Consider the following 217,881-nt stretch of genomic DNA (forward strand, 5'->3'; position numbering starts at 1 on the left):
GTGGGCAATGGGGACACACACACATCACTGAATACATACCCTGTGAAAGGCACTCCACTGTCTTCTTTACAAGGCATTCCATTCAGAAGACCCCAAGGCCATATCAATCTCATTCAGGCCATTGCAAGGCTGGTTTTATGGACTCCAGGAAGCACTTTACATTATCATTGTTAAACTCCATGCTGCCAGATTTAGTCTATTGCTCCTGAGCTCTGGTTGTTACCTGAGGAACTATACAGCTAGCATTTTTAGCTCTAACTCATCTTAAAATTTTGTCTATCTTTAGTATTAATTAGGATTATGTTCAGCTGTAATGGAAAACAACAACCACCACCAAATAACAATTGCTGACGTAAGACAAGTTTATTCCAGAAGTCTGGAGGTCGTCAGGCCAGAATTGACACGGTATGCCAAAGTATCAGGGATGCAGGCACCTTTTACCTTCTTACCCCATCATGAAGTTCTACCAGTTTCAAGGTTACTGAATCATCCAGGAGGGCTGCCGAACTTCCAGCCATCATGTCTGAATTCCAGCCAGCAGGGAAGAGGAAATCAAGGAAGGGGCAATAGCCCTTCCTTTTAGACATCTCCTGGTAGTTACATGTCACTTCCGCTTATATCCCATTGGCCAGGACCAAGTCACATAGTCATAACTTAGCTGCAAGGGGGGCTGGGAAATGTAGTTCTGTTCAGGATGGCTATATGTCCATCTAAAAATCAAGTAAATGTCACCATCAAAGACTGACAAAAAAGAATATGAGGAGACAACTTAGAGTCTTGACCACTCCTCCCATTTGTTTCTTTGTTTGTTTTAAGTTACAGAATAACATGCCCAACCTGGGGCTCGAACTCAGAATCCCAAGCTCAAGAGTCACAGGCTCTACCAAGTGAGCAAGCTAGGAACCCCTCTTTCCATTTCTTCATCTATATCAGTGGGAAAAATATTAAACTGTCCAAGTCTAAGGCAAAAGACCAACAATAAGAGTTACTATTCACTGAACATTCACTATGTGCCAGGAACTTCTCTATGCATTTTACATGTAATAATCTAATGACAAAAACTTTATGTTGGGCATTATTACTCTACTACATAGGTAGAAAACAACAATGACAACAACAAAAACAACAACAACAGAGGCCTAGAGAGTCTGAAGCCCAAGTTCATATAGCTTATAAGGCATACAGGTGTGCTTGAATTGGAGCTCTTGCTTCTAATTAATCACTGCAATGCATTGCCTTAGGGCAATGTGTGAAAAATATAAACTTCTATCTTATTTCAGCAACTGTTATTTTTGGGGTTTTTGTTACTCACATCTGGCATCTTCCTCCTCTACTGGAGCCCTCCCTTGGGTTGAAATTAATTAGCAAGCCTTAGGCTTGGTCTTTCAATTAATGACTATTCCACCCGTATTTCTTCTTAGGTCAGCTTAGCTCCTAAGAGCCTTGTCCTTTGTAATTTGGATAAACAGGACAGGCTCCCAGAACCAGGCTTACACTGAAGACAAATGGGAGATATGACCCAAATGCAGGGAGCAGGCATGGCAGTCCAGCAACACATCATGGCAGTACAGAGTGCTTTCATGTGGCTTTGGAGTAAGAAAAACCTCAGGTTGAATCCTGGATCTGCCATTTGCCATCAGAAAAACTCCTTAATCTCTTTGCCTCCCGGTTTCCTCAGATAAGACCCACCTTGCACATACACATGCATGCACAAGGACATGTCTCCAAACCATACAGCACAGAGTCTGGTACCTGGCAGGTACTCCCTTGCTTTAGGACTTTGATGAAAACCAGTGAAACTCCAACGCACGGTTGGAGCTGCAGGCATCCTTGAAGGAGAAAGAAATGTGAAAGATTAAAGGTTGAAAAGATAGTGAGGAAAATAAATTGTTACACTTTTTTTAGAAAAAACTCTTTTTTGACTTCTGGGAATTTATCCAAAGGAACAAATACAACTGAAGGAAAAACATAGATGCTAGATTTTCAGAACTGTCTCTGAAGAGCTAAAACCTAAAAGCCACTACATGCCCGTGTTGGGGAAGGAAGAACTTAGCGTACTGGGCACAGCTGCTCAGTGGAACTGTGGGTAGGCATTTGAAAGGACAGGACTGAGCCCCTGTGGCAGCATGACAACACATTTAGGATCAGGATTTATTATAAGTGAAAAAAGGAAGACAACCATAGTACATATGGTTGCAACTTTGTATATATAACTATAACTATATGTATACGCACATGTTCATTCTTGTGTAGAACTAGGAAGAATGTGTCTAAAATAAAAATAGAACTGCCACAAGGATGTGGGCAAAGGGGTGGAATATTTTCGGTGTTTTAGTATTGTATTTTCAATAAAACAACAAAAAAAGCATTCCATAGTGCCATCAGGTGGAAAGTCAGTTTTCTGTAATTTCAATAAAAGCTAGCACAATGAGTACTTCTAATGCCCAGGTCTTGGTTTCTAAATACCAATTTCCATTAAAAGGAACCAGGATTCCTTTAAGACATTATTGATTACAGAGCTGAGATAGGGCAAGCACAACATAAGCCTGGAATAGCTGGGTTGTGTCAGTAAACAAGGAAGTACTCAAAAGGCTCATAGAGACCAGTCAAAAGTGTATAGGAGCCAGTGTATGTGCTCTTATTGGCCAAATGTGAGATAATTTGGGCATAAAGATAATGATGATTAAAAAAATATCCATAATTCAGTGAATAAATAAGTGGGAGAGAAAATAAAGTTCTTCCTCTTAGTAGAATACCAACTAATAAATGTAGAAGGAATGAGGGTATTGGAAAATCACCATTAGGCAAAAACCACAGTAGTAGTTGTTTCCGAGAAGAATCATGAATAGATGCTAAAGCCAGCTGGGTAAAAAGTTGATGACAAACATAATCTTTACATAGTCTCAATATATCTCCCCACAAGATACTTATTAATTACAAAGGGAGAAATAGAAAACTTACAGTGAAGGGACCAGGAAGATCATGTTAACCAAATGATCAAAGCTAACATCACCAATAATAGACAAACAGATAATCATGTGCCTCCTGATATGAGGCACTGAGAAGAACACAGTATGATTTCTGTGATATACATGCCAAAAGTGCATAACCTAATCATGAAGAAACTTAAACCCAAACTGAAGGACATTCTATAAAGTAAATGGCCCGACTCTTAAAAAATGTCAAGGTCATAAGTGACAAAGAAAGACTGAGGAATTGTTCTGAATTAAAGGACATTAAAGACATGTGAAACCAAATGCAATGTGTGATCCTAGACTGAATTCTTGACCAGAATGTTTTTTTTTTTCCATAGAGGACATTCATAGGACAACTGTAAAATTTAAATAAAGTCTGTAGAACACACACACACACACACACACACACACACACACAGTCAGAGACATAGAGACAGACAAATAGAAACACAGAGAGCAAGAGGGACAAAAAATGATAAAACAAATATGATAAAATGCTAACGTTTTAGAATTCTGAGTGTGAGGTATGTAAGAATTCTTTGTACCACTCTTCCAACTTTTCTGTATGCCTAAAATTATTTCAAAATAAAGTTAAAAATAATATCTACCAGTGTCATTAGCTTTTTTCTCTCTATTGTGGTAAAATACACTTAACAGAAAAATGTACCATTTTAATAATTTTAAATTTTTTTTTGAGAGAGACAGAGAGAGAAAGGGAGGGAAGGTCAGAGAGAGGGAGACACAGAATCTGAAGCAGGCTCCAGGCTTTGAGCTGTCAGCACAGAGCCTGACACAGGGCTCAAACCCACAAACTGTGAAATCATGACCTGAGCCTAAGTCGAATGCTTAACTGACTGAGCCACCCAGGAGCCCCCATTTTAATAATTTTAAAGTGCACAGTTCAATAGCATTTGTACATTCAGAAAGTTGTGCAGTCATCACCACTATATAATATACTCCAGAACATTTTCATCATCCTAAAAGGAAACTTCGTACCCACTAAGCAGCAACCCCTCTTTTCTCCCTTCTCCTAGTCCTTGAAAAACGCTAATCTACTCCCTGTCTCCATGAATTTGCCTATTCTAGATATTTTAGACAGGCATAATCATACACTTTATGGTCTTTGGTGTTTGGCTTCTTTCCCTTAGCATAATGTTTTCAACGTTCATCTGTGATGTAGCATGCATCAGTACCTAACTCCTTTTTATGGCTAGATGATGTTCTATTGTATGGGTATACTGCATTTTATTTATCCATTCATCAATTGATGGCTATTGGATTGTCTCCACCTTTCGGTTATTGTGAATAGTGCTATTATGAACATTTGTGTACAAATTTTTGCTCCAATTTCTGTTTTTTTTAAATTAATTTTTTTTTCAACGTTTATTTATTTTTTGGGACAGAGAGAGACACAGCATGAATGGGGGAGGGGCAGAGAGAGAGGGAGACACAGAATCAGAAACAGGCTCCAGGCTCTGAGCCATCAGCCCAGAGCCCGACGCGGGGCTCGAACTCACGGACGGCGGGATCGTGACCTGGCTGAAGTCGGACGCTTAACCGACTGCGCCACCCAGGCGCCCCTCCAATTTCTGTTTTTAATTATTTTGGGCATATATTTAGGAGTGGACTTGCTGGGTCATATGGTTCTTGTATGCTTGAGAATGTACTGAGAAACTGCCAAATTGTTTTCCATAGTGTCTGCATCATTTTGCATTCCCACCAGCAACATATGAGGGTTCCAATTTCTACACATTCTAATTCATGCTTGTTATTATCTGTTTAATATTGTCATCCTAGTGGATGTGAAGCGGTATCTCATTGTGGTTTTGATTTGCACTTCTCCAAAATATTTAAATGCTGAGCATCTTTTCATGTGCTTTATGGACATTAAAAAAAATCTTATTTAGAGAAATGTCTATTCAAGGGCATTGCTCATTTTTAAATTGGGTTATCTTTTTATTGTTGAGTAGTAAGAGCTCTTTACATATTCTAGATACTAGATCTGCATCAGGTATATGATTTGGAAATATTTTCTCCAATTACATGGGTTGCCTTTGCATACTTTAAAAAATAGTGCCCATTCATGCCAAAAGTTTTTAATTTTGATGAAGTCCAGTTTATCTATTTTTCCTCTGTTGCTTGTGTTTTGGTGTCATATCCAAAAACACATTGCCAGATCCAAGGGCATGACAATTTATCCCTATGCTTTCTTATAAGTGATTTATAGTTTTAGCTTTTAAAAAAAATGTTTAATTTGAGAGAGAGGGGAGAGAGAGAGAGAGAGAGAGAGAGAGAGAGAGAGAATCTGTGCTGAGCATGGAGCCTAACACAGGGCTTGATCTCACAACCTTGAGATCATGACCTGAGCTTAAATCAATAGTTGGATGCTCAACTGACTGAGCCACCCCTACAGTCTTAGCTCTTATATTGAGTCTTTGACTGACTGAGTTAAATTTTTATATATGATGTGAGGTAAGTGTCCAATCTCTTTTTCTTTTCCACATGGAGATACTGAATTGTGTAAGCATCATTTGAAAAATGATAAGGAAATGATAAATTTCCTCATTGAGTAATCTTGGCAATTTTACTGAAAAAAAAAACAGCTGAAATACACACATGCTTTTACTTTTATATTTTTAACCTTTTTCCATTGATTTCTATTTCTATCCATGTGTCAGTACCACACTGTTTTGGTTACCATAACTTTGCAGTAAATTTTGAAATCAGGAAGTGTAGTTCTCCAACTTTATTCTTTTTCAAGATCGTTTTGGCAGTATGAAGTCCCTTGTAAAACTCCATATGAATTTTTGAATCACCATTTCTATTTCTACAAAAAAAGACCATTGGGATTTTGATAAGTATTGCATTGAATCTGTCAACCACTTTGGGTAGTACTATCATCCTAACAATATTAACTCTTCCAGGGGTCTCTGGTTGGCTCAGTCAGCAGAGCATACAACTCTTGATCTCAGGGTTGTGAGTTCAAGACCCACATTGGGCATTGAGCTTACTTAAAAAAAAATTAACTCTTCCGATCCATGAATATAGATGTCTTCCCATTTACTTATGTCTTCTTTTCATTTCTTTCAATGGTATTTTGTAGCTTTTAATGTAAACATCTTGCACCACCTTAGTTAAATTTATTTCACTTTCTTCTTTTTGATGCTAATGGGAATAGGATTATTTTCTTCATTTCCTTTTTATATTGTTCATTGCTACTACACAGAAATAAAATAGATTTTTATGTGATCTTGTAACCCACAACGTTTAATTTGTTTAAATCTAATTGTGTGTGTGTGTGTGTGTGTGTGTGTGTGTGTGAAGTCATTATAATTTTCTCTACATAAGTTCATGTCCTCTGAAAAGAGAGATAATTTTACTTCCTACTTTCTAATCTGGGTGCCTTGTATTCCTTTTATTTCTTTTCCTTCCTGAATTGCCCTGGGTAGAACCTTCAGTACAATGTTGAATAGAAATGGCAAGAATAAGCATGCTTGTCTTGTTATTGATCTTAGGGGGGAAACTTCGAGTCTTTCACCACTGAATATGACATTAGCTGTGTGGTTTTCATAAATAAGTTCCCCCACTACTACCACAGTGATCCCCCCCCCCACCAAATGCACAAATCATCAAGTATTCTAGCTTAAAATCATTCAGTGAGTCACCATTTTCCTCAGCATAAAATCAAATCCTTTAGCATGGCCCACAGGACCCTCAAGGTCTGACCTCAGTTGAGTTCTCCAGTTTCATGTCTCCATACCCATTCTCTGTACAGATTCACAGACTCGTCATTTCTTCATACGTGTTGTTCCCTAGCTTCTTCACCTTATCACATCCTATCTCCCTGCCCCTCCCACCTTCAGGGAGTCTCCGTGCTGCTCCTGAGCTAACTCCATTAGAGTGTCTGGCACACTGTATTACAATCGTCTGCTTACCCCTTGTCTTCCTAAACAGACTGTGAGGCTTTGGAAGGCAAAGACTGGATCTCTCATTTCTGCATCCTTGGCTAATATAGGACTTGATAAATGTCTTTGGGATAAACGAAGACTCCTTTCTGTTTTTTTTAATACGTAAGAATGTGTCTTGTAAGTCCTAATAGAGGAAGATCTGGGTAAGGATGAAGTAATACGTTCAGTTAAAGAATCAGGAAGTTATAAACTGGGACTTTATCAGCTCAACACCTCAAATCCCAATTTGAGAGCCATATGCAGATTATTTTGCTTTCATAGTAACTTGAAGAATGTGTACACTAACTTCCATCAAATAACAAAATTCTACTAATTTTGGTGTTTTCCTTTCTTTTCAGGTTGCCAGGAAGCTCAAAATATTTACTACCTTGCTATGCTGTGACAATTAGTCCTAGAGTCTAGCATATTTGTTTCTTCTTGCTTATGCCTTTGTTTTTGTTTTTTTTCAACGTTTATTTATTTTTGGGACAGAGAGAGACAGAGCATGAACGGGGGAGGGGCAGAGAGAGAGGGAGACACAGAATCGGAAGCAGGCTCCAGGCTCTGGGCCGTCAGCCCAGAGCCTGATGCGGGGCTCGAACTCACGGACCGCGAGATCGTGACCTGGCTGAAGTCGGACGCTTAACCGACTGCGCCACCCAGGCGCCCCGGTTTTTCTGTTTTTAATAATCTTATTGTATATATGCATTTTTGGCAAAAGTAGAGAATAAATATGTAAATATACAAATACATCAAAAATACTGCATTATTTCTTATTAGCATAGAAGTGCACGGATGATTAAGGTGACAATTAGTAGAACAGAGTTACAGCCGTTAAGACAAAGTCTGCCTGCAGTTACTGAAGCTGCATAGTCATTGTTAGGTCGGGGTCTCTTAACCAGCAATTAGGTAGATTTCATTCATCAGGGAGTGAAAAAAATATTTTTGTTGGCAAAGAGAGGTATTTTCAGGCCCTCAAACTCTTTTCCAACTGACTCCTTCTTAACAGTACAGACATTTTGCATCAGATAGCATTGACAAGAAAAGGTAAATATTTCTGAATTCAATTAATCAGAGTCAGAGCCTCTAATTGGCTCTAATGGATGAACTTGAGCATCAGGTGCAAGCCCCTATCTTTAAATGCAGAGGCGACCTGCACCACCCTGAGTATAGGCTTCCATGATTTCTTTTTCCTCCCCACCCAGATCTAGTTGGTCACCAGGCCTGTTAGATTTCTCCCTGGAATATTCCTCTTCCCCTCTTACTCTCTCCCAGGTCTCCCTCCTCCTGTCCCAGGCTCCTGATAAATCTTGGTTCAGGTCTGAATGCACATGCAAGACTCCTGTATCCTCTCCAGGGTCACCTCTTGCTGCATATCCACATATTCTTGGTTCAGAACATGCTGGACAACTGGCATTTTCTCATGTTGCTGTACGATTACTGATGTTATTCCTCTGACTAGAATCTTCTCCTTTCCCTCCACCTCCCCTCCCATCATCTGGCTAATTCCTGCTCATCCTTTAAGGCTCGGTTCAGGTAGCTTCTCCTAATGACCCCATACTTCCCTATGTGCTCCCAGAGCACCCTGTTCTCATCTTAACCCTCACTGCTGTCTATCTCCCTCATTAGGCTGTTAGCTACTTAAGGTAGGGAGTGAGTGAATATTTACCACCAAGTTCCCGCATTATAAATCTTGCTGACCAGAGGAGGTCTCAGGAAATGCTTGCTGAATTAAAGTGGACACACTTAGCGCATTGCTGTAGACATGCTGAGTAAATGCATCTGAAATGGGCCTCACTTATTACATTTTCCACAAAAATTTTCCTCACCAACTCTCATCAGACTGTGTTTTCTTTTCCTCCTTTTTTTTTTTTTTACCTAATCCTTCTAAATTTATTAAGTCCTTCTCACTCCTTCCCCTGATCTTTCCCTCATTTAATTAAAAAAAAATCCTTAATCCATTTGTATTTGACTTAGATTCGCTGTCATTCTGAAAGCCAATTGTTCTAAACACCATTTATTGAGTGAATTCTTTCTTTCCTTATTCATTTGAGGTATATCCTTAGCTTTTATTAAGTTCTTATAAATAGTATGTTTTGGGAACTATTCTTCTACTCCATTAGATCTATTACCATATGTGTTTAGTTACTGTCATTTTATTTCACTTACCTAGCTATTTGCTTTTGAATGTGACTACATTTTTTCATATTAAGAAACTCTAGAGGAATATTTTAAACATAGAGATAAGCAAAGAAAAAATTAAATTATTCATAATCCCATAACAAAGAGATAACCATAATTATGATTTTGATGTAAAAAGGGTGGTTTTCCTAGCTGCCTTCCTCTTCACCATGACATTCTCTGATACTCTAGAATGTACTGGTTGATATCATAGCTGGCTGAATGTTCCCAGGGGCTTGCGTACTCTGTTCTCAACATCAGTGAACTATTCATGGTAAGAGTCAGGTGTGTTTATTCCAACATGTTATGCCAGGTGCAATGGGTTATTTTACTGGTATGCTTACTTATGTAATATATATTGATAAAAACTATGGGGGCCCCTGGGTCGCTCAGTCGGTTAAGCATCCAACTCTTGGTTTCGGCTCAGGTCATGATCTCAGAGTTTGTGGATTTGAGCCCTGCGTCTGGCTTTGCGCTGAGAGTGCAGGCCCTGCTTGGGATTCTCTCTTTCCCTCTCTCTCTCTGCCCCTCCCCGCCTCTCTCTCTCTCTCAAAATAAATAAAACTTTTAAAAATTAAAAAAAAATGAGTATGAAGAGAGTAATTTCTATGAAAACTAAGTTGAATGCCTTGGAAAGACTATAAAGATACTAAAATTATTACTCTCAACTGTGTGAAAATTATAAAGAATAGAAATTATAAAACTCTGGGAGTGCATTCTCAGCTGACTTCATAAGCATGTCTAAATTCCTAATCCACTTTTGAAAACCCATGATTTCACTTTATTAAAGTTTTGGGTGGTTATATTATTGGTGCGGTTAAATGCAAAAAAAAAAAAAAAAAAAAGACAACAGACAACTTCAGAGGAGTCAGTCATAAAAAAGAACTATACCAATGTCAAAAGATTGGCCAACGAATGTTTACTTGAATTTAAACATTTTTTTCTTTAATAATGATTCTCCTTGACTACATTTTTCAATTAACTGATTAACTACCAGTGCTTATGGAATTGCTTCAGAGAGCACCTACCATACCTTCAGTCATTTAAAAATATATAAGAATATGGATTTTATATAAATGAGATCAGGCTGTAAATACTGCTTTATCCCCCCTTTCATTGGCTACACTGTAGACGTTATTCCAAGTCATTAAATATTACTCATTTTTAATACCTGCCTAGTCCCTCCTATTAAAGTTCTATTCAACTCTTCCTTTTTTTTTAGACATGTAAAACCATGTACCTTTCTTGATTTCCTCTTTGCAGGACTGAGAGAACATTTGGAGGTCAATCTTATGCTCATCCTTGGCTTTCTTAAACAGCGAATCTCTTTTTCTCAACTTTCATTCACATTTTTAATTTTGGCGTTAAATTGTTTTATTTTGTTGTAAGCTGTGATAATCCTTCCTGGCAGGTGGTGAGTAGATCAAACACAAACCCCTAATATCCTGCCTCCAAACGTAAGGTTATATGATGAGTATGGATGACTAAAAGCCCTTTTGTTTTGCCTTGAAGGCAATTACTTACTGTGGCCTCTCTAGTCTGACATACCTGGCCAGGGAGTTATAACTACCTAGAAAGCTTTAAGACTATCACTGAAAATGCTGATAAGCCCATGAAATGGTCTAATAGCTTAGCTTTGCGTTTTCTGAAATCCTAAATTTCACCTAGGTGTATCTTCTAAAGTTATTTTTCTCAGGATGTGAATAGTAAATGCATACTATGAAACAAAAGGCACAAAGCACTTCTTACTTTCACTGCTACTTGCCCCACCTAAAAAAATAATGTGTGAGGAGGCACTGATTAGCTTCACAGCACTTGATAGGAGATCTAAGGCCAAAGAGCCTTGCAGGACACTGGCTTCTTTCTCAATTTTTCAACACCTGTAAGAGCTTTGAGCTATACAGCTATTTGAAGCTCAAATTTTAATCATAACTTACATATGAATGTAATAACTTACATAACTTACATCTGAAGTGTGTAAGTAGTATGCTTCCTGAAAGAAATCCTGTGGTTTTTTTTTTTTTTAATTTTCTAAAATTTGAGGTTGAATACAGAGTATATTTCCATAGTCAAACAGAAAAAATTTCTGGGTACCTTTTAGGAGACGTGAGGCTTTTTGCATCTCTTTAATCTCTAGGTGGTCTATAGAACAAGAAATTATGTAAACTTACATCAGAACGACCCAAAATATGAATGAACAGTCCAGACTCATTAATATTCTTCAGTATCTCAAGTACCTCCGTTGTTTGAGGATGCCTCATAAATGTTCTAGAGCAGCAACTTTTGGCAAGACAGTATAGATCAACAGCTGGGCTATGATCTGGGCATTATTCGCATTTGCTCATGAAAAGCAGTCTGTACAGAAGCCTCTCAAAAAAAGGCCAACGTTGTGAAACAAATTAGGAGAGGTTTATTGCTATTGAAAACGGTCTTCTTCCACTTATGAACATCCCTTCCTTAGTCCCCAGTATCAATCAAAACATGGTTAATGGGGTGCCTGTGTAGCTCAGTCGGTTAAGCGTCCGATTCTTGATCTTAGCCCAGCTCTTGATCTCAGGGTCGTGAATTCAAGCTCAGCACTGGGCTCTGTGCTGGGCTTGAAGCCTTGTTAAAAATAAATAAATAAAATAAAATATTAGTTTTAAATGAGCTTGACTTTTTCCAAACTTTCATGGGGCACAGCATAAATTACAGCACACCAGAGTTTCGCAAACCCACTAACTTAGCACAGATCCGGGTTTCGATTCGTGGGCAGGGCACCGTACCAGATGCGTGTGTTTTCTCTGGTAAATGTTATCCAACAGGCTTTTTTCTACTCTACCTAATGACTTAATTCAGCGGCAATGGCAGCCCAGACTCAAGCCCCACCGGGCAGTGGATGAACTTTGTACTTCTTTAGTTTGTAGTACATTTATATTTTGTACTTCAAGGATCCTAGGACATGCGGCAAGTTGCTAGAAAGGAAGAGCTTGGAAATTCTGGGGCACCCTTGCAGCATAAGGACTTAATCTGAAGCCAAGATGTTGCCCATGATCACTTTCTATTGAAGAGTAGAATATGCCACCCCAAAATAGGACGGTAGGATTTCAAAACATGCTACCCCCAGATGCCACTTTGGTATATTGATCATTTTGAGCTACATGTAGGTACCTGAAAAAGACTAGATGCAGGGAGAGGCTTTCTCTGAACTCTCCTTATCTGCCTAAAGGCAGATCCTCCAAAGGACTGTCGTCAAGTCCCTTCTTGGGAGGTTCATTAACCAGGGAGAACTGACTCTTATCACAGGAGACAAAAAGTCGACACCACACCCAGGCAAACTTTCTCACAAACTATCTCACTTCCCCCTCTATTCTTCTAAGGGCCCACGCATCTTTCCTAAAAATCATCTCCTGTTCCCCAGGAGGCTTACCTCACCCCTTGTCTTTCTCTGGTAAGATGGTATTTAAGCTTGAATTCTAAGCCACCTCAGGGAGTTACTCAATTTTCCCTGGGTATCTCCCATGTATACATGAGATACACATGTTAATACATTTCTGCGTGTTTTTCTCATTAATCTGTCTTCTATTAAGGAGGTCTCAGCTAAGAACTCAGAAGGGGGGGGGAATTATTTTCCTCCCTTACACTACTATTAATCACCATCCTGGTCATGGGAAAGTGTTCCAACACAGTACACAATGACATTCTTTCCTATAAAATTTTATTTATTACATAAAAAATTCTATACATTTGTTAGACTAAAATACAGTTTTCATTATAATTCTGGCAACTGAGTCAGTACACAGAGAAAACTTAGCATTAGATCAGCACTTTTTTCTATTTCATATTTCTGCACAAGAAAAACATTTCAAAGCTCCATTTCATATCGGCTCATTGTACTCTGAAGCCAGCTGGAATTTCATCCAATTCAGAGCTCTTGGAAGTTAATTTCCCAGCAAGATTTGATAACTCCAGAAAGTTAATTGCTTAATATACATATTTTTAAAGTCCTCTGAGAGCATCATGCTCTGTCTGTAAAGTCTGCACTGTGTCAATAATGACAGTCACAAATAGTTGGGCTACCACCGTGTCTGTGGGGCATGTTCAAGCACCTACATGTTTGTTTCCCCACCTGAATACAGTGTGATGACACTGTGATAAGAAAAAGCTCAAAATAACACTAAGGTAAAGGATCCTGAACTACGGAATTCATGGAAGGCTGAACTGTGATCCTCCAGTTCATAATGGACAGACAGGACATGGTACAAAAATTCATTCTGACACTATGGAATAGGATGCAATGGCAAAAGAAAAAGACAAAGACAAAAAAGGCATCAAGTTGAGAAATATGCGGCACCACAACATACTTCTCATGCTGTATCACACAGCAGTGAGAAATAGGGACACACTGATGCGTGTTTTGTATTCCTATCACCCCATACGTTGGGCTGGGCCTGACACGATGTGAAGGCTCAAAGCCTGAGAGGTCTATAGCAGGTCCCTATTGCACTGACTTGTCTTAAAGTTTGGCTGCCTGTTCTAGGGGCTCTATTCTAAACTCCAGAAGTTTGGACAGGTTGTGTCAGCAAGTACTTAGAGTTGGGCCTTTGGTCTTCAGAAGATATGCATTTGTCTTTGGTTGTTTTTCCAGAGCCCCTGTCATTTTGTTAGGAGCCTTCCACACTTTTCTCCCCACCTTTCTGGTTTGTTAGTTGTAAAGTTTTTCCTCTTATAATCAAATCAGCTAACAACCCACTGAACTTACCTCATGGGGTTACAAGACCTATTTAAAGTGCATTCAGTGGTCAAGAATATTCTGAGACAGTATAATTGAAACTTCTTTCTATTACGGAGCTCCAGGTACCCTTTTGTAAAAGGGAAGAAGTCAGAAAACCTCAACAATACCACATAACCTTGTAGTAAGCACTAAGTCAACACAGAAGAAAGGTAAATTTCCCCATGCCAAGTCTCTGAAAATCAAATCTAGCAAAAACCAAGAGGAGCCAAAAAGAACTTCCAAGTACAGACTACTGGAGCCCAGAGGACAGGGACAACTTACTAGTCTCTGTCTCAGATCATCAGCCCCCAAAAGCTGTCCTGTTACTGTCTCATTCCTGTGAGGTATCTAATACCATTTAGGAATCCTGGCCTGATGATCAACATGGTAAATAAAGAGAGTGCTCACATTTTCTAGTGGCAGGTGGCATGGTCCGTGGGCTGCTGGCTGTAGCTTCATCTCAGTTCTGTGCCCATTTAGTCAAGTCTTCTGTTCCATGCCTACTTTTTACTCACACGGAATGATTTAACACAAATTCCTGAAAAAAAATAACTAACTCAAACTATATTTCTATCTGACAGGATGGGTGAATCAGATTCAGAGGTGAAGATCAGAACATTCTAAGTCATACACATCTACAACAAAAGGAATATCAAATGTAGATACTTACACTGGACTCAGGCCCTTTTTCACCCGATATGGGAATTTCCACCCATGGTCTCTCCATTTGCTACTGTAGAAGGTTCATTAAAGCTCTTCTGGATGTGTGGGGTGGGGTAGGGAGCTGACTTTTCTCATTTCTTCTCCAGCCAGTTATGAGATTTCCACTGCTTTCTTCAGCTTGAAAAGGTAGGTAATGGTTTGATGTCTGACTATAAATCATGACTCACTGGAATCAAACCTTAAAAGAACTTCAAACTCCTTTAAGGATTTCTGCGTGCTTTTTTAAGGGCCCTGAGGGCCCTCCACGTAGACGCAGCACCCCTACCTAATAGTATGGAGCAGATGTGAAGAAATCCACGTGCTTCCCTAAAGAAGCAAGACAGGGTGGGTGTGGGGAGTGAAGGCACAGTCTCATTGGAAGAGTGGTCAAAAGCTGCTCTAGTGGGTGACTGGAAAACACTCAAAGCAAGAAACACTTCCCCGATTTAAGTGGGGAGGAAAACAACTTCTGAATTCCCTCCTCCCCATCCCCAGCATCTGCTTCTCCAACTTTCCACTAAAACTTTGTCAACTATGAGCTAAAATGAGTTTGCTAATTTATCATCATCTTCAACTGTTCTTGGTCATGATATATTTTTAGACAGTGATCTACTGATAACACTTGTCATATCTGAGCAACAATAAAAAGAATCAATAATTTGTAGATGGCTAATTATAAGGGTTCCTTCCTTATTCACTGTCTGGATTTTCTCATCCATGGCAAATAGTGTGGTAGTTTGCCAAAATCCATCCCCAACACACACACCATCACACCTCCAAGGAAAGAAATCTCACTGTCTTGAAGATTCAGTGTCGACCATTTTGTTACTTTTCACATCAGTGCGGTTTCTATTTCCAAAACTGGTACTAAATGAAAAGTCTTAAGTTACACAAATGATTCCAGGTCAGAAGTTGGTAGGTGCCATCTTAAAAGTATTTTTAGTGGAGTCCTAATCACTACTTTATTTCAAAACACGCTATCAAACCAACTTTAGAGCAGCCTTTGATTTGTGTGCATGAGGCCCTAAGGGGACGGTGGGGTGGAGGCTGGCAGTTTGAGGGCCCTGAAATTCGATTACCATTTTAAATGTTCATAAATGTGCTATGTGCCTTTGAGAGAAAGACAGTCCATTGCTTTCATAAGTTTCTCAAAGGGGCCCACAGTCCTCTCACAAGATTAAGAACCTGCTTATGAATATCAAATATTAAATTCAGGTCTTAGCAAATACAAGTCAAAATTTCCTGAAACATTTGGGAATTACAATGCTTTCATATTCAGCTAGGTCTTGACTAGACCTTGAGTAACCTAAAAGCTTTATTATTCTCAATGCCCTGGCCTGGAGTATTTTTTTCCTCAGGAAATCATTTTAGTTGTAAAACTGAGTATCAAAATGGAATAAAATAGCCTAATATTTTGGTTCCTAGTAATTTCATATCTTTTCCACAAATTTACTAATGAATTCCTTTAGAAAATATCAAACTTAAATGTTGCCCATGTAATTTACAAAAGTGATAATTGTTCATGCAATATTGAAACTGAAACATAAGTTTGACTTTTTTTTATCCATATAAAAATCATGAAGATGGGAAGGACGAAAAGCTACTGTAGTATCTCCCTAGAAAGGTTTCCCACAGAAATTCTCAAATTTAAAAACTCTGCATTGAAGCTTTCTATAAGAAAGACACTTTAAAAGATTTGAATCTTGGATTAAAATTTTCCTCTTAAAACTTGTAGAGTAAGAATTTGGCTCACATTTATGAAGTTTGAATGGGGGAAAGTGTGCTATTTTAAATTGACAAGCGTATGCAACATGTTTAGTTTTTTGTTTGTTAAGTTTGTTAGCTCTAGATTTTTCTCTTGGCACACTCAAGGGTCCTGGTTTCAAAATTTGGGCTATGTGCCACTAATCAAAGATGAGCTAATTTCAAAAGCGGCCACTGTATGTGAACAGTACCTACCCTTCAAAAGGGCTAATATGCATCCTTAGTACACAAAGATGCATGAATATGCATTTAAAGCAAAAGGAATTCTATGCTATGAATTTATAATATGCAAATCTCTGCCTTTTGTGCATTTACTTTTGAACTTGCAATTTTCTAATATATATTCACGGACCACATCTTAACTCTAGGCAAGCTGTTATAGTGCACTCCTGTCAGATGAAATGTATGAAAAGAATACAGAAATTAACTGTGGCAGGTGCATTGATAAGCCTCCAGACTCTGAGGATTTTTTTTTTAAGTAGCAATAAAAAAAGCAATAGAGAACTTATCGAAAGGTGAAAGCTTAAAGTATTTTCTGAAGGAAACTTCTCATAGGCTACCTTAAGGCTACTGGAAACTCCAGAAATTCAAATGAGAAGGTTACTGACCAAAGATAAACTAAAATGTTCAAGTCACCATAATTGGCAGCTCCATTTTTGGAATGGACCCCATTATTTCTATTTTGCAGGTGGGGTGGCCTGGGGGACCCCCTTGAAATGGCCTTTATTAGCTAGTGCTGGTGCATGGTGCAAATGGTTGAAGCTTTGGAGACACTGATATGGCCTGATATTTGGTGCCTGCAGTTCTGGTGGGAGAAGCACTACTCTCATGTAAAGCAACAGCTCAGGACCAGGATAAAGGAAGGGGTCATCTCCTCACTACCCCTACTGGGATGAAATCCTGAAACTGCCCTGGAAAGACAAGGACCCTTGGCAGATACCAAGATCAATGGTATTGGGAATCAGCAACTTAATGTTCTTTGCTAAAAAAAAAAAAAAGAAAAAAGAAAAAAGAAAAAAGATCTAAGAGTAAGGGAGCATCTCTACAAAGGAACTTATTTCCAGCATAATTTAAAAATAAGATTCAATGAGTGCCTCCTCCCCAACCAATATGGAAAAAGTTTGGGTACCAACACACAGTTAAGCTACTTAAACTGCAGTAACGTAGGACTTAATCGTGCTATAGGATAGGATAAAAGCTCTAATCCTAAACATTAAGCACTGCATTAAATGGTTTAAAGGAACAACCTGCTCTGAGCTCTGCTCATCCATGCAAGGATTATGTAATCTCAACGCCCTAGCTAAATTCCTAATGTTTACCTAACGCACTGGTTAAGCCTCCAGTAGAACATAGGTCTCTTGGACTTAACACCGAAATGTAACCTTCTCCCTTCCATACTACATTATAGCAGCACTTACTATTGAGGCGGGAGCCTAGAAAGTCTAAATCATGTACCAGAGGCTTTTTCTGATGGCAGAGCCCACAGTGATACTCCGGCCACCACGATCACCATTTACAATAGAGGACCCTAACTAGAACTCTGGAGGTGTAAGTACTGAACACAATTTTGAAGATCCATCACAGAAAAAGACAAAAACCACAACACAGAGTCAATGGCTTATAAAATTATTCAGGCAACCACATATCACAGATAATTTTTGTTCTTCATCTATTCTTCTCACTTGGGCAGAAGATGGAGGCAGTGAGCGAGTAGCAATAAGGCGGCCCATAGCTAGCTGAAGAATGACTCACAATGAATGAAAGAGGCAGCAGGAATATCCAAACATAACCTCAAAACATTTAAATATTGCTAAAAAGCCTCTGTGAGGCTTTATAAAATGTATCAAGGAATGAAGCTCATATGAGAGTGATATTCTATATATTAAACATCTCTCTGTGTGTGCCTGTGGTAATATATATGCACCTATGCATATATCTACTTAGACAGCACACAGATTCACTCAGGGAAAACAGCCTGGCAATTAATTTGGAACTCAAATGACATGGTTACACATAGATCATAATTTCTAAACACAATGTTAGTAAAACGAAATTTATTTGTAAAACAGGACCTGTTATATAAAATGGCACACAATCAAGTTATACAAAAATACAAAATTTCTTTCTGATTACAGTTCTAGTTGCAAATGATAATTAGAAAGCATTCCTGGTGGCTTCCAAATAGCTGAGATTGCGAGCAAATGGAACAGGGAGCAGCAAGAGTCCATGATGCTGGGATGTCCAAGTGAGTAGAACCTAATTTCCAAATTCAAGACTTCCATCAGGTCACTTTGGAGGGACATCTCCTAGAATAGCTAGCTCCTAGAATGTCTTCTGTTTTGATACTCATCTTCCAAACTTTTTCCAATCCTAAATTTAGTTCCCAATGTTTCTTAATGTCCAAAATCTGTGTGGCTATGAAACAGAAGGTATTCTGAATTTCCTTACATGATTTGCTCTCTCATCTATTTGGAAAATTGTTAGTTACATAATTATATTTATTCCATTTCAAATGATATAAAAGAGTACAATGATACCGTTTGGCGATGTTAGATGTTAACTTCTGGAGAATTATTGTTTCAAAATAGCTAGTCTCACAATGTTGGTTTCCCAGGTCTTGCCAAGATATGAGCTCTTAACTGTGTGTGTGTGTGTGGTTTTTTGTTTGTTTGTTTTTTTAAAAATCCAGACTCTTATTGCAAATATTCTGAAAAATCAGAAATATTACATGAGCTTTGAAAAGAAACCAAGGCATTTAGCAAATTTTAGCCTAGCTAGAGTAAAGAACACGGATACTTAAAAAAAAAAAAATACAATTTACCTTTTGCAGCAATTTAAAGGTCTAACCCTTTGAAAGGAAGCACATTAGCAAACAGCTGCTTATTAAGCCCTAGTGACATTAATTGTATGCATTTCCATCATACCGGTCTAATTCACTGTCTAATTCTGGTAGGAGGCAATGCTTTCTTTCAAAAGATTCTTCTTCCATGGAATGATAAAATGCTGAGGCTTTTTTTTTTTTGTACAGAGCCTGTATTTAGTGCAATAAGTTTAAAAAATTTGCTCTGAAATATTTACTTTACATTAACAAAAATAGCCTTTTTTAAAAAAATTGTAACAAAAAGGAGTTATCGCATAAACAGATCATGAATTATTCTTAGCAAATTACACTTTTTTTTCTTAAAGCATTCACCATTACAATAAGCAGAACAATGGAATATTAGCCATTCATATCTGGTAAGCTTTAGGAATTAAAAAAAAGAAAAACAACAAAGAAACAAAAAAACCCCAAACCCATCCCCAAACAAAAAGAATGTTCGACTCTTAGGATCAAAACATAACCAATTCTTCAGTTAAACATTGTAGAATCTGGATACTGAATGAATTGCCAAGGAGAGGAGCACCTGCCAGTATGTTTTCAGATTTCATAGCATTTGAATAAAATGGCCATTTAGCCCTAAGCCACTGAAGTTCCTTAGAAGCAGAAGCCCAAGCACTGGAATCTGCAAGGCTTTTGTGTTCCAAGTTTCCCTTCCTTCTTTATTCCTCCCAGCATTACTTAATCTGCAAATCAATACACAGAAACTTAATGGCTAAACTCGCTGGGTGCCCCAGCTTCCCTTCAAATCAGGCACACAAATGTGTGGAGGATGCTATTAAAGTAAAAAATGAAAGAAAAGACAAACTATAAGAACAAAGTTTGCATAAGAAAGATTATCTACCCTTTTCTTTTTAACCTACTCTCTTATAGAAGCTTAGGGTAAACTACAAATACCTGAGGAGTTGGTTACTTTTTAATGTTGGCTGACAAATGCATGAGCGATCATGAAAATTCCCATATTGAGTCCACTTGTATGTTTCTAAAAGTAAAATGACATGGCTTCTTTGATTGGGGAAAACTGATTGGAGTAACTCCTTATTTATCTGAAAGCATATGCCTAGTCTCATCCCACTAGGACTTATGCATCAGTAAAATAAGATCTTGATTTTATGCACACATCAGGGAAATCACCCCTGAATAAACTTTAGACAGAGAATTCGGTACAATAATTTTATCTCATTTAAATAACTAAAGTTAAAATCTCCTCTAAGTTATTAAAAATGTTAATCAGATATGAATCTTAACATTTCCATTAAGACAATTACAATTGAAAACATTAAATGACGGCAGTTGCCTTGTAAAAGCCACCCGTATGAAAGGAGTACATGTTTGACAAAAATAAGCATAAAAAAGGTATTAAATCCCTGTTCCTTTTCTCTGATTTTGGCTGATTATGTGTGTGTGTGTATATACATATACATATATATACACACATACATATACATATATACACACACCCACACACACAAATACATAGTTATGTGTATATATTGTTTTGGAATGTCAATGGGTTCCATAACGGTCGGCTAGGTTCAAGCAGAACTTGCTCCCGAAGCCTAGAAAACAAAGTCATACAGAGTATAATCTTAGACAATTACCATTAAAAGGAGGTCATGAATGATGTTACAAGTACACAGATGGTCACAAGTGGCAACAAAGCAAAATGGACTGAGAGCCCTTTGCGTGAACCTATATTCCAGGGGCCGCAATTCCTATGAATGTTGAAAGTCAGGGGCACCTGGGTGGCTCAGTCAGTTAAGCGACTTCAGCTCATGATCTCACAGCTCTGTGAGTTCCAGCTCCTGTTAGGCTCTGTGCTGACAGCTAGGAGCCTGGAGCCTACTTTGGATTCTGTGTCTTTCTCTCCCTCTGCCCTTTCCCTGCTCACACTCTGTCTCAAAAGTAAGTAAACATTAAAAAAACAAAAATTTAAAGAAAGTCACGTTTCCTTTTGGATAGTCTCTGAGATATGCAGAGAATACATCTCTGGCCTATGTTGTTACAGTGTTCAGGTTTTTTTTTTTTTTTTTTTCCTTTTCCTCTATAAATTCTTTCCTGTTGAAGCAGATGGCCGGAAGTTCTCTTTCTTAAACTTCTATAACATCACATTTGGTAAATCTTTCTAAAATCATTTTCAAAGATTTATAGGACGACCTCACAGACCTTCAGAGTGTCCTGAACTAGTGAGGCTCTTTCTCAAAAAAAAAAAAAAAAAAAAAAAAAAAAAAAAAAAGTCCAAGAGGAAAACTGGAAGTACTTATATTTAATTCAATGATCCCTCATCAAAAGGGAAATTTAAAACCTCATTTTCCTGAACATTAATTCTCTAGGCTAAAAGTAAACCCTAAATTAAAATATCCCATTAAGAAAGAAGATAAACAAGTGAACTTAACAGCAGATTGTATAGATACGGCTAAATAGGTATGGCGCTTTTACAGAACTTTTATCTAAGGGAATAACATGTGAATTAAATCAGGCAAAGACAAGTTAGCAATCCTGATTTCTACCAAACCCCAAGTTTTAACGAGGAATCTCTCAGAGAATTATTTAGGGACACATCCAAGATGCACAGTGGTAGCAGGGTCAACTCTTACCATGCTAATGCAAAAGAGAGATAAGAATCAGAGGTACTGATGTACTTAAAATATTTAACTACTCTGTAAGCAACATCTCAACTTCTCTCCTGGGAAGTTTTTAAACTGCATAAAAAAATACCATTCTTAGGGACCAAATGCTATAATGTCCAAAACACCAGAAGCACAATGCACATAGAAGATATATTTGGAAACATAGTGGAGGGTTTTGCCATTAATCTGCAAGCAATGAGCTGATGAGCAACATAAAACAAAAGCAAAAAATGAATGAAGATTTTAAAGCAGTGTTTCAGTTAAGGGGCATTAATTTAAAACTGAAAGCAATATTAGGGGGAAAAAATCTTCCTAAATTTTTGGCTTCTGGTAGAATGCCACATAACCTGGGGATTTCTCCTTGTATCAATCATTACCTACGAATTAGAGGTTTAGGTAAGAGTCAGCATACTTGTATTCTCGTCTTCCACACTGTATCCTTCACTAAAGGATAATGCAGAAATATGTGCCAATTCATGGTCAAACCAAGCCAGTCAAGACCTCCAAATATTTCTCCCTTTTTAAAAATGATTATGATTGACAAAAAAGGGGGGCAAAGGTAGTTTACATTTTAAAGATTTTATATTTTACCTTTTTAAGGTTTACACTGGGAGCCAGTTACTGAACACGTATGACAAACAAACAGTGGCAAGAAGGAAGCCTTCCTCATTTAACCATGCCACCAGAGGGTCGGCAGAATCTTCACTACCGTCCCCCTTGGCCAGGGTCAAGTAGGAGGTATACAGAAAAGGGGGGTAGAGAAGGCAAGAAGCCAGACCAGGGGGAATGCTGATGGTGCCCCTTGCCCACTCAACGGAGTTCTGGCTGGTGCACACTTAAAACTAAGAGTTCTACATCCTTTGACTTACGATTAGAGTGATCTGTACCTTGGGAAATAAACATTGAAGTTTTGACTCTGACAATCATTAATGCTATTAACAGCAACACCAAAATAGGCCCTGGAGGGGGTTACGGAGGAATTTATATCTAAACATTCTGCTGAGGTTTTAATTTAGGTTGAATATGCAATTATTTTGCATATAAATATGGCCTCCCCAGCACCCAACCTCAAACAAACCCATTTCCTTTACTCTTATATACTTAAACGTGCTTGTTTTATGCAAGTTGGAAACCTATGAAATCAACCACTTATTAAACTGTATAGTTTAGTAAGAAAGAGGAGTCTTCATCTCACACTTCGGGACATCACGTGCAATCAGAAGGCACATTATTTAAAATTAGCTGTTTCAGGACGTAGGCAGTTATATAATATTTTTAAATAACATGCTGTTTAATAACAATACATTTGCAAAATAAGCAGTAATTACACAAAGATATGCGAGGGTTATCTGTCATTATGCAGAGGTGAGAGTATCTGTGGCAAAAGCAACTCAGGATTCTCTTACATTGACTAAGTTGCCTTTTTTTCCCAAATGAAAGTAGAGTACTTAGAATATACATACATATCACTGACCAGAGATCATTGACCTTTCTCACAATTAAGCTGAGGTTAGAGAAGACCAGGTTGTTTTACTGAGTGGGAATGTGAGTGTTGATGGAGTAATCTTGTTTGCTACTGAAAAACAGCTTAAGAAACAAAGAAAGTACAATCCAGGCAACAGAAGAAAAAGTCAGCAAAGGGTAAAAGACAGCAACAGAAACAAACCAATATTAAAAAAGTGGGGAATGTGAATTTTAGCAAGTTGAAAGGAATTGCTAGTATCACCTTCCAAAATGATAAAAATTAAACTGTCAGTTCAAGTGTACAACCAAATGTCCATTCCATTGAAAACCAAACACGTACAGCTAAAAATTAAAAGAAAAAAAAAACCCAAAACCAGAAATGGCCATTTTACTTTAGGGACAAAAATTAGCCCCTGCTTGGTGATAAGCCCTGAGACAGATGTTGTTCCTTTCAGCTTACTTTTACAGAAGGCGGTCTCAGTTGTGACAAGAATTCTGCCATCCAAGTGATGGGTAAACACACAAACAGAAAGAGCAGCACATCCTGTGTGATACAGACAACAAAAGCTTCTCCTGAAGAAGTGCAGTCAGTGAAAACAGAGAGAGAGAGGAAGTGAAAGTGAAATTCTTGGAGGGCGGTCACCTCCTCATCTCCACCTACCATCGGCTTTAGCTCTCTGGCATCGGCAACGCCTCCCTTACCAGCTTCTTTCATTGCTTTTCTACTGTTTTCCACAAACTCCTGCAAAATATGGACCAAATTGCATAAATTCTTAGGTCCTTTCAGATTTTGGTTGGCAGATGAATTCTAAGGAACACTGACATTTTTAATTCAATATCAGTACACGGATGGCCTAAAACCAGAGCAGTGAATAATATTTAGTATCACTACACAACAGCTGCTAAATCTGTGCACATGGGCTGCAACTTGTGATATCTTTAGGACATCTTTTTTCCATCCATTTATTGTGACAATCCCACTTAAGCTCAAAGAGAGAATGTTACTTCTATCTGGAAGAGAAAATCCCTAATGCTTTCTTAAAAGACTGTTTTCTCATACTTAGATTATTGTTCTATTTGTTGTCTGACTTTTTCCATATCAAGGTTAAACAGAAAAACAAGAGCGTTTTATTCCATAAGCCCTCTCTTTAAACTAGCCCTAGCAGGTAAAAGAAAGCATTGATTCTACTAAGCGCAGAATACTGTTTTTACCCAACCATAAATAAGCTACTTTAAAAAAATGTCTATCTGGCTTTGAAATTACTCCATAAAGCAGGAAGACAGGAAGTAACAACCAGAACCTGTGGTCAAAAGTAGTTAAAATGGGATTATGCCCCAAAGAAATGTTTCTATCATGTCCAAGTTTATGGAGCACTTCTCCATTAAATATCCTCATCATTCTTACTGAAAAAACCAAAAGAAGAAAAAAGTATTTTTTGTTACTCTGCTCTGGATCAAGGGTTTAAGACACAAAAAACAAATTTCTCCCTCTTCTTTTTTTTAAGGTTTTTAAAATTTATTTATTTACTTATTTATTTATTCATTCATTCATTCATTCATTCATTTAGGTAATCTCTACACCCAACATGGGTCTCAAACTTACAACCCCAAAATCAAGAGTCGCCTGCTCTATCAACTGGGCCAGACAGGTGCCGCCAAATTCTTCTTCTAAATGTCTTAATCAGAAGGGAGATGGAATGCTCACAAGTCAAATTCCATTATGAAAACAACCAGTTAGAAATATAATTTAGACATTATGAAAATTTCCAAAATTTAGTTGATGGTGTTTTCAGTGAAAGAGATAATCAGTACCCAATACGTCCATTAAATCATTTGAAATTTCTGCAATTGAAAAAAAAAATCTATCTTATTTATTAACACATTTATTTTATATTTAACTAGATAAACCAGGCTCCTGGAAGAGGACTTGTTATCTCAAGGTCTAATGTTTACCCTTCAATATTACCTACTCTTCAGATAGGAATATTTCACAGCTTAATGGCAAAGTACTATTATTAAGAAGCATCCTTATTTTGGGAGCATTTGACATTGATAATAATATTTGAAACATTTAAATAGTTTCTCAAGTTTTAAAATTTTTAATTGAGATTCTAATACAGGGAAGCTGCAGAGGCTAGATAACTAAAGAATCGGAATATAATATCTGTGTAAAAGTTCAGATCTTGACTAATGGAAAACAGTATATAATCTATCAGTCCTGAGTCTGTTAATCTGTATTCATTACAAAACACTTTCAGTTTGGCCTGGCATACTTAGGATAATGACTTCTAATGGGGCTGACAGCAATACTATTTGGAAAGGTGGTAGACGGAAAAATATAGGCAGGTGCTACCACCGGGGAAATAAAGACTTTTTGTCTTTGAGCTCCACTTCAAGAAAGGGCACTTAGAACATCAGTGGTCCAATTGTTTCAATTCAAGGACTAAAATTCAGGTTGTAAAAAGTCAATTCTAACCCATCTAATTGCAGAGAGGGAGGGAGCAGTATGAAATAATGCGAACTCAGGACTATTAATGGGTATTGCTCTAGCTAGGTGTATATATATGGTCTCATCCATGCCAAGAGGACCTTCCTTCTTCCCTGATTTCCCCAAGACTAACCTCATTCGTGAGCCCTACAGGTTTAATTCTAAATTACTCAGTTGCATATAACAGGAATTAAACATGGAGAACGTTTTGCAAAATATTTTTACTAGTATGTTTACCTCTAAAGCAGTACAGGGCGTTTGAAATACTTACCATCAGCACTTTATCCATATAGAATTCTCTGCCAGGGCTCCCATCATTGTATTTTGTATCAATGGCAAAACACAAGAATAATACATCCACTACCATTTCGTAAATGGACAGGAAGCAATGAGCGACTAGGAAAGCAAAGAGGCAGACGATGATCAGAGGCAGCACCCATACTGTGTAATCTTGCTGGTAGTTGAGCAGCATAATCCCAGCCAAACCCGTGCTGCAGACTATCAGCACCTGAAGCAGAGAGAACAAAGAACACATTTAATATCCTACCATAGAAAACCACTATTTCTTCATCATTTGCAGACTTCAAATTCCCTTTAATATTTATAAACGCTGGCTGCATACATTCATTCCACTGCAAGCTACAAAGGATAATTCATATATACCCATACACACACATATACATGTATATCACATAAATAAAAAATAATCTTTTAAACACTTCTGGTTTACATGAAAAATAGTCATGTTTCCAAATGTTATACTTGTTCCTTAAAACTTCACGTATTTAAGCACCTGTGGCAATTTTTAAGACAAATGTATGCATGCATATTTTATTTTTAAAAAAAGTTTAATGCTTATTTAGTTTTTGAGACAGAGAGAGAGAGAATGAGGGAGGGGCAGAGAGAGAGGGAGATACAGAATCTGAAGCAGGCTCCAGGCTCTGAGTTATCAGCACAGAGCCCTACGCAGGGCTCGAACTCAAGGACCGTGAGAGATCATGACCTGAGGCGAAGTCGGACGCTCAACTGACTGAGCCACCCAGGCGCCCCTATGCATGCATATTTTAGAAAATTGCACTATTGCACTCAGAATAAAATTATTGACAGTCCAGGGTATTGTACTTTTATATATATGAAATAGTATTATATAAATAAATCATTAAAAGCTATTCATTAATATTTATAGTAGCAGTATAAATGTTTCATCAATACTTAGCCGCATAATTTCATCTTATGGGTGACTTAAAATTTGACCATTCTCCTACAGTTGGAGACTTATATTGTTTTCTGATATAAATAATGCTGTAACAAACATCTCTAAGAGTTTTTTCTTTGTTTTGTATTTTTTCACAGAGAACATGTGGTAAATTTAATATGAGTCGCCATGTAGTTTAGATTTGGATTACCTGTGAAGAAAGAGGTTGCCACAAATATCCATCATAGAAGAATATAAGAAACAGTGAAATTGCTTATTGTCAAGAACCACCTACTCTGGTCCCTCCCGTGCAGCACTTGAAATTTCTTGTGGTTCTTTTAATACATTTAGTTCAGCTTTTCAATCCCTAGGAATGGTTTATGGCAACATTATCACCTTCATTTTATAGACTGGGAAACATATTCAGAGATGCTAGCCAACTTGCCCAAGGTCACAGAGTAGAAGGGCAGATATCACCCAAATAATGCTCTTATGATGCCAAATCCAGCCCTCTTTCAAGGTAAGAACTCAGCAAATACTTGGATATTGATATAAAGCAGTAATGGGTTATACTGAATCCTAAATACACTCGTGCTCAGCCCTACACCTGGCCTAACATACAACATGAAATAACAAAGGAAAAGAAAGAGTCTTCTAGAACCACAGCAGCCTTTTCTGGTCCAGTGCTGAGAAGGAGCAGACTATAAATTGACCTGTACATTTTCAGATGATTTTAGGGAGCAAATCTGGGTCTGCCCAAAATTTAGATGACGCTCCACCATTTTTTGTGGCAAACACTCAGGAATTCTCTCTTACAGTCATTTACTTTCTGGGGTGACTTCTATAGATAGCTAATTATATCCATTTTCTTTCACTCTTTTTGGTTTTTAGAATGAGTTGTTTCTTATATCTTCTTCAAATTTTTGACATCCGTCCTACAGAAGGACTGAGGTTCTTTATGCTCACTCTAAACCACTAAAAGTTAAGCCACATTTGAAATGTTAAAGTCAATTACAGGGAAAAGGTGCGGCTCCGACAAACTAGATGTTGAGACAAAATCTGTTGAAGTGGAAGGCTGGATACTGTCACATTAGAAACAACTTTAAGGGCCACCTGGGTGACTCAGTTGGTTAAGCGGCTGACTTGGCTTAGGTCATGATCTCATGGTTTGAAAGTCTGAGTCCTGCATCGGGCTCTCTGCTGTCATCACAGGCTTCATCGGTTCCTCTGTGCCCCCCACCCCAACTTACTCTGCCCCTCCCCCACTTGCACTCTCAAAACAAACAAATAAACAAGTAAGAAACAACTTCAAGAATTAATGATATTTAGCCCAAAAGCCAAGGGAATGTAATAATGTAATAATTACTCCCAAATATAACGAAAGGGTGTCAACAGAGGATACATTAATGGTTCTCAAACTGCAGAAGGGCTAGGTATCACTTGGGGAGTTTGTGAGTGATACAGATTCCAGGGCCCTACCCCCAGAGTCCAATTGGTTAGAGCTAAGATGAAGCCCAGCAATATTCATTTAAAAGGTTCTTCGGGTGGGGGCAGCTGGGTGGCTCCATTGGTTAAGCATCCAACTCTCTGATTTCAGCTCAGGTCATGATCACAGCTTGTGAGTTTGTGAGATGGAGCCCCAAACTGGGCTCTGCGCTGACAGTGGGGAGCCTGCTTGGTATTCTCTCTCTTCCCCTCTCTCTCTGCCCCTCCCCTGTTCATGTGTGTGTACATGTACAGATATACACTCTCTCTCAAAATAAATAAACTTTAAAAAATAAGATAAAATAAAATAAAATAAAATAAAATAAAATAAAATAAAATAAAATAAAATTTGCTTCAGGTGATTCTGATAAAGTCTACAAGAAGTACTGGCTTAGATCAGTGATCTCCGTTGTGGGGTACACATACCCCAGGGAGAATTTAGGAGCACCTGGGACTTCAAATTATATTTCTCATTTATCTTAATTTCCTTTTATACTATGCTTTACCATGTATATATTAGTAAAAGCTGTACATTTATCATTAATAAATGTAAATATATTAGGAAGTGTGCTCAAAAATTTTTTCTAATAGGATGCATGATTTTAAACATTTCAACACTCCTGTTCTACAGGACACGTTTTTGGTGACACCATAGAAGAGATTCATACACAGGGTAGGATGGGAGAAGCAGAAAGGAAAGGGTGCTAGTTTTAGAATCAGAAAGATGTAGATTTGAATCACAGAGTTAATACTTCTTAGTTTTGTGACTCCAAGCAAGTTCATGTAACCTTTCTGAATCTGTTTTTCCACCTTTAAAAGAGACATAAAAATACATACATCCCATTGTTAAAATAAGCATTCTGAAAGCATTTGACACAGTGCTTAGCAATCTTTGTTTGTTTCTTTCATTTCCACCATAAATCTTGTATTTGCGATGCCCTTTCCACATGGAGCTCATGTTTTAAAAGATTTTGACAGTAAAATAGCACGTACAAGTAATAATTCATATTATCATTTTTATTAATCAACACCAAATAAACTACCAATAATTAATGTTAGAAAAAGTATTAGCAAATGAGATAAAATAATTTCACACAGAAGTGAAGAGCTTCAGATTTTGTGGGTTTTTTTGGATAGTTTTATTGGGCTAATATGCAATATCTATGAGACCTGAAAATGTTGAAATAGTTTGTAAATCTCTGTTCTTACCTGTGAAGACCCAATAGGCTAGTGGTCACAGATCACAAGCCACTAAACTAGGGGAGATAAGATCCCTCCTAAATCTAATTTGCCATTCCATGAAACCACTGGGGTTCCACAGAAATGGAATCCATGGAATTGTCTTCTGTTTTCTTTTAAATTCAGGGTTTTTAAAATTAAATTTTATATTTTGAGACAATTTTGAATTCACATTTCATTGTAAGAAATAACACAGAATGATTTCATGTACCTTTTACCCAGTTCCCTTCAACAGTAACACCTTGTCAAACTAGAGTACAATATCACAACCCCAGTACTGACATTGATACTGACAAGGTACAGAACATCTCCATCATAACAAGGATCTCTCACTTTAGCCTTTTATAACTTCCCCTATGTCTCCCTGCAACCCCAGCCCTAACTGGGTGACCATAAATCTGTTCCCAATTTCCATAATGTTATCATTTTAAGAATGTTTATAAATGGTTCAAGCCCCATTTTGGAAGTAGAGCTTACTTAATTAAAAAAAAGAAAAGGTATGTAAGAGAAAATAATTTGGGGTACCTCCTGGCTCACTTAGACCATATGACTCTTAACCTCAGGGCCATGAGTTCAAGCCTCACGTTGGGTGTAGAGCTTACTTCATTGAAAAAAAAAAGTATAAGAATGTTATATAAATGGAATCATACAGTATTTAATTTTCTGGGATTAATGTTTTTCATTCAGCAATATTCCCTCATGATTTATCTAAGTTGTTGCATGTTATCCATAGTTTGTTCCTGACACCATCTTTTATAATGCTTATTCTGATCTACCTATGTGAATTATCTGATCAGGGACCATTTCTGCATACCAGCAGCTACTTTTAATTGCAGTGAAAGAAATTCTTTTTAAAAGATATACTGTATTCTGTGATCAGAACTACAGTCTTAAAAAAGAAAACTGAAGAATGTTTATCTTAGTATGTTGGAAACTAAAATACTTTTTTCCCCTCTTATTTTTTTTCTCTTTTTTGGATATCTCAATTTAAAAAAAGTTATCTTGGGGTACCCAGGTGGCTCAGTTGGCTTAAGTGTCCGACTCTTGATTTTGGCTTGGGTCATGATCTCTTTGTTCGTGAGTTCAAGCCCTGCATCAGGCTCTGCGCTGAGAGCACGGAGACTGTTTGGGATTCTCTCTCTGCCCCTCCCCAACTCGCATTGTCTCTCTCTCTCTCTTTCTCTTTCTCTCAAAATAAATAAATAAACTTTAAAAAATAAATCAATCAAATAAAAAAAGTCTATCTCTCTATGTTTTAAAAGTAATTTTCTTACAGTGTTATAAGTTTTGTATTATTCAAACTTTCATGTTTCTGGTAAGCAATTTGGTAATGCACATCCAGAAACCTATTAGGTACTCTGACTCATTGATTCCACTTCCAGGATTCTGGCCTCAGGAAATAAGGATTGACACAGGCAAGGGTTTGCATACAATGGCTTCACTGTATCACACTTCATATTAGTAGAATGAGAACAGTTTAACTATAAAAAGAAAATTAGAGGTTTGGTTAAAGAAATGATAATACAATTGTATAACCATGTTTAAAACATTTTTAATAAAATAGTAAATGCTCATGACATAATATGAAGTGAAAAGAGAGATAGAGGAACCTGGCTGGCTTAGCCGGTAGAGCATGCGACCTCTTGATCTTAGGGTCATGAGTTCAAATCCCATGTTGGGTGTGGAGACTACTTAATTAAAAACAACAAAAGTTAAAAAAAAAAAAAGAAAAGAGATATAAAAATTGCCATTTTTACCACATTGTTTTCTGTTATTCCGATATATGGCTTCTCTTTTATTTTTTTATGTATTTATGTATTTTTGAGAGAGAGAGCACAAGCGAATGAGGTGCAGAGAGAGAGAGAGAGAGAGAGAGAGAGAGAGAGAGAAGTGGGGCTTACCCAGGGCTCATGTTTTACCCAAAGCACAAACTGTGAGATCCTGACCTGAGCCAAAGTCAGATGCTTAACCGACTGAGCCAGCCAGGCGCCCTCTTTTATTTCAATTGCTCTGTGTACATATGTTTTTATTTTAAGTTGCTTCACTTAAAATACAGGGATTTTAGTAGCAGGGATAAATACAAGTATGGAAAACATAAAATAGACAATAGACAAAAAATCTGAAGCCTTCCTAAATCAGTCATATAGCATATAAATAATAGCAATAGTTGATAACAGTAACACTGTTATCAACACTATACTCCTTGACACAGATTAACTTATTAAATCCTTACTCTAAAACATTTCCTCTTATTGTAAAAACATGACAATAATAAATCCAACAGTCATAATGTAAGTTTAATTACAAATTTCCAAAAGAACTATGTGTACAGTTTTATCATTCTTTTTAGATGACAGTTGCCTGAGAACTTAACACCACACTGTGCTTTCCATGCCTCTCTACACCAAATATTTTTTCCTTTTCAAAAACATTTTCAACACACAGTGGCTGGAGTAACCTAAGTGTTTGGTAGCAACAGAATGTTTAGGAATAGCATCTGATGGGGGCGCCTGGGTGGCTCAGTCAGTTAAACATCTGCCCCTTGATTTCGGCTCAGGTCATGATCTCATGGTCATGAGATCAAGCTCCATGCTGGGCTCTGCACTGAGCGTGGAGTCTGCTTGGGATTCTCTCTCTTTCTCTCTCTCTCTCTCTCTGCCCCTCTCCCCTGCTCGCTCTCTTTCTCCTTCTCTCAAAATACATACATACATACATAACAATAACAAAAAAATAGCATTTGATGAAATACTGACAATAATGAGAATTAATAATTATGAAGATTATCAAAGCAATATGAAAAATGTATATGATATAATGTGAAGTAAGAAGGACAGAACAAACTGGTATGTAGGCTATAATTATTATACCATAGAAATATAAACCTATTAAGAAAAACACTGGGAGGGCATATATAAAAATGCTATTATTAGATTATAGTGATGTCAGCTCAGCTCAATTTTTCAAATTTTCTGAGCATTTTATGGTTTGAAATACAGATACAAAGAAATCCAATTATATTGCTATTTATTATTCTGCAGATTTTAATAGTATAGAAAAAAAATACCTTTTTTCAGATGCTTTAAGGATAGGTAGGTAAGTCTCATTCCCTCACAACTGTTTTTATTTATTTTTATTTATTTATTTTTTCAATATATGAAGTTTATTGTCAAATTGGTTTCCATACAACACCCAGTGCTCATCCCAAAAGGTGCCCTCCTCAATACCCATCACCCACCCTCCCCTCCCTCCCACCCCCCATCAACCCTCAGTTTGTTCTCAGTTTTTAAGAGTCTCTTATGCTTTGGCTCTCTTCCACTCTAACCTTTTTTTTTTTTTTTTCTTCCCCTCCCCCATGGGTTTCTGTTAAGTTTCTCAGGATCCACATAAGAGTGAAACCATATGGTATCTGTCTTTCTCTGTATGGCTTATTTCACTTAGCATTACACTCTCCAGTTCCATCCATATTGCTACAAAGGGCCATATTTCATTCTTTCTCATTGCCACGTAGTACTCCATTGTGTATATAAACCACAATTTTTTTATCCATTCATCAGTTGATGGACATTTAGGCTCTTTCCATAATTTGGCTATTGTTGAGAGTGCTGCTATAAACATTGGGGTACAAGTGGCCCTATGCATCAGTACTCCTGTATCCCTTGGGTAAATTCCTAGCAGTGCTATTGCTGGGTCATAGGGTAGGTCTATTTTTAATTTTCTGAGGAACCTCCACACTGCTTTCCAGAGCAGCTGCACTAATTTGCATTCCCACCAACAGTGCAAGAGGGTTCCCGTTTCTCCACATCCTCTCCAGCATCTATAGTCTCCTGATTTGTTCATTTTGGCCACTCTAGCGCCTCACAGCTGTTTTAAAGGAGTTTATACGTAGTAACAATGACAGCTAACATTCACTGAGAATTTACAATGTATCAAGCACCATGTTAGGTACACTACATGTATTACCCAGTTTAATCCTTACAACCCTAAGAGTTTGGCTCTATTATTATCCCAGTTTCATAGATGAACAAACTGAGGCACAGAATGGCTATGTAGCCTGCCTCAGGTCACACAGCTAGTAAGTGACAGAGCTAGGATTTAAATCCAGGCAGTCAGGCTCCAGATATAGTACCCCTAACCACTAAGCAGGCTGTTTCTGAATTCTTTACAGACCGAATTACGTAAGGAGGAACATGTGCAAATTACTGAACTGTTGTACCTCAGTTTCCCCATCTGTAAAGTGAGGATAATATAACTTCCTTTACAAATTTATTGTTAGGATTAAATGAATACCATACATGTAAAGAACTTAGAACAGTGCCTGATGCATATTAAGGGCTTTGTAAGTGCTTCCTTTATATTACATATTTTACTTAATAGTTTTTTGATGAGCTAGACATTTTTCAAATGAAAGAATATATATATATATATATATAACTTCACTGTATGTCCCAGATAACATATTTGGTCTTACCTTGCCTAGGAATAACATGAAATCCCCCACCGTGTTGATCGCAGCCACTCGTAAAGCATTCTCCACAAGAATGACAAAGGCGTCCTTGGCGGAGGTGCAGAAGTTGGTGCTGTTGATAGCTGTGGCTGTGTATGCATTCTGGACAAGGCAAAAAACAGTATTTTCATTAATAAATGTGATTTTACCTCGTTAAGATATAAACCAAATACAGTGAACACACGGCTTATTCAAATAGTCCACAGTTAAACCCATGGCTTTGGTGAGGTACAGGTTAAGATTAAGTGCAAGGAAATGCAAGACATTAAAAAAAAAAAAAAGCCTGATATGGTAAAAAGAGCTTTTGGTTGGCTTAGTTTTAGTCCTTTTTAAAACACTGACATTTACTGGGGCGCCTGGGTGGCGCAGTCGGTTGAGCGTCCGACTTCAGCCAGGTCACGATCTCGCGGTCCGTGAGTTCGGGCCCCGCGTCGGGCTCTGGGCTGATGGCTCGGAGCCTGGAGCCTGTTTCCGATTCTGTGTCTCCCTCTCTCTCTGACCCTCCCCCGTTCATGCTCTGTCTCTCTCTGTCCCAAAAATAAAATAAAACGTTTAAAAAAAAAAAATTAAAAAAAAAAAAAAACACTGACATTTATTAACACACACACAGATTTTTCTAACATCCATTAACTTCTTCCCTGTCTTAGTAAATCAAACATAATTTAACCTTTCCTGGATGTCTCAGGTTCATCACTATGAATATCAGTGATGCATTATTACCATTTTAGTGATGCTTTAAAAGCTACGCAAATATGTAAAGGCATAAGGATGCTGTGCTGTTTTATCCGGAACATCTGCCATCTCCTCTTTGGTGTTTCCTTTCATGCTGTCACTTCTCACAGCTCTTGTGGTAGACAGCCGTTTGTTGCTCCCTCCTTCCTGGGAGCAGGACCCTGAATCCCCTTTGAGAAAACAGTCCTTCCCCATTCTCTTAGAGTCTGAGTCAGGGACACTACCTGTAGCTCTGGGGGCAGGCCTTGATCGATGTGAGCCAATCAGCATGTTCTACCCACCTTCTCAACGGTTGGTTCAGGAACTGGTACATAAACTCATAGAGCCAATGAAAGTAAAAGATGTTCCCTGGGGCTTCTGGGAAAAAGAAGTTTCCTTTCTCTTCCATGGAACTCCTGACAAAGCAGCTCTCTGATTTTCCTGGATAGCGAGATGTGAGGGCTGCGAGGGCTGTTTTGCCAACACGATGGGAAGAACCCAAAACTGCTGGGGGTCACAATGTGTAACGGAGGGTGAGGCTAACATCATGGAGGTCAGAGCAGAGAGAAACCCATTACTAGTACTTGGTGACAGCTGTCACATGATGTCTGCATGATTAGGAACTAGCCAGATTGCTGGACTTTTCAGCCAGAGAAGTAAATACATTGCTAAAAATCTCTCCCCTCTCCTCCCACTCTCTCTCCCCCCTTTTCTTTGTCTCTCCTTTTAGGCCAGACTGAGCTAGCTACCTTTCTGTCCCTTGTAGTACTGAGTCCCAGCTGACACACTTTTATTCCATTATACCTGCTTCTGCTCTGTGTCCTCTCTGACCCGCAGTCACAGACTCTGATTTTTCCCCCCTTTTCACACTGCATTCTAGAAGACGGCTGGCATTTTCTGGGAAATGTGAATAAGTACTATAACATCAAATACATCTGAATCTTAGGAAGGGAAAGTTTATAGACTTTGTGGCTAAAACTTATAGTCCTGAGGAATTTTTGGTCTAGTACCAACTTAAATTGTTGGAAAACTGCTACACACAAAGGGCTTACTTTACACTGTGTTGTCTATAAAGTTGGTTTTTTTGTTAGCTTAAATATAGTCGACACGTGATGTTTCAGCTATACAATACAGTGATTCCATAACTCTATAATTCATGCTATACTCATCACCAGTCAGCTACCTTTTGTCACCATATACTATTACAATACCATTGACTATTTTCCCTATGCTGTGACTTTCATCTCCAGGACTTACTCATTCCATAACTGGAAGCCACCCCACTTTAAACACTGAACTTGGGAGAGACAGCCTTTAATTTCTGAATGTTCCTACTGTATGCTTGTTAGTTAATAGGAACCTGGTATGAAGATGAAGTTTGAATCACAAAAATTTAATTTAATTTGCCATTGCCATTGCCATTTGTTGATTAAAAATGCAGACTATTGGGCGCCTGGGTGGCACAGTCGGTTAAGCGTCCGACTTCAGCCAGGTCACGATCTCACGGTCCGTGAGTTCGAGCCCCGCGTTGGGCTCTGGGCTGATGGCTCGGAGCCTGGAGCCTGCTTCAGATTCTGTGTCTCCCTCTCTCTCTGCCCCTCCCCCGTTCATCCTCTGTCTCTCTCTGTCCCAAAAATAAATAAACGTTGAAGAAAAAAATTAAAAAAAAAATGCAGACTATTTCAGGGGCAAGGAATGAAGACTGTACTGAGTGGGACACACTACATTTTCAGCAATGGAGCAGCAGGAAATAATGACGCTCTTTTAAAAACACAATTATGATTGGGGCACCTGGGTGGCTCAGTTGGTTAAGCACCCAACTTCGGCTCAGGTCATGATCTCGCGGTTGGTGAGTTCAAGCCCCGCGTCAGGCTCTGTGCTGACAGCTCAGAGCCTGGAGCCTGTTTCAGATTCTGTGTCTCCCTCTCTCTCTCTCTGACCCTCCCCCGTTCATGCTGTCTCTCTCTGTCTCAAAAATAAATAAACGTTAAAAAAGAATTAAAAAAAAACACAATTATGATTTTAATATACATAATTCCATCAAACAAATTGGGGTAATTTATTATCAGAATATAGTACATTATGTTTGCGGTTCTTTTTATCTCAAAAGCTAATATAGACAGTATTTTAAAGAAATGATACTGTTAAATTATTCTGGTAGCATTCGTTTCTGCCTTGCACTCATATATGGTCATCTTATCAGTTAAAAGACAGCAGGCACCAAAGAGTTAATTATCTAACTGCAGTGGTCCACATTTCTCCATCTTCTGTATAGCTTCTTTTGAAACATTCTGCCAAATGCCTCAATGACCTCAAAATAAACTATACTTTCGATCTTATGTAACAATAACTCTGTTGAAAAATGATGGAGAACTTCCCAGGCCCGATTTATTCTCAAAGAACCAAGACTGACCACTTCTCTACATACTCACACACACACACACAAAACCATTCAAATGTATTCGAAAGTAGAGGTTGGCAAATCTGACCTGCTGCCTACTTTTGTAAAAAGCAGTGTTAATGGAACACAGCAATGTTCATTTGTTTACGTGTTGTTTAGCACAGCTGTTTTCACGCTGTAATGGCAGAACTGAGCAATTGTGACAGAGTCTGTATGGCCACAAAGCCAAAAATATTTACTACCTGGTCCTTTATAAGAAAGCTTTGCCGTCCCTTGTTCTAGAGTATTGCCCAGGATCAATATCAACCTTGTTCACGGTCTATGGAACCCATCTTCTTATCCTTTTTGAAATACGAACCCCAGTTTCTCATTTCTAGTCTTTTAGTACCTTTCTCTACATACAACCTTTCACTATAATTCTTCAGTTCAATGACTGACAAATGTCTATAGTGATCTGAGACACAACATCCCATAAGGAAAATACCTTATTTTCCCTTATTCTGAGACATGATTAAGAGACTAATGAACCAGTTACTTAATAACAAGTTTTCAGGGGAAAATACCCTGCCATATTAACTATATATTGATTATGAGATGCTTCGTGAAATCAAAAAAAAAAAAAAAAAAAAAAAAGAAGGCGGCATATAATGTCTAGAATCAGGGATATTGGAAAACCCATTTAAATCATGTAGGTACTGTCTTAAAACTTACCTCCTCAATGAGGACCGACAACTCACTCTTAATTATGTTATTTTACCCTTCCCAGTTTGAACATGACCTTCTTTGAAAGGGACAGAAGCAAGAGAGGATCCACATACTTCCAATCTGTCCTTTGTTATCATCAGACCAGCTGACTCAGAGAGGGCCTAACACCTCCAAGCCCAACCATAAAAGCTGTTTTGCTGCCCTCATTCATTTTCAGAAAAAATTATTATTCCTCCTTTCTCACTTCTTCTCTCCCCACCTGGCCTCACACGTCCCATCTACGTTGAGAGCAGTTTCTTTTTTTGTGGACATAGAAGGAGGCAGCAGTAATTTCTTTTCTCTACTCCTGCGTTCCAGCGTTGGATATGCTCACAGAAATTTAGCCTTCTTGGCAACATTCCTAGAGATCTGTGCAACTCCTTTGTATTCAACCTAACCAAAAAAAGTTAAGTGGATATTTTATAAGCTCTTTCTTCCACTCCCGGGGCAGGAAGATGAGCTGCATGTGACATGCAAAGGTCAAGGTGACCTCTTCAAGGAGAAAATTGTGCTACAGATCACAGCAGGGCAATGAAATCTTCTTCCAGTTCTTTACATCCTAGTTTGAAAGGATTCACACGAAGGTTCTCAAGAAATTCTGAGTTCTTTGTGGCTTTCCCTATTAGTGTTCTCTGAACTTTCTGCTCAACTACTTGAGATTTTTTAAGCCCACCTACCTCTTCTCTGACAGCCCTCCTGATCTTGCGCTAAACTGCCCACAGAGAACCATCAATGATTAACATTTAGCCAGTGCCCAACATCTGCTCAGGCAGGATATAGGCTTAAGACTATTTAATTCCCAGAAACAACATAAAAGGTGATCACCACCCAGGAAGATTTTTAAAAGGATGACAGTTAGCACAAGTGGTCCCTGGTAAGATTTTTGTGTGACAGGATGAGGTGAAAAAGTCCTGTGGAAGAAAATGTTAGGGTTGAAGGTCACCGTGTGGGTGACCCAGGCCTGCTTGGCCACATGTCCCAGAACATAGCCTCTACATTGTCACACCTTTCCTTTCTTAATATGTGGACCTTGAGATTCTCTTTAAATTTAAAGTCTTTAGGGGCGCCTGGGTGGCTCAGTCGGTTAAGCCTCCGACTTCAGCTCGGGTCACGATCTCGCGGTCCGTGAGTTGGAGCCCTGCGTCGGGCTCTGGGCTGATGACTCAGAGCCTGGAGGCTGCTTCTGATTCTGTGTCTCCCTCTCTCTCTGCCCCTCCCCCGTTCATGCTCTGTCTCTCTCTGTCCCAAAAATAAATAAATGTTAAAAAAAAAATTAAATTTAAAGTCTTTATATAATAACTCACTTAATAGTGGCAAGCTAGATAACAATGGTAGGAAAAAGGGAACAGGTATGTGAAACTCTATGTGTGGATTATAAATTAAATAAGGGAAAAAGTAATTAAAATGATCCCTTTGTTATTTTGAACAAGAAATGGAGGGGGCACAAAGTCCAATCTATACCATAGATTTCATTTAGTTTGGTTCTAAATTCTTAAGAGTTTTTAAGGGAAATAAGAGTTAAAATATGCAAATCTTACATTGATTGCCTTTAAAACTATCACTTGAGTTAGTTTATAGCAGGAAACATGAAAGTTTGAGATGTTTACATATTCTCTGTAATAATCTATACTTTAGTCTTCCTTATGTACATAAAACAGGTATGTATTTATATGGGAAACAGGGGGATATCATGGCAAGAATGAGGCAAATTTAGATTTGAAACCTTCATCCACCTCTAGGCCATATGCTCTGCCACAAGATGCTAGTCTCAACTTTCTCATCTATAAGACAGAGGAAATGAGCCTTCCTTATAGTGGGAAGAAAGCAATAATATATATTAAGTGCTTAGTAAAGTATCAGGTGGTAGGTGCTCAAAAAATATTCTTTGCAACTCCCACTCATACTACGTAGAGAAGAGCTTTATAATCTTACAAGCTTGGTGGCCAGAGAGCAGATACTTTCCAGTATTAAATGCTCTATCTCCAAGTGGTGTCGAAGTAAAGCAAGGCCTGAGTAATCCAATGCCCACAAGAAACAGACTCTAGTTGTAACAGTCTCTCTACCTAAAGTAAATTCTGTTAGATGAGATATGCAATCACCTTCACTGTCACATTAACACAAGCACCTGCAGAAACAAAGAACAGTTCACAGTTCACTCTGTTGATGTGCAAAGCTCCAGCACCTATGCTATAAATAATTAATGGCTTATTTTGAAAATCTAAAGCTCTTTTTTGAAGCCAGCTGTATTTTCCATGCAGTTTGGCAGTGGAGCATGGCTTTGGATTACAGGACTTCATACTGTGCTGCAAAATGACTCTGGCCTACTCTGCCTCCATATCAACACTCTTTTCTACTGCTATCCTCCCAATTCTCTAAAGCACTGCGACAAACTGGCGGCCCATGGACAAATGCCACTGTGTGGCCCAAAGACCTTATTTTCCCTGGCCCACTCACTTATCTTTTATATATATATATATATATATATATATATATATATATATATATATATATATATATTTTTTTTTTTTTAATAGGACATAAAATGCAAACATCCAGAGTTCTGGCTTCTCTTGAAAAATTGGAAGAGTTAGAAACTGTCTATAAATCTTCACGTTGGCAAGTGTACAAGAGCTAAGAAGTGACAGCCCTCTTTGGATAGAATATGAACTCCCCATTTTACTAGTCTCTGCCACTCTCTATTGCCTTAGACCCTGTCTGCTGCACTCATTTCCATGAGTCACGTGATACGCCTCAACTGGCCCAGACAGTTTGTGCTGTCCAGCTCTGCTCAAGGCTTTTGACTTCAAGTTGTATGCTGATCTCAGGAGCGACAGCAAAAGAGAGGATAGGAGGAAAACAATGCAAACGGGCATTAACTAATTGTTAACCATTGTCAAATGGTAGACAAAACAGATCTCTAAATGGGAGCCACTGCCAATAAAGTGTGAGCCACAGTGCCTGTAAGTGCTCAGTAAATACTGGCTGGCATTATAATTAGTATTATTATTTCACTGTATCTTATTGAACAGTACAAAGATAATTTCAGAAGATAAACAGGTGATTAGACAAGAAACTTTTGAAAAATTAGAATGAGAGGGATTTGTATTATAAGACACCTGGGGTATATAATGAAGCTATAGTAACTAAATATTGGCATACTGATAAAAGCATAGGCAGATCAATGGTACAGAAAAGAAAGTCCTGAGACATACTCAAGCATGATAGGTAAGAATTTAATACATGATCAGATTGACATTTCACAGCAGAAGGAAGAACAGGTTAATCATTAACTGGTTCTGGGATAACTGATTAAATCCCAAAACTAAAAATGTAGGGCACCTGGCTGGCTCAGTTGGTAGAGCATGTGTGACTCTTGATATTGGGGTTGCAGCATCATGAGTTCAAGACCCACGTTGGACATGGAGCCTCCTTATCAAAAAAAAAAAAAAAAAGAGTAAACTTCTAAAAAACTATAGAGAAGAGCACTAGAATAATTATTTGATCTTGAGGTGGGGAAAATCTTTCTAAGCATCAAAGTCAAGTGCAAAACCATAAAAAAAAGTTTGAAAGACCCGACAAGAGAAAAATAAAAACCACTGCATATTAAAAAATGTAAAAGAAACCAACCCTGAACATCTAGAACTTATTCTATACTATATAGAACTATTCTATACTACAGAACAGTCGGCATTACAGAGGACTTCCTGTGTCAGGTGCGTACTCAGAGTATGGGAGATACCATCTTTCTGTATCCTCATGGTAATGGGCACTACAGATACTATTATTACCACCATTTTACAATTGAGGTTTATACACTGATAAAACAGTCTGTAAGCAAAGTCTGATAAGCCATTACCATGCTGCAGTGAAAAATTAGAAACTTTTTCTGAAAGCTAATAGTAAATATTTCAGTAAAAGTAACTGTTATGTTAGCATGGTGAGATCATGGGTAATGTTTTGTTTTGTCTTGGTTTTACAAGCTCCTCGGTGTTTTACATTACATTTATTTTTAGAGAAAATAGATACATCTTTAGAACAACCTCTTGTTTTATCTTGGCCAGAGCTCTCTTATCTTAGAGTAAAAACCCTGGGAGTTCTTTATAAAACAATAAAATGAGGGGAGCGGGGGAGAGCGATAACACTAAGTGAGGACCAAGAGCCAGGCACTGTAAGAGTTGATTTATCTGCATTATATTTCATCCTTACCTAAAGCCTATGAGGATAGGTGTATTTTTCTCCACTCACTGAAGAAAGAAGCCGAGACTCCCAAGGTTGCACTGAGCTTGCCAAACAGTTACATTGTTAGGATTGAAACACACCTTTAATATCTGGGCTCTCTCCACTGAATATCCTCCTAATTATCCACTGTGCCTTCTCCAACAAGGCTATATAGTGTGGACTCAATCCTATGTGTATGGAACTTCATTTTCTGAAAGCAGTGATAAGTAGCAGAGACAAAAGGGATGGTGTGAACCGCCTGATATCTCAGTGCCAGCTCTGGCTTGATCTCTAGCAAAGCACTAATCTCATAACTGCCAAATATACAGGGCAGCACTGAGAAGAATGCCCCTTCAAACACCAGCAGATCAGACTCTTAGACCCTGCTGGTTTTTCAAATTTCAGAAAAGTCCCTAGATCTCATCTATTCAGCACTGCCATGATTCCTATCATCTTGAATACTTCAAACAGATGGGTGCCCACCCAGCTCTGAAACATTCCACAGCAACAAGGGTTTAAAAAAATTCCACTGGCAACCAATACCTATACTTAACCTGTCATGGGAGGAAGTGTTCTAATGTCTTCAATATGTTGACCTCATTTTGAGTGAAATTCCTGTGAAAACAGGAGACATGAAGCACCCTGGGTAATCAGTCCTCATATCAGAGCATTTCATATTCGCAAACAGAACTAAGTATTAGTTCAGAATCACTCTCCCTAAACCTTCACTCATTTATTTATTCCTCTTTTAGTGCTTCTCTTGAATCTTCAAACATCAGACCTACCTAAAGAAGATTAAAAATGCACAAAAACTGGGATGCCTGGGTGGCTCAGTTGGTTAGGCATCTGACTTCACCTCAGGTCATGATCTCGTGGTTCACGACTTCGAGCCCTGCACTGGGCTCTGGGCTGACAGCTCAGAGCCTGGAGCCTGCTTCAGATTCTATCTCCCTCTCTCTCTCTGCCCCTCCCCTGCTCTCTCTCTCTCTCACACACACACACATACACACACACTCTCTCTCTCAAAAATATAAATAAATAAATAAATCACAAAAACCTGTGCAAGAAAGAACAACTTGAAGTTCAGATATGTTTCAGGACTGTAGGTACTAAATTGTTAACTAACGTTTAGCTTGGGATTAGCTGAAAACTTTGGAATTTTTCACCTGGTTACTGAACATCTTAACATCATGTGATGTGTTCTCTTCCTTCAACATAACTGCACACCTCTTTTTTGAGATGCTTTCTTCTGGCTTTATATCAACCAATTAGTCTTTTAAAATCTGAATATTTATTCACTGATTAACAATTCATTCAGAAAACATTTAAAGACCACCTATTGTGTACCAGGCACTGTGATAGTTTCTGGAGAGACAAAAATAGGATCTCTGCCTTTAAGGAGCTAAAGGTCTGAAGGTGGAGATAAAGAGGTAAAGAGACATTTTCCATGTTGATGTTCTTAGTGTTTTTGCAGAGGTATGAACCAGCACTACGAAAGTTCAGCAGAGGGGATGGGGTACTGAGGGGAGACTTCGTGGAGGTAATGCTCAGGCAGAATCATTAAGGATCAGTAGGAGTTATTCAAGTGTTGGAAGGAAGTCACTCCAGGCAGGTTTAGGAAATTGGGAGAGCAAAAGTTGCCTGTGGAAAGCTGGTAGAAACTGATAATAGAGAGCTGGGTTCAGCATCTCTCTCTGTGGATAAGCTATTTAGTGATGGGTACACAATGTAACGATGATTATTTTTATTCATCCATCAACTTTTTGACAAGGGTGACTTGGTCCCAAACCAAATTTTAAAGAATGTTAATTTTTCAGATTTCTATGGCTGTTACTGATTATTTTAATAATGACTTTCCAAACACTTTCCATCCATACGGTATTATTATCTACAAGAACTTCTTTTACTAATGAAATGTCATGCCAGTTTTTTCATATTAACCATAGAGCTGCAATAAAGCAAACTCTAGGCAAGCTCAACACCATGGCCAACAGGACTACCATCTTTTGACTGTCCTTGAGTGAATGGAAAATGCAATGCTACTCTTCAATCACTGAGGGGTAAATGGTAAGAAGTCCATTTGTATCCTTGCTCTATTAGATGAGGGCACTGGTACATCACAACTGATTTTTAAGGAATGGAGAGAAGTGGTTAAAAAAAAAAAGGAAGATGAAGGAAACATGGGTAGAGTGCTTCATAGCAAGTCCCGGGTGCCCAGACACAGAACGACAGAGGACCAACCTGCTCCCTAAGAAATGTTAACCCATAATACCAATTCCTTCACTTAACCAGAGAAATGATAGCTCTTCCTCTGATAATATCTCCTAGGCCAGGATCATAGTCCTCAAGCAGTTGGACTCCCAAAAAAGTACCAGGATAGGGAGGACACTAGCTTTGAACAATAGTAGACAGCAGCAAAAAATGAGTTTAAGTGTCATAATGTCTTTCCACTAAACTAAAGCTTTCAACAGCATTCATTCATCCATTCATTCATTCATTTTTTAAAAGTAGGCTCCATGCCCAATGTGGAACTTGAACTCACAATTCCAAGGCTGAGAGTCACACACTCTATTGACCAAGCCAGCCGGGCGCCTCTCAAACAACATTTAAAAGAATTAAAGAAACATGGCTAGAGTAGACAGATTCTTAGGGAAAATCAAAGATGAAAGGATGTAAATTAAGGTATAAGAGATAAATGTTCTTCCAGAAAGATGAACCCTAATAATATTTTATCCTCATGTTACAATTAATTAATAACGAGCCTTGCTAAGAACATATGTTACTTTTAAAAATAGGAATATGGGGTGCCTGGGTGGCTTAGTCAGTTAAGCATCCGACTCTTGATTTTTGGCTCAGGTCATAATCCCAGGCTCTCTACCGAGTGTGGAGCCTACTTAAGATTCTCTCTCCCTCTGCCCCTCCCCTGCTTACATGCATGTGTGCACACTCTCTCAAATCAATCAATCTACCAATCAATAAATAAAAGAATATGATAGAAATAGATATACCTGATCAAGGAACAATGTACAACACCATGAGAAATATATAACATCTTTCAGTTAAGCTCAATTATTTTATCTTGGAAGAAGAAATGATCAACCTATCTTTGAAAGTGAATGTTCAATTTATTTTTAAAATAGTTTACCTGATTTAAATAATTTAGGCACTTTTCAAGACACCAAAGGCAACAAATGCAAGATTTCAGCACACATCGAGCACAAGCATTCTCCTGGAAAGGACGAAAAATTGAAATAATTAAAAACCAACATACAGAATATTCTAAATGTTAGAAAAAGAAATAAAGTAAAAAAAAATCACAATCTATGTTTCAAGACCTCCATACCCACCTACCCTCTTTTCCCTCAAAATGTAATGGTTAAATTATTTTTAATCAATTTAATTTGACACATATTTAGTACCTATTGCATGTAAGATAGAGTATGATACATGAGATCGGCAAGGAACTTATACTATAGTTGAAGAAAAAAAAGCTAAACATAAAAAAAGGTCAGAATCAGAATATGCGATTGATACTATGAGAGTGGAGAACAGAGAGAGATGACATCATCTGGGAGAAGGAAGAATCAAGGAAGGTTTCTAGGAAGAGGTGGCATATCATCTAACCCATGTTGAAATGCATGTTATCTCCACAGCCAGGGATAGGGAAGAGGTTCCAGGGAGGAAGGTGTGAATCAACACAGAGGGCAAGAAGCACAGGACATTTTGGGAAACCAGGGATATGATGGATTTTGCCAGAGCACAACGTAAGCAAGAGTGTGGGACAAGGCAGAAGGACTGGATTCTACTTTGCAAGGATTATGAAGAAAACATTCACAACTATGAACTGAACATGGTTGGGAGCTTTACTATAGGCAGAGCTGAGGTCTAGAATGTGACCACAGTTAAGTCCAGAAAAGAATTTTCTCCTTACCTTTCCTTTGAGCTGACTGTGAATGTACATAAGGATCATTCGTGGAATTTTGACTAATGTGATAATGAAAGATCCTTTTGCCACAGTACCAAGGTGATAACGAATAAGGCGATTCACTGATGCTAAAATAGGTGTAAATGGCAGATTCCTTTTATCCCTTTTTGAAAGATAACCAAAAAGACAATTAAAACAAAGGCTAAGTGCAGGAATGGTTTAGAGCCCAATGCAGTGAAAACAGTTCATTTAAGAAAAGTCTAGGTTTATGACAAAATGGCAAAGTAACATGTAACTAATACAAATGCTATAGATGTACCAGATAAAATTAATGTTTCATTTCCTATGATAGTTTCATGGGGTTCTTATGCTCTAAGACTTTCAATAAAATGATACTGTGCTTTGAAAGCTTTTACTAGTAAATATTTATGGAGTTAAATGTACAATCAAAAAATGAAACTTAAAAAAGATGTACAATCGAGACCTGGTACCTCATTATAATAGAAAATTGTAAAGCCTACAAGCTTATATTCAGCTCTCAAGTTAGGAAAGAGAGTCACAATACTTGTTCTGATCCAAACAAATTAAAAAGGCCTATTGTCCTTTGATGGACCTTTATATAATGCCAAAGTACATAAGACACTGTAAGATTTATTCTCTGGCTAAATAGAATTGAAGTTCTATCATGACCTGCTGTTCTGATTAATTTTTTGAGAAACTTACAGAGTAGTAGAAAGCTTAAAATCACTGCCTCCCATTTTACTACCCGCCAGAATCATCAGCTCCAACATTTTGTCATATTTGCTTCCAATTACTTTTTATTTCATTTTTTTTTTAATTTTAACTTGTTTTATTTTTTATTTCTTTAAATTTACATCCAAATTAGCTAGCATATAATGCAACAATGATTTCAGGAGTAGATTCCTTAGTTCCCCTTACCCATTTAGCCCATCCCCCCTCCCACAACCCCTCCTGTAACCCTCAGTTTGTTCTTCATATTTGTGAGTCTCTTATGTTTTGTCCCCCTCCTTGTTTTTATATTATTTTTGTTTCCCTTCCCTTATGTTCACCTGTTTTGTCTCTTAAAGTCCTCATATGAGTGAAGTCATATGATTTTTGTCTTTCTCTGACTAATTTCACTTAGCCTAATACCCTCCAGTTCCATCCATGTAGTTGCAAATGGCAAGATTTCATTCTTTTTGATTGCTGAGTAATACTCCATTGTGTGTGTGTGTGTGTGTGTGTGTGTGTGTGTGTGTGTGTATACATACACGCATATATATATGTGTGTATATATATATATACATACACGCATATATATATGCGTGTATATATATATATACACACCCCACATCTTCTTTATCCATTCATCCATCGATGGACGTTTGGGCTCTTCCCATACTTTGGCTATTGTTGATAGTGCTGCTATAAACATGGGGGTGCATGTGTCCCTTCGAAACAGCACACCTGTATCCCGTGGATAAATGCCTAGTAGTGCAATTGCTGGGTCGTAGGGTAGTTCTATTTTTAGTTTTTTGAGGAAGCTCCATACTGTTTCCCAGAGTGGCTGCACCAGCTTGCATTCCCAATATTCGCTTCCAATTATTTTTTAAAGAAATGAAACTGTTTACCAGCTTCCGTTCCATTTCCTTCAAGCACAATCACTTAGATGATCTTAAGTTTTCCGACAAGTATCAATTCTCACCTGGTAAAATAGTAGGTTACCACAGCTCCTGCCACAGTCATCTGCTGACACGCTAGAATAAATTCACTGATCCAAATCAGGCCCACCACATGGTACCACCACATATACTGCAGAGGCCCAGAAACTCTGAACTCCACAAAGCCTTGGTCATTCTGAACAGCGCTGCCTAGGAAAATATCCAGGAAGGAAGGAAGAAGCACATAAAGTACAAACCAAGAAATATGGCTATTGAATATAAGAGATGAAACTAATTTCCAAAAATAGGCCCCTTCCCCCAAACCACAAACTTTATGATCACAGTGCTCTTTAATTAACAGACAAAATTACTTATCACTTGAAAAGTTGTGAAGCCAGACATTGTACAATTAAGCATTTTGTTTTCCCCAAAGGCATCATATAGCTTTTAAAAGGTGTTCTATTTGAATATAGTTCCATCACATCAGTTAATTTAGGCATGAATTTTCAAACTTCAATTTTTTTTGGAGCTATTTTATTACTCTTCCAATAATTATAGACCTAAGTTATTTGCAAAATACAGAAATTAATATTATATTCAATTGGTAAATGCATGCTGAATGGCCAGAGAAGTTACATACAAACTTACTACCCTTTCACCACTCCTCACAATTAATTCCATTTAAGTGTAAACTTTGATATATTTTTTATATGAAATTTATTGTCAAATTGGTTTCCATACAATACCCAGTACTCATCCCATCAATGCCCATCACCCACTTTCCCCTCCCTCCCACCCCCCATCAACCCTCAGTTTGTTCTCAGTATTTAAGAGTCTCTTATGGTTTGCCTCCTTCCCTCTCTGTAACTTTTTCCCCCCTCCCCCTCCCCCATGATCTTCTGATGTTTCTCAGGATCCACATAAGAGTGAAAACATATGGTATCTGTCTTTCTCTCATATTAAGAGTGGCTCCAACAAGTCTGAGAGTCTAACTCTGAACAGTATCATCACCAGGAATTCTACCTAGGTTCAGATCTTTTCCAAACTAGAGAATCCGAAGGAAGTAGGTTGATTTGGGCCGTAATGGGAGTTTAAGGCAGTTCCAGAGAGCTCTGCATTCATTTGTTCATCTTAGAATCAATCCAAAAGTCTGAATCAGTACTGGAGTTTACTTCAAAGCCATGAACTAGTTTAGATCTACTTTGCTAGGATGATCTAAAAATCATGAATTAGAAATGGGTTGTTGAAAAGCCATAACCACGCTGGTTCTGACGGCTGTTAGACCTTGGTCAATAAATGTCTTAAGAATTATAGCTGATGTTTTAAAATATTTTAATGCAAATCAAATTCATTACTATGAGAAAGAAGCAACATAGCTTCTTACCAGCGGTGCCAAGAAAAAGAAGTGTCATGATCCAGTATGCCCAAAATAAGACAAGAGCAAAGAAAGTCCAAAAGGGTTGGAAGACTAGTAGCGGCAAGTGAATGAAGACCTTGCCAGCCACGTGGAACAAGGCGATGGTGAGAGCGACACGTTTGCGCATAACCAGCATTATCAGGAACAAGAGAACCTGTACGGAGAGAATGCAGAGAAAGGTCCCAGTTATCGCTATAAGCAGTAAAAACAGAAACTGAAACAGGGTGGAAATTCCTTCATTTCAAATCAGGGAAGGATTATTCTCTGAATCCCAATAATACTTTATCCATCTTGCAGCACTTAGCATCCTCAACTGAATATTGAAAATGTTCTTAAAGCAAACACAAAAGGATTTCTCAATGTATTAATAAGTCTTTCGAGTTCTTCTACCTTTCCTTTTCTACTCATTATGAATCAAAATGTGTTGTCTGTCCATCAAGATGAGGCTTTTCATTTATTTGAATACATACATGCTTGTCACTATGAAAATAGGGGAGAAGACCATATGCCATGACTACAAAAGCACAGGAGGTATTTGTACCTCATTTCCTTTATCAGACCAAGAGCTCCTAGGAGCACCTGAGTGGCTCAGTCGGTTAAGCATCTGACTTGGCTCAGGTCATGATCTCACGGTTCATGAGTTCGAGCCCTGCATCAGGCTCTGTGCTGACAGCTCAGAGCCTGGAGCCTGCTTCAGATGCTGTGTCTTCCTCTCTCTCTGCTCCTCCCCTGCTCTGTCTCTCTCTTACTCTCTCTCTCTCTCAAAAATAAACATTAAAAAAAACTATACTTAAAAATGATTAGTAAATATTTATATAATAATAACAAACAAATATCTTTTAGCACCAATGGTTTTATGGTGGCTTCATTTTTTACTTCTAAAGCTCAACTAAAAGCTTGGGATTGGTCCAAGAAGTGGTCTGAGATTGTGTTCCTTTTTTTTTTTTCAGAGAGGAGAAGGAGACAGACCAAAGATATAAATACATATTATATAACCACATGTTCATTAGTAATTTACTGTATAGTGCCCAGGCAGCAAAGATCACTTTTATTTGGAATAATGTTGTTAAAAGTTTAAAAAGGAAAAAAAAAAGTTTAAAGGGAAAACATGGGAAGATAATTAGCAAACAGGTAAATGAAACGATATGTATATTTCTTAACATACTTTAGTAAAGAAACCCATTTTTTTAAAAAGGAATTGTATTATGAAAATAATATGTTCTTCTTAACAAATGATAATGTGAATATTCTAAGTGAAAATCCTCTCTCAACAAGTGGGCAGTACAGAATAAAGCGTTCCATTAGGAAAGCCTTCTGAAAACTCTTTAGTGTTCCATACCATGGGGCAGTTTTTATCTAAGGGAGATCGGGGTTAGGCATGCAATAGCCAGAGGTGAGTTTCTGCTTCATTAATGATCCCTGTGAATAAAAACACAAACCTAGAAGATAGCTGGCCCAAGCCCATACTCACTGTGAACACTGTGGCTGAAATGGCATAGATGAGGAGAGCCCGAAGATTGTCTTCAGCTATCTGAAGCTGTTCAGGAATAACTGTTTCTTTGGGAGACTTTCTTTGCTTTGCATACAGCCACCATAGTACACCTGTGCCACCTGGGTTCAAAAAACAATTGTTTTGGAAATAACTAGCACAAGAAAATGTGTTAACATTAATCTTCACTTTCCTGGACCCTTCCTACATAACACCGGGGGACTAACATGGCAACAATCCATTTGGCTGGGAGGTGTGTGGCTGTAACTTTTTGCAGGCATAAGGGGAGCTCCATTTACTCCATTTTCATCATGCACACTAGGTTACTAAGACATCTTTCAGTGTATCAAATAAACATCCTTCAATTGTATCTATTATTGGCTCTGAAGCTCAGAGAGAGCCTACAAAGACAGGCACCCCGAGAGGAACTGATCATAAAGAGACTCAGCACCTGTTGAGAGCTGGGGAGTTTGTACGAAGCAAGTAAGGGTCACAGAAATCAGCAATGAAGCTGAGGAAGGCAAAGATCTTTTCTATTGGGCCATCACAGAAACCCCCCCTGCCTCGTGCTGAAACAGTTATGCAGTTGATTCAGTACCAATGAGCAAATGAAGATCAAAGACTTGGTTCCCACCAAAAGTGGGAAAAAGATAGGAAATCTTTGATAGCTTAATAGAAGTGTGTGCCAGAGATGGGAGTTGTTCTCCTCATCACTGGTTCAGAGTCCAAGAACTAGACAGAAGAGGGGGGCAACCCGCCTCCACAGAAGAGGGTTGCATCAGACACCTTCATTCTGAGTGCCCAGAGCCGTCTACCCATCTAGGTACTGGGGACGGAGCTGTGAACAAAACCCAGTCCCCACCCTTGTCCTCCATGGAGCTTATACAGTAATAAGAAAACAAATAAACAAACAAATAAGGAAGTAAGTAAAAATAAAGAATATGAAGTCTAAGAAAAAAAAGTCACTTTTTAATAGGGATAGAAAGTGCTGGGGTTGGGAAACCATTGTGAGAAGATGAGTAAGCAAGGTCTCAGTGGTGAGATGATATCTGAGCAAAAGAATCAAAGACAGGGAGAAAACAATCTATAAAACTATCTAAGGAAAGGGGTGCCTGGGTGGATTAGTCGGTTGAGCCTCTGACTTTGGCTCTGGCTATGATCTCATGGTTTGTGAGTTTGAGCCCTACATCAGACTCTATGCTGACAGTGCAGAGCCTGCTTCAGATCCTCTGTCTCCCCACCCCCACCTCTCTCTCAAAAAGAAATAAAAACATTAAACAAAACCAAAAACAAACAACATCTAAGGAAAGGATGTTCCAGGCAAGAGGTGATAGCAAATTCTAAGATGCTGATATGGGACCATGCCTGGCAGGAGAGAAAGGAGGAGGGCCACTGTGGCTACAGCAACTAGCAAGGGGCAGGGTAGGAAGAGTGGTGGGCTGGGGGGCACCGGGCACCAGATCATACTGTCAGGCCTTGTAGGCCACGGTAAGGAAATGGAAGATTCAGAGTAAAGATATGTATGTGTGGGCAGACAAGATAAACGTCTGGGAGAAGACAAATAGGGCTGAGATCTGTGCAAATCAACGTGACCTCCACCTGCGCTCAAGTAAACACTGAATAGTGTCAAAGGGAAATTCCAACTCTACCTGGTGGCAAATAGCAAGAGAGAATTATTTTCTACTGAAGATGAGTAAACAAACTTCAACAACCACCAGTCTATGAAAAACATTTGAAAAAGGGAAATATTTTCATTTTGAAATCTTAAAGAAAATTGTAGCAGCCTCAAAAAAATGGAATAAAATATGTTCTCTGCAAACAGGAATAAAAAGTGAGGAGAGGAAAGGCACACAGAAATGAGAAAGAAAAACAGAAAACAGAATGAGCTAATAATGAAGACATCAAGGAGGATACTGTCCACAACAGCCGCAGCAGACATCATTTATTAAACATGTAAATCTGTGTCGGGGGGGCACCTGGGTGGCTCAGTCGGTTAAGCACCCAACTCTTGATTTCCACTCAAGTCATGATCTCGAGGTTTTTGAGTTTGAGCCCCGTGTCAGGAGCTGCACTAACAGCATGGAGCCTGCTTACGATTCTCCCTCCCTCCCTCTCTCTCTCTCTCTCTCTCTCTCTCTCTCTCTCAATCTCTCTCTCTCTCTCTCTCTCTCTCTCTCAATCTCTCTCTCTCCCTCTCTCCTTCTCTTTCTCTCTCTCAAAATAAATACACTTAAAAATAAATAAATAAATAAATAAATAAATAAATAAATAAATAAATAAATTTGTGTCAGGAACCGTACAACAGATGTGACCAAAGTGAATCACTATGATACTATTAAGTAGGTAATACAAGTCCCATCTTATACATAATAAATACAATCGAAATTCAGGAAAGTTAAGTAACATGCCAAATGTCACATACCAAGTAAGTGGCAGAACTGGAATTCAAATCTACTTTTATTATAAAAAATTCTCCATATATTATAAACTGAATGTTTGTGTCCCCATAAAACTCATATATTGACATCCCAATCCTTAATGTGATCGTTGTTATTTGGAGTTGAGTGTTTGGAGGATGATGAGGTCATGAGAGTAGAGCCCTCATGAATGGGATTAGCGCCCTTATAAAGCAGACCTCAGAGAGCTCCTCCCTGCTTGCACCACGTGAGAACATAGCAAGATGATGGCTGGATACAGGAAGCCAGCCCTCGCCAGATACCGAACCTGCATATGCCTGGATCTGGCCTTCCTAGCCTACAGAACTGTAAGAAGTAAATGTTCCCTGTTGATAAGGCATCCAGTCAATGGTACTTTGTAATAGCAGCCCAAAGTGACTAAGACACCATCACTAGAACTGGATACAAAGGTCACAAGTAGAGGGGCGCCTGGGTGGCTCAGTCGGTTAAGCGTCCGACTTCAGCTTAGGTCACGATCTCGAGGTCCGTGAGTTCGAGCCCCACGTCGGGCTCTGGGCTGATGGCTCAGAGCCTGGAGCCTGCTTCAGATTCTGTGTCTCCCTCTCTCTCTGCCCCTCCCCCGTTCATGCTCTGTCTCTCTCTGTCTCAAAAATAAACGTTAAAAAAAAAAAAAAAAACAAAAAACAAAGGTCACAAGTAGAAATGAAAAGAAATATGGCTGGGAGAAGGAAGAACTGGAATAATAGAAAGAAGTAGTCAAGTACAGAACCAGCAGTGAGGAAAACTAAATCAGTGATATGGAAGATACACTGGAAGAACACTTCCTGAATACAAGGAAAATGTTTTCAGGATTAAAATGATAATTTAGAAGATGATAGCAAAAGAATGAGCAATGGTCCTAAGAAGAAAACCACTAGAACAGAAACAATAATCAAATACAGAAATAAGAAAACTTACTTCTGTGTTGGAAAATATCTGCCCCCCCCCCCCAAAAAAGAGATCATAGGCAAACTTAAAGATTCAGAACTAGATAGAAATTTTAAATTATAAGAATAAGTTAAGGGGTGTCTGGGTGGCTTAGTCGGTCAAGCGTCTGATCCTTGATTTCAGCTCAGAAATAAAATTAGACTGGTCTCCAAAAAGTAAAGTACAGACACTGGGAACGTGTTGCACCTCAAGAATTTTACATGCAACAGATTCGATATTCACATGTAAGGCAAAAATAATCTTAGATAATCAAGAGTTGAGAAAATATACGACCCACAATTGCCTCGTGAATAAGTTACTCGAATTCAGATTCTCGTCAAAACAAAGATGAACCAAAATTTAGAACTCAAGAATGAAGTTTTACAAAAATAGTTCTCACTAAAACTAGGACAGAAGAATGTAATAAACTTAAATGTAATTATGAAACATTTCAAGGCAAAGCAGAAATTCTTTAAAAGGGTACAATGTATTAAATAATATTTTAATTTTAAAATAACTTGATTGCAAAAACACAGATTATTTGGTAACAGTTATAAAGTGGGAGACAGGTTGGAAAGAAAGAAGTTTATGTTGAATTTAAACGAGGTGGAGGAAAACTCAACACATACTCCTTCATTTCAGCCTTTAAAAATTACAGAATTAAAAAAAAATTATTTAATATTTATTTTTGAGAGAAAGTATATGAGCGGGAGAGGGGCAGAGAGAGAGGGAGACACAGAATCCAAAGCAGGCTCCAGGCTCTGAGCTGCCAGCACAGAGCCTGATGCGGGACTCAAACTCACAAACCGTGAGATCATGACCTAAGCCAAGATCAGACACTTAACTGACTGAGCCATCCAGGCACCCCTAAAAATTATGGAATTAAAAAATTTTATAGGATAGAATTCTATAGAATGAGCCATTCAAAAATTATAGGATTCTAGATTAAAGAATATTTTCTGAAACTATATAGGTTACCAACTGTAGAAGTAAAAAATAAAATATATGTTGGGGTGCCCGGGGCTCAGTTGGTTAAGCGTTCGACTATTGACTTCGGCTCAGTATCTCATGGTTCATGAGTCAAGTCCGACATCAGGCTCTGCTCTGGTAGTGCACAGCCTGCTTGGGATTCTCTCTCCTTCTCTCTTTGCCCTTTGCCACCCCCTTCAAAGTAAATAAATAAACATTAAAAAAAATTACTAAAACACACACACACACACACACACACACACACACACACACGGCATATATATATATGCCATCCAAAGCAAGGGTGACAATAACCAAAGAAAGCACAATCCATATTGTAAAGATAGGGAAAACAACATAAAAAAGCACAGACTTAAGGAAAACATAAAAGAGATGACATCAGTAAGACCAAACATAGCAGACAGGATCATAAGTGTAATGGGGACAAACTCCCCTAATAAAAAAGTTTCACAATGAGTTAAAGTATTTCATTTTAAAAAGCAGTGAAAAAAAGCATTAAAAAAAACTATATATATATATATATGTACATGTATATATATATATGTATTATATATATGTATTCTGGATACATATATATATAAATGTATTCTGAATTTCAAGTTGCTAATAGTGGTCAACAGAATGGAAGTAGGGTTCCTGAAAAATTTAAAAGCAAAAGTAAATTCTCTTTAAAGAAAAGAGGTGGTATGTGAAAATAAAACTTTTTTCTTTTTTTATATTTCTATTTTCTGCCATAGAAGTAGTTAGATACCATGAGTAGGTGTCACATTTATGATTGGGAGGGGGGAGAAATTATTATTTCAAAAAAGACAATAAACATACAAATCCCATAAGGTTTCATTAGAAATAGTAAAGCAGGGGCGCCTAGGTGGCTCAGTTGGTTGGGCATCCGACTTCGGCTCAGGTCATGATCTCATGGTTCATGGGTTGGAGGCCCGCGTCGGGCTCTGTGCTAACAGCTCAGAGCCTGGACCCTGCTTGGGATTCTGTGTCTCCCTCTCTCTCTGCCCCTCCCCTGCTCATGCTCTGTCTCTCTCTTTCAAAAATAAATAAACATTAAAAATTAAAAAAATAGTAAAACAAAAACATTAAACAAAATAGAAAGCCAATAGAAAAATGAGTAATGAAATTTTACACACATAAAATTATCCTCCCAGAAATATTTTAACCAGAAAGAATTTCAACACCTTAGAATGGTAGATTCAGGCCTTTAAAAAATCCAAGATAAAAGCAAAGGGGTCCCTTCCTCTGCCAGGCAGGGAAACTGAAAGAATCAAGTGAAAATTAAAGAACAAGAAGCAGAACAGAGCCTCAATTGCTTTCTTTTTCCTCTTGGGCTCTTCTCCCCAAACTGACACTGACAGAAAAATGTGAGCCCCCCTTTATTCCAAATATGCCAATGACTCTGCCATTTTATTCCATTTAGTGATCTCACAGTAAATTAACTTCAGTGTAATCCACTCACCAGTCTTTTTATAGTTTATAAATGAATTCACAAGGCTTACAAAAGGAAAATTATTTAAAGTAATCAAAGTGGTTCTGCACTGAGGGACTGTTAAGAGCAATCTTCACTCTCAATTCTAATTACTAAAAAACAAAGGAAGAAGCAGCTTACCAAGTGAACCCAGTATGACCAAAATTGTTAAGATCCACACAAGTACTCTTGATATATACCTGATTATCACCATCAAAATCATGGAGAGAACTGCAGGGAAGATAGAGAACATGTAGAATATTATTTTAAAACACTGGAAATCACAAAGAGAAACTCTTTCAATTGTTTTCTCCTAGGAATATAATACGTTGCTATTGACCAGTTCAAGACCCCAGTTTAGGGAAGAAGGGTAACTAGCTACTTTTGCATTTCTGGTACTCGAGCCTACGTGCACCACTTGAATTGTGTCACTTGGAAACTACAGGCACCTAACTGTGGGTTTATAAATGACAGAAAAGAAAACATGCAAATGCACATGGTGACTCAAAAACAGCACAGAACTGTTGTGGATTCACCACGGGAAGACATTGGAACTCACATGCAAACATACATGCTAACACACAAAGTGTAGAGAATGATGTGTCATGTTGGTGATGAGAAAAATTACCACACATAGACAGAGATCAGTTAAACTAGCTACACTTCCATGTGTAATCCTCACATTTCAAGACCAACTTCTCTAACAGTTGGTCAATGAGCTAGACAGTATTTTATCTTTTTCTGGTCATTTCTCTTCTAAAACTCCAAGAGATGCTCTGATCCTACAGAATAATATTCTGAAGCCTACGGAGGCCCAAATTCCTCTGACCTTAATTTTCAACTGGTGTCAGGGGTCCTGATTGGTTGAGAGACTCTTCAAAGAAAAGCAAAGCTTAGTTTGAGTTATTTAGCCAAATGCCTCTACCCATCCCAAGCTAAATTCCAACATGCTAAAATCTGGAGTGAAAATCTTAAAAAAGAAACTGGGAAGATTTGACCTTTGCATGGGGAAATTCATTTCTGAAATCATAATTTGTTCATCTTTAATCATCTAAAGGCCCATTTCACAAATAAATTCTTAAAGATCTTAAGCCTCAAGAGAACCATTCTAATAAAAACTGGAATCCCAATGACTTAACATTATTATCACCAGTTTTAAGGTGTTCCCCCCCCCCCCCCCCCCCCGCCTTGGTCAAAGTATTCAACTATTTCAGAAACCAAATAATTTTTTCATAAAGCCAGACTAGTAGTCAAGATTTTTCGGGCCATTTGCAAAGCCAAATAAATGGTTGGGATCTGTGACTGGGTAACATTATTAAGGTACTCACTTTTGCAATAAATGTACAGGAACCAAAAACAGATGGGAGCGTTTCAAATATCACAGAAATAGCTTTTCATATGGACAGCATTATTTCAATTGAGTCAAGTACTACCTAAGCAAAAAGAAAATACTCTCTAATGACAAGACGGAAATACAGCTAGTCTTCTCAAAGACTATAATTGTTGTTAACAGGTATAAGGTATAACTCATTTCACATATATAATGAGATAGTTGCTTGGTTCCTACCACAGTTTACTCCTCCCAACTAGAAAGATCTATAGATTCTGATATGGCTACATATAGTTCTAGGATAATGTAGGGAGTTGAAATAACATTTACCTAATTATATTATCTATTGACAAGAAAACTCAATGGCTAACAAGTGGAGATTTCCTAATTTTTCCAGCAATACAGTGACATCAGGAACTGTAGCAATGAAAAAAAACATATTTCAAAAGTAATCTATCAGAAATCTATGTTCTTTGATGGAAATGTGTAAGAGAATATGTGGCCTCCTTTCATAAGCCTTTGGAATCATAACTGAAAACAAAGGGGTGTTGATTCATTAAGAGAAGCCTCCTCCTATCATATTAAAGGTTATTAGAGACAGTAACCAAAGTCTGGGAAAACACCAGTTTTCTCCAATGATAGAAAAAGAAAGGAAATTAGTTTCAGATATATAAATATATATATATAAATATGTATATATTTATAACTATATATAATCTGAAACAGTTATTTTGGCTATGGGAAGTTAAACATTTTACAGGTATCCCCACTGTATTCATATTTTGGTTAAAAGACAGAACAGTCTTCTACTGCAGTACTATGCAATAGCTAATAATGAGAAAAACAATTACCTAGTGATAACAAGCAAAGTCCCAATATAATTTCTTTGCTGGTCATTACTCCACTAATCAGCCTGTGTAAGACACTATTGTCACTGACAAAGGTGATCAGGGCCTCTGCAAACTTGGCATAGCAGGAAATGTTCACAGGAGCACAGCGATGGAAGAATGGAATAGGTGCACTGGTGACACAAGAAAAAAAAATCAGAAAAAAAATTACTCCTACTTAATATAAATGCCACATCAAACACACAAATGAAAGGTGATTATGACTGCAATACACTCCACCCTCCACACATCATATGGGCGCTAAGAGCCGTGAGCTTAATGCTATGAAGATGACTGTCATGGGCAGGGATGCGAATCTTGCCACAGGCCTTATCAAAGAGGGTGGAGTGCATGTTCCAAAGAAGACATTACCCTCCCCTTCTGAAAAGAAACACACACACATATACACACACATACGCACATACAGAACTACCAAAAGCAAAACCAAACACTTAAACTCCTCAGCCTGCACATCTATCAGTCAAGGGGCAGATGACAAAACTTAAGGAACATATATTTCATTGAGCTGAAAATGAATTTTTGCCATAAGCTATTTAAAAATAGAAAACACACATGCTTTTGCTTGAAATGTGCCACCATTAATAGAATGTTTCCTCTATCAGAACAGCATACAGAACCTTGCATTAAAAAAGGTGTTCGGGGCACAAGCTTAATAATCCTCATATAAATTAATCATGCCAAGACATCAACATACAGCATAATGTGCAGCTAATTAAAACAATAACCATGGATACTAATGTATGGAAACACGAGGTTAATAGTACAAGGGGAAAAAAACAAAAATTTGTAACTAAAGTGATGGTTGTATCTTTGTACAAAAGATATATACATAAAAATGAGAACAGAAAAAATATAAATAAATGAAAAATCTCTGATTCGTTAAGGTCATGGGATTCTGAGCTGTTTTCTTTCTATATATAATTTTTATTATAAGATTATTTGTGTCCAAAAAAAAAAAAAAGAGGTAATCCGTTATTATCAGGTTTACACTGACCACAACTCTTTTTGTGAAGGAACATAGTTATGTGTGAACAATGACATAAGTATGTCTGGTTTGTTATAACATATTCTACTTTAGCCTTGGAAAGTATGGTATACATCTGATCAATGAGAGATTCTAAAAAAGCTCTATGAACACGCCCTCAGTTGTGATTTGAATGAATTCTAAGAGAGTCCATATGCCTGTCCATACACAAATACACACTTCTGTGTGCACTAAAATTTAGCTATCACTAACATAAATCTCATATTTTCAGAATTATTTGTGGAACTATCAGTCATAGCTCTAATATAACACCGTTGGCTGGAATGATATAAGTATGCTCTCATTTTTGGTTGGCACTGTATTTTGTATCAAATTAGTGGAGAACAGTCTATGATTGGGCACCAAATTCCAAAGTTTCTGATCTCAGCAAGCAATTTTGTATGACCTGAAGCAAGACACTATCTTTGTTTTTCCTTCCTCAAAAAACAACAAAAATATTTTTCAAATAAAAAAAACGTGTACTATGTATTGATTTTCCTTAAATGCTGGTAAATGAGCATCACTGGGAGTAAGAATAGGCAACATCTTCCATGCTGTTGAACTTCATGGAACAATAAAATAATTATAAAGGTCTAGTCTTACCTTAGTTATGCTTCAGCAAAATGTATCCCCCAAAAATGATGTGACACTATGATAGAAATGTTCACTTAAAAAAGAAGTGACTCTTGTGACTTGTGGGTGTATTTGTGTATACCTCTAAAATGGTGTTGGTGAAAGTTAATGTCCAAGATTCAATATTTTGTCAGAAATTGCAGAAAGAGCATTCTTAGTAGGGCTTAAATTACAGGCATGCAAGTCATTGTTTTTGACCAAATTTGTTTCGCTAATGATATAAAAAGCTATTAAATTACAGAATACCTTTAAGTGAAATGGATTTCGTCAGAAATATTACAGGAAAGAATCAAAAGAATTAACCATAAGTTCATAGTCAATGGAGGCTAATGTGGGACACATTAGCTTCATTGTGACCTATGACTGTTTTTCTTCCTGATGCTATCTAGATAATGTCCCTGACACTTTAATATCCCTGTCTGAGGACTTCTAACCATATTTTTAACTGAAGCCTCGTTCTCTATCCTTTGAAACCAAAGTCCTCTCTGTTCCATGGTTACCTATATCTTCATCTGCTTTACTTATTACCCTATGATTTCTGATATAGCCTCTGTTTAACTCACTTGCCTCCAACCTTGAACATAAAATGTATCTCCCTTAGGGATACTGATGTCATTTTCTCATTTTCAACATCCACCAATTTTCTTGGCCCTGCTGTTTCTTTTTTCCTGTCATATAACCACAAGTGTACCTTACCCTCTGTCCAAAAGCAGCTCCACCTGTATCTCCCATATACTAACAGGATTTTAATATAGTTTTATACTCAAAGAGACATACACGACATTTCTAAAAGAGAGCAGAGCCTGTTATAACAGAAAGAAAACTGGCTTTGACTTCAAAAGCCCTGGGTGATCCTCCTAACATTACATAGCTTCAGGTCACTCCATCTCTCTCTCAGTTTCTCCATCCGTTAGCTGAAAGGGTAGGAGTAAGACCTCTCTGAGTCTTTGATGATGATGATGATGATGATGTTGATGATGATAACTATGATAGATCCCAGCCATAAGTCAGTAATTCTAAATTAATAGGAGCAGATGCCCAGTAGTGTTTGTGTTTTTCTGCTTTTCAGACTTATAATGAGGATCGATGGTTTGAAAAGGGAAGGATTATACTCTTAAAATTCGAATCTTTCATTCCTATTTAAGAGGAAATGCTGAGCAATATTTGCACTCTTACCCTCTCAAGTCATTTTTATACTATCCATAAACACTTGGCTAACTGGAAAGAGTGCTTTTACAAGTCTCCTTCAAAGGATTGGAGGAAAGTAACAACGGGTCCCTTACCTTATAATTTAATCTATGTTGGTTTAAAGAAAAACCTGACAGCTCTACATTTGAAGGTATAAAACTAGTACAGGCAGATTACATTGTCTGGCTGATGGTCAAAATGGTCAAGTGGTAAGGAATATCAGAAATAGAAGACAAATAAAAGAGAAGGCAATGTTTGGTTACAATTAAAAAATCAAAGTTAAATACTTAGTTAAAAAATTTTTTTTAATGTTGACATATTTTTGAGAAAGATAGAGACCGAGTGCAAGCGAGGGAGGGGCAGATAGAGAGGGAGACACAGAATCCGAAGCGGGCTCCAGGCTCCGAGCTGTCAGCACAGAGCCCGACGCGGGGCTTGAACTCAGGAACGGTGAGATCATGACCTGAGCTGAAGTCGGACGCTCAACCAACTGAGCCACCCAGGCGCCCCTAAATATTTAGTTTCAAAGAAAAAGCACTACACTCCCTTGTCTTCATTTTCTCTACTGTTTCCCAAACAAAAACAACTTAATCAGCCTTGAGTTTTTAATACTCAGATGATTTTCTTGTTAAAAAATCTAAGTAATCATGGCATTGAAATGGTTTGTCTTATATTTTACCATTTAAATCCTATGTGATACAATGAATTTGAGTTAGCTGATTTCATATACCTCTCAGAAAGTAATACTTCTATGAGATCTTTTCTACTTTAGTATCTAACCTAAATGACACACACCGTGCTTCTTAATTAAGAGGACAGCATAAAGAATTCTATTTATAGTAAGTTCCTCTACCTCTTGAAGCCCACAGAATATTGAATCTTTAAGAAGTCAATGTAGTCCTGTTAGGAACTGATGCTGTTTCACATTATTGAAACATCAGTCAACAAGAACAAAATGAATTTATAATGAGTCTTTTAAAGATTTTTAAAAATTAGCCACTCAGAGGAAAATTGTATCTTACCTTGGCAAACATACTGTCCATTTGCCTTAAGTCCAGACTATCATAGCTAATGAGCTCCCTCAAAATATGATGACAAACAATGTATTATCTCTTGTCCATAGGCCTTCAGAAGTGAAGACAGGAGTTTGCATCTCCATTATCTTAAAATCTCAGGTTATAAATAAGCAATTACACATGATTTCTAAGGAAAAGTTTTATTTAAGAAAGAGTAACAATAAAGGATTCTGGCAATAGCTCTATAGCACAGAAAACACAGCAAATAAATAAAGACTATAATGGCAATACTCATTGGTTTTTCATACATTTCATTTTATTTATTTTCTCACTTTCATTCTTGTACTCTTTTTTAAAAATTTTTTTTATTTTTTTTAAGTAGGCTCCATGCCCAATGTGGGGCTTGAACTCATAACCCTGAGATCAAGAATCACATGCTCTACTGACTGAGCCAGCCAGGCTCCCCCACCTTTTTTTTTTTTTTAACCAACTGGTGTAGGACTTTGTCTTGGGGAAGACGGCAGAGTAGGAGGGCCCTAAGCTCACCTTATACTATGGATACAACTAGAAAACGCTCACATCAGGGTAAAACTAACTGCGGTATAGACTTCACAAGATCTTAGATTAAAATTATGATTCCCAACGATTAGTTTTGTGGCTTTGCACAACTTATTTAACTGATTTTCTACTTCCTCATCTATAAATTAGGAACAATATCCTTATAGGCTTTTGTAAGGACTAAAGAAGACAATATATATGAGAAACCTAATATGGTGGCTATAGCACACAGCAGATGATTTATAAATGTTAATTAATGTTGAATTCTTCATTTTAAAATATGTACAGATAACACTTTTTTTCTTGGCTATTGGTTTCTCATTTCCACATCATGCTATTAATTCTCCAACACCTAATATCCTTACTGGCATCCAGAAGTATCCAATAAATGGTGAATAAACTGAATTTATGTAATCTGTTTCTACCACTGCAATTTTCTCTAGCTATACCTAAACCTTTAAGCATTTTAAGCATAAGGGCTAGCTTGTCTCCCTACTGCTACCATGCTTGGCATGTCATCAACAGAGAGTTATGAACTTGGATAAAATATGGCCCTTTCCAGGCATTTGCTTTTAAAATTCGAAAGCTCATTAGGAATAGTAACCATTTGGCAATTATGTGGTGTGAGTGTTTTATTGCAAATTAGTTTACAATGGCTTTGATCTAAGAAACAGGCATTGCTTTCAGTTGCAGAGGGTCCCTGGGGACCCAGGAAGGTTAGGGGCAAAAGGGGAGGCTCTAGAGGTTGACAGAAATACTTACTCCTTAAGCCAGATGTCAAGCACAATAATGGATGCTTAAAGGGGCACCTGGGTGGCTCAGTCGTTAGCATCTGACTTCGGCTCAGGTCATGATTTCGTGGTTTGTGGGTTCCAGCCCTGAGTTGGGCCCTGTGCTGAGTTCAGAGCCTGGAGCCTGCTTCAGATTCTGTGTCTCCCTCTCTCTCTGCCCCTTCTTCTATGCTCATGCTCATGCTCTGTCTCTCAATAATAAATAAACGCTAATTTTTTTTTTTAAATAATGGATGCTTAAAACATATTCCCTATTTAATTCTTACAACAATTCCATGACAGAGGTATTAACATTCCCATTTTACATAAGAGAAAACTTGGTTCACAGAGAGGTTAAGAGACTTGCTTGAGCTGGCAAAGAGAAACTGGTGACACAGAATTCACCCCCAGGCCTATCTGGACTTAAGGTTTAGCTCTTTCTGTCCCACTAGGGCACTCCTCAGAGGACCACAAAATAGATAGGAACCATGCTGAGGGCCACTTGCCTCAGCACAGGTTTGCCTAGTGCTAGTCTTTTAGTGTATACAAAAAAGTCACCAAAACAGTCCCTATTTTTTTTTTTTTAAAGACAGAGTTTCTTAAGGACAGAGACTAGATCTTACTTATCTTTGTAGATTTGGTATCTAATACTAAGTGTGGAACATGGTATTGCCCCAAGTTTTTTATTAGAACAAATTCTTTGTTTTTTGATCCTTATACTTTGCTTGTCATATGCTAAATGATGATATTTACAAGGTCCTAATCTGACTTCCTTCTATCAGCTGTTACTTCGCTTTTACTTTCCAACAGGCTGAGTTCAAATTAAAGTGGTAAGATACTTTTAGACTGTAAGGTACTAAGATTAGTGAAACATGGGGATATATAAATAAGTATAAACAGTATACAGTCAGGTTTCTGATGGCATAGGGTCATCATTGCTTCTTGGATTACTGAGACATTAGTAGATGACCTTGTGAGAAGCCCAGTGTGTCCATGTCTAAAACCCAAGTCCCTAATGCTATGTTTCATCTTCAAAGTGCATGTCCTTAGGACACCTTATGTGAGATACATGAGTTATATACAGCCAAGAATGGAACACCTGAGATAGATACCCAGGAACAGGCAGTCCTCAACATGGTAGAGTCAGAGGTCATTGGTGCAGGAGGATTTACCTGACCCCACCCATATTACACAGGGGCATCCTCACATCAAGGCTTTCAGGTAATCCTTTCATAACATGTTTACACCTTAAAATGTGACTCTACACTCAAAGTATGCATTTAAAACAGGCTTTTAGCAGTTGAGTCGATAAGAGGACAGAGCCTTTCTTGTTTTTACATTGATAAATTTTCTCCAGTGACTCTATTCAAAGGACCTCCTTTTCTTTACTGTCACAGCCTCCCTAATAGTCTCAATGTTCATGAATGGAGTCTCTTTACCAATTGGTCTAAGCCCATAATTTATAGGCCCTACTTACTATCTTTTTAAAACAGTTCCTTTATTTTTATTTCCATAGGCTTTACATTTTAATTTCAATAGCAACGTGACAAGACTAAAAGAGCTGGAAATCAACTAAAGTGATATTATTCCGTTGTCTACTTTTTCAACAGAAAATTTCAAATTTCACTCAAGTTAATAAAGCACAAGTTACACCCATAAGCAAGCCAAAGGAAAGCAGACATAAGATGGGTCTCAAAATGTTAACCTGTAGCTTGCTGTCATATACTAAGATATAATAAAAATGGTCTCAATTCAGTATTCCTAGTGAAGTTGACGCATGTCATACATGGTTAGTGATACACACTTAAGGTTCTGAAGATCAGACATGTTCCAAATCCTACGCCCCTAATTCTGAGGATATATTGTACAATGCTTGCAAATTTGTTTCCTTGTTAAAAAAAAATCTGTAATTTTAAAGCTGGCTTTATTTATAACTACTGTGAGATCCTTCCAAATAAAGAATATTTCTTGTCTCTTCTGTGCATCCATGATATGCAGTAGGTACTTAATAATAAATATTTGTTGAATAAGACCTTGGATAAGATATGGCAAATAGCGTGTTATTATAGAGAATGTACCTAAAAGATGTAGCCTGAAATAAAGGATGGAGAATAATCTGGCATATTTTTTAAATTTACAAAGTAAATTAAAAAATAATCCCACTAAGTATTACTGGAATCAACTTCAGAGAATCTTTGGAGACTGTGAGACTTGGCTTCTAATTTCACTGCAGATTTTGTAATGATTCAGCAGTTCTCCACACTTAAAAAGTATGGCATTAAAAAAAAAAAAAAGGTGAGCCCCCCCAAAGAAATTTAAGATATCTGAGAATGAGAAAAGTTGTTTGTCTCTGTGTGTGTTTTAAGATATGAAACACATGTTGTCATTTCTACTACTACTTTTTAAGTCTTGTTGTAAAAATAAGTACTGGTCATAAGCAACAGGTATCATCAAGTGACTTTCCTCTCAGAATAATATATACAGTTTAAAATCTACCTACAAAAACAAAAGTCACAAGTTAACAAAATACAATAAAAGTTACCTCGCTGGAACTGGTAGTTTGGGGCAAAGAACAGAAGCTTTTGAAGATGTAGTATATTCAGAAGGCTTTAGGTTGTAGCTACACAGTGCTGAGCCTGTTGAAAGAAAAGCTGTATGTTAGCTGGCAGAACAGAGCCTAAATAAATTCTCCCATGGATTCACTGTAATTTCATTTTGTATGTTAATATCAACTCAACATATACAACTTTTAAACACTAGAATTAATAAGAATATGACTTGGTCTTTAGCATCAGTCCTCAATCATTTAAAACTAATTTCTCTCTGGCAATTTATGTACAAAGTTTAATAATACTCAGGGTAATAATAACAGTAAGTACTAGAACTACCTGTCTTGAGTGTCTGCCATAGATGTGGCCATATATATATATACCATATATTTACCATATATATATATACCATATATATACCATATATATACATATATTTTTTTTTTTCCTTAAAGAGTCAACTTTTAATTATAACTAACCAAACCATGTCCAGGGACATCTCCAAACAACCAAACAACAGAAACATGACACAATTCTCCTGTTGAAGAAGTCAAGTATCCTGGCCCACCCCAGCATTTCTGAGGGTCAGGCCAAGAGCAGCCCATTTCCAGGGCTGGTTCTATACCCATGCAAGTTTATCATCCCTGCAGAAGGATTGGAGATGGACCCCTCTTTCCAACACACTGGGGACTCAGAAAGTCACTAGGTGGAGGGGCTCTCCTCTCGCCCCATACATATGTTAACTATGTGTTTATTTTAACTTGATTAAGCAGGGGCTATTACACCTCCTTTACAGAGGACGAAAGAGAGGCTAAAAGATAAGATATATAACTTGCCCAAGATGACCCAGCTACTAGGAAGGAGAGCTGGAATTGAACCCTAGGTGTCTCTGACTACAAACCCTGCCTCAACTACACATGACGTCCCTCTTTCCTATGCTTCCCATTACTAAGTATGTAAAAGGACTACATACAGCACATATGTTTTCAGACAATACGTTACTTTTTCCTTATTTTAAAGGCAGTAAATAGTAACTGTAAAGAAACTGAACAAATTGATCAAAGAATTCTCAGCTTTCAGAGAGTTTAAAACAAGCTCAAATTCAATCCTAGGTTGGTTATGCAAACAGCCATCTATTTCTTGGTCTGTGTGGCTAATACAAATCTAAATAATATGTAAAAGTCGGATGCAGTCCAGCCAATCCTTGATAAGTATTATTTTACTGACCTGCTGATTTTGTAATACAGCACCGAGAATACTGTCAGGTTCATTGTAACGATAAATACCATTAACTGAGAAGACCTAGGCTCTAGTCCTAATCTTGCTAAGGACCTACTGCACTCTATCATGTAAACTGTTTATATTTTATTAATTGCAGTTCCTACCAGATTACTAATTTGGCCAAATATTTTATTATTAAATATAAATAGAATAGCTTTGTGTTTATATTATAGCAACAATGAAGTTTCACATGGTACCACCCTGGAAAAAGTTTAAAATAAAATGTGAGGTGAAAATGGCAGGTTTTAACATTGAACTAATTATAGAAATATCATGTGAGGATGTAAGAAAGAGCTAGAAGAGACTACAGAAAAAAGATTTGCTGGGATAACAAACAAACTTGAGAGTGGTTTTATTTCATTTATACCTTATCCTGTCAACCAAAAGAATTTTTAAAAAGCCACAAACCTGCATTTAATTCAGTAATGCTGCCCCCAAACCAGCAATAAACCTGCCAGGAATTTAAATATGTCAGCTGTAGGGGCGCCTGGATGGCTCAATCGGTTAAGATCTGACTCAGGTCATGATCTCCCGATTTGTGAGTTCGAGCCCCGTGTTGGGCTCCCTGCTGACAGCTAGGAGCCTGAAGTCTACTTCAGATCCTGTGTCTCCCTCTTTCTCTGCCCTTCCCTCACTCACACTCTGTCTCTCTCTCTCTCAAAAACAAACAAACATTAAAAAAAAAAAGTTAAAAAAATATGTGGGCTATATATATCATACGTCATAAAACCATGTAGCATCTATTTTATATAAAGATAATTCAAGTAATTGGACAATGTAAATTCTTTTTATTTTTTTTAATTTTTTTTCTTCAACGTTTTTTATTTATTTTTGGAACAGAGAGAGACAGAGCATGAACGGGGGAGGGGCACAGAGAGAGGGAGACACAGAATCGGAAGCAGGCTCCAGGCTCTGAGCCATGAGCCCAGAGCCCGACGCGGGGCTCGAACTCACGGACCGCAAGATCGTGACCTGGCTGAAGTCCGACGCTTAACCAACTGCGCCACCCAGGCACCCCTGTAAGATCTTTTTAAAGAGACACTTGAAAGTTACATGGCACTTAAGTTTCTTCAGCTTCTTAAGACAGACTCACTAGGAAATTAAGTTTCTGAAACTGTTTTTGAACATTCTTTACCATTTTAATGACTTATTGTTGTTAAGTTAAGCATGAATACTAAATATCTAACTCTTCTAAAATTAGTCTTTCATTCCCTGCTCATGGATTGGAAGAATAAATATTGTCAAAATGTCAATACTACCCAAAGCTATCTACACATTCAATGCAATCCCAATCAAAATTGCACCAGCATTCTTCTCGAAACTAGAACAAGCAATCCTAAAATTCATATGGAACCACAAAAGGCCCCAAATAACCAAAGTAATTTTGAAGAAGAAGACCAAAGCAGGAGGCATCACAATCCCAGACTTTAGCCTCTACTACAAAGCTGTCATCATCAAGACAGCATGGTATTGGCACAAAAACAGACACATAGACCAATGGAATAGAATAGAAACCCCAGAACTAGACCCACAAACGTATGGCCAACTAATCTTTGACAAAGCAGGAAAGAACATCCAATGGAAAAAAGACAGCCTCTTTAACAAATGGTGCTGGGAGAACTGGACAGCAACATGCAGAAGGTTGAAACTAGACCACTTTCTCACACCATTCACAAAAATAAACTCAAAATGGATAAAGGACCTGAATGTGAGACAGGAAACCATCAAAACCTTAGAGGAGAAAGCAGGAAAAGACCTCTCTGACCTCAGCCGTAGCAATCTCTTACTTGACACATCCCCAAAGGCAAGGGAATTAAAAGCAAAAGTGAATTACTGGGACCTTATGAAGATAAAAAGCTTCTGCACAGCAAAGGAAACAACCAACAAAACTAAAAGGCAACCAACGGAATGGGAAAAGATATTCGCAAATGACATATCGGACAAAGGGCTAGTATCCAAAATCTATAAAGAGCTCACCAAACTCCACACCTGAAAAACAAATAACCCAGTGAAGAAATGGGCAGAAAACATGAATAGACACTTCTCTAAAGAAGACATCCGGATGGCCAACAGGCACATGAAAAGATGTTCAGCGTCGCTCCTTATCAGGGAAATACAAATCAAAACCACACTCAGGTATCACCTCACGCCAGTCAGAGTGGCCAAAATGAACAAATCAGGAGACTATAGATGCTGGAGAGGATGTGGAGAAATGGGAACCCTCTTGCACTGTTGGTGGGAATGCAAACTGGTGCAGCCGCTCTGGAAAGCAGTGTGGAGGTTCCTCAGAAAATTAAAAATAGACCTACCCTATGACCCAGCAATAGCACTGGTAGGAATTTATCCAAGGGATACAGGAGTACTGATGCATAGGGGCACTTGTACCCCAATGTTCATAGCAGCACTCTCAACAATAGCCAAATTATGGAAAGAGCCTAAATGTCCATCAACTGATGAATGGATAAAGAAATTGTGGTTTATATACACAATGGAGTACTACGTGGCAATGAGAAAAAATGAAATATGGCCTTTTGTAGCAACATGGATGGAACTGGAGAGTGTGATGCTAAGTGAAATAAGCCATACAGAGAAAGACAGATACCATATGGTTTCACTCTTATGTGGATCCTGAGAAACTTAACAGGAACCCATGGGGGAGGGGAAGGAAAAAAAAAAAAAGAGGTTAGAGTGGGAGACAGCCAAAGCATAAGAGACTGTTAAAAACTGAGAACAGGGGCGCCTGGGTGGCTCAGTCGGTTAAGCGGCTGACTTCGGCTCGGGTCATGATCTTGCGGTTCGTGAGTTCAAGCCCCGCGTCGGGCTCTGTGCTGACAGCTCAGAGCCTGGAGCCTGTTTCAGATTCTGTGTCTCCCTCTCTCTGACCCTCCCCCGTTCATGCTCTGTCTCTCTCTGTCTCAAAAATAAATAAACGTTAAAAAAAAAAACAACCCACTGAGAACAAACTGAGGGTTGATGGGGGGTGGGAGGGAGGAGAGGGTGGGTGATGGGTATTGAGGAGGGCACCTTTTGGGATGAGCACTGGGTGTTGTATGGAAACCAATTTGACAATAAATTTCATATATAAAAAAAATAAAAAATAAAATAAAATTAGTCTTTCATGTTTGAAGATAATGCCACTAGATTCCATTTACAGCAGTTTTAGAGAAAACATGGCAGCGGTGAAAAGCAAACATTTTAGATTAATCCTGAAATACCCGGGAGTCCTACTATAGGATTGCTCAAGAAAAAAAAAAAAAACAGCCACTGTGCCAATAACCGCAGAGCACCCAATGTGATCATCAACTTCCTGATCTGAATGGTCAACTTCTTTCTTTCAGAGTCCAAGATGGAATCGATTTACACAATATGAAAGGCCCTAACTAAAGCACTGTGTCAGTGCTGTCAAACACACTGCTTCTGCTGAATTCAGTGAACATAATCTCCGTCCCCACCCTTTCTTCATTTAAAAAAGGAGGTCAGCAGGTGCAACAGAGTTCAATTTTATAAATACTTTCCCAGGATAATGCTCAATGAAAGGATAATAGCCTTATCTCTGATGGTATTCTGGGACACAGGCCAGTACTAAATAGATCCTGTACTAAATAGATTAAAAGAAAAAGATCTTTACAATGTGTTAGTAGTAACAATCAGAAGAAACTTTATAATGCTTCCTGCTCAAAAGGTTGATGGACAGAGAAGCCTCAATGAAGAACATTAAAATAACCCAGTAATGGCAAACATGTTACAATTGTTTTTCTTTTCATGTTTGTTAGCTAATGCATTTTCAGTGAACACTTTTAAGGTGTTTTTGGTTTTTTTTTTTTTTTAAGTGAAGGTATAAACAATACTTAGCACAAGAGGTTTGGTCAGAAACTGTAAGACAAAGTTTTTCTTCTAATGCAAAAGGCAGGGAAAACCATACTTGAGTAATGAAGTCTAAAACCAAAAACAAAAGCTTATCTAAACCACACCAGAGGCAATCCATGCAATTCAGCCAGTGTTATTCAAAATGAGTGATCTTAGGACGCCAACTTGGGTATATAAACATTTATCTTGGTAAACAGTTGCTATAGTCCCCAGAATGTTTAACTACTATAATTTTTCAAGTGCCTTATAATATTCAATTATTTATTCTTTAGCTCAACATCACTTATAAGAACTCCCTTAAGAGGGATGTTTCCATCACCATGCTCCAAACACTACAGATGAAACAAAGTAAGTAATACTTCCAAGGCCTTATAAGCAATCACTGACAAATTTAGAAATGAAATTCTCTACTCTTAGGCCACAATGCTTCTTCCGTGCCATTCCTAATAATCATAATCAGACAAATATTCAATAAGCTCCTGGGCAAAAAAAACATACATTCCACAGATACCTCGAAAACAACATGTTTGGGGAAAAAAAGACATTTCCATCACCCACTCTCCAAATCTGCTCTGCCTCCTTTCATGTATTTTCCATCCTTGTTAATGGCTCTACCATCCATGAAATCCCCATGAATTTGAAATGGAAAGTCATCCTATATCTTCTTCTTTACCCATCGTCTTCATATATCCTTCAAGACACTTAAGAAACCAAGTTCTGATAACTGAATCTTTCTATGAGTTCTCTATCTCAGGCCTTTAAAATCTCTTATTGGTTCAAACTACTCTCCCAAAGGGTTTCTCCTCTATATGCTGCACACAGCCTTGAGAGGGGTCTTTGTAAAATGGGCATTAGTTGTATCATATTCCTGCCCTCAGAATAATTTCCAACTCCTTGGCTTCAAAGCTCTCCTAAAGCAGGCCTCTACCTAGAACTCCAGCCTCATCTTAACATAATAAACTACTTACGGGGCGCCTGGGTGGCTCAGTCGGTTGAGTGTCCAACTTCGGCTCAGGTTATGATCTCACGGTTCATGAGTTCAAGCCCCGCATTGGGCCCACTGCTGTCAGTATGGACCCTGCTTCTGATGCTCTGTCTCCCTCTCCCTCTCTGTCCCTCCCTCACTTGTGCTCTCTTTCTCTCAAAAATAAATCAAAAAAACATTAAAAATATTAAAAACAAAACAAAACATAACTATCTACAATTCTTGCTGTTTAACAAGCTTTCAGGCTTTTTCACATGCTGTTCCCTCAGCATGGGCTGTCCATTCCTAACTACCATCTGAGTGTTCAGTTTGAGCAGAATTCTACAAACTACTCAAGCCTCACCTCCTCCAGTAAGCCTTCTCTGATGCACCCAAATCTACTTACTGCTTCATTCTATTATAAAACTTAGCATATTATTTTGCAATTTTTTAGCTTACAAAGCATCTCTACTTTTAGAAAGTACACTCTTTTGAGAACTGGGACCTTATGTCTTCAAAATATGTGGGACCCCTCTCTCCTGGTACATAGGCAGTACGTCAAAAGCCATACAACAGACATCCTGATTGAAAAAAAAAAATGAAATAACTATTTTTAATCTCTTATTTTGGTGTTATGTGTTATATATAATGTTTATTTGCTTTTCACTATTCACTATAAATTATACTATATAAAACAGGACTTCTCGGGGCGCCTGGGTGCCTCAGTCGGTTAAGCGGCCGACTTCGGCTCAGGTCATGATCTCACGGTCCGTGAGTTTGAGCCCCGCGTCGGGCTCTGTGCTGACAGCTCAGAGCCTGGAGCCTGTTTCAGATTCTGTGTCTCCCTCTCTCTCTGACCCTCCCCCATTCATGCTCTCTCTCTGTCTCAAAAATAAGTAAACGTTAAAAAAAAAACAGGACTTCTCAACCCTGGTAATTTGAGCTGGGCAATTCTTGGTTGTAGGGGCTGTCCTGTGCATTGCAGGATTTTTAGCAGTATCCTTGGTCTCTATCCACAAGATTCCAGGACCCTCCCCCCACCCCACAACCCTTCACTCAGTTGTGACAACCAAAAATGTCTCCTAACACTGCTAAGTGTGGGGAGTAGAAAGTTGGGGGGGGGGGCATGCAGTGGCAATATTACCCTTAGTTGGGAACTAGTGATCTAAAACACCAATTTGAAACAAAAATACAAAATGGGGTTGGTAAGTTGGAGGCTAACTCTTACTGTAAAATTCTGCTTGATTTGCGGGGCACCTGGGTGGCTCAGCCAGTTAAGTGTCCAACTCGTGGTTTTGGGCTCAGATCATGATCTCATGGTTGGTGAGGTCGAGCCCCACATCAGGCTCGGGGCTGGCAGTGCAGAGCCTGCTTGGGATTTTCTCTCTCCCTCTTTCTTTTTCTCTCCCCCACCCCCCACCAGCCCTCTCTTTCTCTCTCTCAAAATAAATAAACATTAAAAAAATTCTGTTAAACAAAACATAAATAAAATAAAAATTTGCTTGACTTGTTATCACAGTATTATTTGTAGGATATACTAAATTAAGAGAAAACATACTTTAGGAAGTTGTAATTAATAAAAATCTCCAATGCAGAACAGTTTTTATTATGAAAAACAAATTACATAGCTATGTGAGGTCGAATGAATTTAACCCCTTTCTAACTAGGAAAGCATATATATGTACATGTATGTGTGTATATAGAGAGAGATAGATAGATATAGATATAGATACATATATATATGCAGGAAGAATGCAATTTTCAGTAACCAGTAAAAAGTATGGACGTATTTGAAATTCCCAAGAAGCCCCCATTAACCAGCTGGTGGTGTGACATCATCTGTCAACTCCTATTGGCACATACTACGCACACAATAAATATTTGCTAAGTGAATTAACTTTGGAAATCTATGTGCACGACTTCTAGGTATTGTGGAGGACAATGAAAAGTTTGTCTTCTATTATGCAAGCTGCCTAAACAAGGGGACCATACCTTGTCTTTGTTTCTGTGCCACACACTTGATGGGTGTTGTTTTTTTTATTTTATTTTTTAACATTTATTTATTTTTGAGACAGAGAGAGACAGAGCATGAACAGGGGAGCGTCAGAGAGAGAGGGAGACACAGAATCTGAAGCAGGCTCCAGGCTCTGAGCTGTCAGCACAGAGCCCGACGCGGGGCTCGAACTCACGGACCGCGAGATCATGACCTGAGCCGAAGTTGGATGCCTAACCGACTGAGCCACCCAGGCGCCCCATTTAATTGTTGAATGAAGGAATTACTTAAAATTACACTATCGAATGTAAGGATTTTTTTTTTTCCTTGCTGGTTTCTGAACTTGGAAGCAATTAAATCAGTTGCTAGGGTTGATCATTTTCTTTATTTATAAATGATATCAAGTCCAATCTTTTGATTCACTATAAGAAAAAGAATCAATACTAACTCTGTGGTTTAAGCTGTATTGTTACGGACTGGTAAGAAAGAGGGTAATATACTGATCATCTATTGATACTAGCTTTATTTATTTAAAAAAAATTTTTTTAGTATTTATTTATTTTTGAGAGAGAAAGAGAGACAGAGAGTGAGTGAGGAAGGGGCAGAGGGACAGGGAGACACAGAATCTGAAGCAGGCTCCAGGCTCTGAGCTGTCAGCACAGAACACAACACGGGGCTTGAACCCACGAACCGTGAGATCATGACCTGAGCCGAAGGACGCTTAACTGACTGAGCCACCCAGGCACCCCTATTGATACTAACTTTAAATGTAACACCCAGATAATGATAACCAAAGGCTTATTTATATTCACGAATTTTATCTGATGCATCACGTAATCTTTGAGGTTTTCAAAGACAGAACAATGATCACTGAGAAAACACCCACCTTCGTGGCTCTACTCAAAGCATTAACACGGTGTGAACGGTAGGTCATAAACGTCTCAGACTTCCTACAAAATACGGTACACTGAAGAAGCACTCACTAATGGGAGTGATTTCTCACATGCTATAAAAGGGACACAAACAAGGAAGATAAGATTTCTGCCATTTTACTACTGTGTTAGGGAAAACAAATTAGATATTATAAAAGTTTGATAAGAGTAATGTAAAAGATAATAAGTTATTCCATGTAAAATATTAGCACCCACTGAGACCATGCAGTGGGCCCACAACTTACAGGTTGTTCTCATTTCTAAACTGCTATTTAGACTTTAGATTGCAAGTGGAAAGAATAAAATGACCTGCAAAGCATCTGGCTCTGTGCATGGCACAAAATGGGTATCAATGAATGGTACGATGAAACAATGCAGGGCTCAAGCCTGATTGATCTGAACAACAGGGACAGTGGAGAAAAGCAAGGGATGAACTATGGGCCAGACTCAGAGTGGGGAGAGAGGAAGGGAAGGGACTGTCCAAGCAGGCATGACCTCCCTCTCCCCACTTCCTTCACTGCCTCACATGGCCAGGCTGGGTTCAGATGAAAATCTCATATAAAGGTGAAGTTGGCTTCAGAGGGAGGGGCATTGTATACATTATTCGAGTTTTCAAAAAAAAAAAAATAATAATAAAAATAAGTAAAGTAAGTAAGTAAGTAAGTAAGAAGGAAACCTGCTCACCAGAAACTGGAGGGAAGTAAAATGAGAGATGGAATTCATGCTCTGCTGAGAATAACTCAGGTATAAGCTCTCGCCAGATGTTTGCAGTCTTCTCTGGAGGGTACAAGGTTAGGAAAGAGGAAAAACAAGAGGGCTCAAGAAAAGAAAAGGTTATGAATATTCAGGTGGATAGTATGGTTAGGAAAGACAAATGAATGAAGAAGATGGATTATTGAGAGATGAATAAGAAGATAAACAAAGGTTCACGTCAATTCTGGTTAGAATGAAGCTAAACAATTTACCCGCTGGTGGCAACGGACAGAGATTCAGAAGCGAGCAAAGGATACAGTGTGCTGAGAGAATGAGAAATTAGGAAGTGTCAATAGGGAGGAAGAGAGCAGCCCAATCCATCCTTCTTTCAAAAAACATGAAGAGCGGGGCGCCTGGGTGGCGCAGTCGGTTAAGCGTCCGACTTCAGCCAGGTCACGATCTCGCGGTCTGTGAGTTCGGGCCCCGCGTCAGGCTCTGGGCTGATGGCTCGGAGCCTGGAGCCTGTTTCCGATTCTGTGTCTCCCTCTCTCTCTGCCCCTCCCCCGTTCATGCTCTGTCTCTCTCTGTCCCAAAAATAAATAAATAAATAAATAAATAAATAAATAAACCAAAAAACAAAAAAAAAACATGAAGAGCTCCTATGTGAGGTAGGGCCTGGATATTCAGAAAGGAAGAGCATGATCCTGCCCCACAGGAAACTCATGCACACTACTGCCAGAAGATGATAAGGAACCAAAGACACTTAGTACAGAGTCCTTGTGATACTTGCCAATTTTAATTTTTTTTCAGTTTCTAAATTTTTTACATGTTTATTTCTTTTTGAGGGGAAGGGGAGAGAGGGAGACACAGATTCCGAAGCAGGCTCCAGGCTCTGAGCTGTCAGCACAGAGCCCGACCCGGGGCTCGAACCCACAGGCTGCGAGATCATGACCCGAGCTGAAGTGGGACACTTAACCAAGTGAGCCACCCAGGCACCCTGTCAATTTTACTTTTTCAAAAGCAATTTTTAATTTATTCTCTAGCATCATATTTATATTTGTATCATATAAAAACTACAAACCAAACTAACAAATTGTACACTTGCACACCTACCACACAACTCACATACCAGAACTTCAACTTTTACGTTTATCTAAATTCTTCTGCTCGCCTCTTACAGCTCTTTGTACTATGGCAGCATCTCCACACAACCAATCGAGTGTCCGGCTACTTCTTCTAAATTTTCTGTGCTGGTCAGACATATGCCACAGAGGCGCTCTACAAACTTCAGGGTCCAAGAAAACAACTCCTCTTTCTTGTCTACAAGAAAGAGTTAAGGCAATATTTTGTTTCCTAATAAATACATTTCTTACAAACATTATTCTAGGAACCTAAGTTAGCTTTCCCTTAAAAGATTTTAAATAATTTGGAAAGGTAATAAAAGTTCATACAAATGGATAGTTGTAAATACCAAAAAAGCACTCTCAAATGTTGTCATGGAAACTTAAAACTCTTTGAAAATGATTTGTATTATCTTCCTGTCTGGTAAGAAAAATGTTATTTTACCTTACAGTTTTTTTAAGTTTATTTATTGAGAGAGAGAGTGCACACACACCAAGTGGAGGAGGGGCAAAGAGAGAGGAAGAGAGAGAATCCCAAGCAGGCTCTGTGCTGTCAGCATGAAGCCTAATGTGGGGCTCAAACCCACAAACATGAGATTGTGACCTGAGCTGAAATCAAGAGTTGGGCGCTTAACCCACTGAGCCACCGAGGTGCCCCTACCTTATGTTTTCAAATAACGTTTAAAATTATCGTTTAAAAAGTTACTACCCCAGGGGCGCCTGGGTGGGTTAAGCACCCAACTTCAGCTCAGGTCATGTTCTCACAATCCATGGGTCCGAGCCCCGCATTGGGCTCTGTGCTGACAGCTCAGAGCCTGAAGCCTGCTTCAGATTCTGTTTCCCCCCTCTCTCTCTGCCCCTCCCCATTCATGCTGTCTGTCCCTCTTTCTCAAAAATAAACATTTAAAAAAATTAGAAAAAAAAAAGTTACTACCCCATACAGGATTTTTCTCTTTCATCTTTTTAATTATGGTAAAATACACATAATAAAAAAATTACTACCTTAACACTATTTCAGTATACACTTCGGTAGCATTAAGTAGATTCACATTGTTGTCCAACCATTACCACTGTCTATCTCCAGAACTCTCCACCTTGCAAAATTCATACTCTTTCCTCAAAAAACAGTAACTCCCCATTCCTCTCACCCTGCAGCCCCTGGCAACTACCATTCCATTCTGTCTCTATGAATCTGACTACTCTAAGTACTTCATATAGGTGGAATCATACTGTATTTGTCCTTTTGTGACTGACTTATTTCCCTTAACAATGTCTTAAGGTTCATCCATATTGTAGCATGTCTCAGAATATCCTTCCTTTTTAAAAAAACTGTGGTAAAACACGTAATGTGACATTGACCATCTTAACCATTTTTTTCAGTGTATAGTCATATTAGCTATACGCTGGATACACTGTTATCCAACAGATCTGTAGAATTTTTTCATCTTGCAAAACTGAAATTCTATAGCCAGAGAAAACCATCGCCCTATCTGTCTGTTACTGGCTTATTGCACCTAGACTAACAACTTCAAGGTTCATCCATGTTGTAGCATATGACAGGATTTCCTTACTTTTTAAGGCTAACATTCCATTGTATGTACATACCACATTTTCTCTAGCGATTCATCCATCAGTGGACATTTAGGTTGCCTCCCTCTCTTGGCTATTATGAATAATGCCACAATGAATATGAGTGTGCAAATATCTCTCTGAAATCCTGTTGTCAGTTCTTTTTGATATACACCTAAAAGCGGGATTTTTGAGTCATGATAATCCATTTTCTAAACGACTATTTTTTCAAGCAGGTTCACAGCAAAATTGAGAGGAAGGTACAATGGTTTTCCACATACTCCCTGCCTCCACACAGGCACAGCCTCCTCCATTATAACATCCCCCACGAGAGTGGTACATTTGATATAACTGATGAACCTACACATTGACATATCATGATCACTCAAAGTCCATAGTTTACATAAGGGTTCACTCTTAGTGTATGTCCTATGGGCATGGACAAATATATAGTGACATATATCCATTATTATAGTATCATACAAAGTATTTTCACCGCCCTAAAATCCTCTGTGTTAATTCTATTTTTAATTTTTTAAGGAAACTTCAAACTCTTTTCCATCACAGACATACAATTCTATATTTCTACCAACAATGCACAAAGATTCCAGTTCCTCTGTACTCTCACAAACATCTGTTATTTTCTGTTTTGTGGTGTTTGTCATTTTTTCTCAATAGAAGCTGTCCTAATGGGTGTAAGGTGGTATCTCACTATGGTTTTCATTTGCATTTCCCATACAATTAGCATGTTGAGCATCTTTTCATGTCATTATTGGCCCATCATATATCTTCTTTGAAGAAATGTCTATTCAAGTCCTTTGGCCATTTTTTAATTGGGTCGTTTATTTGTCTGTTTCTTTCTTTCTTTCTTGTTGAGATGTAGGAATTCTTTATATTTTTTGAGTATTAACCCTTTATCAAATAAATGAATTACAAATCTTTTCTCCTACTCTATGGATTACCTTTTCACGCTGCTGTGTCCTTGGATGCACAGAAGTTTTATATTTTGATGTAGTCCAGTCTACCTACGTGGTTTCTTTTGTTGACCGAGCTTCGGTTCATATCCAAGAAATTATTGCCAGTATAACGTCATGAAGGTTTCCCCTATGTTTTCTTCTAAGAGCTTTGGAGTTTGTTCTTACATGCAGACTCTGTCATGGATTTTGAGCAATTCCCTCTTACAGATTTGGAAATTCCCCACTTAAACCTAAATTAGCTCTTGAAGATATTCCTCTCTGATGTGTATAAGTGAGGTCAAAGGGCCTGTGCATTTTCTAACAGAAATGTAGCTGTTAACAACGTGTGGATGCAAATAATTATAAAAACCATCTGCTCCTTCCGAATCAATGTGCACCTCAAATGATGGAAAGACAAAGAAGGGGAAAAAAGATAATGCAAAAAGACAGACAAAGAATTCTCTCAGATACAGTAACACTGGAATTAAATCTTACCAGGTCCAGTTTTGTTTTGTTGTTGTTTTTTTTAACGTTTTTTAATGTTTATTTTTGAGAGAGAAACAAAGTGTGAGCAGGAGAGAGGCAGAGGGAGGGAGATACAGAATTCGAAGCAGGCTCTAGGGTCCGAGCTGTCAGCACAGAGCCCGATGCGCGGCTCGAACTCACGAACCATGAGATCATGACCTGAGCCAAAGTCAGACGCTTAACTGACTGAGCCACCCAGGCACCCCTTACCAGGCCCAGTTTTAAGTCACCAATCCAAAGAATAATCCAGATTTTTTTTTAAGAAATTAAAAATTTTCAACCTAGGGTTACTATTAAAATAAAGGTACTTATATCTCACCACCAAAGGCTCTCTTCTCTATTATAATTTCATAGTTTTCTATTCCCTTTTAAATATTTATCTTCTCTATCCTCCACTGCTGTGTTTCTTGATGCTGCCATTATTAATACTTTTTTTATGCCTAACACATTGACTTATTTTGCAAACAGCTGCCTGAAAAGCCTAAGGGTGCCTGTGTAGTTAGGCACCAATTTAAGAAGTCTGTTTTCTGGAATAATATTTATTCATTAATATTCTTGAACACCTGCTTTGTGTAAGACTGTGAAAAAAACAAAGCTGCAAAACTCACCAGAAAGGTCTTATAAACTGGCCTTAATAGGCCATATTCAGTATCATAATCACTTAGAAGGATAATGACCTGGAAATAAACACACCAGCAAGGCTGCATGGGGTATTTCTCCCCAGTGGATCATCACAGCAGGCAATACGGTCGACAAGGAACTAACTCTCTTCTGGCCCTCCAGCTGACATGTCAGGTTCGAGGGACCAAGACTCACACCCAGTGGGTTCAAGAAAATGTGTTAGAAGATAGTTTGACACTAGATTATAGCTTTGAGTGGCAAGGTAAGATATATAATGTTTTATTTTATTTTGTGACCTCTGATGGCTTCTGAGTAAGGGATTAACATGACTAAAGCTCTATCAATGTTAATATGGCAGCAGTATGTCAGGGGCTAGAAGCAGAGAGAGACTAGAGGCAGAAAGATTATTACCTTCCATTGGGGGAATAATAACATTAATAGTAATAATATAACAGCAGTAACCAATACTTATTTTTTTTTTGGCAATTTACCATTTGCCACACACTCTTCTAAGCATTTTTCATGTCTGAGGTCCTTATAACAACCCTGTGAGTCAGCTTTAGTACCAATATTATCTCCTTCACAAATGGGGAAACTGAGGCAACCAGAGATCACGTAACTTGCCTAAGGTCTCATGGCTAGTAAGTGGTAGGACCAACATTTGAACCCAGATAATCTGGTTCCAGAGCCTATACTCCAAAGCCAACCCAACACCACCACCTCCCAAAGTGCACCATGTATGCTCACCTTGCCTAAGATTTCAGAAAAACCCGTAAGGGATAACTCATTTCTCCCTAAGAAACTTGATAATGATAGGGCCGACAGTTCTAGTATTAGACTCAGCCAATCAGTCTGTGTGAGGATATCATGTGGGAATAAATGAGATCTTGAAGAGTCGCTGGTACCTCTTTATTTAGTGCCCACCAAGTGCCAATCATTTGTGCATCATCTCATCAAATCCTCACAACAATCCTATGATGGGGGCGTTGTTTTTAATCCACTTTTTTCAGATGAGGAAATATGGGTTCAGAGAGGCTACGCTCTCTGTCCCTCATTACAGAACCAGTTAACGACAGCAGCAGAAGTAGAATCCAGAGTCATATTAATCTCATGTGATTCCTACTACCTTACACTGAGGCCTGGAGCAGTAGTGACAGGAACACTGCCAGTCTAGAAGGCGGCGGTCCTTCTGCCCTCAAAAGGCCAGCAAACCCCTCAGGAAGACTCTGAAGCTGCTTAGGGGTGCGTGTGTAGCTGGGTTCCCAGGCTATCTCTCTGCCCAGCTAGAAGTGACACCAGGCGGATGCTGAGTCAGCCATTGTTCCAAGGAACCAGAACCAGCCTGTAAACCAGGCGAGGCCAAGGCAGCTCTGAGGACTCCAACACACAGAGCGCAAACATCAAACCCCATGGAAGTTCACAAACACAGGCTATCAGTTTGTGGCCCTCCAGGAAGAGAGGTTATAAATAACATTCTCTGAAGAGAACTGAGGCGAGTCAGAGGGAACTGAGGATAGTACCTGGAAATCAGAAACCCAAGGGAGCGGAGTTAGGTTAGAAAATTGACTATGCTTGTTTTCTCAGCTAATTCCCATATGTTTAACCTCAAAGTTTCTCAAAACTTTACTCTTAGAAAAATGGTTATGAGATAATATTAAATTAAAAAAAGCAAAACACACCAACACAATTGAAAGATGGTGGACTTTTGGTATTCATTTTCTTTTCCCTGAATTTTCCAAATTTCCTGTAACAGACATATATTACATTGTTATCCAGGGACAAAAATAAAATACACTAATCAAAAAAATTTTAATTCGTATTTAGGAAGAGAAAAAGAAAAAAAGACCAATTTCACAAAAAGTAGTCTAGTCATTCCCAAATGTTCAAACAGGCGACATCAAAATCACATGAGACATCTGTAAAAAAATACAAGTTTCCAGAACCCAAAGACCTACTCAGTCAGAATTTCCCTGGGGGGAGCCTAGGAATCTGGAGTTTTAACAAGCTCCCCAGGTGACTATAATCTTTTTTATCAAGGAAGTCCAGGAGGACTTTCAATTCCCTTTTTCGTTTTGAGGTTCCTTGGTGATTTATTTAACACCGGCACAAATTTATACTGGAATGCAAACATACAGTATGTCATGGTGGGAGTAAGTGACCGGGGTGAGGACTTGGACGGCCTCATGCCTCACCATTTATCTCTGCAAACTTCTGAACATCACTCAGGGTTTTCAGTTCTTGTCGTGGACATGCTGTTACACACAGCGCTACGGACTTGATCTTCCGGTTTATCAAGTCCAGATTGCATGGATCCAAAAAGAACACATACCTAAAGCATGGAGAAAAATATTGAGATGTTATTTTGCAAAAACACATTCTGGTTCACTGCCTAATTTGACCAAGCCTGTAAGCAAAGAACATCCATACCCTTCACAAATTTTGTCAAAGATGAACAAACAATTCAGAAATCTAATCACAGTTTGTTTGAAAACATACTGTTAACAGTGGGGACTGGAGGAATTGCAGGACTCCTATTTGTCATGATGTATTTTTCTAATATTTACATTTTTGTAATGTAGTTCATAATTAGAAATTATCTATTTTAGTTTTTTAGATAATTAATTTGTTTTCTTTTTTTTTTTTTTTTTGGTCAAGGTTGTGCCCTAAAAGTTACTAGAATATTCCAATAGTGCTATATAATGTGAATTATAGTTTATGTATAAGCTTTAGCTAATATATAATTACATGTAAAATTTAAAATTATAAAAATGAAATATAAACTTTTGCTAATTAATATGTAATTATAAAAATCAATTGTAAAATTACATACAATTGAATACGTAATGTTGAATGGAGACTAGAGGGAATTATGCCAACATTTTATCTGCAGTCATCTCTGGATGTTAGAATAAAGTGATTTTAATTTTCTTTCTTTCATTTTTCAGAATTTTCATTTTCTAGTAAATGAAATGACTTTTGAGGTGAGATAACTACAGTAAATATCATTTATTAAAAAGGTCGATTACATATCAACAAAGTAATCCTCAAATCTTAAATTATCCCTTTTGTGTTCTGTACATTCATGTTTTAGGAAAAGGAAGATTAACCAGAAATTACACTGAAACAGATTGGGTTTTTTTTTTTTTTTTATGTTTTATTTATTTTTGAGACAGAGAGAGACAGAGCATGAGCAGGGGAGGGGCAGAGAGAGAGCGAGACACAGAATCTGAAGCAGGCTCCAGGATCCCAGCTGTCAGCACAGAGCCCGATGCGGGGCTCGAACTCACGAACCGCGAGATCATGACCTGAGCTGAAGTCGGACGCTCAATGGACTGAGCTACGCAGGCGTCCCTGAAACAGATTGTTTTTAAATGTTAAACCGTAGGGACCCTGGGTGGCTCAGTGGATTAAGCATCCGACTTCAGCTGAGGTCATGATCTCTCGGTGTGGGGTTCTCAGGAACCCTGCTTCGGTTGGGCTCCCTGCTGTCTGCTTCAGATCCTCTGCCCACCCACTCTGCCCTTCCCCTGCTCATTCTCTCTCACTCTTTCTCTCAAAAATAAACATTTTTTAAAAAAAATGTTAAAAAGTAGAAAAGATGATAAAGATTGCAGATGTTATCATTTGCCCCAAAAGAAATACTCTTAACTAAGAATACTCTTAACCAAGAAAAGCAAAGTCTAACGTTATGGATCAACAGAGGGGAAACAAGCAGGAATGTTTTCATGCAAGACAGGAGGTAAAGAACCTCCAGCGCTGGTTTCCATTCGCCTGGGTCCGTGGAAGGTTTTATGAAATTGTCTCTCTGCCAACAGCCTTTCCCACATTGTTAAATTCTAGTGCTATATAAAATAGGATTCAAATCAGGAAATATAACCAAATATAAGAACTAGGTGAGAAAACGGAAAAGCAAAAAGATCAAGTCAATACATATGCTGGAATGGACAATATATAAAAGGATACCAGAAAAAAAATTAAATAATAAAAAAAGAAGTGTGTACATCAGGGGGATGGGGGCCTGAGAGGTATTTGCAGGTAGAGTAACACTGCACACAGGAGAAGCACCAGGGACGAAGAACCCAGCATGAAGGTCAGGGATAAACTACAAACCACCAAACTTAAAAAAAAAAAAAAGGTATTTTGTAACCATTACCATTCCACAGAGAATGACTATGTAGCCCAAGAGAGCTAGAAGGTGCATGAATTCAAACCTAGACCTTCTGAGTTTCATCCCATGTACAACCTGCTCTATCCCCAAAATATTTCCTACAAAATAATAAATCATTGTAACCTTTCTATATTAACTTACAATATTGTTTCCAGCATTCTGAAGTTCAATTCAATCCGTGGCAACAAGTTCCTACATAATTAAATTTTAACTAAATGGCATTTAACTGAATATTTACAGAGTAGGAAAAATGCATGTCTCGAACAGATAAATTTTATGATTCATTAAAACTGTACCCTTCTTGCCTTTTGATTGAAAAATGCCCTTTAGTCAGGTAAATAAATCCTTACATTAGTTTCAGTTTTCACATCAAACAAAAATGAACTGTATGCGGCAATTCCATTTTTTGGAAAGGAGACAAATAGCCAACTTTCAAGTAAGCATGGCACTGGCAGACCAGATTAACTAACAAATCTACTGATAAGGTTTTTTTTTTTTTTAATTTTTTTTTCAACGTTTATTTATTTTTGGGACAGAGAGAGACAGAGCATGAACGGGGGAGGGGCAGAGAGAGAGGGAGACACAGAATCGGAAATAGGCTCCAGGCTCTGAGCCATCAGCCCAGAGCCTGACGCGGGGCTCGAACTCACGGACCGCGAGATCATGACCTGGCTGAAGTCAGACGCTTAACCGACTGCGCCACCCAGGCGCCCCAAGTAGGTTTTTTTAAACTGACAGCACAAGATGCGAGGTAGGAGGCCATAAAACATTCCCAAAAGGCTTTTCTCACAAACAGCCAACCACTGTCACGGGTAACCGAGAAACCCAAGCAAATTTTCATTGCCATTCTCAGGGAGTCTTCTACTAGACCTACTAATAACTTACAAACAGCTTCCAGTTCCACATCCTGTAGAGGAGCAGGAATGAATCAACTACCACAAGTGGGGTTAAAAGAGAAGGAAGAGAAAAACACTTCACAAACTGAACAGCCCAGATACCTGCAGGCATTGGCACACAGGACAGGGGCCTGCAGCATCACCACGTGGTACTGAGAAGAACACATTTGCAAAGAGATCTGCAAAACAGCCTAAGCGAGCTTGGAACTTCAACGTTAAGAGGAACAGCAAAAAATGCTTAAGACTAAACCGTAAAGCGAACATTATAGAGGCTAGCAGGTAAGGCACGTAACTATGTATTACAGTCAAGACAGCTCCTGGGAACTACTGAAGGAGAGAAACAGATAAATTCATTTCAAATCGAAATTCTTGAAATACAGGTTATCCCCAAAAAGACAGGACAGGAGAGAGTTCTAAATAAAATGTCTACGTACACAGTAAACTCACGGGGACAGATGCACCAAAGATGAAAACAGGGCAGTAAAGCAAAGGAAGGGCACTAAAGCATGGAGGGTCGGGAAAAGGGACAAGAGGCACAGAAAGAGGTGACTTTTAAAGCTGTGCTCAGAGCAAGGCAGTGAACACAGAACGAGCTGATGTAGATATGGATGCCAGAGATGGTTCAAAACTGCTTTACACTTCTATTTTGCTTTCATTTTCTTCAAGGAAGACAGGGCACGGTAGAGAAAGTAAGATTTACTGGGAATTTACTTTGGGCCACAAAGTATCTTAGGCACTGTCCTCACACATCCTAATTCAACAAAAGGGAACTGAGACCGACAAGCTGGACAAATAACCAAAAGCCATACTGACTTGATGACTTGAACCCTGGGGCGCCCGACTCCCAAGTGTTGCTCTTTCCGCCACTGCCCTTCCAACTTAAAATGGAACGTGAAGGGCACTTGGGTGGCTCAGTCGGTTGAGCATCCAACTACTTTTTTAATGTTTATTAATTTTTGAGAGAGAGAGAGACAGAGCACCAGGGGGAGAAGGACAGAGAGAGGGGGAGACACAGACTCCGAAGCAGGTTCCAGGCTGTCAGGAGAGAGCCTGACGCAGGGCTCGAACTCATGAACCATGAAATCATGACCTGAGCTGAAATCGGACGCTTAACCAACTGAGCCACCCAGGCACCGATTAAACCCTCTGGAACCCCAGAGCAAGGATTCTGAAGCCCTACGTGGACACAACACAGTACTGTCCTCCACATGGTATGCAACCCTCTCATGATAAGGATTAAAAAGTATGACACAAAGACACTTCATTCATTCAATAAACACTACTAAGTGTTATTATGAGTCTACTCCTGGAGATACAAAATTCATTAAAAAAAAAAAAAAACAGTTCTTAAATGCAAATAATTTACAGTCTAGAGAAGAAGAAACAAAAACAGTCATTTCTGCTATGAGGCCAGGTTGAGATGGTGGAGGAAACAGTGTAATTCTGCACACAGCATAAGGGGTTAGAGGAAGCACTACGGAGCAGGAGGCAGTACTGAAGCCACATTTTGGCAATGAGTAGGAATTTTCCACACAGATGGGGAAGGGAGCGTTCTAGGCAGAGAAAAATGCATGTATAAAAGTATAGAAGCATGAAAGAGCATATTTAAGGAAGAGCAAATAATTTGATAAGGTGGACTACAGGATCGGACATCAAAGGGCTATGCCCAAGGAGAAACAGGGGACAGAAGAGGCAGCCATCCTTACAGCTGAAGGACCTTACAGCTCCACTACATTAGGGAATGTGCTTTCAACAGCCACAGCACCCGGAGCCCCCCACGCCGTGTGACCAGCCCCTTGGGTTCAAGGCCAGGGAGGGGAAGGCTGGGCCACCAGGGGGCGCTGCTCCAGAGCGGAGCCTTTGCCTTCAGTTGCCTCCTGCTGCCATGGCAACTCTGCGGCAAGGCTTTTTGGAGTAAAGAGTGGCAAACAGATACCAGTCTGCTGGCCACCTCCTGCCAAATTTGGCTCCTGTCCTCTCTAATCAGGACGGAAGCACTGCAGCACTAAAGCTGGAAAGCTGGCTGAAAAACCCCTCTGTCCGTCGCCTCTGCGTTAGTGATTCCTAACACGTGTTTTCCCCAGAGGAGAATAAAAATGGAGTCTGATCATTTTGCCAATTATTACCTCATATCAATTTACAATTTACAGCCCCTCTCCACAGAGTATGCTGCCATTAGTGAATCACACCAAAAGGAACAACACAACAGCCTGGCAGAGGCTTCTCCTATTGCTAAATATAGGCTTCAGAGAGCCCTAGATCTCCGCTCCACTCGCAGTGGAACTGTGCCCAGAGGAGGCCTCTTACTTCCTGCGTGGGGTGCCAGCAAGGCAAGTCCAGTCATCCCTCCCCCCCCCCCAACCCCGGGGTGGGGCCCAATTGCCCCATGACGGGCTGTGCTTTACACAAGGACAGAGGTATGGAGTCTGCACACTAAAGCCAATAAAAAACCCAAACTAACCCAACACCAACTAATGCAACACACAATTAACTAAAACCCCACCTGCCCTCTACTTTCTGCAACAAAGCTAAGGGGTAAGAGAGAAACAAGCTGAAAGCAGTGATTGGTCTTCAAAACTGTAACTCTAGATAGTGGCTGAGAGAATTGTGCAATGTTCACCATGCCCCCAAGACATCAAGAACACAGACCAGGGAACAGAAGAAAAGGGCGGAGCTGAACTATGGGCAACGTGACCGCTGAGGTTGAGGCCACCAACGCCCCACTTTCCCACTGCCTCCCAATCCTAATGAGGAAAAGGCAAGGGGAGCCTGCATGGTTCAGTCGGTTAAGCGTCCGACTCTTGGTTTCAACATAGGTCATGATCTCATGGTTCGTGAGTTTGAGCCCCGCATCAGGCTCCGTGCTGATAGTGCAGAACCTGCTTGGGATTCACTCTCTCCCTCTCTCTCTGCCCCCTCCCCTGCTTGTGTTCCCTCTCTCTCCAAATGAATAAATAAACTTAAAAAAAAAAAAGGCAAAAATGTCCCGAGAAAGAGGTAGCACTTGTTATAGAGATGCCTCAGCACATACCTCACCAGCCTCCAAAGGGCACTGACCAGCCTGCAGCTTTCTACTATAGCACTTCCATAGGTTCACAGGTAACTGCTAAGAAGGGAAACTTCCATGATCATTTCTGGTAAATTCACAGCACTGAGAGCTGAAAACAGCTTCCAACTGTGAGGAAGCCCAGGAATCAGAGTAAGACAGCAACACTCTGAGAGGTTTACCGCTCTCACCTTACATCCCAAGGTCTTCTTTCTGTTCCTTGCTCTCAGGCTTACTCGCCTTACTCTCTCCTACAGGCCTCAGCCCTTCTCTCTGCCTGGAGTGTTCTTTCTCCAGAGACCAGCACAGCTACTGGTCGCCCCCTCACTTGCTTACAGTCTTGACTCAAAAGTCACCCTCTCAATGAAGCCTCCCCCAGCTGCCTATCTAAAATGCCATCTCTCAGGCTCTGTGGTGACAGCTCAGAGCCTGCAGCCTGCTTTGGATCCTGTGTGTGTGCGTCTCTCTCTCTAACCCCTTCCTTGCTCATGCTCTGTCTCTCTCTCTCAAAAATAAACATTAAAAACAATTTTTTTAAATAGGGGTGCCTGGGTGGCTCAGTCGGTTGAGCGTCTGACTTCGGCTCAAGTCATGGTCTCGTGGTCCGTGAGTTTGAGCCCCATGTGGGGCTCTGTGTTACAGCTCAGAGCCTGGAGTCTGCTTTGGATTCTGTGTCTCCCTCTCTCTCTCTGCTCCTCCCCTGATCATACTCTGTCTCCCTCAAAAATAAAACATTAAAGGGGCTCCTGGGTGGCTCAGTCGGTTGAGCGTCTGACTTTGGCTCAGGTCACAATCTCACAGTTAGTGGGTTTGAGCCCCACATCGGGCTCTGTGCTGAAAGCTCAGAGCCTGGAGCCTACTTCAGATTCTGTGTATCCCTCTATCTCTGCCCCTCCCCCACTCACGCTCTCTCTCAAAAATAAACATTAAAAAAATTAAAAATAAATAAAACATTAAAAAATTTTTCATAATAAAAAAACAAAATAAATAAAATGCTGTCTCTCCACTCTGATGTGCATCATCCATCTTTCCTGCTTTCTGTTTCTCCTTAGCACTTATGCTCATTAACACACTGTATATTTTACTTATCTATTTAATTATCCGTCTACACCCATAGAGTATCAGCTCGCAAAAGGCAGAGATATTTGCTGTCTTATTCATCACTATATCCACAGTGCCTAAAATAGTGCCTGGAATGAAGAAGGAGTTCCTTACTTACTTGTTGAGTTAATAAATAGATGTTAACTGTATAAGGTTTTGCCAAGTGGAGCAGGCAGTAGATGGAAGGTAAGGAAGACGATATTTTAGGTAGAAGGAAATATTCAACAGAAATTTATCAAATACCTCTGCCAGGTATAGGACTAAATAAGCACAAGCAATGCCGTGATAAATGAGACCAACACAAACAAGTGTCTCCCTTCCCAGCATTTATAGTCCAGAGAGTAGGGAGGTAATTGCAAAAGTGTATAAATGCTACAGCAGAGAAAAGAGAATAAGAAAATGCATCCAAAGGGCCCCATGAATGGATAGGTGTCCAGAAGAAGGGAAATCTAAAGCCAGGACCTAAAGAATGAGTCAGAGTTTGCAAGGTGTGGAGGAAAGGAGGCAGGACCAAGGAAGGAAGAGAATATGCAAAGACATAAAAGTGAGAAACAGCACAGCATAATTGAGAAAATGAAGAATGTCAGGATGGTGGAGGTGGACGGTGATGAAGAACCAGATGGCTGGACAGGCAAGCTGGAGCTAGATCATGCAGGCCTCACAGGTGGTATCCAAGACGTCAGAAAGTTTGGAGTTTGTCCTAAAGGCACCGGGGAGCCATTAAAGGTTCACCATTTGTCATGTGGGGCATTTTTTAAAGGCAAGCAAGAGAGAAAGTCAGGAGGCTGCTGAATCTCTACAAGAGAAGATGACTTGGGCTAGGCTGAGAATGGGGACGAAAATGAGATTTCAGAAACATTTAGGCACAATTAGGAAAACCTGATGACTGATTCTATGTGGAGGGAAAGAAAGAAATTAAGCATGATGCTTATTTATGGGAAAAAAATTAAGAAAGGAAGAAATTAAGAATGATAAGGAAAAAATTAAGGGGTGCCTGGGTGGCTCAGTCAGTTAAACATCTGACTCTTGATTTCAGCTCAGGTCATGATCTTACAGTTCGGGCCCCACATCGGGCTCTGTGCCGTTGGTGCAGAGCCTGCCTGGGATTCTCTCTCCCTCTCTCTCTGCCCCTCACCGACGTTCTCTCTCTCATTCTCTCAAAATAATAAAATAATTTAAAAAAAACAAAAAGAATGATCTGGTTTAGACTAGGGTGGTCAGGGCATTCTGGTTTGGACTCCTGTTCTGTTTGAGAAGACCTACATCTGAGGAGGAAGAATAGAGTTCGAAGAGATAAAGATCATGCTCTTACTGTAGACAGTTTGAGTCTGGAGTGTCCGTGGAGTGTCTGAGTAAGCCTAAACAGCTGGCTGGAATGTTCTGGCAGAGAAATCAGACAGGAGATAGAGACGGCAGAATTATCAGCGTATGAATGATAACCTTACCCCCAGGAGTGATCACCAAAGTTAGTGTGCAGAGTTGGGATTCTGATCCTTGGTGAAATCTGTGTCCCTGTTGAAACCATAAGCAAAATTTGGTGTACAAATTCACGTGCAGTTTTCTAAAGAGAGATTTCATACTTCCAGTTTTGATCAGATTGTCCAAGTCCCCCAAAGAGATTAACACTAAGAGCAAAGTAAGATGATCAAAGAGCCAAAACAAAGGCATGGAACTGAAAAGGCATGGGAAAAAAATGATTCTACTATTTAGCTAAGTTGTCTTTCTTCTCCTTATACATAGACTATAAGGGAGAAATAATCACCAGAATGGTAACCAAGAGTCAGACAGCAAACTGTGTTCCTCATACTAAACTGAGACAAACAAGCAAATTAAAACATCTTTTTTAAAAAAAAATTTAATTTTTTTGTGAGAGAGCGACAGAGAGTACAAGGGGGGAGAGGGACAGAAAGAGGGACAGAGAGAGAGAGAGAGAGAGAGAGAGAGAGAGAGAGAAAGAGAGAGAGAATCCCAAGCAGCCTCCACACTGTCAGCACAGAGACCCATGTGGGGCTTGAACTCACAAACAGTGAAATCATGACCTGAGCTGAAACCAAGAGTCGGACACTTAACGGACTAAGCCACCCAGGTGCCCCTAAATCATCTTTTAGAAAAATAACTCAGGGCACCTGGCTGGCTCAACCGGTAGAGCATGCCACTCTTGATCTCAGGATTTTAAATTCAAGCCCCAGGGGCACCTGGGTGGCTCAGTCGGTTAAGCGTCCTACTTCGGCTCAAGTCATGATCTCACGATCTGTGAGTTTGAGCCCCATGTCGGGCTCTGTGCTGACAGCTCAGAGCCTGGAGCCCATTTCAGATTCTGTGTCTCCCTCTCTCTCTCTGCCCCTCCCCTGTTCATGCTCTGTCTCTCTCTGTCTCAAAAATAAATAAACGTTAAAAAAAAAATTTAAAAAAAAATAAATTCGAGTCCCATGTTGTGTGTAGAGGTCATTTAAAAATAAAATCTTATAATAATAATAATAATTTACAAGAGCTATAGGAAAGAAAAATTCTCTATTTACTTTAGTGAACTGGAATATCACCCCAACCCCAGGTTCATTGGCAATATTATACTGTTACAAGGATCATTCTCAAAATCAACATGTTCCAGCACTCAGGCTAAGAAATAGTATGTGCTAAGAGTCAATGACCAGAACTTTATTTTTCTTTTTAGTTTAACAGCTTTATCGAGATATAATTTACATGCCATAAAATTTACCTGGAAACTGTAGAGTTCAAACTTTTGTACAATTCAGCTCAATTAGATGTTTTTAAGCATATTTTACAGTTGTTTATCCATCACCACAATCTAATTTTAGAACATTTCATTACCCTAAAAAGGAACCTCATGCCCATTAATAGTCACTCTCCATTTGGCCACACTTTCTAACCCCTAGCTCTAGGCAACCAGGAATATATGCTCTATGTCTATAGATTGGTCTATTCTGGACAGTTTACATAAATGGTACCATAGAATATGTGGCCTTTGGTGACTGACTTCTTTCACTTAGCATGTTTTCAAGGTTAGTCCATGTTACAGGATGTGTCAATACTTCATTCCTCTTTATGGCTGAATAATATTATACTGTATGGATATAACACATTTTGTTTATCCATTCATCAGTTGGTACACATTTGTATTGTTTTCCCTTTTTAGCTATTATGAATAACACTGCTATGAATATTTGTATACAAGACTTATTATGGATGCATGTTTTTATTTCTCTTGGGTAAAGGAATGGAATGTCTAGGTCACATGGTGATTCTGTATTTAATATTTTGAGGAACTGTCAGACTTCTCCATAGCAAGTGCTCCATTTAGCGTCCAGACCAGCAATGTATGAGGGGTCCAATTTTTCCACATCCTTGCCAACATTTGCAACTATGTCTTTTTTACCATACCCATTTTAGTGGATTTGAAGTGGTAACTCATTGTGGTTTTGACTTGCATCCCCTTGATTCAATGTTTAGCATCTTCACGTGTGCTTCTTGGCCATTCGCCTCTCTTCTTTGGAGAAATGCCCATTCAAATCCTTTGCCCACCATAGATTTCTTTTTAATCTTTGAGAACAACAGGCAGGACAGGCACTAGGTATTATCACAAAAGTATGAAAGATTATAAGAGAAAATAAGGATGAAAGTAAAGAAAAAAGAGCACTTAAGAGAGATTACAGGAGTCAAAAGACTAAAGGTCAACAAACGGCTCCAGTGGGCAAAGAATGCAAAAGCTGGGAAGATGGAAGGCTGTGGTCAGAATGGGGCATTCTTGAATTAGTCTGAATTGATTTTATAGGTGGAGCAGTAAAGGGTGATGACCAAAAACCAAGCTGTGACTACGGAAGACTGAATCCTGAAAGCCCCCACTGAGAAGAAATTCAAAGAGTTCCCAGGGCTAGAGTGAGAATCAATGAGACAGAATATGTGAAAGTGCTTTGTAAACTCCACAGATGTAAAGTTGGCTAAATTAGCCGTTTTTCCCATCTGGGTTAAAAAGGCAAGAAGCTTTGATAAGTAACTTTGAAACTTGTTTTGGAAGATAATAATCATGAAGATGATTATAACAAATAGCAGTTAACATCTACGGTTCTAGGCAACGTGCTCAGGAATAGACACCATTTATCATATTTATTCCTGAAAAACACCCTAGAACGTAGGTACTGCTATTATCTTCATTTTACAAATGAAGATCTTTAGGTCAAACATATTAATGTTACCTTCTCTAATGCAAATCATCATTGGTTAAAAATGTAAACCACAGTTGGTTATCTGTCTACTGAATCTACCCTTATGGATACATCCCCAATTACGTGAAAAATCTTACCCATTATAGAAAAACTATAAATACTCTTCTCAAGGCACTGCTTTTATCTTTGTATCAGAGACTCAAATTTTTTGACAATCAAACATCCCCACCTTGGTACTACTTTGCTCCTTTAATGCTTCAACAATGTATAAATGGTTTCCTCTCCATAACAAAGTATAATATTTGTTTTAAGATATTTAACTCATCTAAAATTTATTTTGCATGGTATGGGATTAAAACAGTTTTCGATGTAGTTCCTTCATATTATCATTCAACAATGTCTTTTGTTAAACACTGATGGTATTAGTTTTTATTTTACTTATTTTCTCATACACTACTGTCAGTTTATTTCTGATATTTCTATTTTGTTTCTTCCATCACTGTTACTAACAGGCATTCAGGTAGTCTTATTAATATGCTTTGAAGGTAAGTGTTGCTTTTGAATAGTAAAACTCCTTCTTGTTCCCCTCTAAACGACACAATCATTAATTAGACAATGAGTAGCCTTTCCTCTCTACCTGTTTTGTTTGGTCAATACACTAATTGCCAATATTTAAAGATCAGAAGATCAATAAGGTGCTATGGTCAGAATGTTGCCCCCCCCCCATTCATATGTTGAATCCTAACTTCCAAAGGTGATGGTATTAGGAGCCTTTGAGAGGTGATTAGGAGCCTCCATGGGTAGGGCTAGTGCCCTTATAAAAGAGGTTCCAAAGAGATCCCTATCCCCTTCCACCATATGAGAGCACAGTGAAAAGGTGCTAGCAATGAACCAGAAAGAGGGCCCTCATGAGAATGTGACATTCTGGTGTGGACCTTAGACTTCCAATCTCCAGAAATAGAGAATTACGTTTCTGTTGTTTCTAACCCTCTCAGTCTGTGATAGTTTGTGATAACAGCCTGAACAGACTACGGCGATAGGTCCTGTGTCCTCCCCTACTCTCCTTCCACCAATAGATTTCTGGCTTCTTTTGAAAAATGAGCATCACTGGGCCATCTACCCACATGCCAAAAATCAGACAGAACTGAGTAGAAGCTATCCTTCTATTGGGCACACACATATCAAGTTCAAAGTGCCCAACATTCCCTAGAGTCTTACTCCCAGCCCACTTAAGTGATGTACAGTGCCAGCTTAGCGGCCTTTAGATATGGAAACTCTGGTGAAACCCACAAGTTTCCCTTTCTACCTTCAAAGCCAGAAAGTTCACAATCAATTTGCTACTTAACTTCAGTAACTACACCTAGCCTAGATTTCTGGTCTAATCTCTTAACTTCCATTGTATGGCTCCCGATCTTTTATCCCCATTTAATTTACAACAGATGCACCTAATTCTAATCCTCTCAAGTTATTTTGTGAACAAGAATAATTTTTAAAAATGTTCCCCCTGAAGTTCTTTCCTGCTCCTTTATTCTGTGATTTATACTATCAATCAAGTTCAATTCACCATCCTATCAGGATCTTAACTGGTATTGTATTAAATCTATAAATCCACTTTGTTAGTATTGTCATCTTTATTATATTAAGACTATTCAGCCAGGAGTAGAATATATTCTTATTATTTGTTTTCTTTTCATTCTATTAAAGTATTATAATTCTCTGTATTAGGCCCTGTATCTTGTTTGATTCTATTTTTTTTAATAAAACAAGTATTATGTTTTTCATTATATTTTGTCTAGTGATAAAATAAATGACTGAATTGAGTTAGGGTGTACTTCATAACCCAGGATTTAAGTATCTCATTTCAAGATATGTTTTTGTTGAGTCTCCTAAACATTCAGGTTAGTCACCTGTCGTAGGCAAATAGTATTATATTTATCTCTACTGACCTACACGCATTCCATTGATCTCTTTCATATAACTTGTTACAACTAGTTATTTAAAACAGTGTTATAAAAAAGGGTGATATCCTGATTTTAACTTGAAATAAACTAATTTTTTCCATAATACTGGTATCTGCCACTACCAGAAACTCCATCAGTTTCCTTTCATGTCCTCAGACTTAAAATCTGTTTTTTTACAAAGGTGTCAAGGTTATTCAACAGGGAAGGCAATCTTTTCAATAAATGAAGCTGGAATAACTGGACTTTAGTAGGGGGGAAAAAGACAAACCTTGACCTCTTTACACCATATGCAAATATTAAATCAAAATGGATCATAGGCATAAACATGAGAGCTAAATATAAAACTTATAGAGGAAAATGAAAGAGGACTTCAGCTACCTTCATTATGACCTCAGTCTGTACTTTCTAATTGATTAAGTTCTTCTTTCCAGCTTATCTCTTAACTCAGGCAAAAGACCCTGCAGGCAAAGCATCCCTGTGATGGGAACTGACACTACCCCCTCAAGCCAGCCCTGAGCCAGCATGACTCCATGTGATTGACCCCAAGACAACGATCAACCCAACCTTTACTGCCCACCTGCGTGTACCCACCCACCTTTGTCCTACATTTTCCTTATATAAACCTGGAAGTATTTTCAGCACTTTGGAGACAGTCTTTGAGACATTAGTCGGCTGTCTTCTGGGTGTTGGCCTCACAGAAATAAATTCCTTTCTTTTTCACCACTGCTTGTCTCTCTATCTTTGGATTTTTGTCAGGGGTGAGTGGCCAAACCTGGTCTGTTTGGGAACCCCCGGAGCCCTGTGCCCCAGCTGCAAAAACACAGAAACAAAGCTTTATGACTCTTTGGGCTATATCAGTGATTTCTGATACAAAAAAACCATGAGCCATTAAAAAGATACATTTTCGTGTGCGTGTTTTTTTAAATGTATCTAATGGATAAATTAGACTCCATCAAAATAAAAAACTTGCTTGTCAAAAGTTACCATTAAGAAAACAAAAAGGCAAACCACAAATTAGAGAAATATTTGCAAAAGATATACTTAACAAAGTGTGCCTAGTAAACAGAATAAAGAACTCTCAAAGCTTTTTAAAACAAACAAATGTGTCCAAAAATGTGCAACAAAAGATTTGAACAAATACTTCATACAAGAAGATCTACGGATGGTTAACCAGTATTTTATAAAAAGATGCTCACCATCACTGCTCACTAAAACATACAAATTAAAACTACAATGAACACTAGACCATCTGAACTCAGTCTGTCTGGGACCCCCGGAACTAGGTGCTCTGGCATCCTTGTGTGCCAGCTATAATGGGAATATAAAATGGTGCAGCCCCTTTGCAAAACAGTTCTGCAATTTCTTATAAAGTTAAACACATCCTAGTCACATGACTCAGCAATCCCAATCCCAGGTACCTATCCAAGAGTAAGGAAATACATATCCATACAGTATCATGTGCACAGACTTCCAAAGTAGTGTTATTCACAATAGAAATTCTTTTTTTTTAATTTTAATTTATTTACTTTTGAGAGTGGGGGAGGGGCAGAGAGAGAGAGAGAGAGAGAGAGAGAGAGAATCCCAAGCAGGCCCTGGGCTGTCAGTATAGAGCCTGACACAGAGCTCGAGCTCACCAACTGCTAGAAATCATTTAGCCTGAGCTGAAATCACTTAGCCAACCCAGCAGGTGCCCCCCCCATTACTTTAAATAATTAAATAACCCAAATATCTCAAAACTGAACAAGTAAACAAAATGTGGCATATCCATGCGATGGAATACTATTCACTAATGAAAAAGGAATAAACTATTGTATTTAACAACATGGATGAATCTCAATAACATTATTATGCGATGTTAAAAAAAAGAGACCCAAACACAATATACTATATGATTCCATGTATATGAAATTCTAGAAAAGACAAAACTATACTGTCAGAAAGCTGATCAGTAGTTGCTTGGGGACAAGGACGGGGGAAGAAACTGGTGAGGGACCATAAGGCAAGCCAAGGGCCAAGCACAAGCTACCACAACCCCCTCCCCCAAGGTAGGATATGTGTGATATTGCTAAGACACTCCTGGCTGTCCAAGGACAAAAGAAAGGGGAAAACAATTGGTTAACTGTATCCAATGAAAACCTTGAATACTGAGACGTGGGTGAGCTTGTCAGTTGGCAATGTGTCATGTGTATGTCACATACCAGTGTCAGGTAAGTAAATGCCCTGACTCCATAGGAGGGAGAAAACAACGAACACTCTGCCCTTTGTACTTCTTCCATTGGCTGATTTTAATCTGCAGCCCTTCCCTCAAATAAACCAAAGCTGAGTATAACAGATTTCAGTGAGTTCTGTGAGGCTTCGTAAAGATGGTCTTGTGGACCCTTGAACTTGCAACTAGTGTCAGAAGTAAGGGTAGTCATGTGTGGACTGTGTACCCCCCCCCCCAACTTCTTAGTTGCCCTCAACACTCACATGCAGATGAATAAATAGATGGCAAGCGAATGACTTTAAAATTCATAGTTGAAGTGGTTAATAATTACCTAAGCATATTACAAAGGTCATATCTATGAGCTTACATACAGTTACAAAAGCTTTTTAGAATCTTTACAGCTGCCTGGTTAACCTGGAACCAACCCAAGTAGTGAAAGTCTGGGTTGAGCACGTATAATCAGCTATTTAACTTAAATGACAGCAGCACACACCCAAGAAGGTAACACAGACAAAAACTGACCATCCCATCCTTGCCTCAGTGCATACATGTCATCTAATTCTAAGTGGCTTTTTTAAGTTTATTTATTTATTTTATGAGACAGAGAAAGAGAGAGGGGGAGAGAGGGAGACAGCATGAGTGGTGGAGGGGCAGAGAGAGAGAAAGAGAAAGAGAAAGAGACAGAGACAGAGAGAGAGAGAGAGAGAGAGAGAGAATCCCAAGCAGGCTTCACGCCATCAGCGCAGAGCCCAACGTGGGGCTCAATCTCACAAACCCTGAGATCATGACCTGAGCTGAAATCAAAAGTCAGACGAGCCACCTAGGCACCCCCTAAGTGGTTTTTACTTCCCTACTTAGAATCTGCAAAACATTTCAACTTTCAACTCCTACATTTTTCTAAGGTATGTAATTGAATCTCCTCTTTCAAATTGCTAGTGGTATTATCCATAGCAAGTAGTACCCTAGAGGTAGAATTATACTAGAAACACAGATGTTACCTTTGTAAAAAGCTTTACAATTCAGGTTAAGGAGTAGTATGGTCACAAAATAGGACAAAAAATTTTTTCCAAAGATGCCTCCATAAATTTGCCTTCGGAAAATTTACCTATCATTTTTACAACTTTTTTAAAATTTATTTTTATTTATTTTGAGAGCAAGATAGCAGGCAAGTGGAGGAGGGGCAGAGAGAGAGGGAGAAAGAATCCCAAGCAGGCTTCAACTGTCAGCACAGATCCCAACGCAGGGCTCAAACTCACGAACCGTGAGATGATGAGGTGAGCCTAAATCAAGAGTCTGATGCTTTACCGACTGAGCTACCCAGGTGCCCCTCATTTTTACAAATTCTAACATTTTCCATGAGAGAAAAATAAAGTTTAGAAAAAACTGCATAAATAATACAATAAGTTTCTATTTAGAACATCATAAATGTTACTGTTTCCAATGCTTATAAATGTGTGGCAAAGTGAGTGCTCAAATGCAAGTTCAAGTTAAGTATCTAGGCTGTTCTTTTTCATGCTGAGCCAAACTAGGTGAGGTGGTGGGTTAATGTTAGAATCAGAGACTTTGACAAGAGGCAAAGAGGACAGTGCTTTCCCTCAAAGCAAAGCCAAATCCATCAAAGGCTTAAAGCATCTCCATTTGTTCAAACTTAGAGATAGGTGATCTACTGAGCTGCTCTCAAGAATATTCTGAAAACTGTAAAACTCAAGCATTAGCATGAGGGATAAAATGCACTATCTCTCCCCTCCTAAGCCTCTATATCTCCACAAGACAGAGTTAGGAGATCTTTACTGTGGGTGCCAGTGTTCACCCAGCTTCAGCCTGACCTACAGAACTCCAACCTGTAGACTCAGCCCACAATATTCTTCAGCCAGTGAGAACCAAGTTTGGTATTCTAATTGGAATTCACTTAGTGATAGGCTCTTGAGCTACCGCTCGGTCCAAGAAGGCTTCATCACCACTGTGTATGATTTTCCCCCGCTAGAATGCAAGTCCTGCTCTGAACCTCCAACCCACCTAAAGCTCTAAAACCCCACTTAAAATGACTCTGTCCCCGAACCCCCAGTCATTGGCTGAGTGATTCTTCCACCCACGTAGACAATCTAGACCAAGATGCTACCCTGAAGAAGGCAAAGTTAGAGAGACTGAGGCATGAGAAGTATCTGATCCACGGTTGCTAAAGGAAATGGATCATGAGCCGCAGAATATAGGCTATACGATATATGGGCTGCCTCTAGAAACTGAGAATGACCCCTTGTGGACAACCAGCAAGCAAATGGGACCTCAGTCTGACAACCACATGGAACTAAATTCTGCCAACAGCTTGAATGAGCTGGGAAGAAAATCTGTTCCCCAGAGCCTCCAGAAGGGAACACAGCCCTGCTGACACTGATTTCAGCCTTGTGAAACCTGGAACAGGGAACCAGCTGAGCCATGCTGTGCACAGATTTCTGATTTACAGAGAACTTTGTTGTTTTAAGACACTAAAGTTTGTGGCAATTTGTTACAGCAACAGTAGAAACTAATATAGTGGTGGTTCCCCTGCCACCATCAACTTGCCTTATTTTTCTGTCCCCACTAGTCTGCAGTTAGGAACCTAAGAAACTGGAGTCACTGAGTTTCCAATACATAATACTTCTAGGATGTCCCATATTGCACTGTCATGGCTTATCTGTATATTCTGTCTTCCCACTAAATGCAAGCTCTTCAAGGACAGAGATTATGAATGCCTTTTATTCCATTTTCATTATGCAAATGATATATATGGATTAATGAAAAATGAAGGGACCAAGTATAAAAGAAAATTAAGGCCACCCACATTTTTTTTAAGTAATCTCTCCACCCAATGTGGGGCTTGAACTCAAAACCGAGAGATCAAGAGTTGTGTCCTTTACTGACTGAGGCAGCCGGGCACCCTGAAACCATCCACAATTTAACAGTTAACCACATGTTAACATTTTCATGCCATTCTATACTTTCCTATATACTTGCATATTTTTATACATATAAATAAAATCATACTATATATGCTGTTCTGTAATATTCTCCCTTAATAACATTATGTGGCTATTCCAGGTCAATGGACAGGATTCTACACCATAATTTTTCCATTCTGTAGTACCTCAGACTAGGCCAGGTCCTCCTATTACAACCTCTCTCATGCCCCACACCTCTCCCTTCATAACACTTTCAACAGCTGTAATAACTCTTGTGATCATATGATGAGTTTATTAAGTTCTGTTTCCTCCATTAGATTATAATTTCCATGAGATAAAAGAGCGTGCCTCTTTTCCTCAAGACTAACTCTCCAAAGCCTAACCCAAAGAATATGGTCAAGAAATGTAATGCATGAATAGATGAGTTTAACCAAACCTCTTTTTTCAGCCATTTAGGTTGCCTCCTATTTTATTATTCCTAATAGAGGTCTCTAGCACACAGACTGTCAATAAGTGTTTGCTGAGAACTAAATAAAATAATAAACAGAATTTTCAAGAATGGTGAAGGACAGGGGTGCCTGGGTGGCTCAGTTGGTTAAGCATCTGACTTTGGCTCAGGTCATGATCTCACAGTTCGTTAGATCAAGCCCTGCATTGATCTCTGTGCTGACAGCTCAGAGCCTGGAGCCTGCTTCCCATTCTGTATCTCCCTCTCTCTCTACCTCTCCCCCACTCATACTCTGTCTCTCTCTCTCTCTCTCTCAAAAATAAACAAACATATGGAGCACCCGGTGGCTCAGTTGGTTGAGCATCCGACTTCAGCTCAGGCCATGATCTCACGGTCTCTGTGTTCGAGCCCCACACGTCAGGCTCTGTGCTGACAGCTCGGAGCCTGCAGCCTGCTACAGATTCTGTGTCTCCCTCTCTGCCCCTCCCTCTTTCATACTCTGTCTCTCTCTTAATATATAAACATTAAAAAAATGTTTTTAAATTAAAAAAAATAAACATAAAAAAATTTAAAAAAAAAGAATGGTGAATGATAGACATTCAGTAAACAGTAATTTAAGTCATCAGGAAGACGAGACAGAAGTCCTAGGTCCATAAACATGAAGAACTAACTGTACTTGGCTGATTAAAGGATCCTTAAGGCAAGTAATTTTTTTTTTTTAATTTTTTTTTCAACGTTTATTTATTTTTGGGACAGAGAGAGACAGAGCATGAACGGGCGAGGGGCAGAGAGAAAGAGGGAGACACAGAATCGGAAACAGGCTCCAGGCTCCGAGCCATCAGCCCAGAGCCTGACGTGGGGCTCGAACTCACGGACCGCGAGATCGTGACCTGGCTGAAGTCGGACGCTTAACCGACTGCGCCACCCAGGCGCCCCAAGGCAAGTAATTTTAACTTTACTTTTTCAGTTCTTTTTCTTGTTCAAAAAGGGACAGGTATGCATGGTCAACAAGATTTCATAACTCCTTAAAAGGTGTTCAAAAAAGGCATGTTTTACATATTAACTAATTACAGAAAAATGTTCTTCCTAAAATAGATGGGTATACAGCATGGTGCAGGCCCAGGAAACTGGGCAATCTTGTTATGGGTAGTTTAAAGAGTAAACACATTCTCTAAATTCTACCGTATCACTACCAACCCCCAAATAAGCCTTTATAAGTGTCATGGAGTAGACTGAATCAGACACTGAACCTATAGAGCCCTGAGCTTTAGGGAAAGTAATCAGAGGCCAATGATGTATCCACACAGAGATCTTAAACATAGAGAGTGTCTTTAAAAGAAGACTATTGTCTATTAAACAATCAACTAAATAAAAAGTAACATTATCAGTTTAAGTTACATATCTTCCAGTAAGTATTTAAAACACACAAACTGGGGGGCCTGGGTGGCTCAGTCAGTTGAGTGTCCAACTCCTGATTTTGGCTCAGGTCATGATCCCAGGGTCGTGGGATGGGGCCCCATGTTGGGTTCTGCACTGACCGTGGAGCCTGCTTAAAATTCTCAATCTCTCTCCCTCTGCCCCTTTTCTCTGTTCTCTCTCTCTATCTCTCTCTCTAAAATATGAAAATCAATCAATCACACACAAATGGTAGAAATGCCCAAATGTGAAATAAGAACGACGTATTTAATCATTAAAATGTCTGTTCTTTACCTGAGAGAAAAACAGAGAAAACTGCCTTCAAATTATTCAAAGCCTTCATAGATTGTACAGGTTTCAAAGTTTTTTTAGTTATGACTTTACTGATTTATGTAACCTGCCCCTTCTTCTCTGCATGTTCTACTAAAGGTCTTTCATCTTTAAAAATCCAGAGGGAGATGCCCCAAAAGTGAAAAGTGCGTGGGGTGGGGGGGGGGGGGTGGTAATGGAATCACAGGAACTTACCACTATATAATACAAAGAGCACAAGGGCATGAAGAGTGGGGAGCTAGTCCTAATGCTACTGTTTCATCAAGCCACTGACGCTTCCTAGACCCCAGTCTCTTCACCTGTAAAATGAAGGGGCTCCGTGATCTCCAGAGCCCTTCCTGCACAAACCTTCTATACTGTGGATTTCTGGGGAACGAGACAGTTAAAGGAAAGAAGTAAAACTCACGCTAGATACTCTGCCACAGGTTACAAAGGTAATTGAAAAAGGTCTCAAATAAAATGCCCCCTAAAGATTTTACTTACAAATGTATGCCATCAACCTCCTCAGACCTCTACTTCCCGCATATCCTGTTAATACTGATTATCTGAAATCAGAGAGGCATTTTACGGTCAAAGAGCCTTTATCAGTGATTGGGGCTTTAAATGGCTTCCTCAGAGGAAAGATAAAAAGATAAAGAAGAAAGTTAGATATGTGCAAAAAATATATCTTTGGAACCTCTATGGAAAAATCAATATTGATAAGAGATATATCTCACTTATCTGACTGAGAAAATTACTTAAGAGTTACAAAGAAAGAGTTGCTAAACTCTGTTAGGGTTGTTTGCAGAATGGAGAAAAAATTTCTAATAATGACATAATACCTATATAAAAAAGATTAAAGCAGTTCCCTACATACATGAACCTAGCTTTACAATAACCTATGCGTGCTAAGAGTCACGGGCACCTTACCATAGCCTCTCCCGTCCCAGACACCCAGGACAAGGTAACATCCATGGAGGAAACACAACACCTCCCCTCATCCAATCATCTCCCCAGGGGCCAAGAGAGCTAGAGGTTTTGTCCTACTACAGTTCCCACATCCATGAATCCTGTATCTTAGAACTAGAAACAGCCCTGCTCTATTCAAAGGGGCTTCCCCTTTGGGAACAATTTCTATAATAATAATAATTCTCTGTCTAAAAATTGGCACATACACTGTAAAGCTAGCTTTATGGTTTTGAAAATGGTAGGCAATGTAGAATGTGGCGGAAGAGACGTTTTTGGAATTGTCGATCAGAGTTCAAAATATATTATTACTATCCCTCTCCCCACAACCGAAAAAAAAGAAAGACCATAAGCCTTACCCACGTTCTCTAGCACCTCAGCTATAATAATAGCTCAGCTACAAAACAAGTCATTTTCCTCTCTGAGCCTTAGTTGGCACTCACCAATGTTTGATGGGGTACTTTAAGGAGGTTACACACTAGATAATCTTAAAGAAGTCTTTCATCTCTGATGCTATGTGGTTCTAAGATAAATGAACTTTCCTGAGTTAACCCAGGCTCAAAACCTTATTGATAGCATTGTTTCTACGCAGAAAAGTTGTACACATCTCAAACAACCAACTTAAAAGTGAACTTTGGGAACATAATCCATTTGAAGTTGGGGCCTTCTTGTATCTCATAAAACACTGTCTACCATTTTCCTATACATCCTTATTACTGCAGTAAATACATCGTCAGGTCAAAAATATTATTTGGAGAAAAAGAACACATTACAATAAGGATGGTAAGGCAATACAATACTGCCTTTTCTTTACTACTAGTGGAATTCTTACAGTCATCTTGGCATCTTAAATTTTTTGGTTAGAACAGGTCAAAGGCATTCCCTTTCCCATTTCTCTTCTAACTCTCTTCCTTCCTCTACTATTTCAATTCAATAAGCTACTATGGAATAACTCTTGGGTATTTAAATCTGGGAGCTAAACATGGCACTCGAGAGAGACAGAGTTGGGCAGGGTGCCGGAAGATTCTAAGATGCTCCAATTATTCCCTCCCCTTGAGTTTGGGTGGGACTTGGGATTTGCTTCTACCATGTAGAATATGGCAAAGGTAAAAGGACATCACTTCTATAATTATATTACATGAAATCTAACTTTCATCTTGCTAGCAGACTCTCTCTATTGATGCTTTCCCTCTCTGGCTTTGAAGTAAGCCGCCGTGCAGAGTGGCCCATATAGCATGCACCGAGGGTGGCCCTGGGCTGACAGCCATAAAGAGCTAAGGCTCTCAGTCTAACTATCTTGAAAGACGGAGTGCTGCCAACAACTACATGAGCTTGGAAAGGGAGCTCCCAAGCAGAGTCCCAACCCTGACCAAAACCTCGATTGCAGTCCTGTGAGATCCTCTGAAGCAAGAGATCCAGCTAAGCCATACCCAGATTCCTGACCCACAGAAACTCTGAGATTCTAAATGTGTCTTGCTTTAAGCCACTAAGTTCATGCAAAATTGTTACCTAGCAAATTATAATTAATGCAGGCAGAAGAAACACACAATATAATTGAAGAAGAACTTCAAGAAAAGAGAAAAATCTGAGACAGGAAAGTTCAGGTAATAAAAGATCACTATGGGATAAAGTCTGTTTTGAAATATGGCATGAAGAGGTTAGTTATGAGACCCCCCCGGCCCTTACATCTTTCAAGAACTTAGGTTGGCAGCTGAGCGGTAGAGCGGACAGCACACAGACAGAATGAATATCCCGGACAAGACTACTACTACACGGAGAAGCAGTGGGAGAGGACTGAATAGGTACAAAGGGTCTATCTAGATCATGGGAAGCCTGGAATGGCAGGTGTTGAGTGGGCTCATTTACGATACTATAGGCATCAACACTAAACAAAAGGCTCTTGAGCAGGGAAATGACCATAAAAAGTGTTTTAAAGAACTTAATCCTATCACAGTATAAAGGATGGAGAAGATTAGAGATTAGAAGACCAAGAATAGATAATGCCAGCACAACAGTTGTCCTGAGGCCAGCAAACGTGTGGAGGAAAAAGGCTCATGCTGATGAATAACCAAAGACTTGCAAATTAAAACTATACAACACCATTTTTTGGTTAACCAAATTAGTGAAAAACATAAACTAGTAATACTAGCAAAGATAAAGCAATCTCAGACATTGTTGGTGGGAATGTAAATGGAATAGCCTTTTTATGGAAAGCCATATTCATCAGCAATATTTATTAATAATCTTAAAATATTCAGATCCTTAGACTTGATAATTCACTTCTTAAAAAATTTTTTTTAACATTTATTTATTTTTGAGACAGAGAGAGACAGAGCATGAATGGGGGAGGGTCAGAGAGAGAGGGAGACACAGAATTTGGAAGCAGGCTCCAGGCTCTGAGCTGTCAGCACAGAGCCCGACACGGGGCTTGAACTCGTGAACCACAAGATCATGACCTGAGCCAAAGTCGGACACTTAACCGACTGAGCCACCCAAGCGCCCCGATAATTCACTTCTTAAAGAATATTTTAAGAAAAAAATTTATAGATTTTTTACCCATTCAAACACATTTAATTAAGTGCCTATTACATTCCAAATACTGAGGATATAGTAATGAACAAAACATACCTCACTTCTGCTTTCAGGGAACTTAGAAGAGGCAAACATTTAACAAATAAGTGCAAAAGTTTATAGGATACAATGAGAGATTATGTATTTATGTACGTATGCAAACTCTACACCCAACATGGGGCTTGAACTCATAACCCTGAGATCAAGAGTTGCAGGCTCTACCGACTGAGCCAACTGGGCACCAGAAGAGAGAGCATTTTTAAACACTTGATTTAAAGTGTGAGATCAGGGGCGCCTGTGTGGCTCAGTCAGTTAAGCGTCCGACTTCAGCTCAGGTCATGATCTCACAGTTCGTGGGTTCAATCCCTGTGTCAGGCTCTGTGCTGACAGCTCGGAGCCTGGAGCCTGCTTCGGATTCTGTGTCTCCCTCTCTCTCTGCCCCTCCCCCCTTGCGCTCTGTCTCTCTGTCTTTCTCTCTCTCAAAAGTAAATATTAAAAAAAAATAATTTGTGAGATCAGAAAAGACCCTTCTGGGAAATAACATTTATTTATTTTTATAATGTTTATTTATTTTTGAAGGAGAGAGCACAAGCAGGCAAGGAGCAGAGAGAGGGGGTGACAGAGGATCCACAGCAGGCTCTGTGCCTACAGCAGCAAAACCGATGTGGGGCTCAAACTCATGAACTGTGAGATCATGACCTGAGCTAAGTAAGGCTGAACACTCAACCGACTTAACCACCCAGGTGCCACCTGGGAAATAACATTTATATTGAGAGCTGAAGGGTGAGTAGAATTTAGCCACGTGAAGAATGGGAGAAAGTTTTCTTCTTGACAGAGGAAATAATACTCATGAAGGCAAGAAAGAGTTAGTTGTATTCAAGATTTTTCTTTTTTTACAAAATTAGTTAATTAATTAATTAATTTGTTTTTTTAGAGGGGGTGTAGAGAGGGAAAGGGAGAGAAAGAATTTTAAACAGTCTCCATGCCCAGCACAGAGCCCAACATGGGGTTGGATCCCATGACCCTGGGATCATGGCCTGAGCGAAAATCAAGAGTCACATGCTTAACTGACTGAGCCACCCAGGCACCCCTGTATTCAAGATTTTTAACCTATTCAACAAATATGTATGGAGGTAGGTCCTAATAAGTATCAGGTACTAGGTACCGAGGATAAGAAACCAAAGAAAATAGTGATCCGGGTCAAGTTGAGGTAGTAGCAGATAAAACAGGTTTAAAAAATTGTATAGCTATAGTAGGGCCTAGTATTCATAATGAAGACAAAGATATATCAGGAAATGATATAGGAGGAAACTAATGCATGTGGCAGGAAAAAGAAGAAGATGGCATAAAGGTAACAAACACAAAGGCACTGTGTCTTCTTTCAAACCCAAACAGTATAGACTTACCTGAGAAAGATATGTTCAAAACATAGTGTTCATTAAATAATATATATACCATTTATAGGTAGAAATACTTAGATGGGTCGGTACTAAAATGTTTATATGCAGAGAAGAACAAGGAGAGATCAAAAATAAATAAACATGTACACACGAATTAAAGCGTAGCTATACTTGGGAAACTATTTCCCCTACAGCTACCCATGAATGGTTCCCAGCTCTGCTAAGCACTCAGGGAAAAGTAATCATTTTTTGGAATAAAAAGCAGGCTTTCTTTGTGAGAGGCCAAAATACACACACACATATATGTGTATATGTGTGTGTATATATAAATTAAAAATCGACCAAATGAACCTCCACAAGGTTAATGGGAAGAGTGACATTTACACAAACCTTATGGTGAGAATAAGCTTGGAACCATCAGCAAGTTACAAAAGAAGCCATATACATGAGTATGACCTCATATGAGCAGCAGACCTGAGGGAAGAGAGCCCTTTTCCAACCTCCTAAATTATCTAAATAGTGATATTTTATGGTTGGTACATGTGAACAGTGTTAAAGAGTCAAACATGGGGCACCCAGGTGGCTCAGCCAGTTAAGCATCTGACTTCAGCTCAGGTCATGATCTCACAGTTTGTGGGTTTGAGCCCCATGTTGGGCTCTGCTGACAGCTCAGAGCCTGCTTCGAATTCTGTGTCTCCCTCTTTCTCTACCCCTCCCCTGCTTGCACGCTCTCTTTCAAAAACAAACATTAAAAAAAAAAAAAATACAAGTCAAACAGTATTTGACAGCAAAAAACACTACCTACAAAAAAAAAAGATGTAGAATTCTGTACTATTTTTGCAACTTCTATGAGTCTAAAATTATTTCAAAATAAAAAGATATATATATATGGGCTATCTTGTTACGAGAATACAAGGCTTAAAATTTGTGTTAATTTTATGAGGCAATCAAAAAATAGGATAAATGAAAATCCTCCAAATTACTCTCCATGAGTCCAGTTTTTACTTCTGTCAAGGGATGCAGGTGCTTTATCAGGGGAAAAGCTCATGGTCTGCGTTTGATATTCCACTGAGCAACCAGACTTTTGAGAAAATCATTTCAATCTCTCTAAGCCTCTGCTACACCTACCTCACAGCATGGTATCATATGCTTGCCAACTATGGCATGCTAGACAAATATTTATTATTATTATTTAAAATTTCATTTATTTGAATAGCATTCCTTCATTCAATGGGGAACTATCTTTGAGATATTACTAACCTTTTGGGTCTCTTCAGGTTCGTGAAATTATCAAATTAATCTTATATTTGCCGGTAGTGGCCATGACTTAACAAACAGATTTATCTAATAATAAGAATAGTTATCACATCCTGGAAAATGTTTCTTAAGACAACTATAGCCTAAAAAAATGTTTCTACTGCTTAGCCTTTTCCTATAAAATTCATTAATTGAATTGGATAACCCATCACTTTAAAATTAGTTTGGTTAATTCTGAAGATCTGTCTTTATTTATTAGACCTGTCTAATCAAGTAGGGCATAAATATACAGTGTGGACAAATATACTGACATCATACCTAAAATATGTTTCATGAAATACATTTCCCTCACAGACATTAAAAATGAAGTCATAGCTCCTCCGAAGAAAAAAGACAATTAAGGAATTTCAAGACATTCAAAAGATGAAGCTTGAGAACTCAAAACAAATTTTTAAGTCTGACAAAGAAAATGTATCTTTTATAAAATTGGAAATTTATGCGTACTGTACTTATAAATGATTCATCACAAAATGTTTCATTATACCTTTAATGTTTCAAAATCCATTACCATCTCTCTCTCTCCCATCAAGTACAATCTTAGGAAGAAAAAATATTATGTTATTTCCTGAGTTAAAACTTTGTGTACAACCTATAGGCTAGTGGGAAAACAGAGTAAAGGAATAACCCTCTCAAATCAAGCCTTTACTCGTTAAACCCTGAAGGTCACCCATTTTAACCTGGCAGCTCATTTTATTTCCTGGAAAATGTATTTAGAGACCAAAACCAGGAATGATTCAAGTGGACAGTTAAAAAACTAAAAACACCAACAGGAGTCATATGAAAATAATATCTTACTGAAGATTATTAGAAAATATAAAAGAGCAGGATTTTCTACCCCCGTTCAAAGTTTCCATGGAGTTCATTCAGCCAACAGTCTACTCACTTCCGGTGGGTGTGGTCCATGCCACTGTTTGGTATTGCTTCCAACTTTGCATTTTTCTGCCCACAGATATTTCCATAGCTGTCGTATCCTGACACTAGTCTCGCTGCTGCACCTGTTGCTACTGAAAAGCCACAAATAAATCCCTAGAAAAAAAAAACAGAAAAAACATACAAATAAACCATTTCAATAGCAACAGTCACTACTTGATACGATAATGAGCTTCTTTTGTCTGTTGAGGGGAACAAAGAGCTATCTTTCCTTATTGCAAACACTATTCTACTGTTTTCCTTGGATTTCACATGAGCAGCACAAAGAAGTCCACAGGGAAACACTATTTACTACCATAACAAAACAAATCTCAAGCTTTTACATCATGAGATCATCTTTGCATTTTATAATAATAAGAGCAGCTTCTCTGTATGGAACATCTGCTCTGTGCCAGGCTCTGTACTAGGTGCTTACCAGACGTTATCGCTAATCCTCATGATAAGGAAACTGAGGCCCAGAGAGGTTAAATAAGTTGTCCAAAGCCATAGAAGCTAGTAAAGATGAGAGCATAAAATCAAACCCAGCTTGTTTCATTCTTCAGCGGTTTTTGGTTGTAAAAGAATTCTGTTAAATTAACAGCAACCGATGAAAGAAAGAAATTCAAAGAACAATAGGTACATGGGTTTTGAATTATTACCACTTTGGTGCCCACAACATTTCTGTTTCCTTCCTTCAGTAAAGCTGTATACAAGCCAAAAAATTACACCATGAAACACTACTCTGCTTTTAATATTGCAGAGTCAAGGAGAGTGAGGCACTGGGTCTGTGTGCCACAAAGGTCACTTCATTTCATGGGAATATGATTCATCACAGTGCCCAAGGCAAATAAATGGTAGATGCTTCCGAACTGCATCATGCTTGCTAAATCAAGTATGCACGAAGAGCAGTAACAGCCTATATTACACTGCAGGCTGGTAGGCATTAAGAATAGGAAGTAAGGTGAATCATTACTGATCAACCGAATTGGGAGAAAAGGCTGGGGCTAGAAAATCTTGCAATGTGGTCATCGAAAGGTTGAGTTTTGATCATCTTTACTGAAGTGGTTAATGAAGGCAGAGATTATCACTGTTCAACTTATCATAGCCAAGTCTCACGAGTAGTACTCATAGAAGCAGTCAGCCATGCTAGATTTCAGGGCTACGGTGCTAAGTACTGTCCTCACACACAGTTCCTACAAGAAAAGTATTTCCCCCCTTAATTACTTTCCTAAAAAGGCAAACAAATTCTTTTTTTCTGAATGACCCCTCTATTTTTATCTTGCAGGTAAGGAAAAAGAGTAAGGAGTGTGGCTCTAAATACTAGAAACTGCTTGAAACTACGGTTTACAAGAAAGTCAACTCCAGAAGTGGAGACTATCCCAGATTTGCCACTCCCATGCCTTCTGATCCTTGCCAGGTTACTTTAACTCTCCACACCTCAATTTACTCACCTGTGAAATGGAGATAATGACTGTGTCGCTCATAAGACTGCTGTAAGGATTAAATGAAATAATCCTGTAAAGTGCTAAGAATTCTGCTTGGCACATAGTAAGAGCTCAATAAATATTAGCTAGTATTGTTAGAAATGAGAACATGTAAAGGAAAAGACCATGGGCTCCAGGGGCAGATTAAGCCTCACTGAGAACTCCATTTTCTACTTGTGTGACATTGAACAAACTTGCTTAATGCTCTGTGCTTCAGTTTTCCCGTCTATAAATTGAGGCTAAAACCACTTACCACAAAGGCTGCTGTGAGAATGACACGAAATAATGCATGTAAGTGTCCTGTTTCAATAAAAATGTTAGTACCCTTCTGCCTCAAAGCTAACTGCTAGCACTAGGGTCAGGCACAGGCTGGTCAGGACTCACCTATGCACCCTCACCTTGTGGCCCACTCCCTCTCTCCTGACTCCTCCAAGAAAAATGCAAGACAATTAGTTCCATGTCAGGACTTCAAGCCAATATGAAAACATAAGAAAATAAAAAAATTTAATCCCCTGCACACATACACATGTTCAAATCAGCTTTCCATCTTAAGCAGATCCCTGAACCTATCATTGGGAAATCCTACACTGAACAAAAACCGGAAGTGGAGGTAAACATTAGGAGGTTGAACGGCTAATTTTCCAACACAGTTCTTTGACAAGAAGAATCACCAAGTAACAGAAAGGGAACCCAGAAAGATCTGGATTTAAACCCTCAATCTACCACGTACTACCTATGCGACTCTGATCCAATTACCTACTTGGAGTATTTCCTCCTCATCCCTAACACAGAGCCCCATCCTCTATTTCACAACCCAGTGATGAGGAGTAAATGAGATCATGCACATCTAATGCCTGGCTGGTCTGGTACACAGCTGGTGACCAAGACATGGTGGCTGGTAGTGGGAAATCTGAATGACGAAGCCAGACCAAAGAGGTTGACAACGGTAATTGGGGACTAACCAAACACTCCTTCAGTTCTCTTCTTTTAGAACAAAAATTTCTAGGGGGAAAATGAGAAATACTGTAACTCTGTCACTACACAGAAACATTTAGACCACAATTACAATCTTCTTCCACTATAGTCAAAATAGCAAGGCCCTTGCATAATTAAAAGGTTATGTTCTTCTTTCACTTTTTATAGAAATTTTCTTATGTTTCATACGTACTTTGTGTTACAGATTCCTTTCAATGGCTTCTGATTTCCCTTTCTGACTATTTTTAACAGTACTGTGGGACATGTGAGGTTCTTTTTTTTTTTTTATCATAAGCCACTTCACATCCCTCTGGGATGTAGGCAGAGTATAAATTATAAATGTTACATATATATGGTAAAATGGGGACACTGACATATTTTCACACTGGCCATTTAAACTTCTTAGTAGTTTCCAAAAGCATTAGAGAAGAGAGGGTGAGAAGCTGCAGGGGAGAAAGGAAGGAGAATAGTAAGCTAAGAAGATAGGAAGAAACCATGACTGTTATCCCAGGGACTTCCCATATGGTACACGTACCCACAATGGGGAATTAGACCAAATATAATTAAAAATACAATCTCCTTTAAAAAACAAAAAATTCTGAAATCCAAATGCAGGAAGCAATATAGTTTCAGATGAGAAAAAAAATGTGGTGCACGAAATTAAAATAGGATGAGAGAAACTTTACAGAATGCACTCAATAATTTAATGGCTCTAAGCGGGGAGAGGAAGAGGCATTCAAGAGAAGGAAATCATATTAATGAAGCAAATGATAAGGGGGATGAGGAAAGCTTTTATATGCCTATAGAAGAGAGCAATCACTGCAGAGAAAGTAAGCCTATTAGTAAGGAAGAGAACCATGGCTAAAATCTTAAAAGGACTGAGTTACTGAATTGCTTTCAGAACAGCTATTTTGAGAGAGAGAGAGGAGCAGACAAATCTAATCACAAACAGAAGGTGACTCAAATCAGATAAAGGCATACAGCGGTGGTGGATCCCATGCCAGATCTGGCAAACTAGGAAGTACCTACTGCCTCAGAGGGAGACAGACAATTTCTGAACTGCACTCATTAGTTCAATTTAAGAAGGAGGATTTGCTTAGTTTCATTCACTAGTAGTCAAAAAAGGGGACACATTTTATGTCACAAGCATGTATGAATTTCAAACCTGGAGCCTTAACATGCAACTGAGCAAGGCGAAAGCCTTAGTTTGGGTTTTGGGTGTGGAAAAAAAACGGTCAACAAAAACACATGTGGCGTGTGGCGGGTGAGAATGAAATACAAATCTAGTAAAATGTTTCAAAACAGAAAGATGGGGGAAAAGATTTATGTTTATAGCTCTGAAATGAAAGTATATCCAGGCTCTTTTTTCCCCCTTCAATACTACCTCCTTTAGTTCTATACCTAATCCTCTACCTCTATTCCTAAACTCAGTGAAAGCTTGGAATCAATCTCCTAATCACTAATTTGTCAAACCTTGAAGCAGTATTTGGCTTCTGTTCCTCCTTTTCTGAGAACCGAGAGACAAGGAAGGCTATTAGGACCTAGAAGACAGGACAAGAATGCCTGATGCAGGGGCACCTGGATGGCTCAGTCAGTTAGCATCTGACTCTTAATTTCGGCTCAGGTCATGATCTCACAGTTTGTGGGATTGAGCCCCAAGTCAGGCTCTGTGCTGACAGCATGGAGCCTGCTTAGGATCCTCTCTCCCCCTCTCTCTGTGCCTCCCCCGCTCACGTGTGCACACACACTCTCTCAAAATAAACACATTTTATAAAAAGAATACCTGATGAATAACTAATATTTATACAAACTAAAAAAAATTTTTTAAATTTTGCCAATCTTCCAGATTTCTGGATTTCTTCACACATTAATAGGATGTATTACTCTAAGAAAGAAGAAAGAATCAATAAGCAAGAATGTTTGGAAGTCTAGAAAATATACACCCAAAAAGTATTTACTGAGCATTTACAAATGCAAGATGCTATGCAGGGTATAAAAAGGTTAAAATATATGAAGTTTACCCTAAAATAACTGAAATGGGGGCACCTGGGTGACTCAGTTGGTTAAGCAGCCAACTTCGGCTCAGGTCATGATCTCATGGTTTGTGAGTTGGAGCCCTGCATCAGCTGACTCCAGCTGGGAACCTGGAGCCTGCTTCAGATTCTTTGTCTCCCTCTCTCCCCCTCCCCCGCTTGAGCTCTGTCTTTCTCTGTCTCTCAAAAAAATAAACGTTAAAAAAAAAAAAAGAACTGAAATGTTCTCAAAAGGTTAGAAAATCATGCAGTATGAAGAAGCAAAATCAGATAGGCTCAGTTTCATGGGCAGCTTGAGCAATGAAAAAAAGAAAAAACACAAACAGGGAATACTAGACATTGAACCCAGCTCTGATATAAATACTCCCTATGATCTTGGGTAAGTCACTTTAAATTCTGAGCCTCAGTTTCCTGGGTTTAACTAGATTAATCTCTAAAGCGCTTTCCTCTTCTCGAAATTTATGATCCTAAGGGAAAGTAGACACAAAGTAAAATTTTTCAGAGTATACTTGCAGGAAGAAGTATAAGCCCATTTGGTCCAGCATAGTGACCAAGAATACAAAAGCAAGAGTAGGTTAAAAGCAAATCAATTTAGGGGTACATGGGTGGCTCAGTCAGTTAAGCATCCAACTCCCGATTTTGGCTCAGGTCATGATCTCATGGTCATGATATCAAGCCCTGCATCAGGCTCTGCGCTGATTTTCTCTCTCTCTCTCTCTCTCTCTCTCTCTCTCTCTCTCTCTCTCTGTCCTTCCCCTGCTTTTGCTCTCTCTCTCTAAAATAAAAAAATAAATAAAAATTAAAAAAAAAAAAAAGAAAGAAAATCCTGGGAATGCAAGCTGGTGCAGCCACTCTGGAAAACAGTATGGAGGTTTCTCAAAAAACTCAAAATAGAACTACCCTATGACCCAGCAATTGCACTAGTAGGTATTTATCCAAGGATACAGTTGTGCTGTTTCAAAGGGACACATGCACTCCAATGTTTATAGAAGCACTATCAACAATAGCCAAAGTATGGAAAGAACCCAAATGTCCCTCAATGGATGAATGGATAAAGAAGATGTGGTATATATATACAATGGAGTATTACTCGGCAATCAAAAATAATGAAATCTTGCCATTTGCAACTACATGGATGGAATTGAAGGTATTATGCTAAGTGAAATTAGTCAGAGAAAGACAAATATCCTATGACTTCACTATATGAGGACTTTGAGAGACAAAACAGATGAACATAAGGGAAGGGAAACAAAAATAATATGAAGGCAGGGAGGGGGACAAAACATAAGAGACTCATGGATATGGAGAACAGAGGGTTACTGGAGGGAGTATGGGAGGGGGTAATGGGCTAAATGGGTAAGGAGCATTAAGGAATCTACTCCTGAAATCATTGTTGCACTATACGCTACCTAATTTGGATGTAAATTTAAAAAAATAATAAAATCAATAAAAAAATAAAAAATTAAATTAAATTAAAAACCAAATCCATGTAATCAATGTAAAAATAGTTACCATGGTAAAGTTTATGTTATTTATATTTTACCATAATAAAAAAAAGGAAAAAAAAACCAAAGGATTTAACATTAAGTAGGTACATATTTGGATCAGGTAACCTTAAGGTAATTTTCTTCCTCTTCCTGGCAAAGCACAGACCATCACACAGATGACTAAATACTGCAGTGAGTCTCTGAGTCTTTCACTAGGTGCTGCATGCTCAACAATAGTTAATGAGGTAGAAACACTATGCTCTGGGAACTAGACTAATGCTATAAAATTAAAAAAAGGTCCTTGAAAGCAGTCTGAAGGGACAACGTATGCAATGATGTCTCCTACGCCTAGCTCTAGTCCAGACCATTCTCCAAAGCTCCAACTCTGCATTTCCCAGTGCTTATCCTTACCCGTGCCCTACTTCTGTCGAATTCATCTTCTCATTCCACACTTCCCCAAACCACTCACCTCTCCTGCACATACCCTGTCTGCATTTGTCATTTCATTCTTTACTGGACTGCACATGTAAGATACGGAGTGAGGGTACTGCTCAGCCTCCCCCCTCCACACTTCTGGCCATCACTATTGCTTCCTAACTGTGCCGGAGGAAGTAAGAATGCTAAACTGTTTGCTCAGAATCTGAAATACTGATGAGACAACATTTACTGGCCGGCAAGGTTACCACATCCATGTTCTAAATGACTATCTGTTGTTCCCAATTCCAGGCAACAAAGGAGGGACTATCTCTTGAGGCCTCACCTTTTCTACCTCTTCTCTTCCGGGTTCAATGCTGCCACTGGGTTATCTAGACAAGTTATTGAACTTATCTCTGTGCCTCTGGTCTCTATCTGTAAAATGAGAATGTAGTTGTGAAATTTCAATGTTTCTGTGTCACATACAGAACAGCCCCTCGTCCGCAGTAAGAAGCAATAAGTAAGAGAGCTAAATTGTAAGGTCTCTCTACCTTCCACTGTCCATGGTAAGCACTCCTACTAGGGCCATCCAGTCGCCTCTCTTTCCTGATTTCTGCGGTAAGCTGATCTGGGCAGATAGGGTCCCGATGGATCTCTTCCCTCTTCTCATACATACCTCTCTCTCGCTGAGAGAGAATGAACTTGCACTATCCAAGATGGGAAGGACCTTCAGCCCACATGGCACAAGCTTCATTCTACAAGTCATTTTCACCAAGGATTTCTTTATTGGATATAATCAGGTGACTGTCTGGTGACTAATAAATTAGTATTGGGGTGCCCGGGTGGCTCAGTTGGTTGAGCATCTGACTTCAGCTCAGGTCATAATCTCCTGGTTTGTGGGTTTGAGCCCTGCATTGGGCTCTGTGCTGACAGCTCAGAGCCTGGAGTCTGCTTCGGATTCTGTGTCTCCCTTTCGTTCTGCCCCTCCCCTGCTCACACTCTGTGTCTCTCTCTCAAAAATAAATAAAAACATTAAAAAATTAAAAAAAATAATAAAGTAATATTTGTTTATCCATCTTATTTTTGTTCCTTCATGTGTACAGAAACTGTGGTTTGGAACTTACAAGATGGAGTCAGATTTGAGCTGAAAAGTTCTAACCTGAACCCCTAACACAAGAACCTCTTAGTCATCCTTACTCTGCCTCTGTCTTGCCTGCAACATTGATGCTCTCTCTTCCTCTCCTTTATTACTACCTTATTTCCAGTTTTCCACATGTTATCTGAACTATCCCATCAGCCTTCAAAGTGGTTCCCCTTTACAATGGCTTTACAGACCATCTTCAACATTGGCTACCAGGGCTATCTTCCTAAACCCGGTCACATCATTTCTTGCTCAAAACTCTTCAGCAGTTTATTGGTGCCTAAAACAGTGGTCTCTCAATCCTGGCTGAACATCGAACACAGAGATTAAATCACAATCAGAGGTGGGACCCAGGAACGAGTATTTTTTTATTGTCTAATATGAGAACCACTTGATTACTACCTTAAGGGAAAATAGAAATTTAGAAGCACAATGCTATGTGCAATTTTTTAGAACGGAGTTAAATGTATGTCCAATAATTTCAAAATACGGATGAAAGTTCAAATGGGGAAGATGATAGCTCTCAAGAAGGCTGGTAGAAATTTGCTTTGGAAAATAACCTAAGTTCTTGGGGCACCTGGGTGGCTCAGTTGGTTAAGCATCTGACTCTTGATTTCAGCTCAGGTCGTGATCCACGGTCATGGGATTGAGCCCTGTATCAGGCTACATGCTGGGCATGGAACCTGCTTAAGATTCTCATTCTCTCTCTCTCTCCCTCTCTCTCTCTCTCTCTCTCTCTCTCTCTCTCTCTCCCCACCTCGGCCTCTCTCCCACACTTTCATGTGCACTCCCCCCACACCCCCCACCTAAAATAAAATTAAAGAAAAATACCCTAAGTTCTAGACAAGGCAAGTAAGCATGGAAAAATCTTGAATGTAAGAGAGGAAATAAAAGAGAAGTACAAATATTTATGAAGAGGTGAACATGTGTAAATAAGACTTAATGGTGAAGATGAATGAAATAAGACAAGATCTTAACATATTTCAAAGCACAGACATCAAGGAATGAGCAAAGAACTACAAGTAAGGGACAGTGAATAAAGATATGACTTGAAAATAAGGTCACAAGTTGACAGAAAGGCCACTAGATCAAAAGAATATAGGCAGAAACTTCTGGTTCCTATTCTATCTTTGCTGTGTATTGCCATTATTATATTCTTAGACAAGCAAATATTTAACCTTGTTACACCTTGTTTATAAGCTAGGGATAAAACCTATTTCATAAGATAACTGGGAAAATTTAACAAGATAAATACATACAAAAGCATCAAGCATAGGGCAATGCTCAAAAAATCAATAAATGTTTGATGAATGTTTCTCTGAGAAGTACTATAGGATGAAATCCTAAAAGAAAAAAACAAGCCTTTTCAAAACCATACAAAACGAATACACGGAAGACAAAGAAACGTTGGTCTACTATTGTGTTCTGCCAGTATGGTGGGCAACAGAACTTGAAAATTTCTCCAGTTTCCACATGGCAAAATTTGAGGTTAGCTCAACTCCATGGAGGTAATCCATTAAAAAAATCCTTCCAAGACACATAACACTATGCCTGCATTTAAAAGTACACACAGTGGTGGGGGGGGGGGGGGGGGGGCGCGCCTGGGTGGCTCAGCCGGTTAGGCGTCCGACTTCTGCTCAGGTCATGATCCTGTGGCTTGTGATGTGAGTTCAAGCCCCGCATCAGGCTCTGTGCTGATCGCTCAGAGCCTGAAGCCTGCTTTGGATTCTGTGTCTCCCTCTCTGTCTGCCCCTCCCCAGCTCACACTCTCTGTCTCTTTCTGAAAAAATAAACATTAAAAAAATTTTTTTTAATAAAAGAAAAATAAAAAGAACACACAGTGGGCCTTAATTACCACTGCACTGACATCAACATTAATTACCATTGCATTAAAACATGTCAGTAAACAAATACTCCTTACTCTCAGGTCACCCCCAAGTCAGCCTATCAACATTCATGATGCTTTCCCGAGCTATTTTAGAGTAGAAAATCAAAAGCACCTGGAGTGGCAGGTACATGTGTTTATAAATCTAATTTCGAAAGGTCAGCTGCTGTTTGTCTCAGGGATGATTCAGGGTATGGGGAGAGGTGGTGGACTAATTCTGTTAACAAAAAAATTTTTCCCACACTCTGTATGCACACTGCATTTCAGGTGCCACTCCATTAAACTAAGTAGACTCTTGAACAACATCTTCGAAGTCCTAAGTGAGGAAATGGGTATTTTGATGTTTTCTAAGTATCTCAGGTTTCTTGAAACTAAGCTATTATCTTTAAAACTAACACTCCTTGGGGCGCCTGGGTGGCGCAGTCGGTTAAGCGTCCGACTTCAGCCAGGTCACGATCTCGCGGTCCGTGAGTTCGAGCCCCGCGTCAGGCTCTGGGCTGATGGCTCAGAGCCTGGAGCCTGTTTCCGATCCTCTCTCTGCCCCTCCCCCATTCATGCTCTGTCTCTCTCTGTCCCAAAAATAAATAAACGTTGAAAAAAAAAATTTTTAAAAGTCTACTGCTTTCTTATCCTTTCTTCAGGTTCAGAACTGGCACCTGCTAATTATGCCTATTAGGCGTAGGGTAGTTCTGTGATTTTCAAGTGGCATTTGCAGGGTGTACCGTTGCAGAGGACACAGAATAAGATTTTCCTAAAGAAGCTCTATAAAAGATATGGGGAAATGGGGGTTGAAAACACTCACGTATTTGTGAAAAAAGGCTGCCAGAGGTAGTGTATTTGTGTTTTGGTTTGTAAAGACCACGAGAAAGAAAGTGATACCGTCTGCCAGTCCCCTTGAGGAAGAGGAAACAAGGTGGCAGAAAAGAGCACTGCCCTGGAAATTATGAGACCGGGATTCTGTTCTCAGCCCTGCTAATAACTAACAATGTGCCTTGGGATGGTCATTGCCATCTCTGGGTTTGAGCTTCTCACTCTGTAGAATGAGGGTGATGAGCCAGATGAGGATTTCCAAGTCCATTCTAACTGTAGCTCTACACATCAGCTAGCTTTAAAACCGCTGTTTCCAACCTTCTTTTCCAGCCCAGCACACTGGCAGGGACTCTCAAGTCCCTGAAGGCTGTGTCAGAAACCCCTGCAGGGCCGGATGGGTATGCAGTTTGAATCAGCACACCCCCGACACTCTGTACGAGGGACTCTGCTCCTCCATCGTCTATACCCAATGGAAAATCACCAAGTCCCCCACCTCCAACTGAGAGACGCCACTCAGTACAGCACACACAGCAGGCAGCAGGGGCCTAGTATGGGCAGAAGCAGTGAGCAGGCAGCTTCACCTCTTCAGGAAGAACTAAAAGATGTGAGAATTGGAAACACTGTCGATACCCCCTGGCACAACTTCTAATGTTATACAAAGGAACACACCAAGTCTCTGAAAGGAAAACTGGTACAAATATAGCCATCAGGTTTGTGTGATTGGGTTGGATAAATACTCAAGACTCCATGGCCAGTGCTCTGGTCAACATGCCATTAAGATCACAATTCACAGAAATTTATGTGGAATGATCTGGCTTCCTTAAATGATCTAGTGATCCTAATGATCCTAAATGATCTAGTAAAAGAGACAAAGTTCCAATCCCCTTAATGTTATCTCATGTAAGCTTAAAAAAAGAAAAAAAAAAATCAAGGGGTATCAAATACCAATGAATTGTATGGGACAAAAATAACCAGCTTCAATGATATCCTAGGGCCTCCTGTTATAAGCAATTCAGGAGGGGTTAAATATAAATAAATAAATAAATAAATAAATAAATAAATAAATAAATAAATAACAAGCTCCCCCTTTAAACCAATTCCCCATCATTCCCTTGGATCATGAGTTCACCAGGTTCTGATCATCTAGGAGAGTGTCCTTACCATTCCAATGCAGAAGAGAATAAAAAGCAGCAGCCAGGGTATGTCTGTACAGCTACGGTCCTCCAGTGGCTTCCATTCTCGTTTAGAGCTCTAATTGAAAATACAAAATAAGAGAGTGGCGAATGTTAAACGTAGTTAAAATGAGGAAGGCACAAAAATACCACTTACACCTAGACTCCTTCTTGCCTGACAAGTTTCTACTGAACCTATTAAGATACAACTCAAGTACAGGTCACCTTTCTGGGAAGTTTTCCCTAACACCCCACCTTTCTTCCTGGTTAGGCAGAGTCCTGACTCCAATGCTTTTCTTGTACCTCTATTAGAGTAGTTAGCATTCTGGGTTGGAATTGTTAACTGTATCCCCAGAAGAACATGAGCTTCACAAGGGAAAAGACCTCTTCTCATTTCCCAGCATCTAACATGACACCTGAGGGTTCAAGACATGTATTCAATAAGGCCTTTTTTAACGAATAAATGAACAAACAAATTCTTCCAACTTTAATCTTAGTGGTCGCTTTCTCTTTGTGTGTCCAGATGCTAAACTTAAAAATTCAGAAGGGCGCCTGGGTGGCTCAGTCAGTTAAGCGTCTGACTTTGGCGCGGGTCATGATCTCACAGTTCGTGAGTTCGAGCCCCACGTTGGGCTCTGTGCTAACGGCTCAGAGCCTGGAGCCTGCTTCGGATTCTGGGTCTCCTTCTCTCTCTGCCATTCCCCAGCTTGCACTGTCTGTCTGTCCGTCTCTCTCAGAAACAAACATCAAAAAAATTTTTTTTAATCTAGAATGTGCTTTACATATTATGTTCTTTTCTAGGAAGAAAGCCCATTAAAGTGAATTCCTATTCAAGGGTAATTTCTTTTAGATCTAATAAAATTCAGGAGAGAAAAACTAAATTAAAACATTTTTAGAGACAGATCTGGGTAACTCCTAAGCCACCATCCACGGATTTTCAGTCTGTTTCTAGAAAGTAGAAAGCGTTTCTCAATCAAACAGAGATTCCCTAACTGAAGAACTAGAAGCATTCTAAAAGTAAATGTGCGAAGTATTGAATGGAATCCTGATTGCATTTTTTTTTCTTATAGCAAATACTCTCAGGCTCTCAAGTCAGCTTACAAATTCCTTTTAACCAGAATGTAATAGAAAAAACACCCCTAAGTTTTCTAATGAACAAAAAACCCAGGGTCTCCCACCCTATGCTGGAAACAATAGGCAGAGAAGGGAGAGAAGGCAGCCTTGGGAAACCTATGGGAAAAGTTCTTGCGAGAAGGTTGGGGCCTCCAATGGCTTCCATGACAAGATCCAGGAAGCCATCTGGGAAGGCTTATCTTCAGGAAAGGGCATACCAACAGAAGGCGGCTGGAGATAATAAGGAGGCCTCTAGTATAATTAGTATTTAGAGTACAAGAGTCAGGAACTGGTTCTCAGGTTTGCTTATTGGCTTTTCCTCCCTTTAAAAAAGAAAACAACAGTTTTTAGCTATGTACCCTTTAATAACTTGATGAAAGCTACACATTCTTTTCTTGGGAGGTATGTATCTATTTGCATAGTTTTCATAAAACTTTAGGGAATTCAGACCCCAAGTTAGGAAACTCAGCTTTAAAATACCTGCTTATCAATGTTAAAAGCAGAGAGTCTGAGCTACAACCCTTCTTCCCTACCCCTCACATGCTAACCAGACAGATGCCTTTTCCTTGTTTAGTGCCTTACACTGTTCAATTGTTCAACAACAACAGCAAAAAACTCCACCCCCCTTAATAGATTGGTCCCAGACACCCACACAAGAAAACAAAAGAGCAGTAGTGACTCACAGGGGAAAACCTTACCCTAAGACTCTAACTAGAATTAAAAACCAAGAATGAGTAGGCAGTTTTTTCCTAAGGAATGTAACACTATGGAAAATGGATCAAGGACTCTGTTCTCTCGCCGGTTCTGTCATTAGTTAGCTACGTGACTTTGGAAAAATTGCTTCACCTCTCTGGGTGGCAGGAAGGAGTTAGACTGCATCTCTTAGGTTCCTTCCAACTGTAAAAATCTATGATCAGCAGGACAATTTTGTGAAAATTTTTATGACCAAAAAAAAAAAAAAAAAGAAAAGCTGCAAAAATAATTTTACATTATTCCTTGTACTTTTCAAGCAAGAATGCCAGTATTGTGGTCTATGTTTGGAACACAGCTACTCACAGTACGAATCGGTTAAGAATGTTTCTTTGTATTAAATAATTTCAATCTTGAATAATTCCCATTAGAGTAAAATGACTTACAAACACAGAATTTGGATACCTCTTTGAAATTCATATTTACCCTAAGGTAATTTCCAGAGCAAGAGCTACTTTAAGATGCTATATTTGTTTATCTTAAACAGTCTAAAAAAAAAAAAACAACAAAACAGTCTATTGGGGGGGGCAGGGAGGAGCCTCGGATTGATTGAGCATTTTCTTTATCCACAACTATTTTCTTAGCAATGTTACCTTAGACCAACATTCAGTTTTTAATGCTTAAATTTTCACCTACAACATAAAGAAAGTGGGATTTCACTCTTGACCAGAAACACACAGAGATTTGACATCCCAACAATTTAATTCTACTTACTGTGGGCCACTTGCGACCAAATACGTAAAAAAACCTTTCACTGGGGAGGAGAAGCGGAGAGAGGAGGGAGTTACATGTAAAAGATAGTGACAAGGTACAAACTAGAACAGAAGAACAACAAGGAGAGGGTGGCCACTCTTACTCAGATAAAAAAAGGCGTCTCTAGGGGCGCCTGGGTGGCACAGTCGGTTGAGCGTCCGACTTCAGCCAGGTCACGATCTCGCAGTCCGTGAGTTCGAGCCCTGCGTCAGGCTCTGGGCTGATGGCTCAGAGCCTGGAGCCTGTTTCCGATTCTGTGTCTCCCTCTCTCTCTGCCCCTCCCCCGTTCATGCTCTGTCTCTCTCTGTCCCCCCCCAAAAAATAAATAAATAAACGTTGAAAGGCGTCTCAGAGGAACGATGGCTTGGGGGTATTCTGAGGACTAAACGTGAGTATCTATCACACAGTAAGCACTAATTCTTAGTTATTCTTATTCATCCACACTTTTTAGTTAACCCTCTCCCTATTAAGATATCCTCTTACCAGATGGACCTTTCCAAATAAAAGAAATAAAAAGAATATTAAAGTTGCCTTTCCCCTTCTATTTACTACAACTTGACTTAATGGTGGCATGTTTGCATTTTAGCTACTGTTCTTAATGTTATCAGTCACTGATCACTATTAACTAGGTACTATACCCAAAGCTTTACATACTTTATGTCTTCTTTACATACATTATGTCTTCAAAACAGCTCTCTGATGCAGGTTACCATCCTTATTTCACAGATTAAAAAACAAAAACAACAACAACAAAAAACAACCCAAACTCAAAAGTTAAATAATCAGTCCAAGATTTTAGAGTTGTGCAACCAGACTCTGAATCCAACTCTGTGACCACAAAGCCAAATCCAATGAGAACATCGTTCATTTGCACCAGTCAGTGAGGAACAAAACTCCACTAGTTTTTCCTCACAACGCAAAACTGGGGAGCCAACCCAATTATTTAAAATCCTATAGGCACAGAGAAAGAGAGTGAGATGTTTTATGAGCCATGACATTTCTCAAGCGAGTCAAGAAACCCAACAGTTGAAAAATTTTAATGATTCTTTAACAGATTTAACCAAGTGGCAACTGGATTTAATGCTGTCTGTTTCTTCCAATTAAAATCCACATAGACCTGGCAGAAGTAAAATGTTTTACAAAAGCACGTTTTAAATGCGATTTTTATCCCCTTCTCAAATTCTATATGAGATTAATACAGGCTGTCAGTAAATGTTAGGTCCCTTCCCCTTCACACAATCTTACAATTTAGGAACTAAATAGGGTCAACGTAATCATACTGTGCAAACCTTAAATGACAATGATTGAGACTGAGGGAAGGGAAAGGTAGGGACTAGCCCAAGGGATCCTATTTGATCCTCAAAACAAGTCGGTTAGTCATTATTATATGTTCCTGATTTTTCTACTTTGTAAAAGAGAAAACCAAGGTTCAGAGAAAATAAGTGGAAAATCTATATCTGAAACCTGAGACCTCAAACTCAAGCAGAGAGATGGACACTGTAAGACTTAAGGAAATGCTAAAAATAAAAAAAAAAACATGGTAACAAGATGAAGAATGCTTTTGTCAGGCTCATCAATAGACTAAACACAGCCCAGGAAAGAATCAATAAACTCAAGGATAGGTCAATAGAAATTACTGAAAATGAAACACAAAGAAAAAAAGAGCGAAAAATCAAAAGCCCACAAAAGAGCATCCGAGAACTACAGGGCAATATCAAATGGTCTAACATATGTGTAATTGGAACCCCAGAAGGAGAAGATTGAATGGGGCAGGGAAAATGTTAGAAGAAATAATGACTGAGAATCCTACAAAAATTATAACAAAAGAAATTTATAAGAAAGCACAGCTATATTTACTAAATTTATAACAAAAAAAATCAAAGCACAGATCCAAGAGGTTCAGAGAATCCCAAACAGGACAAATCCAATATACATACGCATGTGTGCATACACACACATACACACACTATACATATCATATTCAAACTGTTGAAAACCAAAAATAAAGAGATCATCTTGATGGCAGCAGGAGGTGGGCACATTACATACAGAGAAACAAAGATTAAGCAACCTTCTTGTCAGAAACTATGCAAAACAAAACAAAAGGCATGCAATGACATCTTTAAATCATTGAAACAATTTTTTAAAAAGTCAACACTTATTAGGGGACCCTGGGTGGCTCCGTGGTCTGACTCTTGATTTCAGCTCCAGTCATGGTCCCAGAATCATGGGATTGAGCCCCACTTAGGATTCCCTCTCTCTCTCTCTCTCTCTCCCACTGCTCCTCTCCCCCATTCATACTCGCTCTCTAAAAAAAAAAGAAAATCATATATATATTTCTGAGAAAAATGGTTCTCAAAAATAGACTTTTTCAAACAAACTCTAAGAATTTATTAGCAGCAAACCTGAACTACAAAAACTGTTCAGGCTGTGGCTGGCTCAGTCAGTAGAGCATGCGACTCTTGACCTCAAGGTTGTGAGTTCAGGCCTCACATTTGGCATTGAGCCTTCTGTTAAAAAAAAAAAAAAAATCTTCAGGCTGAAAGAATAAAATACCAGACAAATCTGAATGTATAAAAAGAAAGATTTCCAAAAATAGGAAAAATGAAGCTTTGACATTTTCCATAAAGTTTTTAAAATAAGGGTATATGTGAATGTGGAGGTTCCTCAAAAAATTTAAAATAGATCTACCCTATGACCCAGCAATAGCACTGCCAGGAATTTACCCAAGGGATACAGGAGTACTGATGCATAGGGGCACTTGTACCCCAATGTTTACAGCAGCACTTTCAACAATAGCCAAATTATGTAAAGAGCCTAAATGTCCAACAACTGATGAATGGATAAAGAAATTGTGGTTTATATACACAATGGAATACTACGTGGCAATGAGAAAGAATGAAATATGGCCTTTTGTAGCAACGTGGATGGAACTGGAGAGTGTTATGCTAAGTGAAGTAAGTCATACAGAGAAAGACAGATACCATGTGTTTTCACTCTTATGTGGATCCTGAGAAACTTAACAGAAGACCATGGGGGAGGGGTAGGGAAAAAAAAAAAAAAAGGTTAGAGAGGGAGGGAGGCAAAACATAAGAGACTCTTAAAAACTGAGAACAAACTGAGGGTTGATGGGGGGGTGGGAGGGAGGGGAGGGTGGGTGATGGGTATTGAGGAGGGCATCTGTTGGGATGAGCACTGGGTGTTGTATGGAAACCAATTAGACAATAAATTTCATATTTAAAAAATAATAATAAAAAAATGAAAGGTAAAAAAATAAAGTAAAAAATAAAATAAGGGTATATGTGTATAACAACATTCACATTATATAGTCTTTTGACTTATACAAGGTTAGTAATCTAGAAAGCAGAATTATAATTTTTAATAATAGTACTAGCCATAAAAAGCAATTCTTTTTTTTTTAATGTTTATTTACTTTGGAGAGACAGAGCATGAGTGGGAGAGGGGCAGAGAGAGAAAGAGAATCTGAAGCACATAAAAAGCAATTCTAAGACCACAACTGACCTCTATCTCATGTTTATGTTTTTATTATATTCATATCCTTGAAGTTAGGTAAGAACAATGTTTAATACCTTCACATTCCTCCCTACAGTTTGTACACATCATAGATACAAGCAAGGAAACAAGAAAGAAAAGCTTCCACAGCATCTCTTACAGAAGTCTTAGCAGGAGCACCTATGTCCTAGACTCCACATTCACTATAAGCCCTAATAGCTAAATCCAAGGCCTTCTGGTAAATTTGATAAGCTGTAGTAGGGATGTATATTTTTTAGGAACTAAACCCATAAAAAGTTTTGACCTAAATTTCCATGTTATTTCTAATGAAAGAATAGTTGCTGAATAAATATATTGCAGATATTAGTAACACACAAAGGTTTTGACAAATGATAGGTCATAACCAGTCAGGTCAAATCAGGTATCACTGGAAGCCATCAGCAGTAATTGGGTGGGCCAAGTCAGGGATCAGTTAGGTAGGAAAAGGTCTGGCAGATGTGAATCTAGACAGGGCAGGAAGGATCAGGAAGAAATGAAAGGATCAGAGAGGCAATACCAACAATCCAGAATCAAGGAAAAAAAAAAAAAAGTCAAGTAGGTCTCAAATACGGAGGCAAGCGGAGGGAGTCACGAGACACTCTGGTGATACCTAATACCTAACAGCAATGACTGAATGCTTCTGGCCTCCTTTTTATACTCTATGCTTACTCTCTGTATGACTTTCTCCTAATTAAATAAAAGTATGCAGCTTCCCAAAGATTCTTACAATAATCTCATAACATCATTACCTAATGCTATGAATCTTTCCTTGACACAGCAGACTTGTGTAGACAGGGTTTGGAGAAAATGAAAAACGTGCTACAAAAAGAGCATAATTACACTAAGAAGTTACTTGATTTTCAGACAACACTCTCAAGCATTTTGTTGATTCTTCAATACTGAGCGCCACTACAATGGACCTGAGATTCAAAGCCAAGTAAGAAAGCCTCTGTCCTCTCTGAGCTCTAGTTTAGTAAAAGAGAAACAAATTAGGTACTATGATTATGGCTGAGTGATGCCAAAATAGAGATGCGTAAAAACTACTGCAGGAATAGAGATGGGAACTATTAAGTAAACATTTGTGAGATCTGTTGAAATTACCTCACAAACTCTGAAGCAAACATTGAAAAATGATTCTTTGGTGTCTAAAATAGAATGTGTTTTGTGCCCAAAACATACTGAAAATTCTTGCTGCTATGATGGGGAAATACTGACTGCCAAATAAGAATTATTCCACTCAGAAATGTTTAGTAGTAAACAAACAGAACATTAGGTTGGTTTAAAAATACAAAAATCAGCCATTTCGTTACTTTGTATCCATTAAGATTTCTTGATGCTAAAGGTTCTATGGTTGTTCCCTTTAGGAAGGAGCCCTCTCAGCCTTTCGCACAATTAGTGCCATGCGGTATTTACTAAGCTGCCACAATATTTTCATGTTGATGTCACTGGTGAGATTCCTAAGTACTATCTGGTCACGTACATCTAGAATTGCTTCAGCCTAGAACTTCTGGTGCACTAATTGACCACAAGCTCCCTTGTCATCTCCCTAGAGTAAGCCAGAGGACTGTATTCTCTCCCACATTCAAAGCAGCAATAACTGACAACCCCCGAGGCTGCTCCAAAGGGAAAGACGTGGTGTACTGGCGACGTTAAGCCTGCAAAAAGACAAACCAGCATCAACTCCAACACCGTTTGGGCCAGGAGTTCACAACTGTAGTTGCCCATACTTCTATGTTTTGATCAATCAGGAGGTATACTGCAAATATGCATTATAACTAAGCACTGAAGCTTAGAAACTTAAGCAGAGTCAAGATTATCCTTATGAGGTCATCAACACATCCCTACAGTCCTACTTGCAGCAATCAGGAGAGTGAAACTGGTAGGTCAGTAATTGCAGTAACCTGAAGACTACACCTCATGAGAAGCCTATGGACGCCCATCCCTCATGTGTGCCTAGATCTCCGCAGCACAGATCCGTCCCCTCCATCCCAGCTGCCTTTCCCAGGCCCTAATGAAAAGCCAACCATGCATGTGAAGGCCAAAGCAAGCTGAGATGTAGCCTCTCAAGCAGCACAGATTCCCAGCATGTGTCCTTGGGGTATGCTTGCTAATTTGTTGAATAATCAAATTCCCCCTTCCAGTGTTTTGTTTGTTTTTTGATATCCTGATCTCTCTACTTTCTGGGCAAACAGACCACCTCCAAAAGTGGCTCCAGAGTTCCAATGAGTCTGCTAGTTTTCATTGTCCTGGGTGCTCCTTGGCAGACCCAGGAGGCCTCCAAGGTGACTGCTACTACATATGTGTGATTTAAGCACATGTGTGGCAAACACTGGGCTATCTGTGAGGACTTTCTTTTGTTCATGCCAGTCTGTTTTACACAAAAATCTCCAGTATTAAAGACAAATAGTCGTACACTCCAAATCTTCAAAGCTCCCTCCAAGGACATACTGCTTCATTAAATTCCCCAATATGCTTTTATTTGTGCAGAGTAGTAACAAAAGAATAAAAGAGCTGATGTGTATCATTTTTGCCACAATTTTCAATAGAGTGAGCAGACCTGATGAAGTTGGGTAGCAATAAAACATGGAGGCTTTCAGCCTTCTGTTCACAGCACCTGCAAATAAAATCCTGTAATAGGATTTTGAAAGACATTGCCTGCCCTTTGGGAAAGCTCTCTCAAGGATTTGGAGTGCATAACTACTTACAGTTACCATAAGTAATCCGTTTCATTTGCTAAGCCTGGTGTTGGCAATTTATATTTGAAAGGTAAAAATAAAAGCATGATTTTAACAGGCAGTTAAAGGTAATAAGATACATTGAGTGGAAAGATACAGGCATCTGTGTCCAACTGCTTTTCTTAGTTCATGAACTTTATGCTAAATCACAAACATTCATCCGTTTAAGAAAAAAGGGGGAAGTGGCAACTAGAGCTGCTTACAAGTTATGTAATTACACAGTGATAGAAAGATCATGGGGAGGTATCTTGCTTTTGTCTTCATTCTTCCTCCAACTGCCCTAAAAACAGATAGATAGATAGATAGATAGATAGATACCTGGGGACCCGCTACAAAGATGTTCTTACATCAGACTCCTTAGTGACCGCCTTTCTCGAACATGAGCACATGATAATTACTGGAGATAAGCCAAGATCATCCTGCTTTGCAATATAGCAAACAGCATCTTTTACCTCCGTCGTCAATGAAACATGATCAAAATTATACAGACGAGCCTTGTCTGCAATCCTCAAACAGTAGTTATAAGTTGTCTTTCTTCTGAATCAGTGGTGAACAATGTTTTTAATTTGAAATTACCATTTAATTTTTTTAATTAGACAGTTTTGATGGCCTTCATTTTTCCCCATTACATCCAACAAGTGTCCGAACTTCTTAGGGACTTGATACCAAGGACAGATTAATAAGACCAAAGATCTGCTTTGCACCCCCTCCCTTCTACAGTACCATGAATGGATTTACTGAGTTTCCTTGCTATACTAGAAACCTTTATTAAAGCAGGAATTTGTAGGTACTCAGTATAGGATTCTTACTCCAATCTGGCTTCCTTTCCATGACAGAATAGGTAAGAACTGACTTATGAAGTCCATGCTGACTAAGGAGAAGGAATGTGAAGATTACAGCGATTATAACATAGATAATGAGTGGGTGGAATTGAGTAAATTTATATTTTAAATCAAAATTAGCTGTTGTCTTTGCCAATGAAGATGTTTTTAATTCATTGCAAACATGCACAGAAACAAATATATGTTCAATTCTATGGCAGTGTCTAAGAACTCTTGAGAAATCAAATCCCTATAATAGTTTTTTAAAAAATTTGGAACCCTCACAATAGGGACCAGAGTCCCTTCCTTTGTGTCCCTATAACATACTGTGCATATACCACCATTACAGTAATTATCACTTCACATATAAGTATTTGCTTCCCCAGCAGATTACAAATTTCATGAGGGTAAGGGTAATATGTCTATTTATTTTTTAATTAAATCAGGGAGCAGCACTATTTACTGTTGGTAAGCTGTAAAGCCTATTCCACATGAAACAATGTGTGCAGAACCTTCCCGTAAGGGACTGAACATATAATGTCCATTCTTCCCATCTTACTGCCTACTTAGGGGCAAGGATGTATTGGTTTTATTCACTGCTATGTAGATGAACAGTGTCTGGCACATAGTAGGCTCTCAGTCAATTGCTTGAATGAATGAATGAATGAACAAGGCTAGGTTTCTTACCATTGGGGTGACATAATGTTAGAGCAAACATCCTTACTGCCTCTCCTGCATAAGATCACGTCCCTACAAAGCATTCTACTGCATCACAGGCTGGCTCCTTTTCCCACAGATATTATATAGTATGGTATTCCGCAAAGATGTTTATTATAGATCTACAAGAAAAATAAATTCCAAATTTAAATAAGTTTCAGAAACACTAACAAAATCTAGTCTTTCAAGCATAACTTGTCTGGGGCCTTTCTGTGAGAGTCACCAAAACTTATTTGGTCATACACCCATTAGGAGACATGAATACAGAGCATAAGGGTTCATGCTTCCACTGAAAAACACTTTCAGAAGTAAAGGCAAGTAATGCTAGTTAAGACAATGCTGAAAGCAATTTAAACTGGATAGATACTTTTGGAAAGTAACTTGGCAGTACACTTCAAACTCCAAGGAAATAAGCTAAAACATTAAAATGGCTACACACGAGATGTTCAATACAGTGCTCTTATGAAAAAAGAATTAGAAATTAACAGAAAATCGTTCAATATGAGAATAGAATACTCGGCAATCATAAAAATACTTATGAAGACTTTGCCTTGTAGCATATGAAAATGAAAATGATAAAAAAAAATAGTGTTAAAAAATATGGTAGGGGGACACCTGGGTGGCTCAGTTGGTGAAGCGTCTGCCTTCAGCTCAGGTCATGATCTCACAGTTTGTGAGTTTGAGCCCCACACTGGGGTCTCTGCTGTCACACAGAGCCTGCTTCAGATCCTGTCTCCTCTCTCTCTGCCCCTCCCCTGCTCATGCATGCTCTCACTCTCCCTCAAAAATAAATAAAACTTAAAAAAATTTTTAAGATTTTTAAAAAATATGGTATGAAACTGTATCTATGCTCTGGCTCTACAACTTGTACAATAGTATATGAAAATGTACACACCTTGGGAGGGGATAGTGCAATTTTTAAATAGTTTGACTTATAATGTGTTTTCCTCACTTTGACTTCCATCAATGCTATTTAATTATGGAAGAAACAACAACAGAAAAGTGCTCCTGGCTCCCATTTCTCCAGATTATTATTTCTCTACTTCCTCAGTGTAGTATCAGCTATATATAGACACAGTACCAAAACCTCCAGAAAATGTTCACGTTATTCTATCTGACATTTATTGACAGGAGATCAGAACACTTTAAACGTCACTAGAAAGCTGTATGCTGAAAATCACCTAGACAGGAGCAAGGTTTCTCCTGAAGAAAGTGGAAGAAGTGGCAAGATCAGACAGGTAATAAATATACCAGCAAACATTAGAGCGGTAATACATGGGTATGGTGAGAAGGAGCAACACAGGCTGGGTTCGAATCCTGGCTCCTCCTCCTCTTTTTTTTTTTTTTTTTGAGAGAGAGAGAGGGCACAAGTGAGCGAGGGGCAGGGGCAGAGAATGAGATGGAGAATCCCATGAGAGGCAGAGAGAGAGAGAGAGAGAGAGAGAGAGAGAGAGAGAGAGAGAGAGGCAGGGCTCACCTAGGGCTCATGTTTTAACCAAAGCTGGGCTCCTGCTCACCCAAAGCAAAGCTCAAGCTCACCCAAAGCGGGGCTTGAACTGATGAACTGTGAGATCATGACCTGAGCCGAAGTCAAATACTTAACAACTGAGCCACCCAGGCACCCCTGGCTCCTCTTCTAAATAGAAGTATGACCAGCTGACTTGATTCCCCCACTTACAAGGTAAAGAAACTATCCACAAGCCATGTGCTGTGACTTGCAGGAATAAATAATTTTAAGTAAAGCTCCACACTAGGACCAGGCCCTAAACCATTGTTAATGCCCTTGCACAACTGGCAAAGGGGGAAAATCTTTCCCATGATGCATCTTAAAAATTGACTTTTAACAATAATCATGTCAAACATGTAAAAATTGCTCCCATATTGCATACATTCTAAAATGTGTGCCTGAAAAGCGAAACATTAGTTATAAAGGAAATACAACCAGGAGAAATTAATGAGTGCACAGGTGTAGAGATAATCATGGTAAATGTAAGAAACAAACTAACAGTAACCCTCAAAAGGCAATGACAACAACAGCAAATGAAATGGCTTCCTAGATCTTAAACATTTTAAGAAATTTGAAGAAAACTTCAATTCTACAACCCATAGTCAAACAAACTATACAAAACTCCATCCATTCAACATAGAGCTATTATCGCATGGCAGGAACCACACTGGGACTTAAGAGAGTTGATTACTTGACACCCACCTTTCTGTTCTCCTCTTGCTAACCTTTCTCATCTCTGGGGTTTACCTTTCCTCTCCTCCCTTTCATAAATACACAATTCATTTAAGTTCACATATGCGGACTGGTGAAATGACAGACAAAATGCACATATCTACCAAGAGTGGGAAAAGGTCATGCATCAACCTCAATTGAGATTACCAAAATAATGTTGTATTCAAAGTATTTAGTGACTGTGTGACACTAAATGCAAACAATAACTTATATTACTGAACATATTCCATGTGCCAGACACTTTACCCATATTAACCTATTTCACTTTCACAACAAGCCTCTGAGGTTGATACTATTATCATTCCCATTTTACTGATGGGAAAACTGAGGCAAAGAGGGGGTAAATAACTTGCCCGAGTCACACAGCCAGTAAGTACTAAAACAGCAGGGATATGAAGCAGGTAGTTGGGTTCCAGGGCTCATGACCGCTCTGTTCTTCCGTGTTCACTGTGGTTAACGTATGCTGTGTAAATAGTGTGGACTAATGTACATGAAAGAGAAGAGGGAAAACAGAATAATGAGAGGCAGAAGAATTACAGCAAAAATACTATAGTACCTTCTGTGGCTTATTTTATCTAAATTGATTTTTTTTTTTTTTGCACAGTTAACATTTTCCTCACAGGAAAATTATAGGCCATAATGAAGAATAACATGTTATTAACATATTTTGTATTTTGATTTCAAAGATAATTTCCAAATGTCCAAATATTGCTGTTGATATTTGAAGAAAACACCTGCAGTGATGTCTACAGATAGGAACAACTGCTGGTTCCTCATAGCCCTCTGTAACTTCCATCCATGTTTTGCATAACAGTTGTTCAGGTTTCAAAGAGAAAAACAATACTAAAGTACTACTTTGCTAATAAGAAATCACATAGAAGGGGAGCCTGGCTGGCTCAGTCGGTTAGGGCATCTGACTTGATCTCACCCCACACTGGGCGGAGAGCTTACTTAAAAGAAAAAAAGAAATCACACACAAATGCCCATCTAGAGACGAATGGAACAGTACAATGTGGTATATACCCATAGCATGGAATGTAAGTTTTGGAATAAAAAGGAGTGAAGTGATACATATTACAACATGAACATGGATGAACTTTGAAGACATTAAAGTGAAAAAGGGCAGACACAAAAGGCCACATATTATATGATTCCATTTATATAAAATGTCCAGAAAAGGCAAATCTATAAAGACAGAAAGAGTAGAGCTTGCCTAGTGTTGGATGGGAGTTGAGGGGAAATGGGAAATGACCACTCATGGGTATGGGGTTTCTTTGGGGGATGATAAAAATGTTCTAAAATTGATTGTGGTAATGGTTGCACAACTCTGAATGTACTAAAAACTATGGTACAGTAAATTTTAGATGGGTGAATTATAAGGTGTAAGAATTACATCTCAATAAAGCTGTTTTATGTATAAAAGAAATCACAGAAAACACTTAAAAGGGGGCCATATTGGCCACTTCCTATTAGCACTTTCAATATAGCTACATTAGGTATACAACAAGATGAAAGCTGAATAGTTTTAATTCAGGTGAAGAATTGGGTAATGATGGAATTTAATGAAAGAAAGATTTTTCTGAGAAATCAGAAATTACAAGCATTACAAGATAGAGTGCTGATTTTCACAGAATAGTTCAATCCTTCTGCGGGGGTCACAAGAGGAAAAGAGAAATAAGGTTGCAGAGAACTGAAATAAAAGATTAAAACAGATCAAAGTAGAAACAGAAAAGTCATCTTAAAGAGACCAAAGGACACACACACCAAGGCAAAACTAGACTGTGGTGTAAACACACCTAGAACGCACTTGCCAGGAAAAAAAAGCCAGAAAGCGCAGGTATATACGCAACTACTATTTATTCAGCACCTATTAGGTGGCAGGATCTGTACTTGACCAGTTACACTGAGAAATAACAGTCTGAGATATAAACGCTGACACCTGTCCTTCCAAACGGTCTTGAGGAGAGGTGCCAGGGCAGCAGACTCTAGACTGATGAACAGACAAGCCAGACTAGTGAGACGTGAGTCATCCAGCTTGCTCTGTTTATCCGATTCCACGTCACTGGGCAACCTTCTGACTGTCCTCTGTAGCTTCTTCCCCCAAGTTAACAAGCCATGTGCATAACCTAACTAGAGAGCTATGGAAAAAATAACAGAGTAACAGAGGCTACTGCACGTGCAAAGAGTCTAGATGAATACATGCAAACTAAGCTGTTAACCACTGTTGTTTCGTGAGGCAGGATCAGAAGGACTTTCCATATTTGGATTGCACTATTAAAAAAAAAGTACTACTTCCTATTAAGAATAAATATGATAATTTAAAAATAATAATTTGGCTTTACCTTAACACTAGCTGAGACAACTAACATTTTCTAGTCTCTATGTCAGTTTTAACTTAGCCTCCTGAGCTGACGAATGTGTCTTATGACTTTGTTTTATGTGATTCTACTATTAGTGGAAGGATGCACTCTATATGCACTAGCAAAATTAAGTTTCTGAGCCTCCAAAGCTCTAGGGTGTGGTGAATTCTAAGACCGATGATATTCGGTAAAGTCACCTATAGCCAACAGCTGGGCTTCCTTGGTAAAACCTGAACCACACCAAGTTTTATGCATTCAAATTCTATACGCAGAAAATAATAAAGAGCTATAGTTTAGAACCCTTCTGGAGAGTTCTCCCAGTATTTCAGCCTAATTTACAAACAGGCAGCTGTTAGACCTACAGATTGGCCTTACCTCGCAGCCTGGGAGACAAAGAGGTTGGTTCTATACCACCACCAACCTCAAACACCCTCTCCCTGCCTACAAACAGATGAGGAGCTATGGAGGAAGCCCTAGGAACATGAGAGTTCTGGTTTAGCTTGGCCCTAGAATCTGGGTCCTAAGTCCAACCACATTCCCACCCCTGCCCAGAGTTTAAAATTCGAGGCCAGAGCACCCAGTAGTAAGGGCCACTGAATGGTGCCAACATGTCAGCATCATGCAACCAGCTGGCCTTCAGCCACCCCTAAGTATGACCAGATGCTTATGTCCAAGTGAATGCAGGGTCTGAGAATGCTATATTGCCAGAAACCCTCAAAACCCACTTCTTGGTAAATCTAACTATTAAAAATCAAGACATCGATTATGTAAGTCCGAAATGGAAAAGAATAATACAGGGGATTCAAGCATCAAATTAACAGTTGGATTAGAAGACTATTAAGTCCCTTCCAACCCTGAGATACAATGGTTCCACCCTGAGGGAAGGTTTTCAGGAAAATATGTGAGCACATCAGGAGCTAAATTAATGAAAACCAGCTGAAGAGCTGAAGTGATTAAAAAGAAAACTCATACAAAAAAAGACTAGATACACCCAAATAAGTGAGAAGGAACACTGAATCAACAAATTAATAGCCCTATAAATGACAGATACTAAATGTGCTCTTAAAAAAATATGTATCAACCAAGAAAAATGAATGTTAATGAACCAAACTTGAATAAATGCTCCCAAAACATGAACATCTGTAAACCTCTATGCCCTATGAGTTATTAAAATATCCCACTCATAAGAAACAATTTTTGTCCACCTCCAAAGCCAAGTTCTAAGCTCTAGCTGACTGTATTTGTACCTTGACCAGTCTGTATCAAAATCTGGCAACCCATCTTTCCCACCAACTAGTCCTGTGTCTACTGAAGTTACTTTTCTTACATCAGAAGATTAATTTTCATAAACCCCTTAAAAGCAACTACTTTTTTTCTCTTTCCACACCGCTATCCCACTCCATACCAACTGGTTCTTTCTGTACTGCCCAAAGTATGTGACGATTCTCAGTCACAGTCCCACTTCAAACAACGATACAACTTCCAACCATGTTGTTCCCATATTCAAAAAGTCTCCACTTCCCTGAAATCCAATTAAATCCTACTTCCAATCTATGAGAACTACAGATACGATCACAAAGAAACACTTCACTCTAAGATGATACATGTAAGACTGGGTTACCAAATGACAAGCTACTAATCCACTGTGGAATAAAAAGTACAAGCTCCTGGTGGAATCCTAGTACCCAACAAACATGAAACCAGTCTCCATACCTTGAAGCCTCCCTTCCTGACAATACCATGATTCCCTGGTCATAAGGCAACGTGTCTCTGGCCTCCTGGTCTACTACAAAAAAGCACAGGGCTCACCTCGTAACTATGTAAACACAAGCCTTCCTGCTCTCACACATCACCATTCCTGCCATGACTGGTCTTTCTGGGGACCACACTTATGAAAACTACTATAGACAATAACTGAACAGTATTAAAGGGAGAATAAAAAACAAAGAATATAGAGACAGAAGAAGATATTAAAACACATGTACCACTACCAAGAGTACCAGGGGCTTCAATAGAAGAAACCAAGGGAGAAACATCCTCTTCTCTGGTCTTACTGCTCTTTTTCTGCTAAACGTTTGCCTTACAACACCTTGCCCCCTAGTCCTCAGTCAATGTATGATTTTGCTTCCCAAAAGGCTGCTCCCAGGATAGGCCCTAGCCACCCCACAGGGCTCTTTCCACCCCAGACACCCTTTGCAGGTTCAGCTTCCCTGTGCTGGTGCAGGTCCAGGTCCAGGTCAAGGTACTCTCCATGATACAGCAGAGTAGATTTTTATTCTCAATTATCTCTGATGCCTCCTGTTTCCAGCAGGAATGTGTTCTGGATTGGGACGATATCTAGGTGGTCTTTCAGCATGCTCTGCCATTTCTGATCAAGTGGTATGCTGCAGCCGGCTTGCACCAGCTCCTGAAAGCCAACAATGCACGTCTCTTCCCAATTCCTGCTCAACGACTTCACGTCAGTAGCCCGAAATCAGTACAGTGGGAGAGTTTCTACCGGGAAAATCCACAAATGTGACAAACCTGGGCATTTTCTCCCCTCCTTCTCAGAGATGGCTGTTACACCTTTCCCATTACACCACTACTATGCCTCAGTGTGTCACCCAACATGTGAGTTTTTCTTCTATACAGAAATCAATTTTTGTAGAGGCAAATCAATTTGACTTTGGTCTTTTTCTCACTGCTTTTAAAGCTCTTCAACTATTTGATAAATTTTTTCCTTCTATTTATGGTTTCATAGAATTTATTTTGATGTGCAATGTGAGTTATCCAAAATTCTTTAACTAAATATAATATCAATTGTCTGATTCAAAATGGCTCCTTTAATAAGTAATAAATTCTTATTTATACTATGGTCTTGTGTTTACACAATTCTCTTCCATTGACCTATTTTACTTGTGTCAACACAAAACAAGGACAACTAACATGTTTTGGGTACTTCCCATGTACCAGCAATATACTCAGCTCCTTATTGACATTACCTCATTTAATCTTACACTTCACAGATGAGGAAACTCAGTCATAGAGAGTTTAAGTCATTGGGTCATGACCATCTGCCTGTTAAGTGCCAAGCCTAGAATCCAAATAGTCTCAACACCTAACCTCATGGCCACCGTGCTAAACTGTAACACATGATTGACTGCTATAGCTTTAAGTTTTATTATCTGATACTAGTCTCCCCTTTATTTGTTTTAAAGAAGCTTTATTTATTTATTTATTTATTTATTTATTTATTTATTTATTTATTGGGAGACAGAGAGAGAGAGAGCAGGGGAAGGGCAGGAAGCGAGGGCAAGAGAGGGAGAATCCCAAGCAGGCTCCACACTATCAGCACAGAGCCTGATGGGGGGCTCGAACCCATGAACTGTGAGATCATGACCTGACCCAAAATCAAAAGTCAGATGCTTAACTGACCGAGCCACCCAGGCACCCTTCTCCTTTATGTTTATTGCTTAGAATCATTTTCTCAAGCCCCTCTAAAAATATGTGTAATTTTTATTCAGATCATGTTAGATTTGTAGATTAACTGGAGAAAAAATGACATCTCACTATTCCACTTTTTGCATCCAGGAACAAGGTATACCCCTCAGTTTATTCAAGTTTTATTTTATAAATCTCAAGTTTTATAGTATTCTTCATTTCAATACCACATATTTGTTGTTAGGGTTATTTCTAGGTATTTTACATTTGTTGTTACTGTAGTGAAGGGATGTGTTTCCCATTACATGTTTCTAACTGGTTATTGTCAACACTTGGGAAAGCTACTGATTTTTTAAACTTACCATATTAATATTTTTATGTTAATATTTATAATTAATGTTTACAATAATATGTTGATTATATTATGTTAAAAATAAATAAATTACTATTGGGGTGCCTGGGTGGCACAGTCGGTTGAGTGTCCAACTCTTGATCTTGGCTCAGGTCTGATCTCATGGTTTGTGAGTTCGAGCCCCACATCAGGCTCTGCACTGATGGTGTGGAGCCTGATTGAAATTATGTCTCTCATTCTCTCTGCCCCTCCCTAGCTTGTGTGCTCTCTCTCCCCCAAAAAATAAACTTTAAAAACAAATAAATATATATATTACTATTTATATATATTATATATATACTCATTAATATTTTTAGTTGATTTTCTTGGTTTTTGTATTTTATCTCTTTTCAAATAATTATACTTATTTTTCCTTTATGGTTTACTGCAACAGTCAGAACTTCTAGAACAATGTTAATGGTGATAGAAGTCTTGCTGATATGTTCCCAAAGTAAGCTGAAAATCCTCTAGTGTGTCACTGTCACACAATGACAATGTTGGTTCAAGACAGTGGTGGTCTTGAGGAGGATGTGGTTTCATTTCCTACTTTTTAAATAGCTTTTCAGAGGAACAAATGTTGAACTTTTTCAAATGTTTTTTTTAAACATACTATTGAGATAACATTAGGGTTTTTCATAATGAATATCTATTTTAAACAGGAAAATTCTAGCCCATCCAATAAGGAGGTAGACCTACAGTTTGGTCCCGGATAGTATACCAACTCTAAGGGGTCCCAGGTCAGCAGCACAGTCTGTTCTAATGCAGTGTGTTTGTTTGACACGCACTATCTCACACACGACTGGCAAACAGATGAATGATGTTCATATAATGAAGAAGTCACATTAGTTCACATGCACTTTTCCCCAGCATGTTAATGTTTCCGAGTTACCAGACACAAGTTTTCTCATGATTAGTAAGGAGAAAGCCTTAGCAAGAAGACATTAAAGGGGGAAAAAGAGCTGAAAAACCTACAGAAGTGACTCACTTTTAAGGAGTAGTTGATGCAGTGGCTTCAAATACAACTACACTTTTCCTTCCTCTAACTATCTGGCAAAGCTGTAAATGCAGATGAGGAAGCAGTAAAGACATTTCTCCCTCTATTAAAACCATGGATTAATGAAGAAGGCCATAACCTGGATCAGATTTTTAGTTGTGAGGAAAAGGTCTCTATTAGAAGATCTCTAAGACCTACTTCTCAAAGAAGAGAGCATGAGCTCAAGCACCCAAAGCTACAAAGAATTTTCTTACTCCCATATTAGGTGCAACACCAGTAAATTGTGCTACATTTTTCTTAAGACTTCTTGGGGCACCTGGTTTAGTTGGTTAAGTGACTGACTTTAGCTCAGTCAATCAGTTGATTTAGCTCAGCTCAATCAAGACCACAACTCATGATCTTGTGGTCCATGAGTTTGAGCCCTGTGTGGGGCTCTGTGCTGACAGCTCAGAGCCTGGAGCCTACTTCAGATTCTGTGTCTCCCTCTCTCTCTGCCCCTCCCATGCTTGCATTCTGTCTCTCTCAAAAATAAACATTAAAAAAAAAAAAAAAAGACTTCTATTAGGACTACTTGGTTACTAAGCTCCCTAGTTCTAAGTATTCTGTCCCAACTCTATTTCTCACATCAGCTCTGTTGTTCTTGGTGCCTGATTTTGTACAACATGAGGTGATTTTAAATTGTTGAGGTTTTAGTTTTGTTCTGTTTTTGTTTGCTTGTATTTTCCAGGTTCACCCATAAGGCGTGCAGGCAGAAACATCCGTATTCCTCACACAACCATCGGGTCTAATGCAACCTGTTTATCACAGTGTAGCCCACTTGAGATGTGATTCTTTTTTAACCCAGTCAGCCAATAGACATGAAGTACCTGCCATCAAGGAAGTTAAGATGTTTGATTTAAATATTAAAAAGTTTAAATCATTTGTGGTAGAAGGAGTATCTGCAGTGAAGAGAGAGGGGGCATAGGCAAATTCCTGAAGCACATTCAGGCAATGAAGGTGACCACACCTAGGCCCCATTGTCTCATTTACAAGGCACATCAATGCACATATATCACCAGAACTCCTGATATTCTTCCACACAACCTGCTGCACCAACTGCCTTCCCCATCTCTGTAAACAGTAATTCCACCTTCTCAGGTGTTCAGACTAACAACCTTATGGCCTCTCTTTCTCAAACCACATGTCCCATTTGTTAAAAAATGCTGATGTCTCCTGGGGGCGCCTGGGTGGCTCAATCTGTTAAGCGTCTGACTCTTGATTTCCTCTCAGATCAAGATCTTAAGATTCATGAGATAGAGACCCACATCGGGCTCTGCGCTAAAAGCACAGAGCCTGCTTAGAATTCTCTCTCTGCCCCTCCCCCACTGTCGCTCTCTCAAAATAAGTAAGTGAATATAAATTTTAAATAAAAAGAAATGCTGATGCCTCTTATTTTTCCAAACATGTACAGAACCTGACCGTTTCTCCTCACTTCTCCACTGCTACCACCCTGGCACACGCCACCATTATCTTTTAGCCGAATTACTGCAATAGCTTTCTATTTGCTTCTGTCTTTGTCCCCTCCACATAGTTTCAGTAAAATGAAATCCTTTTTATTGGAAAGCCAGATCACATTATTCCTCTGTTCAAAACTCCACAGTGTCTGCCAACCTCACTCAGAGCAAAAGCCAGTTGTTTTTTTTAATGTTTATTTTTGAAAGAGAGAGAGAGACAGTGAGCAGGGGGAGGGCAGAGAGAGAGAGGGAGACAGACGGTCTGAAGCAGGCTCTGCACGGACAGCAGAGAGCCCAATGTGGGGATCGAACTCACGAACTGTGAGATCATGAACTGTGAGATCACGACCTGAGCTGAAGTTGACTGCTTAACCAACTGAGCCACTCAGGCGCCCCAGGCCAGTTTTTATAATGGCCTACAACACGCTAGGTGCTATGGTGCCACCCACCTCTGAGCTGTTCACTTCTCTCCACACCCTCCTCCGACCACTCTGGCCTTGCTGCTCCTCTGGTCTCTCAGGCTTTGCTTCCAACTCCTCTGACTTTTGCACTTACTGTTCCCTTTGCTTAGAATGGTCCTTTCCTGGGTAATCAGGCTCACTTGCCCCCTCACATCCCTTAGGTTTTTGCTCAAATGTCATCATCACAGAGAGGCTTTTCCTGACCACCGTATTATTCATGCACGCGCGCGCACACACACACACACACGCACACACACACTCCCTATTCCCCCTCCCTTACTCTTCTCCATAGCAGCCTGTGTCTTCATCTGCTAAGCTGTGTATTTTCCCTATTTTGTGTGCCTGTCTTGTCCATTAGGAAAAGAAGCCTGGTGCTGTCTGCTGTATCCCCAGTACCTAGAAGAACTTCTGGCACAGGGAATGCTACTGAGCTCAATAACTACTTACTGAATGAATGAATCAGGTTCACTATATGAAGTGATGAAGGAAGTGATAGATTATGACTCCAGGTTCCGGCCTTCATCATCACAAATTCAAAGAATACTTAGAAGAAGGTGAAGCAGTACATGGAAGTTTATTTTTTTTGTTTTGTTTTTGTTTTTTATTATTTTTTTAATATGAAATTTATTGTCAAATTGGTTTCCATACAACACCCAGTGCTCATCCCAAAAGGTGCCCTCCTCAATACCCATCACCCATCCACCCCTCCCTCCCACCCCCCATCAACCCTCAGTTTGTTCTCAGTTTTTTTAAGAGTCTCTTATGCTTTGGCTCTCTCCCTCTCTAACCTCTCTCTTTTTTTTTTTTCTCTTCCCCTCCCTCATGGACTTCTGTTAAGTTTACTTTATTTTAATGCAGGCACATGGCTAGGCTGTGAAAACTTATTTAAGAGATTCACTGAGCCGCTTCCTCAGATCAAGGACACTTGGAATTAAAGGGCTTTGAGTGGCTCGACTTGTCAGACCCCCTGGCGACTCACAAGATTGTTCTTCCATGATGTGACAAGACATTTGAGCACACCCAAACTGAAACTGCAGGGAGAGAAAACTGGAGCACTATGGATATGACCAACGAAATACAAGTGTTGTGACTCAAACTGGACATGTGAACCAAGCAAATGGAAACTGCATTCATTTTCCACAGCTGACCAACCCCCACACTCAATGGAATCACTGAACTTAAAAATGAGAAAATCTTACCAATCAATCTCAAAAGAAATTCACACTTTTGTCTTAAAGAAGGAATCACACTTGGAGTATCTGGGGTTACCTCTGAGGTGCGTCCTTCGGGGACAGGCCTGAATTATCAAGCATTTGTCCCACTGGCATGGCTCATATTTTCATGAACAAAGTGCAAGAGCTGAGGGCAAAATTTAACCAACAAAAAGTCAGTATTTAGGACAGTCTAAAGATGAATTTACAAGCTTAAAGTTATCTGAAAACTTCTGACAATGTGCTCAATTCTGGAATGTGTTTACCATCCCTGATGCTGTAAAAACATATTCATTTTCATGAAAAGGCCAAAATCAACAGTGGAGCTTTACATGTGTGATGTAACTCTGGCATCAGGACAAACTGAAATATGTCTGACTATACACACCCACAGCTGTAGAGTATGGTTGTTCCTTAAATGCACTTTCCTATCAATACATCAAGGCCGCTATACAGCTAGCTCCAGGCATGTAACTCTGCACTTTGGGGATTAACAAGTTTATTAAGTTAGTTTTCAAAATGATTTTGAATTAATTCTGAAACCTTAATTTCATAAATCGGTTTTATATCATTATCAAGAATTTTTTTTAAAAAAGAGTTTAAACTTCACATGAGCCCACACAGAGGTGGATTTCAAATTATATACAGGTTTTCCCTGCTATCCAAAAGTTCACTTTTATCAAAGAACGACCTTAGTTCTTGCTCTCCTCAAATGAAAGAAAATTCGAAGCGGATTTTTCACCCTATGAAAAGGTAATTGTTTCTTCACTTTTCAGGATTTCCACTTACAAAAATTTTCATGGGAATCCTCTACTTTTGGATAGCGGAAAACCTGTAATTCATTAACTTTAAAAGCACAGGTGCTGAGGCACCAGGGTAGCTCAGTTGGTTGAGCGTCTGACTTGGGCTCAGGTCACGATCTCACAGTTTGTGAGTTCGAGCCCCGCATCAGGTTCACTGCTGTCAGCCTGTCAGTGCAAAGCTGGCTTGGATCCTCTGTCCCCCTCTCTCTGCCCCTCCTCCGCTTGCCTGCTCCCAAAAATTAATAAATAAATGGTAAAAAATAAAATAAAAGTACAGGTGCTTATTTTCCAATAAAGACAAGGTAATGAAATATAAAGAAAGACTGAGAAACTGTCACAGCCTGGAGGAGTTGACTAAGAAGATATGACGGCTAAATGCAATGTGGGATCCTGGACTGGATCCTTGAATAGAAAAAAACAACAGTAATGGAAAAACTGGGAAAACCCGAATAAAGGCTGTAATTTAGTTAACAATATTGTACCAATGTTAATTTCTTAGTTTTGATAACTGCACCACGGTTAAAATGTTAACATAGAGGAAGATGGATGAAGGGAATACAGGAACATTCTGTTCTCTTTGCAATTCTATAAATCTAAAATTCTTTCCAAATAAAATTTTAAAAGAGAGTGCTAATTCTAGACATACAACAAAAACTGTAGCCATTTAAGGATGATAAACAAGAAGGCAAATGCCACGAAGTTGACTTCATTTAGCTATTAATACAGGATTGAAAAAGGTTACAAAAATCTGGAAATTCAGCCCTTCTCAATATGCAAATTGTCAAAAATAGACACACTGAAACAAAAAAAAAATCTTCCATTGATCTATTACAACAAAATATAAATGCCCCAAAACGAATAAAGGGAAGTCACCTCAACATAGTAACAGTGATCACATTTACACAGACTCAAAGTGATGTGCAGAGGGGCACTTGGGTGGCTCAGTTGGTTAAAAGCATCAGACTCTTGGTTTTGGCTCAGGTCATGATCTCACATTTTGTGAGTTCGAGCCCCAAATGAGGCTCTCTGCTGTCGGTGTGGAGCCTGCTTGGGACTCACTCTCTCCCTCTCTCTCTCTGCCTTTCCCCTGCTCGTGCTCTCTCTCTCTTTCAAAATACATAAATAAACTTAAAAAAAAAAAAGAATAAACCATTATTTCAACCAATACTGGGTATGAAGGACATTCTAAATTTTAAAGGGACTTAAAAGCACATAGTGGCTGTTTCTATATGCTAGACTTACATATGATTGTTTTACTCTTTAAATGTTTCTCTACAATGAGCACATAAAGACTTTATAATCTGAACAATAAGAATACATTTCCAGGGGTGCCTGGGGGGCTCAGTTAAGAGTCCAACTCTTGATTTCAGCTCAGGTCATGATCGCACAGTTTGTGAGTTCAAGCCCCGCGTTGGGCTCTGTGCTGACAGCAAGGAACCTGCTTGGGATTCTCTCTCTCTCTCCCTCTCTCTGCCCCACCCCTGCTCACACTGGATCTCCCTCTGTCTCAAAATAAACAACTAAACTTAAAATTTTTTTTAATTAAAAAAAAAGATACATACATTTCTGTATTAGTGCATATAATCTTGGGGTGAAATAACAGGGTGTCATTCCTGCTTCTGCAAGCTCTCACACTCTTGCTTTACCTTTCTCCCCACCAATCTCCACTGGTTTGGATTCTGAACAGTTCTCCCCGAGTCTGCTCATTATCAGCCAGTCTTCCCATACCCCTCCACTCATCTTCAACCTATTTTTCCCATTCTTATAAGTTATTTTCCTAAAATTCAGGTTACAACACATCATTTCTGTCAAAACAAAACAAAAACCAAAATTCTAATGGCTCTATCTATTGTCTAAGGAAGAGGCAATAATACTCTAAGGATGAAATGACTCACTGAAACCAAAATTTCCCATTTACGCTCCAAGGATCAGTCCACGATGTACCATCATATTTAGTCCCAAAGAGACTAAACCCTTCCACAAACTTAATAGTCACCTTTAAACTTCCTCTAAGAGTTTGTTCATGACCTTTTCATTAATAAAATTACTTTAGCTAACATTTACTGAGCACTCGTTATGTACCCGTCACAATGCCAAGACATTCACATGTAATTTTTCTTACAGTCTTATCATTAACCCTGAGAGATAAGTGCTACTAAATGAGGACAAGTCAGAGCTATTGGCTAATTTTCCCAAGATGTAAGAAACTGAAGCCCAATCTACAAGTTCCAAAGTCCAAACTCAACACAATCTCTTTCCAATTTCTATCTTTCCATTAATCACAGAATAAATGCTACCTTCTGGTACCATCCCTAATTCTTCTTCCATGAACCCACATAACTATTTAATTTCCTTTTATACATCTTATTCCATCCTTCCTTGTGTAGGTAACAATACCTATGCCTATATTACCCAATTAGATTCAAGTGCTTTGAGGACAGGAATGGCGAAATTATTATCCGTCACAACCTGGACCCATGATAATGCCGTGAGGTAGTAGTCTCAGTGTCTATTAAAGAAGAAAATCATGTTCAGGCAAACTTAAGACTTCTACTTAATTCCTTCAGTTATACACACATACACGTTTGTATGAGAGGTACAAAGAGTTTCACATAGTACAAAGAACACTGGTTTCGAAGCCTGGCAAACCTGTTTATAAACCCTGGCTCTACTATAAACAAGCTACTATCTGACCTTGGGGCAACACACTTAACCAATGTGCTCTTAATTTCTCTCATCTGTAACATTCTGAGACTAATAATAATATGTGTAAAATACATAGCACCACATGTAGCAAAGTAAATTTAAAGCAAACTATCCAAATAACTTGATAAAGAGTTATGTGTTACTGTTACTGCTAATAAAGATGTTATTAAGTTCTGGGCTTCATCTCTATACTTTAAAAAGTATTTCTGTAGGTAGATGACATGAAACACTTAGATAACAATACTCAGGCTAGTGAGATGACTATGTGCCAAGTGTTCAGAGATGGGAATGATCAGTATAGACTAAAGAGAAAGACTTGTTTAAAGAAAGCAATGTGAGCTGGCTCATCAGGACAGGATTTGGAAAGCAGGGAGAAAAACTCAAAGGGAGAACATCATAAGTAAATGCAGTGAGGCAGGAGTAAAGATGCTTATTTGAAAAGGCCAGTATGCCTCAAGTACAATCTTGCTCAGTAGACAAAGACCACATGAATAAACTCAGGGTAGAGTCCAGAGGGAATTTGGAATCTAATGCTGGTATAAAAGATACACTGCTCAACAGGATAAAAATGGGCAAAGAGAGGCTTCACATTGCTTACAGGAAAACATCCAATAAAATAAGAATTAGGGATTTATCTAATGAATGCATGAATGAGAGTTTGCCACAATGAACATGAAGAAACCCTAACAGATATGTATCCTTTGTTTTTATTGACCATATTCACTATCTTTACCTCTAACTTCAGTGTCAGTGTGCCTATCCTACCCTGTCTTTCAGCACCGGGAAACATTTTTGTATGCACAGAGAAATAATAACTTAGAGAACTACCGTATTCATTCACACAGGACTGTGGGTGTGGATAAAACACAGAAGACACAGTGTTAAGGGTTCCTTACAACTGAAGAATGTTATCTGATTCTAAAGACCATCAGGGCCAAGAAAACTAGTTTATTATTAATATTACAAAGAACAAACAAAATTAAGCACATTCTGTTGAGGGAAAAACAAAAACCATAATGTTAGAGCAATGCCAAATTAGTTAATGAACTATGATGCTGATATGCACAATGGTTTCAATTCTTACTGCTCTGTGACTCCAGGGGATGAACCAGACAACATACACAGAACATAATACTTTTTCGTAATGGACTCACATCTTCAAGACTCCCATTGCTCAAATGAAATTCACTCAGTTGCAATTTTACACAATCACCCACTATGAAATGACATAAGCACCCAGCATCCTGAGTTTACATATGTATTTTTCAAATCAGTGTGCACCTGTTCAATCAGAACTGGAAAAAAAAAGAAAAACCTAGTTGACAAGCATTAATAAAAACAAAATGTAGCCCACTCGTCTCCATATTGACTACATTGACAATAAGGAATAATACCTCTACCTCTAATTCATCAACATTTTATGTCCTAGAAATAAACTTTGGTTAATTCTGATCAAAGTTATCTGTATCAGTTATAGTTTACACAAAATGGAGAAAGCCCTTGTGAGAATTACAGTGTCACTGGTGAAAATATAGAAAATTAAAAATTAAGCATGTTGAATGGAATTATTTTAACATAATATTTAATGTGGCATAAATTATTTTTTCTTTTTATTTCCCATTTTCATTTACGTGTCACAAGAAAGGCCAGAGGCTTTGAATTTGCCCATAATTCTCAGCAGATGGGGAAGGCCACTTTCAGCATGTGGGCTACTAGCCAGTGCTCACAAATTGCATTTTTTTCAACTGGCCAACAGGCCACTCATCAACCTTAACAGGAATTTGGGAAACCTAAAAAATAGAGGAGAAAAAAAAAAAAAAACCTAAGACCTGTGTTCTGATTCCAGATTACTTGTTTACTAAATAATCTTAGATCTTTGACCTCTATCAATTGGTTTTCTCATCTGTAAACAGGACAGTTATATCTAACACAGGATAGTTCACGGTGGTTCCAGATTTTCTTCTTTGAGGGAAACAGAAGCAAGGTGCATGAAGATGCCCCTGTACAGCACTGCACTTAAGATTATGAAAATATTAACTGTCCCATCAAGAATAGGGCCTTGACAATGAGAAAGAATGAAATATGGCCCTTTGTAGCAACGTGGATGGAACTGGAGAGTGTTATGCTAAGTGAAATAAGCCATACAGAGAAAGACAGATACCATATGGTTTCACTCTTATGTGGATCCTGAGAAACTTAACAGAAACCCATGGGGGAGGGGAAGGAAAAAAGAAAGAGGTTAGAGTGGGAGAGAGCCAAAGCATCAGAGACTCTTAAAAACTGAGAACAAACTGAGGGTTGATGGGGGGGCGGGGGGTGGGAGGGAAGGGGGGGTGGGTGATGGGTATTGAGGAGGCCACCTTTTGGGATGAGCACTGGGTGTTGTATGGAAACCAATTTGACAATAAACTTCATATATTGAAAAAAAAAAAAGAATAGGGCCTTGATGGAGATACTGAGAAAATTAAATATACCCTAGGCCCCTCCCTGATGCCAGCACTGCTTGCTGTGATAACATATATAATAAATGGAAAAGGGATGTGGAAGATACAAAGACAATAAAAAAATGAACGTCCACAGTGCAGATGCATACGAGGTATCTCCTTTTTTAGATTAATTCAATAGAAAAAGTCTGGCCTTCTAGATTCTTGGGAAGATTAAATCTTATCAGAATTCAATTCAACAATGAACACCTATTATGTGCAATCTACTGTACTAAAAGACCCTCACCTTCAACTAATATGTAAAAAGAACAAAATAATTCCCACACTAAAAATATAAAAATATCTTGAGAGAGACTACAGAACCTCCATTATCCTGAGCCTCCATTTAAGGTCACAATCACCTTTTCAGCCAGACCTCACACTACTGATAAACGCATACTCCAAGGATCCGAAACCACTTCTGCGAAACACACTGTGCCTTGTATCCTTCTGTGCTTTTGCTAATGTCATTCCTACAGGTCAGAGTCCCCTTACCTATGTCCCACTGAAGTTCTTACTCATCCTCAAGACCAAATTCCATTCTGTTTGCTTCACACGGCCTTTCCCATGACTGACCAGTCGGTATTAGGGAGATTAGGGAGGTGATTTTATTTTATTTTTTAAAATTTATTTATTTAATTTTGAGAGAGAGAGAGAGAGAGACAGAGACAGTGTGAGCAGGGGAGGGGCAGAGAGAGAGGGGGAACAGAGGATCTGGAGCAGGCTCTGCGCTGACAGCACAGAGCCCAATGTGGGGCTTGAACTCATGAACCGTGAGATCATGACCTGAGCCAAAGGCAGATGCTTAACCAAGTGAACCACCCAGGCACCCTGAGAGGTGATTTAAAAAAAAAAAAAAAAAAAAGAGGTGGGGGGTATGCCTGGATGGCTCAGTCGGTTGAGTATCCAACTCTTGGTTTTGGCTCAGGTCATGATCCCAGAGTCATGGGATTGAACCCCAGGTCAGGCTCTGTGCTTCTTAAGATTTTCTCTCTTCCTGCTGCCCCTCTCCCCAAATCACATGTTCTCTCTCAAAAATAAAAATTTTAATTAAAATGAAATAAAATAAAAATTTATTTAAATAAATTAAATTAAATAAAATGATACCAAGGAACATAGAGGAAGAAGGGAATGAAAAATTTGTACCAGAGGAGCTATAATACAAATATTAGACTAAGGATTTACAGAATCTTCTAGGAAACCATCATCCCATGCTACACAGAAAATTAGTAAGTCTATCAAAGTCCAACAGGAAGATGGGGCGCCTGGGTGGCGCAGTCGGTTAAGCGTCCGACTTCAGCCAGGTCACTATCTCGCGGTCCGTGAGTTCGAGCCCCGCATCAGGCTCTGGGCTGATGGCTCCGAGCCTGGAGCCTGTTTCCAATTCTGTGTCTCCCTCTCTCTCTGCCCCTCCCCCGTTCATGCTCTGTCTCTCTCTGTCCCAAAAATAAATAAAAAACGTTGAAAAAAAAAAATTTCAAAGTCCAACAGGAAGAATCCAAGAGGCAAGAAAAAGATTATGGGATACTGGGGCAACTGGCTGCCTTGGTCAGTAGAGCATGTGACTCTTGATCCCAGGGTCCTGAGTTTGAGTTCCACGTAGGGCAGAGACTGTACTTTAAAAAAAAAAAAAAAAGATTGCAGGATGCAAAATGTCTAGCAGCAGAAATCTGAGAAATGTATTCCTCCAGGAGGAGACTATGAAGCATATGCAAAGTTTACAACTGGTTACACAAATGGCATCAAAGAACAGAATTTAGTTTTTTACAGCTTAAAACACTTAACTACTCTACCAGTGGGTACCTTATTAAGTCTGGAAAAATGCTTTTGCTCAGAAACTGGCCTATCTCATCCAAAGGGCCCTGAACTAATTATAAAGAGGTAGAAGAAATGGTGTCAACTGATACTATAATGCCTCATTCATTCAATAATAAACATTGACCATCTCCTAATTGCCCAGCCTGGTGTAACACTGGGGATACAGCAACCAACCAAACGGACAAATCCCTGTGCTTGTGGAGCTTATGGAGGGAAAAACCCAACATGACAGGGTTGGGGTAGAAGGGCTATTTCAGAACCGAGGGAACAAGCCTGACAGATCTGAGGGTACAGCCAGGGAGAGAGAAGAGCAAGCCCTGACATGGAAAGATCTCGACATGTCTGAAAACACAGTGAATTCAGCTAGAACATAATGAATGGAAACTGGTAGGAGAGGAGGTGAAGAGGTAGGCAGAGCCAGATCAAGGCAGAAAGGAAGTCTGGATATCCCACTGAAGTGTGATGGAAGTCACTGGAGGGCTCTAGGTACAGGGGAGATGGGTTGAGTTAGTTTTTGATAACACAGACTGATGTGTGGAAAAAGGACTAGAGTACCTAAGCACGAGACGATGTTGACTTAGACGAGGGTGGTGGCAGCAAAGTTAGCACATGCCAGACATATGTAAAGAAAGACTAGAGGCAGTCCTAGGAGAGAATTTGGGAGGGGGAAGGAAGTATCACATACATGACCTCTAATGTCAATATAACACGTGCACAAGATGGGTCATGCACAAACTTGACTGTTGGCACTTCTTCAGTGCTCTCCTCCCTCGCTGGGTCCATGAGAGCAGAAGCTGTTTTATTGTTTACTATAAAGGCCAGCATAATGCTTGGACCACCAACAGGTACTCTGCAAAGACTTTTTTCAATAAGTCTTGTGACTGTGGGGCGTCTGGGTGGTTCGGTCAGTTAAGCGTCCGACTTCGGCTCAGGTCATGATCTCGCGGCCCGTGAGTTCGAGCCCTGCGTCCAGCTCTGTGCTGACAGCTCAGAGCCTGGAGCCTGCTTAGGATTCTGTGTCTCTGTCTCTCTCTGCCCCTCTCCTATTCATGCTCTGTCTCTCTCTGTGTCAAAAATAAATACATATTTTAAAAAATGACTTTTAAATAACTCGTGTGACTTCAAATGCAAGTAAGAAAGTACACCCTCACAGATATCACCAAGATTTAGTAGGATGAGACTCAACATTGAACTGTGAACACAGAAGCCCAATAGGTGAATAAGTGAGGGAGTCCAAAAAGAACCCTAAACTGTTTCAAACCAATTTACTCAGTGTCTTCTATATTAGACAGGTGCAGTATGCTGAGAACACATAAGACTCCTCCTCTCCTATCATCCAGGGCAGAGTTCATGACCTGGTCACCCAGACAAGGTACATGCCCTCCACAATGGCAGAGAACCAGAGGAATGAAGCACGGCAAGAAACATGTTAGCATCCTCATTTTTAGAAAGGGGAATAAAGAGAATGCTACAAACTTTGCAACTGAGCATAACTTCAACTCTGAGTAAAGTTCTAGAGCAGATTAACAAAGGAGGGTTTGTGGGCTCTGAGAATAAGAAGAGGTAAATAACAGTAAGAGCAGCCCACATACCTGAGCAAGCCATCCCTAGCTAATGCCACGTCCTTGTGTGCGATTAGGAGTAGAGACTGGGAAACATGATTTAGCTGAATTTTACTAAAATGTATTGATCCCATCTCTAATACTATCTCTGAAGATAAGATGGGGGAAAATGGACTCACATAAGGATCAAGTATATTTGGAATGACTCAAATAGTCTTGAGAAAAGAACGGACCAACTAAAGAGAGGTCCTGAAAAGAAATGAAATATATTTTTATCAATATATAAATGATAAATAATATCAAGGCCTAAAGATAATGACACAGGGTTTTCCAAAGGAAACAGTTCAGCCAGACCACAGTACAGTGAACCCCACAATCCACAAACCCTTCCCCAAAACAATATAAGGACATAATTGGTTTGCTGACCCAATCATCACATAATAAAAACAAAAGTAATAAAGTAAATAAATAAAAAATAGGGGTGCCTGGGTGGCTCAGCCGGTTGAGCACCCAATTCTTGATTTCAGTTCAGGTCTGATCCCAGGGTCATGGGATCAAGCCCCGCATCAGGCTCTGTGTTGAGCATGAAGCCTGTTTGGGATTCTCTCTCTCTTTCTCTCTCTCTCTCTTCCTCTCTCTCTCCCTCTCCTCCACTCACATACCCTCTCTCTCTAAAATAAAAATTTTTAAAGTAAAATAAATAATAGAAGTTCAAAATAAAATAAAAACTTAAGAAAGGAATAACAAATACACTGGATAATAGTGTCAGAATTCCAAAAATTCAAGAAAGTTTACAAAATTGGGCAAAAATCAACAGTTCTAAATTTCCCAGGGAAATTTATGTTTTATGTTTTAAAAATCCAACATTACAAAAACATCAGGACAGGAAAAAAGATGACTTAGGGCTTTTGGTAGACTGCAAGGTAATGTAAGTGAAGTTTTTAGAAAGGCTAATTCCACCTTAGGCAACATGAAGAATCCAGAAGGACTGACTTCATCTAGTTTAGCAAGCTCCTTTCTGTGCACCACACTTCAATGAAACTGTTAAACTAGAACTCATATAGATGAAAGAGACTTGTAAAGTACTTCCAGTAAATGCTGACTTACTGAATACATGCATTTAACTCTGCTCCCTTCCAAAACACCACTAAAATGACAGTAAAGGGATTTAAATATCTGGAGCTTGGGAGCAGGTAGGAGAGAGATAATTGACCTAGAAGTCTCCAAAAGGCTGAATTCTGAGTCAACGGTGGGAAAAGCCAGGAAGCATACCAATTTATGGCACAAAAGTCCCCCAAACCTCAGGAATTAGTGGCATATCTCTGGAACTGGAGAGGACAGTGGGATCAAATGGGAAAATTGAATGAAAGGACGCTTAAGAGCAGATATACTCTGTGTGCAACTGAGAAGCTAACTGCTCCTCATCTTCCCAGAAGGGTTGCAGGCAGGGCACCACACGGAAAACAGAAAACCTAAGTAGAAGTTTACATATTTAAATACTGAGACCAACTCCCACCCAATCTTCTTTTCCCCATTAGGTCCCAGAACTCTGGCAGCCAGACTAATAACACCTTCCTGTCTCAGGAAGTGAAGACAGGAAGAGACTTCTTTGGAAAAACCTGACCAGTCCAAAAGAAGTGACACTGGGCATTTCCCAAGGAAACAGACCACTCTACAGTGAAGCCCAGTCAACCATTCCCAAATGAATACAGTATTTTCAAACAATCTTTTACAGCACTGTACTTAAATAATGAACAGATAGCTAAGATTACCAGACATTTAAGAAAAGCTTTAACATGAATGCAGAGACCAACATAACAAAGTAAGTTGTAAGAAAGAGATGGTGCAGATAGAAAAGTGAATTTAAAAGAAATGCACATGTATTTGCACAGAGATATACGAACAGAAGATGCAGTTTGGTCTTGCAGTTTGAGAGTTCAAGCCCCGTGTCAGGCTCTGTGCTGACAGCTCAGAGCCTGGAGCCTGCTTCGGATTCAGCGTCTCCCTCTCTCGCTGCCCCTCCCCCACTTGCAGTCTGTCTTTCCCTCTCTCAAAAAATAAACATAAAAAAAAATTTTTTTTAAGAGTAAAATACCCTTGGAAATTAAGAACTCAGAGCAGAAATAAAAATGCAATGGAAATACTGAAAGATAAATTGAGAAAATCTACCAGAATGTGGTATAGAAGACAAGGAGTTCAGAAATGAAAGAAAAAAATTAGAAAATTAAGGAACGGGGAAACAGATGGGAAGGAATCAAAGAAAATTCAGGAAAAATTTTCCCAACTGCAAAATACAAATTTCCAGACTGAAAGACCTCGTGGTGTTCAGCATAATGGATGAAAACAGATCCTTCCTCAAAAGACACATCACTGAAAAATGTCAGAACATGGAAGATTCTTAAAGATTCCAGAGAGAATTCAACAAGTTTAATACTAAAAAATCAAGAATCAGAAAGGCAACAGAGTCAACAGCCACCCTAAAGACAAAGACAACAAAAGAACAAAACATCTTAAATTCTGAGGGAAAATAATTTCCAATCCAGAATTCTACATCCAACCAAATATAAAATAGGTATCAGGTAAGAATAAAAATATGCAAAGTATCAAAAAAAATTACCACAAGCATCCTTTCTCAGGAGGCTATAGAGGGGAGTATTTTACCAAATCAATGGAATAAACCAACCCAGGAAAGACCACAACAGGAACACTGATGAAAAGAACCATAGGCTTAAATACACAGAGAACTATACCATATTCACAGATATGAAAACTCACTATTGACAATTCTTCCTTAATTGATCTACAGTTGTTTTTATTAATTTTTTTAACATTTATTCATTTTTGACAGAGAATGAGTGGGCAAGGGGCAGAGAGAGGGAGACACAGAATCTGAAGCAGGCTCCAGGCTCTGAGCTGTCAGCACAGAGCCAATGCAGGGCTCAAACTCAGAGACCCACGAGATCATGACCTGACCTGAAGTCGGATGCTTAACCAACTGAGCCACCCAGGAGCCCCAACTGATCTACAGTTTTAACACAAGCTAAATCAAAATCCCAGCAAGAGATTTTTTGTAGATACTGACAAACTGATTCTAAAACATATAAAGGAAGGAGGTGCCTGGATGGCTCAGTTGGCTAAGCATCCAACTCTTGATTTTGGCTCAGGTCATGGTCTCATGGTCGTGAGATCGAGCCCTATGCTGGGCTGGGTATGCAGCTTGCGTAAGATTCTCTCTCCCTCTCCTTCTGCCCCTCTCCCACTTGCGCTGTCTCTCAAAAAATAAAAATAAAACAAAATGTATAAGGAAAGATAAAAGAACTACAACAGCCAAAAGAGTTTAAAAAGAAGGAAAAGGTTGATGGAATCCCACTATCTGATTCCAATATACAGTAAAAAGCTACCATAAAACAGATGAATGAAACAGAATACAAAGTTCAGAAATAGACCACATGTATATGGTTGATACCTGAGAAAGGTACAAAGGCAATTCAGTGGAAAAGTATAGCATTTCTTTTTCTTTCCTTTCTTTTTTTAATTTGAGAGAGAATGTGTGCACATGCAGGGCAGGGGGAAGGGCAGAGAGAATGTTCAGCCTTTAGCATGGAGCCCGAACAGTGCTCGATCTCACCACCTTGAGATCATGACCCGACCTGAAATTGAGAGTCGGATGCTTAACCAACTGAGCCACCCAGATGCCCCAAAAGCATAGCATTATCAACAAATTATACTGGAATAATGAGATACCCATATACAAAAATGCAAACAAACAAAAAACCCACCCTATACCTCAAACCCTCCACAAAAGTGAACTCAAATGGACCACAGACCTTAAGGTCACACATAAAAATAGAAAATTGTAGGGCAGTATGTTATCTAGTTACTTGGCTAGGGAAGAGATCAGAGGGTCTACCTACTCCTAACACACACTGTCAACCAATTCTTTTGTTTTCAGCCTCTTTTCTCACCCATGCCCTTAGTGATCCCTCCGCCTTAGATTCCCGGTGATCTGGATCTGTATTTATGCCATGCCAAGGAGTTTGGAGCAGAGGTAGGTAAGTGCATTTGAATCCACCACGTTGACCAGATTCTCTGGTCTCATTCCAAGCATACACATGTTCTGAACTCTTCGGAGACCTTGTAGTCTGAAAGCAAAATGTTTTCTTCCTCCAATTCTACTTCACCTTCTTCTCTCCTTTCCTTCATTTCCCTTACACAGATTCATGAAATAAAAAAAGCCACATAAACATTTTTTTTAATTGTTTAAATAAATTTTTTAAAAGTACATGGGATCAAGGTAACTGGGAATCCAACACACAATAGACTAAGGCAATCCCTAGTATGACATGAAGGGAAATCTCCAATTAAGACCTTTGCAGCAGGCCTGATAAGTAGCCAGCCCGGATTGGAGCTATGGTAGAGAGATCTAGGGGGGAAACTGCAATTGAAAAGAGTATCTGAAGTATCTGAGCTGACTCAAAGAAATTCACACAACTAGGCAAAAATTTAGAGGTGGATCAGTTGTTAAGTACATAGAAAACCAGATAAATAGCCAAACAAGCCAATTATCTCCAAGAGCAACAAAAGCTTATGTAAGATTGATGAAATATTACATGACTCAGCTGGGAAGAGCACTTAGGTAGTCATAATGTAGGTAGTTCATAGTCATAATGAACACTGATCCAAACAAAATTATGATATGTCTACACAGAAGGGTAATGGGGACAAGAAGAAAGCACAAAGAATGGGGCAAAGAATGGTGTTGCCAAGACAGCTCAATTTTCACTGTCCATAACAAAGGCCAAAATTCATGCCAAAACCCGAAGAACCAGGAGGCAGCAATATAAGCATATTAGATATACAGAGTGAAAAGCAAAAAGATTTTGTTCAAAGATTTGAAAGTGATGGCCTCAGGGCAAGAGAAAATGGGGGAGAGACTTAAAAAAATCATGCTAGAACTGTTTGACTCTTTAAAAATATATGCATATATAGCTTTGATAGGAATGGAAAATAAATTTTAAAAATCAAAGCATAAGAGGGGAAAAGAGGCGGAGCCCAGAATAGTACAGGATCTGGAATCATGACCTTTAGAAGTGGTTCTATAAATTAAGGATTTTTTAAGTTTCAAATACACACACACAAACTTGGCACACATTGAAGGCTGATCTCACTTGTTCTATCTTCAGTTCAGTTATTCTATCTGGCTGAAAGGTGCCGAATCAGAACCGACAGTAAAGTTACATGGACATATAAGGGCTCAGGCGTGCACAAATGAAGACACTTCTACTAACTGCCTAAAAGCAGAATTAACTATCTCAGGAAGCAGTGAGTTCTCTGATGGAGGTAGTTAAGCAGAGCCTGAATGACGTCCACTTAGTGGATATGACCCCTTGGTGGGATGGGCTGCAGACCTCAAGTGCCTGTCAGTTGTGGGATTCTGTAAAGGAATTCCATGTAATTATCTCCTTTGAATTAGTACCATTCTACAGTAGGGCTAGAAACTCCGGTAGGTGAATAAGCGTAGGCACTTAGCACATGGGTGTCTCTTCCTTCTGTACCACCTCTGCCTTTTAGCTTTGACTTTTCATTTCAAAAGTCTTAAATATATTTACATTTGGTTACGAATCACATATTTTCAGAAGCAGATGAGGTGTAAATACTTACAAAGTAGAAGAGAAAATGCCCATCTGAGTGGGAGAAAATGGGAAGAAAAAAAGATGGTCTGATGTAGTGATAAGAGACAAGAGAAGAATACACTGGGGGCCCTGTGGTTGGTGGCCATGGGACATTAAACAGGTTACGGTACCCAGTCGGGTATGAGTCTCTGGGTGGGACCACACCTCCGGTATGAGACAAGAGTACCTGGGCTTCCTGGCAGGGCAGAAGGACAGAGACCTGGGACTTCAGTCAATACACGTGAATGAGCAGCAAAAGAGCCATCAGAGGTTAGTGAACAACAGAAAAAACATCTTTGATTTGCTCTGTTGTAAATACAATTACTTGCGCTACCAAAGAACAAAAATCACACCTTAGCTTAAATGCTGGTCATTTCAATGCCGGAATAAAAATATTAAACATACCATAGGTACCATCTTTTCTATGGGACCTGCTTCAAGAGTCAGTGTGCCTTGTCTACAGGCTTCAGGGAAGCTTTATTTTCTAGTGAAGGACAGTATTTTTCCTCTCACTGTGTAATAAAATACTATCATACCTACAGACACAATAAATTTATCCCAAAGTTTACTGAACTCCACCCTTACTAGTTAAGAATAGACACAGATCATACTTCAAAAATAATGTCTATGTTCCTTTGGGGCCCTTCGTATTACTAGCTCTTATTTTTAAAAACTAGAATCTACCAAGAAATTATCTGTGCTTTACACACTGCAAACGAGTGTAACTTTTGGCTTAAGAAATAGAGATGTGGGGCGCCTAACTTTGGCTTCACAATCCGTGAGTTCAAATCCCGCATTGGGCTCCGTGTTAATAGCTCAGAGCCTGAAGTCTGCTTCAGATTCTGTGTCTCCCTCTCTCTCTGACCCTCCCCTGCTCACGCTCTGTCTCCCCCTCTCTCTCAAAAAATAAACAAACATTAAAAAAATTTTTTAAAGAAAGAAAGAAAGAAAGAAAGAAAGAAAGAAAGAAAGAAAGAGGCACATATACTCCACCACTGTGGAAGCCCCTACACCCCTCTGTAGACTGCATACTTCAAGAAGAAAAGTCTCATTCTTGGTTAAAGCCGTACTTAGTAGCCTGAGCAGCACCCCTGCCAGTCAACATTAAACTAAACCAAGAATGTGACTGGCGTGGAATTTCCTCTTTATTTTACCAACATTCTTGATGCTTTTACTTTTTTCTTTTCAGTGCTTTCCCACTGCCCCCGGAGTTTCCTTGTTCCTTTGCCGCAGTCACGGGCAGGGGTCATTTTTACTGTGCTAATTTCCAGCCTTCCAGTCACACTTTGAACAAAATATATAGGATGTGTAGCTCTACCCACTCTGTTCCCAGACAAGAATTGCGAAGATGGGCCAGAAGAGCTTCCATCATGCATTCTGCAATGTGAACCAGTAAAAACAAAAAAGGGAGAGGGGGGAGGGAGTGGAAGGGGGGAGGCAGAAGGGAAGAGAAGCCTCCATTTCTCATAAATCTATCAACCAGTGCTGATTACCTAGCATACTTAGGTGTGTACCAGCCGGGAGGTCTCTAGTTTATGATGTGCTCTTCTTTTTCCCCCTGACTAGCTAATATTAATGTCCTCACCAAGACTTCATTATAATGAAGAAATACATGCTAAGAAGGTTAGGTTCACAATCACTAGAATTAACTTATAACAAACATTTCAGGGGCGCCTGGGTGGCTCAGTTAAGCATCTGACTTCAGTTCAGCTCATGATCTCGCTACTCATGGGTTTGAGCCCCCACGTGGGGCTCTGTACTGACAGCTCAGAGCCTAGAGCCTGTTTCCGATTCTGCCTCCCCCTCTCCCCAAAATAAATAAATAAACATTAAAAACAAAACAAAAAAATTCAACTAATGGCGTATTGTAATTTTTAGGTTCATTTGCATTTCCCCCCACCATAGGTTATATTTAATAGTAATTTTGACAGGTATCATTAGCATCCTACACTAAAATGTTAGTCTCTGAATACCCCATCCCCCCATCACATATATTCAATAAGCACTTATTGAGGATCTATTATTTGCTTAGCCCCCATAACATCATCTCCACTTTCAATTCTTTCTCCAACAAGACAGCATTCAATCACCAGGTCCCACCTCTGGATGGCCATTTGGAGTGTTAAGTTAAAATGGTAACTGTCCCTCAGGTCTCAGCAGCAGACCCAGGGGAGAGGAGAAGAAAACCCTCAAGCTAAATGGCTGGTTCCCTCTCTGTTGGCCCAGCTGGCCTCACAGTAGTCCAGATTCCCAAGTTACAAACTTAAAGGGTCCTTTCTTGAACTATTAACCCTTCCCTAACTTCTTGGGAGATCTCAAATACAAATCTGAGAAACAATTCACATGAAGACTTTTATATTATCAAAATATACTTGAGTGACTTGAAATTTATTTACATTGTTCTGCTAATATTTAAAAAAAAAATGTTTGGGTTTTTTTTTTTTTTTTTTTTGAGAGAGAGATAGAGAGCAAGCGGGGGAGGGGCAGAGAGAGAGCACCAGCCATGGAACATAGCACCAGCCATGGAACATAGAGCCCAGTAAGTAGCAGATCAGGGGAAAGTGTTCCTCCTGCCTCTGAGCTCCCTGTTCTGTTTGCTCCTTACCACCTCAAGAGAAACATGCCTTTCTACTTGCTCTTGGCTCACATTCTCAGACTAAACTATAAACCTTTAAAAATTATCACCACAGGGGCTTCTGGGTGGCTCAGTCAGTTGAGCGTCCAACTTTGGCTCAAGTCATGATCAAAGGTTCGTGGGTTCAAGCCCCGCATCCAGCTCTGTGCTGACAGGTTGCTCAGAGCCTGGAGCCTGCTTCCGGTTCTGTGTCTCCTTCTCACCTCTGTCCCTCCCCTGTTCATGCTCTGTCTCTCAAAAATAAATAAATGTTAAAAAAAATAATTAAAAAAATCATCACCACAAAATAGAATTGCATTCACTTTTAAAATGAAAATATTAAAGTATTATTTGCAAACTTTCACAACTGAAATCTATTTCAACCACCAGTGTCTATCCCAAAATTTTTTTCTTGATGTACAAGTATGGTTAGTTTCAAAATATATTTAATATGCTAGACCTAGAAACTCGGTATCTTCAGAATTTTCATTCAATGCTTGATGTTTTTGGACTTGTCATGAAAATACAAAATCACATGCAAAATAGACTTGAAAAAACATCAGAGCCTAGCAAGCAAGGAATAAAACTCTTCAATATGCTGAGTTGTTAAGTACAATTTCGTTTAAAAAAAAATCCAACTTGTGCCCTGGTGGTGAAAATCTCTACCTTTGTAATTTGATCCTAATGTGCATACTAATCATTTGTGCTACAAAGTCAACTTCAACATGGCCATTTTCTTCACCCTTTCCTTTCTTAGTGCTCTCCAGAGCCTTGTTGGTACTCAGTATTAAATAATACCTGCATCAATTACATTAACCCTTTTGGAGGCCATGGATCTCCAAAGACTGACTAAATAAACATATATTCTTTATTTAAAACTACATTCTCAAGAATCTGAGTTATGGGGGTGGGGGGGGGGGGGCGTCTGGGTGACTCAGTCAGTTAAGTGTCCAACCCTTGACTTCGGCTCAGGTCATGAGCTCATGTTCGTGAGTTTGAACCCCACATTGGGCTCTGCTAACAGTGCAAAGCTTGCTTGGGATTCTTTCTCTCTCACTCGCTCTAGCTCTCTCTCTGCCCCTTCCCTGCTCACACTCTCTCTCAAAATAAATAAATAAACTTAAAAAAAAAAAAAAAAAGAATCTGAGTTCTGGGGAAAAGGACACCATTATAGTCACATTTAGTAAACTTACTGCCATGATAGTCCTTTCAGACTTACGATTTTAGAAGAAACTGTACAAGGGCCCAAGAGGAAATGCACAGCAGTTAAGGGTCCCTAGAGCCTAAGATTTATAACCACCATTTAACACAGACCACAGACTCTGCTCCAAACTGTCACCCCTGACCTCTAGTTTGGGGTGCATTGATTTAAAACCAACACCCTCCCCTACACACACACACACACACACACTTTATTTTTTTTTCAATATATGAAATTTATTGTTAAATTGGTTTCCATACAACACCCAGTGCTCATCCCAAAAGGTGCCCTCCTCAATACCCATCACCCACCCTCCCCTCCCTCCCACCCCCCATCAACCCTCAGTTTGTTCTCAGTTTTTAAGAGTCTCTTATGCTTTGGCTCTCTCTCCCACTCTAACCTCTTTTTTTTCTTTTTTTTTTTTCCTTCCCCTCCCCCATGGGTTTCTGTTAAGTTTCTCAGGATCCACATAAGAGTGAAAACATATGGTATCTGTCTTTCTCTGTATGGCTTGTTTCACTTAGCATCACACTCTCCAGTTCCATCCATGTTGCTACAAAGGGCCATATTTCATTCTTTCTCATTGCCACGTAGTACTCCATTGACACACACACAACTTTAAAGCAAGGGTCAACAGTACACGCAAACTCTGACTCTAGGTGACAGAAAAGTGGTGTCTGAGGTACATTTAAATACTATTCTAATGTAGTAGTCTTCAGTCCAGCAGAGGAAAAGGAAAGTAGTGCAGTAGGAAATGTACATGCTTTGAACTCCTACAGGCTTTACTCTTGGGGGAACTTGGGCAAACTGCCTATGCTTTCGTGGCTTCAGCTTTCTAATCTGTAAAATGGGGCTAACACTGGTACCCCTCTGAGAGTTGTGAGAATAAAATGAAATTTATTATGAGAGTAGATAGGGAATAAGCAGTCATTACTCATTCCCTAGTTGTCTGCCGTCCTTTTTCATGCCTTTTCCTTCCTCTCAGAGATCACCCATCCCAAAAGCATCTCTATGTATGCACATGACTTAAAGCATTATCTGAAATCCAGTTCTGGGTCTTCCATTGCTTATGGGAAATTGCTAGCTACATGGAGGTATCAAAACTCAGTTCACACAAAATTAAATTCATCTTTCCTTCCCCCACATACTACTCTCCATCTCTACTTGGGATGCCTATCAATTATAATACCCTTCTTCCATTACATGGCATTCTAAACTGGTTTTATGAGGGCATACCCAGATAAGTCAGGAAAGTCTATCCTATTTCAATTCTATAGTATCTCTTCTGCTTCCCATTTGAGAAACACTGGTCCAAGTTAGTGAACAGCTTCCTGGGTGCCATCTGTTTCCCTTTCTCCCAATTCAAGCACAGGCAAGACTGTCAGATTAATCTTCCTTAAGTCACGCTAAAAAACCCTCCATGGCTGCCTATCTCCTTCACCTTCAAATATTAATGCCTTCCCTACATGTAACATCTCTTCTGTCTACTCTAGCCAGGTCTTCTTTCCATGCGGACATGGGACATGCAGTAAGTTAAAGGCTTCCTTGTCTTTCTGTTCAAGGTGTTCCTTTCATTGGAATGCCCCCCCCACCTTTCTACTAAAATCTATCTACTCTCCCACTCTTTCTAAATCCCATTGTTCGGGGTACCTGGGTGGCTCAGTCGGTTAAGTGTCCGACTTTGGCTCAGGTCATGATCTTGTGATTGGTGAGTTCGAGCTCCACATTGGGCTCTGTGCTGACAGCTCGGAGCCTGAAGCCTGCTTTGGATTCTGTGCCTCCCTCTCTGCCCTTTCCCTGCTCGTGTTATTTCTCTTTGTCTCAAAAAATAAGCAAACATAAATCAATCAATCAATCAATCAATCAATAAAAATCCCATCCTTCAAGGCTAGATCCAGGGTCATTTCAGGAAGCCCTCTCAACCAACTAGTCCATTCTTTCTTGGTTTCCCCATTCCCTCAATTCTTAAGCACCCAATTTAGCCTCTCGTTATTATTGCTGTTTATTTCACCCTTAGCACTCACCTTTCTGACACAATTTAAAATTTCTGAAAGTCAGGGTCACTTTTCCAAAACCCAAAGAGGATTCTTTTTAGGGGAGGCTTAATGGATACAAGGACATCTGCCAGATTTAGTTTCCATTAATATCATAATGTCTGAGATATTTTCACAGATTGTGCAATTTGCTATAAGCCTATGAGATACGTTTTATTATTGTTCCCATTCTACATCTAGGAAAAGTGAGGCACCAAATGTTAAAGAATGTGGCCCAAATAACCCAGCTGGTGACAGAGCTGAGATTCAAACCCATGTCGTCTGGCTATGCAGTCCACACTCCACAATCAGTGTAAGATGGTGTTCAATTCTATGGATTCTAACAGCCCTGTAGAGTAACACAACAGAAAGGATGTCTTACAAGGAAGGTAGAAGGCCACTTACACATTAAGGACGGGATCATTAAGGGCGGGATGGAAAATGAGACACATACAGTAGTCTAAGTACAACTGAATTTTATACTAAAAAAGAAATTTTACACCAAAACTATTTTGCTTAAAATTAAACTCTTTCGCTATTATAAATAATGCTAAATGGAAAGATTCTTGCATATAGCATTTACTGTACGTTTAGATTGCTAAATAAGGGATGTCAACTGCTTTTTATGGCTTTTAATGTATGTCATCAAATAATGTCCCAAGAGAGTCATTCCAATTTATTCAGCGAATCAATAAAGTACACTTGAGTCAAAACCACACGAGCAATTAATATTCTGTTAACTTCTACCAAAGTTGCAGGTGTAAGAGTGTCTCTGTGCTTTCAGTTAATTTGATTATCAGCAAAATTGAACACATTTACATATTAGTTTACTATTTCCTCTTCTGTAAATGAGCTATTTGTTGCATTTTTTATGAGCTCTTTATATCATAGATATTCTAAAGAATGATGTGAATCTTCAGTTTTATTATTGTTTATACAAAAAAAAAGAAATTAAACAGGAGGGGGGAAAAAAAAAGAAAAAAAGATATCTTAGTATATCCCACTCAGTATTATGACTCCTTAAGTGCATCAGGGAGGGGTGAGAAGAATAGGAAGGAAAAAGAAAATTTTAGGGAAGATACATGAGTACCAAATAGAGATAAATACACACAGAAGTGAGAGGTTAGAAGAGGCAGAAAAGAAATTGTGAGCTACAGGGAAGAGGTTAAACTAACCCACAAGATTCTTTTGGGGATCACTAACTGTGAGAATATTAATTAGCTACTTAACCATCATCCCAACCTTAAATGGTCTTCTTTATCCTGAAGCTCAGAACAGGAAACAGGCAGTAGGGTGGGGGAAAGAGCTAGACGAGGACTTCCGTAGTGGCTTGAGCAGTATTACTGGGAGAACAGGAAGATAATTGTGTGACTTTCAGCTCTGAACTGTGAAAAGTCTTATAATGGAGCTATAAGCAAAATGTTAGGAAACACTGCAGAGGTGTGACTTTATAGGCAGAAGAAAAATAGCAAAACTATGTAACAGGTACTATTGGCGGAATGTGGAGTCACCATCCCCACCCTCCGCACCGCTGTTGGTGTTCTAATTTTGTTCTGGTGTTGCCCCGCCTTCCACTGGACTCAGGGAAATCCTGGTTAGTCTAAGCCAATTACAGGGTTCTTTGCCTCTCCCTTACTAGAAATTGTCTAGGGATGAGTATGCGGCCCTCCATAACTTCTACTAAAGGAAAACCCCTGGAAGTTGTCAGCTCAGCAAAAGAAGGCAGAAAGAGCCACATGCATCTTGGAATCCTGAGGGCAAATAGGTGAGAAGTGGTCATCCTTAAAATTATTAAAAAAAAAAAAAAAAAAAAAGCAAAGAAAAAACTCAGGTCCTTGGTGACATCATCAAGCCACTAAAGTAACCAACCCAGAAGCCACTGTACCTCTCACCTTATGTGAGATTAATCCTTTAATGTTTTAGCTATTTAGAGTTAAGGTTTTTTTATTTCTTACAGCTGAATCACTTTAAGAAGTTCGTAATGAAAAATCTTACAGGATCATTATCATCATCACATGCTACAGAAAAAAGCAAACTTTTATACCTTCACTGCTACTTCAACATCTAGAAATAACCACCTATTTTCAATTTTTGTTTTTGTTTGCTATTTTATTTTACATTATACAAATGTGTCCAGAAATCAAACACTTACTGTTTAACAATTTTCAGTATATATGGCAACTTTAAATATTAGACTAAAAATGGCTCTTTTTAATAAGATTTTTATTTTATTTTTTTCTGAGAGATAGAGAGCATGAACAGAGGAGCGGCAGAGAGAGAAAGATCCAAGCAGGCTCCATGTTGTCAGTGCAGAGCCCAATGTGGGGCTCGACTCATGAACCATGAGATCATGGCCTGATCTCATGGCAACCAAGAGAGGGACACTTAAACCTACTGAGCCACCCAGGCACCCCAGACTAAAAATGGCTTTTAAGAATTTCCTTACTAAATAAGTGTCTAAATAGTTGGTTGTAGGATGTTGTAGAAAACAGCTAAAAAGAGTAATATTATTTTCACACAAAAAATAAATTCCAGGGGTTTATCAATTGTTTTTTGAGTAAATCCTATTACACAACTGATATGAAATCAAAAAGAGTCTATCAAAGGAAAAAAAAAAAAACTAAGGGGTGCCTGGGTGGCTCAGTTGGTTGAGCGTCCGACTTCAGCTCAGGTCATGATCTCACAGTTCCATGACTTCGAGCCCCGCATCGGGCTTTGTGCTGACAGCTCACAGCCTGGAGCGTGCTTCAGAGTCTGTGTCTCCCTCTCTCTCTGCTCCTCTCCCCTGGCACTCTGTCTCTCTCTTTCAAAAATAAATAAACATTAAAAAATAAAAATAAAATAAGACCCCCCCACCACCACTAAGTATATTAAAAGATACTGAAAAATGCAAATTACCTTCAAAAATCACCTTTTGAAAAGAGTACCAAGTTTGATACAATGCATATATTCAAAATTGGAGTATAATGCTATGCTATATTCCAAATACATGAGAAAACAAAAAGTACTAAAAGGGAAAAAATATTACCGTGCCAGAAACTTCAACCATTTCCAGAGTGAATTCCCACAGTAGAAATAACAATACCTCTCTAATGACTGAAGTTTTCACCAGTCTAAACACTTTTTCTTTATAACACTACACATAAAGTCCCATCCATTTGTGCCTGCTATAAAAACGTCAGCACTGTAAATCCAACTGGTCCATTATTTGAGTGGACCAGTCTTTTCCCATCCACCTTGACCTAGGAATTTGCACCACACCTCTGTAAGTCTGCTTGCTTCACACCTGAGATATACACCTGCAACACACAAACCGCTTAAGAATGTTGCTGAAGATGCTGAGAACCTTCTTTGAAAGTATTTAACCCGTTAAAAAATTTTTTTGTATTGAATTTTAAAACATCAGAATTACTAAGGTAGGAGTTCACCCACATCCATCCATGGAAGGAAAGAGAACGTTTGTTAATTTGTTCAAACATTCCCTGAGCACCTATCATGTACCAGGGACCAGCCTAGCATAGAGAATAACAGCAATGAACAAAACAGACATGGTCCTGCTCTTTGTCAGCTCAGTCTAGACCAGGGGTCAGCAAACATTTTCTGTAAAAGGCCACAGGGTAAATATTTACACTTGTGGGCCAGAAAGTCTCTGTCACAACTAACTACTCAAGCTTGCCATAGCATGAAGGCAGCCACAGACAATATATAAACGAATAAACGGGATCAGGTCCAAAAAAACTTTGGGACAGGGGCGCCTGAGTGGCCAAGTTGGTTAAGTTTCTGACTCTTTTTGGCTCAGGTCATGATCTCGTGGCTTTGTGGGTTCAAGTCCCACATTGGGCTCTAATGTTGGCAGCACAGAGCCTGCCTGGGATTCTCTCTCTCCCTGCACCCACCCCCATCCCCACCCCTGCCCACTCATGCTATGCTGTCTCTGTATCTCTCAAAATAAGTAAATAAACTTAAAAAAAAAAAAAAACAGCTTTGTGGACAATTAAAAGTCAAATTTCATACAACTTTTACTAAATAAATTTATCATGGATTGACCTTTTTTATTAAATATATATTATACATATTTGCATATATATGCATAAATACATACACACACACTATTTTGAGCATTCTTAGCTTGCAAGCCATATAAAAACAGGTAGTTGGCCCAATTTGGTCCATGGGCTATAGTTTTGCCAATGGACCAGACAATATCAACTGTATAATTATTTATTGCTTTAAGCACTCAAAGGGAAAATACATAAGGCTATGAGAATTTAATAAGGAGACATGGCATGGTTTGAAGCATCAAGGGAGGATTTTCCAAAGAACTGAACTGACTTTAAGGTTAGAAATTTAAAGGATGAGTAGCAGCCCGCCAAAGGCCAGGGAGAAAACAGTCTTCCAGACAAGTGAATAGCAGGTGGAAAAAGTCCTAAAAGGAGAAGGAATACAATCTACTGAAGAATCTGTGAGATTGGACCACAAAGAATAAGAAGAAACATGGCAGGAGAGCACAACGACACAGGAGAGACGGAGACCAGCCCACAAAGACTTTGTTGGCTAAGGTCAGAGATTCTGGCCTTTGTCCTAAAACCAACTGGAAACCATTAAAGGGTTTCAAGTAGCACAGGGACACAATCAGCTTTGGATTTTTTAAAGATCACTAAGACTGAAATATGGAGAAAAATTTGAAGGGAGCATGAATAATACATGGAGATCCAGGAGAGAGTTTCTGGCCAGAGATGACGGAGGCTTAGACTGTGGTGGTGGCGGTAAAATTTAGAAGGTAAAATAAGCAAAATGTGGTCACAAGATACGGAAGAATGACAGGTGGGCTCCTGCACATCTCAGGTTTCCAGTTTCCATACCAGGATACTGGTATCATTCAGTGAACCAGAGATACTGAAAAAGACATGTGTATGTGTGCAGATTTTGAGTTCAGTTTCTGACATGCTGAGTTTGAGTTGCTTGTAAGATATTCTAGTGGAAATGCTAAGTAGTCCGTTGGATATTAGGATCAGAGGCCAGGACAGAGTTTCTTCCAATTGAGTAATTCAGTTTGGGAATTGTCAGCATACAGATTGTAACTGAAACCAGAAGAGGAGATGCAATTACCTAAAGAAAGGGTATGTTCGCAGTGGTTTTCAACCTTGGCAGCACAGGAGAATTATCAGAGGAACTTTAAAATTTTTGGTGCCCAGGCAGTGACCTTGAACCAATGAAATCAGAATCTCGGGGAGTAGGACCCAGGCATCACTGTTTTTTAAAGTTCTCTAAGCGTTTCCAATGTACAGCTAAGGTTGCAGATAGGACTTAAAACATTAAGAATTAACTATACTACAGAAAGATCAAGAGATTAAGAGACTAGTTTCTAGTCCCAACTACCTGATAATGGATTTCTCTGACCTCAGAGTACTTCATAGCTCTAAATTATAGTTTAGCTCAACAGGAAAGTGAGATAATAGCACTGGTTTATCTCTACTATCCCCCAAAGTCCCAAAAATCGGGGCCAAAGTTACAAAATGGAAATATTTCTTTCTTCTTGGAAGGTAGGAGAGGAAGGGTAGAGGGATATATAGAAAAATAGCTATTAACCAATCACCAGTAGAATATACAATGTGTTGTTATAAATATCCTCCCAAGCCAATAACACTTCTAAATGATAGGATTAACACATCAAATAGTATTTGATAGTATCTGTCAAGTCTGAGAACATTCTAGCTAGACTAGTTTTGCTATATTATATGATGTTGTTCCACAGACAGGAACAGCAGGAAGTTCAAAATGGTGGCATGAATTCAACTTGGAAATTCCTTAATTCAAAATTTTATTGAGTGGATCTTTTCTAAAGATAGAGTGAGCTGCAATTTAAGATTTAGGAAGTATGCATGTGAAAACTGAGAAACATAGGATTGCAATCCAGAAGACCAGGGTTAAAGTTTGGATCTGTTGCTCAGGAGCTCTGACTTCAACCAAGGTTTCCTAAACTCCAAGTCTCAATTTCCTTAGCTGTAAAATGAAAGTACAGTCAACTTCAGAGTTACCATAGAAATTAAAACTTGAAAATGGCTGTGGAAAATAGCTATACAAAAAGCATTACCATTTTTACAGTATTTTCCGATTTTGACATTCTTTGGTTTACATATTTTGAGGAGTGGATCTCCTATACTAATAGCATAGTTAGTAAAGAAGAAGAAAAAGAAGAAGAAGAAAGAAGAAGAAAAAAACTGTCCTCATGCCATGACTTTTTTTTCTTTTGAGAGAGAGCGAGAGAGAGAGCATGAGCAGGGGAGGGGCAGAAAGAGAAGAAGGGAGAGAGAATTCCAAGCAGGTTCCACACTGTCAGCATAGAGCCTGATGCGGGGCTCCAATTCACCAACAGTGAGATCATGACCTGAGCCAAAACCAAGAATTGGCCGCTTAACCGACTGAGCCACCCAGGTGCCCCCCATGCCATGACTTTTTTTTTTTTTTTCATCCCGGTCAGACCAAGTCTGCTTTGCTGGACATATTTTAATGGAACAACTTAGTTTCTGTTGGGAAATCCCACTACACTCTTCAAATGCCATTTTTACCATCTGACTTTAAATTCCACAAAGCAGACAGAAACTACAGGGTTATTAAAATCTGTTAAGGAACAGTTAACACACTCAAAAGTTAACCAGTGTTAGTGAAGCACTTGACTGTTTTTCATCACTCCCCAGACAAGATTTAAGAGCTAGAGAAAGACAGTTAAATTTATAGCTCTCTATTTGAGGACCATGGAACACGACAGTAGACAAGTACAATTCCTCCTCAAGTCAGACAAGGGGTGGTTTGTTCAACCAGAAAGATTCTCCTCCATCCTTCTCACAATTTCTAAGGTTAGAACCAAAGGACACAGAACTTCAGAGCACTTGCAAAATCTCCTGGCCTCTGAAGCACTGCTGTGAGAAATAATGATCTAGCCATTAACGACAAAGACTTACAGCAATTTGCTAAGTAATCTTTGGAAAGCCTGCTTCATTCAAACTGGTTTGTCAATGGGAAAGAACATTTCATAAATCTGAAGATTTACAAGTGAACTTTGAAGTTTAACATTACAAGAATAGAAATTATGTCAGGTTATAACAGAACAAACGAATTATGGAGAGTTGGGAATAAATTTTAAGAGTCTTAGGGAAGATTAGTGCTTGTAAAAAGAAACTCAAGACTATCTCACTTTTATGTTCCCTTCAAAGAGATTTTTAGGCAAAGGCTATCAGGGGTTGGCTTGTTTTGAGCAGTTTCTAATATCTGCAAATAACTTGTAGTGGTCACTAATAAAAATCGTAATTAAGAGTTCTATAAGTCCTTGACTCCGTACATATTCTTAAGATTCTTAGATGTGCGTACCTAATACAGCACAAATTATTTTGCCAATAATTTGCTCCTTCAGCAACGAAATGTAAGTTAGTATAGAATGTGACACTTCTTTGATCTAAATCCTAAAACAGGATCATTGTTTCGATGGCAAATTATGATATCCAGACACTGACAAGAAAATGGAAATAACACCAGGACAGATTACAAGAGATGAAACAGTTGGGAAGACCATAAACTCTTTTATGAGAGTCTACAACATAGCAAGGGACTATGAGGAAAAATAAATTACATTTCAAAAGCGAATCCCTACTACAAAAAGGAAACGGACTATATTTACATTGATAAAACCTGCCAGGGCTTTAAAATTGCTGACGATACCACTGAGAAAAGCTAAGCTGAACCGCAGAGTACCCCGAAGCACGTTGTTTTGATGTGCTATGCAGGTTATCATTAGAGTTTGCAGACAAGCTTTTTAAAGATGTTACAGCCACTTCTCCAACTAAAATATAGGCACTGAGCAGAGCACCAGGAGAAAAGGAAAAGCCTGCTCAATTTTGCAAACTGATGGTACCATTGATAGAGTAGGAAGGAATGTAGGAAAGGCAGGTCAATTTTAACTTAAACAGTTTAAATTTGAGCTTCAAAGAGGATGGCTTGGTGGAATCGGTCAACCAGCCCAAGGAAGTCAAACAGCACATGGGTCAGGGCTGGACTCATATTTAATGTTACTTGCCAGCCAGATGTTCAAATGTGTGTAGATACATTCTGTTTATCGACTACTGCTAAGCAACTATTCTGTACAAGGTATGGTGAGGCACTGCAATGGATACAAAGATGGAGAAAACAAAACAAAAGCAGTTCCTATACTCAAGAAGCTTACAATCCAGTAGAAAGGATGAAAGAAACACATTCTGCCTAAAAACACAATCAATCGAGGCCTCTAACACAGGTTCAAAGGGATGTGAAGTTGCATCCCTGTTTTGTTTCAACACAACATAGACAGACATGATATTACTCTAAAACCAAGGATACTCCTGAAAGGGGCGTTAAAATGCCAGCAGATTGGTAACATTTCACAAATGAAGAACAAAGCCAAAATATCAAATTAAAAAAAAAATGACAAGCTCTTTGGCACAAAACCTGCTCCTCAATGCTCCACTGAACACTACAAGTCCCTAAAGCTGAACTTAAAGGCATGTGACAGCTGCCAATTGGTTATAGGAATCCACAGGAAAAAAAAAATGCACCCCTCAGGGTGCATGACATACATCTTGTCTGTAGAACATGGCATGAAGTAAGCAGTGGCTGCAAGAGGAGGAAAACAGCAAAGAAAATGCATGTGACAGACAGCACTCCGAAAAGTAAGATGTGGAGCTAGCCAAATTCAAGACCTGTGATTAAAGCAGAGTTTTGGTCCAGCATCCATCCCTCCCAATTTTAACTGCTCAAGCCATCCATAAACTATCAATAATTTCCTGTCTTAAAGGCATTTCACCACCAAAAGAAGATGTAAAATAACCCAGTGCTTAAAAGAAAACAGTATCAAAACACCTTTTTTGGCGAAAATAATATGTAAGTAAATGTTAAATGAATAGCACTCAACTAGATTCCCCCCTCCCCCAAAACTCCCTAACCAGTTGAAAGGTATTGTGTAATCCCACATCTTTAACTGTTAATATGAAAACCCTGGTTTATCGACCGCTCCTTCCTAACATCACTACATGTAGTTTTATTTGTTATTCCAAATGAATGGGAAGGTTTAACTAACTAAACCGATCAGCCTGACCACGATCCTGGGCGGGTGGTGAGGGTGGAAAAAACACGGGTAAGCAAACACTCCAAAAAAGAACTGGACAAATAGGTTGGATACTTGATAAAACATAAATGTCCTCCATTCATCTGCAATTCTAGTCATTTTCTAACAGATCTCAGATTTTCAGAACAAGTATGCAGGTTATTTAAAACTGAGTTATATATAGTCATTTAGCAGCAGCAAAACACTTCTGGCATTACCACAGATGCTAGATCTCTGGAGGAATTTTTTTTTTCCAAACTAGCATTTTTCTTCACCAAAAACCAACCAGCCTTTATTTCTAAAAACAAGAGCCCTTGTCTCCCCCAAAACAAACAAATCAAAGACCACAGTTAAATTCTACGCTAATGAAACTGTGAGATTACATCCCATGCATTGTCAGAGCCTATTTTTCATACACCACCACCAGACAGTTTGATGCAGTATTCCTGATTGCTTTTTATCGTATTTGTAAATACACTCACTAATCCACTAAATTAGGTAATTTACAAACAGGTCCTCTCAGTTATTAGTGGCCAGCAGTCAAGTTCTATTACATTTGATCCTTATACAGTTGTCTAAACATTTCCATCCAGGTTAAGGGCTCGGATCAGCAAAGGGAGAGGGAGGTTAGCGAAATTTGGATGGGGGCAGGGTAGACGCTGGGAGAAATCTCTGCATCTCAGCCCTCAGCGACAACATTCAGCCAGTGCCCACAGAAAAACTAAATTCGGCACCTCTTCCTCCTGTTACACTGGCAACAAAGAGGGAGTTTCCGTAACGCTCCCGTCACCCACCAGGTGCCCAATCTCCTTCCCAGCCTAGTCTCAGCGCTCCCGCAGGGGCCTCGGTGTGCGGAGAGGCCGCGGTGCCCGGGGTCAAGGCACAAAGGGGGGATGGGGTGCAAGGCGAGCGGGTTGGATCTGGGACGTGGGCCGCGTAAGGGCTCCCGGACTCGCTTAAAACAGTTGAACCTGGTGTCGGGGGCGGCGGGCAAGAGAAAGGGACAGAATACCTAATGGAGCAGAAACTGGAAAGGGGTGAAGAAGGGTGAAGAGCCCGTGCTGGAGGTACTCCGCCACGGAGCACAGAAAACAGCCGGTGGATGGGCAAAGGGGAGACTCCAAGGAGATGGGAAGAGAGGCGCAAGGCCCAGAAGACGAGGGAACCGGGTGCCACCTGGGGCAGAGAGGAGGCGCCTGTGTTGCTTCTACCTGCAGGCGGGCGGGACGGGCCGCTCAGGTGTGACTGGGAAGAGGAGGCCAAGTCGGAGACGCGCCAGGGAGAGAGCTGGGGGGCTTACTAGGGGCCGCGCAGAGGTGGCTGCGAGACGGCAGCCGCGGAGCCAGCGCGGGGGCACCTGCGGGACAGGCGCAAGGGAGAGGCGGGGGCGGGGGTCTCCGGAGTGCAGGGTGGGCTGAGGGAGGCTCTCGGGCGGCGGGATGCAGCAGGCACCAGCTGCGCGGCGCGGGGGAGGCATCCGGGCGGGCGGCCGGGAGGAGGGAGCCCCTCACCTGCGCGGCGGAGGAGGCGGAGCTGCAGCAGCCCATGGCGGGGCCGGAGGAGCCCGGAGGCGGCGCCGGGCGCGCAGCTACGCCCCGGAGCCCCTCGGCATGCGAGCCGGCGGGCGCCCGGGGAGGGCGCGGCCTGGCCCCGCACGGCTCGGCGGCGGCGGCGGCGGCTCGGGTGGCGGCGGGTACTCAGGAGGCGGCGCGGCTCGGGGCGGGCGCCGGCCACATCCCACGGCGGCGGCGGCGGCTGCGCGGCTCCTGCTCCGCTCCTGCTGCTGCAGCTGCTCCCCAGTGGAAAGGGGCGGGCGGCGGCGGCGGCGCCTCCCCCTGTCCCCCGCCTCCCGCCTCCCGCGCCCAGTCCCTCTCCCGCTCCCTCTCCCGGGCCGCCGCCTCCTCAGCGCCGCGCGCGTCTCCCATCAGACTCCCCGCCCCCAGTGCAGCGCCGAGCCGGCAGCCGGGCGGCGGCGGCCAAAACGAGGCCGGGCCCTTCGGCCCGAGTCGGAGCCTGCGCAGTGCCGAACCTATTTAGCGGTGGCACCGAGGCACAGCGCTGCCTCGGAACAAGAGGTCGCTCGGGGTTGAGGCTCGCAGGGGCTGAGCAGGCTCGCCGCTGAAATGGGGTCGGATTGCTTCCGGACGTGGGAGGCACGGGCGAGGCATGAGGAGTTGCTCGCTGTCCCCACTGGACGCGCCACCCGAAGACCGTAAAGGCATCTCACTGCCCCCACGGTTGCTTTTTAGCCAGAGGAAAGTGTACACAATAAACCTTCCCAGGAGAAGGAGTGAGTGATAGAAAACGGGAGAAACAAGCATCTGTTGCTACTGGCCCCATTTTGCTGATGAAACTGAACCTTGAAGGAAACAGCCTAATGAAATGCACCCCGAGTCGAAATTTTTATGAAGAGCCCAAAATAGGAAAAAGGCAACAAGTTCGCCAGGTCTCTCAGTACATAGCCATATTGGATCTGAACTAAACTTTCTCACACAGGATAGTCCACAAAAAACAATTAACGAGTATTAAGTCATTCATATTAAAAATATTTACTGAGGACATAATAAGTTCCAGTCACTTACAGACACTGGGAATAAAGATAGTTTCTGCTCTCTTACAAGTCCGTGTGGCTAAATTAATACACTGTAGGGTAGCACCAAGTTAGAGTAGGCGTGGTCACTACCTTTAAGAAATTTACAACCCTGAGAGTCCTTGGGAAATAGTGTCAGATGAGAACGAACAGTTAAAAGCTGGTAGTAATAAGGGTACCTGGCAGGCTCAGTCAGTAGAACATGCAACTCTTGATCTTGGGGTCTTTTGAGTTCAAGTCCCAGGTTGTGTGTAGAGTTCACTTAAAAAAAAAAAAAAAAAAAGGTGAAAAGAGGCAAGTGAAAATGTGGCAGGAATAAAACGTAAAGATCAGGTTTAATATTAAGAAAACCAAGTACCAGATGCCTTTTACATGTTTCATTTCATCCTCACAGACAGAATCAGAAAAGAAAAAAAAAAAGTTGATTTGCAAAGATGTACAGGAATGAGACTCTAGAAGGCCTGACACGAATGAGAGACAGCAAATTTGAGAGATTACTCGAAGTCTAAGGGGAAAGAAACAGCACAGAAGTAAGCTGACCTTATGTGCATTGAAAGCAACGGAAAGTCGAAATAGGAACCTGGACACAGCTAAAGAAAAGGCCAGAGAAGAATTTCCGGTTGGTGTATTCCAATACTATTTCCTAGGTCTGTGACCGTGGATGAATCACCTTTCTAAACCTCTCTAATCTTCTGTGAAATGCTGATGATAAGATGACCAGGAAGTGTTGTTATCTAGATTAGATAAGAAACAGCTAGAAAGTGGAGCCACACTCAACAAGTACTGCTTGAGATCATCAAACACTTCCTTGACATTCTACCTCTGTTCTCTACCAATTTGATCAGAGGGTGCACCTTACTGCCAGGCTGGTGAATCCTAAGTGTGTTACCAGTAACCATCAGGCCATTATATAGAAGTGGAAAAAATAAAACTTTAAAGGCACTAGTCCCAATTCTGATTATAAACTTCGCAATTAGATTGTAAACTCCCTGAGAACAAGGGAAAGGATTTTCTCTTTTGTATTTCCCTCAGCTCTCTCAAATGTTTGTTGAATTATTCAATGCAGCCAGGAATAAAAAACCTTCCCTTGAGATTTTCCCTCAAAGCCTCAGAGTACATCTTGTTTTTAACTGAGGGAGGAGGCTGAAAGTAAAATTACAGTCTTAAACAAGAAGCCATCTGTCTTCCTTCTTTATAATCAAGGAAAGGGGAGTTGTTTCTCTTAGCAGAGTCAATATGGGAGCATTTCTCTCAGATTATAAAAATCTTTTTGGCTAGTGTAGTTATTCCATGTAGTAGCTAGTGCTTATTTTGTAATTAGAGCTGCAGAACAGATAAATACGTAACAGACCATGGCAGTGCTTCAGGAAAAAAAATGTATTTCACTTTCTTGGAGGTCTCTTTCCTAGATATGGATGATGGGTGAATATAATTGAAAGGGAGTACATTCCATCGTGCTTGACTGATATGAACTCGTTTTCCCTTTAAGGGTTAATGGAACTAGGAGTTCTAGGGTTCTGCAAGGTGCTTTGTAAACATACTAATTATGTATGTATGCACCATATATGCATATGAATGTGATGTTTTAAAATTATACCTCGTCATTAGCATAAGAGAAACTAACGGCTCCTGAATTGATATTCTGTACCTTCTAAGGAGAATCTCTTTCCCATCGCCTTCAACCCCTAAAGAAGCCCCATAAAAGGAATGATATAGAGAGGGGCAAATTGCTGTTCCTTTTCACTTTCTCATAAACAAGCACGTTCAGCATTCAATGAAATTAAGCTACAGAAAATTCAGAAATCGCGAAAGGTCTTTTTTTTTTCTTGCCAGTGATCAAGGTACTGATCTCACCGCCATGAGGTGTCATCAAGGCAAGCCACTTGGGAAGGGGTTAGTTTGTTTTTCTTTTGGGAAGAGTGGAGTTTTGTTTTTGTTTTTTTTTTTTTTTTTCAACTTATGTAAGAACAGCATCTGCACTAACCAGGATAAAATTATAAGGTCTATCAATCTTGGTGCTGCAGGGTAAAAGCAGATCACTAGCTGAGCCAGCCAGAAATGCTTCCCAGTGGTCTAGTATTGCATAATTGGGCGTGTGAATTCCAGGGTTTCCAGTTTCAGATGGAGGGCTTGGTGCTGGTCACTCACAGAAGGAGAACACTGAACTAATGGTCTTTCCAAAGATTTTAATAATGCCTGACTCATTGTTCACATGATTACAGGTTTGGGGGTAACAAATATAAATGCATCGATATATGTGTATGCCTATAAACTGCTCAGAATCATCCTCTAATTTAAAAAAGGGGCGGGGCGCATTTGGTGCTTTTGGCTGTGTTATTTACATTTTAGCACCTACTGTGTTCACAGCCATATCCCACAAGAGCACATTTGCTTCAGCGGAGCCCCAGCCTCCAGATCTGCCTCACAACCTCCTCCTGAAAGCACTGGCATATCACCCCTGGGAAATACTCCAGAAGCAAAAACTAATTGTAACCAAGGGCTGTAACTGTTCATTCATTACCAGAAAGGCAAGAGCAAGTCTCTATCTGGGAAGATGGAAATGTATCTCAACCTCCCAGTTAAGCCTTGAAGTTAGAAATCCCTGAAAAGAGCTTCCCTGAACTCAGGCGTGTGACAGAAAAAGACAACGTTGTTCCCAGCAAGACTCTGACAATTATAAATCCTTAGTCCTGCAACTTTTTTCTACCCATACTTGTAAGTTAATGTCTCTCCAGTGTTAATAACTCTCTTTTATTTACGGTTTCAATTGGATTTGCGTTGCGATATCAGACACTTTATAAGTTCTCTAAAAACACTTGCTGTGAACTCGCATTTGGAGGGAGGGGTAGCATTTCCCCTATCACTTTTCTGGATGACATTTTAAAAAATCTGTAGTTATTCATTTATTCAATAATTTTTTAATTGAGTCCTTCTTATGAGCTTAGTGTGTTTGATTAAATATCATTATGCAAACATCAGTCCTTGGGGATTTGAGCTGTTGCCAACATACAACTAGTGTTGGCTTTTATTTTGAGGTGGTGGGTGAGGAAGGAGGGAAAGGGAGACAGGATTATGAGTAGTTATGTGAGAAGGAAAGGGGCAACTTGTAAAGTAGGGAAAGCCCTTTATTTAACAACATAGTTCTCGAGCCACTATAATGAGCCAGACACCTAGCTAGATGCCAGGGATTCAAAGATAAATGAGGTACATTTCTTGCCCTTAAGTCGTTTACATTTTAGTGAGGTGGAAAAGACATTTAAAGCAAGAATTAGAGTATAGATTAAATGTAACGAGAGGAATGAGTCCACATGCTATATAAGCTCAGAGGAGGCCCACAGAAATGGATTTATTTTGTTCATTAAAAATGCTGCATTATGTTTTTTGCCCCTGTTAACCCTTATTCTTATCTCCACTGGACAAGTTCCCACCGTGTACCAAAAGCCTAGAAAAGAGCTTGGTATCCAGGAATATGTCACAAATATTTCTTCAGTGAATAACTGAATTTTGTCAATGGGCTCCTAGAAATTTACATTTGCAAATGTCTAGAATGTCTCAAAAGAAATATGTGAAATAGTATGTGATTTTTTTTTTGTTTGGCTTTTTTTTCTGTGAAACATCTGGAATAAAATATATTTATTTGTATCATACTGAAAGTATAGATGGCTTTTCTTTGAAGATATTCTAGCCTAACACCTTGGCAAAACACAGATAGGATTAACTACATAAACCTTTTTAAACTCTTAGATGCAAAATTTAACATAAATAGGATCACCTGGTTGACTCAGTCCTTAAGCATCTGACTCTTGATTTGCACTCAGGTCATGATCTCACGGTTTGTGGGGTCCAGTCCCGCATCCCTCTCCGCTGTCAGGGGAGCCTGCTTGGGATTCTCTCCATCTCTCTCTGCCCCTCCCTGGCTCCCAGGCTCTCTCTCTCAAAATAAATAAATAAATTTTGTTAAAAAATTACCGTAAATGAACCCAACTGACAAACAGATAAACGATCCTTGCAAAGGGATATATGAAAGGTTTACTGCGATGGCACGAATGTCAGTGTCCCCCGAAATTCATGTGTGGGAATCCTAACCCCCAAAGATGATAGTTTTAGAAGGTGGGCCTTTGGGAGGTACTTGGGTGGTAAGAATAGAGCCCTCATGAATGGGATTAGTGATTTATAGATTCCAGAGAGACCCCCAGTCCCTTCCCCCATGTGAGGACACAGCAAGAAGTTGGCAGTGTGCAACCCAGAAGAGGGCCTTCACCAGAACTCCAGGTAGTACCCTGATCTTGGACGTGCAATTTCTAGAACTGTGAGGAATTAAATTCTGTCGTCTATAAGACACCCAGTCTATGGAATTTTGTTATAGCAGCCTGAACAGACTACCATATTTACTATTGATAATACCTGAAAGTCTCCTATTGAAAAAAATAAAAAACAAAACAAAACAAGAAAACCAAAATCACCCAGTAGAGAAAGAGGCAAAGGACATAGCAGACAAAATCCACAGCGAAAGAAATACAAGGACTCATAAAATGTGAAATGCTGCTCAACTTCACTAATAATAAAACTGTAACTTAAAAAATTAGGAGCTATCATTCTTCACCTAACAAACTGGCAAAGATTTAAAAGCTTGATAATATTCAGTGTCAGAGAAAGTCATAGTGTTCTCATATACTATTGATGGGGATATAGTTACCTCTTTCTGGAGTGGAATTTAAGAATTCATATATTGAAAAAATGCATTCCTTTTAGCTCAGCCATTTCTTGTCCAGGAACTTATCCAACAATAATACAGTCTTGTTTACAATAAGGAGAAATTGGAAAGACCTAAATTTCTATAAATAGAATGTTAGTTAAATAACTGGTTAAATAATAGGAAGTACTTTACAGCTATTAAAAAGTATGAGATAGATCAGTATTCGCTGACATGGGAAGATAACTACAAAAGGTTTACAAAACATCATTATGATGGAATCCTGTTTATGCAAATAGTGTGTGTGTGTGTGTGTGTGTGTGTGTGTTTGTAGAAAAGGCTATAAAAAAGACATATCACTCTGTTAGAGCAGTTACCTTAGGAGAGGAAATGGGGGTAAACTGGGATGAGGTAGAGTAAGACAGGAGGGAGACACTTTCTGAGTTATAGACTTCTGCATCGTGGTTTTGAGAAAGCAGGTCCTGTTTTTTAAACTATGCTAAAATATTTTTATAAAATGACTGTGGGGGCAAGTGGTCCTCCCAGATGACCTTTTAATCATGGAGAAATTATGCAAACTGTCCAGAGTACAGAGAAAGAACAGATCACTATTGAAAGCCATGATTAAGAAAGGGTTCTTGGGGCAAGTGGCGTTCAGCTGGTCCTTGAACAACAGGTAGATTTTCAGTAAGTGAAGATAGGAAAGAAAAAGAGATTTCTCAGACATAAAATAACTGAAGCAAAAGTCAGGTTTAGGAATGAATAAGATCTGGAGGAAGGGGGGGCTTTACAGTTAAGCTTCTGATTCTTGGTTTTGGCTCAAGTCACGATCTCAGGGGTCATAAGTTCGAGCCCTGCTCTCGCTCTCTGCCCTTCCCCCACTCTTGTTTGCTCTCTCAAAATAAATAAATAAATAAACTTAAAAAAAAACAAGATCTGTTGGGTGTTCCAGTTATATTGCTGCATCACAAAACAGACTTAACACAACAATTACTTATTACCACCTCTTACAGTTCTGGACCTTCTCACTTGGGGGCTCTCATGTGGTTGCAATCATGCAATGGATGGGTCAGGGGTCATCTCAAAGTTTCCTCATTCACCTGCCTGGTAGCTAATGCTGGCTGTTGGCTGCGAGCCAGAATACTTACATGGAACCTTGCTGTGTGACCTGGGCTTCCTCACAGCATGGTGGCTGGGTTCCAAGCGTGAGCATCCCAAGAGGACCAGGCTAACACTGCGTTACATTACCTTTTATGACCTAGCCTCAGAAAGCATGGAGCATGGTTGTTGCTATAGTCACAGGCCCATTCAGACAAGGGAAGGAATGATGGATGCCACCACCACCCAACCCCCAACTGAAGAAATATCAATGTGACATTGAGCATGTGGGATGGGAGATCTTGCTATGAACTCTCCAGTTTGCCATAGTTCCTAGCACTCTCTAAAGTCTCTCCTGGCAGGAGCCAGCTTCTCCCACCTGCACTACCCCCTGGCATCCATTGACCTTGGAGTTTGCACCTCTTACAGACAAGAGGATCTGAGGATTTGGAACAAAGAGGTAATAGAGCTTTTTTGCTTTAAAAAAGATCACTGTGGTGGTACCTTGTGGGGAGGTCTAGAGGAAGGAGAGATTACATAATAAAAACAGTAGGTGCTAAAGCTGTTGCCCCTAGTCATCAACTGCTCTGCTCCAATTCAGCAAAATGATGCCTAAGTATGATTGATGGGAGTCCTCCATATTCTTACCAAAGCATTCAGTCTTCAGGATGCTCTCAATGGGCCTCAATTCTTGTAGAACCAGATGCTCCTATGCCTGGCAGGAAATTACTAGGCCATGGGAAGTAATTGAACTTTTTGAGATACCAAGGTACCACTTCAGGGATACTAAGTGATATTTCTCCAACTGAGTAAAGGACATAGACTGCCCGGGAAGCAAGCCATCTCTTGACCAGCTTCCTCCCTTCCCAACTGTTCCAATAGCTGGCCTCCTAGTGTGGTGCTACAGAACAAAATGAAGGAAAAGGGGTGGGCAGAGACTGCAAGGTTTGGCTGGACTGGCCCTTTGAAGCTTAGCTACAGTCATCCCCAGCTTCCCTCAAGTCCTATTAAGAGATTTGTGTTAGGCAATGAAAATTGTAGCATTAGCCTGGTTTTTAATGTCCCCCCCCACTATTATTATTTTATTGGACAAACTGTCAAAATCCACCTGTTCTTTTTCTCAGAGCTCCTTTCTTCCTTCCTCATTGGCACTAGACAGAGTCATTTTCCCTAATACTATGTAATTTAGAAGAGGCTGTGTCAATTGCATAAAATATTTCTAATCTCCATAATTAAGATGCTGCTGGTCTGACAGCTTTGCTCTCTTACTCCCCCTCAGCTAGTTGCAGGGATATAGAAAGACATTTGAAAAGAGTACTAAAGCAAAAATGACATGCTGTTCCCCTCCCGAAGGGCCTTCTCATGACTATCTCCAGCTTCCCTAGACTCCTTCCTAGAGAGCTTCATTTATGGCTTCTTCAAAAGTAGGAAAGAGAGACTATGCCAAGTTTCTTCAGGCCATTTTCCCTCTATTCACAGAACATGTATACCCTGTCCCCAGATTGCCCCTTCTTGTGACTTGTCCTTGAGGTCAGCGTTTGACGTGGAATAGTCACCAGTTACGTTGGGTCAAACGACTGAATGATGGAATTTCAAGGTCAAAGAGAAATTTTTTTTTAATGTTTATATTTTGAGGGAGAGAGAGAGCACGTGCAAGCTAGGGAGGGGCAGAGAGCGAGGGAGACAGGGGATCCAAAGCAGGCTCTGTGCTGTCAACTCTCAATCCATGTGGGGCCTGAACCCACAAACCATGAGCTCATGACCTGAACCAAAGTTGGACACTCAACCGACAGAGCCACCCAGGTGCCCCTCAAAGAGAAATTTAGAGAAGTAGCAGAACATTGCAATTGGTGGCAAGGAATCTTTGAACATCATGCAGTTTATTTTCCTTTACTTTTGGAAAAAGCAGACAATGATTCACCCAGATTGCCATTCCTTCAGCTCTTTCCTCCTGCCTCTTCCTAGTTTGGATGGAAACTTCCTAACACATTCAGGTATGGCTTTTAAAAAGTCTCATTTCATCCTCACAATTATTCAGTTAAGTAAAAATTATTATGACTATTTTAGAGATTAGGAAAATGAGGTGGAAAAAAAAGTGGTCTAGATAGACTGGATTATGTTGCTACAACAAATTTACCCTCAAATCTAATAGTTTAGTAGAGCAAAGGTTTTTCTTCTCCCTCACAGTATTTACGACACAGCATTTGGTCCAGCTGGGGAGTGGATGGTAGTATTTGCTCCATGCAATTATTCAGGTGCCCAGGCTTGGACGTATTTTAGCTGCACCCTGTGCAACTTGAGGTCTTTCAACCTGTAAAGAAAAAAAATAATTAATTACCCATGGGCTTTGCACTGTCTTAGCCCAGAAATGATGCCCGTTCTTTTGGTTGTATTTCATTAGTTAGTACTGGTCACATGTCCTTACGGAAGAGTAGGGGGAGGAAATGTAGGAGAAATGGGTTATTTGGTAAGCATTGCTCACTCATTGTCACTGCCCTGTGAGGTTATAACTTGTCCGTGGGATTAGCATCTAGATCCAGGCTGTCTGACTCCACACCCCATGTTCTGAATCACTGCATTTTCTTTTCAAAACTTCATAATGCTATTTTAGGGATAGAGGTGGCCTTGACACAGGAGGCAGCTGTAGCAGAGTAGAAAGATCTCTGGACTTGAGACAGGTGGGTTTGTATGCCCATTTTGCCACTTACTAGTTGGGATGCCATGGGCAAGTCCCTAAGCCTCTCTGCTAACAGCAATTTTCCTGTCTATAAAATAGGGATCAATAAAGCTCTTTTCATTAGGTCACCGTGAAGATGAAAGTGTGAGAACCTTCTGACGTGTCACATTTCATCACTAGATGTTTAAATCTGAATTCTTATCATTTCTTTGTCCCGCCCCTCCTTCTGTCACACAACTGCTTTCCTACGATGGGAAATCCTTCCACAGTGACACCTTTCACTGAAAGTTCTAGTTGAAATTCTGCCAGAGGAGAGACATCAGTAACCTGATCCCAACACTTCCAGGACAAAAGTTCTGATTCTATTATCAGTCCTTTTTCTGACATCAGCAATTTTCTTCATGTGTTGCCAAGCGCAACTCATTCATGACTTCAGGTAAAAGGAAAGGATAATGTCACAGTGGAATTAAAAGCTCTGGCTTGAGAACAATTTTGCATTTAAAAACACTGGAAATGTTGGAGCCTCTCTAGGAAGTAAATGTCAAGGCACATTAATATAGAGTGAGCATAAATGCCTCTGGTTTCTCAAACCTATTGAGAAAGCCCATTTGCCTCATCATTGTAGCCTCTTTTAAACTCTGAAAATAGGGCCTCTATATTATTTTAATGTTATTTAGAAAAACAAATTAAACATCTATTAAAGCAACCAGGTAATAGGGGAAAAAATGTCTTATTTAGAAGCTTAATGGGGCTTTTACTCCTGGGAAAAGAAAGTAAATTATTTCCTATGGGAAGGTACATAAACTCTTTCAGGCTCCTGGGTGATTGTTTAGGAGAGTATTGGTAGAGATAATTTACAATCTTAGGGGTCAAGGTTCCTGGCAAAAGTAATGAACTTCCCTGAAGCACTTTTTTTCTTTTTCCAAAAGAAGCCTGAGGCACAACAACTTTTATTCCTTACTTTGCCTTTCTGGTTAGCAACTCAAACATTCTGATTGCAGTCTTGAGCTCTGGAATCAGACAAATGTGGGTTTGATAACCAGCTTTGCAAATTACTAGCTGTGGGACCTTGTCCTTGTCTGTGGCATTGCACTGTGATTTTTAAATGGGGGGCAGGAGGGAAGGAGCACTTTGCAAGTTTACACTGGTGTTCCCGGCATATCTGATGCCTGGAACAAATCATTTATTGAATACACTGCTCTAGATGACAAAATTATTATCAGGAATAATCACTTTCTTAATTTATTTTTTTGTCTCAAAACAATTTTTTAAATTTCCAAATTTTAAGGACAAAAAGGTATGTTTTGTGTGAATTAAAATATACAGTTACTAACCAAGGTATTATATCTTGCAGTTCATAGTTTTAGCATTTTAAGTTTTAATCTGTTATTAAAAACCCAAATTGTGACATAAAATGATTGGGTTAAATTAATCTTGTTTTTTTTCTTTACCTTTGGAATGACCGTGCTATTATAGTTTATTTATATTTGCTGTTTAAATGGAAGGGCGTGTCCTACCCCAGTGAACACGAACACTGCCCTAAGTACACTTGAATAATTCCTAACCATTGTGAACTTACTCTTGAAGCAAACCCATGAAGCTGTGTCCACGTGTGTCAGAGTTGACTGTGTAACTAGGGTTTTCTCTGGATGAATTTTCATTTGGAACATAGCATTTGTTAAGAGATGAGTAATGAACATTTGCTAATATGAGGTATATATAATATATAATAAGTGTTCTTATTATACATATTATACATGTATTATATATGTATATATGTATATATGTATTATATAATATGTAATATTATGCATATTATATATGTATATATATACATGTATATATGTATATATATATATGTATTTGTATAAGTATACAAAATGCAGTAAAAGTCCCTGTAGTCCTGTTATCCAAAGACTGAATATATGTATTATATATGTATATATATGTAATATGTATACATATTATATAATAAACACCTATAAATGTATATATATGTATATACACAAAATATAATATATACACATTCTTAAAACTCAGAAGTTTAAAAGTTAGACCAACCAAAGATGTTTTTGGAAAAGGCATTTTATCACTGACATTGTTCAGAATTGCAGCCACGTGGCGATAATAAAAAGCAGGCAGACAAGACTTGATTGTTTTTTAAAATTCTCTACAGACAATGAACCTTATATTGTTGCTAGCCACTCCCACTACCCCACTCTTGGCCTACTACTGTAGATTTCCTGGCTGTAGTAAACACTCCAGAAGTGTCAGCTATTAGTATTTTTCTGCAAGTCTTTTATTTTTTTTTAAGTTTATTCATTTATTTTTGAGAGAGAAAGAGCACCCGTGCATGAGCAGGGGAGGGGCAGAAAGAGAGGGAGAGAGAGAATCTGAAGCAGGCTCTGCCCTGTTAGCATGCCTGCCTGAACTCACAAACCATGACCTGAGCCCAAGTCAAAGGCTTAACCGACTGAACCACCAAGGCACCCCTCTACAAGTCTTTTAAAAACAGGGTCTTTGGGGCCCCTGGGTGGCTCAGTCGGTTAAGCATCCGACTTTGGCTCAGGTCGTGATCTCGTGGTTTGTGAGTTGGAGCCATGCGTCGGGCTCTGTGCTGACAGCTCAGAGCCTAGAGCCTGCTTCAGATTCTGTGTCTTCTCCTCTCTCTGCCCCTCCCATGCTTATGCTCTGTCTCTCTCTGTCTCTCAATAATAAATACATGTTAAAAAAAGTTTTTAAAAACAGGGTGTTTTGTGTTGCAGAGAGAGAGAGAGAGAGAGAGAGAGAGAAAGGGAGACAGAAAGACAGAGAGAGAAACAAAGACATGGAAACATGACTTAATTCCCTAATAAAAAGTAGCATTATCTTTTAAAAAGAGTAGTGTTTTTCTGAGGGCACCTGGGTGGCTTAGTTGGTTAAGTGTCCCACTCTTGGTGTCAGCTCAGGTCATGATCTCACAGCTCAGGTCATGATCTCACTATTTGCCAGATCTACGTTGATAGCACAGAGCCTGCTTGGGATTCTCTCTCTCCTTCTCTCTTTCTGTCCCTCCCTAGTGCATGCACATACACGTTCTCTCTCAAAATAAATAAAAGACATTTTAAAAAAGAATAATATTTTTCTGTAATAATAGTGATGGATGCTTTAACATTTTTTTTTAAACTGGGGTAAAGAACACATAACCTTTGCCACTTTAATCATTTTATTTTATTATTTTAAGTAATCTCTATCCCCAACTTGGAGCTCGAACTCAGGATTCTAAGATCAGGAGTTGCATGCTATACCAAATGAGTCAGCCAGATGCCCCTATCACAATAGAGGCTGTTTAATTTAGAAAACATATTAAGTACAAAAAAAGTATACAAAATGCAGTAAAAGTCCCTGTAGTCCTGTTATCCAAAGACTGAAATAATAATTTATTTGTCACTTACTGTATGTATCCCAAGAGCTATACATTCAATTATTTTCAGCTTTACTATCAACCCGTGAAATAGGTTCACTTTTTTACATTTTTCATTTTTCACATTTTTTTTTCCTTTTTCACAGTAGAGATAACTGAGACCTGGAGAGGTTAAATAAGTTTGTAAGTGGCAAGGCTAGTAGTATTCAGTGACAGCTCTTACTAAAAGCCCAATCTTTTAATAACTCTGCTATTGTATGTCTTTATAACCCTAGGGAATATATTCAAAGGATATAAACGTTTTCAAAGATTTATGAATGAGGATACTTATCACGATGACAGCTGTAAAAACATATATTTATGTTCATAGAAGAAAGCTGAGAAGAAAACCATAGTATATTATCAATGGTTAACTCTTAGTTACTGAACTATTGATGATTTTTATTTTATTCTATGTATTTTTCAGTATTTCCTAAAATTTCTATAATAAGGATGTGAGATTTTCAAATGTAAAATCTTCTAAAAATTTGTAAAAAAATATATTTTAAAAAATGTGGGTAGATTTTTGGTGAATTTTCAACTTATTGATTCCCAATCTTTCTTCTTTTTTTTTAATGTTTATTTTTGAGAGACAGACAGAGTCTGAACAGGGGAGGGGCAGAGAGAGAGGGAGACACAGAATCCAAAGCAGGCTCCAGGCTCTGAGCTGTCAGCACAGAGCCCGACACAGGGCTCAAACTCACGAACTGTAAGACCATGATCTGAGCTGAAGTCAGATGTTTAACCGACTGAGCCACCCAGGAGCCCCAAATCCCAATCTTTCATACAACATTTGGTTACAAAGTTGGGCATAGGGGCAGCTGGCTGGCTCAGTTGATAGAGTTTGTGACTCTTTTGATCTCACGGTTGTGAGTTTGAGCCCCATGTTGGGTATAGAGATTACTTTATGAGCTGAAGTCGGATGTTTAACCCACTGAGCCACCCAGGTGCCCCTGATTGCTTTTTTAAAAGGATATTCAATTCCTTTCTTTCAGAAGGAAGGTTAAGGAAAGAAATATTTACACAGTCCAAATTTCTCCAATCAGATGGAACATTTTTTCCCATCTTATAAAAACGTCCTTGAACTAGCTCACTCCAGAAATTTTGGACAAAGTTAGCCATTTTCATCATAAGTGTAACATTCCTAAATATGTAGGCAATGATAATGTTAGCTGCCTCTCTTCACTTGGGGCTCACTTTTCTCATCTATAAAATGAAGACACAAAGTCATTGAGCTCTAACGTCCCTGCCTCACCCCAATCGTTGGGTAAAAACAGACCAATAAAGAACTGGGTGTTAGTTCTTCTGATCCCAATGCTGAAGGACAATGTAGATATATTAACTCTCTGAATGCTACCTGAGAAAGATGTTGCTAGTATAGAGGATTAATGTATCGTGGAGCAACCCGATGGTGGAGGGGGTGGGCAGTGGCAGGGACAAAGTGGTAGTGAGGGGCCACAGTCACAAGGCAAAGTGAGGGAGTGTGGAGATGTATAGAATTTTCCCTTTCTAGTAATCTTAGGAACTGTGCCTGGTTGTAATTGGTCAGTTAGGGCCTATGGTTATTTCCCGGTGGGTTGCTTAATGAGCATGTTTGCATTGCCTATTGGCACTCAGTTCAGTAGTCACTATGGGCCCTTTTGCCTTGCTCTACATGTAGTATTTAGGAAAGATGCTGAATTTGGAATGAAATAACCCCAGAAGGAGGCTTGACTGTCTTTTTATTGGCTGCATGGCCTTGAGCAAGTTGGGTAAGTCACTTTTCAGATTTTCTCTTTGTCGTGGTACTCTGTGGTTTCTGTACAAAGTGTCCAGATTTGGATTTCTGTTTGTTTATCCTGCTTGGGAATTTTCGAATCTGTGTGGATGCTGTCTCTTACTGATTTTGGAAAATTTTCAGCCATTCAATATTTAAATACTGCCTCTAGGGGCAAAACAATATGAACTCTGGGAACTGCTTTAAAATATACCAAAAGGGGCAACTGGGTGGCTCAGTCGGTTAAGGGTCTGACTCCAGCTCAGGTCATGATCTCATGGTTTGTGGGTTTGAGCCCCACATCGAGCTCTCTGTTATAGGTGCAGAGCCCAATTCGGATCCTCTGTCTCTCTCTGTCTCCCTGCCCCTTGCCCTCCCCCCTCTCTCAAAAATAAATAAACATTAAAAAAATTAATAAATAAAATATATCAGTAAAGAAAGACATAAGAAAATGTAAATGAACAAATATGGTCAGATCTTAATAATTATGGAATCTGGGTGATGGGTATATGGAATTTATAATATTATTTTTCTAGTTTTTTCTTTCATACATGTTTATTTTTTATAATAGAAAACAAAGAGAAGAGGCGTAACAAGTATTCTCTGTCAGAAACTTCAATGGCATGGACACCAGACCTTCTCATTCTATCCTCCATGTTTCTTAATGCTCATATTTTCCGTATTTTTATTTGTCATGTGACATTCTGGGTAATTTCTTCTGACCTATTTTTAGCTCATTTATTCTCTAATTATATTTAATCAGTTACTGAGTGCTTAATATTGGTTATCGTAATTTTTATATATAGACCTCCTTTTTCAAATATGTGAGACTACTTTTTATAGTTTCCTGTTCCTTATCCTTTTTCTCTAATCAGAAATCTAACCAGGGGCTTTTCCAGAACTTTTAAAAAAATGCCCTTCCCAGGGCGCCTGTGTGGCTCAGTCAGTTAAGCGTCTGACTCTTGGTTTCACCTCAGGTCATGATCTCACAGTTGGTAAGTTCAAGTCCCGCATCAGGCTTCAATCTGATAGTGCAAAGCCTACTTGGGATGCTCTCTCTCCTTTTCTCTCTGCCTCTCCCCTGCTTGCGCTTTCTCTCAACATAAATAAATAAACTTAAACACAAATAAATAAATAGTTTAAAGATGCCCTTCCCCAAGGGCACCTGGGTGGTTCAGTTGGTCCAGCCTCCACCTCTTGATCTCAGCTCAGGTCTTGATCTCAGGGTTTAATCTCAAGATCATGAGTTTAGCCCCATGTTGGGCTTTGTGCTGGGCATGAAGCCTACTTAAAAAACAAAAAACAAAAAACAAAAACCTTCCCCAGCTATTTAAGTAACAACAAAAACAACAGAGTAAGCATAATTATCTTATACCCTGGATCTCATAATTGTGACATCAGAAATCTGTGAAAATCTTGGGGTGTCTGGTTAAGCCTCCACCTCTTGATCTCAGCACAGCTCTTGATCTCAGGGTCTTGATGTCAGGGTCACCATCTGCCAGTCATGGGACCAAGCCCTACATTGGGCTCTGCCTGCTTGGGATTCTCTCTCTTCCTCCCTCTCTGCCCCTCCCCCACTCGCATACACGAGCACACACTCTCTCTCTCAAAATAAATAAATAAGCACTAAAAAAAGAAATCTGTGTAAATCTAATAATGTTGTATATTTGTCCTATTAATTTTATTTATTTTTATTTATTTAAAAAAAACTTTTTTGGGGGCGCCTTGGTGGCGCGGTCGGTCAGTTAAGCATCCAACTTCAGCTCAGGTCATGATCTCACGGTCTGTGAGTTCGAGCCCTGCGTCGGGCTCTGTGCTGACAGCTCAGAGCCTGGAGCCTGTTTCAGATTCTGTGTCTCCCTCTCTCTCTGCCCCTCCCCTGTTCACGCTCTGTCTCTCTCTGTCTCAAAAATAAATAAACGTTAAAAAAAAAATTTTTTTTTGGAGACCTATTTATTTTTGAGAGAGAGACAGAACGCAAGTGAGGAAAAGACAGTGAGAGAGGGAGACAAAGAATCTGAAGCAGGCTCCAGGCTCTGAGCTGTCAGCACAGAGCCTGATGTTGGGTTTGAACTCACAAACTGTGAGATCATGACCTGAGCTGAAGTCTAGCGCTTAACCAATTGAGACACCCAGGCACCCCTGTCCTACTATTTTTAAAGGTTCTTACTCATGGTGCCTTGCTTGTGGGCTTGATTCTTTTTGACCATGTGCTGCTCATATATTTGAAAAATTATATGTGTGATCTTTTGCAGTCTAGGATCAAGGGGCTTTCCTCTAGAGAGACTATACATTTGATTCTGTCATGTGCTCAATGGCTTTGCCAATTCAGGACTATTTTAAAATCAATTCAGAAGTTGCCATTTTTTTGGACCAACCAAATTCAATGATGTGAAGGTAGGGTGCAAATTTGAGTGCAAATTTGAGTGTAACTTGTTACAACTTTTCAGTCTTTCCTTTGCAACCTGGGGCTCAGCAACAAGGGAGGCCATTTTCTTGTAGCCCCTGAAGTGGAGAAAGGTGTAACCCTTTGATGCCCCATCTTCTTTGGGATGAAGGGGTCTCCCCTTAGACAATTAATCTTGGATGGGATCTGGGCTTTGATTTCCCTCCTCCATGTCTTGGGAGACCACCAACACTCTGGGGAAAAAAGCAGCTTCAGTGCTTTCTCACACCTTCCTGGAAAAAGTAAACTCTGAGGTCCAATTTCTTCATATGGAAGATGAGGCTAATACGGCTTGGCTCACAGAGTTATAAGTGTTACCATTTTAAAATGCCCTTTGTAAATTGTAAATCAAATTATAAACTTACTCTGGAACCGTGGGCCCTTTAAGTTTAGGGAATCTTTTCAAGTCATATGCTTTATTTTGTGGATATATGCATTTTGCTACGTGTATGTCAGAGGGTGCCCATATATTTCACAGGATTTCCAAAGGATCTATTGACTTCTAAAATATGTTTTAAAAGCAATCAAAAATAGAAAATGTTATCAGAAATCAAACAAGTACGGGAAGAGAACAACAGATTTGGCTAGTGTTTATTCATTTAGATGTTGCTAAATTTTAAAATATCTCTGCCAATGACAAAATAAAAATTTTTTGCTCTATAAAATCATATTTTACCTTCTCTCTTCTAAATGATTGTTCCACTTGTGTGAAGTTCAGTGGTAAGAGGGAGAAAACATATATGCCAAAATAAATGCATTGGTCCTAGTTCAAGTTAGCATCTGGTAGGAAGAGCATTTTGTTCCTTTCATAATTTATTCCTTGCAGATTTCCATTTGTGGGTGCATAGACTCTTAGAATGTTAGAGCTGGCTAGATCTGTACAGATCAGATCATTTTCATTTAAACACTGAGGAAAGGACAAAGATAAATTTATTAGGATTATAAATGCAGCCAATATTCCAGAGGCTTTCTGCTAATTAAAATGTTTCTCTCCTCTAAAAAAATAGTCCACAAAATCTGAGATTTTCCCTGTTTTTTCTTGATAGCATTGCCAGCATTATCTTTCAAGGCCCTGATCAAATGTCCTCTTCTGTGAAGCTTTCCTACCTCAGATGAAATGACCCATATAACTATACACAAAGACTGCTTGATATATAAGAATTCCTACTACACCCTTTCATCTCTTTCCATAAAACAAGTCTTGTCATACTCCAAAATCAGAATAAAAGAGAAGTCAATGATGGGAAGCTTGAAAATGTGTAAATTTAATTTCAAACCTGACAGTTGGCAGTAGTCATTCAATCTTTCATTCAGCAAATATTTCTTGAGTATCTACTAATACGCTAGGTGCTGAGATTACAATGATGAATGAAAGACACATATGGTGCCTGCCCACGTCACCGTCTCCACACCACCACGTGCGTCACTGTTATGTCTCTTTTGGGCAACTCCATATACCTCCTAACTGATGTATCTGTTTACTTCCTGATCTCCCTTTGATCCATTCTCCAACCAACAGCCAGAAGGCTCTTTTTTGGTCATGCTTAAAACCCCTCTTTAGAACCCTCATGGGCTCCACTTCTGGAACAGTGATGTGAACCGTTCTATAGACGGTCCTATAGACGGTCTCTATTTCTCAGAGAAATAACCATGACTCATTATATATATATATATATATATATATATATATATATATATACTGAACCACTGAACTATCTGGAAATTGTGGAAATTGTCCTAAGGGCATATAGCAAATGAAGAAAACTTCATTAAAGAAAATCTATCAGGGGCACCTGGGGGGCTCAGTCATTTGAGCATCTGACTTTTTATTTTGACTCTGGCCATGATCTCATGGTTTGTGGGATCAAGCCCCGAGCTGGGCTCTGTGCTTAGAGCACAGAGCCTACTTGGGGTTTTCTCTCTCTGCCCCTTCCTCACTTGCACTGTCTCTCTCAAAGTAAATAGATAAACTTAAAAAAAAAAAAAAAAAAGAAAATCTATTAAATCCTGATAAGAACAGCAAGAGTCTGTGGCACAACCCTCCCTTTCCCCCTTCCCATGTTGGCTTTATGACAGAAGCTCCAATCTGGGAAGGTACCACCAAGAAAATGGAGCTCCTTCTCCTCTCAGTCAAGGAAAATGGAGGGGCAGGACACCTGGGCTTCTCATCTCCCAGCTCTGGTGAATGTGACTCAGAGGTCAGAGGCTCCCTTCCGCCACCAAGGTGTTATCTACGGGTGGACTTGTCAACTACGGCAAGGCAGGCCAAGAACACTGGGAACCTGCTAACTCTTGCTGTAGCTTGCTTGCAGTCTTCTTCTTCTTCTTCTTCTTCTTCTTCTTCTTTTTTTAAGGTTTTATTTTTAAGTAATCTCTCCACCCAAGGTGGGGCTTGAACTCACAACTCTGAAATCAAGAGTCACATGCTCTACCGGCTAAGCCAGCCAAGCCCCTCTTCACAGGGATTTTAAACAAGCAATTGGATTCAGGATTCTGGAACTCCGAAAAGTCAAGACTGCAGATGTGCAAAACCAAGCTGGGGAAAGTGGGGTTAGCTTGGCAGAACCAGCTTTCCTTTACTTCCAGGCCTGAGGCTCCAGGGGAGGAAATGATCACCTCAGTCAGCTTCCCAGCTCTAGTTCTGCCTTGCTCCAAGCCTAGCAAAGGCCTGGAATGTTCTTCCCCAGACCCTTCCAGCTGGCAAATTGCTGCTTATTCTGCAAGACCCTTCTTTCTCTGAACCCCACCCTGCAGTACGGGTGTGCCCTGGCTCCTGAGGGTTCTTTTGTAATAAGCTGGTCCCAAGGAGAAAACAATTTCTAAGAGTTAATGAAAAGCTCCTTTTGTATCTCCTACTTTAATTTGATCCTCTCAGCCTGAATCCCAGAGGAGGTATGTGTGCTGAATTCTGAGGGTGAGTGAGAGTTTCACTTTTAGTTCTCAAAGGTCAGGCAGCAAGCCTTAGTCATGCTGATGGGATTTAACTTTTCTTGAAATCAAGAAAAGTTGGAATCAAATCTTCCAAATGAGGCTTTTGTCTCCAAATCACAGTGACAATTACTAGCAAAGTCAGAACCTAAACTCATATAGTATCTGGCTTTTTTTTTTAATGTTTATTTTTAAGACACACACACGCACACGCACACGCGCGCGCGGGCGCGTGCGCGTGAGTGGGGGAGGGGAAGAGAGAGAGGAAGATAAGAATTTGAAGAAGGCTCCAGGCTCTGCACTATCAGCACAGAGTCCAACACGGGGCTTGAACTCATGAACTGTGAGATTGTGACCTGAGCCAAAGTTGGACACTTAACCGACTGAGCCACCCAGGCACCACTGCCCCTGCCCCTGCCTTTTTAAAAATGTAGGCTTCTAGCCCAGAATGGGACCCAGTGCAGGGCTGAAACTCATAACCCCAAGACTAAGACCTGAGATCAAGAGCTGGACACTTAACCAACTGAACCATCCACGCATCCCGGTATCTGGCTTTCTTGAAGGCTCTTTCAGCACCAGCTACCATTCCTAAAACATAGTACTGTCATAATTATTGCTGGATGAATAAAAAAAATGCCTACTTTACTGCCCAATTTTTCCTTTTTCCTCTGGAAATAGAGAAAAGAAAGAAAGAAAGAGAGAGAGAGAGAAAGAGAGAGAGAAAGAAAGAAAGAAAAAGAAAGAAAGAAAGAAAGGAAGAAAGAAACAAAACTGCCAGAATATGTTTTGAGTTTGCAAGCAGTATTACCAGCATGTATGACTGACCTTTGGGATCTCTGCCAGTCAAGTCATTCAATCAAATGGAAGTTGAATCTCTGAAGAACTACTGTCCGTTCTTAGCACAATCCCTGAAGAATACAAAATCCCAGAACACAGCTGGTAGAAAATACTAACTCTGATCTGTTGTATAAGTAATACCACTTATGAAGGTGGAAGGCCAGATACATTTCCAAAATAAGGTAAGTGTTCATGGCTACCTCATGGATCTGGTTAGAAACAGAAGGCTCCCAGGTACCATTAAGGTGTGTTTGTTGAAATCAGTGGAATTTAATTGAACTGGATTCATTGCTGCTGTGATTACTCAAGGGGTCAGAGCTTTAGTCTTTCAAAGTCCCAGAAGCAGGACTCTAGAGAACATCTGGTGTTTTTTGTTGCAGTGCGTCAAATCACCCTCCTTCTAGAAGTACTCTGATTTACCTCTGGGAAACTCCCCCTCCTCCCTTCTCAGCCTCTATGGCTTGGACAAGGCTAATCCAACTTCAGGTTCCAGAGGGGACTACAGATTTCAGACATGCTAGTTAGTTGTTTCAGAGCTAATGAGCCATAATGAAGAATTAAAAAAAAAAAAAAAATTTGCAACGTTTATTTATTTTTGAGAGAGAGAGAGAGAAAGAGACAGAGCTTGAGTGGGGGAGAGGCAGAGAGAGAGGGAGACACAGAATCCAAAGCAGGCTCGAGGCTCCGAGCTGTCAGCACAGACCCTGACATCGGGCTCAAACCCACGTACTGTGAGATCATGACCTGAGCTGAGGTTGGATGCTTAACTTACTTAACCAGGCACCCCCATAATGAAGAATTTTGATAAGACACATGCAACAGAGACTCTTACTCTTTACCTCGAAGGTAGATTTGAGAGCTAATAAGAGACTTGGTGTGTTGCTGCCACCAGGTTGCTACCACATGGAACCCACAGTTGAAATCAGCATAACAGGGGCGCCTGGGTGGCGCAGTCGGTTAAGCGTCCGACTTCAGCCAGGTCACGATCTCGCGGTCCGTGAGTTCGAGCCCCGCGTCGGGCTCTGGGCTGATGGCTCAGAGCCTGGAGCCTGTTTCCGATTCTGTGTCTCCCTCTCTCTCTGCCCCTCCCCCGTTCATGCTTTGTCTCTCTCTGTCCCAAAAATAAATAAACGTTGAAAAAAAAAAAAAGAAATCAGCATAACAGAAGGCAAAACCAAAAGAATGGAGAGAACCTAAATCCATACTACTTCAGCTGAAGCCTGAATCCACTTGCAAAGCCAGCACTGAGTCTAGGAGTTAAGATATGAACCCATGGTATCCTTTTTTTTTTTTTTTTTTTTTTTGCTTAAAGCAGGTTTAGGTTGGGTTTTTCTGCTACTTGTAGTTAGGAGGGTCCTAGTTCGTGTAATGGTATTTCCTATCTTGCCTCTCCTTAGGTGTTCTCTCCTAACAGTCTTCTGTAGTGTAGACCGTGGACACCCAGGCAATAGGAAGACAAGCTGGTTCACTGTGATTTGTGATTTCTCTCCAATCTTCACCCTAACATCAGAATGATACCTTTTAGGGGCACCTGGGTGGCTCACTTAAACATCCAACTTCAGCTCAGGTCATGGTCCTCTGGTTCATGAGTTCGAGTCCCGTGTCGGGCTCTGTGCTGACAGCTCAGAGCCTGGAGCCTGCTTCAGATTCTGTGTCTCCCTCTCTCTCTGCTCCTCCCCCACTGGTGCTCTGTCTCCCTCTCTCTCAAAAATAAACAAACATTTGAAATTTTTAAAATTAATTTAAATTAAATAAAATTTAAAATCAGTTCCATAGTCATTCCAGTCCTGTCCCAAACACACAATAACTACATGTGTGTAGTGACTGCCATATTGGACAGCTTAGATGCAGAACTTTTCCATCATCACAGAAAGTTCTGATGGACAGCACTGCTCTAGAGTCAGATTTCCTTCTTTATCCAAAGTAACTGGGCTCAGAAAGCCTGATAGAATCTTTCCTCTCTTCAAATGGCAAACAAAGCCAATAGACAGATGATGGACTATAAGCTATTTGGTCATCAATTCCATATTTTCTAAATACTCACATGGGATTGATAGGTCCTAGCTACTCATCTCTGGGATACATAAACCTGAAACATGTTATAGTAAGGGATGATTACTCTGTTGTTATATCAAGCATGTTGAAATTATTATATAAATAAATATAGATTAAAAGAGGCATCTCTTTACCCCACTCTGATCTCGTATGTGAATATATACTTCTTGGGATTTTGAAGAACATGTTTCATTCTCAGGTTGGTGACTCATTAAAAATACATTTCTCGATGACATTTCTACAGATCATCATTCTCCAAGCAGGAACTATCTGCCTAGGTCTGAGCCCATTTCCCTTTCAGATTAAAACCCTGTGGGAAAAAGATCTAATCATTTCAGTTCAAACAGGAAGTAAAGCTCTCCAACTGAAAATTTGTACCAGATATTCAAATTGGAAAATGATAAATTTGGTATAAAATAAACCTTCTTTATTAGACAAAATATACAAAGGAAAGATTATATTGTCACCTAGATACTGCAAGTGAGTTATTTTCCTGGGGGAAAAAAAAGAGCTAGCTTGACTTTGTTGCATGTCACATGAAAAAAAAAAATGATGAACAGATAACACAGGACCCAGGGTGACCATTTCTTTTTGGTTTGACATGAATAGTTTGTATTTGCAAACATTCCCCATTCACTTGTGTGAAATAATTAGGGGGAAAAAAGCACACAATTTTCACAAAATTGGAGAAGGGGGGGGTCAGTTTTCAGCCCAAGCGCTCCCTCGTTGGGTGAGTAATTTGGTATCAGAAGGTAGTCATGGTGACCATAAAAGTTACTCATGTGACTAACGATGCAACTAATGATGCCCACAATTACTTAATTGCAGGCATGCTTAACTGCTTTTGCCATTTTTGGAGAGTGCTTATGGCTAATTGTGGCTGCAAGTGGGTAAGTACAGGTGCAATCAGATGTGTTCCTAATTTTTACATTTGTGCTGACAGCAGGAGAATAAACCGCCCCCTCTAAAGAGGGGAGTTATAAAAAGAGGGCTGAAATTAGTTCTTTCAAGTCTGGGGAGAATGGAGCAGCCTCCAACATGAAAACAAACACAAGTCATTTAATGTTGAAGCAGAGAAAGTTCTGGATTGTCGGCTGACCTTCAGCCAGACTCCATCTCTGCATCTTCCCTTTTCCCTGAAGTTCTCCAACTTGGGTTCCTGCTACTGTCCCTACTGAAAGGGGCCTTTTACCCCCCCTTGTGGCCCTACAACTTCTGTCCCATCTTGGAAGAGGTACTATTCTCTAATTTAGATGAAAAATAGTACTCTATGCTTTTTTTTTTTTTACATGGTCTGCATGGTCATTTACTTTACAAATACTTTTTACACGTGGCATAATATGGATGTGTACAAATGAACTCGAATATATACCCTGGGACAGGTGGTTAGCTTTTGAAATTCCCTCTTTGGGAATTAAGAATCCAAAGATGGCCTATAACACTTTGAATATCCTCATCAAAATCTCACCTGAAGGTTTTTAATTTGCATAAGGAATGTTAGAAATATTTTTGAATGGGTAAAATGAACAATGGTCCAAGGCATATGGTTGGTTAAAGATAGAAGCCCCACTGCTCTAATACGGACGGGTCTGTGGCTCTAGCAAGCTCAGTGGTCAGACTTTTTGTACAGTAACTGAGGTCTAGTGTTCCCTTGGTCCTGCGTATCTCTTCTTCACCAGTTCTGTGGCTTGACTCTACAAAAGACTGGCTGGTCCTATCATCACCTTGTGTCTACCACAGAACTGATTGTGCTTACATTACTTGTACCTAAGACAAGGAATGTGCCACAGATGCAATCAGATGTGTGAGTCTTTGGGGAAAGCCTCAAGAACCAGTAGTAGGACTGTTCTTATACCTGCTGGCTAGTAAAAATGTGTAGCTTTGGCAGGACTTGGTCTTAAAACCTCACCTGATGTGGAGGTTGTAAGGTAGAGGATGTATGCCACCACCCATCTGTAAGCACCAGAGGTGACTGATATTTACCCAAGGAACTGGCAGTTGCTGGATAGTCAAATCCGCTTGGGTCGGTTCAGAACATCTGAATTCTCTTTAAAATAGCTCCCCTAGGCTTATATTTCCAAAACAAATGAAATAAAAAACAAAGATACATGTAGTTATAATAAATGTAATGAAATAAAAAGCAAGGATATAAAAAAAATATGTAGTTACAGAAGGCACCAAATGAAGGGAAATGGACACATTTTCTAGGTATAAGAAACCACCTTCTACCCAAGAGAGGAAATGTAAATGACTCCCTTCACGCACATCTTGCCGGGCCTCTGGCCCTCCTGGGCCCTCCCAAGCCCTGCTGTTTTCCAAATGTTGTGTATCATCTTCTCCCTGCCTCATAAGAGATGCTGGTTAATCACTCAAACGACTCTATATTCCATAAACTGTATCAAATATGCATTATGTGTGCCAGACACTGTTCTGGGCTCTGTGGTGACACGGTGGGATGAATTAGACTGGCTTCTCACCCAAGGGATGCTTTCCTGTAAGTAAGCCCTCTGCTCTATTAATCATCAGCTCTTCTGGTTTGGGGCCTGAGGTACATACTTTATCCAAATGGCAGACCATGAGGACTGGCAAGTAATGAGGTGGAGAAAATGTTGGTCACCAGAGCTCCCTTAGGGAGAGCTTTCTATTTGATTAGAAGAAATACTTTGAAATGACATTTGGGGTGGAAGGTGAAGTCCCAAGGGCCTTCTCCATCAAGGAAAAAATGTCTGTTAAACTGTTTGCATGACGCAAGGAGAGGAATTCTATTGCTCCTAAGAGGGGGCAGGGAGAAGGGGGAGGGCAGGGAGTGGGAGGGGCTGGCGGGAGAGTGTGCAACCACAATGCTAAGGCAGAAGGATGTCTGCCACAGGATGTAACCCTTCATGGTGATGCAGGAGTCTTTGGTAAAATGTACCAAATGAATGAAATGTTTGGCATGCACGATTATCTTGTGGAGATGGGTGAGGAGGTTGAGTTTGGTGTCTGGACTGAAGTTAAACAGTACCCCTGGGTTTTTCAGTTTCATAAGCCCATGGCATGCTTTGTGTGTGTGTGTGTGTGTGTGTGTGTGTGTGTGTGTGTGTGTTGTAGCTTACACCAGTCTGGTTCTCTGTCTTTTTCTCATACACACACACACACACACACACACGCACACTGTCTTCTGTCCTGCCCTGTACATTGAGATAGAGAAGGAGCACTGATAGAGGCAGGTGAAAGGAGGATTATTCTATCACACTGTGACATGACAGGCTGAGGGTAACAGCAGGCTTGGAGAAATGGGCATGGTGCCCAGGACTTGGTCAGCCACGAGTCAGAGGATGACTAGACAATGGAAATCAACAGCTTTTAAAGGGTGGAGGACAAAGCCACAAGGATTGTTCAAGGTCCAGGCAAACAACCGCCACTCAGGGGTCTGCGGTGCTGCTAGCTTTAAGTGAGGCAGGGGATCAAATGGTCAAACATTCCCTCCCTACTGTGACACGTCGCGCCCAGAGCTGGGGATTCCATAGAGGTTGAGATACTACCCCTGTCTCTCCAGATGAGAGGCCTTTAGGCTCCAGGAATGAAACCATGGCAGGTTAGGGAAGGCTTCCAAACAGTGGTGGTCCTTGCTGTCAGCTTTGGAGGAATAAGAGGAGGAGTTAGCAGATGTATGAGGAAAGGCCTTCAAGGCAGAGAGGTTAGCCTGTGCAGTGACATGAGTGTCAGGGGATCTGAGGCAGAAGATGAGGTTCTCAGAGATCAAAATGGCTTTGCCTGGAAAAGAGAGAGGCCTGGTACAGATCCTTCCCTGGTGGCCCTTCAGAAGAATCAACCCCAAGTCCAGCTTGCTCTCAGACCTAGCTTCTAGCACTGTGAGAAAATGACTTTGGACGGTTTAAGTCACCTAGCCTGTGATACTTTGTTTGCAGTCCCAGCAAACTAATATAGCACGTTGGAGTTCCAGCTCTGCTACATCTCAGCTGTGCAAACTCGGGTAATTACACAACCTGTCTAAGGCGGCTTTCCTTCTCTGTAAAACAGGGATAGTAATCAAAGTTGTGACAAGGGACACAGATGAAGTGCCTAGCCCAAAGTCAGCTCGCAATAAACGTTAGCTGTCATCATCATCATTATTATTATATTATTTCTTGGTGGTATTTTTAGCTTCATGATGTAGTTTTAGTGTAAGGAGACTTACATGGCTCCAAGTTACATTCTGAATTCTGCTCTGCCTCAATCATAGTAACAATGTAGCCACACCTGCAGTAGTAACTCCTGGCACTCTCATGTGTCTGGGGTAGAAAGCTTGTTTTAATGAAGAAAAAAAAAAAAACCCTCAGACTGGTCCCCTGGGAGTGGAGTGAAGGCCACAGGGCATGGGGCTAGATCCCTAAGATCAAGGGTCAATCTGAGAAGTTGCATTTTGCCCCCTGCACCCTGAACCTCACCCCTCACCCCCTGGCTTTGTTAGAGCTGGAAAACCAAAGCTTCCTCCCAAGCAGAGCATGACCTCAGATCCAAAACCCACCTCCTGCTGAAACAGACTTTACAGGCCTCCTGGTTAAGACCTGAAGGTAGCCTGTTGGGTTTTGTTGTTTCATTTTTACTTTTACTCTTTTGTTGTGGAGAATCTCAAACACACCCAAAAGTAGACAGAGTAGCTTAAGAGCCCCCTGTGTTCTTCATTTCTCATAACCAAGCCGGCACATCCGCTCCCACCACCGTGTTCTTTCTAAGGAATATTCCAGACATCCTATAATTTCACCATTAGCATTTAATTATGTACTTTTAAAAGATATGGAGTTTATTTGTAAATAATACTATTGTCACTGACCCAAGTAATTAAAAATATATTTATCATAACATTCAGTCAGTAGTCACATTTCCTTTCTCATATACTCATAATTTTTAATAGTCTAGATAAAGATTAAAATCATCCTTCTTGTTTAAGTAAGATCCACACGTTGCAATTAGTTAATATATCTTTTAAGTCTCTTTTAATCTACATGTTTCCCTTTATTTGTTGAAACCTGGTGATTCACTCTGTAGTTTCCCACAGTGTAGATTTTACATCCATTCCTGTGGTGGCATTAACATGTTACTATGTCCTCTACATTTCTTGTACATTGGCAGTTAACACTAGAGTCTTGGGGCACCAGAGCTCTTGGTATCAGCTCAGGTCGTGGTCTCATGGTTCCTGGGTTCTAGCCCCACGTCAGGCTCTGTGCTGAGAGTATGGAGCTTACTCGGGATTCTCTCTCTCCGTCTCTGTCTCTGCTCATCCCCTGCTCTCTCCCCCCTCTACCCCAAAATAATAAACCTAGGAAAAACTGAATAGGGAAAGGGTTAACATTAGGCAGGGAGACATAAGGGACCTTCAGGGAGGCGGCTGCAGCTACAAGTGGGAGGCTGAGAAAGCGGCAGCAGCATTTGGGAAAAAAGAGGATGAGATCAACGTGTTCTGCACCTGCCTGAGCTGCCCGAGGTGCCATGCATGAAGTCTCACAAACTTTCTGATAAGGTCCCAGCGAAAAGTCAGGGACAGAAATCCTCAGCGGCAACCCAGTCGGGACCCCTCTCACTCTTGAGAGCTTTGTACTTTCCCTCAATAAACTCTGTTAGCTTTGCTCACTCTCTGTTGTCCCTGAGATTCATTCTTCAACTTGGTGAGACAAGGACCAGTGTCTCTCCCGCCCTCCTGTAACAAAACAACAACAAAAAAACTAGAGTCTTGATCAAACTCAGGTTCATTTTTTTTAGCCAGACTACTTCATAAGTGGTACTGGGTTCTTCCATCAGGAGGCATATAATGTCTGATGATCTCTCTCCTGCTTATTTTTCTTTCCTTCTTGACTTTTTTTCCTTTCCATATCTCATCTGTCTGATTCCTAGCAGGGGAGCTGGAGCCTGGGAGTATTGGGGGGAGGGATCATCAGCCTTTTTTTTTTTTTGTCCCCTCCTAAGGTAGTGCCCTGCCTTATCCCCTTGCTTCCTGTTTATGCTGCCAACATAGCTTTCCATTTCCATTTCCATGCTGTGGGGACATCATGATGTTGCTAAAGCTCTTCTCAGGGCTGGGTGGGGAACAGACATGCTGGCAAAACTTTGGAGGATAACATTGACCTGCTTTTGCTCTTGCACGCCAAGTTTGAGCCCTGCCTGACTTGCTAATGATCCAGATGGCAAACAGCTGTTAGGCAGAGGGGGGACTGCTAGACAGGAAGTAGCTGAAAACTTCCTTCCTGACCCATGCAGAATAGGAATGTAATTTCCAAATACAATTTACATTTAAATTCAAAAATAATGCTTGAAGTCTGAAGTCCAGTTGAATTCCCTAAGAATGTTCCAGATCCCCCAGACATTGGTCCACAAGAGACTGCTATATATAAAGGATTTAGTCAACCATTTCTTGCCCACACTAGTATGGAAAACTTGCCTACGTTCCAGGCTATTTTGTATCTGCTTGGAAGTCTAGAAAAAAAGAAGAAAATGTCATCACTGCCAGCCTTGCTACAAAGTAAACTTTTATTAGATTCAGCAACATTTACAGAATTACTGTTTTTATTTGACCTTGATTTCGTCATCATCAACTAATTTTACCTTATTGAATCCTAAGTGTAGCAGATTCTGTTGACGTCCCTACCTGCATCCCTTTGGTTCATCTCTGGGCTCACATGCGGATGGAGTGGAATAGTTCTTGGTAACACTGACAGGTTCCTACATCACATGCCCATAATTTCCTGCTTCTCTTCCTGAGGGTTTTCTCCTGTTCCACGAGAAATTAGTAGACTGTTCAGGGCATTGTGGAGGTGCCGGTTATTTAAGGTTGCTCCTAGGGACAACCCTGAACCACCGAGAGAAAAGAGTCAATGGATAAATATCTCAGCTTCCCCATCCCTCAGCAGGAGAATCCTGAGATGTGTTGTTCTATGTGGTCCTTCAGAGGTTTCCCTTCAGAGGACTGATCTATAGTGGGCTTTCCTAGTCACTGATGTACCTTTTATTGACTTCTTTCCCTTTCCAATCTTATCTTCTTCACTGTCTCCTTTGAACTTCCTGAGATTATCTCCCAAATAAACCACCTATACCCAATTCCTTGCATCAGGACTGCTTTTGGGGGAGTATCGTGCTTAGTTCATTCACATGTTAGTGATCTCTAATCCTATGAGTGAGCTATTGATAACCCCATTTTTCAGATAAAACTGAGAATAAAAGACTTGTCCAAGATCATATTCCTAGTAAGAACTGAGATGCAAGTTCATAATTGTCACCAACATCATCTCACCTCTTGTTCTCCATTTTGTTTCAGGGGACAGATTTTTCTCTAGTAGCTAGTGGATTTCTGTCATTCTCCCCCCACCCCCGCCCAACCTTTTCTGAATTGTTCTGTTTGCTTATCTATATTTTCAGTGGGAGAATTTCCTGCCAGTTGAACTTCAAGTTGTAAGTAAAAAAGGCCCATCTTGATGTGGTCTCCTAGCAACAATTTATGAAACACTTTAAAGCAATTATTCTCCTCAAGCACGTTTCCAAATGTTGAAGCAGGTTCATTCACTTCGATCATTAAAATCCCCAAGAACATTCATTGTGTAGCACACAGTTCTGGTAATTATAAGCTTGTCAACAGGTTGCTTAGTGAGCTGAGAGGAGGACAAGACCACATTCCCCCCAGGAGCTGAGCACTCTGTTTCCAGCCTGGCAGGCAGGGCAGATCCACTCTTCTCCAAAGAAGTCTTAATTGACTTGTGGGGTAGAAGTGGAGGAAAGAATATTTAAACACAAGACAACCATCTGTAAACTATCAGGCCCATGGCAACACACAGGTCTAGGAAGGGTTTGAATACCTAAGGCCTAAGTCCGCTAAGTGGGCAGCTTTCTGCTCCTCTGTCTCTGGGGCCTCCTTTTGCCCAGTCTAGACCTGAACATTCAAAGTCAGGCATAAGACCCATCTCCTCCTCTGGTTTCTTAAAAATGCAGTTATGCCTTAACTTAACTGCTGGCCCTTCAATCTGTGCTTCATTCTTTTTTTTTTTCCTAAGAATTCTCTTTTATTTTTATCTTTAAAAAAATGTTCTAGTATACTAAGTATGGAAGGGGATCTGGATCGTTGGCAATCACACTGCAGGTTTAGCAAATTGGAATGCCAGTTTGGCAAGTTGGAGAGTATCCGTCTGGACCGTACTTATGCAGGCATCAGGACTGACTCCACCTCCCACGGTGAGGAAGTCACAATGAGTGTGGTGCCTCTGAACTAAAGTTAAGTACCCCTAAGAAGCTTCAGACCTAAGAGGAGAAGATTGAATTTCTTACTAATCTGGGTAATAGCTTTTTTAAAAAAAAACTTTTTTGGAAATGTTTTAGATTTCCAGAAGAGTTCCTGTATACCCTTTATCCAGCTTCACTTAATGCCAACATCTTATGTAACTATGGTACACTTATCAAAATTAGGAATCGGTTTTATTTTGGGCATCCTTATGGAGGGAGATTGTATGAATTCCAGGCTGGTGAAGCTGGATGCATGCATAAGTACACACACATGTATACACATATCATGCATAGAGACATATACACACACAACACAGATATACATGCAATATAATACAGATATACACAACCCACATGCACACAAGACACGCATACAAACACACACAACATATAGACACACAAGGCATATATGCATACAATACACAGAGATATATAGTTACAGCATATAGGCAGATACAAACGCACACCATGCATACACACACACACACACACACACACAATGCATGTTAGAATCAGGGGCTCATTCTCTACATATGGAGAATGTTTCTTTTTTTTAAAGATTTTTTTTTAATCTTTTTTTTTGTTAATTTTTAAAAATATTTATTTTTGGGGGCGCCTGGGTGGCTCAGTTGGTTGCACGTCCGACTTCGGCTCAGGTCATGATCTCACAGCTCGTGAGTTCGAGCCCCATGTCGGGCTCTGTGCTGACAGCTCAGAGCCTGGGGCCTGCTTCTGCTTCTGTGTCTCCCTCTCTCTCTGCCCTTAACCCACTCACATTCTGTCTCTGTCTCTCTCAAAAATAAGTAAACATTAAAAAAAAATTTTTTTTTTTAAATAAAAAAAAATTTATTTTTGACAGAAAGAAAGAGAGAGAGACAGAGTGCAAGCAGGGGAGGAGCAGAGAGAGAGAGAGAGGGAGACACAGAATCCGAAGCAGGCTCCAGGCTCTGAGTTGTCAACACAGAGCCTGATGTGGGACTCGAACTCACAAACCATGAGATCATGACCTGAACCAAAGTCAGATGCTTAACCGACTGAACCACCCCAAGTGCCCCTTTCAATCCTTTTTTTTAAAGTTCATTTATTTATTTTGAGAGAGAGAGCACAAGTGGGAAAGAGACAGAGAATCCCAAGCAGGCTCTGCACCACCAGTGCAGAGCCCAACGTGGGGTTCCAAGTCACAAACTGCGAGATCACAACCTGAGCCTAAGTCAGATGCTTAACCGACTGAGCCACCCAAGTGCCCCTGAAGATTTTATTTTTAAGTAATCTCTACACCTAACATGGGGCTCAAACTCACAACCCCGAGATCAAGAGTTGCACGCTCAACTGACTGAACCAGAGAGGCATTCTACAGAGAATGTTTCTTAATGGAACTCAAGCTTCCTGGTGGAGGCAGAGAAGTGTTGAGAGACTAAAGAACACTGGTGATGAAAGAGTCAGGGCTGGGGCACCTGGCTGGTTCAGTCAAAAGAGCACGTGACTCTTGATCTGGGGTTGTGAGTTCAACAACACATTGGGTGTAGAGATTACTAAAAAAATAAACAAAACTTAAAAAAAAAAAAAGAGGGCAAATGAGCAAGACTGACTCTCTCTACATGAAAACTGTTCTTTCTTTGTGGAGATGGGGCTGCCGTCTATCACTGCAGTAGTTGAGGTTATAAAGTCTGGCCCAGCCAGCAGGTTGAGGGAGAATCATTCAGATGATCTTCCCATGTAAACCATTCAACCCCCGCCCCTACCCACCCCCAGGCAGGGCTGGATAGGTATGGCCAGCCTAGATTACCTGGATTCTGAGGCTGGGGTGGGAGCAAGAATCAGGAATGTCTCCTCCCTTAGACTTTTGGGCAAGGCTCTGGATGGAGACTAACAGAAACATGGGAGAATGTGCAGGCTGAAATCTGCCCCAACCCTGTTGCAAGAGAAGTGAGTATCATTTGCTGAGATGTAGAGACAGATGGGCCCTTGAGACCCTGGGAAGTAGGAAAAGAAGTGGAGAATGGTACTTTGGACAATCCGAGAAACAGTGGTCTACTTCTTTGCCTGAGTTTGTGTGGACTTAGGCTGATGGGTGGGTCACTTAAAGGAATTAGAGCTATATGGATTAAAAGGCCTTAAGAATTAAGTTAGTGGGTGTATTAATTTTCCATTGCTGTATAACAAATTAACCCCCAAACTTAGTGGATGAAACAACAGTAAGAATTGTTTTTAGTCCCTCATTGTATCTGTGGGTCAGGAATTTGGGAGTGCCTTAGCTGGGTAGTTCAGGCTTGAGGTCACTCAGGAAATTGAAGCTGAGATATTGGCCAGAAAAACAGCCATATGAAGGCTTGACTAGAGCTGGTCACTTTGTTTCCCAGGTGGCTTACATGTGTTAATGGCAAGTTGATGCTGGCTGTTGGCAGGAAACTTCAGTTCATTACCATATGGGTCTCCCTGTAGTAGGGACTCTCTTCCTCCAGTGTGAGTAGTCCAAGAGAGTGTGGTGGAGGTCTCAATGTCTCTTATGGCCTCGCCTTGGAAGCTACCTTGTCATGTCTGCAGTATCCTACTGGTTATGCAAGTCAACCCTAGTCAGTGGGAGAAGACTATCCAGATATCAGGAGGCCATCTTGGGAACTGACTATTGAGTGATTTTTCACTTTTATGATGATTTCATTCAGATTTAATACAGCATATTTTGCTAACACTTTGAAACCAAGTTGGTGGAATTGGTGAAAGCCTGTTAGCTGTCCCCTAATACAACAAAATTTGCATGGGGGCCTGAAGGAAGTCTAAGAATGATGGAGAGAGTGGTAAGGTGAGATCAGAGCAGTGCATGTGTCAGGGGGTAAGGGTGCATGGAAAGGATACAGTTCAAGTATGCCTTGTGGTCATTATAAGGACTTGGATATTTTATCCTTTCCATAATATCAGGAGAATTGCAGAAAATATATGCCTGAATGTTTTCATCTTCTTCCTTTCTCTCTCACCTGTAGAGTTCAAATGGCATACAAGATTTTGGGAAGTTATGAGAAAAGAAGGCCAGGAAATGTGAGACAGAAATGGGGGACCTGGTAGAGTTTAATAGTATGTCATTATTGTGAGGAATTACCGTGTGTGTGTGTGTGTGTGTGTGTGTGTGTGTGTGAAAGAGAGAGACAGAGAGACAGACAGAGACAGAGATAAAGGGATCCAAAAGTCTAGTAATATCAATTGGTAGTAGTTGCAACAATATTCTTTTCCTCTAAGAAGTTATTTTTAAAAATTCTTACTGATTTAAGAATTAAAATTTTCCTGATTATCTAAGTAATACATGTCCATTGTAGGAAGATCAGGAAGATAGACATCAGTGTAAAAAGATACGGTAATAATTATCCACGATGCCGTCTCTCAGAAGTAATAGTTCCTGTATTTTTTAAATTTTTGTTTAAATTCTAGTTAGTTAAAATACAGGACGACATTGGTTTCAGGAGTAGAATTGAGTGATTCATGACTTATATATAACACCCAGTGCTCATCATAAGTGCCCTCCTTAGCACCCATCATCCACCTAGCCCATCCCTCACCCACCTCCCCTCCGGCAACCTTCAGTTTGTTCTCTATTGTTAATGGTTTGTTCCCTCTCTCTCTTTTTTTCCCCCTTCCCATACGTTCATCTGTTTTGTTTCTTATATTCCACATATGAGTGAAATCATGTGATATTTGTCTTTCTCTGCCTGACTTATTTCGCTTAGCATAATACACTCCAGCTCTACCTATGTCATTGCAAATAGCAAGATTTCATTCTTTTTGATGGCTGAGTAATATTCCATTGTATATACATACTACATCTTCTTTATCCACTCATTAATTTATGGGCACTTGGGCTCTTTGCATAATTTGGCTATTGTTGATAATGCTGCTATAAACATTGGGGTGCATGAACCCCTTCAAATCTGTATTTTGTATCCTTTGGGTAAATACCTTAGTTGTGCAATTGCTGGATCATAGGGTAGTTCTATTTTTAACTTTTTGAGGAACCTCCATACTGTTTTCCAGAGTGGTTGCACCAGTTTGCATTCCCACCAATAGTGCAAAAGTTTCCCCTTTCTCTGCATCCTCTACAACACTTGTTGTTTCTTGTGTTGTTAATTTTAAGCACTCTGACAGGTGCAAGGTGGTACATCACTTCATATTTTGATATTTTCTTGGTCTTTGTTTTTGTATGTTTTATTCCTGAACCTGAGATCATATTTTTTCTGTAATTTGGCATTTGGCTTTTTATAAACATTTAACTAGGTCATTGAAAACATTTTAATAAATATTATTATTTTTAATGTTTATTTATTTATTTAGAGAGAGAGAGACAGAGAGAGAGCACAGGGAAGGGGCAGAGAGAGTGAGAGAGAGAAAGAATCTTAAGCAGGCTCCATACTGTCAGTGCAGAGCCTGACATGAGGCTTGATCTCAAAGTGTGAGATCATGAACTAATCTAAAATCAATAGTTAGACACTTAACCAATTGAGCCACCCAGGTGCCCCTAATAAGTATTATTTTTAAAGACGGATATATAGGGGTGCCTGGCTGGCTCAGTCAGTAGAGTATGCAATTCTTAATCTCGGGATTGTGAGTTGGAGCCCCACATTGGGTGTAGAGATTACTTAAAATTAAATTTAAAAAATTAAAAAAATAAAGATGGATATATATATTTCTTTTCTTGATATACATGCTTTAAAAAAAATTAAATACTCTAGAATTGTATTGAGAAACAAAAAGTCTTCCCAAATTTCACCTCCTACACCACTGTTGATGAGTATAGTTTATATTTTCCAGATATTTTTCTATGTATTTGTAAGATTATGTAGATGTAGATAATGCTTATAAACAGTTATTTTCAAATGTTTTGTGATTTATTTTGCTTAAATTACTATCATGAACATTTTCTATTGTTTCCTCAGCCTTTCAAAAATAGAATTGTTTCCGATTACAAAAGTAATAAATGTTCTAAAAAGTGTTTTTTTAATGATTGTGTAATACTCCATCATATAAACCATTATTTATTTAACAGTTAACATGTTATTTCCACTATTTTTTTATTATGAACAATCCTAGGAGAATTACCTTAGTAATTTCCCTCCTGTATTTCTGATTATTTTCTTTGTCACTCGGAAATTACAATTTCCGTGTCAAGCTGTAATAGCTATATAATACATACTTGTTATTTGCTTCCTCCCTCACGATTTCATGCATTGCAAAAACAACAACATCTCATTCGATTATTTTTTCTTAAAAATATTTATTAAATGAACAAACCACATTGTAACAACAATGTAACTTTATTTATTATATTTATTTATAATAAATATTTGTTTATTTTGAGAGACAGAGAGTGTGAGTGGGGGAGAGGAAGAGAGAAAGGGAGAGAAAATCCTAAGCAGGCTCTGTGGTGTCAGCACAGAGTCTGATGTGGGGGTCCATCTCATGAACCATGAGATCATGACCTGAGCCCAAATCAGAAGTCAGACGCTTAACCTACTGAGCCATGCAGGTGCCCCAACAATGTAATTTTAAAAGTTATGAATAAAATATTACAACAATATGCCCACCATAATACATCCACCTTATTTTTCTGTATTGTCATTTAATCCTTTTTCATATACATGGATACTTTTAGACTAGGGCTCAGCAAACTTTTTAAGTTTATTTTAATTTTGAGAGAGGGAGAGTGTGCATGGGGGAGGGGCAGAGAGAGAGAGGGAGAGAGAATCCCAAGCAGATCCCATGCCCAGTGCAGGATCGATCTCACAACTGTGAGATCATGACCAAAATCAAGAGTCAACTCTCAGGGCCCCTGGGTGGCTCAGTTGGTTAAGTGCCCAACTTCCGCTCAGGTCATGATCTCCTGGTTCATGAGTTCCCCGGTTCATGAGTTCGAGCCCTGCATAGGGCTCTCTGCTGACAGCTCAGAGCCTGGAGCCTGCTTCAGATTCTGTGTCTCCTCCTCTCCCTGTCCCTCCCGTGCTCATGTTCTGTCCCTCTCTGTCTCTCAATAATAAATAAACATCAAAAAATATTTTTTTCTTTTTTTTTAAAAAAGAGTCAGTGCTCAACTGACTGAGCCACCTAGGCACCCCACTGCAGATTTTTTCATAAAAGACCAGCTAGTGGTATTTTAGGCTTTGCATGCCACAGCATCTCTGTTGAAACCACCCAACTCTTGTTGTAGTCTGAAAGCTGCCATACACAATACATAAATGAATGAGCATGGTTGTACTCCAATAAAACTTTATTTACAAAAATAGGTGGCCAGCCTGTGTTTGCTAAACCCTATTTTAGACAGTCATTCTTATAATTTAGATGAAACTATTTTCTTGACCATTCATGAACAAAACTTTCTGGAACTGTTTTAAATTTTTAATTACTTAATTTTCACTTATGGTTGTTTCCCTAGATTTTTCCCAGATCTTTTTTAACCACGCTACAATTATGGAGCTGAAATTCCCAGAATGATTTGTTTTTAGTAGCACAATGAATTCAACGCATTTACTGATTATAAAAATATAAGATACAGGATATTTTTTTATAATGGACTTTAAGGATGACTTTTTTATTCCTTTTTTTATTTTTATTTTTTTTTTTAATTTTAGAGAGAGAGAGCGAGCACAGGTAGAGGAGAGGCGCTGAGAGAGAGAGAGAGAGAGAGAGAGAGAGAGAATCTTAAGCAGGCTCCATACTCATTTGCATAGTGTGACAGGGGGCTTGATCCCACAACCCTGGGATCATGACCTGAGCCAAAATCAGGAGTTGGACTCTCAACCAACTGAGACACCCAGGTGCCCCATGGATAACTCTTTTAAAAAAAAAATTGGGGACCGCCTGGGTGGCTCAGTTAGTTAAACATCCACCTCTTGATCTTGGCTTAGGTCATGATCTTGTGGTTTGTGAGTTTGATCCCCTTATCTGGCTCTCTGCTGTCAGCATGGAGCCTGCTTCAGATTCTTTCTCTCCCTCTCTCTCTCTGCCCGTCCCCATTCATTCTCTCTTTTTCTCTCTCTCTTAAAGATAAGTAACCGTAAGTAAATTACTTACTTATTTAAGTAATCTCTACACCCAACATGGAATTCAAACTCACAACCTCGAGATCAAGAGTCACATGTCCTTCCAACTGAGCCAGTCTGGTGCTCCCAAGGATGACTCTTAAAAAAGAAAAATAGTCATCTGTAACCTCATACCATAGCAAGAGTTATGACCTTTTCCTGTCTTGGTCTATGAGCATACTTTTTGATGATAATATTCATGGAAAAGATGATATAGCAAGAGTAATTTTGGGAAAAAAAATCACCTCTATTTCCACTAACCAAACAGATGCCGTTTTAATTCTTGTCCACCAGCAAATATGTTTTTATATGGCCATAGTTTTCTATGTTTATCCTTTGAAAATATTTTTTCGCTGACTCTAATGAACACCAATTGTAAGCTATATAAATTTGTCCATATTTTTAATCTTTTTTTTTTTTTTGGAGAGAGAGACAGAGAGAGACAGAGACAGAGAATGAGTGGAGGAGGGGCATAGAGACAGGGAGACACAGAATCCGAAGCAGGCTCCAGGCTCTGAGCTGTCAGCACAGAGCCCGAGGTGGAGCTCAAATTCACGAACAATGAGATCATGACCTGAGCCGAAGATGGATGCTTAAATGACTGAGCCACCCGGGCGCCCCCATATTTTTAATCTTCTAAAGGAATTTCAAAATGCGTTCAGCCTATTCAATATAGCCCCCGCTTTATCATTCTGAGGCAGCTTAGTCCAATCAAGTTTTTCACTTGTACATTTTTGCTTTATACTATGGAGAATTTTATTTTTTTTTTTTTATTTTTTTTTTTTTTTAAAATTTTTTTTTTCAACGTTTATTTATTTTTGGGACAGAGAGAGACAGAGCATGAACGGGGGAGGGGCAGAGAGAGAGGGAGACACAGAATCGGAAACAGGCTCCAGGCTCTGAGCCATCAGCCCAGAGCCTGACGCGGGGCTCGAACTCACGGACTGCGAGATCGTGACCTGGCTGAAGTCGGACGCTTAACCGACTGCGCCACCCAGGCGCCCCATATACTATGGAGAATTTTAAATGCACAGAAAAGTTGAAAGAATAGTGCACAGGTTCCCTACATACTCACCACCTAGATTCAACAATTTACAATACTGTATACACTTTTATTTTGTTTCTTTTTAAAATTCATTATTTACTTATAAAATATTTTGTGTGTTATAATTTTTTCTCACTCATTTGAAATGGAAGGTCAGACATCATGATACTTTCTTTACTCCTCAGCACTTCAGTACATACATATCTCCTAAGAATACGACTGTTGTCTTGCATAACCACAATGCCATTATCACAGTTAAGACAACTAATAACAATCTCTAATATCATCTAACATCTAGTCCATATTCAAATTTTCTCAATTGTTCCCAAAATGTTATATCCAGTAGTTCCATTTAGAACCAGGATCCAATTAAGGTTTATATCTTGCATTTGTTCATTTCTCTTTTCACTCTGCTTTAAACTAGAAGCGCATCTTGACATTTTTCACTGTGACATTGACTATTTGAAATGACTGGATGACTGTCTTTATTCTACAGTCTGGGTTTGTCTGACTGTTTGCTTTCTCGTGGTGTTACTCAGATTGTTTATCTTCTGGACTTCCCGTACATACACTGTACACTGAATTTAAAAGTGACGTAGATTCGGGTTAAACCTAAAAGGGGGATAATATTTCACTATTCACTCCTATCGACTTTGATTCATTAGACAATCTCCTATATGTAAAAATAGATGTTCCATGTGGCATGGTAGACAAGATCTGCTTTGTAATCAGAGAGGTTTTACAGCAGGAGACCTTGGGAAAATTATTTAATTTCTATGAGCCTCAGTCTCCCTATATGTGAAAAGGGCAGTGGTAGACACTCAGTAAATGTTTGCTCTCTTCCCCTCGTCTGTAGGTTCTTCAGGATCTCGCAGAGCACCACCGGGATAGATATCTCAAACACGTTTGAAGAGCTCACGTTTCCTAAGTAAGACAGCAGCAGCAAGACGGCAATCATTTCTGCAGAGACAGTATCATCATAATGCAATATTAGCTACTGTGATCTTCTATCATTTCCTTCCTGGAGAGTTATGACTGTGGCATTGAGGATTTAAGACCTACAGCCCCAACACTACTTACTACAAATCTCTCACAAAGCTGCGGCAATAAATCTCGTGGAGGAAAGTCATTGCATAAAAAAATCCCTAACTCCCGGGAGCTGGCCATTTATTTTCCTAGGAAAGAAGGGCTGTGATGAGAGACACTCCATGCTCCTTTAACTCCATGGAACAGAACCCAACAAAGCATTCATCATAGAAAGTTGAGTGATGGGCCCAATGAGACAAGCTCAGAAAGACCAAGAAGTGCCCCCACCCGAGGCCTGCTCCAGGAAATGGGATTTCCCCATAGCCTGGGGCTTAGCTTTGCATAGAATCAGCACAACTGAGGATGTAGTTCCTAAAGACAAACTGCCCTTAGAGATACTAAGCCAGCGGTCTAAACTTGGGCCCAATCTACTCCACAGATTTATTTAGTCTGCATAGTGTTTTTAAAAATGTTTTTATTTAGATCCTAGCATTTAAAATTTGAAAATGTCACAGAGAAAGATAAAATCCAGATTTCTGGCATCTCCAAACAAATGGGAATATCCAACAGTGGATGAGGTTGCTGCACTCCTGCTCCCTT

The 217,881-nt window shown here is 39.6% G+C and overlaps 1 protein-coding gene across 3 annotated transcripts; it reads right to left on the reverse strand.

Annotated features, from left to right (window-relative positions):
* Positions 1-18,361: 18,361 nt before the first annotated feature.
* On the reverse strand, positions 18,362-177,169 carry SLC44A1 (solute carrier family 44 member 1). Of its 3 annotated transcripts, XM_047830653.1 has the most exons (16): positions 176,895-177,169; positions 122,338-122,427; positions 110,922-111,064; positions 83,309-83,445; positions 66,588-66,681; positions 58,800-58,969; positions 56,760-56,849; positions 50,754-50,893; positions 49,250-49,436; positions 47,910-48,075; positions 46,211-46,367; positions 45,425-45,508; positions 34,170-34,307; positions 26,054-26,290; positions 23,956-24,036; positions 18,362-20,759 (listed from the first exon to the last, which is right to left on the reverse strand). In XM_047830653.1, exons 1-16 carry the CDS (start codon positions 176,928-176,930, stop codon positions 20,736-20,738), a joined length of 1,974 nt encoding a protein of 657 aa, XP_047686609.1. In that variant the 5' UTR covers positions 176,931-177,169; the 3' UTR covers positions 18,362-20,735. The 3 variants fall into 3 exon arrangements, with proteins under 3 accessions (XP_047686609.1, XP_047686607.1, XP_047686608.1); XM_047830651.1 differs by lacking the exon at positions 18,362-20,759 and having other exon boundaries at positions 21,237-24,036; XM_047830652.1 differs by lacking the exons at positions 18,362-20,759; positions 176,895-177,169 and adding an exon at positions 132,760-132,777 and having other exon boundaries at positions 21,237-24,036.
* Between the last annotated feature and the right edge of the window lie 40,712 nt (positions 177,170-217,881).

This window comes from Prionailurus viverrinus, chromosome D4 (genome assembly GCF_022837055.1).
Source record: "Prionailurus viverrinus isolate Anna chromosome D4, UM_Priviv_1.0, whole genome shotgun sequence".
Classification (NCBI taxonomy): Eukaryota; Metazoa; Chordata; class Mammalia; order Carnivora; family Felidae; genus Prionailurus; species Prionailurus viverrinus.

Bases quoted from the DNA above. Each gene is read 5' to 3' on its own strand.
- SLC44A1 (XM_047830651.1), bottom strand. From the start codon at position 176,930: ATGGGCTGCTGCAGCTCCGCCTCCTCCGCCGCGCAG. The intron at 83,446-110,921 runs GTGAGTAGACTG...TCCATGCTTTAG, and splicing joins ATGGACCACACCCACCGGAA to GTATGTGTTCTTTTTGGATC. The intron at 34,308-45,424 runs GTAAACTATTTT...TGCCTTGTCCAG, and splicing joins GCCTAAATTATTTAAATCAG to AATGCATACACAGCCACAGC.